This window comes from Stomoxys calcitrans, chromosome 1 (assembly GCF_963082655.1).
Source record: "Stomoxys calcitrans chromosome 1, idStoCalc2.1, whole genome shotgun sequence".
Classification (NCBI taxonomy): domain Eukaryota; kingdom Metazoa; phylum Arthropoda; class Insecta; order Diptera; family Muscidae; genus Stomoxys; species Stomoxys calcitrans.
The window spans coordinates 19856949-20107511 of NC_081552.1; the positions used below are offsets into that span (position 1 = coordinate 19856949).

General features: G+C 37.1%; 5 protein-coding genes and 1 long non-coding RNA gene across 6 annotated transcripts; 2 read left to right on the forward strand and 4 right to left on the reverse strand.

The window, feature by feature from the left end:
* Nucleotides 1-59706: 59706 nt before the first annotated feature.
* LOC106082499 (activity-regulated cytoskeleton associated protein 1-like) lies at nt 59707-61337 on the reverse strand. The gene is made up of 2 exons (XM_059364468.1): nt 61333-61337; nt 59707-60488 (listed from the first exon to the last, which is right to left on the reverse strand). The coding sequence occupies exons 1-2, from the start codon at nt 61335-61337 to the stop codon at nt 59789-59791; spliced, it is 705 nt and encodes a 234-aa protein (XP_059220451.1). The 3' UTR covers nt 59707-59788.
* Nucleotides 61338-64428: 3091 nt separating this feature from the next.
* On the reverse strand, nt 64429-65294 carry LOC106082500 (activity-regulated cytoskeleton associated protein 2-like). The gene has a single exon (XM_013245047.2). It carries the CDS (start codon nt 65156-65158, stop codon nt 64559-64561), a length of 600 nt encoding a protein of 199 aa, XP_013100501.1. The 5' UTR covers nt 65159-65294; the 3' UTR covers nt 64429-64558.
* Nucleotides 65295-72456: 7162 nt separating this feature from the next.
* On the forward strand, nt 72457-75371 carry LOC106082504 (activity-regulated cytoskeleton associated protein 1-like). The gene has a single exon (XM_013245059.2). The coding sequence runs from the start codon at nt 72649-72651 to the stop codon at nt 73384-73386; it is 738 nt and encodes a 245-aa protein (XP_013100513.1). The 5' UTR covers nt 72457-72648; the 3' UTR covers nt 73387-75371.
* A 4228-nt stretch (nt 75372-79599) lies between these two features.
* LOC106082503 (cytosolic Fe-S cluster assembly factor NUBP2 homolog) lies at nt 79600-80550 on the reverse strand. The gene is made up of 2 exons (XM_013245058.2): nt 80374-80550; nt 79600-80314 (listed from the first exon to the last, which is right to left on the reverse strand). The coding sequence occupies exons 1-2, from the start codon at nt 80482-80484 to the stop codon at nt 79655-79657; spliced, it is 771 nt and encodes a 256-aa protein (XP_013100512.2). The 5' UTR covers nt 80485-80550; the 3' UTR covers nt 79600-79654.
* A 1564-nt stretch (nt 80551-82114) lies between these two features.
* Nucleotides 82115-82953, forward strand: LOC131998529 (uncharacterized). Its single transcript, XR_009398765.1, has 2 exons — nt 82115-82221; nt 82287-82953. It is a non-coding gene; the product is annotated as an uncharacterized LOC131998529 (long non-coding RNA).
* Nucleotides 82954-89848: 6895 nt separating this feature from the next.
* On the reverse strand, nt 89849-235384 carry LOC106084653 (uncharacterized). Its single transcript, XM_059364477.1, has 14 exons — nt 235080-235384; nt 210379-210423; nt 202179-202339; nt 141974-142042; nt 126699-126918; nt 126485-126602; nt 118991-119149; nt 118843-118928; nt 118503-118776; nt 117504-117548; nt 110141-111010; nt 109701-109971; nt 93869-96775; nt 89849-93775 (listed from the first exon to the last, which is right to left on the reverse strand). Exons 3-14 carry the CDS (start codon nt 202207-202209, stop codon nt 90399-90401), a joined length of 8427 nt encoding a protein of 2808 aa, XP_059220460.1. The 5' UTR covers nt 202210-202339; nt 210379-210423; nt 235080-235384; the 3' UTR covers nt 89849-90398.
* Between the last annotated feature and the right edge of the window lie 15179 nt (nt 235385-250563).

Below are 250563 nucleotides of genomic sequence, written 5' to 3' on the forward strand. Positions count from 1 at the left end.
CTTGAGCTCCTAGAACCCTAAATTTTCATGGCTGAAAGTTAGAACAAAGACTTGTGTTATGGCTTTCATCCATGCCAAGTATGAAACGAATCGGTCTAAAACAGGTATAGCCCCCATATAAAGCTATCCTCGGATTTGACTTCTTTAGCCCTCAGTTAATAAGGGTACATTTTTGGCGGAAGCCATAGTGGTGGGAACCCAAGATTCGGCCCGGACGAACTTAGCAGGCTTTTTTTTTAAATGCAATAAGTGACACCCACCCAACTACGGCATACGACCTCTACTGTAGTTAAAAAATTTTTTGTCTTCTTGTGTAGGCTCCCAATAGATATACATACAAATTTGCAAATTCCACACAAATCCGAGTCTTTAGAAATTGGCTGACCAACATGCGGAGTAGAGCCACGCACATCACACCACCACAACACCCTCACCTACTATAAAAAGTTCTACTTTTTAATACTTCCACACATAAATTCCACGCCCATAAAGGATGCCTAAGGAAACTTAACAACACACTTACTGTGTTTATGCTTCTTCTTCTTTTAATGAAAACTAATTACTCATTTTCATGGCTTTTCTTTTAGATTTTTTTTTTTTTCCTATACTCTGCACATTTCTAGAAAAAATCTTTGGATTGATGGCAATTTCATTAAAATTCATTCAGCCGTTTGGCCGTAATATGTACCACAAAATCGCCGTTTAATCAATCTATATATATAAAAGACTTGCGTGACGGATTGACTGACTGATCATCGCCCAGTCCAAACGGCTTAAGCTAGATCCATGAAATTTTCACGAATATTGGTCTTGGGTCATAGGTACGGGATAAGACTGGATTTGACGATATTCGTACGTTGAGGTACTAAAAAGTACCAAAAATTACGAAATGGTACAAATTTGTACAGCGCAAACGGAAAGGACTAGAATTATATTATTGGGCTGAAATGAAAAAATAAGGTTTGGTAAAATATTTTTGGAAAATCGTACCGGAAGTGGAAGTACGTTTAGTACCGCAATTGGTACTATTTGGTACATTCTGTGGAAACTGAACTATAGCTCTGAATTTTGGAACTAAGGTACACTATGGCAATCTTAATAAAGTGACTATAACAGTTTTTGGAAATTTTTACATTGAGGTTATAAAAAACAAGTCAAAGTTCTGCTAAAAATGCATAGAAAATAAATTTTGTTGTAGGGCATAATTTTATTCTACATGCCAAACTTCTGTCAAACCCAACAAAAATTAAAGCTTCAACAATAGGAACCGAACAAGGATGATCGAGAGACCGGTTTATATGGGAGCTATATGAGGTTATAGGCTGATTTGGACCTATTTTGGCACAGTTTTTGGAAGTCGTATCAGGACACCTCTTGCAATTTCCGCCAAATCGGACATAAATTGCGGCTTGTAAGGGCTCAAGAAATCAACTAGGGAGATCGGTTTATATGGGAGCTATATCAAGTTATAGATCGATTTGGACCGTACTAGGCACAAAATACTTCACTCCGTCTGATCTTCTTAACATCTACACCACTTTCATAAGGCCGAAAATGGAGTACAACTTACATGTATGGGCTGAAGCTTCGAAATCATCCCTGGAGCTACTGGACCGTGTACATAGGACAGCGATGGCGTTGATTGTGGACAGTGGGGTATCCAACTCTATTGCCCCCCTTCATCATCGTCGCAATGTGGGTTGTTTGCCGCTGTTCTATCGGTACTTTCATGGTATGTTTGTCTGATATTCGAATTCTCATTATTAGTCATTCCAGGAACTCAAACCCGTTTGTAATTGATTGGCCAGCGGACCGCACAATCCATTATAGAGAGAATTCTTATTTCGCCCGAACCGTTCGTATGTGGAATCGACTTCCGGCTAATGTTTTTCCTACCCACTTTGACATTCAAAGATTTAAGACAAATGCCAATAAGCACTACATCCTTTTCCCCCCCTCCAATTCCTAATTTCCTCTCGCCAATGCAATGCACTGCATTCATAGATGACATCCCCTGCGTGTTGGCTGACAGAAAAAAAAAATAAATCGGTGATCGATTTATATGTGAGCTATATCAGGTTATAGACCGATTCGGACCGTACTTGGCACAGTTATTGAAAGTCGTAACAGAATACAATGTGCAAAATTCAATTTAATCGCACAAAAATTGCGCCTTCCAGGGGCTCTATATCTGAACCGATATGGCCCATTTGCAATCTTGACCTACTACGATATAAAGTATCTGTGCAAAATTTCAAGCGGCTAGCTTTACGCGTGATTTTGACTGACGGACATAACTAGATCGATTCAGGACGACTAGACGATCAAGAATATATTACTTTATGGGCTCTTAGACGGATATTTCGCGGTGTTACAAACAGAATGACTAGATTAGTATAACTCCATCCTATGGTGGTGGGTATAAAAAGTACCAAAAAGTGTAAGAGGACGAGGGTGAAAAGAACAAATGGAAAAATAGTACTTGTAACGGGATTAAAAGTACTTTTAGTACCTCAATTGGTACCATTTGGTACTTTCTTTGAAGGTGGAGCTAGGTCTGAAGTTTGGCATGTAGGAACAACTAGGAAAAATATGATTGTGGTAAAATGATCTATTTAAAATTCGTATATTTTGGTACCAAAATTGATACCACTTGGTATTTTCTTTAGAGATAGAGCTAGAGGTCTGAAATTTGGCCTGCAGGTACAACTAAGATATAAGTGATGGGTAATTGGTACCATTTGTTGCTAACTGCGCTGATGGATCTTGAGGTCGGAAATTTGGTATGTATGTAAAACTTTGAATATATAATGGGCGACTAAATGATTTTCTCACAATTCGAACATTTTGCTACCAAAATAGATGGAACTAGAGGTCCGAAATTTGTCATAAGGTACAAAAATTGGTACCTTTTTGTACTTTTTTTGCAGATGGAGCTAGATGGTGCAACTAAATGTTCTATTAAAAATCCGTACATTTTGGTACTTTCGTTCCAGATGAAGCTAGAGGTCTAAAATTTGGCATGTAATTACTACTAAGAATATATGGTTGGTGACTTAATGATCTTTTAAAAATTCAAACATTTAGTTACCAAAATTGGTACCATTTGGTACTTTGGACAGATGGAGCTAGAGGTCTGAACTTCGGCATGCATATACAACTAGTAAAAATATGATGGGTGACTAAATAATCTATTCACAATTCGTACATTTTTGTGCCATTTGGTACTTTCTTTATAGATGGAGCTAGATGTCTGAAATTTGGCATGTAGGTACAAAGAGGAAATGAATAATGGGTGACTAAATGATCCATTCAAAATATGTACATTTTGGTACCATAAAGTGCAAACTATTACGAAATAGCTTATCTTGACCTACAGCGAATGGGAACAGGTAGAATTAAGCAATTTGACCAACATTTTCGCAGTTTTGACAAAAATATGACACGTGGAAGTAAACGAACTAATTGTGTTGCAATTGGTACCTCGAAAGTATATATTGGACAACAAGAAGATATTTTTATTCCTATATTTAGGCACTCAAACGTACGAAATTGTGCTTTATTAAAGGAGTGAGATAAAGCTCTCAAAATTAGAATACAACTACACCTTGACTATAAATTTTGGGTGACCAGAGGATTATTCAAAATCTTACATTGTACTAAAACGTACAATATGGTATATTCTTGCGAATTGAGTTAAAGCACTCAAAATTAGGATACGGTTACACCTTGACAGTTATATTGGGCTGTTAGAAGATTTATTTTTAATTCGTGCATTTAGGTACGAAAACATACAAAATGTTACTTTCTTTGCAGAGTGATGTTAAGCTCTCTAAATTGGGATACAGCTACACCGTGACCATACATTTTTGGGTGAAAAGAAGATATTTTCAAAATGGTACATTTAAGTACAAAAATATACAAAATGGTACATTCTTTACGAATTGAACTAAAGCGGGATTCATTTATACCTTGACAATATATTTTGGGCGACTTATTGATTTTTCCGATGTATTGTTGTTCTTGGTACTATTTGATATTTTCTTTGCAGAAAGGGACATATTTCTGAAATTGTATACCCAATTATTACAAAACTTCATAACCTTATAAACTGAGCGACTACCTAGGTTTTTGGAAGTCCTACACTAAAAAGGGGGTATCAAAAACGGGGATAGCGAAGCGGACCACCGGTATGCTAGTAATATATATAAAATTAAATAAAATAATATAGCATTCCACATTTGAATAATCAGATGTGGATACTTTTTGCGGCAAAGTCGTTGTAAATTTTGTCACAAATTCGAATCATGCATATATCCCCAAAACCAGTAGATATATTGTATACCTCAAGCGGGAATTTTGAGTGCTATCCAGCGAAAAAAAAGAATTTTGAAAATCGGACCACAAATGAAGATTTGGCAGCCCGAACAATTTTTCGAAATGCCGAGGTGACCAACTTTTGGAGTCCTGCCAAGAGGCACCCGGGCCACTTAGGGCCTTCAAACTTGGCACATGACACTTTAAATTTCAAAGAGTTATCTCTATTCGCTCTCAAATGGCGTATATATTTTTAACAGATTTTTTCGACCTGGTTTAGAATATAACATCACATTGTGTTTGCAATTTCCCCGCTACTTTGGGTTTAAGTCACAGCCACCAAGTTGCATTTAAAAGGGTTCCCAACCAATTGTAAGGCTGGAAAACGAAGTTTCAACTTTCTTCTGACTACCGAGATACCCTCTTTAATGGTCTAATGGATAATATAAAAAAAAAATTTAAACCATGGCTAGATTATGGCAGATCAGACATACACAATTCAATCCATTCTTATGCCACAGGCAACACAAATGGAAAGACGCCTTTAAGTATTTGAACCTTCAAGTTCATAAAGATTTCTTATTCACTAAGAACAACAAAAACAAATCCTTTCTCATCTTAAACACTTAGAAAATACTTTTCCTGGCAACTTTCTAGAAAATGTCCTATATCCTATAAACAAATAAATAAATTAAAATTTATTTTCCTTATAGCATATTGATTTATTTTTAAGCAATTTAACAAAAATTATATGTAAGTTTGTAAATAAAAAACAACACAATACAGTTATCTTTGACGTTCCTTAAACAACAATGTTGACGAATCTATAAGGTTAAAACAAGGCAAAACAAGCATGTCATTAAACACGCAAAACAAAAAGACGGCAAAAGTGAGAAACAAAAAAATGTTGAAGGGTATATTTTTAAACCTTTTTAAGGACATGCTTGTTTTGTATTGGAATTTTTCTGCATAATGAAATGATATGCGTCAACATTGTTAATGTACACAAACAAAATGCTACATAATAATAATTTACTAAAACTAAAATAACATTTAATTCTAATATTAAAATGTTACAACAATATAAAAAAAATCAAAACAAAATTATATATGATATAAATAAAACCTAAACAATATTATTATAATAATAACATATATATTATTAAATAGTTTTAGATGAAAATTAACATTCTTATAGAATGTTGAGAAATAATAAACAAAATACTAAAGAATATGTTAAAAAACACAAACTAGTCCATTTTTAATGAAAAGTAAATTAAACAAAAAAAAAAAACAAATATATATATATATATATATATATATATATATATATATATATATATATATATATATATATATATATATATATATATATATATATATATATATATATATATATATTTATATTTATATATATATATTTATATTTATATATATATATTTATATATATATATATATATATATACTTTCTTAAGAAGTTATTATTATAAAATACGTAAATATTATTTCGAAGAACTAACAACTACTAGTACTAAATTAGCATTTTTTTTAGAATATAGAATGAAGCAAAATTTTATGAAAATAAAATTTTGGGAAACCTAATATAAAATAAAAAAATACAAGCCTCTGAATTATAAGGTTTACAACTATTTTGCACTTTATATTTAAAACCCCACGAAATGACAAACTATATGAATGAAAAACAAATTGCAAAAAGGAAAACATTTTCTTAAAATTTTGCATATAACACAAAAACAAAATTTTGCCTTTTTATTATTATTATGATAAAAACGAAATATGAAAAAAAAACAAAAACAAACAAGGCTTTTTTAAACCCCAATCCAGAACAAAAAACAAATGGAAAGGATACAAATAAGCAACTTTAAGTATGTATTGTCGACTATAGCTCGTAATTGGATAACCAATAAGAATGAGAAAAAGAACTAAAACACACAAAAGCCCTTATTTATAAATTGATGAAAAACCAAAAAAGAATTAAATGCAAAAACCAAAAAAAAAAATCAAATATATAAGAATGAAAAATTGAAATGAATGGAAACTTAAAACCACACATAGGATACAGGGTACTAAATGCAATTATTACATAAACATGCCTACTCTTAATAAAATTAGATTGAAAGGGGTATAAAACAAAATGCGTATAAATTTAAATTGAGCATTTAATTTTAGAGAAAACAAAGTTTAAGTTTTTTTGGATTAAGTTACATGGTGTTAATTAAATTTTTGTAAAAGGACCAAAGGTGATTGAAAAGTAAAAGGTGACCAAGAGCCATGAATTTGCGCCAGGGAAACACATTTTGAAAAGGCTGCACAAGTGTTACCATATAAAAAAAAAATAAATTTGGATTCAAAGATCAAACGACCCACCCCAAAAACTATGAGAGTGGATATATAGACCGTTCAGGACAATGTGGAACTTGTGCAAAGGTCAAAGCGTACATGTAGACCGATCGGCACTATGTGACACCTGCGCAAAAGGTTTCTAGAACAACAATATCAAATTCACAATGAAAAGAGGGTTACGGATATTAATCTGCCCCATGCCACTATGGACACATATCTAAGCCAGTAATCGGCATATAGTGCACTATAAGAACTAAAAAGTAACCTCGAAAAAGAAATTTTTAAATCGGGAATTCCGTGCTATTTAAAAAATCCCTAATTGTTTTCCATGCCACGCCTCTAAGTGGGCTCACGTCTGGTATTGTGTCTGCAACTAAGTTCCGGTGTCTCTAAGCCACGAAAATCGGGCAATGACATAGGAAATGCTCCAATGTCTCATCATCTCCTCCACATGCTATCACTTGCCGCATCGATTTTTCATAAGTGAGCTATACTGACCTCCTGCTTATTTGCTTTTCACCAGTAGCCTCTTCTTCTTACAATCTGGATTTCACCATAGAATTTTCGTGGTCCTGCAGAACGTTTCGTTCGTCGAACGCGTCCTTAACTCAGACTGCATCGACCCGAAAAGCCTTACCCTACAGGTTATTATTACCCTTATGGCCATTTTACTGTCCGTAAAGATGTTCAAACTCGACGTTCTAGCGTTAGTACCACACCACCTCACGCATTTTGTGATCCACCTGCCAGTATTATGGTCAGGCAGTCTCAGTCTCTGATTTCTCAATGTAGACCCACTGGGCAACTCTGTCCCCTAGCTTTGATCCATCCGTGTAACATGATCTTCTTACACACGGCAATACTAGTGTGCCGTCAGTCCTAGACGGTGCAACTGGCAGCAGTGCCTCACATTCGACCTCAAGTGTCATCTCAGGTATCCGATTGGAAACCTCTTCCCTTCCTTCCAAGTTTCCTATCATCGCACTTTGGCGCAAACAGAGAAAACAGGTGGCAAAAATAAAATTTCCATGTGCGAAATTTTAAACAACCTATCTTATGTAAAACATTCTAACGATTCCAAAAATGGCAACCACAAAAATGTCAGATTTTTGTTTAGGAGATACGGCCGTCCAAAGTTGACTTTTTCGATTTTCAAAAAAAAAAAACAATTTTATGATATTTTTGTTCAATTTGAAGGGTTATATCTCGAAAATTAATTAAGGGATTGTCTTTTTTTAATTAGTCGATGGAAGGGTATATTTAATAAAATAATTAAAAAAAATTATTGAAATATTCGATTAATCGAATTAATTTTTTAATTGGATCAATTAAAAATTTAATTGAAAATATTCAAATGTTATACTAAAACTTTTGCGAAAAGCGCGCTGTATAGGGCGCTCCACCGGTTTTAATGCAACATGGTTCTCATATGTAAAACTTCTGGATCGCGAATTTGCTGTTTATGTTTAGGTCCATGATCACTCCTTGGAAACAAAACACCTCCGGGGGTTTTTTCAAAAATGAAACGAAAAATATTTTTTTCTAATTTTTGTTTGTTTCTCTTTCGAGACGAGCTGAATGATCGAAGATGGATGCAAATGGAAAAGGAAAGCCAAAGGTAGCAACACACACCAACCGCTATGGGACGCGTTTCGTCTTTGGTTAGAAGACTTTTCAACCATGTTAGGTGTGATGGCTTCAAGGGCCGTGGGTTGGTATGTTGTATTTAAATCGTATTTAATTGCGAAAACGCATCTATGATACATTGCCACATTAACCAAGCTCGACAACCCTGCTTATTAGCTATACCTTTTCCAATGCATTTATTTTTGTGTAATGGCAGACATTCTGTCTGTGGTAAATTACACTATCTTCCGTACCACACATGATTCTGTGCATCTGTTGGAAGTTGTATTGATGGCTTCGAACGCTAAGACGAATTATAAAAGGAAGAGTAGCGAAGCAATAACTTTATGAAAACAAATAAACAAAAATTAGATGGATGCTAAAGAAGCCGGTATGCCATTAAGGTAGTCGAAGATTTATCTTCCACATACAGTGGCACAGATATGTTTACATACCCTTTCATAAATAGAGAGTAAAATAGTCAAGATAAGATTTTACCCCAAAAATTTTAACTAACTATAACACTGGAAACCGTGGTAAACAATTTCAGCAACAACAGAAATTTGGCAGAAAAACTTTTGTGTTAAAAAAATTTGGTTTTTTTAAACGTATTTTTTTAGTGGGGTATGTAGACTTTTCTGTGACACTGTATAAAGAGTATTCATAAAAATTTTGAGCGGCAAAATGTTTTAAAAAGCGGAGAGCTATAACAGTGCTGTTGGGTCTAAAAAAGTTTCCAATTCCATTACAAAATTATTGATAGAACTTACTGCCAGACCACTTTTTTTCCTTTTGTCAGTCGATTCGTTCGCCAGTTCAATGAAGACAGCTGTTTTCCCTCTATAAAATCAGCTGTTTTTAATATATTGCCGAACAACTTAAGTGACAAAAAGAAAAAAAGTTTGTGGTCTTGGCCATTGTTGTTTAATTGAAAAAGATTAAATATTCAATCACATTTTGTATATAAAAATTGTTTAAGGTTCTATTAAAAAAATGATTAATTGGTTATTAATTTCAATCGCGATCGTAATTAAAAAGAAAGGTTCAGAATCAACTAAAGAAACGATTGAATCAATTAATTTTTTAATTGAAAATTTTAAAAAATTCTATCACGTTCAATTATGATCGATTCAATTAAAAAAATTGATTGATCAGATTCAATTACAAAAATTGATTGATCAGATTCAATTCAAAAATTGATTGATCAGATTCAATAAAAAAAAATTGGTGAATCAATTAATTTTTTATTTGAAAATTGCCAAAATTTGAACCACGATCGTAATTGAAAAAAATTCGGATTCAATTAAAAAATTAATTGAAAAATTTGTTTTACTATGTTTTTTGTGTTAGAGCTGTTCTCCCAGCAATAGATTAACCTCTTGGAGTAAAAAACATAAAAATAGCTTTAAACATTTTTTTTCCAAATCACATTTCAATAAAAATACAGGTTTACCCTAAATATAATATTGTAGAAAGTGCATGAATTCCCAAAAATGCTTTGTTTGTTTTTAGACAAAACATTTCATATAAAATTATCTTTCTAAAATAAATGGGTAAATGCATACGCAAAGGAAATCTATAGACATATAACAATATGTTCAAAAAAAAGGTCGACCAGATGGGAGAAATGTCAAATTCTCAGTCCTTGCCGGAACTCGGGAGACATGGAACGGAGAATTTTGAGTTATTATATTAAAATTTTGAGTTTCAAAGACTAAACCTTTCCTTTGGTTATAGTACATGTTTTTTTATGTGTATGTATGGCAATATCATATAAAACCCCTAAAAGTGTACTTCACATTTAGAGTTTCCATATGATATAACAATTTTATTTGAAAATTTTGAGCTTTTAGCAAATTTAAGCTTTTACTCACTCACATCTTTAAAGACTATGCGAATTAACATTTAAAATATAGTGGTCGACATTTGAGTGAGTGAGTCAGTGACATCCATTCATTCATTTAGGTTTCACAAAAGTTACTGATCTTAGCAGTAATCATTGTCCAGTATAATAAGACATTTTCTCTAAGGACAGCTAGATATGGCAGCTATATCTAAATATGATCCGACCTCGATCATGCTGAGTACGAAGGTCGAGAGGTCAAATACAACTGTTCTAAGTTTCAGTTTAATCGTGCAATAAATACCACTTATAATGGCACGTCAACTACAGTACGATAAATACTAATAGTTTCACCTAAGAATACAATGAAAACAGCGAAAAGGCAGGAAATTTATTTACTATTTTTTATTGTTTATAAGCGTGTTTTTTATTTACATTAACTAAACTTTAAAATATTTAGTTTTTTACTTAAAACACATGTAAATAGGATTCCCTTACGACTCCTGGTATTGCTATTGAATTTAATACAAATCGGTTCCGATTTAGATATAGCTTTCGTCCGATTTTGAATAATACTCAATAATCTTGTAATTTGTTAACAGATCTTCACAAAATTTGGCACGAAGGTTTCTCTTATTACTCTTCTGATGACTGATGAATATCATAGAAATTTGTTTAGTTTTAGATATACAGGGTGGCTGATGAATATTGCTACAATGATGAATATTGCTACATTTTTTTTTCGGTGTATGGAATACATTTTTCTTTTATTCATGTTAAATTAAATTATTAAATTAATTATTAAATTATTATTAATTAAATTAATTAATTAATTAATTAAATTAATTATTAAATTATTATTATTAAATAGAAAAAAAGTTATTACATTTTTTTTTGGTAGCGGCTTTCATCAGCCACCCTGTAGCTCCCATATATATGCAATCAATCGATCTTCTCAAAAAATAAAATTTAAGCAAATTTTAAATTCGACGTCTTAGTCTGCATATCCAATGTGGCGTGGGTATCTAAAGGTTGGCTTCGCCAAACCTTAGCCCGTTCTTACTTGTTATAAAGTGTGAAGGTAATAATGATTCGAGAGAAAAAACAAGTGGCAAAAACATTTAAGGATTTTTTTAATATGTATTCATTGAATGTATCACACAAGACGTCTTATACAATGGCTAGTGTAAGTCACAAATATCATTTGAAGAAAATGGTCATGGCCGAACCCAAAGATATTAAATCATTTTTACTTACATACCAACCTTTCATTACACTACAATTCTATTACCACCAAATTGGCAAAGTTGGAAGAGAAAAAAAATTGAACCAAACTGTAAGCTTTGTTTTCTTATGTTTCTTATTTTAAAATTTTTTTAAATAAGAAAAATTAATGAAATATACATATACATTGAACAATAATTGGTAGTGCTTGTAATAAAATGAATGAAACAAATAAATCATATATGACAAAAAAAAACAACAAAAAACAAAGCTAAGAAAGTGCATTTACTAATAGAAAAGAAATACTTAAAAAATGGAGTCCTTATGTAAAAAAAATAAATAAAAAGAAGTAAACCATAAACAAAAGAAATGGGAAATTAACCAATTTTTTCCAAAACTGTTTATCCCAGATACATATGTAGAGACCGCTTATTCGAAAAATGCATATAACAACAAGCAGTAATTGCCAACATTAACCAAACCAACATTCTGAATTTTGTTTTACTCATGGCTTTGTATATACAAAACCAATTTTGTTTCTTTTTTTAATAAAACGCACTTATATACCTAGTTTACTATTTTAATAGAGATAAGAACAGGTCGCATAAGTTAGAAATGAATAAAATATAAAAAAAAAAATATATATAGAAAAAAACACATGAAACAGTAATCGAATTTATACTGTAAATAGCAAAATAAAAATATTGAAAACTATATATTTATTAATAACGGTTATTAATATATATATATATATATATATATATATATATATATATATATATATATATATATATATATATGAGATAAAGAATTAATGAAACAAAAAAAATAAATTAGAAAAAAAGCAAAGCAGGTTTTTATGACAAAATGAAAATATTTAATGAATAATAAACGAAAATTTGTTTTGTTTTTCTATTTTTTTTTAGCTCCTTTTTAGATTTGCTTTGAAATTAATTTACTTTCAAATATTCCGTCCGTGTTTAGAACAAGTTTTAAGAACATATTAGACTATGGTTTAAATAATATTATTTTTTTTTTTTTAATATTTTATATCTTTTTTTTAACATTTATCATAAGAGCAAGTAATGAACAACAAGAACAACAATGTTTAAGGAGCACCTTTAAATGAACAATAACAATTTTAGAAAATTGTAATCAAAACTCACAACTTGAAACCAAAAATCATAGAAACCACAAAAGCAACCAACAAAACTATTACCCGAAAAGACTATTTGATGAACTAAAATACAAGTGAAATACAATTTTGCAAAGAGTTACTACTATGCTTTAGGAAAATAATATGGCGAATTTGGGAATTCTTTACAATTTGAATTTTATTTCGAATATTGTATAAGTAAAACTTTTAATTTGTTTGATGATAATGAGATCACAAGGCGTATAATCAATATTAACTATGGAAGATTTAGTAAAATTCTACATTCACTGAAAAAATTTTATCCTAAATATTAAACTTTGAGACAAATATGGCAAACTTTATTTAACGATGCACAATTTTCTAATTTTTTAAGGAAACAATTCCTTTGGCGAAATATTTTTTACACCAAGGTAAAGTTTAATATGTATATCGTTAACTTCGAGTCTTATTATTGAAACCAAAATCTTCAAATGAATGTCAAAATATGGTTGAAGGTTGGAATATTGAATTTGGGAGAGGAACAATGTTTTAACTAAGATAAAGACACAGATATCCCATTCAAATTGAGGCGTCTTTAAATGTTTTGATTTAAAAAAAAAAGTAAATATGCAAAATTTAATATGTGGCTTGTTTAAAAAATAAGAACTTACAAAATCGTGTGCATTTTGTAAGGCTGTATTCCACAATATTCAACAGTCACGAAAATATATAATCTCCAAAAAAAAAACTCTAGTTAAAATCCCATGAGATTTCAAGCGACAGAATATTGACAGACCTTCTTAAGTATAGAATGGACCACAGTCCCCAATTAATTTATATATTATTATTTGGTCAATGGAATTAATATCCTTACCGACTAAGATGGCTTCAGTAACAAATATTTAAATCTTAGTGTATAGTAAAATTAAGAATTATGGATTTGAAAAAATTTTATATATAATTGATTTTAAGATTTCTTTTGATGTGCTAAAATCAATGCATGATTTTGACTCTCTTTGAAACTTGATTTTGACAAAATTTAAATTTAAAAAAGTACTAGTTAAAGGTCCATTTCGAGCATAGTTGATGCGGTGGAACGGTATATTAAACATATTAACAATTAACTTCGTGGAGGAAAATGTTTTGGAATTAGGGAATCAATATTATTATTAAGCAAGTCAAAAATAAAGCAAGCTGATTGAATCTTATGACGGCATTCTAAAAATGTAAGCCCTAGCAATTAAAATCTAAATCTACCTCAGAGCAAATGTAGTAAACATTTTTTTAATACTTTCAATGCGAACAATATGAGTAACGCCCTAGGGATCCCAGACAATTGAAGCGTATTCTAGCTTAGATCGCACAAATGATGAAATGTTTAACATTTTATTGAATTTCATTTTCCTTGGAAAGAATGTGCTGCTTATAAAGAAATTTGCTTAAAAAATTAAATTCTCTTTGATAATATGAAAATTTAACCTGCTCTTCAGAGTTACCAGATTTAATAAATCGATTATGGACTTTGTTGCGCATATTATTGAGCTTTTTAAGGCCCTCGTATACCAAGGGAGCTTAGAACGTCTAAAATTTTTGTTAGAAATCTATTGCAACAATTGAATGGTTCGCTAATGGGAAACATTGATATCCGATTTATTGATGCAACATTGAGTTTAGCACATTAACATTACATGCATTGTTATTGAAATCAAAACATTCAGATGAAGCATTTGGGATGTAGTAAAAACAATCTATTTCTACTAATGTAGGAATGTGATGAAGAGAGACTGGTATTAGACATTCATATACCTTGAATTTGCAATCGTGTGAAACAAAAAATAAATCTGGAAACCGACGCATATTACTAGCAATATGGTTAATTTGATACCCATGCTGAACAACGTATCGATAAAATTAATTTCAATCAAAAAACAATTGTCGTTCATCTCAGACCAACAAATACTCGATAAATTAAGGTCTCCCATTACAAATAAACTAGTATCAGGGCACAATCTCTCCTTCAAACTTACAATATTCGAAACATGTTTCAGGAGGAATATAGGATAAAAGTATTAAATTTTTTTGCTCAAATCCAATAACAAATAAAGCGATTTGATTCAAATGACCATCATCATCATCAATCTTACATAGATAAGATTTAAATTTAGATTTAACAGCTATAAAGAACACCCCCACCTCGGAATAATCCTGTATGAGAAGCATTTCTATCCATCCAATATACATTAAACAAATTCAGATCGAAAAATTGGTCATCATTAAAGTCCGAATTAAGCCAGGTTTCAACAATGAGAAATTTATCAGACGTAAAATTCGTTATTTCATTGGCTTTTATGTGAATAACTGACATGTTCCAATAAAACAGTTTTAGATTATGTGCAGCGCGTACTCTGATGTCAGTAGGAAACAATTTGGAGTTAAAAATATCATTATAACAACTGGATACTACGCAAAGCTTTAACTCACTTAGTACAACAGCTTTTTTGACTAATTTATAGCATTCCACATTTGCTTTATTAATGTTGGAGTTTGTAGCAATATATCTGTTCGCATGAAACAGTTGGCTTGAACTTAAAGATATGAATACATTTCTTGGTTGCCACTACCCATAAATTGATATGTACATTATTTTCGCCGAGAATAATATTGCCTCTTTTTCTGCTACGCCTTTGCACAGTTTCCCAACCCATACTTGTTTGATGGTTAGGTTCCAACATATCAGTACCATTATCTGCTGCATTATTATCATATATGCTCATTGATAATGCTGATGGTGTATATGACACAACCGATGGTGCATATGACACATAGAGTTTAAAATGCAAAATAGGCGCATTTTTATATCGAAACCACCCGCTATCCTAAAGCTAATATGGCATAATGCAAAAGTTCCACATCCCAGTTTACTTTCACCTTTTTATACCCTCCACCATAGGATGGGGGTATACTAATTTCGTCATTCCGTTTGTAACACCTCGAAATATTTGTCTAAGGCCCCATAAAGTATATATATTCTAGATTGTCATGACATTTTAAGTCGATCTAGCCGTGTCCGTCTGCCGAAAGCAAGCTATCTTTCGAAGAAGTAAAGCTAGGCGCTTTAAATTTTGCACAAATATTTTTCATAAGTGTAGATCGGTTGGGATCGGTAAATGCCTCAAATCGGTCCATGTATTGATATAGCTGACATATAAACCGATCTTCGGTCTTGACTTCTTGAGCTTCTAGGGCGCGCAATACTTTTCTGATTTGGCTGAAATTTTGCACATATCGTTTTTTGGTTTGACTTCCAACAACTGTGTCAAGTATGGTCTACATCAGTCTATATCCTGATATAGCTGTCGTATAAACCGATCTCCCGATTAGTGTTCTTGAGCCTCTTATCCAATTTGGCTGAAATTTTGCTTATGTCGTTTTGGTAAGTATGTTCTATATAAGTCTTTATCCTGATATAGCTGCCATATAAACCGATCTTTCAATTTGACTTTCTGAGCCTCTTGAAGGCGCAATTATTACTCGATTTGCTTGAAATTTTCATATATATTTGAAAAGTAATTCAAAGAACTGTCAAATGCAAGGGTATATAAGATTCGGTACGCTTTTACTTGTTTGTAATTGAATTAATGCTTGAATTGGTTTATATTTCCTAGACGTCTTTCTACTAGCGCTACTCTGAATGTTAAAACCCAAGTAGAACATCACATTTTATTGCACATATGAGTGACGAACTTTTATTCTTTACCACTTTCTCTATAAAACCCCAAAAAGGAACACAAAATTATCCCTATTCTATCCGATTTTATGTATCCGACATTATCAAAGACCATTTTTCAAAAATGAAATTAAACATGAAACAGACCGTCTCCACCAAATCGGAGTCTATCTTTTCTAGGTTCAATCTGCAAATTGCAAATTTTGCCCATGAACATTCCACTAAGGAACAGGGGCAAACTTCTCACATATCAATGAGTGCAGTCCGATTCAAGTTTAAGCTTAATGATAAGGGGCCTCTTTTTTATTTCCGAGTCCGAGAACGCCGTGCAGCAGTGTAACACCTCTTTGGAGAAAAGTTTAACATGACATAGTAACTCACAAATGTTGCCAGCATTAGAAGGGAAAACCACCTTTGAAAATTTTTTCAGATGGTCTCGCCCGTATTCGAACTCAGGCGTCCAAAAATCTTTATTTGTGAAATGTACCCTTATATGGGAGCTACTATAAAATATTGTTCGATTCGTACTTGGATTGGAATAAAATTTAACCATGCCGAGAAAATATCGCTTGCAAAATTATAGGCTAAAATCTCAGTGCAGCTTTCTTTTTTCTCTGTGCAGCTTTCTTTTCTTTTCAAAATCGATTATTCGACTTTTTAATTATTGAAAGTCGACTTAGACTTCGACTTTTTCACACAAAAAGTCGACTAATCGATTAGTCGAAAGTCAACTTTGGGATCCCTAATATCAATCTGTTTGCAAGCTATATCCAAATATAGCACGATCTGGATCACAACTCACTGTTCCAAATTTTAGCGAAATCTGGTTATGATTGCACATGTTATGCCCTTAAGACCCTATACCGGGAGATCGGTCTATATTGCAGCAATATACAGATAATGATCATATTTGGCAAAAACAAAAATATATCCCACCGTTTGAAATTTCAGCTAAATCGGATAATAAATGCGCCTTTTATTGGCTCAAAATCCTAAATCGGGTCACCGGGCTATATGACAGTTATATTCAAATATTGTCCTATTTGGCCCGTTCTAGAACTTAACATGCTTATTAAAGAAACACGAATCTGTGCCAAATATCCAATCAATATCTCAGTTTTTTAAGGCTGTAATGTGATTACCGCAGACGGACGGCCAGATGGACGGAAAGACACACGGACATCGTTAAATCGTCTCAGAATTTTACGACCATCAGGAATATATGTAGTTGGTAGGGTCGGAAATTGGTATTTCCATGTGTAGCAAATGTAATGACTAAATGAATATATCCCCATTCCAATGGTGTATAACAATGTGTATATAAAATAATTTTATTTTGTCGGAGCGGAGCATTTTGAGATTTTTAACCGCTCCGCTCCGAATTCCTGGTTATACACGCGGATTGACAGACGGACAATGCAAGAGTCAAGATGATCAATCATGCAACTAATTTATTGGAAAGACGATCTTCATTTCGAGGAGTTACCAGCAAAGTGGTTGTTTCAAGGGGTATAATTAAATACACATGGTGTATAACAGCGATCACTGCATAATATTAATTTAATATTACCTATACGCCACAATAGCCATAGAGGCAAATCAGTTAAATTTGTAAACAGCATTTCTTCCCAAATTTTGCCATTTAAGCCGGTCTCTTTTTCTGTTTTTCATAAAAGGTATTTTTTCTTTACATTCGATTCTATTTCTTATGGCAACAATAAGAAAAAAAAAAGAATTATCTTAAACTACTACAACCCACCTATAACAACAAGATCATAAATTCGCACTTCAGAACACAAATAAAAAAAATCCATTGAATAACAAAAACAAACTAACACAACAGAGAAAATTGTTCGCAAAATTTATAGAAACGGAAGAAAGAAACAAACAAAAAAAATTTTGCACTTAACCAAAAGTTTGAAATGAAAACCGAAAAAAAATATTTTCTTAAATCATCAAACAACAAACTCCTTTGAAAAGAAATTAACTTAAAAAAAAACTAAAACCCAACAACAGCAGAAGTTTAAAAAGTAAAAACAAAGACAAAACAAAAACTTTTGAAATAAAACTAAAGTGACATGCAAAATATTAGTAAAATGGTTTCAAAGTAAATATTAAAATAAACACACAAAATAATAGCTAAAACAAAACCTACAGTAGTTTTCGATGAACAAACAAAAACCTTAAACAAACTAAAACCAAAAATCTAGAGCAAAACGAACAGGATATGAAGAACAAAAACCAATGAAATAACAACAACAAAAATAGTTTATATAAGCGACAAAGCGAATAAAAAAACCAAACAATAAACTATAGCAACACCTACAATAGAAAAAAAGAACATTAAATATTAAAACAAGAAAAATATAAGACACAGGGACGCAAAAACAATTTTTTTTTGTAATTTTTCAAGTTAATTTATTACATATTTTCCATATATTTATATAATTTCTTAATATCATCTTCAAAACACTCATAACATCTTAAAGTAAAAAAAAAAAACAGAAAAAAAATACTGCGGCTTTTATAAAACCATATCAGCTTATTATACAACAAATCTTAAAAACATTAATACAAAAACATTTAAAGGAAAAAAATTCGTTTACTATCTTTAACAAAAACAAACTAATTAAATAAAAACTAAGAAAAAATCACAAATTATTATACTTATACCAATTTTAGAAATCTTCAGCGTCAAAGAAGTATTTTTTAAACAAGAAATGAAAAATGTCCTTTTTATAATTCTTATTATTTTTGTTATTAAAAAATAAGCAAAATGTATAGAGGTGTATTAATTATTGAAAAATTCCAGTTGAAAACAAATTAAAAAGGCAATTAGCAATGACATAACGCTTATGGGGCATGAGTATTGAAAACATATGCGGCTTTAAACCAAAAAAATAGTTATAGGTTTAAAAGAAACCATTTATAGGATGTTGTGAATACAAAAAACGGACAGAGCCTACTTCAAGTGAACTGAAGATGGTGTTGATTAAACTCTGTTGAAAATGTAAAAAGGTGAAAAAAGACCAAAGAAAATAATAAGAGGAAAATATTTCAAATTTTATTGGACCAGTGAGTTATACTTTTTCAAACTCCATCGAATTTAAAAAAAAAGTGATCCGATCAGCGATATCCAAAAAAGTTGTGAATACAAGAAACTAACAGAACCTAATTCAAGTGAACTGTAGATGGAGTTGATTTAAATCTGCTACATATGTTACAAAGGTCAAAAAAGGCCAAAGAAGATAATAAAACGCAAATATTTCAAACTTTATTGGACCAGTGAGTTATACTTTTCCAAATTCCATGGAATTTAAAAAAAAGTGATCCGATCAGCGATGTCCAATATGAAAATGTGGCCATATTTGTGAAATACTTTCGTTTAGTATTTTTAATTTTCTCGATATGTAACAAATCATTTTTTGACTAAAACATTAGTGTTTTCAAAAGTAAACATAACATACGAAATTTTAAATACTTTTCTTATATCTTTCAAGTATTTAATCAACAAAAAATATGCGCATGCCCCTGCACAGGTTCATTTGTTGCTGTCTCAATAACGACTGAAACAAAGAGCATAAGAATACTTGTGACTTGCCATCAACGCTACCGTAAGGGGCTGCACATTGCTGCTCTAAATCCTAAATCGGGACATTGGTCTATATGGCACCAAAAATGGCCCCCTGTGAAACTTATTCGGCAAGGCTTTCGGTGGATATAATAGAACTCATTGATCTATGATCCGATATGTTCCATATTTCGTTCCGATATCGAGAGGTCTAGTGCAATTCAATATTTCAAATTTCAGCGAAATTGCGCAACAAATGCCCCGGCTATGGGCTCAAGACCCCAAAACGGGGGATCGGTCTATATTGTAGATACATCGAAATGTTAACTGTTACAAATTACAGCGAAAACAGGCAATAAATGCGGTTGTTAAGGGCTTAAAACCCTTAATCAGGAGATCAGTCTATATAGCAGCTATATCTAAATATAATTCCAGAACGGACCATATTTGGCTCGAACCATATTCGGTTCAAATATCGATGGATCTAGTGTAGCTTACTGTTACAAATTACAGCAAAAACAGTCAATAAATGCGGTTGTTATGGGCTTAAAACCCTTAATCAGCAGATCGCTCTATATAGCTGCTATATCCAGATATAATTCCAATATGGACCATATTTGGCTCGTATATTAGGAGGAATAGTTCAAAATTGTAGCAAAATCTGGCAATAAATAGGGCTGGTATGGGCCCAAACCTTAAGTCGGCAGCTATATCTAACTATGGTCGGATATGGTCCATACTCGGCCTAAGCCTAGTGCAACTCACTATTTCAAATTTTAGTGAAATCTGGCAATAAATGCGGCTGCTTTGGGCTCAAGACCCCAAATCGGGACATCGGTCTATATGGCAGTTATATCTAAATTTGGTTCGATTTGGACCATATGGGGTTAAAATATCGATGGGCCTAGTGCAACTCAAATGCAAATTTGCCCATGAACATTCCATTAAGGAACATGAGCAAACTTCTCATATATCATTGAGTGCTGTCCGATTCAAGTTTAAGCTCAATGATAAGGGACCTCCATTTTACAGCCGAGTACGAACGGCGTGCCGCAGGGCGACACCTCTTTGTGGAGAAGTTTTTACATTGCTGCCATACCAAATGGTACAGTACCTCCCAAATGTCGCCAGCATTGGGAGGAGATAACCACCGCTGAAATTTTTCATGATGTTCTCACCAGGATTGGAACCCAAATGTTCGGCGTCATAGGCGGACATGCTAACCTCTGCGCTACGGTGGCCTAGTGCAACTCAATGTTTCAAATTATAGCGAAAACAGGCAATAAATGCGGCTGTTATGGGCTTTAACCCTCAACGGCAAATCAATCTAAATATAATTCCAAGATGAACCATATTTGGTTCCTATATCGGGAGATCACTGTATATAGCAGCTATATCTAACTATGGTCGGATATGGTCCATACTCGGTCTAGGCCTAGTGCAACTCACTGTTTGAAATTTTAGCGAAATCTGGCGATAAATGCGGCCGCCTAGGGGATCGAGACCCTAAATCGGGAGATCGGTCTGTATAGCGCTATATCTAATCTACTATATCTAGCGGTCTTATACGATACATCCTTCAATCGATTACATTTCCTACGTAAATCTAGTACAATGCAACGGTCAGTTAATTCATACACAATAGCAATTCATGAGATTAATTGTAATTGAAATCTGTTTTCTACTATTAAATGTATTCAACTTAGAGATATGAAAATAAAAGGAGGAATAAGCTTCAACATTCTCCCCGGCTTGGGCGAGAAGGCTAATTATTAGTTTCCTCGTTGGGGCGTCGTAGGATCCCGATCGTGATGGGTAACATTTTTTGAGGAAGACTTAGTGGCGGTTGATGCTTTAGGAACCATCTCTAGCCTTCGACTGGCCTCCTGTTGGTTCAACTCCTCTCGGGAGTCCTCCTGCTGTCTGAGCTAAGCTCACGTCTTCTTTACAGCTCTTCGCGGCTAATTCTGGGCATTAGATATAAATGAAGAACCAAATTGTGCTCGTCATATCAAATCTTACACCCGTTCTCGGAGGTGCACTCATAGGTGCTGTAGGAACGCGCCAAACAATTGAAGCAATATCCCAACTGAAGGGCATGGTATCGTTCACACACGAGACGTTAGTGGAGGTCGGGATTTCTAGGAGCTCTGGGAATATAAACAAACATTTGATGACTAGAAGTATCTATTACGTAGATACTAAAGCCCTAGTTTCCTTGAAATGAGAAATGGGACAAAAATAAGATCTTTGAGAGAAGTTTCAAAACGGGGTGACGTGTAAAGTTAAACGTTAAGCAGACGTTTCGTTTTGTTTTTCAGGTAACAGTTCCATTAGCCGTGCGGATATCCCCGACGCGAACAAGACCATCAAGGATTCATATTTTACACCTGTGTTGCATTGCAAGATTCGCTTGTTCTGATCTAAAAAGAATCCTTACCCATCCAGCCGCAGTTTTTTTACCCATCCAGGCGCAGTTTTTTTTCATAGTAACTTCACATATACTCAAGGCAATTGAGCCTAATATACTTATAGGCCTATAGCTAGACGGCGATTTTGGATCCTTTCCCTTTTTCGGAACAGGAATCACCTTAGCCCTTTTGAAATGTCTTAGGAACTAGAAATATTGACCAGAATATCCAAGACCGAGTCTGGAAGATGTTTAAGAATAACATTTTGAACACAATCAAGCCCAGGTGCTTTTGAGTTTTTTAAACGCGAAAAATAGAAAATTTAAATTCTTGTATCTCAGTGAGCGAAATAGAATCATCAGGAGGAAGAATATTATATACTCGGGTCTCAATCGAACTTCTAGAATTAAAAGTTGTCAGATGCGAATTTAAAAATTGGTCAGCCAGAGCTTTGGCCTTCTCCAAACTGCCTTGCAATAATTTCATTATTTACAATTGAGGTTGGAACGCATGATTTCCGTCCTTTCATACTCTTAGGTATCTTCCAGAACTTCTTAGCACCAACTGGCAGATTCCTCAGAAACTGAGACTATCTATAATTTATTTGCTTGGCAATCTGGAAACTTATAAGTTTGTTGTGTTCCCTAATAATGGCCTGATAAGAAGTTCTTAACTTTAGGTTAGAAATTAAGGATCGGCACAGCTCGGATAATTCTACGTCGTCGGTACGGTGACGTTTGCGACGAACCGAATTTGAACGGGCATCGTTAATAGAGAAAATGAACCCCTCTTTTATAATATCTATATTAGTGCATGTCGGCTCCATACTAAGTATTTCAAAGGAAGAATTCGATTTGAGCCTTAATAGTAAATGGGATTGGGACGTGGTCGGAACATAATTCATTAGGGTGAGTTTCCAGTTCAGTAAAATCTAATGTAGAATTTGAAAATAGAAGGTCTATTATCCATGAGTTTCTTTGCATAAGGTTTTGAGGAAATCTAGTAGGACTGAAGATGAAGTAATCTTCACTAAAAGTTAAAATGTCGAGATCTCGAGCCAAATCTGAGGTGAAACGAGAACAGTATGCCGAATCCCTTCAAATCAATTTGTTATTATCACGCAAACAAAAAGTCCAAACTAATCAGTTTTTGGTTTTGTCTAAGAAATCTTATGATGACAATTTGGGAAATATTGAAACGTGATAATAAGCATTTCATTTTAGGGAAAGGTGAAATCCAGAACACACACGTATATTATTGATTTTTAGCTTGCTCATCGTCTCACTATGATCATTCATTACTTTCGTACTAACAGACATCCTTTGATATTTGGCCTATTAGCATAAGTACATTGGCAACCCTGTTTTTTGTTTTGTCCTCCGGCTAAACTTTAAATTTTGGCTTCCTAAAAACACAAAATTTTTAAAACAGAACCGGAAGTGAATGTCAAAAATTCAAGAGAACAAAAAGAAGCAGCGTTAAGAAAAAAGTTATGTGTTGAAGTTTAATATTGCAGAGAGTGAAGAAAGCATTGACTGCGATAAGTGCAACAGAACTCTTCATGTTGTTTGTACTCGCCTAAAGAAGTGGCAATTTGCACACTTAATCCAAATGAGAACAATAACAACAACTCATCCCAAAAAAAATTAGCCCACTTTAATAAAGAACGAATTGAAGTGTGAGTTAACTGCAATGAGAGAAACAATGGAATTTATGTCAAGTCAATACGATGACATGTTAAAAGGTGTTGCAGAAACTAAGAAGAAGATACAAAAGGGTTGAAAAGGAAATCAAAATATTGAGAGCTGAGGTTAATATTGCCAAGACGTCAATAAAGTATTTAAATGACCAGATAGTACAAAACGATTGTTTGATCACTGGTGTGAAAGGAAATGAGAAATCAGCTGTTGGTTAATTTGCATGCGATGCTGGTGCTCCAGTACAACCTGCATGCATTGCTGATTCCTATTTTAATAATAAAAAGAAGTCGATTGCCGTTAAATTTAATTCGATAAACACCTAAGGAGGATTTAATGCCTGTTAAACGACCATTAAAGGACAATGAAAAAACGAAATGTATTTTTTATAAATGATTTTTTGTATCAAGAGACCTTAAGTTTATTTAAATATGCTAAATCTTTAAAGAATGTCGGATATCGTGCTATATACCTGGTTTATATAGCACGATATCTGAGAGAGAAGTGAACTCTCAAAACCAAATTTATTAAAAAATATGAAGCAACTAATTTTAGAACACAGCAGCTCCGTTCGCGTCACCCAGAGCATGTTGAAGATGAATCTGATAATGAGTATGAATCACCATCATAAATTTTGCTTTCAAATTTATGATACTTTTTGTAATATCGGTTTTTTGTGAATTTATTTTTATTTTTCAAATGTTAATCAATTTAATTTTGCCAACGTAAATAAACATACCTTAAATATTTTGTCCATAAACATAAGAAGCATTTCTTTTATTTCAAAATGTATTAAATTCAAAATGTTAATTGCTCATTTTTCGGTTAAACCAGCAGTCATTACTGTGCAAGAAACGTTGATTGACAAAAATATTGCCCAAATCTACCATATTCCGGGGTTTAAAGCAATACACCGTTGTCGTTCTGATAGTTATGTTGGTGCATCCGTTTTTATTCGAAAAAAACTTAAACTTTGAAGAGATTGAATTTAAAAGTGATGATTTATGGACTCCATTGTTGTAAAACTGCAAGGCATTCCAATTTATAACAACCCAATAAATCTAATATCGTTTTACAAATCTCCACAATGTAATATGCAAAATTGTATTGATTTCGTAGTACATTTACTCGTGTTGTATGTGAGAGCACCAACTGTTTTTTGTTGGAGACGCAAATATTAATATTCAAGAACAAAACATTTCGCTCGATATCCTTAATATTCTTTCAAATTATGACATCGGAAACTGTCGCAATTAAATAACTTGGCTGATAAGCCACACTTGATTGGATCATATATACAGTAATATTTTAAAGATGCTAACCATTTCATCAATTGAATGCGATATTTATATTCATTTGGATGATACTGTTCGATCTCAGATTTTTCACTGCGATTTTGAGAAGATGTTAACCATTTTATTATATAAATTTAATAAACTTAAATGTGAACATTATTATTCATTTGTATCGATCTCAGATTTTTCACTGCGATTTTGAAAAGTTGTCTACATATCTTTCAAATTAACTTCTACGTCTTATACGATCTGGTAACACTTCTCATGATGCATAGAGTTTAATGAATTGTATAACATCTGATATCAAGCTGCTTTCACCGAAAGGAATACTTTAACTTTATTAAAACGCAAATTGAATCCTTGGATCAATGGGAACTTGCAAAAATTGATCGCATACAAGAATCGTCTATTAAAACAAAGGCAGAGAGCTCCCAATGACAATGGTCATAGAGAACGACCGAAAAGAATAAACAGAGTCATTAGACATTCTTACAGTGAGTCTAGGAACATTTATTATGCTTCTTACTTGGCCAATTTAGGAAATGACCCGAAGAAGTCTTGAAGGTTTCTAAATGACACCCTCGGAATGAAATTTTGACAATATCAAAAATAACAGGGGTAATATTATAGAAGATGATACTGTTAAGGCGAATGTTTTGAACGAATGTTTTATACATTCAGTGCAGAAACTGAAGAATGTAATTGAAACCTACCCATTGGATCACTGTAATGTTCTTTGTACTCCTAATGAATCTACAAATATATTCATATGTGATTCTGTAACAAACGTGTAAATGAGTGATGTTTAGTCAAATATTTCACCTGGTAAAGCTTGTGGTTATGATAATATATCTCCAATGGCCTTAAGGGGATACAGGAACTTTTTAGTAACCCCTTTGACCGATATTTATAACGTAAAATTCATACAGGTCTGTACCCAGAATATCTGAAAGTTCATCAGGTTGTACCAATATCAAAAACAGGTTCAAATACTCTAGTTGCAAACTATCGTCCTAAATCGTTACTCTAAACTAAGTGATTTCTTTGCCAGAACAATTTGATTAATCGGAATCAATATGGTTTCCGGAAAGGCAGCAGCACGAAGGAGGCTATAATCAACGTTCTCGATTATGCTTGCAAATTGATTGATGAAGGTTTACGGGTCTATTTTATGATTTGCCGAAAGCTTTCGATATGATCGACCACGACATTTTATTGCGAAAGCTCCTGTTCCTTGGTATGCGTGGTATATCACTTGTTAAATCACTTTTGGAAAATAGGAGGCAATTTGTCCAAATCAAACAGACCAAAAGTGGAGTGTTACATATTGAATGCGATGTGCCACAATAAAGTATTTTAGGACCACGAAATTTGTTATTTATGTCAATGACTTTATAAATCTGCGGTTGACTGGTAGGGTTTTCATGTATGCCGATGGCATTTGCATATTTTATCCATATAAATCAGAGACCGTTGTAAAATGTTATATGGAAAGAGATGCGGCTATAATTTCCGAATATGTGCCAATAAATAAATTATATAGTAATGCGAAGAATACCAAGTTAAAACGTTTAAGACCTCAAGGGAATTTTGATTCAAGTTTTAGTGTTAACATCTGTGGCAAGCAAGTAGATAATAGAATTAAAGATGTGTGTTAATCGTTTTATTATATAAGATGCAATTAGTCTTATGAATTCCGGATAAATCTCATCAAATGCCAACGGCATTTGATCTGATTGACATTATGCAGCCCATTACGTCAATTTTCTCTACATGTTGATAATAGAACTCTCGATTTGAATAGTTACTTATAGCCTCGCCTGAATTAGTCTCCGATCTCCGATCCGATCTTGGTGTTAGTAGTTTTGGAAATGCCGCATATATGATAAATTTCGTACCAACCTCGCTTTCCTCCAACGGCCCTATTAAATTTGTTGCTGTAATATTTCAATTTGTCTCTCCTATCTATTTGTATTATGATTGTATGGCGATATCAGGGCTTTTCTTGATGTTTTAAGGTTTTTCTTAGCATCGGAACAAAATCCGTAAACAATTTTGTTTTTTCTTCGGCACTTGAACTGAAATAAAATTCATTCCATGTTATATTGTGAAGGTAATGTTCTAAGGCCAAATGGTTAATTTTTTTAAAATCTCGATACGAATAATTTTCTACCTGATTTGTTATTGATTCACCCAGAAAAATTAGTTTGCTGATGTCTGCAAATACTGTCTGCTGACATTTAATTAAATATTTTAAACTTTTGAATAAATTCATTCAAAATTTTTTAACTTCTAAAAAACGATTGAGTCATTTGCTATATATTATTAAAAAAAGTGATAATTTAAGGCGTATATTTTTTGTTTAAAAGCATAAATATAATAGTAGTAGTTATTCTGTCTGCTGTTATTTCAATTCGATCAAAAATTAGCAAATTGTACAAAATTTAAAAAAAAATTTAATTACATATATGCTAGTAAAATTGAAAACAAGATGAAATATAAAAAACTCAACGACATTTTGAGCTTTTTAAACTTTTTTGAATTCGAAAACAGCAGAAAATGTTTGCTTTTTTAGCAAACATTTTTGCTGTTTTTACCAACAAATTTTCTATGAGTGCATTTGTTATTGTTATTTAAATACATATCTGATCAAAATACTAAATATCTTATTTTCCAGGCTTTAATACAGAGTCATTTGAATTATTTGGCTTTAATATACGCTTATAGAAGAAGTACAAACTTAATATCCTTGCAGCGTTTACAAAATAGAGCTTTGAAACTTATTGCAAATTTAACTAAGTTCCATTCAACTTTAAGTCTTTTTTGGAAATACATTTAGCACTACATTACCCGTTTATGGAATGTACAAATATCAAGTCATGCTTTATATTTTTATTAAATGTATAAACCATATTGGTCATCATACAATGGAGTTACGTTTAAAATGAAATAAAAATAAAAAAAAATTATCCGTTAATTAATGGGATGTGTCAATACCAATAAGCGGGATTTTGGTTGAGATAATTTCGGTTTCCGCTTGGACATCACCGTCATCCAGATCAGAAAGTTACTGCGATTCGCTCTCACGTTGAATCTCAATAAGACTTCTTTTGTATCTTGGGCTATTACCGGGAAATTGCTTGCGTTTCGAAGCCAATAAAAAATTAGCCAACAATTATGGATAGTTTTATAAAATATCAGCTGATGTTTATTTACGCACAACCATTTGACATGGCAGTCAAACACAAACTCACTTTCTGTAGATGGCTGTTATATCCTGGGTGACAGCTGCTAATGTCGCTAAATACACAATATACATTTGTAGACTTATAGACCAAGTTGTACAACGAAAGCTAAGCCGAATGCTACTTTGCCCTTTAACTAAGCAGTGGCGTACACTCGAAACTTAGTAAATAATTTGAGATTTTCCCCAATATTGGTAAAATTTTTTTGCTAAATTTTTCAATACTCATGCCATAAACTGTTCAAAATATATGATTTAGAGAAAAATGTTCTCCTTTACAGCGAAAAAAATGTGACAGACATGAATATTCACTTATTAATTCATGAAATATTTGTTTACATATATTTTAAATTAATTTAAATCTATTAACTACTATAAACAAAACATTGTCAACTAAAAAACATACTTATCATTTTTAGCATTATTTATTCTCATCAAGATTATAGTTATTATTCTTAAAACACGTTATACAAACTTGGCATACATAGAACACAAACGTAACATTAGACACCCACTTACCCATAACACCTAAACACAATTCTAAAAAAAAAAAATCGAGAGAAAAAACACAAATAAAAAATTAAATAATAATAAAAGAAGGCAAGGGATATTTGCAATTACATTTTTATGCATAAGATTTATATAGAACAATAAGTGAATACAAAATAAAAAAACTCATATTTAATATAACAAAAATAGTATTAGGAGTTTAATGAAATTAACAAAAACAACCACTACAATATTTTGGAAAAAAAAAAACAAATAAACAACAATAAAATGCAGCAGAAACCAAACCAATAATTAACAAATTTAGTAAGTACATAAATTCACTAAAAATCAACTTATGTATTATTATTATTATTATCATAATTAGAAACTCTATATATAGCAAGTAATTTAAGATTTAAAGTTGTCTTAGTTTTTTTTTGTAAACAAGTTTGTTACAAATCAACTTTATTTAAAAATAATTATTACACATCAATTTGTTCGCACAATAATCAATTAAATTATAATTATTTTTACTGTAGTTATAGAAATAAAAGTGTCAAAAAATTTAAAACAATTATTTTTTTCAAGTATTTTTGTTTTAATTAATAATAGCATCAATTTTTTTATAAAAAATTCTCATTTTTAGAAACGTTGATTTTTCCCAAAAAAGCTAAAGTCTAAAATATTTCCATAAAACCTACATTTTCTGTAATTCTTTGTTAAACAGCAAAACATTTTAATTTTCCTAAAACAATAAATCCAGAGCGTATGAAAAAATAAAACTTTTACGATTCTCTCGAATGTGGAAAAATTTGATTTAGAACGTATACTTAATATTACAATAATTGAGCCACATTAAAAGAATATTGCTTATACGATGTTGAGCCCAACAATATGGTGTTTGAAACCTTCGGTCTCTCCCCCTCTCCCTCTCCAATTTAAAAAGCATAATAAAATGGAGAAAATATTTCGCGAGTTGAATTATGTAACTTAGAGGATAAAATAAATCTGAAAAGAGTTACCTTAAAATACGCGATTTTGTGGCCAACATAAAGTACTTCGGCAAATGGAAATAAGAAGCATATTTTTAGAATAGAATTCTAGGAGAAGCAGAGATTATGTGCCGAGTGCAACCAAATATCATATAATATAACTCACATGACATTATTTACATTCAACGATATAACCCTTGACAAACGTTAGGGAACTGATGCCTCTGGATATTAGATACAAATTAAAATAATATTTCTAATGTCATATCGCGTCTGAAAATATGATATTGTGTACCAAATTACTCCTTTTTCCCAATAAAATAAGAATTGAAAAAAGGGTTAGGACTAACCAGTTACACCAGCATGGTTGTGCTGGCTATACGCAATAACCAACTATAATGACATATGTATGTCCCAACTTAAAAAAAGAAATAAAACTCAAAAAAGTGAAAAAGTTCCATAAGCAAAAAATTAAGTAGACAGTGTAGGATATTTAACCCACAAACCACAACATTGTGTAATGTGTCTGTGTGCATAGGCATACAATGCAGATAGTAAAGATTTTAAAGTTTCCTTAAAGTTCCCGTCTTGATTTTTTTGATGATTTCCTAACCGTGAATCTGTGAACCGTGATGGTTCATTCCTATTGGAGTACTTAGAAGAATGCTGATGTCAGCATTTAGAGTCATGATGAGTATTATGAACCCATTCTCGTATAGACAAATTAATGATTTTATCGTTTCCTCTTTCGAAACCATCACGTTATGTCGATGTCTTTAGGAAAACCTCTAAGAACTAAATTTTCAAAGTCATACGGATTTGTGACGAAATGTTGGAGAGCCAGTAAAAGTGCAAATTTGCCCATGAACACTCCACTGAGGAACAGGAGAAAACTTCTCACATATCAATGAATGCTACCCGATTCAAGTTTAAGCTCCTTTTTAAAGCCGAGTACGAACGGCGTGCTGCAGTGCGGCATCTCTTTTGGGAGAAGTTTTTTCATGCCTGCCATAAATTTTTTTTCAAATGGCATAGTTTCTCACAAATGTTATCAGCATTAGAAGCGAATAACCATAGCCGAAAATGTTTTCTGATGTTCTCCCCAGGATTCGAATTCAGGCGTTCAGCGTCATAGACGGACATGCTTACCTCTGCGCTACGCTGGAGAGCCAGCGCTCTTGTCAATCCGGCATTAACAAATAAGTGATCGATTGTTTCATTCTCATACTCAACAAGACAGCACCTACAATAATTATCAAGCGAATTTTCATGCATTCTATTCGCAGTGTCGAAATATGACTCTCATTGTCGAAGTACTCAAAGCACTATTACCCAAGGCAAATATGTATGTCGGTTGTTCTTTTTGACCGATAACAGTTGCTACAGTACCTGGCCACAGATATGCATATAGTCTCTAACTCCTCAATTTCCCATGAACATTCCATTTTGGATCTTAACTAAATGTTCGATGTTGATCTTAGCTTCATCAGTAAGCAGTTAGATGAAGAAACCATTAGATCAAAAGAGAACGATAGAGCGAGAAATTGATTTATTATAAGATCGATAAACCGATAGATCATGAGATTAATAGATCAAGAGATCGAAAGATCAAGACATTGATAGATCAAGAGATCGAAAGATCAAGACATTGATAGATCAAGAGATCGAGAGATTATGAAATCAATAGATCAAGAAAAAGGTAGATTAATAAATGCATAGATCTAGCGATCGATAGATCAAGAGATTGATAGGTCAAGAGATCGATAGGTCATAACATCGAGAAATCAAGAGAGCTAAAGATCAAGAGATTGATAGATAAAAAAATCGATAGATCAAGAAAACAATAAATCAAGAGATCGATAGATCAAGGGATCGATAGATCAAGATATCTAGAGATCGGTAGATAAAGAGATCGATAGATCAAGAGATCGATAGATCAAAAGATCGATAGATCAAGAGATCGATAGATCAAGAGATCGATAGATCAAAAGATCGATAGATCAAGAGATCGATAGATCAAGAGATCGATAGATCAAGAGATCGATAGATCAAGAGATCGATAGATCAAGAGATCGATAGATCAAGAGATCGATAGATCAAGAGATCGATAGATCAAGAGATCGATAGATCAAGAGATCGATAGATCAAGAGATCGATAGATCAAGAGATCGATAGATCAAGAGATCGATAGATCAAGAGATCGATAGATCAAGAGATCAAGAGATCAATAGATTAAGAGATCAATAGATTAAGATATCAGGAGATCGATTGATCAAGAGATCAATAGATCATGATATCGATAGATCAAGAGATTGATAGGACAAGAAATCCATAGATCAAGAAATCGACAGATCAAGAAATGAATACATCAACAGATTAATACTTCGATAGACCAAGAAATAGATAGATCAAGAGATCGATACATCTAGGGATCAAGATGTCAATACATCAAGAGATCAAGATGCCAATACATCAAGAGATCAAGATGTCAATAGATCAAGTGATCGATACATCAGTAAATAATAAGATCGTATGATAAAGATATCATTAGTTCAGAGATTATTAGATCGAGAGATAGTTAGGCCAAAAAAAATAGGTAGATCAAAAGATCCATAATCGTACATCATTAAATTGTTTGATTAAAATACATTACGTCAAGAGTTTCCTGGATCGAGAGACCATTAAGTCAAAAGATCGTTAGATCAAAAGATCGTTAGGTTAAAATATTATTAGATGAAAGGTCGTTATAAAAAAGATCGTTAGATCAAAATATAATTAGACGAAAAAATCGTTCGAATTAATCAAAAGATTGTTAGATCAAAACATCGTTAGGTTAAAATATCATTAGATCAAAGGTCGTTATAAAAAAGATCGTTGTATCAAAAGATCGTTAGATCAATACATCGTTAGAGCAAAAAATCATTAAACCAAAACGATAATTAGATCAAAAGATCTTTAAACCAAAAAACTAAATTGTTGGTTCGAAATATCGTCAGATCAAGCCCCAAAAAAATTATTTTCATAAAATATTTCTATTCTCTCACATATGAAGTTACGAAACTCAATGTTTTCTTTAATAAATATTTTTATATGGAAGTTTATATGTCATATTGGCCAAATTCTAAAAAAATTTCGAGATTGATGCTATTTTATATACACATAATTTTTTTTTTTATTTTATAATAAAATCATTACAAAATAATATAGAGATTCCAAAATGGTCCTCAAAAGATATAACCGAGAAGAAAAATACCTTCACCAGTGCAGCTCCCAACTAACGTTGACATCTTCAGAGAAGACCCCGGAAGAATGGAATACCAACAACAACAAAAACTTTAAGTTGGTAAATATTTAAAAGTATAAAAAATCACTTATAGAAAATCCGTATTTCTAGTCTTAAACAACAAATCCATATTATAATTTTAGCAAAAAAAAATCATTAAGGATAAAGCCCCATACCCCATACATGAACCCACGAGAAAGATACAGACAAAAGACGAAGTCCTTGGGGAAAATAGCAGCTATAGCATTAATGTATGCATACCTATAGATATATGAAGTAACAAGGAAACGGTTATATAAAAAAAAACAAATAGACAAACACATAGCAGTCCCTTACTCTCCCCCAAATTAAGAAAACTTAAAGAAAGTTGTTTTAAAAAGAAAACGATTAAAAAAACTAATCAGAAAAATACCGTTATTTAAAGAGAAAACCATAAAAAAATAAATAAAAGTTATATTGTGGTCATTTATTATTATGATTATTATTAAATTATCATTATTATTATTATTATAATTATTACAAAAATAGTTGAAAGCATAATGAATGCATGTTTGTACAGGCACACCGTCTGCATTCAAAGCGCAAACAAAAAATGGATGAAAGCAAACACCGAATAACAAAAAAAGTATTAAAACAAACTAAGCCCAGTAATACAAAAAAATATTAAAAAAAATAATAAGAATTATTAACAAAACAGACATTACAAAAAAAAATATAAATTTGGTCAAACTATTTTCTACTTGTATATAGAAAACATTACAACAACAAAAATTCACAAATAAATAAAATGACAAGAAATAATTTATAAAAAAATTACAACTTAATAAAATAAAAGACTATTCCCTTGCCCCACTACAGACTAACCCTAAAAAATATCCCAAATTCCCAGACCCCCCCCATACAAAAGCATAGAATATTGTAGCAAAAGTTTAAACTTTACATTAACAGCAAGAAAACAGTCAAGGAAAAATTGAGAGTAACAACAAGCAGAACAAGTAAAGTGACAAAATGAAATATATATATATACATTAAATTATTATCATTATTAATTACAATTATTATCATTATTATGATTATAATTATTATTATAATTATTATCATTGAAATGAAAAATGGAAAAAGAAAAAACAAAAATTAAAATCATATAATGACATTAAAAACAAATCCACAACCAAATGAAAAAGAAAAGAGTCAATGGTAAGATATTATTATGACTACTATTATAAATATCATCATCATTATTATGAAACATCATACATTATATTTTGAAATTATCATTAAAACAAAAATAGCATATAACAAAGCATTACCTTAAATTAACACAATACATTAAAATTGCAAACCTTAAGAGAGAGAAAAAAATAAAATAAAAACAAATTCTGAAGTCCTTTAAAATGGCAAATTATTTAAACAAAGACTTTGTTGATTTTATAAGCATTATAAAGAAACATTCAATGATTTTCATTCGCAATCATTAGTAATTTCTTATAAATTTCAATTCAATTCAATTTATTAAACAAAATTCGACCTCCCGGGCTTTTCATTGATAGATATAAAATATTCCAAGTATAAACAACAAAATGAGTTATCCGATATATGTGAATAATACAAAAATTAAAACTAAAATAAAATAAATTCACAATTTAATGAGATGAAAAAATATATGTAAAAAGGAATAAAGATCGTTACCTAACGCACATTTATTTGTTTTAAACATTGCGAATGCTGGATGTGTGAGATTGCAACTGTGATGGAATTTTAGTTGACCAATCCATGGAAATGATAAGTCAGTTTATCTTAAAAAGTCCAATAGATTTACAAGTTCCAAAGCTGAGTGCGTTTTGTTTTTGGGGCCCATCTGCGCCCATCTTAATTCAAAAATTATAAAATTTGAGTAGAGATAGCTTAAAATAATAGTTTTAAAATTCACAATTAAAAGAAGTTGTCTAAACTTACTTACGTCAAGCAACAACACGTTGGGTGTCATATATAAAAAAAAATAAAACCGAATGCTCGTTTTTCACAGAAGCAAACCCATAGACAAAGAAAATTTGAATAATATTTGTTATAATTGCAACATTTTCAAAATTTCCATTTTAAAAAATCAACTTTGGTCGCCAACATAATAACAAAAAGCCAAGAATTGAGTGTTTTTAATTCTCATTGCTGATATCAGTCAATAAATCTTTTCCCATGTGTAAAATAAAGTTCTCATTTTTTAACTATCTTGAACGGGACTATTTTGAACGGATGAACGGATTGAAGCTGCACCCACACAAAATTTTTTTTAAGCTATTCAGGTTTTGCATATCCCTATGCTAAAATATGCAAATTCTTTTTCGACTTTTAAAAACATTATTGAATCAAATGTTAAAAGCATTATAGAACTTAATTTTGCGAAAATTTTGCGTCAAATCTCGAGCGGGCTGCCTTCCCAAAAATCGACCCCAAACAAACCAAGAAAAAGTTGACCGATTGGAACCACATGAGACTCAAATGAAAATTATTTGAGAAAAGAAAACGTATTTAATATTAAGATTTGCGTCTAGTGATCTAGAGTCCGAGCAACTCCAAACCCCTCCAACAAAATATGTAAATTGACCTATAAAAAATTATGACAATGTGATCAACATGATGTACAATGTTATAGTTAATCATGTGGTAATTTTAGGTGCTATCTTTCTGTATAAAAGAATATATAAAAGAAACGCGTGGCTGACTGACTGATACGGATTTGGTACGGATATCGTTCTGGGGTCAAAGGAACGGATAAGACGGAGTTTGGTGAAATTCGTACGTTTAGGTTTTACAGGGTAATATATAATACGAAATGGTGAATTTTTGTTCAACGCGAACGGAAAGGGCTTGAAGTAAGAGGTTGGGTGCAAATTAAGGAGAGTCTCGAAAAAAACAAGGTCAGAAGAAAACAGTTTTGCAAAATCGTATGTCTGGTGCCGCAATTGATACTATTTCATATTTTCTTTACGGATTGAGAAATTTGAAATGTAGGTTTTAGTACCAAAAAGTGCAAAATAGTCTATCTTTTTGTACAGTGAACAGTTAGGATTAAGAAATTTTGGTAAACATTATCGTAGTTAAAAAAAGTGTATGCTGTAATAAATCGTACAAAAAGTGGAAGAGAATGCCCTGTTGTTTGTAGCTGGTTCTATTTGGTACTTTGGAGCTACGGCTCCAAAATTTGGGATAAAGGTACACCTTTACAGTAAATGTTGAGCGACTAGAAGATTTTTTTTGAAGTTGGTACATTTAGGTACTTAGTGGTACAAAGAGGTACATTTTATCTTAAAATTGGAATATAGATACATCTTGCTATTATATATTGAGCTACTTGTAGATTTTTCCAACATTTTCATAAATGGGTACTAAAATGTACAATATGGTCCTTCTTTACGGATTGAGCTAGCTACTGTTTCAAATTTTATGGAAATCGAAAAATAAATAAATAAATATTCCCTAAAAAATTAATTTGTTACGTCAAAATTGCTCTAGATATGAGTTAATCGGATTAAAATTGCATTTTGCATAAAAATCCGGACTCTACTAATAACATAGCCATCAGTTTTATCTGCAATATTTCCCTTCTGAGCCTTATCTGTGTCATATGTCATATCTTTTATTTCATGATTAGAGAAAACAGCAAATTAGGAAGCATTATAACGGAGGCCACCGTGGCACAGTGGTTAACATGTCCGCCTGGTTATCCCCCTGCCATGTTATAACTTCTATAGCAAGCGGTGTCGCTATGCGGCACGTCGTTCGGACTCGGCATAAAAAAGAAGGCTCATTATCAGTGAACTTAAACTACAATCGTACTACACTCATTTATATGAGAGAAGTATCCCCTGTTCTTTAATGGAATGTTCATGGGAAATTTTGTAGTAGTAGGAAGCATTACAACACCTGAGCAATATTTCCATATCATTTATGGTAAAATCGTTGGTTACATTTAGTTTTTCCGTAGCATTATCCGATGTTTTTATTGGTTTTAGATTCGGCGTGCCTCCCGTTTGTTTGGGTATTGTAGATCTGTTTTCAAATTCCTGCAATTTTGTTGTATTGTATCGGCTATAGGCCCATTAAAACACAGATATTTAATGTTTTTTCTTTTATTTCTTTCCAATATTTCGGTAGACTCCGTCTACCATTTTCAAGGCTAGATGGATTTAAACGAAAAAACAGAAAAACACAAATTTCAACAAAAACGAATCACACAATAAAAAAATACAATAAGAATCTTTAACTTACTTTTATGTTCATTGAGTTGTTACACGAACTATTGTCTGTTGGCAACTGAATGTTCTCTTCTGATGTGCTTGTTGACTGTATAGCGACATACCTTCGCGCAGCTATCTGTCTTTTTTGAAATGCATTCGCTCGTCAGGTGGTAAGTCGATGATATACAACATCTCGAGAGTGAATATTCGTCTATAGTTGTTCTCTTGATCTAAGATGTCCACGTCATTGAAGTTTGGCTTATGACCAGTCAATGCACAGTGTGCTGCTAGAGCAGTTTTTTGGTTTATTGATTGGTTTATCCTTGGCCTTTTGGTCAGATTTATGTGCAGATAACCTAGTTTTCAATTTCGTAATGGTAGTACCAATATATGTCATCTAGGATATATCTGACTTGTCGCCATTACATTTAATTTTATATACCACATTTGATTTTTCCTCATTTTTAATTTTACATTTTATTAATAATTCATTTACAAATTATATTTTATGAAAATCTAAGGAATGGGCTATGGGTTTAGGCCGTAATACCAAGACAGACATCTGGCCAATCTTAGATTTGGCCAGGTTTAAACTTAGACCGCATAAAGAGCAATATGCGTATAGAACATCTATCATCGACTGAAGTTTCCCCGGTGAGTCCGAAAGCAGAACCATATCGTCTGTGTACATGAGCACTCTAATCTCGACCTCACCAATACGTACACCAGTGGGTAGAACCTCAGGTAAATCATTCAAATACTAAGCGATCAGTATTGGGCTCAGTAAACAGCCTTGTCGGACTCCCTGAGTAAGCTTAAAAGGTGTAGATAGGGTTGAAACATCCCATACTTGACTTGTGGTGTCACAATAAATCAGATGCAGAATATTCATAATCCTTGTAGAGAGACCCAATGTGGCCAATTTACAAAACAGGGAGTTTCGCGGTACCACATCAAAAGCGGCGGAGAAATCAACGAAGAATGCGAACGTTTTTTAACTTCTCTTCCAGTTCAAGTAAACTATGCTTGTAAGGTTAAATATATTATCAGTCGTCGAGTAGCCCCGTCTAAATCCGATGTATGTTATCTGTCATTTCTATATCTGAGTAGAGATATTTATCGATATTGGCATTTAAATCCTCATATTGCACCCTGGTGCATTGGATGTGTCGGACAGATGGATTTTACTATCGTCTTTAAGATCAATTTTCATAAAATGATCTCTTAATTCGAAAACTTAATGTTTGTAAAGCCATTCTAAAAAATATTTGTCGAATTACCCAAGCATTGTAATTGGCCTTATAAATAACGGCAAGTTTTTTAAAACTCATTAAAGGTCGTGGTCCAGTACTTTTCCAATAACTAATAACTTGCACTTGCTAGTATCAGCAACATAAGCACACAGTAATGTAATTAGTGTCTCCTTTGTCCACACTTCTAAAATAGGACAGCTTCATCTCCATTAGAAAATTGTTTTATTGCTTAATATACCCTTCACTGAAAAAAAATCGTTAAAAAATTTTCAATTAAAAATTTAATTGAAAATAAAACCTTTTTTTTAATTAATTGCTTTAAAAATAATTTAATAATTAAATATCCATTTTTCAATTACAATCGTGATTGAAAGTTTTGCAATTTTCAATTTGAAAGAAATTTTAATCTCAATCGTGATTGAATTATTTTAATTTTTAATTAAAAAATTAATTGGATCAATTATTTTTGAATTGTATCGAAAAATTTTTGAATTAGAAACTACCAATTTCTAATTCAAACATTTTTCCTATGCAAATTAACAAATTTGCCCATGAACATTCCATTAAGGAATATAAAAACTTCTCTCTCAAGAAGTGTCGCTCTGCGGCACGCCGTTCGGACTCAGCTATAAAAAGGAGGTCCCTTATCATTGGGCTTAAAATTTGAATCGGACTGCACTCATTGATATGTGAGAAGTTTGCCCCTGTTCCTTAGTTTTCCCCTGTTATACCCTATGCCCCTTCTTTTATAATATCTGCAATGTAGCCATCAATTGGTTTTACTTAAGCACCATATTCCATATCGTCCCTGCGATATAACTAGAAGGAGATTTCAAAGGTCCATGCGTCCCACATTTCTGTAAATTTATAGCAGCCGGTTTTACAAAATTAATTTAAAAAATTTCAATCATTTTTTAATTGGATCAATTAAAAATCTAATTGAAAATTTCGAAAATTTTTTAATTAATTTTAATTAAAAAATTAATTGGATCAATTAATTTCGTGTTTGAAACCTATTTAAATTTTTTTTGTTATAAGTGTATGTCAAACGTAGCATGGGGCGGATTAATATCCGCAACCTCATTTCAACCCAGTCTTTTGCTTGAAATATTATATTTTAAATAAATTTATTTAAGATACGTTGATCGCGAACTATGTATTTAACTTGCAACTTTACTAATTCGTATAAAACTACTCAATTTTACTAATTTTAATAAAAAAAACGTTTTTAAATTTTCTAATTCAACTTTAAAAATAATCATAACAAAAAATCTATATGATTTATCTCTGCAATATAAAGATTAAAAAGTGTTTTCTACGTTGGGCGCCATCTATTTAACACAATTTTATGTTAAGAATTCCAAAAAAAAATACCTTTTAGAAATGTGGTTTCCTGAAATGATAAAAAAGGTTAATATTTAAAATGGTTGAATAAAAAAAAAAAATCATATATGCTTCGGGCGCCAATTATATAATATAAGTTAAAATTGCGAAATTTTTGAAATTCAAATAATATAAATTATTTTTTTTAAAATATTTATTAAAAAAAAAATTATATATGTTATTTCACTTTTAATGTATCTCCAAATTTTTCAATATATTTTAAGAGTTCGGCATACTGTTCTGAATGTGCTACGCCCTATCCCAATTGCCCCATGAAAAACCTTTAAAACCTTAATATTCCAAAACTTTAATTTCCATAAAATTGTTTAAAATATCTTTGCTAAACAAGGACATTCAGAATAAGAATTTTAGTTTTTTAACAACCCAAACATAATAAAAATTTAAAATAATATTTAAAACCAAAAATCCATAAACTTAACAAGCAAAAAAAAAAAAACTAAAAACAAAAAAAAACACACACAAATAAAAAAAATTAATTTAAACAAAATGCAGATTATATATTATATACTTTATAGAAATTTAAACCCAAACAACAAAAAAAATATAAAAATAATAATAATATTATTATTAAAGATCATAAAGAAGAACAACAAACAAGAAAAATGCAAAAATGATGAATAAAGTTATAAAAAATAAACTTTTAAAAATATTACAAAAATTTAAGGATTTTTTATTTATAGCAGTTATAAAATAGAGGTAATACCTAGGAAGGCCTTATTTTGTATGAAAAAAATTTCAGTGAATATTTTTTTAACTAAAATTATATAAATACTAATGGAAGTATATACTTAGTATAGTATATATATACTTAGTATTAGTATATACACAGAAAAAAATAAAAATCGGTTTCAATCACTAAATTAATTGATGCAATTGATTTTTAATTGAAACCGGTTCAATCACGACAATGATAATATCAATGACAGTTTTTGAAAAAGGTGATTGAAAAATTCGATTTAAAAAATTGCATATTCAATTAAAAAATGATCGAAAATATTTGGAATTTCCATTAAATTTTTAAATTGATCCAATTAAAAAAATTATTAAAAATTTCAATTAATTCATTCAAATAGAAAATAATTGAAATTTCCGAAACATCCATTTAATTTTTTAATTGGATCAATTAAAAATTTAATTGTAAATATGCAAATCCCGTCTTTTGTATTTCTTTATTCGCTTTGTATTTCATTATTCAAAAAAAGGACAGAATCAAAATTTAAACAAACAAATTTGCGTTGCTGCCTAATGTAGTAAAATATGCTAATGATGATATGAGCACAAACAACTAAACCAATGAAGACGGTTCTCCCAAACCCCCACCATTGTTAGTGCCTAATGGTACAGACATAAGCAAAATGATAAAAAAACATTTCTAAAATCATATGCGTAAAACGATTTTAACTATAAATCTTTAAAGGACGATCAAATCATGCGTGATAAGTTCGGCTGGAGCGAAGCATATTATATACCCTCCACCATGGATCTCAATTGTCGAATTCTTTGCGCGGTATCTCTTTTTAGGCAAACAAAGAAAAATTGTTAATAACTGTTACGCTATTGGAGCTATATCAAATTATAGTCCGCTCGGACCATGAATGAATTTAATGCTGAACATTGTAGAAGTCATTGTACAGTATTTCAGGCTCAAGAAGCAAAACCAGGAGATCGGTTTATATGGGAGTTGTTTCAAGCTATAGATCGATTCAGAAGTCATGGGAGAATCCGCTGTACAAAACTTCTGCTAAATCGGATAATAATTGCGCCCTCTAGCTGCTCATGAAGTCAAGATACAAGATCGGTTTATATGGCAGCTATACCAGGTTATGCACCGATTTGGAAATCGGTGCATATGGCAGCTATACCAGGTTATGCATCATGTTGGAAATGATACCAAAATACGTTATTAGTGTGCTTCCGACAGACAGACGGACGGACATGGCTAGATCGACTTAAAATGTCTTGACGATCAAGAACATATATACTTTATGGGGTCTTAGACGCCCCCATCCTATAGTGGAGGGTATAAAATGAAAATTCATATAGGAAATTTATAAACAAATTCGATGAGATGGCAATACAATATCCCACATACCAAATCAAACAGCAACGCTCATTTAGAGTCGTAATAAAAGGAATTAATTATAGCTATCCTATATCGGATATTAAAGCAGCTCTTCTATCATTAGGACATGACGTTAGATATATCACCAACATAAAATGTCGAATTACAAAACAAACACTGTCAATGTTTTTTGTCGATCTTCACCCAAAATCGAATAATAAAGATATTTATAATATTCGCCATATTGACCAAGCAAATGTTCAAAGTGAACCGCCCCAAAAAAATGCTGACTTGGTACAATGTCATCGTTGTCAAATGTTTGGCCATACAAACGGCTACTGTAAAAGGTCTTTTCGATGTGTAAAATGCGGATTGGATCACTCCACGGCTGAATGCACATTATGATTTTTTCAAAACTTTGGCTACGCGATTTATAGTTGGAGGAGATTATAATGTCAAACATCCTTGGTGGGCATCTAGGATAGTCAGCCCAAAAGGCCAAGAACTTTATAACTGCATCCGAAAATACAATTACTCCGTCATATCAACAGGAACTCCAACATATTGGCCCATTGATCCTCAAAAAATTCAAATTCGGCACGGACATTGAGTGGTTGAATAAATATAAGTCATTGTTGAATTTTGTATTTCAAATTTCAACAAAATCGAGCAATATATAATGTTTTTATGAGCATCAGACTCTTAATCTGCATATCGGTCTATATGACAGCTATATCTAAATATAGTCCGATCTTTACCATATTTGGGTCATTGGATCACTTTCAAATAAATTTCTGCGAAATCGGATAAAAAATAAAGTTTTATGGGCTTCATACTCTTTATCAGGTCATCGGCCTATATGGCAGCTATATCTAAATATAGTCCGATCTGAACCATATTTGGGTGTATTTGGGTCCTATGGTGGGAGGCCTAAAACTACCCCCTGATTCAAATTTCAGCGAAATCGGATAAAAAATAAAACTTTTATGGCCTTTAAACCCTTTAACGGGAGATCGGTCTACATGACAGCTATATCCAAATATAGTCCGATCTCAATCATATTAAGCTGGGATATCGGGAGGCTCAAAACAACTCTCTGTATCAAATTTCAGCGAAATCGGGTAATAAATAAATCATTTATGAGCTTCAGACCCTTTATCGGTAGATCGGTATGGCAGCTATATCTAAATATAGTCCGATCTGAACCATATTTGAGTCCTATGTTGGGAGGCCTAAAATTACTCATTGATTAAAATTTCAGCGAAAACGGTTAAAAAATAATGCTTTTATGAGCTTCAAACCCATTATTTGGAGATCGGTCTACATGACAGCTATATCCAAATATATTCCGATCTCAACCATATTAAGCTGAGATATCGAAAGGCTCAAAACAACTCTCTGTATTAAATTTCAGCGAAATCGGGTAATAAATAAATCTTTTATGAGCTTCAGACCCTTTATCGGTAGATCGGTATATCAGCTATATCTAAATATAGTCCGATCTGAACCATATTTGGGAGGCCTAAAACTACTCATACCAAATATAGTCCGAGCTTAAAAATATTCAGCAGGTATATCTGTTCGTTTGTTTGTTTGTTTGTTTGTTTGTTTGTTTGTTTGTTTGTTTGTTTGTTTGTTTGTTTGTTTGTTTGTTTGTTTGTTTGTTTGTTTGTTTGTTTGTTTGTTTGTTTGTTTGTTTGTTTGTTTGTTTGTTTGTTTGTTTGTTTGTTTGTTTGTTTGTTTGTTTGTTTGTTTGTTTGTTTGTTTGTTTGTTTGTTTGTTTGTTTGTTTGTTTGTTTGTTTGTGTGTTTGTTATACCCTCCACCATAAGATGGGGGGTATACTAATTTCGTCATTCTGTTTGTAACTACTCGAAATATTCGTCTGAGACCCCATAAAGTATATATATTCTTGATCGTCGTGACATTTTATGTCGATCTAGCCATGTCCGTCCGTCTGTCCGTCCGTCCGTCCGTCCGTCCGTCTGTCTGTCGAAAGCACGCTAACTTCCGAAGGAGTAAAGCTAGCCGCTTGAAATTTTGCACAAATACTTCTTATTAGTGTAGGTCGGTTGGTATTGTAAATGGGCCATATCGGTCCATGTTTTGATATAGCTGCCATATAAACCGATCTTGGGTCTTGACTTCTTGAGCCTCTAGAGTGCGCATTTCTTATCCGATTGGGATGAAATTTTGCACGACGTGTTTCGTTGTGATATCTAACAACTGTGCCAAGTATGGTTCAAATCGGTCCATAACCTGATATAGCTGCCATATAAACCGATCTTGGGTCTTGACTTCTTGAGCCTCCAGCGTGCGCAATTCTTATCCGATCACAATGAAATTTTGCACAACTTGTTTTGTTATGATATCCAACAACTGTGCCAAGTATGGTTGAAGTCGGTCCATAACCTGATATAGCTGCCATATAAACCGATCTGGGGTCTTGACTTCTTGAGCCTCTAGAGTGCGCAATTCTTATCCGATTGGGATGAAATTTTGCACGACGTGTTTTGTTATTATATCCAAAATCGAATAATAAAGATATTTATAATATTCGCCATATTGACCAAGCAAATGTTCAAAGTGAACCGCCCCAAAAAAATGCTGACTTGGTACAATGTCATCGTTGTCAAATGTTTGGCCATACAAACGGCTACTGTAAAAGGTCTTTTCGATGTGTAAAATGCGGATTGGATCACTCCACGGCTGAATGCACATTATGATTTTTTCAAAACTTTGGCTACGCGATTTATAGTTGGAGGAGATTATAATGTCAAACATCCTTAGAGTGCGCAATTCTTATCCGATTGGGATGAAATTTTGCACGACGTGTTTTGTTATTATATCCAACAACTGTGCCAAGTATGGTTCAAATCGGTCCATAACCTGATATAGCTGCCATATAAACCGATCTTGGGTCTTGACTTCTTGAGCCTCTAGAGTGCGCAATTCTCATCCGATTGAAATGAAATTTTGCACGACGTTTTTCGTTATGATATCTAACAACTGTGCTAAGTATGGTTGAAATCGGTCCATAACCTGATATAGCTGTCATATAAACAGATCTGGGGATTTGACTTCTTGAGCTTCTAGAGGCCGCAACTCCTATCCGATTTGGCTGAAATTTTGAATGACGTATTTTATTTTTACTTTCAACAACTGTGTCAAATAAGGTTCAAATCGGTTCATAACCTGATATAGCTGCCATATAAACCTATTTGGGATCTTGACTTCTTGACCCCTAGAGGTCGCAATTATTATCCGATATGCCTGAAATTTTGTACGACGGATCCTCTCATGACCATCAACAAACGTGTTTATTATGGTCTGAATCGGTCTATAGCCCGATACAGATCCCATATAAATCGCTCTCTCTATTTAACTTCGTGAGCCCCAATGGGCGCAATTCTTATACGAATTGGCTGAAATTTTACACAGGTCTCCAACATATAATTTAATTGTGGTCCGAACCGGACCATATCTTGATATCGTTTTAATAGCAGAGCAACTCTTTTCTTATATCCTTTTTTGCCTAAGAAGAGATTCCGGGAAAAGAACTCGACAAATGCGATCCATGGTGGAGGGTATATAAGATTCGGCCCGGCCGAACTTAGCACGCTTTTACTTGTTTGTTTGTTTGTTTGTTTGTTTGTTTGTTTGTTTGTTTGTTTGTTTGTTTGTTTGTTTGTTTGTTTGTTTGTTTGTTTGTTTGTTTGTTTGTTTGTTTGTTTGTTTGTTTGTTTGTTTGTTTGTTTGTTTGTTTGTTTGTTTGTTTGTTTGTTTGTTTGTTTGTTTGTTTGTTTGTTTGTTTGTTTGTTTGTTTGTTTGTTTGTTTGTTTGTTTGTTTGCTTGTTTGTTTGTTTGTTTGTTTGTTTGTTTGTTTGTTTGTTTGTTTGTTTGTTTGTTTGTTTGTTTGTTTGTTTGTTTGTTTGTTTGTTTGTTTGTTTGTTTGTTTGTTTGTTTGTTTGTTTGTTTGTTTGTTTGTTTGTTTGTTTGTTTGTTTGTTTGTTTGTTTGTTTGTTTGTTTGTTTGTTTGTTTGTTTGTTTGTTTGTTTGTTTGTTTGTTTGTTTGTTTGTTTGTTTGTTTGTTTGTTTGTTTGTTTGTTTGTTTGTTTGTTTGTTTGTTTGTTTGTTTGTTTGTTTGTTTGTTTGTTTGTTTGTTTGTTTGTTTGTTTGTTTGTTTGTTTGTTTGTTTGTTTGTTTGTTTGTTTGTTTGTTTGTTTGTTTGTTTGTTTGTTTGTTTGTTTGTTTGTTTGTCTGTCTGTTTGTTTGTTTCGTAAAAATGTAAGACGATCTAGCCATGAACGTCCGTCTGTCTGTTGAAATCACGCTACAGTCTTTAAAAATAGAGATATTGAGCTGAAACTTTGCATAGATTCTTTTCTGGTCCATAGGCAGATTAAGTTTGAAGACGGGCTATATTGGACTATATCTTGATATAGCCCTCATATAGACCGATCCGCCGATTTAAAGTCTTAGGCCCATAAAAGCCATATTTATTATCCCATTTTGCTGAAATTTAGGACAGTGAGTTGTATTAGGCCACTCGACATCCTTCTTCAAGTTACCCTTGATCGGTCCAGATTTGGATATAGCTGCCATATAGACCGATCTTTGGATTTAAGGTCTCGGACCAATAAAAGGCGCATTTATTGTCTGATTTTGCCAAAATTTGTGACAGTGAGTTGTGTTGGGTCACTCGACACCCTTTCTCAATTTGGCCCAGATTGGTAAAGATTTGCTTATAGCTGCCATATAGACCGATCTCTCGATTTTAGATCTTGGGCCCATTAAAGACGCATTTATTGTCCGATTTATCCGAAATTTAGGACAGACAATTTGGCCCACATCGTTCCAGATTTGGATATAGCTGCCATATAGACCCATCTCTCGTTTTAAGGTTTTAGGCCCATTAAAGGCGCATTTATTGTCTGATTTCGCCGAAATTTGACACAGTGCTTTATGTTAGCCTTTTCGACATTCGTGGTTCAGACCGGTTTTTAATTGGATAAAGCTACCAAAAAGACCAATATTTTGTTCTATAAAGTTGAACAATGACTTTTACTTATTCGACATTTTTCGATATAGCTGTTATGGGGGCACAAATTATGCATTTTTCTCCGGATTATGACGAAAGGTGGTTTACATACATACCCGAGGTGGTGGGTATCCAAAGTTCGGCGCGACGAACTTAAGGCCTTTTTACTTGTTTTTTTTTTTAATTATATTATTTGCAATTTTCTTCCATGTGACTTTCGAACGTGCCTTTTCTTCACTAAAACGTGTATTGCCAGATAACCGCAACCGAAATAACCATGACACTTAGGACACTTGTAACACCAACTTCTTCACTTTTAGCTAAATCAATCGAAAATCTGCAATTATTTGAAGACGATGAATGAATATACATACATATAAATATATAGTATAGTATATAGTGTACATACATATAAGTATATATTCTCCTTACCTAATGTTGTTTTCAGTTTAATTCATTTAATTCGTTACTTGCTCCCCTGTTCTTAAAGAAATGTTCATGGGAAAGTCTACATTTACTTTCTCACTTACAAATAAACATGTTATATTGTCTCTTAACTTTAGATTTTCAGATTAGTTAATGTAGTTTGTTACTTTCCCACTTACAAATAAACAAGAACTTGTAAACAGAAATATAACATCTATTTGGCATTAACATCAAGAAGTCTTGCGCATATGTATTTCAAATATCAATGAAATTGAAAAAGTACGTAATTACGTAAAATGGCACCCAAATCCCAAAATAGAGACGTCTTATACAAGCCACAATTCAAAATTTCAGGAAAATCGGGTTACAAAAGCGCCTTTGGAAAAAGACCCTAAATCGGACCATCGGTTTACATGCCAGCTTTTTTTTATTATGGTTAGATTGTGTCTGTTCATGAACTTAAACTGCGTAAAACCGAAAATATGGGGTCTGTGCAAAATGGCAGTCCAACATTGTAAAGGATAAAGGGATGATACTACCTATGGACAAACACAGACATCGTTAATTCATGTTATAATTTTACGACGATCTAATATATATACTTTATAGGGCCAGAAATGTATATTTCGATCTGTGCTTTTACTATTTTGAAGTTAGCAATTCAGCAAGTCAAATCCGGAGATCGGTTTATAAGGGAGCTATATCAGGTTATAGACCGATTTGAACCGTACTTGGCGCAGTTGTTTAAAGGCATAACAAAACACTATATGGTCAATTTCACCCAAGTCGGACAAAAATTGCGACTTGTAAGGGCTCAAGAAATCAAATCGGGAGATTGGTATATATGGGAGTTATATCAGGTTATGAACCGATTCGGACCGTATTTGGCACAGTTTTGAACAGAACACCATGTGCAAAATTTCAGCCAAATCGGATTAAAATTGGGGCTTGTAAGGGTTCTAGAAATCAAATCGGGAGATGGATTTATATGGGAGCTATATCTAAATCTGAACCGATATGGCCCGTTTGCAATTCCTACATCAATACAAAGTATCTGTACAAAATTTCAAGATTTTAGCTTGACGTGTTCGACAGCTATCGTGATTTCGACAGACGGACGGACATGGCTAGATGGACTTAGAACGTCAAAACGAGCAAGACGATCAAATTAAATTTATAGCAAAGCGAAATGAAATAAATATACACATATTAAAAGCTAAGACTGCCGAAAGCTATATACGTGCATTATGCCATAGTTACCTTCATCGGATAGGAAATCATGCATATTTGCATATTTATTTCATTTTGCAAACGACACAAACTGCATGCCATTGAGAGCAGAATTCTGCTTGCGGCATATTCATAGATAATTCTCATTTATGTGTATTCACAAGTGCCGCCAACCAGTCTATATGCGAAGGCCAAATTCTTTATATATATATATATATGTTTGTATGTGTATTATTTGAATATTCAAACCCACCAAAAGATAAACATCAAGTATTTAAGGTTTGTGTCTATGCTATGTAATTAGTTACTAAACAAACTAAACACGCCGATAGACCCTTAGGGGTTTGTCCATACTAAAACAAATCGATAACAAACTTATAGAGCACAACCGTGTTTATGCTAAAGTGAATACACACTTAGATAAATTTTATGTATAGAATTTAGGAAGTATGAAAGTTGGTGGCGCTTGTTAATATAGACAAATGAGAATTATCTAAGAACATGCCACTAGCAGAATTCTGCTCCAAATGGTATGCAACCATAGTTTCCAGTGAAGGAAACTATGGCGTAATGCAAGTAAGTAGGATTTCATTCTTTCATTCTTTTTTTTTGCTTTATATAAGCTTGACATATGCTTGATATGTCAAGTATATGTCTATGTTTGTACTTAGTTGCCTAGCAATTTACTTATATAGTCACGACCACAATATGAGTGTCTTCTTCTTTAGTTTGTGTCTTAGCTAGTGTATGTACTGACAACCAACTTAACCCATTAATGTCCATAAGCAACTTTAGTTGCCAGCTGACTTCTGCCACTTTGTTGTACTCTGTGATAGAAGTGGGAATAGGAAATAGAAAAGTAAATGTACTATCATTAAGTAGACACATTTTTAATGTTCGTCTATTTCGTATCAATTGCATTTTGCGTTTGCATTTTATAAGCTGCTGAATTTCAACCTGTTTCAAAAATCTCACTTTATGTGAGACTGCTGTTTTAAAATGCTGGTTTTTCTTTTATAGTAAATAATTTTATAACAAAGTGTCTTTACAGCTTTATGCTTAGAGAAATAATGTATTTTTAGTGGTGGCAACTTTCGTTGCCAGTGGGCACTTATATAAAGTATTTTGTTATCGGAAATTTGTTTTCTGTGATTGTTAAATTTGCGATCTATGAACTATTCACGTTTTCATGTCTTAGATCATTCAAAAAAGCGGACTCTCACGCTTGGTGAAATATTTAATGAATTGGAACGTTTGGAAAGTGATATTGATTCTGATAAATCCGATGTTGAAGTGCTTGGAGATCCACAGAGATTGCGTGGTCGTATTATGAGAACGGAAGCAGAAAATCGTATAGATGTTGATGAAACCAAATATGCAGAAACTAATGAGCCGCAATCCAAAAAGCGCAAGGTTATAAAACTAAAACGGGAAAAAACTCTACCAACATTTACCATATCATATCCCAATTTAATTCCTGGCCCTTCTTATTTCAATTCAACGGAAGAAATTACCCAGCCTATAGAATCGTTTTTTGTTTTTTTTTTCTCAACAGAGTTTATTAATAAAATCTTGACAACAAAAACTACATCATATATTTTCTCTCGATCACTACCAGTTCAAAACATTTGTTGGAATTTTGCTTTTTAGGAAATACCATTCACTGCCTTCGCGTCGCATGTACTGGAAAGAAGATGACGACTGTATTTGTCTAATAATAGTGACTTCAATGAGGAGAAACACATTTGAAGACATTTAGTGGAATCTACATTGTTCTGATAGCTCTAAGATAGATGAAACTTCTTAAAATTTTTGACATTTTGAATAAAAATTTCAAAAAAGTAGCCCATAATGCATTTCTAAGCATTGACGAGAGTATGTTCTCGTACTATGGTAAACATGGAGCTAAACAATCTATTCGGGGCAAGCCAAAAGGTTTGGGTATAAGTTGTGGTGCATTGCGGATAACAACGGTTAAAGATTCATACCGAGCCTTACTGTGGATCCTCCACGAAAATACCAACTCGTGGATTCTGGCAAGGCGGCGAGTCTAGCTGCGGGAACATAGTTATTCTTTGATAATCAATTCACAAGCGCTAGCTTGCTTAAGGAACTTGAGAAGGTCGGATAAATGTAAAAATACTTTTCCCTGTAACACAATAAAATAAATTCATGGGCGGTGTAGATTTATGTGACAAATTTTTATCAAATTACCGCAACACCATACCAACAAAAAGGAAGTGGTGGCCATTTTTCTCATGGACTATATTTGTTGTGTTCAAGGATGCATATGACTTCGAATGGGTTATAATATCCTTTATTTAGAATTTAAAAGACAATGTGCCATGTTCCTTCTAAAATCATACGAAACATTGCCAGCCAATCCAGCCGGCCCATCATCTTCTAGCCAAAAAAAAAATGCTGCAGACAACATTCGCTTTGACAAAAAGAACCATTATTTTGGGTTGCCCAAAAAGTAATTGCGGATTTTTTAAAAGAAAGTAAATGCATTTTTAATAAAACTTAGAATGAACTTTAATCAAATATACTTTTTTTACACTCTTTTTCTAAAGCAAGCTAAAAGTAACAGCTGGTAACTGACAGAAGAAAGAATGCAATTACAGAGTCACAAGCCGTTGAAAAAATTTGTCAACGCCGACTATATGAAAAATCCGCAATTACTTTTTGGGCAACCCAATAATAATAAAAGGGGAACCGAAATACCACACTCAGAAAAATGGTGAGCATAAAATAAAATAAACAAGTAAAAAGGCATTAAGTTCGGCGGGACCGAATTATGTAAACCCAATTTCGTCACAATCCGATGAAAATTGGATAACGTATGCACCTAAATTCGGCACGGACTTTAAGTGGTCTTATAAATATAAGTCACTGTTGAATTTTGTATTTCAAATATCAACAAAATCGGGTAATAAATAGGGCTTTTATGAGCTTCAGACCCTTAACCGGCATATTGGTTTATATGACAGCTATATCTAAATACAGTCCTATTTTTACCACATTTGGGTCGAATGGCGGGTGGCCTAAAACTACGCACTGTTTCAAATACCAGCGTAATCGGGTAATAAATAGTGCTTTTATGGGCTTCAGACCCTTTATCGGGAGATCGGTCTATATGGCAGCTATATCTGAATATAATCCGATCTGAACCATATTTGGGTCCTATGTTAGGAGGCCTAAAATTACTCACTGTTTCAAATTTCAGCGAAATGGGTTAAAAAATTAAGCTTTTATGGGCTCCATACCCTTTATCGGCAGATCGGTCTATATGGGTCAGATGTCGGAAGGCCTAAAACTACTCACTCTTTCAAATTTTAGCAAAATCGGATAAAAAATTATATTGTTATGGGCATTATGCCCTTTATCGGAAAATCGGTGTATATAGCAACTATATCCAAATATGGTCCGATTTGGCTCGTTCAAGAACTTAACTAGCGTGCATCAAAAAGACGTATCTGTGCCAAATTTCAGCTCAATATCTCAATTTTTGAAGCCTGTAGAGTGATTATAACAGACGGACGGACAGACACACTTGTGTCTGGTATCTTGTGACTCTGTTACTTTTGCTTGCTTTAGAAAAAAAGTGTAAAAAAAGTATATTTGATTAAAGTTCACTCTAAGTTTTATTAAAAATGCATTTACTTTCTTTTAAAAAATCCGCAATTACTTTTTGGGCAACCCAATAGTTTAGGAATTTCCCAAATTTGTGTAGTGTTGTATAAAATTAATTCAAATATAAGTTGTAAACTAAGGTTGACAGATTTTTAAACAAAGATAATTAACTCCATTAACTTCTCGGTAATACAAGCCTAGCATTTAAACAAGTTGTTTGTCAGTTGTGCAATCATCAATCGATTAAAAACCTAGAATATCATAATAAAGGGTGATTTTTTTGAGGTTAGGATTTTCATGCATTAGTATTTGACAGATCACGTGGGATTTCAGACATGGTGTCAAAGAGAAAGATGCTCAGTATGCTTTGACATTTCATCATGAATAGACTAACTAACGAGCAACGCTTACAAATCATTGAATTTTATTACCAAAATCAGTGTTCGGTTCGAAATGTGTTCATTCACCGTTCAGCGCAAACATTTTCTATCATGCGAGTCACTTAATCTGCACTCAAGGAAGTTGAAAACAAACTCAGGCGATATCAAGTTTTACGCTAAATATAAGAAAATGTGGTGCCACTTGGCGATATACACCCATGAGTGACTAAAAAGGAATTAAAAAAAGTTTAAGATTCGATTATCAACGTCATTAATATAAATAAATAATTTTTTTGCCTAATGTTTTTTTACCAGCTAGATTGAGCCTTATTTTTATTTCTCTTTCTAATTTATGTCTTTTTCAAATCGAGATTAGTAGTCGAAGATTTTATTTGCAAAGATTTTCCCTAAATGGGATTTGAACAGCCAACCTTACGATTGTGAGGTGTATGCTTTCCCTCTGTGCTAAGCGCCTTTCTTCATTACAGAAGGCTAAGTAAACATACATTCACTTGTGTGGGGTTTTTTGATTAGCGACCAAAACAACAACAAAAATCAATTTTTAAAATTGAAACAATAACAGTTGCGTATGCGAAACTAATTAGCGAAACATGAATGACAGAATTCCGATAGTAATGTATTTTTTTGTTTTAAATCATGAAATCTCTACAAACTATCATACAAAAAGAACCTAAATAGTGACTATTCTGGGAGGGAGTGAGAAAGTCACTTCAAAATGTTTTGAGGTTGTGCACTAATAAACAGGCAACAGTTAAAAAATACGCAGACTTCATTCCGAACACAAGCACACAAGCTAATGCTACGCTCAGTGTGATATACATATGTACGTATTCTGCAAATGCATGCACGAACATGAAAAATTATATTGCTGGCGCAGACAAAGATGCCTGGTGCAAATATTTTTATCAGTTTAGACTGATTTTGGCCGTACTTAGCACAGTTGTTGGAAGTCAAAAATTGCGGCGTGCAAAGGTTCAGAAAATCAAATCGGGAGATCGGTTTATGTGGAAGCTATATCAGGTTATAGACCGATTAAGACCGTTGTTAACATAGTTGTTGAAAGTCATAACGGAACACAGCATGCAAAATTTCAGCCAAATCAGATGAAAATTGCGGCTTCCAGGGTCTCAAAAAGTCAAATCTGGAGATGGGTTTATATGGGAGCTATATCGTAATCTGAATCGATATGACCCATTTGCAATCCCCAACGATCGAGCTAGATCGATTCAGAACGACGAAACGATCAAGAATATATATACTTTATGGGGACTTAAACGAATATTTCGAGGCGTTACAAACGGAATGATTAGATAAGTATACCCCCATCCTATGTTGGTGGGTATAAAAAAAAAAACAAAAAATTAGTCTGTTAATTTACCCACCACCGATGAATGGGGGTATATTCATTTTGTCATTCCGTTTGCAGCACATCGAAATATCAATTTCCGACACTATATATTTTATATTTATATATTCTTGATCGTCGTAAAAATCTAAGAGATAAGAGATATTGAGCTGAAACTTTGCACAGGTTCTTTTTTTGTCGGACTATATCTTGATATAGCCCCCATATAGACCGATCCGCCGATTTAGGGTCTTTGGTGCATAAAAGCCACATTTATTATCCGATTTTGCTGAAATTTAAGACAGTGAATTGTGTTAGGCCTTTCGACATCCTTCGTCAATTTGGTCCAGATCGGTCCAGATTTGGATATAGCTGCGATATAGACCGATCTCTCGGTTTTAGGTTTTGGGGCCAGAAAAAGCGCATTTATTGTTCGATGTCGCCGCAATTCGGGACAGTGAGTTGTGTTGAGCCCTTCGACATCCTTCTTCAATTTCACTCAGATCGGTCCAGATTTGGATATAGCTGCCATATAGACCGATCTCTCGATTTAATATTTTGGACCCATAAAAGGAGCATTTATTGTTATATGATGCCGAAATTTGGGACAGAGAGTTAAGTTAACCCCCTCCACATATTTCCGCAATTTAGTCTAGATCGATCAAGATTTGGATATAGCTGCCATATAGACCGAATTCTCGATTTAAAGTCTTGGCTCCAAAAAAGGCGCATTTATAATCCGATTTAACTGAAATTTTACACATTGACTAATGTTAGGCTTTTCGACATCCATGTTGTATATGGTTCAGATCAGTTTTTTTAGATATACATAGCTACTAAAAAGACCAATATTTTGTTATACATAATTGAACGATGACTTGTACTTATTAGTATTTGGTTCAAATCGGATCATATTTCGATATAACTGCTATGGGACATAAGGTATGCAATTTTCACTGGATTTTGATGAAAGGTGGTTTACATATGTACCCGAGGTGGTGAGTATCCAAAGTTCGGCTCGGTCGAACTTAACGCCTTTTTACTTGTTTTTCTATAGGCAGGTTAAGTTGGAAGATGGGCTATATCGGACTATATATCGATTTAGCCTCCATATAAACCGATCCGCCGATTTTGCTGAAATTTGGGACAGTGAGTTGTGTTATCTCCCTCGACATCTTTCTGCAATTTAGCCCAGTTTGGTCCAGATTTGGATATAGTTGCCATATAGACCGATCTCTCGATTTAAGGTCTTGAGCCCATAAATGATGCATTTATTGTCCGATTTTGCCGAAATTTGGGATAGTGAGTTGTGTTAGGCCCTTCAACATTCAACAACATTTGGCCCAGATCGGTTCAGCTGCCATATAGACCAATCTCTCTATTTAAAGTCTTGGCCCATAAAAGGCGCATTTATAATCCGATTTCGCCGAAAGGCTTTTCGACATCCGTGTCATATATGGTTCAGATCGGTCTATATTTCGATATAGCTACTAAAAATACCGATATTTTGTTCTACAAAATTGAACAATTACTTGTACTTATTAGACCACTCAATGTCCGGGGCAAACGGAACATATTTCGATATAGCTGCTATGGGGGCATAAATTATGCATTTTTCATCGGATTATGACGAATGGCGGTTTACATATATACCTGACGTGGTGTGTATCCAGAGTTCGGCCCGGCCGAGCTTAACGCCTTTTAACTTGTTTTCTTTTTTATTTAATTAATATGGTCCTTTCCCTTTGCTGATTTTTTACAATTGGGAATTGGGAAAAAACACAATTTTATTATAAAAATGCATTGTTTATATACAATTAAAATAATTATTTCGGGCGGATTAGTTAAAACCAAACCGAATAAAAGTAGAGATTTTTCTATAAATTTGTGCAGATGTATTAACACACAGGAAAATTTCCAACATTTTATTCCATCAATTATTTTGAGTTCAGTTAAAATGGAATACATAATGGTATCGAATAAAGAATAGATTATTTCCATTCAGTTAGCGTTGAACCATCACGAAGTTCATATGAAGTAATTAAGATACACATTAACTAAAAACAAATAAAAATGTCTTTAGCACTATATGAAGTTCAACTTTATTCGAAAGTAGTTTATTTTAACTCAACCATTGGTTAACTTTTTTTCAGTGCACCGATGAAAAGAGTGTAATGGCCGGAATATTTTTATATGCAAAAAGTATAATATTTCCCCTTACCCTAACGAATGCTTTTCGAATTACCATAAGAAATAACATAATAATGTATGTAATTCTTATACTTGCAATGAATTAAACTTTGTGTTCATCATTACACTGAATATGTGTATTTTCAATATAGGTTATATGTGCCCAAGGCAACTTAAGTTGCCAGCCGAAAACTCCTGCCTCCCCTCGTTATCTGGTGATGTGCATTAGCATTACTTCATACAATGAGGCTCTTCTTCCCTACAGAAGCAACTTAAGGTTTGAAGGCAGCATCTCTGAATCGTGTGCCATATATAGGGAAGCCAGCCAGTAATGAGACTTTATTTCAAGGCTGGCTACTACTGAATCTTCAGTGCTGATCGATGGAAGAAGAAAAACCTTTAGACTACTCTTTGCAAGAATACAAGCTCTGTGTCTCTCATTCTCCGCACCCTTGAGTAGTTTAAATCTCTGAATTCTTAGTCCACGAACCATTCCTCCACACACCCATGGTTCCTGAATAAGAACCACGTGAAATCCCCATGCCATCTTTAGGAACCGGCCCATAGGCAGAATTCAGAACTTCCAGCACCGTTGTATTAGCCTCGTCTTCTGATTCCGCCAGGAGTTCATCCTCACAAGATTCGTTAGATCCTATAATGAAGAGCTTCCGTAGGCATCCAGGAGCAAGTAAGAAAGCAGTGGAACCACTGTTCCTCAGGACACTGGACACTTGCGGTGTGGACGATTCCTCCATTGATGCTTCACGAGCTGCTGATATCGAAGTTCTTTTTGAGTTCCGTCCTTCCCTGCTGGCGCACACCTTGAGCCCAGTCCAACCGGATGACCCTCCCACACAGGGCTTGTCGGGTCCCGTTTCGATGCCGATTTCGATTTCGATTTTCAGTCTCCTGCAATCCGCCAGACTTTGGCGATGTGGTCGATAGTTCATCAGGCAAGTGTTCAGCAACAACTGCTAAGTAGTCTCCTGATTCCGCAACCCCACCTCTTCTATAGACCTTCAGTTTCAACTTGTTGAATCCGTAGGATTTCAGACTAGTTGAGGTCTGCAAGACAGCCGGAGTTTAGTACTAGTACTGCATATCTCCGGTCACCATCAGCCTCATTCAATCTACCAATCATGCAGTCGGTGGTTGATAGATTGGGATTACATTTTCTTAGTCTTCCAAGTATGGATTCAGGATCTGAGGGAATCCTTGATATCCAAGCATACGCCATTGGTCAAGAAGGAATATCTTCCTTCTTGACTAAATCAAGTGCTGCAACTGACCAGATCTCACCAATCTTTTTTCGCGCACAACGATACATTTCAATTGAGCGTTGATCGCCGAAGGCAATTAGTCTGTATGGGCCCCGATACCAGCCTGCATCGTCACAAACTGGAGGAGACCTAGGAAATTTCACAGGAACATCGGAGTATACCAATGATTATCCCACTCCAATTATTCCTAGGTATGCAGCCCTGTTCTTCTCCTTTGTCGACAACTGCCTTCACCAAACTGTCCCTAACGACATTAGGAATGGTTCTTGGTCCCATCTTACTATTGCCCGCCCTAGTTCTTTTTGGCATGGGAAACTGCACCGCTGTCAGCCAAAGGGCTGCAGTCACCTGGAGGGCGGTGACTGCAGCCCTTTGGCTGACAGCGGTGCAGTTTCCGAAGACGTGTAGTCTTTGGGGCAGCCTGTGCAGCGAATCCACGAGCCCCATTTAGGGAGTCTCTCTCCCTATTGGTGATAGTCTTAGGGTCATCCGCACCAATTCTCTCAATAAACCTGAGAGCGATGCGCCTTCTATTGTTCCAACCTCTTAATGAGTAAGTTTGCCGGGAAAGGCCGATGGCCTAGGCTAATTATAGGCATGCGAAGATAGAATAGGTTCAGCCTTGTCCTTAGGACTCGAACCAGGTGTCTTCGTCAAAAGCCCCTGCCGTCCAGTCGGCTAGTGGAGTCTGGAGCTACCGCTCCATCAGTCGAGGTTTCAGTAGCAGACAACATGCTACGGCCTGATATCACCACCGCAACTGTTGGGTCTTTGGAGTCCATTCTAAGCCTACTCCCGGGCTCTAGATTTGCTGCTCAACTGGAAACAGACGCAGATCATCAACCGCCTAATGGATAGCACTATCGTAGCTATCCTTGAGTGACTTAAATTTGTCTTCCAAAAATAAAGACCTATTACGAGTTACAGAAAAATTCTTGCGGAGGAAATAACAAAACATCAGCTCCACTCAACGGTTCAAACAAGAATCGTTATGCTATAAAAAGAACAGAAAAATTACTAATGGGAGTTGTTGTTTTCGCACATTCAAAATACCTACTTTGGGATGGATATTTCTTTATCAGGTAACAAATATCTGATAATAATTCTTGATGTGTTTCCTTGTATCTTATGCAGCCATTTGTCTCTTTCTCTAATGATTTTTATAATTGGACATACCAGCATTTTTGTACCTAAGAGTTGCTATTCTGTTCGGCTTTTTACAGATCGACTTAAAATGACATAACGATCAAGAATACATTGTACATACTTTATGTATAGTTTATATGGGGGAAAACGAATATAGTGTGTCAAAATGTGTTCATACGAGTGACGAGCAAGCAATTGTAATATGTGCAAGACCTTGGACTTGCTTGGGACTATTTTGTTGTGCATGTACACAGTAATGTGCAATAGTGTGGGTATTTTTGCCCATCACTAATCTGTACGTTCAAATACTCACCCTTTCTTACTAGTAGTAGAGACACAGAAAAATTATTGGTCCAGTAAACGAATAATCGTTTGCGGCTATCACTAAACACTTTTGTCATTAAAGAGTTTATGGTTTTATAACAAAGTAAAGGTCCCTTTATCATAGGCGAAGTTGCTAAAGGGTTTACCATAAACAACAAAGTTGGTTACGTTCAATATTGCTTTGTTTATGGCTTAAGTTTGATAAGTTGAAGCGAAACGCTACGCATTTACAATAAAACAAAAGCTACGTAATAAAAGTATTTTGTTTGTCGTAAAAATTTTCCGAGCGTTTTATTTTCTTGCGTGTAGAAGCAAAAATTTTGATTAGATAAAGTGTTATGTTTTTCTGTAAGATAGTTTTATATAAATTTTAAATTTTTTATAATATCTTTTTTTATATTAATGTTTTTCCGCAAAACTCTCTTACTGCGATTTAAAATTAATTAATTGCTATGATTTTGTGAAATGTAATTTAATATTAAATTTTTTTTATAGTTAGTAACTAAATTACGGTTTTGTGAAAATCCCCTATCTTATAGTGTCGAAACATAACGACTACACTTGCCACCCTTTTAAATTAGGGAGCTAACCAATATGGCCTCAAATTAATGATGGTAAAGGTGGCGGTGTAGGAATGTTAGCTGCTTGAGGTCTTTGAATACATTCCACAGCTCTTCGTTTAGAATATTTGATATTTTTGTGACCTTGAAAATTGGAGTATGGACGTTTCATGCCACTGGCGCTATATACAGTTGTATTTTTCTCTCTTCTATCTTCGGTGATGTTGTGTTCAATTAGACGACCCTTTTCCAATAGGTCACGGAATGACTTAATGTCATGGCGTGATATATGCTTGCGATATTTGATGTTCACAAATGTATCGATGGGTGTATTCTCATCCTGGTTCTTTTCGAAAATCTCCATATAGATTTGATATGCAGGTTTAGTAGGTGAAAAATGTCCACGAATCAAATTAAGAGCATCTGCCCAAGTCTTGGCCTCTTTACGCACTCCCTGCCACCAGATTGAGGCAAGTCCAAAGAAAAGTAATGAAATACCCTTTAAGGCATCTTCGTCACTAATGCACTCGATTTCTTCATATGTCACAATGGAGGTGATGAACTCTTCAACGACATCATGGTTACGTGTGCCACCAAAATTTGAGGGACAATTGCCAAAACTGGCTTTTGACTTGGGCGTTATGGTCTCGGCAGGCGCAGCAGAATTGACAGCGGCAGAAACGCTAACAGCTTCAATGATTTGCTGCAGTTGTTTGCTGGACATTTGTACAATTTTGTTTCTGACGTATTCAATTTAGTCTTTGTTTTAATTTAAAATATGTATGTATGTATATGTTATTTCATCAGAAAGTTGTGCATCAAACTAAAGCATTTCACATGCCGGTTGGCTTATACACATACCTAATGCCGGCATATAAATCAAATGAGCGAGTAGCCGCAGCCCTCAGCTAGGTGTACTCAATGACGATGTCGTCTGTTAAATGAGAGAATAACCATTGCAATTACAACTACCCAGCAAACCAAATGTCTGATGTCAGACAAATCTCAACAAATTCTGAATCCTTCCGACAAGATCTTGCCGAGATCGTTCGAAATTCTGTTCGACATTTTGAGGAAATTTTTGTTCCGACAGTTTGGAAAGAATTCTGAACGAAGTCTGACCGTCTTTTCGTATGCTTTTTTATACCCACCACCATAGGATGGGGGGTATATGATTCTAGTCATTCCGTTTGTAACACTTCGAAATATTGGTCTAAAACACTATAAAGTATATATATTCTTGATCGTCTCGACGTTCGGAGTCGATCTAGCCATGTCCATCAGTCCGTTTGTTGAAATCACGATAGCGGTCGAACGCGTAAAGCTAGCCGCTTGAAATTTTGCACAGATACTTAATATTGATGTAGATCGTTGGGGATTGCAAACGGGCCATATCAGTTCAGATTTAAATATAGCTTTCACATAAACCGATTTGATCTCTTGAGCACCTGGAAGACGCCATTTTTATACCCACCACCATAGAATAGGGGTATACTAACCTAGTCATTCCGTTTGTAACACCTTGAGCTAATGATCTGCGACCCCATAAAGTATATATATTCTGGAACGTCTCGACATTCTGACCCCATCTAACCATGACCGTCCGTCTGTCGAAATCACGATGTTATGTTATGACTTTCAGCAACTGTGCCAAGTACGGTTTAAATCGGTCCATAACCTGATATAGCTCCCTTATAAACCGATTTCCTGATTTGACTTGCGCCTTGTAAGGACTTCTTTTGTCAGATTTGGCGGAAATTTTGCATGCGGTATTCTGTTACAAATTCCAACAACTGTGCCAAGTGAGGCCCGAATCCGTCTATTAACTGATATAGCTCCCATATAAACCGGTCTCTCGATAATCCGTGTTCGATTCCTAGAAGCTTTTATTTTTTGCTGGTTCGACAGAAGTTTATTATGTAGAATAAAATTATGCCCTTCAACTAAATTTATTTTTTATAAATTTTTAGCAGAACTTATGGTGGTCAGTTCCCAAGATTCGGCCCGGCCGAACCTAACACGCTTTTACTTGACTTTTTTTAATTTTTCTTCCGGTTTGGAAGGAGTTTTGAACTATTTCTGCACTGTTTGTCTGTAGGAATTTTTGTTCCGACAGTTCTGAAAGAATTCTAAACAATGTCTGAACATTCTGTCGTATGGATTTTTATACCTACCCATCTAGTCATTCCGCTTGTAAAACCTCGGATATATATACAGCGGTCAAAAAAAGTATTCATCATTAGCAAAATTGATAATAAATTCACTTATTTTGGGTAATTGAAGAAAATTTAAAGTAAACAAATAATGCAGTTTTATGCAATAGTTTATTTTTCGTAATATGTTTTAAAATAAATTCAAAAAATAAATTTAATTAGCGCAAAAAATGCAATTTTATATAATAACACCAAAAACAGAACAAAAAAAGTATTCATCATTGATGTGCTATCATCAAAGTCAAATTCAAATATTATTTGGGAATCCCCCTTTTCTGTTTTATTTAGTAAAGGAGGCTTTGCCCTTGACAGCAAATATTTAATTTCATTGAAAATATAGTTTTTGTCAAAATGGGTCGTAAGCAAAACGAGGTTTCTGATGAGGTAAAAGTTTTGATAATAAAACACCACAGGAATGGTTTAACTCAAAAAACTATCAGTGAAATATTAAATAGACCACGATCTACTATACAATCCATCATCAGAAAGTGGACAGAAACGAAAACTGTTGACAATAAACCAAGATCTGGTCGACCAAAAGCACTTTCAGTTGGAGATGTGCGTTGGCTAGTGCGGCAAGTTCAGAAAACTCCGAAGACAAATGCGACCATTCTTCGTAAAAACACTATGGAATATTTAGGGAAGGAAGTTACTACACAAACAATTCGAAATACACTCAAAAGGCATAGTTACAGAGGAAGAACTGCACGTAAGTAGCCCTTTATAAATAAAATAAACCGAGTGAAGAGGCTAAACTTCGCAAAAATGTATGTAAAACAGCCCGAATCATTTTGGAAAACAGTCATTTTTGCAGACGAGAGCAAGTTTAATCTTTTTGGGTGCGATGGAAAGGTCATAGTGTACAGAAAACCAAATACAGAGCTTGAAGAACGAAACACAGTTGCTACTGTAAAACATGGTGGAGGTGGTTTAATGGTTTGGGGGTGTATGGCGGCTTCAGGAGCGGGAAATCTTGAAATTATTAATGGAGTAATGGATCATAAGTATTACATTGACATTTTAAAGAGGAATTTAAAAGATAGTGCTGTAAAACTTGGGCTTGGTAATAACTTTCAATATTATCAAGATAATGACCCCAAACATTCTGCTTTAAATACCAAGATGTGGATGCTGTATAACTGTCCCAAAGTCATTAAAACTCCTCCTCAAAGTCCCGACTTGAACCCAATTGAACATCTTTGGGAACATCTCGAACGCAAATTGAGAACGCGCAATTTTTCGAGCAAGAGTCAAATGCAACAGGTGATAATGGAGGAATGGACTAATATAGACCAAAATATAACCGCTAAATTAGTCCAATCGATGTCAAACCGTTTAAAAGAAGTTATAAGACGCGGTGGTCGAATAACAAAGTATTAATTTTTTTAAATTATGTTATATATTTTTTTGTTTTTTTGCAATGATGAATACTTTTTTTGTTTAATTTTTTGTGTTCAGCTGTAAAATAGTTCTTTTTGTTCCAATAAATACTATTTTTTTCTTTAAAAACAATGAAATTGTGTACATATATATCACACAAGCACTACTGCATCATTAGTTTAATATGTTTTTATTCCAATTGTCTTTTGTAGACTTATTAAAAAAAAAAACATTGAATGATGAATACTTTTTTTGACCGCTGTATATTCTGAATCGTCTCGACTTTCAGAGTCTATCTAGCCATGTCCGTCCGTCTGTCGAAATCATGCACTAAGTTATAATACTCGGTACCACAGTAGTGGTATAGGGTATACAAATTTTATTCCAGAATTCAGTCAGAAATCGATAAGACTAGTCGGAAAGTCATTAAGACTCAAAATCAAAATTCGGTCGGAAGTCTTAACGACAACTCTGAATTCCCTTCCGAATTTCCCATAATTTTGGTTCAGAATTCTGTTAGCATTCTGTCAGAAACGTCAGATCCGATCCGATTTCCTCCGATATTTCGTTCCGAAGTTGTGTCAACCACTCCAGAAATCGGATCCGAATTCGGATGAATTTTCCGACTTTCGTACAGACTTCTAACCGAATTCTGAACGTTTGGTTCACTGGGTAGGCATGCAATGAATGGGCGTCTTCTTTACAACGTAAAATTTATTTCACAATTTGCGAAATTAGAACGGCTATAACTGAACTAAGCACCACTTACGAAGAATATTTGATTCATATAATAGTTAAGGGCTTTTTTGAAGGTCGACCATATACTCGTATGTAACAATAATAAATTAAACTCTTCCAAGAGGGTGACAACAAATTAATATTGTATATTCGCACATCCCAAGTTTGTCTGAATTATATGCCTAAGCATACCAGCAAAATATTTGCTTCAAAATTCAGGTATACTCTATTTTCTCTTTTGCCGAAATGAATTTAATAATGTTTGCTCTCTGTCTCTCTTATCGTTTTGCACCAAAGCTCTCCAAAAGCAAATTACCTTTTCTCATCAAAAATTATGAACACATAGGTATTATTTTTTTATTTTAATGGAAACGTTTTCTTATTTTTTTTTTTCATTATTAATAAAATGATTTAAAAACTATTTTTTGTTATATTGAACACAATACTTAAAATTTAATGTAACATTGTAAATCTTAGATTTAATGACGTCTTTCTATAGTTCTGCCCTTATCCAGCAAGTCGCGAAATGATTTAATTTCATGTCTTGGTATTTGTTGGCGGTATTTCAAACTCAGCAGACCATAGATAAAATCCAATTCGCACTCTTCGTCATGACGGCCCTCGGGCAATTTGGCCAGCAAAGCACGTTTATTACATATAAATGGGTCAATTTGTTCACTATCACCTTGCTTGGTCTCAAATATCTCCAAATAGATTTGATAAGCTGGCTTGGTGGGTGAGAAATGCTCCCTTAGCAGGACCATGGCTTCATCCCATGTTTTGGCTTCTCTTCGCACGCCCTTCCACCAAGTGGTGGCCAAACCATTAAAAAGTAATGACAAGCCTTTCAAAGCATCTTTGTCGGAGATTTGTTCAACTTCCTTATAGGTTTCCACAGCATCTATGAATACCTCAACAGCATCATGATCTCGTTGTCCCGAAAATCTTGTTGGACAATTGGCAAAACTTCCCTTTGATTTGACTTCTTCAGCTACTTTGTCGCGTTGTTCTGGGGCCAGAGAGCGTATTGTTTCGATCAAAATACGAAACTGCTCATCGGACATTTGTGTAGTAGTCATTGTTTGTTTTTGTTCTTGTATTGAGGCCCACTTGAGCGCAACTGCGGTCTGCGGTAGACGTTTGCAACGTAGTAACTAAAACTCGCGGAATGGCAACACATCATTTTTAAAATAATGCTCTCTTTTTCTCATTATGAAATTTACTAAGAAAAACATATGTACATACATACTAGCACACTTCTTTACGTGCTGGCCCCAAACAAAATGACTCACTTGGCATTTAGAGATGTTTACAATACAAAGAGACATGAGCAATGAGAGGCAAAATAAAGAGCATATGAAAAAAAAGGGTTGCCGGGGAGGGGTGTGAGAGATTTTATAAAAACTATGCTCTCACCTCCCTCACTCTCTACTATTTCAAAGGCAACTGTAGGCAATATGGTACATCTTTCCGAATTAGCCGCCTACTAATGCTTTAAAAATTAATTTCAAGTGTTTTATATGGCAAGCTCAAAGTTTGTGTGGAAAAGGAACACTTTTCCTGCGAATCCCTTAGATTGCCAAACAAAACACCTATTATAAATAATTTATTTGCCTAGTCCATTGGACTTTGGAAACATTTATCTTTTTCTACTTTGTATTTGCTAATATAGAATTAGATCATTTATTTGCGAAAAGAGTTGTTGTTTTTGGAGATAAAACTAAGGGAAATCAACAATAATTTTAAAATAATAGCTGACCCGGGCCCGCTCCGCTGAGCCTTTTTTTACTTTATATGGAATAAAATTTTCCTTGGAATATTTATTTTCGACAATTAAAGAGCTTTTAGTGAGACACCATGCTACGAAAATAGTATATCGCTTGACTAACAGTTTAATAATATAAGTGCCTTTATCTGAATCCCATATGATCTTTATTGGTCTATAAATTTAAGTTTGGATGCAAGGTGTACTCCATTCTTAAAATACTTTATTTCAGCCCGATATTATAATGATGTCTGATTTAGGGGTGTTTTCGGTGGTGAGGTGGTCTCACAGACACTTGGTCAGTAAAAAATTGCTGTTTGTGGGGTATTGTGGGAAAGGGGTAGGCCCCCAGAAAATTGGTCCCGAAAGTAGGTATCAATTCTTGTACCCCCAATTCCTTTCATTTAAGCACCACATTCGTTTTTTGATCTCAAATACTATTCACTTAAACCCCTTATTGAAAAAGCCAGCAAATATGTTCGGTTTGGGATGTGGGCCCTAAAAACTATGAATATCGAGGTCCGCTGTTTTTGTTTTGACCCAAATTGTCTTAGTGAGCAAATACGTCCTACTTGGGGGTTGTTATGGTGGTGGGACGTCCCCTAGACAGTTGGTCCCGAATGTCGATATCAGCTTCTTGGTCCTCTCCCAAATACCTTTCGTTTGAACTCAATTTTTCCATAGTCGGCAAACATGACCGATTTGGAAAATGGGGCGGCCACTCTGTGTCTTGGCTTTCAAAATTTATTTCAGATTCGTGTTCTACTCTAAAATACCTCTTATTTGAGCCTCATATTGCAATGGCTAGCAAATACTTCCTATTTAGGTGGTGTTATGGGGGTGGGGTGGCCCCAACTTAGAATGAACTTTAATCAAATATATAATTGTAATTTTGTTCGATAACCTTTTGCCATCTTCCTGGCAAATTTAGTATTCCACGCTCATAGAACTTCTGGCCTTTATCTGCAAAAAATTGAACCAAGTGTGATTTTATAGCCTCATCATTGCCGAAAGTTTTACCATTTAAGGAGTTCTGCAAAGATCGAAATAAATGGTAGTCTGATGGTGCAAGGTCAGGGCTATATGGTGGATGCATCAAAAGTTCCCAGCCAAGCTCACTCAGTTTTTGGCGAGTGACCAAAGATGTGTGCGGTCTATCGTTGTCCTGGTGGAATATGACACCTTTACGATTGACCAATTCTGGTCGCTTCACCTTGATGGCTGTATTCAATTTGTCCAATTGTTGACAGTAAACATCCGAATTAATCGTTTGGTTCCTTGGAAGCAGCTCAAAATATACCACACCCTTCCAATCCCACCAAACAGACAGACATATATATATATATATATATACATATGCAAGCGCATTTTTTGACCAATCTTACCAAAATTTTGCATAACTTTTTCCTCGACGACTACTACAATATGTATAGAGTTTGCTTGAAATCGGTTTAGATTTACATATGGTTAGGTTGAAAAGAGGGTGCAGATATTAATCCGCCCTATGCCACTATGGACATACACCTAAGCCTGCAATCGGGATGTTGTGCGCTCTAAAACCTATAAAGTATTCTCCCATCGCCTTAAGTCTCATAGCCGCAGTGGCTGCCTCATACTTAATCTGTATGTCAATGGGTCGGATATCTAGAATAGTCTCCAGTGCCCTAGTGGGCTTGGTCCTCATCGCTCCGCCTATGCCAATACAACATGTTCTCTGAACCTGTTGTATGGTCCTTATGTTGCACTTTTTTCCATAGCAGTCCACCAAACTACTGAGGCGTAAGTAAGTATTGGTCTAATCACGCTCCTGTAGAGCCAGTGGACTATCCTAGGATTCAGGCTCCATTTCGAGTCTACGGCCCGTCTACATAGTGCCCAACATCTCTGAGCCTTCTCAGTACGCTCCTGAATGTGACACTTCCAATTCAGTTTCCTGTCCAAGATCACACCTAAGTATTTGACCTTGTCAGATATCGAATCGTCTTAATGAGGAAACGTGGTGCGTTAAATTGGCCCACATTCGTCTTCCTCGTGAACGGGCATACTTCAGTCTTCTCTGGATTTACATTGAGACCTCTGGGTCTAGCCCAGTCCTTTTCGGCCCTTCTGCATAGTTCGTTCTGATCCTTACTCCTAAGAAGTACAAAACATCTTCTGCGTAACAGATGGGTTCAAATACCTCCTCAGTCAGCATCCGTAATAGGTCATTTATGATGGTCACCCATAGGAGCGGCGATAAAATGCCCCCCTGTAGCGGGCCCTGTGCCACTTTCTCCCTTATATTTATGCCATGGGACACACAATTTATCCACCTGTTCCTTAACATATGGTTTATCCAGTCTCTAAGGACCGGGTCCTCCAGGTACTGGTCTAAGGATTGGATCAGTGTGTCGGTCCGCACATTGTTAAAAGCCCCCTCGAGTGTGTACGTTTTGGCATCGAAGAATTCTTCTATTTTATGCATAACCTCGTGCAGGGCAGTCTCCACCGACCTTCCCTTGACATAGGCATGCTGTTTGTATTTGAGCAGTTCGCTGGATGTCATTCTCTTTATCATGGTGTCCACAATACGTTCCATGGTAACGCCGTAACGCCTCTCTCTGCAGTAACGCCGGAAATACTCCATCAGGTCCGGGAGACTTAAATAGTTTGGAGCTCCTCAAGGTTTCCTTCACTATAAATTCCGTTATTATAAACCTTCGATCAACGTCATTATTCCAAGATTCTGGTGTGAGTCCCTTCGTATCATGTGGAAAATGGGTTTTCATCCAAATCCTCAACACGTCCTCCGTTGTCTCCGCTCTCACTCCCATGTTGACTACTGAAGTTTCAGTTTGAACATGGATTTTTGAGAGAGACTTTTTATCTTGGCGGCGTCATAAACGCTATCGACCTGTTCGCAGAAAAGCTTCCAGGAGGCACATTTTGCCGCTCTGGTAATCTTATTGTATTCCTTGAGTCGTGTGTAATACACATCCCAATAGACTGCCGTTTTTTACGATGTGCTCTGTTATAGATTTACATATAGCTCCCATAAATATGTTCGTCTGATTTTGGGTAATTTGCAATAATGTTGTCGTTTTTCAACCGTAGTTAATACAGTTTGAACATATTTGCTCGAAATTTGATAGGGATTGTTTAATAACCCATTTGAAAATATCCGCCGAGAATGATAATTGTGCCCTCCAGAGGTTCAAAAAGTCAAACTGTGAGATCATATGGCGCCTATATCAGGTTATAAACCGATTTAGACCATACTTGGAATAGTTGTATATATGCAAAATTTCAACCATGTTGGATAACAATTACGCCCTCTAGAAGCCCAAGAAGTCTAATCGGGAGATCGGTTTATATGGCGACTATATCAGGATTTGGACTGAATTGGACCATACTTGACACAGTTGTTGGAAGTCAAAACAAAACACTTCCCACAATATTTCGGCTAAATCGGATAAGAATTGCGCCCTCTAGAAGTTCAAGACGCCAAGACCCAAGATCGGTTTATATAGCAGATATATCAGGTTATGGACCGATTTAAACTATACTTGGCACGGTTGTTAAAAGTCATAACGAAACACGTCATGCAAAAATTTACTCAAATCGGAGAGGAATTGCGCCCTCTAGAGGCTCAAGTAGTCTAATTGGAAGATGGGTTTATGTTGCGGCTATATCGGGTAATGAACTGATTTAGACTATACTTGGCACAGTTGGTGGGAGTCATACCAGAACACTTCAAGCTAAATTTCAGTCAAATCGCATAAGAATTGTGTACTCTAGAAGACCAGACCCAAGGACAGTTTTCAGATCATTCACCGATTTAGACCATACCTGGCACAGTTGTCGAAAGTTAAACCAAAACACCACGTGCAAAATTTCAGCCGAATCGGACGAGAATTGCGTCCTCTAGAAGCTCAAGAAGTCAAAAGTCAAGATCGGTTTATATGGTAGCTATATCAAAACATGGTACGATTTAGGCCATTTACAATCCCTACACTTATAAAAGTATTTGTGCAAAATATCAAGCTCCTAGCTTTATTCCCTCGAAAGTTGGCTTGCTTTCGACAGACGGACGGACATGGCTACATCGATTAAAATGTCATGACGACGAAAAATATATATACATTATGGGGTCTTAGACGCATATTCGCAGGTGTTACAAACGGAATGACGCAATTAGTATACCCCCTATCCTATGGTGGAGGGTATACAATTATTTAGAAATGCCATTAATATTGCAGATTAAATTTAATTCTACTCTTACTCATGTTTCTCTCATTTCGGGAACTTTTTTTATACCCACCACCATTGTATAGGAGTATACTAATCTATTCAATCCGTTTGTAACACCTCGAAATATTCGTCTAAGACCCCATAAAGTGTATATACATTCTTGCACGGATACCTAATAATAGGCCTCTAGGCTAAGGAAGTATCTGTCATCGAGACCTATTACGGTGGGGTATATCCAGAAGTCAGAGAATGTATGGACAATGTCTAGTGAGGAAACACTAAAACTGCTCGTTGATACACATTTCCCGGGAAATTCTCCAAGGGACAACTTGGCGCCAAAAGAGGTTGTCACTGATATGCATTCATCGGAGGCCATTAGGGAAATTGTGTCTGTGCCGAAAATCCTTTGGGCGATAAGAAGTTTCGACTCCTTTAAGTCGCCAGGCCCCGATGATGTATCACCGGTTGAATTACAAGCTGTGTCTGTTAGACTGGTTCCCTGGCTTAGGGAGATATACTCTGCTAGTATGCGAATGTCAAACATACCTGTGGGAGGGAGGACACGAAGGTAATTTTCATTTCGAAAACAGAAAAATCCTACCTACGCGAAGGGGAAAGATTTTCGTACTATAAGTCTGTTATCCTTTATGCGGAAGACTCTTGAGAGAATGATAGAAACATATCTTAGGGCAAAGATCCCTGGAGATCGCTCGTCGCGGCAGCAGCATGCATATAATAAAGGCAAATCCACTGAAACAACCCTTCACGACCTAGTCGGCTACATAGAGTGTTTTATCGCTGTCAAGGAATATACAATGATAGCATTTCTTGACATTGAAGGTGCTTTTAATAATGTAAAACCGACGTCAATCATAAAGGAGTTGGAGTTTCTAGGCATCAACTCTACCGTAAGAAAGTTTATTAAAATTTATTATTAATTATTATTTATTTGATAAAAATTTCTGTACCACTATTCCTAGATATCCCTGGTAACAGAAGTTACATAGACTTCTATACGGATAGTTCCAAACTAAACGACAAGGTGGGCTTTGGGGTGTTCTCTAAAGATCTAGAACTGGTCATATCGAAGAGGTTACCCGACCACTGCAGTGTGTATCAAGCAGAGATCCTTGCAATTAAGGAAGTGGTGGAATGGCTAAGATAAAATGTCATTACGACGATTGGCTTAGATATCTTCTCAGACAGCCAGGCAGCCATTAAATCCCTGGAGAACGTATTTCTGAACACAAAAACCGCCCATGACTGTCGCAGATCTCTCAACGAGATGGCTGAACAGTTCAAAATTCACTTGTTCTGGGTGCCGGAACTATCTTACACACTCCAGGGACACTGGAATCTATGCGTATGCCTCTAGCGACATGTAAGTTAAGTTTTCAGGACCAGGCCCGAAGGGAAACGAATGATAGATGGTCACAAAGAGGGAGCTGTGAGCATTCCAAAACTATGTTGCCTCATCTAGACTTGAAGAGGTCTACTGCTTTGCTGTCATTGGCTAAAACAGACGTCTCAGTCGTTGTGTCCGTCATGACAGGGTACTGTCTAATCGGAAAACATGCTGACAGACTGAGGGTTGCAAGCAACAACTTTTGCAGAAGCTGTGGGGACATAGAGGAAGAAGAGACTATAGAACACCTTCTGTGACTGTTTCCCGCACTAGCAGTTAGAAGGAGCCCCACTTTAGGTTCTCATTTCTTTGAGAACCTGTCTGATTTAGAGGATGTAAACATTCGCAAGTTATTGGGCTTTAAAGCGATCTGGATGGTTCAACGGTAGAAAATAGAAGACATTTTCCTTCTTCTGTTCCTGTGGCATCACAATGGACAAAAACGTCTTAGTGAGTCTGATGGCAGACTAACCACTTAAACCTAACCTGGCAAAATCCACCACGGGTTCCCAAGATTCGACCCGGCCGAACCTTTAGCACGCTTTTGCTTGTTTTTTTTTTATCAATTTGGAGAAGGAATACTATTGGGTTGCCCAAAAAGTAATTGCGGATTTTTTAAAAGAAAGTAAATACCGGCGTTAAAATATAATTTATTATTCACATGAATGTAATTTAAAAGCTATTCCACCCAAAAGGCTTGATGTTTCTCATCAAAAAGGTTTGGGTGTGCAAAATGACGTTATAGATGTTTTAAAAACAAATTGTGGTTGTTTCAGTTATTCTTTTTATTTTGCTATATCATGAAATTCTACAAAGAAGAGAATCAAGCGATTTGTTATTTCACAAATTTCGAAATATTACTCATCGCCGGCAAGAGAGAAAACCCCACACACATCCAATTTTCTAATAAAGATATATGACAATTTTGCTCTCTTTAATCGGATTGCCGGTGCCGGTTTCATGGGTATAAAAGGCGAAACTCGAGGCTAAACAAGTCAGTCTATCTACGACCAGCAAACATTACCCAATGTTCAATTGGAGGCAACGGTAAAGCTACAGAGTTTTAAAGTGTAACATTCGCCAGCAAAAAGCACAAAGTGGCTTTGTTATAAACTACAACTACTCCGTCGTTATCCAACATCTAATAACAAAAAGAACAACAAATCAAAATGGCTCAAATGGTTCAAATGACCACTGAACAACTGCAACAACTCATCGAAGCCGTACGCGTATCGGCTGCTGCCAATGGCGCTGCCGCCGGTGAAGCCGCTGCGGTGAAATCCAAGGGCAGTTTCAGCAATTGTTCCTCCCGTTTCGGTGGCCAAAGAGATCATGAAGCCGTTGAGGAGTTCATCACCTCCATTGTGACGTACAAAGAAATCGAATGTATCAGTGACGAAGACGCCTTGAAGGGCATTTCTTTGCTTTTCTATGGATTGGCCTCCACCTGGTGGCAGGGAGTGCGTAAAGAAGCCAAGACCTGGAACGATGTTCTGGCCTTGATTCGTGACCATTTCTCTCCCACCAAGCCAGCTTATCAAATCTATATGGAGATTTTCGACAAGAAACAGGATGAGAGCACAGCCATCGATACATTTGTGTGCCAGAAGAGGGCGCTATTGGCTCAATTGCCTGACGGTAGACATGATGAGGAAACCGAAATCGATTTAATCTATGGCCTACTCAACATTAAATATCGTAAGCACATTGCACGCCATGACTTCAAGACATTCCGCGAATTGCTGGAGAAGGGTCGTATCATCGAACACAACATGATGGAAGACCAAGCAGAACAATCCGGTCCTGTCCGTGGCGCCAGAGGCACAAAACGTTGTACTTATTGCAATTTCCGAGGACACAAGTCGGAAGAATGTCGCAAACGCAAGTCTGCGAACAACGACGACTAAACTACAAAACTCCAACCAAAAGAAAAGATGATGTCACCAACGCCGCCACTGAAATCCCCAACAACTAGCTTATAATTAGACACACGCACACATAGTGAATGGTCAGCAGTAAGTTCAGTAGGAGAGAAGAGTGTAGTGACATCATAAAATACTCAAAAAAAAAAAAAATGCAGGCAGAGTGCAGAGTGTTCTTCATCTCCTCGCTCTGGCAGAGAACTTTACCTGTGTTTTCTCATTTTCATTTTCAAAATTAAAATTAACAAATTTCTCCCATAGGTTTCTCTGTGGTATGGCCTAAGAGTTTTCCATGACGAATCTGGTGTGTTTTAGTGTTTCATGTATGTGGTTGATGTGAAATATTTAAATCGCTTGATGGGTTATGGAAGACTTTTTTTGTCATGCAAGGAGTTCACCTTATAATTTTGCAAGGCTTTACACGCCTTCTCACGCTGTGTTGCACAAACCGGCTCTACAGGCTATGAACGCCTGGCCCCCCATATCTACTTAATCGCATAATTGGATTTTATCTAATTTGATTGAACATTTGTACCACAACACAATTATAAGCCGGATATCTTTAATATCCAAGCCCGAGTGCTTCCAAGGCTTCTGGTTGACAGTTACTTGCTTTTTAGAATCTCTATGTATGGTGTTCCAGGCTGTGGGCAGTTGTAGGCGCAAAGGCAGGAAGAAATTCTTTGTCTTTGTTAGCCTTAGACTGCTTAGGCTGAAGAACATCATGGATCAAGTTTTAAAAGCTAACCTAACTGTTGACCACAAAGCCCGAAGAAGTGCTAACCCCGTTGTATTCAGGTGCCATTTGCGTTAGAATTAGGAAAATTAATTCATTCAAAATTCTGATTGTTTTTAACATTTTTGCAGGTTCATTTTTTCCCCCTGGAATTAAATGAATTTGCAATAATTTTTGTAATAGTTAATTTTTTGTTTGAAGAAATTTTCCCTTATTCTGCGCATTTTTCACCTGAATGCGACAAAAAACCCCCCGCTGCTTTGAAATATTTTAAAAATATTCTGGGATATGATAAACGCAGTGAATTGAAGTTTTCTCTTTTTTAAGGAGGCCATCTCTTGAAGTTGCAGCTGTTCCAAACCCTCGGGTGAGGTTCGGCTTCAATGGAGGGAGTTGGGCAAAATTTAAAAGGTTTACCTCAAAACTCACTGAGGTGTTAAGCAGTTTAAATTTTTTGAAATAATTTAAAGTAGCAAAAAATTAATTTCGCATTGGCGAAATTTTTGAACTTTATCAAAAAGCTAACTTTTGACAAGTTAACAATTTTATTGAAAATTGTACTACAATGGCTATGCTGTCGCCATTCGTACAATGGTCACGCCAACGCGAGACCCTAAGATTTGTTCTACAAAACATAAAACTTCGATAATGGCACGGCCAAAACCCAACAGCTAAGAGATACGCCAAGGCTAATCAATAACCTCCTTATTTGCCATGGCTTCTCTAGCTGCCTTCTTACACAACTAGAGTTAATGTTTTTTATAAATTTAATTGTATTTTTATAAATTCAGAAGTAGCCACACAATAATTTGTTACAAACAACAAAAATGTAAAAATCAAACAAATGATGCGTCAACTGGAGGTTTTAATGGCCCAGGGGGTGAAAGATCATATGAAATCAGCCAATGCCAGTGGCAACCACTCCATTGGAGCGACATTGGTCTTCATGTGTTTCATAGCCTCCATCAAATAAATTATTTGATTTGTTTTTTAACCCTTGCTACTCTTTCGAATTTTTACCGAAAATCTTTTAATTTATTTTTTCAAAACTCTAGTATGATTTTGTTTAAACTCGAGCATTGTTTTAGATGAATTACTGTTTGATGATGGAAAGACTGCTGTTATATTAGATTTAAGTGTTTTTTTACAAAAAAAAAAAAAGAAAAAATAATAAGAAAAAACAAACAAATTAAAAACATCTAAGTAATAGCAATGCTATTGAACAAAACCAAAACTTTGTGTTTTATTGTCCATATATTAAAGGGAACAATGGGTGGTAAGCAAAAAAAAAAACAAACTTGAATAAAAAACTTTTGCCAAAAGAAATCAAAAATAATATTAACAATAATATTAACAATAATATTAAATAAAAGAAACTAATATTAAAAATAAAATTTAAAAAAAAATTAATATCCTACAGAAAAAGAAAAATATATAGACATTTTTTAATAGAATAACATGTTAAGACAAGTTTCTACAGAAATTTTGACAAAAATGGCTTTGGCTCAAAATATATAAAAACTAGTAGGTTAGGGTAGATTAGGTTGAAAAGAGGGTGCAGATATTAATCCGCCCCTTGCCACTATGGACATACACCTAAGCCAGTAATCGGCTTGTTGTGCGCTTTAAAAACTATAAAGTAACATCTAAAAAGAAAATTTTAAGTTAGGAAATCCGTGCTACTTACAAAATCCTTCATTGTTTTCAATACCATTCCCCTAAGTTGGTTCATGTCTGATATTGTGACTCCACCTATGTACCGGTATCTGTTGGACGCGAAAGCCGGGCGATGACAAAGGAAATGCTCCAACGTCTCATCATCTTCCCCGCATGCCCTACACATGCTATCACTTGCCGCACCGAGTTTATATAGGTGAGCTTGTAGTCCTATGTGTCCCGTTATGATGCCAATAGCTATACTGACCTCCTTCTTGCTTCCTTTCAGTAATAGCCTCGTTTTCTCACGATCTGGATCCCCCATACTAGTTTTGCTGTCCCTCAGACCGTTTCGCTGTTCCACAATGTTGCATGCGCATTCGTCGCCCTCTCCCTCAGCTCGGACTGCGTCGACCCGAAAGTCTTCGGGTTAATTGACTGCAGTCCTCTGGCCTTCACCGCCAAATCGTCTGCCCTTTCATTTCCCCTTACTCCGTTATGGCCCGGCACCCAAACGATGCGGATTTTCCCATCCTCAGAGAAGGCGTTAATCTCCTTCTTATACTGCAAGACTGTTCGTGACCTTACCGTCCTGGTTGTTATTGCCATTATGGCAATTTTACTATCGGTAAAGAGGTTCACACTCGACGTCCTCGGGTTAGCACCACACCACTTCACGCATTCCGTGATCGCCCGGATCTCCGCCTACAGGACCGTATTATGGTCAGGCAGTCAGTCCCTGGGTTCTCAATGTAAACCCCCAGGCCCACTCTGTCCTCTAGCTTTGATCCATCCACGTAACATGATCTTCCTGATGGCAATACTAGGGTTCCGTCAATCCAAAACTGTGCCGATGGCAACAGTGCCTCGCACTCGACTTCAAGGTTCATCTCAGGTAACCGATCGGAAAGCTCTTCCTTCCTTCCAGGTTTCCTATCGTGTTTCGATAATACCGCGATGGTATGAGCTGCTCCCATCCTCAATCCATTCTTCCATCGCCTTAAGTCTCATAGCCACAGTGGCTGCCTCACACTTAATCTGTATGTCAATGGATCGGATATCTAGAATGGTCTCCAGTGCCCTAGTGGGCGTAATCCTCATCGCTCCGCCTATGCCAAGACAACATGTTCTCTGAACCTGTTGTATGGTACTTATGTTGCACTTTTTCTCCATAGCAGTCCACCAAACTACTGAGGCGTAAGTAAGTATTGGTCTTATCAGGCTCCTGAATGTGACACTTCCAATTCAGTTTCCTGTACAAGATCACACCTAAGAATTTGACCTTGTCAGATATCGAAATCGTCTTATTGAGGAAACGTGGTGCGTTAAACTGGTCCACCTTCGTCTTCCACGTGAACAGGCATATTTCAGTCTTCTCTGGGTTGACATTGAGACCTCTAGGTCTAGCCCAGTTATATGCCATATGCAAGACCTTTTTGGCCCTTCTGCATAGATCGTTCGGATCCTTACCCCTTAGAAGTATTATAACATCGTCTGCGTAGCAGATGATGGCGATAAAATGCCCCCCTGTGGCGTGCCCTGTGCCACTTTCTCCCTTATATTTATGCCATGGGACTCACAATATATCCACCTTTCCCTTAACATATGGTTTATCCAGTCTCTAAGGACCGGGTCGACCCGGTACTGGTCTTAGGATTGGATCAGTGTGTCGGTCCGCACATTGTTAAAAGCCCCCTCGATGTCAATGCATACCGCCAGTGTGTACGTTTTGGCATCGAAGGATTCTTCTATTTTATGCAAAACCTCGTGCAGGGCAATCTCCACCGACCTTCCTTTGACATAGGCATGCTGTTTGTATTCGAGCAGTTCACTGGATGTCCTACTCTTTATTATGGTGTCCACAATACGTTCCATAGTTTTGAGTAGAAAGGACGTAAGGCTTATGGGTCTGTAGGCCTTTGGTGTCGCATAACTTGCCTTGCCGGGCTTGGGTATAAACACCACCTTTGCCTCCTGCCAAGCTTTCGGAGTGTATGAAAGTCCTAGGCACGCTGTGAAAATTTTGGCCAGACGTGGCGCCAGATATTCTGCCTCTTTCTGCAGTAACTCGGGAAATATTCCATCAGGTCGGGGTGACTTAAATGGTTTGAAGCTCCTCAAGGATTTCTTCACCATAAATTCCGTTATTCCAAGATTCCGGTGTCTCCGTGAGTCCCTTCGTATCCTGTGGAAAATGGGTTTTCATCAAAAGCCTCAACATGTCCTCCGTTGTCTCTGCTCTCACTCCCATGTCGCCTACTAAAGTTTCAGTTTGGACATGGGTTTTTGAGAAAAACTTTTTAATCTTGGCGGCGTCATTAACGCTATCCACCTGTTCGCAGAGAAGCTTCCAGGAGGCACATTTTGCCGCTCTGGTAATCTTATTGTATTCCTTGAGCAGTGTGTGATACACATCCCAACAAACTTGCGCTTTTTACGACGTACTCTGTTAAAAAGTCTGCGGACCTCTTCTCCAATATTGCGAATCTCCCCGGGATCCATGAAATTCATCAGTAATTCGGTTCAAAAGTGACCATTTTACTGCATTATTACTGAAAATCGGACGAACATATATATGGGAGCTATATCTAAATCTGAACGGACTGAAGTGTCCGTAGCCGCCACATGACCAAATAGAAAGCTCCCTTAGCCTCATATCTCTTGCTCGTGTCCTTTTAAGGTTTCAGTAGCGGGTTGAGACTGCCCATCTTCCAAACATCGGGTACTATAATAGTGTTCAGATAGGCTGAGGACATTTGTAAGTTCATCGACTCCAGGCAGATCCAGATCCTGCAGCATAAGTCTAGAGATCCTGTCTGGAACCAACGCCACGCGCGACTTGGCAGCACAGATGACATTTTAGTCAATTGATGTTTTTTAAGATGTGTATAGCAGAAGCGAGGACCAAGTAACAATTGCAACAAGCGACTGCAGAAGTTGGCAAATTGCCTCGAACCAGCACATTCCATTTATAACAACTCAAGATAGGTTTTTAGTCAATTGATGTTTTTTAAGATGTGTATAGCAGAAGCGAGGACCAAGTAACAATTGCAACGAGCGACTGCAGAAGTTGGCAAATTGCCTCGAACCAGCACATTCCATTTATAACAACTCAAGATAGGTTTTTAGTCAATTGATGTTCATTCAATCCCATGGCAGCCGGTTGTACGTACCGGATTGACTCGATGGACTTCTTCATCGGCAAGGGCTGCCGCCTCAGTGTCTAACTCACTGCTACAACAACAACAACAGATGACATTCGAAGCTTCGAGCACGATTGTTGTTGTTGTTGTAGCAATATTTTGTAGACTGAAAGACTCCATCGGGCCAATGCGGTACGTACAACCGGCTGACATGGGATTGCACGGTAATTTGTGATGACTGTTTAGCGGCATGAATATACGAATGGCTCCCCTTCTAGCCTTTTCGGGTCCATAACTTGGCGTTTATCTAAGGAAAATACCTCACAAGTATCGCCAGCATTTTCTATTTTAAACAAAACTGTTTTCCAAGCAAGCAAATATAAAACCTACCAAAACAAAAATCAGCTGTTTTTCTGCAAATTTTCATTGTCATTTTAAAAAGAGTAAAAAGGCTCTTACTCTCCTGCAAATTTTTACTGGAAAAGTACTACGATATGCCAAAATATGCTCGTCATTTTGATTTGTCTTCCCCGAAATTGATAACTATTTTGTACAGTGAAGTTTATACATTTCATTTGTTTATAGTCTTACTATAATAGATGTCAATAAAGTTTCTCAAAAATACAGAAAAATATTCCCATTAAAATACACATTTTTTCGTAATCATGTTTAACATATAAAACTTTTTAATCACACTTTTCGTACATATAGCATTAATTTAGGCGGTTAATTTCTCCACCAAAATTTTAAAAGTAGCGGCTGTACCAGATTCGGGCAGTTCCGTTAACACCGACCGAGTGGTACCATTTAAAACACTAACTCGCGGATCTATGGGCACCGTCCCCAAATGTGGTACTCCAGTCAATTTGGCCAATTCCACACCACCTTCTGTCGAAAAGATATTTGTACAATTTGCACAATGTGGGCACACAAATCCACTCATATTTTCCACGATGCCCAAAATCGGTATGCCAGTCTTTTTACAGAATGTTATTTCTTTGCGTACATCATCCAAGGCTACACCTTGAGGAGTGGTAACAATAATAGCACCATCACATTTCACCTCACGCATACATTCCATTACGGTGATGTGTTCATCTGAAGTACCAGGTGGCGTATCTATGATCAAATAATCCAGTTCATCCCATTTAACATCGGTGAGAAACTGTTTAATCATCATGGTCTTTTTGGGGCCACGCCAAATAACAGGATCATTGCGATTTTTCAGTAGAAATCCTATGGACATAACAGCCAATGTTTTGGTGTCATCCGTGTAAATAGGCACCCATCCTTCGTCGCACTGATAGATGTCACGACCTTCTAGGCCCAAAAGATAAGGAACAGAGGGGCCACATAAATCAATATCCAAAAGACCTACCTGTTGCAGAGAATAGAAATTATTATAAGATATGTGGTCAAGGAATGTATTTTAGTTACCTTCAAACCGGCTTCCCTGAGTGCCAACGATAATTGGGTGCTCACTGTAGATTTGCCCACTCCACCTTTGCCAGATAGTACCAATATCACATGTTTCACTTTATCCAACATTTTACCCAAGGTATTCGCGCAGCGGCTTATTTTTTTCCGTTCTTAAAAACACAACTTGCCTAATCGGCTGTTAAATTTGACTCGATTAGTCGATTGCATTTTGTATTTATTATCGATAATTTGTACTTGCTAATTCACTATCCCAGTACGAACGAGCTATCGTGCAAACTCCGATATAAAAAGGTGAGCTTAAAGGCTGGTACAAAGATATATTCATTTACATGTAGTGGCAGTTGCCCAATAACAAAATATTGAGTGCATTATCTGTCAAAAACAGTGATTAGTGCAACTCTGATTTTGATTGTACTCAGCTGTTAACGGTACACTGCTAGGTAATAATGTCATGATACCACGCAAAGCACTTATGGGTGCTTAGGCAATCAGATGCGTCCTCATGAGTTCTTTGAGTTGAGTTACATACCATGCGTCTTTTGCTGGGCACGAATTTTTAAAAATTAGCTTATTTATCTCATTTCCAAAACTAATTTCGATGGAAATTGGCAATGATGTGGTTTAATATGCAAAAAAATTTTGAACATTAAGCATATTCCAATCATATCTTTTGCACCCTAAAACGGATTTAATGTTGAAAGTTGAATAACTTATTCTGTCAGGTGCATGCGTGCATTTGTTGTAAAACTCACACAATACAAACCAACCTATTTAAATTTTTTCTGACGTCCACTCGTAAGCACACATAAGTGCTGCGCGAGGTATGTAGGTCCACCGTTACTGGACAGGCAAAAGAGTTAACAAGGATTGTCAGTTTTATCATTGATAACAGAGCTTATAAACGTAAGTTCATTGGCATGAACTCGATGCTTATGCCTATATCACAGTTAGATCTTTTTATAAAAATGGAAAACAATTGTTCAAGTACAATTGCAGCAATGAATGTAAGTACATAAATGAATAACAATGAGTGTTTGTTTTTGTACGAATCATATTATTTAAGGTTTGTTTATTTAATTATTTTTTTGTCTTTTTGCTGTCTTCTGGAAGAATAAAACAAAAAGTTTCTGGTGGCACAGACCATAGTTACATAGTGGTCCAATTCCAGACACCTCATATACGTATGAGTTGGAGTATTTGTTTGTTCGACTTGCATAGCGTTTATTAATACATTTCCGCAAGACTTCCTTTCAAAAATGTTTAATTCTTTGACGACTATTGGGGAAATAGTGAACCAGTTTGGGAATGCATATGTCAGCACTCATGACATAATTACCAGGTAGTGTACCGTAATTAGCTGACTAAAATTTTTTCTCGCGAAGTGCACTATCTGTCAACGACTTTCGGTTGTGTGTGTGTATTATAGTTCAGAACGATACACACACAAGCTGTGTTCGGGAATTCAAAAATTTTTACAAATTTGCAAAATTTTTACTGGAATTCGTTCGCGTATTTTATTTGCCAGCAGAAGAGAGCGCGAGAGAGAGCAAATTTTGACAGTTCGAAAATGAGAACCTGCAAATTTCTACTGGGACTTTTTTGCCAGCAGAAATTTGCAACTTTGAACAGATGTTTTGTAAAGGTCAGCTGTTTTATGAAAATACAAAAGCTAACACCAAAATGGATCAAAAAAGCAGAGATAAGTAAAAAATAAAAATATTGTTTGTTTCATTTTTATTTATTTTTAATGAAGATTCAAGGCAGCAGCTAGTGATCAGGTACAGAAAACTTGCCAAATGAAGTTTTAATTTTCGGCAAGTCGGTTGTTCTATTGTATATTAGAAGGTAAGTGCAAAATTTGCGTAATTATTTGGAAAATCTTGGAAAATTAAAACATTGCATCCTTCTAGACACCAAGAAAAGAGCAATGAACGGTATCTTAAATGTTTTGATGGAATCATCCTCATCAGAGAGCTACGATGAAACCAACACCGTTTCTTTGAATATGTGAAGGAGTCTGGCTGGGGGGTTAAAAGTTAGGCACAGTGGGATTGGAAAAAAATAGTGCAAATTAGTCTGCTAATTGTGAACGGATACATATATCTTCAATGAAAACTGTGTCCGTAGCCGCCACATGTCCACACATGTCCTCACACCATGAAAGAAGACAGTTCTGTACGACTTCCCCTTGCTCGTGTACTTTCCAGGTTTCAATAGCGGGATCGCACTGCCCATCTTCCAAACATCGGGTACTATAATAGCGTTCGGAAAGGCGGAGGACAGTTGTAAGGTATTCGACTCCTGGTTCCAGTTTCTTCAGCATCAGTTTAGAGCTTCCGTTTGGAACCAGTGACTTGGCGCCACGGATGACATTCGTAGTTTTATGCGCTGTAAATTGTGATGGCTATCCAGCGGTACGGAGATCACGGTTACTACGAATGGCTCCCCTTCTATCCTTGTCACTTTCGGGTCGATAAATTGACGTTTATCTAAGGAAAATACCTCACAAGTATCGTGCGATCATTGTCTCATGAACTTTTGGGTCAGCAAAATAAAGCTTACTTTTATTTTTGTTTACATTCTTGAATTTAAAGGAGAAGTCAGGAATGGTAATGAGTTGCCCAAAAAGTAATTGCGGATTTTTCATATAGTCGGCGTTGACAAATTTTTTCACAGCTTGTGACTCTGTAATTGCATTCTTTCTACTGTCAGTTATCAGCTGTTACTTTTAGCTTGCTTTAGAAAAAGAGTGTACAAAAAGTATATTTGATTAAAGTTCATTCTAAGTTTTATTAAAAATGCATTTACTTTCTTTTAAAAAAATCCGCAATTACTTTTTGGGCAACCCAATATTTTTCAGTTTGCCTACTAATGTTTTAATAGGTCTGTTCGCGTACTTTTCAAGTAAAAATTTGCAGGAGAGTAAGAGCCATTTTACTCCCTTTAAAAAATGTGAACGCGAACGACGTCTATGGAAATTTGCAGAACAACAGCTGAAATTTGTTTTGGATGGTTTTTTATTTGCTTGCTTAGGAAAACAATTGTTTAAGAATAAAATATGCTACTTGTGAGATATTATCCCTTAGATAAACGGCAATTTATAGACACTAGAGTTACAAGGCTAGAAGGGGTGCCATTCCCGTGATCTCCGTGCCGCTGGACAGCCATCACAATTTACCGTACATGAACGCAAGGCGCTGGTCCCAGACCAAATCTCTACACTGATGCTGAAGAATCTGGTTCTGCTTGGAGTCGAGTACCTTACAACTGTCCTCTGCCTGTCTGAACACTATTATAGTACCCGATGTTTGAAAGATGAACAGTGTGATCCAACTTCTGAAACCTGGAAAGACACAAGCAAGGGGGAGACGAAGAGACCGATCTCCCTTCTCTCATCAGCAGTCAAGACGCATGACGGAGTACACCTCGCGATCCTCCCGTTGGACAATTTCCATTCGGCGAGCATCAGCATGCATTTCGAAGGCTGCTTTACACGCCATCACCGTACATAAAAATAGAAACAACGTTCCCTTGTTGGCAGCACTTGGTGTGGTGACAAAGAAACATTGGACTAACCACCTAATGCTTCTGAATATTGTGGCTGTATAAATTGCTGCGACCACTGACGTGAGGCTTTCTATTTGGTCATTTGGCAGACACTGTGTTATCATTGAAGATATTTGTATCAGTTCACAATTGGCAGACTAATTTGCACTATTTTTTTCCAATCCCACCGTGCATCACCCCCGAATAGGACGTATTTTCTGACCATGGAAATATGGGTCTCAAATTAAACGATATTTGACTATAGAATACTAATTTGGAATTCAAATTTGCGACCACGTGTTTGGGGGGCTGCCTCTTCCCAAAAACACTCCTAAACAGGACAAATTTACGATCATAGCAATATGGGGCTCAAATGAAAGGTCTTTGGAAGAAAAGCAAGAATCTGATATCAATATTCGGCAAAAGTGTCTATGGGGCCATCCCACACCCACAACACCACCTAAATATGACGTATTTGCTGACAATTGCAATATGGGGCTCAATTAAGAGGAATTTTAGAGTAAAACACGAATCTGATAGATATTTTCAGAGCCAATCACTGAGTGGCCGCCCCATCCGCCAAAACACCCCCAAAAACGAACATATTTGCCGTCTATGGAAATATGGGCTCAAATTAAAGGTGATTGGGAGTAGACCACGAATCTGAAGTCAACATTCGGGACCAAATGTATAGGGGACGTCCCACCCCCATAACAAGCCCCAAATAGGACGTATTTGTTCGCCATGACAATTTGGGTCTTAAAGAAAATGAGCTCGATATTGATAGTTTTTAGGGCTCATAACCCAAACCGAACATATTTGCTGACTTTTGCAATAAGGGGTTTAAATGAAAGGTATTTGAGATAAGAAAACAAATTTGATATCCAACTTCGAGACCAATGGTAATATGGGGTTCAAATAAAAAATGATATCTGAGAGCAGAGCACAATGCTGATTTATTTTCAGGGCTCAGTGTTTGAGGGACCAGCCCACTCCCCAAAACACACCTAAATCGGACATATTTACCGACCAGGTCAGCGTGGGGCTCAAATGAAAGGTATTGGGGAGTAGAGCATGAAATTGACACCCACTTCCGCGACCAATTATCAGGAAGTCTACCCCTTCTCCAAAACAAACACGAATTATTTACTGACCATCGCAATATGGAGCTTAATCAAAGGTATCTGGGAGTAGAATACGAATCTGATATCCAAATGTGGGACCATGTATTTGGGGCACCGCCCTTGCCCTAAACACCCCACAAAGAGTAATAATTTACTGACAATGGCAATACGTGGCTCAAATGAGATTAGAGAATGAATTTGATAACAAATTTTGGGGCCAAGTTAGTCAAGCGATATACATACATAGATATACTATTTTCGTAGCATGGTATTTGACTATAAGCTCTTTGTCAAAAATAAATATTCACTGGATAATTTTGTTTCATCACAAATATAAAACACATTTGCAATCCCATGACAGCCGGTTGTACACACCGGATTGACCCGATGGAAACTTCATCGGCAAGGGCTGTCGCCTCAGTCTCGTCTTTTTTCGTCATGGGAGAGACACATCCCGGATTGCCTTTTCCGTACGCTTCTGGTCCGTGCCGGGATCGAAAAGAACCCCGGACTCTGGTTCTGTTCGGTTTGCCAGAACCGTCGTCATCGGTCGGTTTCGGTGAGGTGTAATCGGTGCATGGAGTGGGTACATTTCCGATCTTGCTCTGGCCTTACGTCACTACGGGAGTATAGTCACACTGAATATGTTGCAAGGAGCTGTGCGAACATAGGCAGCAGTGGGTCACAAGCGTCGTCGTCTTCTGCGTCCTCGTCGTTGGACTATGTGTCCCCCCCAACCTGTCCCGTACGGCAATATAAGGAAAAGCAGCATCCTAGCCCAAATATTGCCAGGCCAGTGCCGGGAAATGTATAATTTTTGGAAATAAACTGCAACGGTCTCTGTGGCAAGATCGATGAGATTGTGGATTTTATGAGGAGAAAAAGCTGACCAACACCTGCAGCTTACACCGTTGTCACGGATACAATGTGCTACGTAAGGATCGCTCAAGGAATGGAGGTGGGGGATTGGCTTTCGTGATACACCATTCCGTGCAATATAGATCCATCTCGCCTGCGCATGGCTCTAGGATAGTCAACGAACATAAGCGGAATTTGTGGCTGAAACACTTGGAGCAATGTAACTTAGGCACCGGTTTAGACATGCTGTGGTCTACTGTTTAGTCACTCTCGAACCCCTGTAGACGGGATGACAGGACCTCAGTCACTTTTGGCGAAGTAACGCTGACTGATCCGAAGAAATGATAGTCAACGAACAAAAGCGGAATTTGTGGCCGAAACACTTGGAGCAATGTAACTTAGGCACCGGTTTAGACATGCTGAGGTCTACTGTTTAGTACTCTCGAACCCCTGTAGACGGGATGACAGGACCTCAGTCACTTTTGGCGAAGTAACCGTGACTGGTCCGAAGAAATGCGCCAGGTTGTTCAACTGTCAATTTATTGTGCATCCCGAGAGTGACAGGGCATGGGGGAGAGCCTTTCGCCGTATTCGTGGTCTCCGAGCCGATGGACAGCCATCACAATTTACCGTGGGCGAAGTTACGAATGGCATCCGTGGCGCCAAATCATCCAAAGCGTTGGGCCCCGACGGAATCTCTACATTGATGTTGAAGAATCTGGATTTACCTGGAGTTGAGTACCTTACTACTGTTCTCAACCTGTCTTTGAACACTCTTATAATTCCCGATGTCTGAAAGATGGGCAGAGTGATCCCGCTACTGAAGCCTGGAAAGGACCCGAGTTTGAGGGGTCGTACAGACCGATCTCCCTTTTCTCACCAGTAGCAAAGACGCTTGTGGCATTACTCCTCCCGAGCATCGTAGGAGTATTTCCATTCTCCAAGCATCAACATGGATTTCGAAGACTGCATAGTACAACAACTGCTTTGCATGCCATCATCGCACACATTTGCCGTGGCTTCAATCAGCCCAGGCCATGTGATAGGACGGTCCTCGTGGCACTGGACCTATCGAAGGACCTTCGACACCGTCAGTCATGCCAAACTATTTGAAGACATCGCCAACGCGTCCCTCCAGCCAGGCCTGAAACGCTGGGTCGCGAATTATCTGTGTGGTCGCCAGTCATTTGTGGAATTTAGGGATAGGAAGTCGAAGCACAGTAGAGTGAAACAGGGAGTTGCCCAAGGTGGGGTGATATCTCCGTTACTGCTTAACCTCTACCTATCCTCCATTCCACCCCCTCCTGACGACATAGAGATCGTACCATATACGGACGATTGTACGATCATGGCATCAGGCCCCCACCCATTGTTGACATCTGCGATAGGTTGAACGTCTACCACATATTGCGCTGCAAGATATCTGAAGATATCTGCCACCAAATCTTCAGCCACATTATTCACTACAAATACGCGTGAGGTGAATACTTAGCTGACTGTGATGGTCGATGAAAAAATGATTCTGACCATCAAGTGTCCCAAAATACTTGGCGTCACATTTGACAGCTCTTACACATTCTCCCCACATGCCACAGCAATTTGCAATAAAGTAAAAAGTAGAAACAAGGTCCTCAGTCACTTGCTGGCAGCACTTGGGGTGCAGACAAAGAAACCTTGTTGACCATGTACAAAGCAATTGGCCGGTCTGTGCTAAGTTATGCAGCGCCACTGTGTTCACGTCAGCTTTGCGACACAGTGGAATAATATTCTGATCCGTCAGAATGCTGCTCTCCGAACTGCGACTGGCTGTCTCCTCAGTTCTCATGTGGACCACCTCCATCAGGAGACAAAGATCCTACCAGTGCGAAGATATAACTACATGCTGTCTAAGCAACACATTTTGGGCTGTTATCGCAGAAACCATCCAAATCATCTTGTGGATAGATATCCACCGCCCAGATGCCTTTAGGTAGATCTAAATGATCTAGAGCGTGAGGTTCAGCATTACAAGAGGGAACCTCTAGATCAAGCAGGTCCAGACAACATTTATGCAGACACGGTAGCAGATGCAGTAAATGGCTACCGGGTGAATGTAGTCCTTGTAACGGCCTCCTCCCATTGAACCTGAAGAAATTGATCTCCCCCGGCAAACCAGAGTAGTTCTGGCTCAATTACTTTCCGGCAGATGCAGCCGCCTCAACTCTTATAGAGCAAGGATTGATGCCGAAGTGCAAGATGTATATCTCGATTGTAACCAGGGACCGCACGATACACTTCGCCTGTTTAACTGTCCAGCCAGACCCAGATCCCTGTGGGCGCATCCCATCTTAGTCGCAGAGTTCCTTGGTCTTGATACTGAACAGAATCAAGCAGACGAAATATAGAATACAACAAACTGCTACAACAACAACATTTGAAGAAGATAAGTTGTAAAACAAAGTTTATTTCTACACCACTTAGATATTTCAATTTACGGTATTTGCCACTCAAGGTAGTTTCTCTGAGGGTACATTTTTGTTATTGTTCTAATGACACTACCTCTTAATTTTACCATGATAGTATTGTTATTTTTAGTGTATTATTATTATTAACTGTATGCAAAAATTGCAATAAGTGAGATTATTATTTGGTTAAAGAAGGTCAGAGCCTACAATAACTAAAGCTCACTGAACAAAGCTTTTTTAAACGCTTAATAGGCTATTAAAGGTTTGTGAAAACGGTTTTTGGTGCAAATGCCTATTAGTACTTTATAAAGCCTCCATAACATTTTGTGAATAGAGCTATAAGGCTATAGCTGTCACGACTTTAGTTATATGTCAACAGTGTTTGTTGTATTTTTATAAATAAAATTCATATCTACAAGAGGGTGTTACTTCGGCGTTAAACAACTCAACTAGCATGCCATCGGCTTCTGCTTGCCTATTATTTTTAAATCGAGGTGAACTACTGCTATTTAGGCCTCATATTCAAGCCTTCCTTCGTTATATGCCTTTATCATACTCAACGACTTTCGTTAATATAAGTCAATTACTTACTTTCTTTATTAATTATTAAAAAATTACACATTAGTGTGTGTTATTTAAAATAAGTTAAATATGTTTATTACGGCTTATATTGTTTTCCAAATTATTTACTATTATGTACTAACATATCTCAGATCAATATAAACACTGAATTAATTATAATTTGTTCATTGTTTCATGTATTTACAGACATTGTTTTTTTTTCCAAAAAGCTCACAATTCTATTGTTCGGACTTTCACAGTTATTTTTGTATTACATACATAAAGTAATTTTTGTATTTAGAAAAAAAAAACAGATAAGCAAACAAGCTACAGCAAATTGGTTATCAATTGGGATGCCCAATCTGCCATCTTTTAGTAGCAAAACAGTCTGTTGAGGCCCTTGGTTAGGCCGAAATCGCGGTCACTGCAGCATGCCCAACACATTTTGCACACCACGTTTTGATTAAAATAAACTAGAACGGCTAGAAACAAAAACCCATTGGTCTAAGCTGGACGCAATTCCAACAAACTAAATGAAAAAAAAACTTTTTAGAAAATAAAATAAAAATTTTTTTTTTGGAATTTAACGTTGAAATTGGTAAAAAAAAAATTAACAAAAGAAAAATTAATAAACAAATAAAAAAGGTTTAAACTTAAGCTTTAAATGTTTAAAGGCTGAACTGTATTTTACGGGGTAGTTCGCAAAAATACTTTTGCTACTTCCCACTATTGGACATATGGAGAAGAAGAAAATCTTAAACCCGGCCGAAGGCCGTAAAATTCGTCCAACTTTAGTAGGCAAATAGAGCTTTATTTTAAATACCTTTGTCTATTTCCCACTGTTGGACATATGGAGGAGGAGAAAAACTTAAAATCCGGTCGAGACCGACAAATTTTTCCAACTTTGGAAGGCAAATAGAGTTTTATTTACAATAACAATAACAATTTCGTCAATTTTCCAAATAGGGGTAAAAATTCTCAAGACCCCACAGGTCCTTCCCGGGTCAAAATTTTGGACATTTGATCGCATATTCGTAATCTACTAATCAATTCCTTTTATTTGATACTCAGATTGACCAGTTTGGACTACTTCCCCCAAGGGGGGTTTTTGGCCCCAAAAACGGACTTCATAATCGGGTTTTTGGGGTCAAAATTAGGGGGTTAGCAAAAAAATTTGATTTTTTTTGCGAACTACCCCGTAAAATACAGTTTTGCTTGTTTAAATACAAAACTTAATTGTGAAAAAAGGACTTCCATTCTCAAATTCTTTTTGTTGAACAATTTCGAGAGAAATATCCCCCTTTCTCTCTCACAGGTTCTGGCCCTTAGTGTTTAACAAAAACTATTATAGCCCTCTCTTCTTTCTATTCGAATATTTACAATTGTTTGTATACACAAATTTATAGTCAAGCAGCAGTCGCTTCTTTAAGGGCATTTTGGCACTTCTCATCAATTGCTCACGCACTGCACAATCCTTGTCCGTTAGACGCTACTTGATGCGAGATTTTTTTCTTACAGGACTGGAGGATATATCATCTTCAGGATTACCTTTAGAAGATGCGATTTTGGCCTTTGACAAATCATCAGTAAGGGAAGTGCTGATTTCGTTGTTTTCCTGGGTATTCTGGGAGGAAGTTTGTTGTGGGGATATCAAATGTTCATGTTTCCTCTGTTCCTTAGCTGAAAGTTCGTAAGCACATTTGCTTAAATAATTTTTCGTAGTTTCGTTAGAGGTGGATTTCTCTTTCATTGAATTATAGTTGCTTTTCGCCTTTGTTATGCTACTCGTGGAGGTTACATTGTAATTTTCATCTTTGTCTGAATTTCTTTTCGATTTCGATCGACTGTATTTACGATGGCCATGATTTACAGCCGACTTGATACCCGTTGTGGCGGGTTCCTTTAAACCCACACTTGATTCACTTGATTTACTGGCATCTGTTGAAGATTCTGAAAGTTTAAGTTTGCTGGGGGATAGGGGTATTGTTACCTCAGCAGCCATAATGTAAATTTCTTTAGCAATTACTTCTGGTAGATTGACTTTACTGTCAGAAATTTCATTGCTAGTAGTAGCTGCTGCATCTACACCGTCACATTTCTTGGTTTTTGCTCGTAACAGTTCATTGAGAGAATTTGCAGAATCCAAATGTGTGCCTTCTAAGTTTGGTTTTGAATCATCATCTCCACTGTTTAATTTATTTGGGGGTTCAGCAGATTGTGGTAAATATAAATGGTTGCCTTCTAAATTTGGTTTTGGATTGGGATTTCTGGCTTTATCCAATGTTAAATCATTTTCATTGTTCAAGGGATCACTAGATTTTTGTACACTTGAATGGCTGCCTTTAGGATTTGATTTTGAATTGGCATTTTTGGCTTTATCCAATTTGAAATCACTTTCCTTATCTGTTTTTTTTGCTTTACCCAAGGGATCGTTGGTTTTATGTGGTTCCAGCAATTTACTTTGCTTTGAATCGATGATGGATTGTTGATTCCGAGTTTTCAGTTCTTGGGTAGAATTGGAATTTGCCAACTTTGCCTCTTTATCCATCGATGTCTTTTTGTTTGCACGAAATTGATGAGTCTTAGCATTTACTTTATAATCTATACATGGATGATCCGATTTTTGGGGCGTTGAAGTTGGCTTTGGTTTTTTAGACTTTTCAAACTCCAAATTGTGTTTTTGTACTTTGGGCTTTTCTTTTGTCTCAGCTTGTTGGGTATTGAGAGGATCCTCTCCCCTCAGGCCCTCCATGTATTTCGTTGGTATCATATTTTGATCCATTGATTGACCGATTGTCACAATTTGTTTAAGAAAAATGGTATCTGACTTGGGAGAATCACCTCTTTTTGGAAGAATTGACGGCACATGTTTGCTGGAAGTAAAATTTGGTGCAGAATGTGTACATACAGCCTTTACATCGTTTGCCTTTCCGTTTTCCAAAAAAATGTTTGTCATATCATCTATGGGCTCTGATGTTACTTTCTTTGCATTTAGCCCTGGCTCAATATTTATGATTTTTGGCTTTACTTTACACTTTGCCTTCTCATTTGTTTTGTGTTTTTTCTTTGTTATCTCAATCTCCAAAGGATCCCTGTCTTTTCCTGGCTCCCTTAAAGCGGATTTGTTTTTAGCAATTTTTGATTTTTGTTTTTTCCCTTCACTTTCCTTTTCTAAAATTGTAATGCAAGGCTTCGTTTCCCTTGATTTATTAACATGTCCTTCTTTAATTTCCTTTTTGGGGGTGATATCTTCCTTGTTTTCTATTGTCAATGCAATTTTAGTTTTGGTTGCCCCTCCCTTTGAGGGTTTCTTTTGCTTAATAAGGTCAATAGAAACTTTAAATTTATTTGATTGGGCCTTATTTTCACTATCAATAAGTTTATAGGCCAAATTTTGCTCTGGCAATGATGACACTTCGGCATTTGTGGCCTTTATCTTGGGTATTTTAAATTTTCTAGTCTTTGATTTTTCTTCCAAAGCGGTTGGACAAACGATAAAAGTAGATTCGGAAGGTTTGGAGGCACCTTCGGTTTTGGTCATCAAGTGTGTGGTTTGAGTTGTGTGAGAAGAATGTTTTCTCTCTGAGAAGCCTTTCTTTTTTCTTTCTTTCGGTTGCAAAGACCTGGCATTAGACTTGTGACTAGATTTGGTTTCCTTTTCAGTTTCCTTCTTAACTCTCTTTCTCTTCTTTTCAGATTCCTCTTTCAATTTTTCCTGCTTGTTGTTGTTGGAAGTCGAGATTAAATGTTCCACTGCCATGTCGGCAGCAGGATGTTGAACAACGATATGCTCACTGCTTTGATGTGTGGTGTCCACCTGATTATTTTGTAAAACATTTGATGGAGCGTTTTCTGGCAGCTGTATTAAAGCTACAGGCCATGTGTTGCCTTTAGGTGCGGCCAGCTCTTGGGGTGTAGTTTGAAAAAATACTTCTTGAGTAGAAGACACCTCTTGTTCTGAAGGGGACATCATGGATTTATTTATGGTTCTTAGGGCGTTAAATTTTTCTTGCTTCAAAATGTCTTCTTTCAAGTCATTTGTTCCATATGATGTGGATGCATTGATGGTGGAATCTATGGCTAAGCAATTTACAAAATTTCCATTAAGCATATCAAAACTCTGCAATTGTGCAGAGCCACAGCTTAGATATTCACCAGCAGCTGGGGCTGTAATTAAATTTTGATTATAAAGGCTCCTAGAATTTGTCAAGGATTCGCCTTTGGTAATATGAGCTGATGTTGAAGGCTGGGTGGTATGGGATATAGATGTCAACCATGGTTCTATGGCAATCTGCTTTTTGATGTCTGCTGATGATTGCGGTTCAGCCTTGAACCCATGCTCTGCTTCATTTGCTACAGAGTTATGTTTACTTTCCTGGGTATTTGTATTCAATTGCTTTATGTAACCGTAAGAAACTATCATTGGTAAGGCGTTTTTAAGATTTTCCCCATCTTGCTCATTATAATAGCATGAGGTAGGTGAAGTACATCCTCCATCCTCTAAACCATTGGAATTTGAGTAGGTATTATTTTGGCTGAGAGCAGGAATGTCTATAATTTCAACCTTGGAGTTAAAGGTTACAGTTTTCCCAGATTTCATTTTTGGATTAGCAATATGCTGTTGATCGTTCATATCTCTTTCGATCTCCATAGGTTCCATATCATCCACCATTTCAGTGGGAGACCATGTAGCAATACGTTGCTCATCTTCAGCACAATAGACTCTACGTAGTATAGATTTGCCAACATTCTGTAGACCGGCTTTATAGTCATTTAATTCTACCATTTCAGTGGGTGACCAAGCTGGAGCATATTTCTTCTGCATTATGACGTCTTCTTTTGTCTGCTTCAAACAATGTGATATATCTAAATGGTAAAGAAGAACATGAAATTTTTTCAACAAGGGCAGGTGGGTTTTAGTTGATGGAAAATGCGGTATCATGACCATTTCTACATTACCTCTTTGAACAGAAGTTACACTTTCCACACTTCCACCTCGCATAGAATTCCTCAAACTATATGTTGGATTTTTGTTGTCATCTATTTGATTTGCCTGGAAAGTTTCTTCAAGGCTGTTGATGGATATATTCATAACATTCTTTATTGACGATAATTCCCTACTGCCTTGGTTCTTGACTTTCTGTGACGTTTCCATATCTTTGTGGCCTTCCCTGGTGGTCTTAACACTTCCAATCTCCCGCCTTATTAGGTTTTCCTCATTATTAGTTTCTAAACTGGTGTGTTCCAAAGGCATAGGCTTGTCTCTTACCTTCTGGTTGGCAGAGTTGAAACAGGTAGAGGCCATATCAACTTGTAGAAAATTGGTGGATACGTTAAGCGGCACTTGAGCTTCTACATTTTCTTTTTCCAAAGCAGAGGGTGCTCCAACGATTTGATGTTCTGTATCTGTCAATTTTGTAGTCAAAGATGATTCTTCACACCCTTTGCCTAAAAAGCTAGCTTGTGATGGGTTCTCTCCTATTTGTATAGGCGGCAGGGTTTGTACACTTGTTATAAGCAAAGGAATTCTGTGATTTGCCATTAAACCATTAGTATGTGTCGTAGAGTTTTCCAAAATGTCATGCAAACCATCCTCTTCGAAATTTATTATGGTCCTCTCGGCTGACAAAGACATTTGGGTGCCTAAGCTGCCAACATTTTCCTTTTCTGCTAGATTTGCTTGAGGTATACCGACTTCTGTGTCTGCATCTTCGGCATCCATTTCACGTTGTATTTCATTTAGGACAATTTTCTCTATAACCCTATGCATATCCACCACATCATTTGCCGTTTCTTCTGGTGAATTATTTAAGCTAAGGGCTTCATTAACCACCATGGGACTTGTTGCCTCATTGCTAACTGTCTCATTGTTATAATTTTTTGTGGCATTCTCATTTTCCAATAGATCTTCCAAAGTTTCCAAGATTTCTTCTCGTTCTGCAGTTTCAATTTCTTTGGAGAGATTTGCCATTGTAGAGGTATCCGGAGATGATAAACGCTTGGCAATAACATCCACCATGATTTCCTTCGAGAGCTCTTTGTCGCTTGCATAGGTTACAGATAGCGCCGAATCTACATTTCCTGTTGCATTCCCTACGATTTCCATTTGTTTTTCGATGCCATTGTCTTTTAGACATTTTTTATTAGGACGATTTACATTTTTTCTTCTGTATGGAGCTGCGGGGGGAGACATTTTATTTGCTTGTAATTGTGTGGCCAATTCCGTTTCCGATTCAGTTTGCCTTAATGAACTTTGGGCTGATATGCTGGCGTATCCTTGATCTTTAGCAAAACGTGGAGATTGGCGCAATGCCAAAACTGGTAAATGCTCTGCCTCGGAATCTGTAGTTTGTACCAAATGTGGAAGGACACTTTTACGCCTTTCTCTGGCAGGGCGTGCAGGTCTCTGGTATTCAAATTCAGAATCTGTTGTCTGGTCTCCTTCTACCATCAGAGCACTTGTAGTGCTGCGTTTTCTTTGCCTCATATTACGCGTAAAAGACTGAGTGTTAGATGGTTTGTGGGAGGCATCTTCCTCTTGTCTTTTTTCATTTTGCCTGCACTGGCGTACAGGCCGTTTTTGGGGGATGGCATTCACATTTGGCTTAGGTAACTGCGATTTCCTTCTTTGTTGCTTAGTCTTTCTGTGTTTCAGAGGCAGCAGATCTAACTCTGAGGAATCTTTGTCCTCAACATCAAATTTTTTGGCATGGAGACTCGTTTTTTGGGGGCTATTCAATTTTGTGACCTTATTGATTTTAACATTTCTGCAAGGTTTTGTTGGAGATTCCTTTTGGGGATTTTCTTCCAAATCTGCTTTAGTATTCTTTCCAGCTTTTTTGTTTGAAGGCAAATCTTCTTCGGATCTAAGGAAGTCAGAGTGGTTTTCCAGCTCACAATAGAATTTTGGTTTATTTCTGGGCATTGAAAATCGTTTTGTTGGCTGTGATTCTCCATCGGAGCTTTGTAGCAAATTTTCCCTACATCTTTTATGAGCCCGAGAGCTTGAGTCAATATGAGATTCTTTGCTTGGATGGAGGTTTGTCCCAATTGGAGATTCATGCCTTGCAAGAGTGGTTTTAAAGGTTGGGTGATTTTGACATAAATTTCCAATTTCCCCTCTATTGCCACTATTGCTGTGAAGACATTCTTCTGCCCCATGGTTGGGAATAGCATTCCTTTCACTTTCATCATCCGACTGACTATACAAATTCATTCTTTCCAACTGTTTCATGGTCTCACTCTGTTCCAACTGAAACTGTTCTCGCTTTTGCAGCTTGTCTTGTCTACGACGTTCTTTTTCTCTCATTTTCTCCAGTGCACGTAATTCCAATTTTCTTCTTTGTTTTTGTAAAATCTCATTGTACATGGCATCTCGTTGACGTTCATATTGTAACAGCTCTTTGGTAGGTCTTATTATCACAGCACAACGCTTTGACAATTTCTCATCATGATAAGGATAGGCACCATCATCGACGTCTGCGTGGAATCCGTTTTCGTGCCAATTGGAATCTTCATAACTACTGCCCCCTATCTTATTGGATTGTTGTCCTATACTGTTGCGCTCGAAAGTAGAGCATTGGCCATAGTTATTTGTCATATAACTATTAAAATCGCTATGGCCAGATATGGTGTACCTTCGTTTATTCAACGGACTGGGTTTGAGAACAACAGGGCTATTCGTCATAGGTGTTTGTATGTCAAGGCAGGCGGAAAGGTGACTTTGGTTCTTGTGTGAAAACCTTGGATTGGTTGGATATATTGATGGGTAGCTCGAGCAGGATGAGGAACATACAGACAATAGACGATTATTACGAGACTCATCGAAGACATTCTGAAATAATGTGGCAGCGGTGGCAATGTGCTCTGTATGATGGATTTAAATAGAAAATTAAAAGTGGATTATTAGAGTGACAAATGTTTAGGTTGGACATTTTTTATTAATAGAAATTGTAGAGACAAACAAAAATCAACCCTATACACCTCGATCTTTAAATTCCAACGAACCGCGTTACCTTGATGCGACTTTACCCATTAATGCTAAATCTCCCCAGCAAAGTTTATTAGATTTTTTTTGTATAATTAAATGGGGACAATTAAACGATTTTAAAAAATATTGCTATTATAAAAACGGAAACTTAATTCTTAGAGAGCCTCCTTTATAATGGACGATATATAGGGAGTGCTACTAATATTGGTCAATCTACATCATTTTTATCATCTTTTGCATGAGTATGCAAATGTAAATTTGCCCATGAGCATTCCATTAAAGAACAGGGGCAAACTTCTCACATATCACTGAGGCTGTCCGATTTTAGTGATAAAACTTATTGGTTTTGTTTAATAGTATGCAAAAACGTTTTATTGGGTTGCCCAAAAAGTAATTGCGGATTTTTTAAAAGAAAGTAAATGCATTTTTAATAAAACTTACAATGAACTTTAATCAAATATACTTTTTTACACTTTTTTTCTAAAGCAAGCTAAAAGTAACAGCTGATATCTGACAGAAGAAAGAATGCAATTACAGAGTCAGAAGCTGTGAAAAAATTTGTCAACGCCGACTATATGAAAAATCCGCAATTACTTTTTGGACAACCCAATATTTAAAGTATATTTGGTATGCTAAGCATTTACGTAGATATTTACACTTAGATGGTTACAGAGAGAATGAAGATAAAGTAAAAAAAATGAAAGAAAAACACATTCGTGTTGAAGAAAAAGAGTTGCCATACTTTCATCACTCCTGCTCAACATGAATTTTTGTGCTCCTTGGTTGTCAATATGTAATATAGTAGACTGGTCATTATAACAATTCAGTTCTGCCAAAAGCCGTTTTAAACGAATCGGCTCTTTTGATGCTTCGGAAACGGCCATGTATTCGGCTTCTGTACTGCTCAGTGCAACTGATTTCTGTTTCTGTGACTCCCAGGATATTGGACCCTAACCAAGGAAGAAGATGAATCCCATATAAGATTTCCTGTCTGTCGAATCTCCTCCCCAGTCGGCATCAACATAACCATGCAACTGACTTTCATTGGATTCATATCGCAGCAGTCAATTGTACCTGCCAGATATCGAAGGCTATGCTTTAGTCGAGTCAGGTGTTCTCTTCGTGGATCCGAATTCCGTTGAGCTAATTTGGATATAGAACGTATGTATTGCAGTATTTCGGGACGTAATTGTGAAGAAATTGACAGATACATTAAGGTACCAACCATTGATTGATATTTTGCCTGATCTACTTTTTCATCATCGTCTTTACAGCTTATTTGGTAACTGGCCCCCAAGGGAACTGTCAGAGGCTTGCAATCCTTCATACCATAGTTCTGAAGTATTTCACGGATGTACTGTGTCTGGTTTAAATTTATTCCCCTAATCTCTTCACATCGATCTATCTTAATACCTAGGAAATGGTTCAGTTGGCTCTTCTCGATGACATCAAATTCTATCGAGATTTCCTCTTTGACTCGAAGGACTTGTTATTTATCGCAACATCCAATAATAATGTCATCGACATATACTGCGATTAGAATCAATTGGCCATCCTTTGTTGACTTGTAAAGACATGGCTCATTATCACACAGAGAGAAACCCACATTACGTAACGTGACGTCTAATTTGGTATTCTACTCTCTGCCGCTTTGCTTAAGGCCATAGATGGCTTTGTGGAGAGGAACAATTTTATTGGATGATTCTTTACTTGCCTGAAGATCGCCATTTAAATAAGCTGTACCAACATCTATCTGATGCAGATGTATCTTTTCCTTTACAGCTAACGCCAGCAACATCCGAATCGTAGAATAGCGAACAACTGGTGAGAAAGTTTCTTTAAAGTCAATCCCGTAATGTTGGTTGCAAACTTTGGCCACAAGCCGTGCCTTATGTCTTTCGACTTCACCGTGCTTGTTCTTCTTCAACGCGAAGACCCATTTAAATGGTATCGCCTTGTGTCCGCTTGGTAGGTCGACCAAAGACCAAGTTCCATTCTTGCCAAGAGACCGATATTCATCCTTCATAGCATCTAGCCAGTAAGTACTATCTACTGCTGATATGGCTTCTTCTACTGTTTGTGGGATACACTCACCTGTGGCTACAAAAATGTCACCTTGTCAGAATTCTCGTCTTCGCCAGCGGTATCAATTCCTTCAAAATCGCCCATCTCGTCTTCTGATGCCACATCTTCTGGTTGTATCTCGGTACCTGCGCTTTCATTGAAACTGATTGGCTGTTCTGGTACAATATAGTTGAAAATTATAATCAGATCCTCATTTGTAGAATTTTCCACCTGATTTAAATTTGAAGTCTCGTATCCGCACACATCTTCGTCGAAAAGCACGTCACGCTGTTCAACAATTTTATGTTTTCTGACATCGTACAACCGATAGGCCTTGGCCGTTGTAGAATATCCCATCATGATATATTGATTACCTTTGGCATCGAGTTTGGACTTATTTGATGATTTATCTAGGGCGACAGCACAAGCACCAAATGTCCTCAAATGTTGTACGTTACGTTTTCTGCCACTCCACACTTCGTACAGTGTCTTATTTTGAAGATGTTTCGTAGGGCACCTATTTCGAATGTGTACGGCTGTATACAACGCCTCTGCCCATAGGAACGATGGGACATTGGCGTGTACCATCATAGACCTAGCCATTTCGACGAGTGTACGGTTAGCCCGTTCGGCCATACCATTTTGTTGAGGAGTATGTGGCACTGTGAGTTGGCGAGCGATGCCCTCCTTTTCCAAATTTTGAATTGGTGTATTCACGTCCATTATCAGAACGCAACATTTTTATTTTACATCCTGTTTCTTTCTCCACTTGGGCTTTAAAAATCCTGAATTTTTGAAAGACCTCGTACTTTGATCTCAAAAAGTATATACAAATTCTTCTGGACTTATCGTCGATAAAAATAACAAAGTACTTTGAACCTCCTATTGAGCTTGTCCGGAAAGGTCCACATACGTCGGTATGAACTAGCTCCAATAAATCCTTTGATTTTGTTTATGATTCATATGGGAATGGCAAAATGTGAATTTTGCTAACCATACACGTTCTCCAATCCATTTCATATCCAGAATTGACCATTATGCCATTTGCCAAATTCTTACTTGATATTTCCTGTAGGCTTTTAAAATTAAGATGGCCAAATCTATTTTGCTGTGTCACTTTGTCGTTGTTGAGCACAAATATTGGGTTGCCCAAAAAGTAATTGCGGATTTTTCATATAGTCGGCGTTGACAAATTTTTTCACAGCTTATGACTCTATAATTGCATTCTTTCTTCTGTCAGTTATCAGCTGTTACTTTTAGCTTGCTTTAGAAAAAAAGTGTAAAAAAAGTATATTTCATTAAAGTTCATTCTAAGTTTTATTAAAAATGCATTTACTTTCTTTTAAAAAATCCGCAATTACTTTTTGGGCAACCCAATACATTTTCGATGGCGGCGTTGTCAAAAACAAACATATTTGCTTTTCTCAATGGTTGCAAAACTGTATCTCCGTCTCGGGTTTTGACTATAGCCTTTTCCTCATCAAAAGTTACAGTTAATCCTCTACCAACAGCTTTGCTGACTGAGATAAAATTACCCTGTAACTCAGGAGAGTACAATACATTTTTGAGCTTGATCTTATAATTATCATCCTCTAACCAAACGTCACCTTTCCCAACAGCGTTGATGTGTTTGTTGCCGGCTAACGAATTCATTATGTTTTTAGAAATTTGTCAACATGTCGCGGTCGCCGCTCATGTGCGACGTAGCTCCGTTATCGACATACCCTCTCTTTCTCTCCAACGGTGTACTTTTAGCCACTGCCAACATTGTCATTGCTTGCGTCTTCTTATTATATTTATTTTCACATGCATTCGCAAAATGACCAGCTATGCCACATATGAAACATTTGCCTTTGAAATTCTTTTTATTCTGCTTTCTCTTCACGTTATTTCCTTTTGAACCCCTCGCTGAAAATGCATGCTGCTTTGATGTGCCTTCCTCTATTCTCTCTTTTCTTCTTTTTCCTTCCTCTAGAAGTTTCTGTTTCAGCGATGACAAATTTGGCAAGGAATCACGAGTTTCCATTGCGAATCTCAATACCGGTTTCCTTCAATTTCTCAAATACTTCAGAGAACTCGTTTAAATGCTGTACAACATTGCCGTTATCTGTCATTTTCAAATTAATGAGCTTCTTGTACAAAGACACTTTCTGTAGTGGCCCTCTGGGCATGTACACTTCTTTTAATTTTCTCCAGGCTTGATGAGATTGTGTGCAATTTCTAATGTAAGGCGGCAACTGCGTTGGTTTTACACTTAGAAATATAGGCGCTAAGGCTTTTTCATAATCAGACCAAACGCTTTGCGTTTGTAATGACCAACTGTCATAGTTTCCTTCGTCCAATTTTTCTATCTGGACCACTCATTTTAATTATCCAATACCTGAGCCTGGGCCCATAACCTGATAAAACTTATTGGTTTTGTTTAATAGGTTGCAAAAAGTTTTTATTTAAAGTCAATTTGGTATGCTAAGCATTTACGTAGATCTTTACGCTTAGATGGTTACAGAGAGAATGAAGATAAAGTAAAAAAATTAAAGTAAAACGAAATAACATTCATGTTGCAGAAAAAGAGTTGCCATCATCATCATCATTAAGTTTAAGCTCAATGATAAGAGGCCTCCTTTTTATAGCCGACAACTCTTTGACAGGAAGTTTTTACATCGCAAAGTACCTAACAAATGTCGCCAGCATTGAGAGAGGATAACCACCGCTAAAATTTTTTTTATTCCGTGCCAGGATTCGAACCCATACGTTCAGCGTCAAAAGCGGACATGCTAACCTCTGGGCTGATTCTTGTTAGAACGTAAGAATTTTCCTGTAACGCGTAATTGGTCATTATTTTTAGATGAAAAATTTAAGTCACTCAAGGATAGCTGCGATAGAGGTATCCATTAGGTGGTTGATGATCTGCGTCTGTTTCCAGTGGAGCGGCAGATCTAGAGCCTGGGAGCAGGCTTAGAATGGACTCCAAAGAACCAACAGCTACGGTAGTGGTATCAGCCGTAGCATTTTGTTTGCTACTGAAACGTCGACTGTCCAAAAGACAAGGCCGAACCTATTCTTATTCGCATGCCTATAATTTGCCTAGGCTATCAGCCTTCCACGGCAAACCAACGCGCTCTTTAAGAGTTTGGAATAATGGAAGACGCATCGCTCTCAGGTTTATTAAGAGGCTTGGTGCGAATGATCCTAAGACTCTCACTAATAGGGAGAGGCTCGGGAATTCGCTGCACAGGCTTCCCCAAAGACTACACGTCTAGATTCGGAAACTGCACCGCAGTCAGCCAAAAGGCCCAACTGCCCAATCTTTCAACCACCAACTGGAATATTGGTAGATTGGATGAGGCTGATGGTGACCGGAGACATGCAGTATTCGTACTAGCCGTACTAGTATTCGTAGTCAGCCAAAAGGCCCAACTGCCCAATCTTTCAACCACCAACTGGAATATTGGTAGATTGGATGAGGCTGATGGTGACCGGAGACATGCAGTATTCGTACTAAATTCCTGCCGTCTTGCAAATCTCAACAAGTCTGGCGGGGTTGTATCCTACGGATTCAACAAGTTGAAACTGAAGGTCTATAGAAGAGGTGGGGTTGGAAATCAGGAGACGACTCAGCAGTTGTTGCTGAACAATTGCCTGAGGAACTATCGACCACATTGTAAAAGTCTGGCGGATTGCAGAAGACTGAAAATCCCCCTGCCACAATCGAGACAGGAGGGGATGACATCGAGACGAGACCCAACAAGCCCTGTGTGGGTGGGACACAAAGTTGGACTGGGCTTCAAGTGCGCGCCAGCGGGGAAGCACGGAACTCAGAAAGTACTTCGAGAGCAGCAGTTAGTGAAGAACCTAAGGAGAAATCGTCCACACCGCAAGTGTTCAGTGTCCTGAGAAAGGGTGGTTCCACAGCTTGCTCACCTGCCCCTGGATGCGTACGGAAGCTCATCATGACAAGTTCTAACGAATCTTGTGAGAATGAACTTCTGGTGGAGTCAGAAGATGAAGCTAACACAACAGTGGTGGAAATTCTGAATCCTGACAGTGGTCCGGTTTCTACAGATAAATCACCACCATTGTAAGGCCGCTTCGGCAATAGGCGGCATCAAAAGTCCTCCTGATGGCTGGGGGATTTGACGTGGTTCTTATCCAGGAACTATGGCTGTGTGGAGGAATGGTTCGTGGACAAAGAATTCCGGGATTTAAACTTCTCAAGGGTACGGGAAATGGGAGACACAGAGCCTATATTCTTGCAAAGAGTAGTCTAAATGTTTTTCTTCTTCCGTCGCTAAGCACTGAAGATTTAGTAGTAGTCAGCCTTGAAATAAAGTCTCATTACTGGCTGACTTCCTTATATAAGGCACACGATTCAGAGATGCCGCCTTCAAACCTCAAGTCGCTGGTTGAAGCTGCTTCTGTAGGGAAGAAAAGCCTCATTGTAGGAAGTGATGATAATGCACATCACCAGATATGGGGAAGTTCGGATGTCAACGAAAGGGCAGAGCTGCTTATGGAATATATTATAAGTTGCAATCTGGCGATTTGTAATAAAGGGGTTCAACCGACCTTTATTACCAGGAACAGGCAGGAGGTACTAGATATTACCTTTGTATCGGAAGATATAAGTGGAAGAATATGCGACTGTGAAGTGTTGGATGACCACAGCTTCTCTGATCATCGTTATATTAGTTTTAGCCTTGGAGAAAATACGGAAGTAGTGGTCCCTCGGCTAAACAGAAGAAAGGCGGATTGCGATAAATTTCGGCACAAGTTCTGCACCACTATCCCTTCTAGACTAGAAAAGGACCACGAAGTGCCCGGATGCCCTAGTGCCAAGCCAAGGGGCAAACAGCGACGGCTATGGTTGACGCCAGAGCTGGTTGGTTTAAGGAAGGACTGCTGAAAACTCTTCAACAGAGTAAAAGCCACAAGACCACCACACGATTAGGACATCTCTAAGGATGAGCTAAGAAAATATTAGGGCGAGCTTAGAAAGGCTCAGAACAAATCCTGGGTAGAATTCTGGAGCTCCGTGGAGGATATATCTGAGGCCTCTAGGCTAAGGAAGATTCTGTTACCTATTTCGGTGGGGTATATCCAGAAGTCAGAGAATGTATGGACAATGTCTAGTGAGGAAACACTAGAACTACTCGTTGATACACATTTCCCGGGAAATTCTCCAACGGACAACTGGGCGCCAAACGAGGTTGTCACTGATATGCATTCGTCGGAGGCCATTAGGGAAATTGTGTCTGAGCGGAAAATCCTTTGGGAGATCAGAAGTTTCGACTCCTTTAAGTCGCCAGGCCCTGATGATGTATCACCGGTTGAATTACAAGCTGTGTCTGATAGACTGGTTCTCTGGCTTAGGGAGATATACTCTGCTTGTGTCAGAATGTCATACATACATGTGGGATGTAGGGACACGAATATCATTTTCATTCCGAAAACAGGAAAACCCTACCACACGAAGGCGAAAGATTTTCGTACTATTAGTCTGTCATCCTTTATGCTGAAGACTCTTGAGAGGTTGATAGAAACGTATCTTAGGGCAAAAATCCCTGGAGATCGCCTGTCGCGGCTACTACAGAATATTTGATGCACTCGTCGAACGTAGAATAGCGTTCCAAGCGACTCGATCTTCTGCGCTCATTCTAAAATTTCTGACACTAAGGTTCGAGGTGTCTCCCACAACTTGATCTTTCCATCGGGCTTTTGGTCTTCCCGGTTTGCGTGTACCACCGTTTTTGCCTTCAAAAGACTTCTTTGCTGGAGCTTCTTCATCCATTCTGACAACATGACCTAGCCAACGCAGCCGTTGTATTTTGATGCGTGTAACTATGCTATCGTCGTCATACAGCTCATACAGCTCGTGGTTCATACGTCGCCTATATTCTCCGTTAACGCAAACTGGTCCATATATTTTACGAAGAATCTTTCTCTCAAATACTCCAAGCACTGCCTCATCTGCTTTCACAAGTACCCATGCTTCAGAACCACGGCAGCAGAACAGCACGGGTAGTATCAGTGTCTTGTAAAGTATAGTCTTCGTCTGTCGAGAGGTGGCCTTGTTTTTAAACTGCTTACTTAGTCCAAAGTAGCATCTGTTTGCCAGTATTATTCTTCGCTTTATCTCAAAACTGGTGTCATTCAGTTACGGCGGTGCCGAGGTAGATAAAGTTACTAACTATCTCAAAGTTGTGGTTCCCAACTTTCTCCATATCCTTATCAGCTCGGTTGTGCAAGGCTTTTTGGGAGTTGAAACCATCCATTTCGTCTTATCTCCATTTACTGCCAGACCCATTTTCACCGCTGCAGTTTCTACCTCCGGTGACCGAACTATGATATTGATATCGTCGGCATAGGCGAGTAGCATGTGCTCTCTTGTGATTAGTGTGCCATATCTATTCACATCTGCATCTCGTATAATCTTCTCCAGCAGGATATTAAAGAGATCACACGATAGGCTGTCTCCTTGTCTGAAACCTCGTTTGGTATTAAATGGTTCGGAGAGATTCTTTCCTATTCTTACTGAGGAACGCGTATCAGCAAGTGTCATCCTGCAGAGTCTTATTAATTTTGCAGGGATACCAAACTCAGACATGGCTTGAAATACCTTTGAACGTAAAGGAGTATCGAAGGCGGAATAATACTGGCAAACAGATGCTACTTTGGACTAAGTAAGCAGTTTAGAAACAAGGCCATCTCTCGACAGACGAAGACTACACTTTACAAGACACTGATACTACCCGTGCTGTTATATGGTTCTGAAGCATGGGTACTTGTGAAAGCAGATGAGGCAGTGCTTGGAGTATTTGAGAGAAAGATTCTTCGTAAAATATATGGACCAGTTTGCGTTAACGGAGAATATAGGCGACATATGAACCACGAGCTGTATGATGACGATAGCATAGTTACACGCATCAAAATACAACGGCTGCGTTGGCTAAGTCATGTTGTCAGAATGGATGAAGAAGCTCTAGCAAAGAATTCTTTTGAAGGCAAACACGGTGGTACACGCAAACCGGAAAGACCAAAAGCCCGATGAAAAGATCAAGTTGTGGGAGACACCTCGAAACTTGGTGTCAGAGATTTTAGAATGAGCGCAGAAGATCGAGGCGCTTGGAACGCTATTCTACGTTCGGCTAGTGGAACAAACATTCTGTCATAGCCAATTAAAGTAAGTAAAGTAAAGTCCCGTGACCCAAAATCGAAAGATCGGTCTATATGGTAGCTATATCTAAATATGAGAGGTATAATATAACTTACTGATCCAAATTTCAGCACAAAAGGCTGAAAATAGGTCTTTTATAGACCAAAACCATTAATCGGGAGATCGTTTTAGTTATATAGAAAAACTATCCGATTTGGCCCATATTTGGCATGGGTGGGGAATTGCTTAAAAGAATTCTTTGTTTCAAATTTAAGGGAAATCGGATAGAAAATTAGCATTTTGTGATGTCGGAAAGTAAAATCGGAAGATCGGTCTATTTGGGACCTATTGCAAAACGTGGACCTACATGACCCTTTTTGGGTCCTAAGTCGTTTTCTATAATAATATAATAATAAGGCTAGTACCAAACGGTACTAATCATTTTATGTTTCATCTATACCATCTGGTATTGCTTTGTACCATACGGCGCTGCTTTACTATCAATACCGTATGGTACTGAAATGAGCACGTTTGGTATCAACTTTTCTCTGGGTGTAGAGATAAAAAATTAAATGTGCTCTTTTACCATTAGTAATAACTTCATGTCTTCGCCGGAAGACGGACATGCCAATCAATTTGCAATGTCATTCAAATAGCAACCATTCCACAGATTTTGGAACTTGGCTGGATCAGTGAATTCTGATTCAACTCACTATTCCAATACAATACGATACAAGTTTAAGCTCCGGGACCGGGACCGCTCCGCTGCTCCGTCTTTTACTTTATATGGACCAAAATTATCCTTTGAATATTTAGTTTTGACAATAAAAGAGCTTTTAATGAAATACCATCCAACGAAAATAGTACGTGTATATCGCTTGAGTAACAGTATAACAATATAGATGCCTTTATCTGAGTCCCATATGATCTGTATCGGTCTTTGAATTCGCTCGGAGAGTTTAGGGTCATTTAAAGTTGGACGTTAGATGTACTACATTCTTAAAAGACTTTATTTGAGCCCGATATTCTCATGGGGATTTTTAAATTTGTCCTCTTTGGGGGGTGTTTTTGGGGAGGGCCCCACATTTGGATATCAGATTCGTATTCTACACTCAAATACCCTTTATTTGAGCCCCATATGCCAGTAAATAAGTCCTGTTTGGGAGGTGTTTTGAGGAAGGGGTGGACCCCCAGAAACTTGGTCCCATATTTGGATATCAAATTCGTATTCTGCAATCCCATATTGCCAGGGTCGGTAAATATATCCGATTTAGGGGTGTTTTGGGGGTTGAAGTGGTCCCCCAAACACTTGGTCCGACAATTGGATATCATATACGTTTTCTATTCTTAAATACCTTTCATTTGAGTCCCATATTGTCGTGGTTGGTCTATATATATTTGACAGGCCCTCCTAGGTACCCCATCCGAAATTTGCATACCAAATTTTTGCTTTTAGGTTAATTTAAGAGAGCACACAAGAGAGAGCACCATCCATCTCCGAGATCCAGCGTTTCTGTAAATTAGGATAAGGGGGAGGGTCTGCCCCCCTTCAAATATCAAAAAATTTAGTACCATATTTTCACCATAGGATCATTATGCACCACAGGATCATTAAGCACCATCTGTGAAAATTTCAAGAAAATCGGTTCAGCCGTTTTTAAGTCTATAAGGAACACACAAACAAACAAATAAACAACCAAACAAACACAAATTGATTTTTATACCCACCACCATAGGATGGGAGTATACTAGTCTTGTCATTCCGTTTGCAATACCTCGAAATATTTGTCTCAGACCCCATAAAGTCTGGTGGCCTCCTACCTTTTCACCTGATTGAAAGGGAAATTATATTCGTACTCTCCTGACATATACCTTTCATTTGAGGGGTTTTGGGGTTGGGCGACCCACCTCACACTCACATTTGGAGCCAAAATTTTATATGAACTTGATAACGTGGAACAGTGAAACAGTCGGTAGGACGTCGAAAATCCTATGGTGGTGATGGGATCGTGAGAGGACTAGGCTATTACTGAAAGGAAGTAAGAAGAAGGTCAGTATAGCTTTTGGTGTCATAACGGGACATATACGACTACGAGCTCACTTATGCAAAATCGGTGCGGCAAGTGTGGGGAAGATGATGAGACATTGGAGCATTTCCTATGTCATTGCCCGTCTTTCGCAACTAATAGACACCGGTACTTAGGTGGGGACCGGTACCAGACACGAACCAACTTAGGGAGTGGTATGGAAAACTTCCTAACTTAAAATTCTCTTTTTCGAGGTTACTTTTTTGTTTTTGGAGCGCACAACAAGCCCATTACTGGCTTAGGTTGTTCTTGTTGTTGTAGCCACAGTGCATGTGAAGGAAGCGATACTTGTCAAGCTCCTGCAGATGAGCAAGCTCGTTCCGGTCCAAAGGACCGATCGCCGCGGGAACAGGTTGGCCATTGGTTATTTAAAAACGCCAAAAACACTCCTTGTCATATCGAGCATCATAGGCACTAAGTATTTCTGCAAGAGCCGATGCCGCCCGACCTCTTACTGGGACTCTCCGCTCGATACCGCTGATTGTCCGCGACTGACGTTGCAGCTACTCTGTATGGAGCATTCCACCATCCGCAACCTGTGGACGCGCCCGGTAGCTCGCAGCTAAGCTTCTCGTGGCAGCGATGAAAACCACACACATCAGACCTGTGTTCCAGCATGTGTGGTGTATGTATGCTTAGGTGTATGTCTATAATGACATGGGGCGGATATATATCTGCACCCTCTTTTGAACATAACCTAACCTATCATTGAGCTTAAACTAGAATTGGACTGCACTCATTGATATGTGAGAAGTTTACCCCTGTTCCTTAGTGGAATGTTCATGGCCAAAATTTGCATTTACTAACCTACAATGGCTAGCTGGGTTCTCTTCAGACATATAGTACTCTCATTTTGGATTACCGCCTGACTCGGATGACTAAAAGGAACTTCAGATATTAGCTATCGAAAAATTTTTTTAATTTTTCACTCTATTGTCTATTTTATTTAATATTTTTTTTTCGTTTCATTTTCAAGTCGAACTTAATGACCAAGCGAATGCAACATCCAAGGTAGAGATTGTTAAATGAGTCTTGAACAAAATAAATTTCCAGTTCCTCAGAAAAGGCGGGACACATGTCACCCCACTGGTGGACGCGTTTCGATAATAGGGTTTCTTTATCTCCTCAAACAAACTCCAACTCCCCTCTATGGCCTTTGCATTCATTTTGCAATGCAAAGGCCATAGAGGGGAATTGGAGTTTGTTTGAAGAGATATTGCTCAGTGAAAAAGCTTACAGCGAACAGTCTGGTAGCAGTAGTTGAAATTTCACATAGGCTTCTTCAAGACTCATTTAACAATCTCTCCTTTGGATGTTGCATTCGCTTGGTCATTAAGCTCGACTTGAAAAACAATGAAACAAAAATTGACTCACATGACCGGCTGTTAAAAAGCCAAACAAATGAAAAAGATGAAAAGAAATTGTTTTTCTATAGTAAATTTTGTCAAACGTCGAAGTATCGATTCCACCGTAGCATAATACCCTGAAACTAATTACCTTTCTGTTCCTTAAACTGTCTCCTCAACGATGTTTTCTCAATGGGGAAAACAACATTAGTGGTGTTTGTTTCGTAGCCCTTGTTGGATATAACAGATGGTGAACACGATACACAACTTGTAGAGCCTGGCCAATAATCAGAGGACTCCCCATTTCTTGAATGCGCCATAAAGGGTGAATTTGTAGTCTGTTGGTTTGAATAGGCAGTAGTTGGATCCATAGGAGAGCTATCAAAATGTTTGGATTTTTGTTCGAACTTTTGAGAAGGGTTCTAAAAAGAGAAAAGTACATTTTGATAATTTCGAGTTTTGTTGAAACTTTTTGTTCATAATGAAGTGCAAAACCAAAAGACATTTTTCAATGTTACAAATTGTGTCATTCTTTCCTAGGTCTCTTTCCAAAATTCCAAAGCAGCCTATATAACAAATTTTTGTAATTACCTGTTCATCACAAACCCTTATTTGGCTATGCTGTGACGTTTGGGAAAATATGACTTTTTCACCACCAAGAGTGGAGTTTATTTTGGCATACGGCACCCCTGGTCCATTGGCTCTTAACGGTGATAATCTTTGAGATGATGAACAATAAAATAGGTTTTTATAAGAATCCTCATCGGAGCAGACTTCTTCAGCACTTTCTTGATACAATGGCTCTGGATGGATATGTAAACTATGGCGTCGTGGTAATTTATTGCAAAACCTTGGTTTAGGGCTATACATTCTGGTACCGAATAATTTACTAGGCGTGCTATAGCCACAATTCTCGTCGGCAGATGATATAGAACAGGTGATACTCTTTTTTGCTTTATATGTGCGTAGACCCTTTTTGGGTGAAGGGTTAGAAGGTGATTTTAAAGAATCTAAAGCATTGGTGGAGAAACTTTCAATGGGTGCATTACTTATGGGAGAATTATCATCAAATAAATTTTCGGATTCCGTTGTTGTTATTTGCTTTTCCTCTTCTGATGATGATATGTCTAAGCATATAACATCTTTGGAATTCTCTTTTAGCCGCTGCAATGAATTAAATTGCTTGACCACCAATGCCAGCTTTTCAAAACAATTGTCATAGCGTTCTCGCCAAGTTCGAGATGCAGTGTAACAATCTTCGACATCATCGTGCTCCACTGTTAGATCAACACTATCAACTATGGTTCTTTCTTCATGTTTAACCTGTGAGATAGCGGGTTTCTCAATTTCCAATTCCACGGCGGAGAATAATTGGGCAAAAGTCATAACTTTCACCGATCCGTCTTCAATTATCACATTTCGATTATCAACATCATCGTCTTCTTCATCATCACAGAGATTCTATGAGAAAGGGAAAACAGAAATTTCATGTCATTCGAGAAACATCTTTGTAATAACCATATTACATGATTAATTGCTTGTCACATTTAATCAGTTTTAAGTTTTAATCAATTTTTTATGTTACTTTTCGATATTTCAACTGTACACAATTGCGACTAACTGCTAATTGCATTGTGAAATATTGAATTTCGGCATAAAAATCAAACCTTTTACTAAGACATCATGGAAAAAATGAAATGAATTACAAAGAAAGGTTTAAGATACTACACAAATGCAAAAAATTGCCTAATTCATTAGAAAAATATTTGATTCTCTCAGAAAATGTATAAATTTGATGTTCTAGGAAAATGTAAAATTTGACACATTAAAAATTGCGGTAAAATTTAATTTCCATTTAAAATCTTGCAAAAAACATCTCAAAGTTGTAGTTCCCAACTATATCCACTTTCTTTGTCAGCTCGGGTTAAAGAGCTTTGTGGGAGTTGATATCATCTACTTTGCCTTATTTCCATTTACTGCCAAGGCAGCCGGTTGTACACACCGGATTGACCCGATGGAATCCTTCACCGGCAAGGGCTACCGTCTCAGTGTCATGGGACAGGCACATCCCGGAGTGCCTTCTCCGCACGCTTCTGGTCCGTGCTGGGATTGAAGAGAACCCCGGACCCTGGTTCTGTTCGGTTTACCTGAACCGCCTCCATCATCGGTCGGTGAGCTCTAACCGGTGCATGGAGTAGGTTCATTTCCGATCTTCTCTGGCCTCAAGTCAATATGGGACTATAGTCGCACTGAATATGTGTTAAGGTGCTGTGCAAAAATAGACAACAGCGGGTCACAAGCATCGCCGTCGTCGCCTTCTGCGTCCTCGTCGTCGGACTATGTACCCCCTTGACCGCTCCCGTGCGGCAATAAACCCAACTGCAGCATCCCAGTCCCAATATTGCCAGGCCAGTGACGGAAAGTGTATCTTTTCTTGCAATTGAATTGTAATGGTCTGAGAGGCAAGATCGACGAGATAGTGGATTTTATGAGTCAGAAGAACATATTGGTTGCTGCGATGCAGGAGACAAAGCTGATCAATACCTGCAGCCTGCACAGTTGTCACGGATACAATGTGCTACGTAAGGATCGCTTAAGGAATGGAGGTGGGGGTTTGGCCTTCGTGATGCACCATTCCGTGCAGTATAGACCCATACCGCCTGCGCCTGGCGCTAGTGACCCCAACATTGAGTGCGTGGGGATAGCATTCAAGTCCGGTACTGCCGAGATAGAGCTATACAACGTGTACATACCGCCGGTTGGTAGTAGTGACTCAGCTAATGGCCAAGCCTACAGACTTATGTAAGTGGGCTGCTGGCCGTATTCGTCTGGCTCTAGCAGACTTTAATGCGAATCACGTTTCATGGCATTCTCCCCTAGGTAACGACCAGCGGGACATAACTTTGACAGAGCATTGAACGGTGCATGTGGATGCCTCCACTAAGATTACAAGCAGTTGCAGAACCTGGTCAGACATTTCCATTGCATCGCCTGTTCTGCTGAATGACATTGCCTGGAAAGCCGTAATTTCTTTGGAATCAGACCACCTCTCCATAATTCTCACCATCGACCGACCACCCGACTTCATAACCTCTGAACGCCCGACGTTTATCAAACAATAGAAGGCCGATTGGGCCGGTTTCAGAGAGTATACCAATCGCTGCTTCAGTGAACTGCCACCCCCTCAAATGTGCTAGTTGCCGAGAGGAAATTCCGAGACATCATTAACGCAGCAGCCGCTCGCTTTATATCAGCCGGCCGAATACCCCAAGTGCGGCCCAATTTCCCGACGCAGGCAGTGGTACCCGCAGACAAGCGTGATGGAATTCGTTGCACGGACCCCACTAACCCTAGAATCAGTGAGCTGAATCTGGAAATTAACATGGTAGTCAAACATCATAAATGGAATTTGTGGCTTGGAGCAATGCAACTTAGGTACCGGTTTAGGCAAGCTGTGGTCAACTGCTAAGTCACTCTCAAACCTCGGTAGACGTGTTGACAGGACCTCAGCCAGTTTTGGCGACGCAACTGTAACTGATCCGAAGTGGTGCGCCAGGTTGTTGAACCGTCAATTTATTGTGCATTCCGAGAGTGACAGGGCTAGGAGGAGAGCCATTCCTCGTATCCGTGGTCTCCGAAGGGCAGCGAATTTCATCTGTGGCGCCAAGTCATCCAAGGCGTTGGGCCCCGACGGAATCTCTAAACTGATGCTGAAGAATCTGAATCTACCTGGAGCCGAGTACCTTTAACTGTCCTCAACCTGCCTTTAAACACTCTTATAGTTCCCGATGTCTGGAAGATGGGCAGAGTGATCCCGCTACTGAAGCCTGGAAAGGACCCGAGTAAGGGGTAGACGTACAGCTAGATTTCCCTCCTCACACCAGTAGCCAAGATACTTGAGGGACTACTCCTCCCGAGCCTCGATGGAGAATTTCCATTCGCCGAGCATCAACATGGATTTCGAAGACTGTACAACAACTGCTTTGCATGCCATCACCGCACACATTTGCCGTGACTTCAATCAGCCCAGACCATGTGATAGGACGGTCCTCGTGGCACTGGGCCTAGAGAAGGTATTTGACATGGTCAGCCATGCCAAAATATTTGAGGACATCGCCAATACGTCCTTCCAGCCAAATCTGAAACGCTGGGACGCGAATTATCTGTGTGGTCGCCAGTCATTTGTGGAATTTAGGGATAAGAAATCGAAACACCGTATAATGAAACAGGCTGTTCCCCACGACGAGTTTATATCTCCGGCACTGTTTAACTTCTACCTATCATCCATTCCAACATTTACTGCTAAACCCATTTTCATTGATTCCCTTTCGAAACTTTCAAAAGATGTTATTGCTTCTTCCGGTGAACGACTCATAATATGGATGTCGTTGGCATAGGCGAGAAAGCCAGAGAAAATGATCTATTTGGTTTCTCGTTGTTGTTGTAGCCACATTTGCAGTTGGAGTTGGCGATCCTCACCAAGCTCTTATAGGCGAGCAAGCTCGTTCCAGTCTATACGAGCGATCGCCGCGGGAACATGTTGGTCATTGGTTATTTTAAGGCGCCAATAACTCGCTTTGTCGTATCGAGCATCATGGGCACTCAGTATAGGCAAGAGCCAGTGCCACCCATAGCGAAGAGGTAAGCATGTCCGCCTATGACGCTGAACGCCTGGGTTCGAGTCCTGGCAGGACCATCAGAAAATTTGTGAGGTACTTTGCCATGTAATTTGTGAGATACTTTGCCATGTAAAAACTTCTCCTCCAAAAGGTGTCGCTCTGCGGCAAGCCATTCGGTCTCGGTTATAAAAAGGAGATCCCTTATCATTGAGCTTAAAATTGAATCGGACAGCACTCATTGATTTGTGCGACGTTTGCTCCAGTTCCTTAATGGAATGTTCATGGGCAAATTTGCATTAGCCGGTACCACCCGGTCTCTCACTGAGATGTTACACTCGATACCGCTGATTGTCCGCGACTGCAGTTGTAGCTACTCCGTATACAGCATTTCACTATCTGCAACCTGTGGACGCACCCGGTAGCTCCCAGCTAAGCTTCTCGTGATAACGAAGAACACCACACGGATTGAAGTTCAAAATTCCAGCCTGTGTGATGATCATAGTTATCCCGTGCCGGGCTGGTTTCTACTGTTTTGATCGGGGGACAACCATGTGACCGTGTGAATCGTTGTTCCATGTTCTTTGCCACGACGAAGTCTATTAGCCTCAATTCATAATCGGAAGTTTCTTTGTGAAGGCTAAATTTTCCTACTGTTGGGGCAAACATATTTTCTTTGCCTATTTTCGCATTAAAATCGCCCAGAACTATTTTAATATCATGGGCGGGACAGCGGTCATATGCTCTTTCTAGGCGCTCGTAGGAAATATCCTTTGTCTGTTCATCCTTGTCTTCCGTCGGGGTATGGCCGCAAAAAAGGCTGATGTTGAAGAATTTGGCTTTTATGCGGATAAGTTGTGACACACACAGTGGAATAATATTCAGATCTGTCAGAATTAGAGCTGGTAAACTAACGACGGCACTATCGATAGTAAAGATTTGTTTATTTTTGCATCTATATCGATAGTTTTTAACACTATCGATACTTTCGGTAAAATGTAATTTATTGTTGAAATATGCTTTGTTTTTTGCTACAAATTATTGGATTAACCAACAATTCCCTTATTCACAAGTCAACGTTTGTTTTTTAATAGAAAGCCTTCAAAATTAAGACAATGATACGAGCTTGTCCTATATTTGCTCAATCCTAGCTCTGTAGGAATTGAGGCGGCTGCATCTGCCGGAACGTAATTTAGCCAGAACTACTCTGGTTTGCCGGGGGAGGTCGATTTCTTGGGGTGTAATGGGTGGCGGTCGTTCTCCAAGGACTACATTCACCCGGTAGCCAATTACTGCATCTGCTACCGTGTCTGCATGAATGTTGTTTAGACCCGCTTGATATGCCGCTTGATCTAGAGGTTCTCTCTTGTAGCGCTGAACCTCACGCTCCAGATCATGTAGGTGAAGAGATTCATTCGGCGCCCAACGCCTTAGATAATTTGGCGCCACGGATGACATTCGTAACCTCGCCCACGGTAAATTGTGATGGCTGTTCATCGGCTCGGAGACCACGAATACGGCGAATGGCTCTCCTCCTTGGCCTGTCTATCTCGGGATGCACAATAAATTGACGGTTGTACAACCTGGCGCATCTCTTCGGATCAGTCACGGTTATTTCGCCAAAAGTGACTGAGGTCCTGTCATCCCGTCTACCGGGGTTCGAGAGCGACTTATCAGTAGACCACAGTTTGTCTAAACCTGTGCCAAAGTTACATTGCTCCAAGTGTTCCAGCCACGAATTCCGCTTATGTTCGTTGACTACCCTATTAATTTCCAGATTCGGCTCGCTGATTCTGGGGTTAGCGGGGTCCATAGCATGAATCCCATCACGCTTATCTGCGAGTACCACTGCTTGCGCCGGGAAATTGGGCCGCACTTGGGGTATTCGACCGGCTGGTATAAAGCGAGCGGCTGCTGCTTTAATGATGTCTCGGAATTTCCTCTCGGCCACAAGCACATCAGAGGGGGGTGGCAGTTCACTGAAGCGGCGATTGGTGTACTCTCTGAAGCCAGTCCAATCGGCCTTCTTATGATTGATAAACGTCCGGCGCTCAGAGGTTATATAGTCGGGTGGTCGGTCGATGGTGAGAATTATGGGGAGGTGGTCTGACCCCAAAGAGATGACGGCTTGCCAGGATACGTCACTCAGGAGATCAAGGGATGCAATGGAGATGTCTGGCGAGCTGCTGCACCTCCTCGTAATCCTAGTGGGGGCATCCTGATTCACCGTGCAAAACGTGGAGCTTTCAATCTGCTCTGCCAAAGCTATGCCACGCTGGTCGTTACCTAGGGGAGAATGTCATGACGTGTGATGCGTATTAAAGTCCCCTAGAACCAGACGATTATGGCCAGATAGCAACCCACTTATGTCGGGGTTCTAAGCCTGGCCATTAATCGGGACACAGCTACCAACCGGCGGTATGTAAACGTTGTATAGCTCTATTTCGGCAGTACCAGACCTGACTGCTATCCCCAAGCATTCCATTTAGGGGTCACTAGCGCCATGAGATAGATCTATATTGCACGGAATGGTGTATTACGAAGGCCAATCCCCCACCTCCATTCCTTGAGCGATCCTTACGTAGCACAATGTAACCGGGACAACTGTGCAAGCTGCAGGTGTTGGTCAGCTTGGTCTCCTGGATCGTTGCGACCAATATGCTCTTCCGACTCATAAAGTCCACAATCTCAACGATCTTACCACGAAGTCCGTTGCAGTTTAACTGCCCGGCACTGGCCTGGCAATATTTGGGCTGGGATGCTGCTGTTGCGTAAAATGCCGTACGGGAGAGGTCGGGGGGTCACATTTCTTTCTTCTTTTTGCATTATACATAGCAAATCACGATTAATTGGTTATTATTATCTGTTTCGCATGATATCGATATCTTCGATATCGAACTACTTTGCACTGCATTTCTATGCAGAACATCTGACTTGCACCGGGTGGGCCTATAATAAAACACAGCAATATTAAAAAAAAAATTTAGATACTATCGATAGTTATGAAGAAAAATATCGATACTATCGAATGGAGCAAATAACGACAGCTCTAGTCAGAATGCCGTTCGAAGGACGACGTGCTGCCTCCTCAGTGCTTACATAGACCTAAGCTTCTCGTGATAACTAGAAATACCACACAGATTGGGGCTCAAAATTCCAGCCTGCGTGATGCTCATAGTTATCCCATGCGCGAAAGTATTTTCAAATTGCTTAATTCACTATAAGTAGATTAAAGAAATTTTTTCGCTTGACTAGTCTTAACCTTTATAATTCCCTTCCTTTATAATTCATGGCGTTACCAAACATATTAACAATTATTTAAAGGGAATCTTACGTACCAATATTGCACCAGATAACTTATAGGCATTATCAATTATGCAGGCCTGCAGAAAAAATTCAATAAAAAACAATTAAAAGCGTTCTAAATTCGGCCGGGCCGAATCTTACATACCCTCCACCATGGACCGCATTTGTCAAGTTCTTTGGCCTATATCTCTTTATAGGCAAACAAAGGATAATGAATAAGAGTTCCTGTGCTATTGGAGCTATACAAGGTAGTGTACCGATTCGGACCATACTTGGTTTGTGTTTTGAAGGCCATGGTAAAAGTCATTGCGAAAATTTCAACCGATCGGGAGATCGTTTTGTATGGATGCCATATCAATTTAGGGATCGATTCAGACCATATCTAGCACATATGTTCAAGGTCATAGAATGAGTCGTTGTACAAAACTGCAGCCAACTCGAATAAGAATTGTGCTCTCTAGAGGCCCAAGAATTCAAGATCCAAGATTGGTTTATATGGCAGCTATATTAGGTTATGCACCGATTTAGACCATACTTGGCACAATTGTTGAAAGTAAAAAAAAAAAACATTTCAGCCAAATCGGATAATAATTTCGCCCTCTATAGGCTCAATACCATATTAAGCACAGCACCTCATGCAAAATTTCAAACAAATCGGATAAGAATTGCGCCCTCTAGAGGCTCAAGAAGTCAAGATCCGAGATCGGTTTATATGGCAGCTACATCAAAACATGGATCGATATAGCCCATTTACAACCCAACAGACCTACACTTTTAGAAAATATGCGTGGAAAATTTCAAGCGCCTAGCTTTATTCCTTTGAAAGTTTGCGTGCTTTCGACAGACGGACGGACTTGGCTAAATCGACTTATAATGCAAAGACTATCAAGAATATATGTACTTTGTCGGGTCTCAGATCAATATTTCTATGTATTACAAACGGAATTACAAAAGTAATATACCCCCATCCTATGGTGTAGGGTGTAACAATCCAAAGAAATTCACATTTTTAACACAAGCTTACAACTTACATTTCTTAAATCATTATAGAAGTGCATATTTTTTAAAATGGTTCGCGTCGCCATACTGTGTCTGGAATAGCGGGGCAAATGCTGGCAATACAGTTGATTAGTGCATAAGCTCACGCTTGGTTTCATAAAACTCTCGGCAAAATTCAACACAGCTTCAGCATCACCAGCATCCTGTTGGATTTTCATCCAACGATAGAAAACGATTATGTACAACATATATAATTTGTCGGGAAGTTGTTGAACTTCGGCGGGTGCTTTTAAAGGTATGAATTCTCTGTAAGTTAAGAAGACAAATTAATTTTATATGAAAACAACAACTAGTATAAAAAAAACTACTCACTCAAATATGGCACAAACAATTCTGCGGGCACTAAAAAATCTTGGTATATAAACCAGAGTTCTAAGGACATTGTAAAGATTGGCATCCTTTAAATAATATGCAATGCTTTTTAATTTAAAGATATGAGGCAAATAACATTTATGGTTACCTCATCATTTTGTCGCAAATATAAATGCCTCCGCATTATATAGACTATGCTGTTACCAATCAGATTTTCATCCTCCATATCACAGTCGACACTTACACTAAGCTTACAGCTAATATAGATGGCAATAAGTTCACAAACTCTGTGTTGAAATTCGTCTAACTGAAAAGAAGGCCAGAAAATATTAGAATTATAAAAAGAAACAAAAAGTATAATTAAAAAAAACTAATGCGAAGAGTTAGTTAGATTTGGAGGAAAAAGCAGATGTTGTTGTTTCTTATTTAACTAATTTTTATTTTCGGCAATATTTCGGGAATCACCGCCTCTGTTCAACAGGACGTGAGATTTTGAATTGAAAAATGAAATTGAATGTTTAGTCATAGGGCTATTTAACAAAAAAATAAAAAAAACTATGGGCTATTTCCATCAAAAAAAAAAAAAAAAATAACAAAAATAAAAATGAAATAATAAACAATAATAAAAAAAAATAAATGTTAAAAAAATTAAAGCAATAGAAAAACAAATAATAAAAAATTAAACAATAATAAAAAAGTAAAAACGCGTTTTTAAACTTAAAAAAAAAAACAAATAATAAAAAATTAAACAATAATAAAAAAGTAAAAACGCGTTTTTAAACTAAAAAAAAAACAAAAATTCAAAAATCAAAATCTTATATCAAAGAACCAGTAAATCAGTAACCAGTAATCTTATATCAAAAACCAGTAAGGAAAGGCAAAATTCGGGTTGAGCCGATAATGTACGACCCTACACCACCGAGTCTACGTACTACATTTTATGCATAGAACCTATGCCTAAATCTAGTCGCACTTAAACTTTGTATGCCGTTTGAAAAATCGAATCAAGATATTCTTACGATAGGGCCTAAATTGTCTTAAAAGCGCATACTGTAATATAAAACTTGCAGTTTGTGAAATATAAAACTTGCTGCTCACTAATATTATTTTAACACATTTGATCACTTAATGTGGGTATTAAGTCCGTTTTTCACGGTGAAAATTTATATTTTTACGATTACTTTTTGTAGATAATAGATTTTGAAGCAAAAAGACTTTCTGATTTCATTCATTAGGCCATTCCCATTATTTATGACAACATTTTAATAAAAGCGTTTTGTAATCATGGATATTTTTGAAGTTTTTCAAAAAAAGTTATCGTGAAAAACTTGGTATTTCACTGTGAGACACGTTCTTAATACCCACCTTTTTGTAAACATGCAATTTGACTCGTCGAATTTCAATAAAGATGTTTGTAATACGAAAGTCATTATTCGCAAAATCTTTTCATTGTAAAAAGATTTTCTTGGAAAAAAAAATCAAAAATTCAAAAAGTAAATTTTAAAAATGTTTTAAAAAATATTTCACTGTACTCAAATCTACGGTCAAAGCCAACAGAACTAAAAAAGTTCTACTTGAATTTTCGTCCCTTTGTAACAATTGCCTTAAATAATGTATTGTAAATTATGGAACTCTAAGAGAAAAAAAAACGAAATGTTTTGTTTTTTGTTTCTCTTTTGAGATGAACACAATGGTCGGAGATTTTCTTTGCAAATGGAAAAGGAAAGCCAGAGATCGTAACACACGCCAACCACTATGGGATATTAGGTGTGAAGGCTTCAAGGGCCGTATGTTGGTATGCTGTACTTATACCGAAATTATTGCGAAAACGCCTCTATGATATAAGTACCACATTAACCACGCTCAATAACCCTATCTACTAGCTGTGGCAGATTTTTAGTCTACACAATTGCACTACTACCATGGTATACACATGATTCTGTGCATCTGTTGGAAGTTGTATTGATGGCCGGGCTCTGCCGAATTAATCAATAGTTCGAAATTTTGTTTCCTTAAAAATCCTTAAAAGTCCTTAAAAATTTTCATTTCATTGCTGATGTAATTCATATAAATTATAATTAAATATTACTAATTGTTCTTTGGAAAACTTTTTCAGACTAACAAACAATATATTTTTACGAATAAAATTTCAATTAAAATAATAAAACTAGAATTAAAAAAAAAATCATTATGTCCTAGAAAAATTTTTGTTTAAAGTTTGTCTCTCGAATCGAAAACTGGCGAGAACATTAGAAACAATTTTCAGCGGTGGTTATCCCCTACTAACGGGATACCTGTGAGCACCACACAAGGTGGAACATTGAGTTCCGATCCGTGTGGTGTTCATTGCTGTCACGAGAAGCTTAGCTGCGTGTAATGCTCCATCCGGAGTAGCTGTAACTGCATGTAACTGCAGTCGCGGACAATCAGCGGTATCAAGCGGAGAGTCTCAGTGAGAGGTCGGGTGGCACCGGCTCTTGCATAAATACTGATTGCCTACGATGCTCGATATGACAAGGAGTGTTATTGGCGCCTTTAAATAACCCATGGCCATCCTGTTCCCGGGGCGATCGGTCCTTTGGGCCGGAACGAGCTTGCTCACCTTGACGAAGATCGCCACCTCGACATAAAAATGTGGCTATAACAACAACAATCCTCCTAATGCTGGCGACATTTGTGAGGAACTATGCCATTTAAAACAAGTAAAAAGGCGTTACGCTCGGTCGGGCGGACCAACTCGGGTATATATGTAAACCACTTTTCGTCATAGTCCCGTGAACAATGGATAATTTATGCCCCCATATCAGCTATATCGAAATATGGTCCGAATTGGACCAAATTCGGTACGGACATTGAGTGGCCTTATAAGTACAAGTCATTGTTCAATTTTGTAGATCAAAATATTGGTCTTTTTGGTAGCTTTATCCAAATATAGACCGATCTGAATCATATACGACACGGATGTCGAAAAGCCTAACATAAGTCACTGTGTCAAATTTCAGCGAAATCGGATTATAATAGTGCCTTTTATGGGGCAAAGATTTTAAATCGAGAAATCCGTCTATATGGCAGCTACATATATCCAAATCTGAGCCAAATTGAAGAGGGATGTCGAAGGGGTCTAACACAACCCACTTTCCCAAATTTCGGCGACATCGGACAATAAATGTACCTTTATGGTCCCAAAGCCTTAAATCGATAGATCGGTCTAGATGGCAGCTATATCCAAAACTGAACCGATCAGGGCCAAATTGAAGAAGGATGTCGAAGGGCCTAACACAAATCACTTTCCCAGGTTTCAGAAAAATCGGATAATAAATGTGGGTTTTATGGGCCTAAGACCTTAAATCGAGACATCAGTCTATATGGAGGCTATATCAAGATATAGTCCGATATAGCCCATCTTCGAACTTAACCTGCTTATGGACAAAAACAAGAATCAGCTCAATATCTCTATTTCTAAAGACTGTAGCGTGATTTCAACAGACAGACGGACGAACATGGATCGTCTTAGATGTTGCAAACGGAATGACAAAATGAATATAACCCCATCCTTCGGTGGTAGGTATAAAAATCGTATGGCACCCCAAATAGGTGTCGCACTTCGGTCCACCGTTCGAACTCGGCTATAAAAATGAGGCCCCTTATCATTGAGCTTAAACTTCAATCGGACAGCACTCATTGATATGTGAGAAGTTTGGCCCTGTTCCTTGATGGAATGCTCATGGGCATATAATATCTAGATTATCAGACGTTAAATAAAACATCTCATGCAAAATTTTTTTAAGATGGGACCAAAATTGTAGATTCACGGCCCTGAAAAGCCATATTGAATGAAAGATATATATGGGAGCTATATCTAAATCTGGATCGATTTTGATGAAATTTCGCATACGTAATGGGACGTATAGTAAAATATATCATGCAAAATTTTGTTAAGACCGGATCAACATTGTAGCTACTACAGCCTGCATCTGCCGAATCGTAATTGGGGCAGAACTACTCTAATTTGTCGGAGGCGTTCAATTTCTTCAGATGCAATGGGAGGCGGTCGTTCTCCAAGGACCAAATTCATCCGGTAACTATTTACCGCATCTGCTACCGTGTCTGCATTAATGTTGTCTAGACCGGCTAGATCTAGAGGTTCTCTATTGCAGCGCTGAACCTTACGCTCCAGATCATGTAGATCTACCTTAAGGCTTCTGGGCGGTGGATACCAATCCATAAGATGATGATTTGGGTGGTCTCTGCGATAACAGCCCAGAAGGCATTGCTTAGACAGCATGTAGTTATGTCTTTGCATGGGTAGGATCTTTGTCTCCTGATGGAGGTGGTCCACTAGAGAACTGAGTAGACAGCACATCGCAGTTCGAAGGGCGGCATTCTGACAGATATGAATATTATTCCACTGCGTGTCACAGAGCTGACGAGACCACATTGGCGCTGCATAACTTACCACAGACCGGCCAATTGCTTTGTACGTGGTCAACAAGGTTTCTTTGTCTGCACCCTAAGTGCTGAGGGCAAGTGACTTGAGGACCTTGTTTCTGCTTTTGACTTTATTGCAAATTGCTGTGGCATGTGGGGTGAATGTGTAAGAGCTGTCAAATGTGACACCAAGTTTTTTCGGACACTTGATGGTCAGAATCATTTCTCCATCGACCATCACTTTCAGCTCAGTATTTACCTCACGTGTATTTGTAGCGAACAATGTGGCTGAAGATTTGATGGCAGATATATTCAGATCTTTTGCAGTGAAAAACAAGGCAAGTTCGTTGAGGGTGACGTCAACCTATCGCAGATGTCTTCAATGGGTCGGGGACCTGATGCCATGATCGTACAATCGTCCACATATGGGGGTGTTAATGGATGATAGGTAGAGGTTAAACAGTGCCGAATATATCACCTCGCCTTGGGGAACTCCGAGTTTTACTCTACGGTGCTTCGACTTCTAAGCCCTAAAATGCACAAATAACTGGCGACCACACAGACAATTCTCGACCCAGCGTTTAGGGCCTGATTGGAGGGACGTGTTGGCGATGTCCTCAAATAAAGGGTTAGCTATTATCTTTTTGGCAACACTGGTTTAAACAGCTCACGCACGTTTCGTGTTTTGTTCACTGTCAAACATCTTCAGTTTGGTCTATAATTTAACCATGAATATAGATAGGCGATGGGTAAATACCCAAAAGGTATTTACCCGGTAAATTGGGTAAATACCCGGGTATTTACCCATTTATACCCAAAAGTTGGTATTTATATTGTAATTTTGCACATATCTTGGGAATAAAAACATTTTGTTTTCTTTGTATATAAACCTGATGTTCCGATCTCATAAAATCCGATTTTAGTTATATGTAGACCGATCTCCAGACTTAAAGTCTTAAGGCAATAAATCGGTAATTTTTTTAACCGATTTCGACGAAATTTGGCACAGTGAGTTCCGGTAGACCCCTACCCGTTTCTGTGAAGTGTGGTTCAGGTTGGACTATATTTGGATATAGCTGCCCTATAGACCGACCGAAAGATCTCCATAAAACATTGAGGACATAAAATATCTATTTATTACCCGAATTCGATGAAATTAGGCACAATGTGTTCTGGTAGAACCTTATCCATTCCTGTCAAATATGGCCCAGAACGGATCATATTTGGATATAGCTGCCATATAGACCGATCACCCGATATAGTGTAATGAGGCAATAAAAGAAGCATTTATCATCCTTTTTCGATGAAATTTAGCACAGCGAGTTCTGGTACCCCTCTTAAACCTTTTGTTGAATATTGTCCAGATCGACCCATATTTGGATATAGCTGCCATATAGACCGATCTCTTGATATAGAGCATTGAGCCCATAAAAGGCTCAATACTCTATATCGGGATCGGATGAAAAATGACCAATTTATTGCCTCAAGAGTAAGTCAAGTTAAGTTAAGTTAAGTCTGGAGATCGGTCTATATAGCGGCTATATATAATTAAAATCCGATTATATGAGATCAGAAGATCAGTTTTATACACGAAGAATTCGAAATCATCAAAAATTGTTTGCAACATGTTTTTATACCCAATATATCTGCAAAATTATAAATACCCAAAAAAGGTATTTATTGGGTATTTACCCAATAAATACCCAAGCGTTGGGTATTTACCCGGTAGAAATCCATATCTAACCATGAATCGTCTTACAAACGAACAACGCTGGCATATTATTGAATTTTAAGAATTTTAATTATTGAATTAAGAAAGTTCATCGCTCATTGGAAGTCACTCTCGGAATGCATAATAAATTGACGGTTGAACAACCTGGCGCACCTCTTCGGATCAGTTACAGTTGCGTCGCCAAAAGTGACTGAGGTCCTGTCATCTCGTCTACCGGGGTTTGAGAGTGACTTAACCGGTACCTAAGTTACATTGCTCCAAGTGTTCCGGCCACAAATTCCGCTTATGTTCGTTGACTACCCTTTTTATTTCCAGATTCAGCTCGCTGATTCTGGGATTAGTGGGGTCCGTACAACGAATCGCATCACGCTCGTCTGCGGGTATCACTGCCTGCGCCGGGAAATTGTGCCGCACTTGGGTTATTCGACCGACTTGTTTAAAGCGAGCGGCTGCTATGTTAATGATAATTTCCTCTCGGCAACTAGCACATTCGAGGGGGTGTCAGTTCACTGAAGTGGCGATAGGTGTACTCTCTGAAGCCGACCCATTCGGTCTTCTTGTGATTGATAAACGTCCGGCATTCAGAGGTTATAAAGTCGGCAGGTCGGTCGATGATGAAAATTATGGGAAGGTGGTCTGATCCAAAAGAAATGACGGCTTGCCAGGTTACGTCATTCAAGAGATCAGGGGATGCAATGGCAATATATGGCGAGCTGCTGCATCTACTCGTAATACTTGTGGGGCATCCTCATTCACCGTGCAAAACTTGGAACTTTCAATCTGCTCGGCCAAAGTTTTGCCCCGCTGGTCATTACCTAGGGGAAAATGCCATGAAACGTGATGCGCTTTAAAAATGCAGCCGTCTCAACTCCTACAGAGCAAGGTTGATGCCGACGTACAGGATGTATGTCCCGATTGTGACCAGGGACCACACGACACACATCACCTGTTTAACCAGTCAGAACCACTAACTTTTGTAAAAAATGGGACCAAAATTGTGGCTTGTACAGCCTTAAAAGTCCATGTCGGATGAAAATGATATATGGAAGCTTTATCTAAATCTGTTCCGATTTTGTTCAAAAATAATAGCGTTCGACCAAAAAATTAACTTGTGAAAAATTTTACGAAATTCGGACAACAAATGCCACTTGATCACTAGAATACATGAAATAGACAGACAGACATAGCTAAATTGAATCAGGAAGTGATTCTAAGCCGATCGGTATACTTATCAATGGGTTTTGCTCTTCTCATTTTTAGCGTTGCAAACAAATGAACAAAGTTATAATACCTTGTACTACAGTAGTGGCGTAAGGTAAAAAAAATCTATAAAACGGTAAAAAAACCTTTGAATATTTTCATTGAAAACCATTTTTTATAGAATTCACATGTTTTGAACAAAATTAAAATTAAAAACTTTAACATTTCTCGAGTTTTGACAAAAAGTATTTCAAATAAACGAATTTTTACCCCATTACTTACCTCAAAGAATTTTATGCTCATATCCTTGAGTATATCCAAAACTCTAATTATATTATCTGCCAACATTCTACTCATTTCTGAACTGTCTAGCACATCTTTGTACACCTCGTAGCAGCCTCTATAAAATGAAATGTGAACGATATATATATATAATAAATCATACTTGGAATAGAAACGAATATGGCGGAAACTTTAAGCGTTTTAGAATTTTTACCTTCTATATTTATTAATGATATCAGTCAATACTTTCTCATTCCCAATGTCTGCTAAATATTTTCTCAGTTCTAGTAATGTCTCACCTATGAAGGGAAAATGTTTCGCCAACTTCATTTTAAGTTTAGAAAAAGTTACTGTAGCGGAAGTCGAATCACGTACAGATGTTGACTTTGACCGTTGGATATCAGACATTATTAAGAGGTTTGCCCGAACAAATTCTGAAAAGAAGAAAAAGACCTTTTAAAAAGATACACCTACCAAAACCTATTTAATAACAACCTATCAGGTAATATCCGTAAACAAAACCTGACCAATTTCCACCTAGTTGGATCGTATTTGAAATGGAAATCTAAATTTTTGAATCAACCCTACAAGAAAAAAATTATTTGATCTAAAAACGCTTTGCTGCTTGGTGTATATAACAGCTATATCCAAATAAAGCTTGATTAGGGGCATTCTGCTAAGGGGCAGTATGCACCTCTGGCGAAATTTTCGTTACCGCTACCGTTACCGACAATTTCACTTGCAGGCATGCAGCTCAAATGAAATTTGAAATCTTTATGTAACAGGGTGACTTAATAGGCATTGGACAAATTTTTCTTGCAATTACGAGTGAAAATCTATGTTTTGATAGGCCCATGCAACATGAAATTAAGATATTTTCAAATAAAAACGACTAATTTAATTCGGGCAAAATTAATAGGAGATGTGTGTCGCCATCTTGTATTCTACACAATATTTTTCAGTGGCAACATAAATGTCTTGGCTGCAACCGAAAATTTCGCTAGAGGTGTGTAGAATACAAGATGGCGACAAACATCGATTTATAATTTTGGCCGAATTTTAATAGTTGTTGGCTAATAAAAAACATATGTCCTGTAGTTAATCGTTTTTATTTGCAAATAACTTTATTTAATGTTGCATGGAGCTATTTAAACGGCCGGGCCGAATTTTATATACCCTCCACAATGGTCGCATCTGTCGAGTTCTTTGCGCAGTATCTCTTTTTAGGCAAACAGAGAATAATAAATAAGGACCGAGGACGGATGAGGAGCTATATCAAGTTATAGTCCAATTCGGGGCTCAAGAAGCAAAATCGGGAGATCGGTTTATATGGAAGCTGTATCAAGCTATAGATCGATTCTGACAATATTGCACACGTATGTTGAAGACAATGGGAGAAGCCGTTGTACAAAACTTGTGCCAAATCTGATGAGAATTGAGCTCTCTAGAGGCTCAAGAAGTCAAGATCCCAGATCGGTTAATATGGCAGCTATATCAGGTTATGGACCGATTTGGACCATACTTCGCACAAATGTTGGAAGTGATACGAAAACACTACGTGCAAAATAACAGTCAAATCGGATAAAAATTGCGCCTTCTAAAAGCTCAAGAAGTCAAGACTCAAGATCGGTTTATATGGCAGCTATATCAGATTATGAACCGATTTGAAACATATTTAGTACATATGTTGGAAGTGATATTAAAACACTATTTGCAAAATTTCAGCAAATCGGACGAAAATTGCACCCTCTAGAAATAGGTTTTTAATGGCAGCTATATCAAAACATGGACCGATTTGGCCCATTTACAATCCCAACCGACCTACACTAATAAGAAATATTTGTGCAAAATTTCCAGAGGCTAGCTTTACTCCTTCAAAAGTTAGCGTGCTTCGGACAGATAGACGGACGGACGGACGGACATGGCTAGTTCGACTTAAAATGTCACGACGATCAAGAATATATATACGTTATTCGACGCATATTTTGAGGTGTTACAAACAGAATGACGAAATTAGTATACCCCCATACTATGGTGGAGGTTAAAAAAAACTTTCTCATAGCCGGAAATTCTTCTTTTAATTTAAAAACATCACAAATCTAAATAAAATGAATACAATTATTTTGGAAGTGTTATCAATACCAATTTATTCGTATAAAACTTATGCGGATATTTTTTTTGTGGTACGAAAAGCCCGCTGCCCACTTATTAATTGATTGTGCAGACGTATCAGAAATGTTAAAAAAAAAAACTTATTAAAACGTGAATTTTTGGATACCCGCCATCATGAATATATTAATCATCATATGTTAACTCCACAACCTGGATCTGGATCATATTTATTCAGGTCCGGAGAACTCTTATACAAGTAATAGTTTCAACGAAATTAGACAATAAATTCGCTTTTTGTGGGATTAAGACCCATAATTGGAAGATTGGTTAATATAGCAGCTATATTTTTACAGTCTGATCTGGACCATATTTGATCGAAAGGCTTAAAACATCTCACTGTTTCAAATTTCAGTGAAATCGGGTAGTAAATAAAGCTTTTATGGGCTTCAGACCCTTTATCGGTAGATCGGTCTGTATGGCAGCTATATCTAAATATAGTCCGATCTGAACCATATTTGGGTCCGATGTCGGGAGGCCTAAAACTACTCACTGTTTTAAATTTCAGCGAAATCGGATAAAAAATAAAGCATTTATGGGCTTCAGACCCTTTATCGGCAGATCGGTCTGTATGGCAGCTATATCTAAATATAGTCCGATCTAAACCATATTTGGGTCCGATGTAGGGAGATCCAAAACTACTCACTGTTTTAAATTTCAGCGAAATCTATATAGCAGCTATATCCAAATATGGTCCGATTTGATCCGTTCAAGAGCTAAACCTGCGTGCAATAAAAAAACGTATATGTGCCGAATTGTAGCTCAATATCTCAATTTTTGAAGACAGTAGAGTGATTACAACAGACGGACGGATAGACAGACACACGGTTATCGTTAAATCGCCTTAGAAATTTACAACGATCCGAAATATAAATACTTGGAGGGTCGGAAATGAATATTTCGATGTGTTGCAAACGGAATGACCGAATGAATATACCCCCTATCCTATGGTGGTGGGTATAAAAATGACAATCCCTTAACTAGTTTTCGAGATGTAACATTTGAAATCGGATCAAAATTTTATTATATTGAAAATCGAAAAAGGTCAACTTTGAACGGCCGTATCCCTTAAACTAAAATCTGACATTTTTGTGGGTAGGATTAATGAAACGCGTCCCATGGTGGTTCGTATGTTGCGATTTCTGGCTTTCCTTTTCCATTTGCAAAGAAAATCTCCGATCATTGAGCTCTTCTCATAAGAGAAACAAACAAAAATTTTTAAATTTAATGATCTTCGCCCTAACAGGCAAAAAACTTTAAAATTAAAAAAAAAATCGGCAGAGCCCGGCCCGGATTCGAACCTGGGAACACGGAGCGGCAGCGAGTGGCAACGAGTCGTTTTGCCCTTATAAATTGTAGGGGAAAAACGAGTCGTTTTCAGAGCATTATAAAGGGAGAAGTACTATAACAGAAGAATTGTGGCAAATTGCGATTTTGAAAAAATGTGGGGAGCTATATCAGATTATAGACCGATTTCAACCATCACAGTTGTTGGAAGTCTTAAAGGAACACTACATGCAAAATTTCAGCCCAATCTTCTTCTAATACGGAGTCTTATAAAATTAAAAATAGCGTCGGTAACAGGATGTAACTCTACCTCACTCTTTTGTCGATCCCGAAAGGTCGGCTCTCTTTCCATTGAAACGGACTGAAACTGCAGCATTCCTATACAGCTCTTTAATTAGTGTCACGATTTTTTCAGGGATGCCCGTATTCAACAACGTGCTTCACATTGAACTTCGCGAAACTGTGTCAAAAGCACTTTCGAAGTCGATGAATAAAAGTTATAGGTGTGTATTAAGTTCTGCAGACTGTTCAATGATGAATTTGTGTGTGTTTTTTTTTAACTTTCCTATAGCTCTTAATAAATCAGTCTTTAGAATGTTCATGGGCGAAATGAATTGACATTTACCCTCCATCATAGGATGGGGGTATACTCATTTCGTCATTCTGTTTGTAACTCCTCGAAATATTCGTCTAAGACCCCATAAAGTTTATATATTCTTGATCGTCATGACATTTTAAGTCGAACTAGCCAAACAATGAATGCTGAAATTTTGCATGACGTGTATGGTTGACGACGAGTGACGAGTATGGTTGAAATCGGTCCTGATATAGCCGTCATATAAACCTATCTGGAGTCTTGACTTCTTGAGCGTCTAGAGTGCGCAATTCCTATCCGATTTGGCTGAAATTTTGCACGACGTGTTTTGTTATGACTTCCAACAACTGTGCCAAATATGGTTGAAATCGGTCTATAACCTGACATAGCTGCCATATAAACCGATCTGGGGTCTTGACTTCTTGAGCCACTAGAAATTTTGTATGAGGTGTTTTGTTATGACTTTCAACAACTGTTCTAGGAATAGTTCAAATTGATCCATAACCTGATATAGCTGCCATATAAATCGATCCGGGGTCTTAACCTCCCTATTTTACTTCTTCAGCATCTTAAGTGCGCAATTTTTACTAGATCTGGCTGAAATTTTACACAATGACTTCTACTATGGTCTCCAATATTGAATATTCTTTTATCCTTTGTTTGTCTAAAAAGAGATACCGTTGAGAGAGCTCGACAAATGCGATCCATGGTGAGGGTATATAAGATTCGGCCCGGCATAACTTAGCACGCTTTTACTTGTTTTTAATTAATTTTTCATTCATATTTTCTACAAATTAAAGTTTTATTGAAAACGTTGACAGTTCTTTTTGAAAAAAAAAACCTTTTAAAACAACAATGATTTGTTTTAGTCCTATGTTTCAGAGCTTTCCGATCTGCTGCGTTTACATTGTTTCTACCTGCGGCCAGTTTGCAAAACACGCTGCTTTATCCAAATAAAACTGCAATGGTGTTCATTTTAGTTGTCGAAGGTTTTGAATTTCCAACGTATCCTCATTATGTCGAATAGACAAACAAACGGCATCAATCAACATTGTCACAACATAAATATCGTAGTCAAGGCATTTTTTTTTTTGCATTTACACGCACATTTTCAAATGAAAATTCGGTCAACATTTGATCTAGGTTTAATTTTTTTCTTTTTCAAAAAAATCTTTCTGCATTTTTTTTATTTGAAAACATATTTTATTTTCAATTTATTTAAGATTGAATCATCAAATTCTTTTGTTGGCTTATAGAGCAGATTAAATTTTTTAAAACTTAATTTTTTGATGAAAGACCGAGAATCAATGCCGTGCGATAATCACACAAAGGTCTGATGGGAATGGAGAACACAAACATATTTTTGATAACGAATAAAAAAAGCCTTTTCAGTATATTTTAATTATTCTTAACTTTAGTATATTGATTAAATACAATCTTTTTTTAAATGCTCAAATATTTAAAATTCAAAACTAGTTCAATATATTTTGATTTTTACGAAACAGAGATTTTCAACCAGAAATAAAGTTGTGTTAAGTTTAAGTAATTGCATAAACATTTCTTTCTTTGATATTTTTCATTTTCTTTTTTTTTGCACTATTTTTCCATAACAAATTTTAATTATAATGTTTTGTTTTATATATATATTTTTTATATAAACTTTTCCATGAACAACTGTTTCTTTAAAAAAAATAATTTTTTTAACATTTGCCTGGTACCACTACATTAAAAGATTGGAATTAACAAGCGACCGATTCTCTTTTCATTTCGAATGCTCACGTTAGACTGACGATGTGTTGCATATTTGCGCCTCTCACAACTGAGGGTAGAGTTGTTTTATTTTTGTTCTTGTTTGAGACCAGCCCATTCATTAAATTTGTAGGTGTGTATATGTGCATAATTTGAGGTAGGAGAATGCGTATATACTCAATATTACAATAAGGGTTGCCATTTACCAAGAAGTAGAAACAAATTTCAAGGCAATACAGTCACATTGCTTTAAGGAGAGGCGACAACAAAGGGTTAGGTTTAAAAACACAACACTCTGAGATTTCACATTAGAAGATTTATGGAAATATGGGGAAGAATTTGGAAATATTAAATAAAAAAATAGCAGATGTAATTGTGTCCATTTTATATTCATCTACATCTATTGAGATATAATTATACCCTACAGGGTATTATATATTTGTGCACTTGTTTGCAACGCTAAGAAGGAGACAAGGTAGACCCATTGATGAGTATACCGATCGGCTTAGAATCACTTCCTGATTGGATTTAGTCCAGTCCGTCTGTTCATCGGTCCTTCTGTCCGTCTGCCTATCTGTCCATGTATTCTTGTAATCAAGGTACAGGTCGCATTTGCTGTTTGATTTTCATAAAATTATGCATAAGTCTCTTGGTCCAAGGACGAACGCTATTGATTTTGAATAAAATCGGTCTAGATTTAGATATTGGGTAAAATAGGTTGGGTTGGGTTGCCCAAAAAGTAATTGCGGATTTTTCATATAGTCGGCGTTGACAAATTTTTTCACAGCTTGTGACTCTGTAATTGCATTCTTTCTTCTGTCAGTTATCAGCTGTTACTTTTAGCTTGCTTTAAAAAAAAATGTAAAAAAGTATATTTGATTAAAGTTCATTCTAAGTTTTATTAAAAATGCATTTACTTTCTTTTAAAAAATCCGCAATTACTTTTTGGGCAACCCAATATATCTTTCATTCTATGTGCCCTTTTAAAGCTGTAGAAGCTGCAATTTTGGCCCGATCTTCACAAAATTTGCACGAAGTATTTTTTTTGACGTCCCAATATGTGTACAAAATTTTATAAAAATCGGATCAGATTTAGATACAGCTCCCATATATATCTTTCATCCGATATGCCTTTTAAAAGCTGTGGGAGCCACAATTTTAGTCCTATATTTACCAAATTTAGCATAATATGTTTCGGGTGACATCTTAATACGTGTGCAAAATTTCATCTTAATCGGTTCAGATTTAGATATAGCTTGCATATATAACTTTCATCCGATTTGACCTATAAAGACTGTAGAAGGCACAATTTCCGATTTCCGATTGGTCTGATCTTTACCAAATTTGGCACGAAGTGCTTTTTGTGACGTCCCAATATGTGTGCAAAATTTCATTGAAATCGGTTCAGATTTAGATATAGCTCCCATATATATTTTTCATCCGATATGGCCTTTTAAGGCTGTAGAAGGCACAATTTTTGTCCGATCTTTACCAAATTTGGCACGAAGTGCTTTTTGTGACGTCCCAATATGTGTGCAAAATTTCATTGAAATCGGTTCAGATTTAGATATAGCTCCCATATATATCTTTCATCCTATATGGATTTTTAAGGCTGTTGAAGGCACAGTTTTGGTCCAATCTTTACCAAATTTGGCACGAAGTGCTTTCTGTGACGTCCCAATATGTGTGAAAAGTTTCATCAGAATCGGATCAGATTTATATATAGCTCCCATATATATCTTTCATCCGATATGGTCTTTTAAGGCTGTAGAAGGCACAATTTTGGTCCAATCTTTACCAAATTTGGCACGAAGTCCTTTTTTGACTTCCCATTATGTGTGAAAAGTTTAATCAGAATCGGATCAAATTTGTATATAGCTCCCATATATATCTTTCATCCTATATGGACTTTTAAAGCTGTTGAAGGCACAGTTTTGGTCCAATCTTTACGAAATTTGGCACGAAGTGCTTTTTGTGACGTCCTAGTACGTGTGCAAAATTTCAACAGAATCGGATCAGATTTGTATATAGCTCCCATCTATATCTTTCATACGATATTCGATTTTAAAGCTGTAGGAAACACAATTTTGGTCTCATCCTTACAAAATTTTGCAGATGTTTTATTCGACGAATAATTTCTGATTTAAGTCTTTAGGATCAATTTGATCGGAATCTAGGGGCATCACTAAATTTGTACACTAGAGAGGCTAGAGAGATGGCCCTAATATATTTCCCAAAACTAAGTTAAAACCAGAAAATCTATCACTACAGCTCACAAAGACACGCATTGGAAAAAATAGCTAGCGGACAGGGATCGAGCTTGGTTGGTGTCCTACTTATATCATAAAGGCATTTTAGCAATGAATTTGATATATGTAAGTACAACATGATCTTCGATCATTTAGCTCGTCTCGAAGGAGAAACAACATGAGAATTACAAAATTAATATTATTTACGTTATTTTTTCCATAGGTCTTCACCTTTGGGAAAAAACAGTCGGTCATATACGACTAAGAAAATGAATAAAGAATTGTAATTAATATTCCCTTTTCTTAAAGTACATTTGAATCTCGATTACGATTACTGATTTGAGCACGGTTAATAGAGGTTTTTTTCTTAAATTTCCGGTAGTCCCATACAGAGTTTCTATGATTTTAATATAAACTAGTATATAGAAAGCTTCTTAAAAAATATATACATACATTTTTGTAGTACATATATGCAATGTTGTTTGTTTTTGCGTGTGTATGCTAAGTTCGTTTTTGGTTAGTTTGTATGCGATGAACCTGCGTTACATTTTTCTCTGAAATTTATGGATTACTATTGTTTTCAAGACATTTCAACAGAACACTATAAGCCTTTATTGCTTAAGCTTATGGGGGATTTGGCTTTGGCTTTTTTGTGTTTCCTTCGTCTGATTCTTCGGAATCCCCATTAGTCTCGTATTCTTCCCTTTGATTAGCCATATATTGCCATCAGATACAATAGCGCACGATGTGACATCACCATCGGCCTCCATCTATTTTGAGAGGTCATTAATTCAACATCCATAGGATTTTCGTTATCGTGGGACAGCAGGTTGTTCTAAACATTATGTAGAACAGCAGGTTGTTCTACATAAACATTATTGTAAACTTGTGGGGTTACATTGTCCCAAGATATAACAGCTGCCTTGATATTCAAAGATTTGGCGAAATCATGTATGCTGTCTGTTTTTTGGGGTGATAAATATACGGTGGCTGAAGTTTCGGGTTGTGCCTTGAACAATAGGCTGAATTGTGGAAGAAATGCTACTATAACTTTTCCATAACTTCTTTTTGCATATAACTTCTATCTAGAAGCAAAAGTACTTTGCACTCCTTATCAAAGCTAATGTTTTATAGAGTTTCGAGAGGAAAAAAATGCAAATTTGCCCATGAACATTCTATTAAGAAACAGTTGAAACTTCTCACAAATCAATGAGTGCAGTTCGATTCAATTTTAAGCTCAATAATAAGGGACCTCCTTTTTATAGCCAAGTCCGAACGACGTGCGGCAGAGTGAAACCTCTTTTGAGGAAAAGATTTTACATGACAACCACCGCTGAAAATTTTTCTGATATTCCTGCCTGAATTCGAACTCAGGCGTTCGGCGTCATAGGCGGTAATGCTAACCTCTGCGCTACGGTTTCCTCCAAATTTCTAGAGGCATATTTGAAATTATTTTCTTCTTTTGTATTAAATCCTCTAAAGTTTGTTTGTCTACATAATGTTTTCCGATAACAAACCAACGGAGATGTGTTTTTACTGTGATTCAGTTGTAATCTATATCTAAATCAGGACAGATTTTAATGAAATTTTGCGCACGTATTGGAACGTCAATGCGACCTGTAAGTTGATCGCAAGAATACATGGACAGACGGACATAGTTAAATCGAATCAGGAAGTGATAAGCCGATCGGTAAACTTATCAATGAGTCTAGCTCTTCTCCTTCTAAGCGTTGCAAACAAATGCACAAAGTAATAATACCCTGTACCACAGTGGTGGTGTAGGGTATAAAAAGCCATGAATCATTAGACCTTTAAAACTTTAACATTTCACATCAATGACACTCGTTTGCTCTACACACGAACCTTCCTTTTTCTAATTTATTTACGATTCAATATTTAATTTCACTTCAATGTTTGGCATACTCTCAACAGATTTTTTTAGGTTTTGCGTTATTAATGGATACAGCAAAATATAAAAATTGAAAGGCATTAGTACATGGCACGCAATTATTTGCGCAAAAAAAAAAACTACGCTAAAAATGCAGCAAACCCTGCCAAGTGAATAATCGTTTTCATTAGCATCAAAGAACAACCAAGCCAAATTAGAAAAAAGTTATTGTAGCATCACGGTACGGTAGCCTCATTAGGTTAGTTTGAACAGAGGGTGCAGATATTAATCCGGCCCATGGCACTATGGACATACACCTAAGCCAGTAATCGGCTTGTTGTGCGCTCTAAATACACAAAAAAAGTAACCTCGAAAAAGAAAATCTAAGTTAGGAATTCCGTGCTACTTACAAAATCTTTAATTGTTTTCCATGCCACTTCCCTAAATTGGTTCATGTCTGGCATGGTGTCCCCACCTAATTGCCGCGAAAGCCGGGCAATAACAAAGGTAATGCTCCAACGTCTCATCATCTTCCCCGCATGCCTTACACATACTATCACTTGCCGCACCGATATTATATAAGTGAGCTCGTAGTGCCCTTTATGATCTCCTCCTCCTTCTTACTTCCTTTCAGTAATAGTCTCGCCTCACGATCTGAATCCCTCCATAGGATTTTCGTCGTCCTACTGATCGTTTCGTCGTTCCACAATGTTGCATGCGCATTCGTTACCCACTCCCTTAACTCGGACTGCGTCGACCCGAAAGGCTTCGGGTTAACCAATTTATTGACGACAGTCCTCTGGCCTTCACCGCCAAATCGTCTGTCCTTTCATTTCCCCTCTGTTATAGCCCGGCACCCAAACGATGCGGATTTTACCATCCTCTGAGAAGGCGTTAATCTCCTTCTTACACTGCAAGACTGTTCGTGATCTTACCGTCCTGTTTGTTTTTGCCCTAATTTTACTGTCGGTAAAGATGTTCACACTCGACGTCCTCGCGTTGGCAGCACATCACTTCACGCATTCCCTGATCGTCTGGATTTCCGCCAGCAGGATCGTATTGTGGTCGGGCATTCTAAAACAGATCTAGTCTCTGGGTTCTCAATGTAGACCCCCAGACCCACTCTGTCACCTAACTCTGATCCATCCGTGTAACATGAACTTCCAGACGCCATTACAAGGGTTCCGTTAGTCCAAGACTGCCGCTGGCAGCAGTGCCTTACACTCGATCTCAAGTGACGTCTCAGGTATTCAATCGGAAAACTCTCCCCTTCCTTCCAGGTTTCCTATCGTCGCCTTGATTATACCGCGATGGTACGAGCTGCTCCAATCCTGAATCCAGTATCCCATCGCCTTAAGTCTCATAGCCACAGTGGCTGCCTCACATTTAATCTGTATGTCAATGGGTCGTATATCTATATCATCACTCCGCCTATGCCAAGACAACATTTTCTCTGAACCTGTTGTATGGTCCATATGTTGCAATTTTTCTCCATAACAGTCCACCAAACTACTGAGGCATAAGTAAGTATTGGTCTAATCACGCTCCTGTAAAGCCAGTGGACTATCCTCGGATTCAGGCCCCATTTCGAGCCTACCGCCCGTCTACATAGTACCCAACACTGCGAGCCTTCTCAGTACTCTCCTGAATGTGACATTTCTTATTTAGTTTCCTGTCCAAGTATTTGACCTAGTGAAATATTGAAATCGTCTTATTGAGGTAACGTTGTGCGTTAAATTGGCCCACCTTCGTCTTCCTCGTGAATAGGCATACTTCAGTCTTCCCTGGGTTAACATTGAAACCTCTGGGTCTAGCCCAGTCATATGCCATATGCAAGACCCTTTCGGCCTTTCTTCATAGCTGGTTCGGATTCTTACCCCTTAGAAGTATTATAACATCGTCTGCATAGCAGACACTTCAGTCAACATCCGTAATAGGTTATTTATGGTGGCATGCCTCGTGCCACTTTCTCCCTTATATTTATGTCATGGGACCCACAATTTATCTACCTGTTCCTTAGCATATCCAGTCCCTAAGGACCCGGTCTACCGCACATTATTAAACGCCCCCTTGGTTCAAGCTAGCAAAATATCGATGGTACTATCGATATTTAATTTTTTGGCTAAATATCGATTTTTTTCTGTCGATATTTTTACTAAGTTTTGCGATTTGCAAAATTAAAAAAAAATCTAAGCTGACAAAAGAATGCCAGCAGTAAAACAGCGAACAGCAGCAAAAAAAAAAAAGGTTCAAGAAGTCAAGACCCAAGATCGGTTTATATGGCAGCTATATCAAAACATGGACCGATATGGCCCATTTACAATACCAACCGACCTACACTAATAAAAAGAATTTGTGCAAAATTTCAAGCGGCTGCAAAATAAATTTAGTTAAAAGGCATAATTCAACGTTTTTTTTTTTTTTTTGACCGTACTTGGCACAGTTGTTGGAAGTCATAATAGAATGAATGTGCAAAATTTTAACTAAATCGGACGAACATTGCGGCTTTCAGGGGCTAAAGATGTCAAATCGGGAGATCGGTTTATATGACAGAAATCGGACAAAAAATTGCGGCTTGTAAGGACTCAAGAAGTCAAATCAGGAGATCGGTTTATATGGGAGCTATATCAGCTTATAGACCGATTCGAACCGTACAAGGCACAGTTGTTTGAAGTCATAACACAACACTACACACAAGATTTCAGCCAAATCGGGCAAAAATTACGGCTAAGAAGAGCTAAGAAGTCAAATCGGGAGATAGGTTTATATGGGAGCTACATCAGGTTATAGACCGATTCGACCGACCGACCGATTTCAGCTAAATCTGACAAAAATTGGGCCTTGCAGGGGCTCAAGAAGTCAAATCGGGAGATCGGTTTATATGGAAGCTATACAGATTTAGATATGGAACTGATATGGCCCATTTGCAATCCCCAACGACCTACATCAACATTAAGTAAATGTGCAAAATTTCAAGCAGCTTTTTGCACATAACGCTGAGGAATGACTTTCAACAATTGTGCAAAGTATTGTCTAAATCAGTCCATAACCTGATATAGCCGCCATATAAAACGATCTCCCAATTAGCCTTCTTGAGCTTCTAGAGGGAGCAATTCTTATCAGAATTGGCTGAAACTTTGACCATAATACTGCGGAATGACTTCCAACAATAGTGCCGAGTATTGTCAAAATCAGTCCATACCCTGATATAGCTGCCATATAAACCGATCTCCCGATTATATTTCTTGATCTTCTAGAGGGCGCAATTCTTATCCAATTTAGTTGAAATGTTGCATATATCGTTTTGGTAGGACTTTCAACATCTGTGCCATGTATGGTCTAAATATGATAAAGCTGCCATATAAACCGATCTCCCAATTTGACACTCTGAGCCACTGGAGGGCGCAATTTTAACGATTTGCCTGAAATTTTGGAGGTGGTATTTTTCTATGACTTCTAACAGCCATGACAAGTATGGTCCATATCGGTCAATAAACGAAATTTTGTGTGATCTCTTATAGTAACCTTTTTTTATCCAAAGTATCCAAATTCCGCCTGGGTACCTAGGAGGGACGCCCCACCCCAAATCTTACCAAATACATATATATAGACCAATCACAACAGTATGGGGCTCAAATGAAAGATATTTAAGATTAGAAAACATATTTGATATCTAATTTTCGGACCAAGTGTTTGGGAGACCACCCCAGCCCCCAAAATACCTCTAAATCGGACATATTTTCCGACCATGGCAATATGGGACTCAAATGAATGGTATTTCCGAGTAGAATACGAATTTGACACCCAAATCTGGGACCAAGTTTCTGGGGTCCATCCCTTCCCCAAAACACCACCCAAACAGGACTTATTTACTGGCCATTGCAATATGGAGCCCAAATAATAGGTATTTGAGTGTAGAATACGAATACGATATCCAAATGTGGGACCAAGTGTTTGGGGGACCGCCCGTCTCTAAAATCACCCCCCAAAGAGAACAAATTTACGACCATGGCAATATGGGGCTTAAATGAAAGGTATTTGGGAGTAAAGCACGAATCTGATATCAATATTCGGGAAAAGTGTCTATGGCGTCACGTCTCATCGCCATACCACTACTCAAAAAGGACGTATTTGCTGACCATTCCAATATGGGGAGGAAGAGGTATTTTAGAGTGGAACACGAATCTGTTATATATTTTCAGGGCCAAGTCACTGAGTGGCCGCCCCATCCCCCATAACAACCCCCAAATAGGATGTATATGCTCACCATGACAATTTGGGCCGTAAGAGAGTGGATTCCGATATTGATAGTTTTTAGGGTTCATACCCCAAACCGCACATATTTGCTGACTAGAGTAGAATATGAATGTGACATCCAAATGTGGGGCCATGTATTTGGCCCTTCCCCAAAACATCCCCAAAGAGGGAGTACAAATTTACCGACCATGGCAATATGTGACTCAAACGAAAAATATTTGAGATTAGAAAACGAATTTGATAACCAATTTTGAGACCGAGTGTTTGGGGGACGCTTCATCCCATAAACTTCCCTAAAACCAATGGTAATTGAATGGAATTTGAAAGAAGAGCACAATGTTTATATTTTTCAAAACCATGATTTACCGATCATGGCAATATAGGGCTCAAATGAGAGGTATTTGGGAATAGAGCACGAAATTCATACCCACTTCCGGCAGTCCACACCACCCCCTAAACCTACCAATAACCACCCTAGGGGCCTTCACACTCCCATACATAATCCCCATGGGAATATCGGGGTCAAATAGTGTATTTTAAGAGTGGAGTACATCTAACATCCAAACTTAAATTACCCCTTAACCCCCCTTCGAGCGAATTCGTAGTACAATAAAGTTAATATGGGATTCAGATAAAGTCATTTATATTGTTATGGTATTAGTCAAGCGATATACAGATACTATTGGGTTGCCCAATAAGTAATTGCGGATTTTTCATATAGTCGGCGTTGACAAATTTTTTCACAGCTTGTGACTCTGTAATTGCATTCTTTCTTCTGTCAGTTATCAGCTGTTACTTTTAGCTTGCTTTAGAAAAAAAGTGTAAAAAAAGTATATTTGATTAAAGTTCATTCTAAGCTTTATTAAAAATGCATTTAATTTCTTTTAAAAAATCCGCAATTACTTTTTGTGCCTAATAATTAATTGCGGATTTTTTAAAAGAAAGTAAATGCATTTTTAATAAAGCTTAGAATGAACTTTAATAAAAATACCTTTTTTACACTTTTTTTCAAAAGCAAGCTAAAAGTAACTGCTGATAACTGACAGAAGAAAGAATGCAATTACAGAGTCACAAACTGTGAAAAAATTTGTCAACGCCGACTATATGAAAAAACCGCAATTACTTTTTGGGCAACCCAATATATATACATTTGCGACATTTCCTAAATTGTGTTCGGTATAAGTGTAACATTAGGGTAAAATTTTTTTCTTCAATCGAAATCACTATAAGTCAGAGATTTACCTATTTTACAAATTCGCAGTCCAGAATTAAAAATATATTATACATCGACTCACCTTCAAAGCCTATATTTGAGCTTCCCCATTGTGAGTGGAGCACATTCCCATCTAAACGCAAGATCAAAACTAAAAATAAATAGAAATTAAAAATATATTACATAAAAAAAATTACAAAATAAATTTCCACATTTAAAATACTATCAATGAAAGAAAATAAAAATTTCAATTACAAAATCTTAAACAATTATTCGAAATTAAAAGAATTACCATCAACATTTCTTGAGGTGAAATAAAACACAAAAATAATTCTGTCGCATAGTGTTGTTCTCTGCCCAATGCAGTCTATGTCCAAATTAATATTTTCAAGTTCTCAATGCAAGATTAAATACAACAAAAAGTATGTATTGTAAAAATAAAAAAAGTTGTTTCGATTTTTTTGCATGTTTTGTATTTTAGTTTGTCATTTTCGCTTGAGTGGAAATGTCAAAAAGACCCTCGTTATCAGGGATTTTTTTATTATTTTTATTAAGACATCAAAAACGAAAGGCGATTCATTGCTCGTTACTTCTTTCCTCTATTTTTGTGATTAATGAAGCTAAAGTAAATGCTGTTTTCAGCGGGGTTCTGGCAATTGGTGCAAATTAAAAGAATTTTCACCAATACTCCCGAAATTTTTGGCCAGAAAATTTCATAAAGATTTTGGCTTAAAGAAACTTTTAATAACTTTTCGTTTGAAACAATCACAAAAATATTATCTTTTGAAAAAATCACATTCCGATTCAGTATTAAAAAAAATTGCGTTAACCCATTAACGAACAAATACCCAAGAATAGAACTGCTTTAGAAAAGTTCTAGCTCGAGTTAGGAAAGTGGTGTAGCAATTTGGATTTGCGTAAAGCGACGGCTGAAACCAGTTACATCAATTTTCCCGTAAATTTTTTTGGGGAAAAATTAGCTTGTCGAAAATCGGCAACCATTTATATCCCAAAAATCAAACGAAAAAATGTATCAAAATTCTTAGAAGTGAGATTTTAATGTCTTGTGGAATTTGATGTTTCTATATTAAAAAAATAAATGTATGGCAATTTCTTTTGTCAGCAGGGGCGATTTTATGCCGAAATCATTAATCCAGCATTCTTCGTTTAATGGTCATGAAATATAATAAAATTATTTTTTGGTTACAGGGGCTTAGGAAATAAAATGGCATGGGGCTGATTAATATCCGCACCCTCTTTAAAGCCTTATCTAGTTTTTTTTTCAAAAATTTTTAAAATTCAAAATTAAAAAAAAATTCTACATTAATATAAATTCCCTAAATTATGAATATAGAAAATTTCATCCAAATCGGACAACGGAATCGAGGGTCAGGCGTAATGGGCTAAAATTTTGTCATTAAAATATTAATTGAAATTTGTCTATAGAAAAATTTAAGAAAAAAAATTTGCATAACAAAAGACTTTAAAAAATGTTATGCAAAATAGCGTCGCAAAATGCACAATTTTATGGAAACATCGGTTTTAAAAAAAAATCTCGAGGTTAGGTTCTTTTTAGAGATTTTTCGTTGAAATTTAAAATTAAATCATTTTTTATTGAAATTTTTTTTATGAAAATTTTGTCTTTAGAAGGAAGTTAATTAAAATGTTGTCTTTAGACAATTTTTTAAAGAAATTTTGTCTTTAAAAAATGATTTCGAGAGGATCCGGCCCGTACTGAAGTTTTGTCATTAGAGAAAATGAAAATTAGTTTTGAAAAAATTTCATTAAAATTGTTTTTAAATGAATTTCATTAGAATTTAGTCTTTAAGAAAAACTAATTTTAAGGCCTGGGCCTTAGCAAAATTTTATCTTTGTAGAATATAATAAATATGAAATTTTATCATTTTAAAAATGTCATATTTTTTGTTTGGAATAAAGTTAATTTAAAATTTTTCTTTATACAAAATAATTTAGGAGGGGGCTAAAACTTCTCACATATCACTGCGTGTTGTCCGTTTAAAATTTTAAGCTCAATGATAAGGGGCCTCCTTTTTATAGCCGAGTCCAAACGGCGTGAGGCAGTGCGACACCTCTTTGGAGAGAAGTTTTAATGTCGCCAGCATTACGAGGAGATAACCACAGCTGAAAATTTTTTCTAATGTTCTCGTCAGGATTCGAACCCACGCATTCAGCGTCATACTAACCTCTAAGCTACTATGGCCTCCAAAATGAGTTCTGGTAAAACCCGACATACAAATAATTCTGATTAATATTATAAAAGGTTTTTCAACAGGGACGCTACAAAAGTAGACCAATACGGACAGCAAATGATGCCATATTTTTTCCCGCTCTTTAGACATTTCTCTTCATTACAGTTTGCCATTTCCTAATGGAAAGATATACGAGCCAACAACGAGTCGAAATAATTAAAATGTACAACCGAAATAAGGAGTCAGTGGCCTCAACGTTAAGAGCGCTACGCCCAAGACTCATTCTGGCAGAATGGCTTCGTCAATAAGCTAAATATGCGTTATTGGTTGGTCAGACAGCCGATCTAGCCATGTCCGTCCGTCCGTCTATCGAAATCACGATAGCTCAACCTCAACCTGTCTTTGAACACTCTTATAGTTCCCGATGTCTGGGAAATGGGTAGAGTGATCCCGCAACTGAAGCCTGGAAAGGACCCGAGTTTGGAGGAGTCGTACAGACCAATCTCCTTTCTCTCACCAGTAGCAAAGACATTTGAGGCATTACTCCTCCCGAGTCTCGTAGGAGAATTTCCATTCGCCTACCATCAACATGGATTTCGAAGACTTCATTGCACAACAACTGCTTTGCATGCCATCATCCAATCTCATTTCTCTCACCAGTAGCAAAGACATTTGAGGCATTACTCCTCCCGAGCCTCGTAGGAGAATTTCCATTCGCCTAGCATCAACATGGATTTCGAAGACTTCATTGCACAACAACTGCTTTGCATGACATCACCGCACACATTTGCCGTGGCTTCAATCAGCCCAGGCCATGTGATAGGACGGTCCTTATGGCACTGAACCTGAACACGGTCAGCCATGCCAAACTATTTGAGGACATCGCCAACACGTCCCTCCAGCCAGGCCTGAAACGCTGGGCCGCGAATTATCTGTGTGGTCGCCAGTCATTTGTGGAATTTAGGGATAAGAAGTCGAAGCACCGTACAGTGAAACAGGGAGTTCTCCAAGGTGGGGTGATATCTCCGGCACTGTTTAACCTCTACCTATGCTCCATTAAACCACCTCCATACGGCATAAAGATCGTATCATATGCGGACGATTGTACGATCATGGCATCAGGCCCCCACCCATTGTTGACATCTGCAATAGGTTGAACGTCTACCTCAACGAACTTGCCACATATTTCGCTGCAAGAAACCTGAAGATATCTGCTACCAAATCTTCAGCCACATTTTTCACTAGAAATACGAGTGAGGTAAATACTGAGCTGACTGTGATGGTCGATGCAGAAATGATTCCGACCATCAAATGTCCCAAAATACTTGGCGTCACATTTGACAGCTCTGACACATTCTCACCACATGCCACTGCAATTTGCGATAAAGTCAAAAGTAGAAACAAGGTCCTCAAGTCACTTGCTGGCAGCACATGCGGTGCAGACAAAGAAACCTGGTTGAACACGTAAAAAGGGCCAGTGTGGTCACGTCAGCTTTGTGATACGCAGTGGGATAATATTCAGATCTGTCAGAATGCCGCCCTCCGAACTGCGATGAGCTGTCTCCTCAGTTCTCATGTGGACCACCCCCATCAATTGACAAAGATCCTACCAGTGAGAAGACATAACTACATGCTGTCTAAACAATACCTTTTGGGCTGCTATTGCAGAGACCATACAAATCATCCTCTTGTGGATAGATATCCACCGCCCAAAAGCCTTAAGGTAGCCTCAAGATCAAGCGGCATATCAAGCAGGTTTAGACAACATTCAAGATTCGGTAAATGTCTACCGGGTAAATGTAGTCCTTGGAGAACGATCGCCTCCGATTGCACCTGAATCCCGCAAACCAGAGTACTTCTGCCTCAATTACGTTTAAGCAGATGCAGCCGCCGCAACTCCCACAGAGCAAGGATTGACGCCGACGCGCATTATGTATGCCCCGATTGTAACCAGGGACCGCACGATACAAGTCACCTGGTTAACTGCCCAGCCTGACCCACTCGACTCAGATCCAAATCCCTGTGGACGCAACCCATCTTAGTCGCAGAGTTCCTGGGTCTTGACACTCAATAGAATCAAGCAGACGAAACTGCTACCACAACAACAACAACTATGGAATGCGTTTCGTCTTGGTTAGAAAACTTTTCAACAATATAAGGGGTGATGGTTTAAAGGGCCGTGGGTTGGTATGTTATATTTGAATCGTATTAATTGCGAAAACGCCTCATTAACCACGCTCGACAACCATGTCTATTAGCTGTACTTTTTCCCAATGTATTTGCAAAGAAAATCTCGGTTCATTGAGCTCGCCTCGAAAGAGAAACAAACAAAAATTGTAAAATTTAATGATCTTTGCCCTAACAGGCAAAAAAATTAGGAATGAAATTTTTATTTGAAGAAAAAATTTTATTAGAATTTGGTGTGAAGAAATTTGTGTCTTTAACACATGTCATTTTTGTATTCACAAAATAGTCTTATTGAAAGTTTGTCTTTGTTTTTGGAAATTTTTAAGAAAAATATCAATAAAATTTTGTTTTTAAAAATTACTTTGAAACGTCTTAAAAATATTGTGTTTAGAAAATTTTTTTATAAAAAATTTGTCTTTAAAAAATATTTCATTGAAAAATTCTTTTAAGGAATATTACGTACAATTTTTGTTTAAAAAAAATCGTTGAAATTTTGTTAAAAAATCATTGAAATTTTGTGTTTGCAAAAAATTTTATTTAAGTTTAATGCTTTTTTGGTTTGTTTCTCTTTTGAGACGAGCTCAATGATGATTTAATGCTTTGGAAAAAATTTCATTATAATTTTAAGCTTTAGAAAAAATGTCATTAAAATTTTGTTTAAAAAATTGCATTGAAATTTTGCTTAAAAGAATTGCATTGAGATTTTGTCTTAAAAAATTGTATTGAAATTTTGTTTTTGGAAAATTTTTATTAAAATCTTGTCTCTATGCAGAATTTCGACCAAAATCCGTAAATATTTTATGAGTCATAGAGGAAATAGTTGTGCAAAATTTTGAGAAGATCGGTTGATATATGCGCTTGCAAAGGTGAAGTGGAAAGAAGTGAAAATCTGGCGACACATATACATGGCAGCTACATCTAAATCTGAACCGATTTCATTAGAACTCAGAAGAGTCGTAAGAGAAACCTCGCGAGGATCGGTTGACAAATGACGATATTATTGCAATATTAGTCCAAATCGGACGAACATACATATGGGAGCTATATCCAAATCTGAATCGATTCCAATTTCAATAGGCTTCGTCTCTATGCAAAAACAATGCAGGGCCAGAAACGGACAGACGGACATAGCTTAATCGAATTAGAAAGTGATTCTGAGTCGATCGATATGCTTGTTCATGGGTCTATCTCTCTTCCTTGTAAGACAGCAGTGCTGAAGGGTATAATAATATTAAAAACTTGCACTCGTTTTTTTTAATAAACTCAGTTTTCGAACAGTAATTAAAATTATTTAGTATTATAAACTACACTCAACAAATTTGTTTTTCAAAACAGCAAAAATGTTTGCTTAAACAGCAGTTTTTGTCTGTTGAAAATGGGAAAGCAGACATAACTGCTGTTTCAGCAAACATAGGGCTGCTGTATTAGCAAACATTTCGTATTGCTATTTCAACTAACAAAATCTGCTGTTTTTAATACACAAGTTTGTTATAAAAAAGTGTGTATGATACTTTTTATGGTTGCCTGTTATTAGTAATCCACAAAATGCTGGCAACATTTGTGAGTATTTCAGCCATGTACAACTTCTCAACAAACTGGTGTCACTTTTCAGTGACACGCCGTTCGGACTCGGCACAAAACAGGAGGTCCCCTTATCATTGAGCTTAAATTTGAATCAATCAGCACTCAATTGATATTGGGAGAATTTTTGTTCCATAATGGGGAAATATCTTGGGAAACATTAAACAAATGTGTACATGACTGGCATAGCCTTGAATAACAAATTTGGTTGAGTGTGACTGGCACAGCTTTTGGTATCTAAATTTAAAGAAAAACTATAATGGAAAGTATACATTGAGTGGTGATTATAAACAACCACTGAGACACACTTTTACATTTGAATTTTATTTTTTCTTCTAATATCCACTTCATTTTTAAGCAACAGTCATTTTCAGCAGTAGTAAGCAGCACAATGATCTACTAATATTCAGCAAACGATGTTTGCTATTTGCAACAATTTTTTTCTGTGAGTGAAAATCAATCTGGATCAATTGACCCATTTGCAACGGCCAACGTATCTATGAAAAATTGCATGCGGATAGCCTCATTCTTTCGAACGCTATCGTGATTTCGAATATGGATAGACTGACTTAACCCACTGACTCAAGCCACCGTAGCGCAGAGGTTAGCATGTCCGCCTATGACGCTGAACGCCTGGGTTCGAATCCTGGCGAGACCATCAGAAAATATTTTCAGCGGTGGTTTTCCCCTCCTAATGCTGGCAACATTTGTGAGGTACTATGCCATGTAAAACTTCTCTTCAAAGAGGTGTCGCACTGCAGCACGCCGTTCGGACTCGGCTATATAAAGGAGGCTCCTTAGCATTGAGCTTTAACTTAAATCGGACTGCACTCATTGATATGTGAGAAGTTTGATCCTGTTCCTTAGCGGAATGTTCATGGGCAAAATTTGCAATTTTTGACTTAACCCATTAACGACGATTAAGTATTAGGTAGAGTTAGGAAAGAGATATTATAATGAAATTCGGATTAGAGTAAAGTAAACGAATGGGAGTATTTAAAATCAAGTAAAAACCTGCTAAGTTCGGCCGGCCCGAATTTTAAATACCCTCCACCATGGATCGCATTTCTCGAGTTCTTTGCGCGGTATCTCTTTTTAGGCAAATAAAGAATATTGAATAGGAACTGTTATGCTATTGGAGCTATATATCATGTTATAGTCCGATTCGGACCATAAATGAATTGAATGCTAAACATTGTTATTGTATAATATTTCCGTCCATTCGGATAAGAATTGCACCTTGTAGGGGGCTCAAGAAGCAAAATCGGGAGATCGGTTTATATGGGAGCTGTACCAAGTTATTGATCGATTCAGACCATATTAGACATGTATGTTGAAGGTCGTGAGAGAAGCCGTTGCACAAAATTACAGCCAAATCGGATGGGAATTGGGCCCTCTCTCTAGAGCCTCAAAAAGATCCTAGATCGGCTTATATGGAAGGTATATCAGGTTATGTGCCGATTTTCGTCATACTTTGTACAGTTATTGGAAGTTATAACAAAATACCCCATGCAAAATTTCACCCAAATGGGATAAGAATTGGGCCCTCTAGAGGCTCAAGAAGCCAAAGAGAGGCTCAAGAAGTCAAGATCCCAGATCGGTTTATATGACAGCTATACCAGATTATGAACTGATTTTAACCATACATGGCACAGTTGTTGGATATCATAACAAAACATGTCGTGCAAAATTTCATCCCAATCGGATAAGAATTGCGCACTCTAGAGGCTCAAGAAGTCAAGACCCAAGATCGGTTTATATGGCAGCTATATCAAAACATGGACCTATTTGGCCCATTTACAATCCCAACCGACCTACACTAATAAAAAATATTTGGGAAAAATTTCAAGCGCCTAGCTTTACTCCTTTGAAAGTTAGCGTGCTTTCGACAGACAGACGGACGGACGGGCGGACATGGCTAGATCGACTTAAAATGACATGACGATCAAGAATTTATAGACTTCATGGGGTTTCAGACATATATTTTCAGGTGTTACAAACATAATGACGAAATTAGTATATTCCCATCCTATGGTGGAGGGTATAAAAAAAATTCCAGTCATATAAGGTATTTTTATAGCTAAAAAAAAACAAAACATTTTCTCAAAATTCTTAGGAGTAAGATATCTAGAAGTTAATGGCGATAAGCCTACTATTTTTGAAAGCAGGTGCGGTTTTATGTCAGTTACTAAAATCCACTTTTCTTCGCTAAATGGTCATAAAATATTCAGAAATTTAATTTTTTGTTTGTTATAAAAGCATATTGGGTCAGGAAATAAAAATATTTTTTTTTTTAAATTTTTTGAAAATTTTTTTTTATGTTTTTAAAAAAAAAATTTTTAAAAAAATTAAAAAAAAAAATAATTACTCAGAGTCGACTCCGCTATCGAAGTCAGAGTCGAACAATCTTCCGGAATTGGACGAGAGTAAAAATTGGTCGACTCCGCAGCCCTGCTTATAAGGGCTACAATTTTAGACGGATTTGCATGAAAGCCTCCGAAAGCCTCTGCTAAATATTATCAAAATCGGTTAAGATTTGCAAAGAGTTTCCATTATTGTTTTCAACCTACAGTAACTACAGCTCAATAATTCGATTTTAATTTGGCAGAGGCTTCCAGAGGCAAATCGGTTGAAAATTGTAGTAATTATGCCCTTATTAGTAAAAATTGGGCGATTTATATATATGAGAGCTATATGTAAATCTGGACCGATTTTTATCAAAATTAATAGCGTTTGTCTTTGAGCTAAAAAACTGATACATGCAAATTTCGTGATGATTGGATAACAAGTGCGATCTCCACCTTAGTTACAAAAAAAAAACGACAGACGGACTATCGGCACAAAAACGATATGCGGACAGACGGACGTGGCTAGGCGTAATCAGCAGGAATTTTTGGGTGGAACTACACATTTCATCACAGCCATAGTAGTGGTGCAGAGTACAGCTTATGGTTTTTTAATAAATGTCTTATAAATGTATACTTAGTTTACCAATACCATGCTAGTCCTAAAATACTCAATTGGATTCCCTAAAAAGCACTACATACGATTTTGGAATTCGTGGCGGCACGGGTAATCGTTTACCGCTCCCCATAATATTTAGTATTTTCCTTATTGGGATCAAAAGAAAAAAAGTAGAGGGTATGCATTAAAAAAACAACAAGAAAAGCGAGACGAGTCAGAATATATATACTTTATGGGGTCGTAGATCAATATTTCGAGATGTTACAAACGAAATGACCAGATTAGTATACCCACATCCTATTGTGGTGGGTATAACAATACGTTTTTTTTTGGGATACACTAATGTATATAGTTTGTTTTTACAGGGGTTTTGTCTGAATGTACTTTCATTATACCCACGAGCCTACTGATTTGCCATCGAATGAGCAACGAATTCCAGACTTGATTGATTGACAAAAAGAAACACCAAGCTTTCTCTCCAATAAGCGCACTAAATGGTACTTTTTCAAATATATACGTCAGAAAAAATTTAACTAGAGTTTCCACTTAGAACCAAAGATTAAATTGATGAAGATTTGACAAACTTCATCAACGCAATACAAATGTCTGCAAGGGAAAGTTCTCCTACTACAAGTTATACCAACCCTTATAGAACTTATCCGAAGGTAATAAGATACCTTTTATCGAAGAAAAGAAAAGCCAGAAAGAAATGGTAAAGAGAAAGAACAATCAAAATAAAAGAACTGGCTTGTTAACGAACTTAAACATATCACACAAGAGTCAAACAAGTAAAAAGGCGTTAAGTTCGGCCGGGCCGAACTTTGGATACCCAAATCTCGGGTATATATGTAAACCACATTTCGTCAAAATCCGGTGAAAAATGCATACCTTATGCCCCATAGCAGCTATATCAAAATATTATCCGATTTGGACCAAATTCGGCACGGACATTGAGTGGTCTAATAAGGTCTTTTTGTTAGCTATATCTAAAAATAAAACGAACTGTGTCAAAGTTCAGTGAAATCGGATTATAAATGCGCCTTTTATGGGCCAAGACTTTAAATCGAGATATCGGTCTATATGGCAGCTATATTCAAATCAGGACCGATTAGACCCAAGTTGCAGAAAAATGTCGAAGGGCCTATCGCAACTCACTGTCCCAAATTTCGGCGACATCGGACAATAAATGCGCCTTTGATGGGCCCAACAATTTAAATCGAGAGATCGGTCTATATGACAGCTATATCCAAATCTGGACCAATCTGAGCCAAATTGAAGAAGAATGTCGAAGGGCCTAACACAACTCACTGCCCCAAATTTCAGCAAAATCGGATAATAAATGTGGCTTTTATGGGCCTAAGAGCCTAAATCGGCGGATCGGCCTATATGGGGCTATATCAAGATATAGTCCATCTTTGAATTTATCCTGCTTATAGACAAAAAAAGAATCTATGCAAAGTTTCAGATCAATATCTCTATTTTTAAAGACTGTGGCGTGATTTCAACAGACAGACCGACAGACGGACGGACATGGCCAGATCGTCTTAGATTTTTACGCTGATCAAAAATATATATACTGCAAACGGAATGACAAAATGAATATACCCCCATCCTTCGGTGGTGGGTATAAAAATAAGGCTATGTCTAGATACTAAGGAAACCAAACGCAAACAAAGAAACTACGATCTATGAAAGGCCACGCGGCAATTAAATCAGGCTACCCCAACAATCCCACCACTTAAAAATTAAGATGGGTCATGGATAAAAAAAAAGCCGAGGAAAAAGTAGAATTGTTTGCAAATCATTTCGGCAACATATTTAAACCATATGACTCCAGTTCTGACAATGATGAAATTTATAAATTAGAAAAATGTGACAACCAAGTCATCAAGCCAACGACATTTATAGAGCTACAAAATCTTATCCACAAAGATGTGAGTGCTAAGAAATCTACAGGTTATGACTTAATAACCGGCAAAATATTTAAAAAACTTCCACCTGTAAAAAAAACTTTTGTTTGTAATAAATTCATGTTTTCGTCTACATGTTCCATTAGAATGGAAAGTTGCAGAAGTTATCGTAATGAAGAAACCTGGAAAACCTGACAATGAAATAACATCATCACGTCCGATATCGCTACTACCGGTTATGTCAAAGATTTTTGAAAAATTGCTATTAAAAAGACTGCGTCGCTTATTAACAAGTAGGCTTGTTCTTTCTAAGTTTGGATTCCGAAATAATCATTCAACAATACAACAAATTCACCGAATAGTTGATGTAGCCCAGAGATGGTCCGTAAGACGATTTTTTAGGTTTCCGACTGTCAAAAAGTTGTAAAAGTCGAAAACGTCGTATACTTGTATAAAACGTAGAAAAAGTCGCAAACGTCATAAACTTTAATAACTCAGTGTAAAAGTTTGATTTTTAACAAATATTATTGTCACTTATTTGTTGTATATAGAAGAGTTTATATGTAAAAAAATTTCGCAATAAAAGAAATATTAAGTTTTTTTTTTAATTTTTGCATTTACATTTTTCACACAATAAATTGGAAATATACGCAAATTTCAAGTCAATTTATAAAGTAACGTTTAAGGATTTTTTTGTGAAGCAAAAAATCAATAAATTATTAGTTTTCATCAATTATATTTAGAAATTGCAATTATTTTGTATCCTTTTGCAAAATTATTTGCTTCTCCCGTTTTAATTTGCTTTTTGAAAGCTGTTGTAAACGACATATGTTAAAAATGCATGACATCTGAGGAAGTGTCAAGTGAAATGGTACATGGAGTGTTAATTATGTTATTCAATAACAATACTTAAAAATAACATTACTTATTCAATAAAATACTTAACACGCCATCTTCCATTTCACTTGACATTACCTCACATTAGCATACTTAACACGCCATCTACCATTTCACTTGACACTACCTCAGATGTCATTCATTTTATAACATATGTCGTTGTCAACAGCTGTCAAAAAGCAAATTAAAGCGGGAGAAACAAATAATTTTGCAAAAGGATAAGAAATAATTAATAAATACAAATGTTGCAACCACCCAATAACTCGCAACAGCCAGAGGGATTTAGCGAGGGATTTTGCGTGTGCCACAATTCGTGAAGATCGGTTAACAAATGACCACATTATTGCAATATTGGTAAAAATCGTGTAAACCTACGGTAGCTTTTTCTAATTCTGAACCGATTTTTTCCAATTTCAATATTGTTCGTCTCCAGGAGGAAAAAATTACTTATGCCAAAATTTTTAGTTAATCAGATCAAAAATTCGACATATTTTCGTTCGAATTTTTTTTTCTGTCAGAAACCTAGTTTTTTGGCTAGGTTTACGACGTTTTCGACGTATGTAATATACGTCGGAAATGTATGTCATATACGTCACTGTTTCTGACAGGCCATCTCTGATGTAGCCGAAAGAGCCATTGAAAATAAACTCTTCTGCTCTGCCGTGTTCACAAACAAGGAGCCTCGTTATTTACCATTGTATCTGAATGGTAAAGTAATACCATTCGCAAACACAGCCAAATATTTGGGAACGACCCTAGACACAACAAGTAAAAGCATGCTAAGTTCGACCGGGCCGAATCTTATATACCCTCCACCATGGATTGCATTTCTCGAGTTCTTTTCCCGGTGTCTCTTCTTAGGCAAACAAAGGAAAGGTTAAAAGAAAAGAATTGCTATGCTATTGGAGCTATATTAAGTTATGCTCCGATTCGAACCATAATGGAATGAATGTTGGAGACCACAGTAGAAGTCATTGTGAAAATCGAAGGATTTCGCCCTTTAGGGGCTCAAAAAGTAAAATAGGGAGATCGTTTTATAGGGGAGCTGTACTAGGTTATAGACCGGTTCAGACCATATTTGACAAGCCGTTGTACAAAATTTCACCCAAACCAGATAATAATTGCTCCCCATAGTCTCAAGATGTCAAGATCCCAGATCGGTTTATATGGCTGCTGTATCAGGTTATGAACCGATTTGAACCAAACTTTGCACAGTTGTTAAAAGTCACAACGAAACACGTCGGGCAAAATTTTAGCGAAATCGTGGCTCAAGAAGTCAAGATCCAAGATCGGTTTCTATGGCAGCTATATCAAAACATGGACCGATATGGTTCATTTACAATCCCAACCGACCTACACTTATTTGAAGTGTTTGTGAATAATTTTAAACGGCTAGCATTACTCCTTCGAAAGTTAGATTGCTTTCGACAGACAGACGAACGGACGGACATTGCTAGATCGACATAAAATCTCATGACGATCAAGAATATATATACTTTATGGGGTCTGAGACGAATAATTCGAGGAGTTACAAACAGAATGACGAAAATTGTATACCCCCATCCTACTCAAAATTTAATTCTTCGTACTATAGCTAATGCACCTTGGTACATACGAAACACCGACCAACACAGAGTCTTAGGAGTGACGACAATATCGGATGAAATATCCATCCACGCCCTGAAACATGCGAAAAAACTACACAGTTACGTTAACTCTGACTTAAACCATATTGTTGGAAACTATCCAGTCACCAGAAGACTCCAAAGAACAATACCAATGGATCCGTGGAGAACTAGGATGAAGTTACTGAACTATTTGCACAACTTGAATTCGAACTAGGCTAAATTTTCTAGTTTATAAATATTATATATCTATACGTTATTTTAAAATTACTAGATGAGTGTTACTCAATCGTAATAAAAATTAATAAAAAAAAATTATGCCCACCAACGATGGATGGAGGTATCTTCATTTTCATTTTCAAATATTCATTCCCGACATTATAAACTATATTTTTGGTTCTCTTAAAAATCTAATGTTTTGTCTACATTAACTGCTTTGGAAAACATCTCAACCGTTCACACCAGCTGAGATATTTTGCAATTTAATTTTTTAAAATTTCAACACAAATTTCATGACGTATTATTGTTATGTTGTTTGTTTTATAATTTTAGGAAAATAGCTGATTTTTATTTTTTGACACTATTTAGGGCTGTGTTGAAATTCTTGTTTGAACCGTTGAGTGGAGCGGACGTATTGTTATTTCAATCCGCAAGAATTTTCCTGTAATTCGTAATAGGTCCTTATTTTTTGGAAGAAAAATTTAAGTCATTCAAGGATAGCTGCGATAGAGGTATCCATTAGGCGGTTGCTGATCTGCGTCTGTTTCCAGTGGAGCAGCAGATCTAGAGCCTGGGGGTAGGCTTAGAATGGACTCCAAAGACGTAACAGCTGCGGTGGTGGTATCAGGTCGTAGCATGTTGTCTGCTACTGAAACCCCGAGTTTGAGCCTTGAGGACAAGGCCGAACCTATTTTTTCTTCGCATGCCTATAATTTGTCTAGGCCATCGGCCTTCCACGACAAACCAACACGCTCTTTAAGAGGTTGGAATAATGGAAGACGCATCACTCTCAGGTTTATTGAGAGGCTTGGTGCGGATGGTCCTAAGACTTTCACTAATAGGGAGAGAGACTCCCTAAATTGGGCTCAGGAAATTGCAGCACAGGCTATCCCAAAGACTACACGTCTACATTCGGAAACTACCCCGCAGTCAGCCAAAAGGCTGCGGTCACCTGGAAGGCATCCCAATAGTAAGATGGGTCCAAGAACTTTTGCTAATGTTGCTAGAAACAGTTTGGTTATGGCCGTTGTGGACCAGGGAGAAGAACAGGGCTAGGAATATTTGGAGTGGCATAGTCAGTATACTCCGATGTCCTTGCGGAATTTCCTGGGTCTCCTCCAGTTTGTGACGATGCAGGCTGGTATCGGTGACGATTCAGACTAATTGCCTTTGGGGATCAACGCTCAATTGAAATGTATCGTTGTGCGCTAAAAAAGATTTGTGAGATCTTTGTGTTTTGGTGGACAGGAAATCCAACATTTTGGAAAGGGCAAAAAAGGCAACTCTTGCCCTTTACACCTGCAAAAGAGACATTAGCAAAAGTTGCGGGTTTAGACCGCGCGTCATGCATTGGGTATATACTGCAGTTGTCACACCTATAATGCTATATGGTGTTGTGGTCTGGTGGACGGCGCTTCAAAAGTCCACCTACTGCTCTACTTAACAGGATCCAAAGGATGGCTTGTTTGTACATCGTAGCCGCACTGAGGACGACACCATCTGATGCACTGTATTTAATGCTACATTGTGGCTACCTAAACTGAGCTTTCTCATTGGTCATGTGGCGGCTATCCTTGTTACAATATCCGATGTTCCAGGCAGTGTGGATTACACCGCTTTTTGATAAAAAAAAGGCACTGTACCACTATTCCTGATATAACCTAATGGAACTACGGAAACAGAAGTTAAATAGACTTTTATACGGATATTGTATTTGTATTTTATTATGATAAAACCCATACAAAAGACAGTGTCTTATATAAAGCATGGGTTAGTGATAGTTGATAGTTTCAAACTAACGACCAGATGGGCTTTGGGGTGTACTCTAAAGACCTAGAACTGGTCATATCCAAGAGGTTACCCGACCACTGCATTGCGTATCAAGCGGGCATCCTTGCAATTAAGGAAGTGGTGGAATAGCTAAGATATAATGTCATTACGACGATTGGCATAAATATCTTTTCAGATAGCCAGGCAGCCATCAAATCCCTGGAGAAAGTATTTCTGAACACAAAAATTGCTCTTGACAGTCGCAGATCTCTCAACGAGATGGCTGAACAGTTCAGCATTCCACTGTTCTCGGTGCCGGGTTACACAGATATCCCAGGGAACTGTAAAACGGACGAGCTTGCAAGACTAGGAACTACCTTACACATTACAGGGATACTGGAATGTGTGGGTATGCCTCTAGCGACATGTGAGCTAAGTTTTCAGGACCAGGCCCGAAGGACAACGAATGACAGATAGTCACAAAGAGGGGGCTGTGAGCATTCCAAAAACTATGTGGCCTAATCTGGACTTGAAGCGGTATACCGCTTTGCTGTCATTGGCTAGAACAGACGTCTCAGTCATTGTATTCGTCATGACAGGTCACAGTCTAATCGGAAAACATGCTGACAAATTGAAGGTTGCCAGCAACGACTTTTGCGGAAGCTATGAGGACATCGAAGGAGAAGAGACTATAAAACACCTTCTGTGTGTGTTTCCCGCAAACTAGCAGTCAAAAGGAGTTCCACTTAAGGTTCTCAATTGTTTGAGAATCTGTTTGATTTAGCGAATATGAACATTCGCAAGTTATTGGGCTTTTTTAAAGCGATCTGGATTCTGTTCCTGTTGTATCACAATTGGCGAAAACGTCTAAGTGAGTCTGATGGCAGACTGCCATCTATACCAAATATAGGGCTGTGTTTATTTGACACAAGTTAGGCACTTATTTGGGCTCACATGCTTTGAACGACTCGTTTTCAGAGCTTTGGTCTGAACATAGTATAAGACTATCTATCCGTCTGTCTGTTGAAATCGCGCTACAGTTTTAAAAAAAAAGATATTGAACTGAAACTTTGCTCAAATATTTTTTATGTATAGGCAAGTTAAGTTTGAAGATGGGCTATATCGGACTATATCTTGATATAGCCCCCATAAAGACCGATCTCCCGATTAAGAAGCTTAGGCTTATAAAAGCTGTATTTATTAGCCGAATTGGCTGAAATTTGACACAATGATTTATGTCAAATATGGTCCAGATAGGTATGTATCCTAATAATTTAAAGTTATAGGCCCATAAATGCCAAATTTTTTACCCGATTTCGCTGAAATTTGGCATAATGGGATGTATTAAGATTCCCGGCATCCGTGCTGAATATGGTCCAAGTCGGCCTATATCTTAATATAGCCCCCATATACACCGATCATCGATTTAGGGTCTTAGGCACACTAAAGCTGATTTAATTACCCGATTTCGCTGAAATGTTGCACAATGACTTATGTTAAGACCTCCGACATCCGTGCTGAATACGATTCAAATCGGTCTATATCATAATATAGCCCCATTTTATACAGATCTCGCGATTAGAGACCTCAGTCCAATAAAAGCCGCATTTATTGCCCGATTTTGCTGAAATAAACACAGTGAGCTTTGTTCAGCCTCTCGACATCGAGTATGGTTTAGACTGGACCATTTCTAGTTGTAGCCCCCATATAGACCGATTTCCCGGTTGCATGTCTTTCATGAAATAAAACAGAGTGAGCTATGTTGAATCCCTACATATCCACCCCGAATATGGATAGTATTTGGATGTAGCTGCTATATACTAAATCGATCTCCCGATCCATGGTCTTGCACCCATATAAGATACTTTTATTACCAGATTTCGCTAATATTTTGAACAGTGAATTGTGGCGAGTTTGGTCCAGATCGGATCATATTTGAATAAAGCTGCTTTAGGTTCAGAATCGTGAATTTTCACCGAATTTGATAGCCTGTTTGTCTATCTCGAAACGAATTTTTCGCGTCACTCAAAGTTTGTTTAAAGTGCAATTCGAGCAAAAAATTAAGAATTTCATCAAAGTCAAAAGAGCTAATAACTCATCAAAAATAAATACTAAAAACCGCCTATATACAAAAGCAACCGTTCGACATATAAAAACAGGCTATTAATGTAATGTTGTTTATGTATACCCAGGGTAGAGCGTATCCAAAGTTCAGCCCTGTCGAACTTAATACCTTTCTATACCCTACACCACATCTGTGGTACAGGTTATTATAGATTTGTGCATTTGTTTGCAACGCTAAGAAGGAAAAGAGCTAGACCCATCGGATCGGCTTAGAATCAATTCCTGATTCGATTTACTTATGTCCGTCTGTCTGTCTGTCCATGTATTCTTGTAATCAAGGTACAGGTCGCATTTGTTGTCCGATTTTCACAAAATTTTGCATAAGTCTCTTTTTTGGTCCAAGGACGAACGGTTTTAATTTAAAAAAAATCGGTCCAGATTTAGATATAGCTCTCATATATAACTTTCATCCTATGTGACCTTTTAAAGCTGTAGAAGCCACAATTTTAGTCCGATCCTTACAAAATTTGGTACAAAGAGTTTTTTTTGACACTCAATATGTGTGCAAAATATCATTGAAATCGGGTCAGATTTAGATATAGCTCTCATATATATCTTTCACCCGATATGCCCTTTTGAAGCTGTAGGAGCCACAATTTTGGTCCGATCTTTACCAAATTCAGCATTAGATGTTTCGTGTGACGTCTTACTACGTGTGTAAAATTTAATCTTAATCGGTTCAGATTTAGGTATAGCTCCCATATATAACTTTCATTCGATATGACTTATTAAGGCTGTAGAAGGCACAATTTTGGTCCGATCTTTACCAAATTTGACACGAAGTGCTTTTTTTGATAACCTAGTATGTGTGCAAAATTTCATCAGAATCGAATCAGATTTATATATAGCTCCCATATATAACTTTTATCCGATATGCCCTTTTAAAGCTGTAGTAGCCACAATTTTGGTCCCATCCTTTCAAAATTTTGCAGGAGATGTTTTGATATTTGACGTCGCACTACATGCAAAAATTGGAACCAAATTTAGGTAAAGTTCCCATATATATATCTGTTATGCGTTTCGACATTTAAGGCTGTAGTAGCTAAAATTTTTGTCTGATCTCTACAAAATTTTTCATGAGATGTTTTAATTGACATACTAATACGTGTGCAAAATTTCATCAAAATCGAATTAGTTTAAATAAAACTACCATATATATCTTTTATGCGTTTCGACTTTTAAAGGCTATAGAAGTCACAATTTTCGTACAATCGTTATAAAATCGTAGAAGGTTCTATTCGATATTTCAAGAGGCATGCAAAATTAAAGTCTGACTAGATTTGGATATAAGTGCTATATATTAAAGTATTACGTAGACTCGGTGCTGTAGGGTATTATATAGTCGGCTCCGCCCGACTTTTGTCTTTCCTTACTGGCTTTTCTTTGGATTTAGGTGCTTGATCACTCATAAGTTTATGATAAGGTCAGAACACATTGTATTAAGACAGCTGTCAAGTAAGACGAGACAGTTGTTTGGTCATTATCGCATGTTTTAAAGCTGAGGACGGACTTCGTTTAACTTTTTTAAATATGCAATGTGTTTAAGGGAATGTGGTCTTTCGGAGATCTGTCTCTGTGTGCACACAAAATAAAGATTACTAAAAATTAATTAATTACTTAGAATTTTGGTTGCTCATATTTCTTCATAAACGAATGCCAATATTTTTTTCCGAAACATCCTATTAGTAAACTCGGATATTGTCTGGCTGCAGACCGTAGGTTTCTCTGTTTCAACTACAAATAGAAAAGTTAGGCAGAAAATGTGTTGATGTGATAAAATTTATTGGTTTCCTAGATCGCGATTTCGTTTGGTACCACACCAACCTCATCGGTAGGATCTGTTAAACTCGACACATACTTTTTCTCATCTTCGAATCACTGAAAAAGCATATCTTCTGGGTTGAAACTATGATCTTAAGATTATTTTCCTTTTGTAGCGCAGCAAGAAATAACAACAAACTCCTCTTCGTATATTTCTGCCAAAAGAAAACATCCAACTATTATAACAAAATAAATCAAGGTTTTCTAAATACTTGTTAAGTTTGGCCATGCCGAACTTTGAATACCCACCACCAAAGATATAATAATCATCCTATTACATTATAACTCCACTACTATATCCGTAGTTGTATCTAAATAGGGGCTGGTCTCGATCATATTTTATGCAGTTCCCGAGAACTCATATACAAGTAACTGTTTTAGACAATAAATCTATATTATTAGGATCTTATAGGATTAAGATCCTAAATCGGAAGATCGGTCTAAATGGGAATTGTATCTATATAGTCCGATCTGACTCATATTTGGGTCGGATGTAGGAAGGCTTAAAACAACTTATTATTTTAATTTCCAACGAAATCGGGTAATAAATAAAGTTTTTATGAGCTTCAGACCCTTAATCGGCATATCGGTCTATATGACAACTATATATATTTTAATACAGTCCGATCTTTACCATATTTGGGTCAGATGGTGGGTGGCTTAAAACGACTCACTGATTAAAATTTCAGCGAAATCGGGTAATATATGCAGATTTATGGGTTCCAGACCCTTAAACGGCAGATCGCTCTATATGGCAGCTATATCTAAATATAGTTCGATCTGAACCATATTTGGGCAGCTATATCTATATGGCAGCTATATCTTAATATAGTCCGATCTGAACCATATTTGGGGTACGGATATCCGGAGGCCTAAAATTACTCACTGTTTTAAATTTCAGCCAAATCGGATAAAAAATAGAGCAGTTATGGGCTTCAGGCCCTTTATCGGCAGATCGGACTATATGGCAGCTATATCTAAATATAGACCGATCTTAATCATATTTAGGTCGGATATCGGGAGGCTTAAAGCAACTCATTGTATCAAATTTCGGCGAAATCGGATAAAAAATAAAGCTTTTATTGGCTTCAGAGCCTTTATCGGCAGATCGGTGTATATGGCAGCTATATTTAAATAGTCCGATCTGAACTATATTTGGGTCAGATGTCGGGAGGCCTAAAATTACTCACTGTTTTAAATTTCAGCCAAATCGGATAAAAAATAGAGCAGTTATGGGCTTCAGGCCCTTTATCGGCAGATTGGACTATATGGCAGATATATCTAAATATAGACCGATTTAAATCATATTTAGGACGGATGTCGGCAGGCTTTAAGCAACTCACTGTTTCAAATTTCAGCGAAATCGGATAAAAATTAAGCTTTTATTGGCTTCAGACCCTTTATCGGCAGATCGGACTATATGGCAGCTATATCTAAATATAGACCAATCTTAATCATATTTGGGTCAGATGTCGGGAAGCCTAAAACTACTGACTTTTTTAAATTTCAGCGAAATCGGATAAAAAATAAAGCATTTATGGGCTTCAGACCCTTTATCGGCAGATCGGTCTATGAAGCAGACACATGGACATCATTAAATCGTCTTAGAATTTTACGATTTTACGATAAAAAAACTAAGTATTTCAAGACACTCCTATTTGTAAGGCTATTTTACGCCTTTAACTTCGGTACACTGTTGTCTTGTTCTAAAGTCAATTTCCTAACTTTTAACTCTATTTTCGATTTTTGTCTTAAATAATGAGACGTACAATTAAGGATTATGAAAAATATTTTTCACCACAGGGAATGTATTTGCTAATCTTTGGCTCGAGGCTTTAAAATTAGGACAACAAATTTTTTTCAGTGTATCCAATTTCGAAATGTTGTAAACATTTTTTGCGCTTCGATACATTTTGTTTTTCTTTAAAAATTTCATATACACTTGTCGGTTGGATTGCCGTTATAGTCTGCTTGCAAAACAAATACAAAGCAGGGATATATGATTTTCCTAAGTTACATATTGGTTGCACCATCAGGTGGTGCAACCAATACGCCTATATGCCTTATGACATATAGGCGTACCAACACCCTAGAATAGTTGGCATAAGTACAATCAAAATTATGATATTTTTTCAATGATAATCTTAAAGAGGCATGACCATAGTTTTTTTTTTCATTAAAAAAAAATTATAAGCTCACAAACTCATCGTATACATACAGCGGTCAAAAAAAGTATTCATCATTCAATGTTTTTTTTTTTAATAAGTCTACAAAAGACAATTGGAATAAAAACATATTAAACTAATGATGCAGTAGTGCTTGTGTGATATATATGTACACAATTTCATTGTTTTTAAAGAAAAAAATAGTATTTATTGGAACAAAAAGGGCCATTTTACAGCTGAACACAAAAAATTAAACAAAAAAAGTATTCATCATTGCAAAAAAACAAAAAAATTAATAACATAATTTTAAAAAATTAATACTTTGTTATTCGACCACCGCGTCTTATAACTTCTTTTAAACGGTTTGACATCGATTGGACTAATTTAGCGGTTATATTTTGGTCTATATTAGTCCATTCCTCCATTATCACCTGTTGCATTTGACTCTTGCTCGAAAAATTGCGCGTTCTCAATTTGCGTTCGAGATGTTCCCAAAGATGTTCAATTGGGTTCAAGTCGGGACTTTGAGGAGGAGTTTTAATGACTTTGGGGCAGTTATACAGCATCCACATCTTGGTATTTAAAGCAGAATGTTTGGGGTCATTATCTTGATAATATTGAAAGTTATTACCAAGCCCAAGTTTTACAGCACTATCTTTTAAATTCCTCTTTAAAATGTCAATGTAATACTTATGATCCATTACTCCATTAATAATTTCAAGATTTCCCGCTCCTGAAGCCGCCATACACCCCCAAACCATTAAACCACCTCCACCATGTTTTACAGTAGCAACTGTGTTTCGTTCTTCAAGCTCTGTATTTGGTTTTCTGTACACTATGACCTTTCCATCGCACCCAAAAAGATTAAACTTGCTCTCGTCTGCAAAAATGACTGTTTTCCAAAATGATTCGGGCTGTTTTACATACATTTTTGCGAAGTTTAGCCTTTTCACTCGGTTTATTTTATTTATAAAGGGCTTCTTACGTGCAGTTCTTCCTCTGTAACTATGCCTTTTGAGTGTATTTCGAATTGTTTGTGTAGTAACTTCCTTCCCTAAATATTCCATAGTGTTTTTACGAAGAATGGTCGCATTTGTCTTCGGAGTTTTCTGAACTTGCCGCACTAGCCAACGCACATCTCCAACTGAAAGTGCTTTTGGTCGACCAGATCTTGGTTTATTGTCAACAGTTTTCGTTTCTGTCCACTTTCTGATGATGGATTGTATAGTAGATCGTGGTCTATTTAATATTTCACTGATAGTTTTTTGAGTTAAACCATTCCTGTGGTGTTTTATTATCAAAACTTTTACCTCATCAGAAACCTCGTTTTGCTTACGACCCATTTTGACAAAAACTATATTTTCAATTAAATTAAATATTTGCTGTCAAGGGTAAAGCCTCCTTCACTAAATAAAACAGAAAAGGTGGATTCCCAAATAATATTTGAATTTGACTTTGATGATAGCACATCAATGATGAATACTTTTTTTGTTCTGTTTTTGGTGTTATTATATAAAATTGCATTTTTTGCGCTAATTAAATTTATTTTTTGAATTTATTTTAAAACATATTACGAAAAATAAACTATTGCATAAAACTGCATTATTTGTTTACTTTAAATTTTCTTCAATTACCCAAAATAAGTGAATTTATTATCAATTTTGCTAATGATGAATACTTTTTTTGACCGCTGTACATAAATTAGGTAAAAAAATAATTCATGACAGTACAATAGTTATTGGCAAAGATGTGTTTAAAAATTAGAAAATGCTAGACAAGGCAGAGCAATTATTGTCATGTCATTGAAAGACTCGAAAATCAAGATTTTTGAGATTTGGATGTGCCAAAGTAAAAGAGAGTTTATGTGATTATTCCTACAAAAATACATGGCCAACGGATATGACACGATGTGAAACATGTGCATTGTACTAGAAACCTTCCTTTTGTAATTTCGCCAATGTTTAATTCTCGGCGGGAACATTTAAAGATTCGTATGTGGTAACGCCTCCTATAATAAGGATTTTGTAGTACTTCATAAGGATTTGCAAAAAAAAAAGTCTACAAAAAAGCGTAGGTCCGTTTATTATCAAATTTCCTAATACTGATAATATTAACGAGATTGATCCTTGCGGAAACCAGACTGAAACTTATTCAATATACATACTATTCTCCGAAAGCCATTCAACCATACGGTTCAGCAATAAGCTGTTAAAAATCTTACAAACTGAATCTTTAGGGGAAAGTCCTCTATAGTTTGCAACCACATTTGGATCACGAACGAACGAGATTGAATGTATTACCAATTGTCGAATAATCCTTGCGAAAACCATACTGAAACTCATTCAATTTAATATTCTCCGAAAAACATTCAACCATATGGTTCAGCAATAAACTGTTAAAAATCTTACAAACTGAATCTATAAGGGAAAGTCCTCTATAGTTCGCAACCACATTTGGATCACCTTTCTTGAAAAGGGGTATTAGAATCGACTGCTTGAATGACTTTTGGAACAGATTCCGAAAAAACAATATTGTTGAAAGCCTTTAGAAGCAGTTTTATGAAGTTTGGGGGAACGTATTTGTAAAATTCGTAGGATATCCCATTCTGTCCAGGAGATTTGTTGGATTTTACTCAAATGGAGAATCAAGAAATTCATCTACAAAACTGGACATGCACCAACTCATACTCACTGTGTCGTCTCTCTCAAGTAACATTGTGCCAAAGTGCGGTAAGAAATCATCATTGCTTAAGTTAGAATTGATTTTGAACGAGATGGATTGAAAAGAATTCGCCAAATCCCACCATTCCTTACTACACTTTACCTTACTACTACACTTACCTTACCCGTAAGTCAAGGTTGTACGACTGCAGCTTCTTCGCTCTACATAATTTCAAGTATTTCGTCCTGGCAGCACAATAACGTAGTCTATTGTGGTTGGTATGACAACTTCTGTACGACTTCAAACACCTTAGCATAGCGAAAACGATAACGCTTCCAGTCAACCCATTTTTGTTTGGGAGTAGAAAAGGATTTACAAGTTTTCCTCGCCTGACCCTGTCTAATCTTCATGCCTAGAATATAAATTTGATTCTCTGCAGACATATTATCAAGAAGGCAGTGATCGTCGAAAAGTGTCCCTAGTCGATAGCGATATTCAGAAGTATATTTCATATTTCAATGAAGTTTATCTCTCTTACGTTCATCGCTTTGGTCAGCAAGAATTCCGAGTTTAAGGCAGAGAGGCATGTGGTCCGAATATGGTCTAGTGCAGATCTCAAGTGTATCGACGTATTTTAGAACATCTGACGAGCAAAGGCAATAATCAATTACGGAGTTACCCATTCTTCCACAAAAAGTAAAATATTTAAAGTTTTGCCATTGATTAAAATACCTGCAACACCTTCCACCACATTAAGCAATTGTCTGCCTTGACCATTAATATATTTGTCCTTAGAACATCTGGCTGCGCGGGCATTGGGAAAATCACGTATCAATTCTGCATAGCAGTTCTTCGCCGACTCTGACATTAAGATCACCCACTAAACAAAATGTTGCTGGGCAAAGTTCTCTAAGGAAATCTGTGAATTTTTCCATTATACATATGTTCAATTTGTTCATTTTAGATATTTTGGAATAAATAAACACTTTTGGCCTTCAAATTTAGCAGACAGAATGGTTTTCATGAACTGTAAATGAAACTTATATTGTATACTTTTTTTGAATCCACCTACCACTTGCGGAGACCACCGTGGCGCAAAGATTAGCATGTCCGCCTATGACGCTGAACGCCTAGGTTCGAATCCTGGCGAGACCATCAGAAAAAATTTTCAGCGGTGGTTTTCCCCTCCTAATGCTGGCAACATTTGTGAGGTACTATGCCATGTAAAATTTCTCTCCAAAGAGGTGTCGCACTGTGGCACGCCGTTCGGACTCGGCTATAAAAAGGAGGCCCCTTATTATTGAACTTAAACTTGAATCGGACTGCACTCATTGATATGTGAGAAGTCTGCCCCTGTTCCTTAGTGGAATGTTCATGGGCAAAATTTGCATATTTGCCTACCACTTGCTCTGTCATATTTGCTGGACCTTTGTGCAGCAATCCAAGTTTTCGCAGATTAAACCTTACATTTTGCACCATAGTTTTAATTTTGCTGCTATGACATCGAAGGCTTGTTTAGCTGAATCGAGTGTGAATAAATAAGTGCTGCTGATAGTAGCAAACACTTAACACAATTAATTTTAATGTTTGCAATTTCAGAACAACAGTATGACTGCTGAAAAGTCTGCTATTTGCTGAAAATTACTATACTAAATTTCTCATTGCAACGACACGTTTCCGCTTTGAAGCTGGGGTAAGGGGGAAAGGGTCATTACAAACATTTATTTTTATTTACAACGGTGCTGCGTAATGCTGGTGGTGCGATGACTCTTATGATGCGGTAATGGCTGACGATATTGGTGATGCAATGCGATGACGGCGCAGTTGTTGTATCACAGCCGACGGCGACCGCGGTGTGAAAACGACCAACGGCGACAGCGGGGAAGCACCCGACGATGGCGCAGTTGTTGTATCAAAGCCGATGGCGACCGCGGTGTGAAAACGTCCTGGGGTGACAGCGGGGTAGTCATCCGACGAGGGCGCAGTTGTTGTATAGCAGCCGATGGCGACCGTGGTGTGAAAGCGACCAGCGGAGAGATCAACCGACGCTTACCCCTAGTCACGCGTTTATGAGAGTATTTACAATAGCAGATTACTTACAAAGAGATAAGTCTGGGTTGTCGGTGCGTGTATACGCTTGACCACCTAGGAGCTCCTGGAAGCCCTCCACTGGCGAACTACATTGCTGCGCTAAGTGCTCGCCCATTTATGCCCTGGTGAGGCACGCAAACAGCCATTCACACACATAGATCAGGTGTCGACAGTGTTGTCGTATTTTCACTGCTGTGGTATTGCCATTATTGTTATGTAAGGGGTATTGCCATCGTTGTGCTGTTTCTTGTCCGACTTTTGTCCTCACACCATGAACATTCCATTAAGGACCAGGGGATACTTCACTCATACCAATGAGTGCAGTGCGATTGAAATTTAATTTAATGGCCCCCCTTTTTTATGCCGAGTCCGTACGGTGTGCCGCATTACGACACCACTTGGTAGAGAAGTTTTAACATGGTAGGATACCTTACAAATGTAGCCAGCATTAGTAAGGGCATAACCACTGCTGAAAATTTTATTGATGTTCACGCCGGGATTTGAACCCAAGCGTTCGGCGTCATAGGTAAACATGCTTACCTCTGCGCCACGGTGGCCTGAAAATTACAGCTGCTTAATTTATAATGGGGTTGTTGCAAGAAGAATAAAATAAAAGATAAATACCCAAAACAATCTAAACATGTGATCGGCAGTATCAGGCAAACATAAATAATAGCCCACCATTCCACAGAAGTCGCGTGATTTGCGAAAAAAACAATGCTCAAGTGATAGCAATAACAAGTAAAAATGTGCTAAGTTCGGAAAGACCGAATCTTATATACCCTCCATCAGAGATCGCATTTGTCAAGTTCTTTGGCCGATATCTCTTTATAGACAAACAAAGGATAATAGATAAGAATTGCTATGCTATTTCAGCTATAGCAAGTTATGAACCGATGGGGCCACACTTGGCTGTTGGAGACCAAAGTGGAATTCATTGAGCAAAAATTCAGTCAAATATTGGGTTGCCCAAAAAGTAATTGCGGATTTTTTAACAGAAAGTAAATGCATTTTTAATAAAACTTAGAATGAACTTTAATCAAATATACTTTTTTTAGATAAGAAGAATAAGAATTGCGCGCTATTGTGGCTCAAGAAATAAAATTGGGAGATCTGTTTCTATGAGAGCTACATCATGTTATGGACCGATTCAGGCCATAAAACGTATGTTAAAGGTCATACAAGAAGACGTTGTGCAAATTTCAGCCTAATCGGATAGGAATTTCTCCCTCTAGCTGTTCAAGAAGTATAATCGGGAGATCGGTTTATATTGGAGCTATATCAGTTTATGAACCGATGTGTACCATACTTGCCGCAGTTGTTAGAAGTTAGAACAAAACTGTTTATGCAAAATTTCAGCCAAATCGGAAAATTTTTGCGCCTTCTAGCGGCTCAAAAAGTCAAAGTCATAAATCGGTTTATATGGAACCTATATCAGATTGTGAATCGATTTGAGCTATACTTGGCGCGGTTGTTGGTGGTCACACCGAAACACTTCATGCAAAATTTCAGCCAAATCGGATAGTAATTGCGCCCTCTAGCAGCTCAATAAATCAAGATCCGAGATCGGTGTATATGAGAGCTATATCAGGTTTTGAACCGATTTGGACCATACTTGGCGGAGCTGTTGGAAGTCAAATAAAACATGCAAAATTTTCCCCAAATAGGAAAAGCTTTACGCCCTCTAGAGGCTTAAGAAGTCAGCATCGAATATTGGTTTATATGGCAGCTATACCAAAGCATGGACCGATTTGGCCCATTTAAAATCCCAACCGACCAATAAGAAGTATACATACAAAATTTCAGGCACCTAGCTTTAATCCTTCGAAAGTTAGCGGACGGACGGACATGGCTAAATCGACTAAGAATGTCAAGACGATCAAGAATATAAATATTTTGTTGGATCTCAGATCAATATTTCGATGTGTTATAAACGGAATGACCAAATAAGTATATCTATGGTGGATGATATAAAAATATATAATGGAATTTTGAAAAAATGAACTCTCTTAAAACTCTCGATTTTCCGTGGTAAGCTCGGTCCCAAGCGAACCGGATAATCGATATTAAACTGTAATTAGTTTGGTTGTAATTTGTTTTATTCTTCTTGAAAGAATTCCTCCAAGTTAGTGCTTTACTGGAATCTCTCAAACTCCAACTTAATTATTTTCGAAAGTTTAATTAAATTGAGATTTGCAAGTTGTTAATTTTTTGCAAAAAAAAAAAAAAATAAAAGTCCTTTACCTGAATTCTGCAGCACTTTTTGCTACGAATATTAAACACAAAGGAATGTCAAAATATCATCGTCATTATTCCTTTTAAACTTCCCCATTTGTAGATAATAAAACACAGAAAAAACGGTCTCGCATTTGCCAAATGAAAAGGGAGTTAAACAAAAGAAACAAAACGACGACTGAAAATGTCAAATACTTTTTTTCACCATTGATGCATGAACTCCTTTTTTAAATCTTTTGTGTGAAATACACAAGACTTTCGACCGCCTATTGTTCCTTTGAATTTTATGCATTGAATTTTATTTTCCTTTCAAACGATTTTAAAAATTGTTCTTTTCCGTCTACTAATGAAGCGGAAAATTTCTTCAAAAAGTATGCAGAAAACGAAACATAATTCATAGTCTGCCAAAAACAATTTTAAGTAAAAATTTAACTAGCTTAAAATGACTAAATGCATTGACAACTAAGCATAAACTATTGGGTTGCCCAAAAAGTAATTGCGGATTTTTCATATAGTCGGCGTTGACAAATTTTTTCACAGCTTGTGACTCTGTAATTTCATTCTTTCTTCTGTCAGTTATCAGCTGTGACTTTTAGCTTGCTTTAGAAAAAAAGTGTAAAAAAAAGTATATTTGATTAAAGTTCATTCTAAGTTTTATTAAAAATGCATTTACTTTCTTTTAAAAAAAACCGCAATTACTTTTTGGGCAACCCAATACATGAAAATAGAATTATTTCATTCCTGTTGCAAAAGGTCTTCATCAGACATGATCATCCTTCCAATTAAAACTTTTTAAACATTTTGTATATATGTAGCATCAATTAATTAATAATATCTTGTTAATTACGCAGACAAACATATACATTATCATGGGAAATAGAAACAAGTAAAAGCGTGCTAAGTTCGGCCGGACCGAATTTTGGGTGCCCACCACCATGGATTCCGTTAAAATTGTACCCTTATTAACTGAGTTTGTATTTCAATTATTTTGATCTCAAGAAGTCATATCGGTACTTTGGGGGGCCTATATCACCATATTGACGGATTCGCATAAAACTTGGCACTGATGTTGTAGGTCATAAAATAGGTTTCTGGGCAAAATGTTAGCCAAATCAGGTGAAAATTTAGGCTTTTAAGGGCTAATCAAATACGGGGATCGGTTTATATGGGGACTATATCTGTTTATTGACCAATTCGGAGCATACTTGGCATAGATGTTGAAAGTCATAACTCAAGCCTGTGTTCCAAATTTCAACCAAATCGGATGAAAATTGAGGCTTCTAAGGGCGGAAGAAGTCAAATCCGGGGATAGGTTTATATGGGGGCTATATCTGTTTATTGATCGATTCTGATCATACTTGACATGCATGTTGGAAGTCACAACTCAAGTCTATGTTCTACATTTCAGGCAAATCGAATGAAAATTCCGACTTCAAAGGGCTGAAGAAGTCCAATCCGTGGATCGGTTCATATGGGGGCTATTTCCAAATCTGAACCGATGTGGCCCATTTGCTTCCCCAATCGACCTACATCAATTAGAATTATCTGTGCAAAATTTCAAACGGCTAGCTTCACGCGTTCGACCGCTATCGTGATTTCGACAGACGGACATGGATAGATCGACTCAAAATGACGAGACGAGCCAGAATATATATACTTTATGGGGTCGTAGATCAATATTTCGAGGTGGTACAAACGGAATGACTAGATTAGTATACCCCTATCCTATGGTGAGGGTATGCAAATACACAAAACAAAAAAAGCGTGCTAAGTTCGGCCGGGCTGAATCTTGGGATGAATACACCACAATGGATTCTGTTAAAAAAAAAAAACAAGAAGTAAAATAGAGAGATCGATTTACATGGGAGCTGTGTCGGGCTATAGACCGATTCAGACCATAATAAACACGTATGTTGATGGTCATGAGAGAATCCGTCGTACAAAATTTCATTCCAATCGACAAGAATTGCACACTCTAGAGGCTCAAGAAGTCAAGACCCAAGATCGGTTTATATGACAGCTATATCAGGTTATGGTCCGATTTGAACCATACTTGGCACAGTTGTTGGATATAATAACAAAACACATCGTGCCAAAATTCATTCAAATCGGATAAGAATTGCGCCCTTTGGAGGCTCAAGAAGTCAAGACCCAAGATCGGTTTATATGACAGCTATATCAGGTTATGGACCGATTTGAACCGTTCTTGGCACAGTTGTTGGATATCATAACAAAACACGTCGTGCAAAATTTCATTCCAATCGGACAAGAATTGGACACTCTAGAGGCTCAAGAAGTCAAGACCTAAGATCGGTTTATATGGCAGCTATATCAGGTTATGGTTCGATTTGAACCATACTTGGCACAGTTGTTGGATACCATAACAAAACACGTCGTGCCAAAATTCATTCATATCGGATAAGAATTGCGCACTCTAGAGGCTCAAGAAGTCGAGACCCAAGATCGGTTTATATGACAGCTATATCAGAACATGGACCGATATGGCCCATTTACAATACCAACCGACCTACACTAATAAGAAGTATTTGTGCAAAATTTCAAGCGGCTAGCTTTACTCCTTCGGAAGTTAGCGTGCTTTCGACAAACAGACGGACGGACAGACGGACGGACATGGCTAGATCTAGATTAGGACACATAATTTGGAGCTCAATTTCCTTTCCAGCAAAACAAAAACAAGTCATAACGAAACACCACATGCACCATTTCAGCCTTGAAAAGACTCAAGAATTCAAACGGGAGATCGGTTTATATGGGAGCTATATCAGGTTATAGACCGATTTGGACCGCACTTGGCACAGTTGTTAGAAGTCATAACAAAACACTACATGCACAATTTCAGCCAAATCGGAAAAAAATTGCGATTCGTAAGGGCTCAAGAATACAAATCGGAAAATCGGTTTATATGAAAGCTATATCAGGTTATGGATCGATTCGTACCGTACTTGGCACAGTTGTTGGAAGTCTTAACAAAACACTACGTGCAAAACTTTAAACAAATTGGACATAAATTTGGTCTTAGAAGAATATTTCGAGGTGTTACAATCGGAATGACTAGATGAGTATACCCCCATCCTATGGCGGTGGGTATAAAAACATAATCGTGTAATTTAGCCGAGTGCCAAAATGTTAAAAATACATTTTGAATTTTTAAATACTTTTCTACATTGATGGTTTATAAATTATGCCATAATTGATACAAGGCGAAAACCAAACCTGAAAATAAACACATTTTGAGCAAATAGAATACTTTCTGAGTCTTGCAATATGTTTTTTGTTTTCTACTCTGACCCCCTTTTTTTTGGTCTACAAGTTTTTATACATTATTTTTCTTTTTTTATCAAGTGTCTATTTCGCACATTTTTCGTTCCTTTATTTGATCAAAATTTGAGATATTCTAGCAAGTGTTCAAATTTCTTTGTACAACTGCTGGTGTTGCATCTGCTGCATTGTAAATTTTTAATGAGGATTTTTTTGCTGCTGTGCTTGTGTTTCTAAAACACCGCATAATCAGCAAGTCATAGACAATCTTTAGCAAGCTGAGAAAAAAAGAATGAATAGTGGTATTATTTATGGTAAATTACATTTGGTATCAGTTGGATGACAAGTTTCGGCACCAAAACATTAATAAATAAAACTAAATGATGATTCAATGGAAATGGGATTTTCACCCTGAAATGAATGAAAGTACATACAGTTGCATTAGAATAACACTTTGAGAATGAATAACTGTAAGAGCTTGGTTCAAACTCAAAAGTAAACTCTGAACAACGAACTATTTGTTATGAGTTGGAATATGTTAGGTTAGATATGGTTGACAAGAGGGCGCGGATATTAATCCGCTCCATGCCTATATGACTTTTTGACGATTTTCTTAAAAATTATTTCCTGTCTCACGAATGAATTAACTTCTGCTAAAATTTTGGGTAAAACCCTTTAAATATTAAATAAGTAAAAAGGCGTTAAGTTCGGTCGGGCCGATCTTTGGATACCCAACACCTTGAGTATATACGTAAACCACCTTTGCCCCATATCAGCTATATCGAAATATGTTCCGATTTAGACCAAATACGAATAACTACAAGTCATTATTCAATTCTGTATAAGAAAATATTGATCTTTTTAATAGCTATATCTAAAAATAAACCGATCTGAACCATATACGACACGTATGTCGAAAACCTAACAGCCGATCGAGCCGTCGGGCCGATCTTTGGATACCCAACACCTTGAGTATATACGTTAACCACCTTTGCCCCATAGCAGCTATATCGAAATATGTTCCGATTTGGACCAAATACGAATAACTACAAGTCATTATTCAATTCTGTATAAGAAAATATTGATCTTTTTAGTAGCTATATCTAAAAATAAACCGATCTGAACCATATACGACACGTATGTCGAAAACCTAACAGCCTTTTATGGGGCCAAGACTTTAAATCGCGATATCGGTCTATATGGCAGCTATTTTCAAATCTGGACCGATTTGGGCCAAGTTGCAGAAAAATGTGGAAGAACCTAACACAACTCGCTGTACCAAATTTCGGCGAACTCGGACAATAAATGCGCCTTTTATGGCCCCAAAATCTATATATCGCAGCTATATCCAAATCTGGACCGATCTAGGCCAAATTGAAGAAATATGTCGAGCGGCCTAACACAACTCACTGTGCCAAATTTCAGCAAAATCGGATAATAAATGTGGCTTTTATGGGCCTAAGAACTTAAATCGGCAGATCGGTCTATATGGGGGCTATATCAAAATATAGTCCGATATAGCCCATCTTCGGACTTAACCTGCTTATGGACAAAAAAAGAGTCTGTGCAAAGTTTCAGCTCAATATATCTGTTTTTAGCGGACAGAAACACGGTAATCGTTAAATCGTCTAAGCATTTTACGACGATCCGAAGTATATAAACTTTGTAGGGTCGTGAATTGATATTTCGATGTGTTGCAAACAGAATGGCTAAATGAATATATCCTTTATCCTATGGTGGTGGGTATAAACAATTATTGATTCATTAATTTTTTACTTGAAATTAAAAACAAAAATCAATTACAATTGTGATTGATTGATAATTGTTTCAGATGCAATTATTTGAATCATTTATTTTTTTTAATTGATAATGGCAAGAATTTTCATCACGACTGCAATTGAACAAATATTAACATTCATAAAAAAACTGATTGAATTAATAAATTTTTTAATTGAAAACGATTTTATTTTCGAAAATTTCTAAGTCAGGAATTCCGTGCTGATAACAAAATCCTTAATTGTTTTCTGTATTACGCCCCCAAGTTGGTTCATGTCTGGTATTGTGTCTCCACCTAAGTGCCGTGATCTGTTAGCCGCGAAGGCGGCTAATGCCCTAGGAGATGCTCCAACGCATTATCATCTTCCCCACATGCCCAACACATGGTATCAACTCCGCACCTATTTTGCATAATGGAGCTCGTAGTCCTATGTGTCCCAATATGATACCGAAAGCTATACTGACCTCCTTTCAGTAACAGCCTCGTCCCTATACGATTTTCGCCGTCCCACCGACCAGTTCACGATCGGTGTCCACGTCCATAACTCAGATTGCTTGGGCCTAAAAGGTTTCAGATTAACCAAGTATATTAACGACAGTCCACTGGACTTTACTGCTAAATCGTCTGCTCGGCCGTCAAACAATGCGGATGGTGCCATCCTCAGAGAGGGCGTTCATTTCCTTCATACACTCCATGACTATTCGTGACCTTACCGTTCTGGTTGTTATTACCCTGATGGCTAGTTTACTATTCATAAAGATGTTCACACTCAACGTGCTAGCTTTATCACCACACCACCTCACGCATTCCGTGATGGTCCGGATCTCCGCCTGAGGGACCATTTTATGGTCAGACAGTTGAAAACATATCTCAGTCCCAGGGTTCTCAGTGTAGACCCCCAGGGCCACTCAGTCCTCTATCTTTGATCCATCTGTGCAGCATGAACTTCCAGATGGCTATACCAGAGTCCATTCTCATCCGACCTCAAATGTCGTCTCAGGTATCCGATCGGGAACCCCTGCTTCTATCCCTACTCCCATCGGCTTAAGTCTTATAGCCGCAGTGGGTGCCTCATACAACGCATGTGTTTTGTTCAGGTGGTGGTGTTTTTTTTTTTTCGTTGTTCGGCTCGCGCTGCTTTGTCTCGTTCGTTTTAATGCTGCTCTCGGGTTTTCCTCTGTCACTCTCTACTATTACCCTTAATAACAAATTTTAATAATTTTGGTATTGAACTCATGATCTCATGTTTGGTAGTCTTCCTCTAGCCTACCGACATCAGGTTCTTTATGATGAAATAAATCAATAAGTACTGCTGCTGGGGGACTCGAACTTTGGTTTACAAGTCATGAATGGCATGGGAGTTTTGTGCTCTACATGGTAGTACTCCTATTTTTACAACTACCTCAACTGAAGAATTTGTTGAAAGTCAACAAAATTTCAATAATTCTGTATGTCAAGTTTCTTGCAGAGACTTACTTAGGAACTTCAAAAAAGAATGTCTTGGATGCAATGCTAAAATTCGTTGACAATTTAAAGTTTCACATACAAATTTGGTAGTTGGTTTTTTCTATGAGTTATTTTTTTCTGTGCAGTGGGCGTGGTCTTTATCAATACACCTATGCCTGTTGTATTATCCGTTACGTCGGTCTAATCACGCCCCTGTAGAGTTGTCACAAATCTGTGACCTGTCTCGGTACGGCCTCGAATGTCCAACATCACTCCTAAATATTTGACAGTATCAGATATCGAAATCGTTCTGTTGAGGAAACGTGGTGTGTCTAATTGGCCCATCTTCGTCTTCCTTGCGAACAGGCAGATTTCAGTCTCAGATTTTCAGTTCAGTCGAATGTCATCTCGAAAGCCCTTTTGGCCTTTCTACGTAGCTGATACGGATCTCCTGCGTAGTCTGCGTAGCAGACTGGTTCAAATCCCTGCTTAGTAATAGGTTATTTATGGTGGTCACCCATAAGAGTGGCAATAAAATGCCTCCCAGTGGCATCCCCTATGCTACTTTCTGCCTTATCATTCGCTTTATGTATTCTATTTGTGTACCCCCCACCATAGTCATTCCATTTGTACTACATCGAAATATTAATCTGAGAGCCAGCAAAGTAAATAGTAGATAGATAGAAAAGATTTTTATTTATAATTAATTTACAAAGTTTATATAATAACATTTTTTTATAAAATCTATTTTGACATAACATTTTTTGTTGTGTGTCAGATTGGCATACATTTATAACGAATATAGTTATGATTTAATTTTCATCTCTGTGAACATTTTATTGATTTCTTTTGCTTCAGCTATTTTTAGTTTTTTATTGCTCAAATTCATTACGAATTAGTTTTCGGTAATTCAAGGCATTTATTAAATATTTTCCGATTTTAAAATTGTTTTCATTAAGTATCATATAAAACTCATGTAAAGTCAGTGCGTTTTTTCCAAAAATTCTTTTCTTTTATATGCATACATAGGGCATGTGCCTATAAAGTGATAAGTTGTTTCAGGTACTTGTAAATTGCAAACGGAGCAGTTTCCGCTCGCGTCTTTATGATGAGGAGACAGCCTCTGGCGCAAAAAACCAGACTTATTAGTCTCTGGGAATCCATATCAAGGAAATATAGAGAAATATTATATTGAAGGTGTAGGGGCCATGGAATTGAGACGTTAGTGCTCCATTTTCGTCAAGAATTCTCTCCCGTATTACAAGATCGCATAGTATAGTATCGTGCATTCTACTTAATTCCCTACCCCTAATGATACTAATACTTAGTTCGGCGCCTAAAACAAACCAATTTCTAGTCCAAGAAACACTGTTCCAATAGTCTCCTCTGCAAGCACGCGAGGCAATCTGTTATTCGGTAAAGAAAGAATCCTATTAATGTAGCCGAAGTGCAGTTAAGCGTCTCCGAATACATACATCCGAAGCCCAGCTTAAATATGTAACATATAGTTGGGTGTATTGCTGGGTAGGTAAAGTAGTTTCTAGATAAAAAAAATGATAACTTTAGATTTCATTAAGTTTAGACTTAGGCCCCAGAGAGACCAATTACACAGGAGGTCCGATAAAAGGTCTAAATGATCCGCATACATCAACAGCCTAATTTCGACGTTCCCACTTCGAACACCCGTGGATAAAACATCGTGTAGATCATTTAAATACAGCGCGAATAAAACTGGACTCAGTAAACACCCTTGTCTAATACCCTGAGTGACCTCAAAAGGCTCCGATAATGATGAGCCATCCCATACCTGACTCGTAGTATCGCTATATATAAGTCGCAATATATTTATGACCTTCATAGGAAGTCCCATTCTGGCTAGTTTATAAAACAATGGGTTTCGCGGTATCATGTCAAAAGCGGCAGAGAAGTCAACAAAGAAAGCGTATGTGTTCTTTTTATTCCTCCAGTTCAAGTGGATAATACTTGTAAGATAAGAACCCTGCCTGGTATTCATTTAAAATCTGCTTCTGCTCTATCCACCAATTAATACGGTTCAACACTACACTAGTAAATATCTTATAAAGCGTATCCTGTAAAGACATCCCTTTGTTTGCCACTTCATTAACATCGTCCCTTTTTGTGCAAAGGAACAATAATAGATCTACGGAAGGAGGATGGAATAGACTCGTAGATGTAAAACTTCCCGTTGAAATTGTGCAGGAGCGTATTTATAATATTCGAAAGGGATTCTATCAATACCCGGTGCTTTGTTACTTGTAATATTCCCAAGTGCAAATAACAACTCATGCATCTCGAAGGGGCCATCAACAAAAGAGTCGGTGTGTAGTGGGAGCGTCCAGCGTTCATATTAGTCGAAAGGGAGGCTCTTGACAATAAACCGCTTAAATACGCGCGGAATGAACTAGCAGTTAGGTTGGTAACGATCCTCAGGGGTCTGTCCTTCTATCTGTTTGCCAGTTCCCACCAGTCTGACGAATTATTAACGCTGTTCAAGCGTTCAATGTCGGAGTTGTACAATTCAAGCTGCTTCCTATTGCAGAGTCTCGTATAAAAGGATCTGCTGGCTTCCCGAAGTCAACTAGATCTGACCTAATTGATAGTTCCAAGGACATGTGATTCGAGTACGGTTTGCACTTTGCACAACAATGTAGTATATATGAGCATAAGTAAATTCTTGATCGTCTCGATTTAGCCATGTCTATCCGTCGGTCTGAATGTCGATAGCACGCTTTCTTTGGAAGGAATAAAAGAAATACTTCCTACTAGTGTAGGTCGGTTGGAACTGTAAATGGGCCAGCTTGCATATAATCCGATCTTGAATCTTGACTTCCTATGCCTCTGGACGGAGCAATTCTTATCCGATTTGGTTGAAATTGTATGAGGTGTTTTGTTATGACTTCCAACCACTCTGCTACTTATGGTTTAAATAGGTTTATAACCTGATATAGCTGCTATATAAACCGATCTCCGATCTCCGATCTTGACTGCTTAACCCTCTAGAGTGCGCAATTATCTTACGATTTGGCTAAAATTTAGCATGAAGTGTTCAGTTTTGCCTATGCCAAGTATGATCTAGATCGGTTCATAACTTGATATAGCTCCCATATATACCGATCTTCCGGTTGTACTTCTCGAACCACTAGAGGACGCAATTCTTATCCAATTTGTGTGAAATTTTGTAGAAAATCTTCTCCTAAGACCAAATATGGTCTGAGGCGGACAATCTCCCGATTTTACTTCTTGAGACAAATATAGGGGGCAATTCTTATACGGTTTGGCTAAAATTTTGCACAATGACTTCTACTATGGTCTCCAACCATCCAATCCAAGTTCGGTTTGAATCGGTCCATAGCCTGATGTAGCTCTAATAGCATGATAATTTTTATTCATTACCTTTTGTATGCTTTGACAAACGCCATCCGTGGTGGAGGGAACACAAGATTCGGCCCGGCCGTATTTAGTTAAATGTATCTTATGATCTTGATTTTATATTTAAAGACGCTATTACACGGCATGTAGATGTCTTATGACATGTAATTGAAATATTTGTCAAAATTGTCAATTTACATACGACTCATTATTTTGTAATATGTTATTTTCGTATGACATAATCTACAAATTTGAGCAAAATCTGTCTTTTTATGCGTAATAATTGTTAAAGTTGTGAGAAAGCTGGTTAAATCATACATTTGTGAAAACAGTTTTAAATTTCGACTGGCAACAAAAACAGCTGATTTCTTTATGTTTTTGTTTGAAAGAATAGAGCACGCCCTAATCGAAAAAAATTACATGTACTATTTTGAAAAGTGATTTTCATATGTTAGTTTCGTTTGTATCACTCGGCATGTACAATTCAACATGTGCTAAATTTGACATGCCATAAGACACCTACATGCCGTGTAATAGAGCCTTAACCAATTAAACTCATATTCCTAAAGAGTACTCTCTTTGCAGCACTTCTTAAAGCATAACTACAACTGACATATGTCAATGCCAATAAATTATGTACACTAGACAATTCCCCCGAGCGGCATGAGTATAACCCGCATACTAACGATGGTCATTCACAGGAAAGGAAGAGAGCAAATTAAAGGTAAGCCAATATCTTTGAAAAATCACCGATAACCACCACCACACATCAATATAAAAACCTACAAACAGGACAAAAGCCAGACAGACAATTGAAACTTTTTTTCTTGTTGTCACTTAAGAATGATACGATACCACACAATCATCTAAATATATGCCAAATTGGTCTCAATGGTGCTGATAACGTCCACTGGAATCTGTCACTTTTGTGTATTAATTTTATGCAGCAGTAAAAATAAATTCAAAAGATTTGTTTTCGTACTTTAGCTATAATCAACTTTGTTGACTCGGACAGGGATGGATGGTTGTGCCAAAGAGGCAGGGTGCATAGTTTTCGAAATTACAATTTTTTTGAATAATTCATGAAAGTCTTTGGAATCGAAAGAAAATTTTCTCAAATCCATTATTAAAGATTCAATCAAAAGAAGAGTTCCAAGAAAAAATTCTGAAAGTAGTTAAAATGTTGTCTTCTGAAATTGTTATATAAATAAAAGATTGGGAAGGACTTAAAAATATAACTAACGTAAATTTATTTTCCATCAATAGTGATATCGAATATAGCAAGATATTAGTGGTAACGAAAACACGCCTATTGTTTTGAATATTTAATATTGAATATAGAATGCTGTCAAATTGCATTAGCTAAGAGTATCACGAATGAAGTGTTCATATTATCACGGAGGGCAAAGAAAAGAATAATAAAACATAATAGGAAAACCAGTTAAGAAACCAAAATGCTTCATGAAAACTTTATTTTCTCTTTCAGAGATGTTTAATTTAAACAGAAACAAATGTCAGGTCAATAGTTCAAAACAAGTACTTAATTTACAAATTAATAGTAGAGTTTTGCCAAGCCATTCCTCTTAATTACCACCTGAATGACAAAACTCTTATTAATTATATGTCATTCAGGTGGTAATTAAGAGGAATGACTTGGCAAAACTCTACTATTAATTTGTAAATTAAGTACTTGTTTTGAACTATTGACCTGACATTTGTTTCTGTTTAAATTAAACATCTCTGAAAGAGAAAATAAAGTTTTCATGAAGCATTTTGGTTTCTTAACTGGTTTTCCTATTATGTTTTATTATTCTTTTCTTTGCCCTCCGTGATAATATGAACACTTCATTCGTGATACTCTTAGCTAATGCAATTTGACAGCATTCTATATTCAATATTAAATATTCAAAACAATAGGCGTGTTTTCGTTACCACTAATATCTTGCTATATTCGATATCACTATTGATGGAAAATAAATTTACGTTAGTTATATTTTTAAGTCCTTCCCAATCTTTTATTTATATAACAATTTCAGAAGACAACATTTTAACTACTTTCAGAATTTTTTCTTGGAACTCTTCTTTTGATTGAATTGTCTAAACAATATGTCTAAAACAACAATTAACATAAGAGCTATCACGGACTCCCACACCGTTTAGTGTAAAGAAACAACCACCCTTGTAGATTTGCTGCTGCATTTACCGACACCCCGAGTCACGTTTTGTCCCTTAAGTGGGATTACATGATGTTGATACCATTCGCAATCACAGCCAGGAGCCTTTAGTAATGTATTATTATGATGAATGTGTTCTTTTGGGAGTTTGTATATTTATCTCCGAGGAGTTTATACAATCAAAAAATGTAGGAGGAATTTCTGCGTTTGAGGAATGGGTGATTGCAGTGCTTTATTAAAAAAATGACAATTAAAATTTCCATCGCGTTTTGTGGCCTCAGAAATTTATAAAATATAAATATCCAAATAAATTTTGATAGATTCAGATCATTACCTTTCTGCAACAACACCCGCTTGAGCATGGCTAGGAAAGTACGATCTGAAATTGGACGGAAGCTGGACACTGAAGAGCTGCAAACACAACAGATGGCAATGCCATACTCCACTCGATTGACTCAACTGCTTGATGAAAGCACCCCTTCTCCCAATGATATAATGGCGTAGTGGCAATCCATTGCCCACTCCGCGAAAACCGTACTTGGGTACCGGAAGCCTCTCTCAAGAAACCTATGGTACGATCAAGAGTTTCAAAATGCTACTGAAGCCAAGAATGCGGCATTCAAAGCAACCCTGCAATCAGTAGCAACGCCCCAGATGAAGTAGAGGTATCGGGAGAAAAGGAGAGCGGAGAAACGTCTATTCCATAGAAAGAAAAAGGATGTGGAAAAACGTGAGTGTGAGCGAATTGAGATGTACAGGAGTCGGAATGAAGTCCGGAAATTCTACCAAAAAATTACACATCAAACCGATGGCTTTGATACGGCACATCCTACAACAGAGACAAATAAGGAAATCTAGTATCTGACACATATAGTGTTCTGGGGATAGGTTAGGTTAGGTTTAAGTGGCAGTCTGTTATCAGACTCACTTAGAGGTTTTCGTCCATTGTGATACCACAGGAACAGAAAAAGGAATATGCCTTCTAGTTTCTACCGTTGAACCATGCAGATCTCTTTAAAAAGCCCAACAACTTGCGAATGTTCACATCCGCTAAATCAGACAGGCTTTCAAATAAATTCCAACCTAAAGTGGAACTCCTTCTGACTGCTAGTGGGGGCCCCCACACACAGAAGGTGTTCAATAGTCTCTTCTTTTTCGATGTCCTCACAGCTTCTGCAACGTTGCTGGGAAAGTTTTCAAATAAACACATAAAATTCAGAAAAAATACATGAAATCTTTATTCGAATTGATAGTACGGGGCATATAATTTAATGTTTCAAAAATATTTCATGCAAATGTTGATCGTGATTGCACCTCAAATGGTCCATCCGCTTAGTCCAATTTTGGCATACTTTTTCCAACATTTCGGCCGGTATATCACGAAAAAATGCTGTATAGACATGAGCTTTAACATAGCTTCAAGAAAATAGTATAAAGGCATTAAATTGCACGTGGCATCTAGGTGCCAATTGTCCGGTCCCGATCGTGAAATAAAATGTTCACCGAACTCGCCTCTCAATAAGTCCATTGTTAGGCGTGATGTGTGGCATTCGCCTCCGTCTTGTTGAAATCACATGTCATGCAAGTCAAGCTCTTGCATTTTGAGCAAAAAAAAAGTTGGATATCATCTCACGATAGCGCTCACCATTCACAGTTACATTACGTTTCGCATCATCTTTGAAGAAGTACGGTCCAAAGATGCCACCGTCAAAATTTGCCGTCAAAAATTAGCTTCGTCGCTGAAGAAGAAAAAGCGCGCGATGAACTTTCTTAACAGAGTACGCATTTTGATAATAAAATTCAATAATTCTCAAGCGTTGTTCGTTTATAAGACGATTCAGACCAAACTGAAGATGTTTGACTGTGAAAAAAAAACACGAAACGTGCGTGAGCTATTTAACCTAGTGTTGCCAAAAAGATAATAGCTAAAAATAACTCTTTAGAATGGTTACCTTCTAGTCAGAATGAGGCCCAAGAAGCAGTGACCCGACTGAAGAACATCAAGGCAGCAGGAGCCGACGGGTTACCCGCTGAACTATTTAAGACCGGAAGCGGCTAAAAGAACGCATACCCGATGATTAGAACCTCAGCATAGTAAGGTATGTGCTCCTAAGTTTGGCATGTACCTGTAGCCGGAACTTTTTTTAATTCAAATAACTGAGCATATGTAAAACTTTATATCAAAAAAAAGGTCAATAAACGTTGATAATATCCTCGGCTATCCCTGTGAGCAAAAATTATTGAGCTGAGATAACAGATTGCGGCGGAAATTCGCTTTTAGTGAGGGGGTGTCCATCAACAAGCGCGATACTTCCCCAAATTTTTTCTTAAGAAAAGTATCGACTTTATAAGTCAAGAAAGCGTAGAAAAAATTGATAGTTTTAATCACAAATAATTTTTAATGGATTCAAAGAACATTTTAGTTCTAAAAATCATTTTTTGGATTTTCCAGTAGTCGGCATTTGTGTGCCGAATGGAAAATTATGCTTCTGCGCCCTACAGAAATCGAATTGGCAGATCAGTTTAGACAGAAGATATGTTAACATTGTCCGATGTAGCCTATCTTCGAAATAACCCTGCCTATGGACGAAATAATAATCTGTACTACGTTGGAGGCCTCCGTGGCTCAGAAATTACTTTTCCGCCTATGAATCGCTCTTGCTTAAATACTGACTGCCTGTGATACTCGAAGTGACAAGGCCATCTATAGGCGTCTTTTAATAACCAATGGCCATAACGTTCCCGCGGTGATCGGTGAACCGGAACGAGCTTGACGAGAATCGCTACCTTCAGTTACAAATGTGGCTACAACATCAGCAATAACAACTGATTTCGAAAACTGCAAATCCCTTCCCAGAATTTCTTTTGCGTCCATCGTTATAGCACAAAGCTCTCCCTGAAATGTTGTGGGTGTCGTAGTATAGCCCTAAACCAGTCCCTACCTCCCGAAACCCTCCTCAGAAGAGAAACTTGGCCGTATTCTGTCTCCCCGTGCGGATCTATTCTTTGTAATATGCCCTCTCAATATTCGAGAAGGCCGTCATCGCGTACGAGAAAGAGAGACGTCCCAACTTCTCGCATCACTGTTTTGAGGGACGTCTTCTCCGACCTGCCCTTGAGTTATGCCTGAAATTCATCGACGTCAGACCCTCTCTAGTCATTCCGTTTGTAACACCTCGAAATATCGGTTCAGCCGTTTTTGAGTCTATACGGAACACATAAAATGTACTAATCCACAAACAAAAAAACACCAATCCATTTTTATATACATATAAAGAAGATAGATAGATACCAATTGTATTTTTACAAAAGTGTTGCTGAAATTCGAAAAATTTTCAAATAATTATGCTGAAATTTTAATTTTGTAGAAAATTTCGTGAAAATTTAGACTTAAAGAAATTTGTTTATCAATATATTACTTGTATAGAAAATTTCGTTGAATTTTAAATTACATTTTCAATTCCATGGAAATGATTTCATTGAAAATATTTTGTACTTACCCTCTGGCGAAAGGATACAAATAATTCTCAACAACTAATGAAGGCATTATCGTTAATTAATGTTATTAAATTCCTTTGTGATCATCATTCACATTCCATGTTGGTTATCGTACGAAAAACATCTTTTTCATAAGCGTATGCAACAAACGGCGGTGTGCCACGTGCCAGCTATGATAACTTCCTATTGTTCTCTAAACGTTTTTCTGGTGAGAATGGCAATTCGTTACAATTTATTTATCTCTAAATGGAAAGATTATGAAATATAAGCACTTAAAATCTGACAATGCAAAAATTAAAAAAAAAAAAAACATTAAGATCCTTGGAGAAAAAAATTGGGAAAATGTTTTGTCCCAACCTACCCAATACATTAAAATTCCAGCACGACGTATTTTTGGAGATGAGGCTCAGAATCAGTGCTTGTAAGGACACTGATGATGCAAAACTCAAATAAGGTATTATTGAAAAAAAGGGTATCGGGTATAATGTAGTAAAAAATGTACCCAAAATTGGTATAAAAATTTTACTTTATGAAAAATTTCTTTTCTATAATGAAATTTTGCTAAAGTACAGGAACATATTCTATTTTTAAAGAAATTGCGATTAGTACTTATACATCAAGTGGGTATGGAAATTTCCTAAAATTTTTTCTTCATAACCAGTATAAAAGATTAATTCCCGTTCAAAAATACTCGCGGAAGGGAAAATTACAAAATTTTGGAAAATCGTGCCGGAAGTGGGAGTACATCGTACCTAAGTAGGCTTTGGCAACCATAATTGGGTGACTATAAGACTTTTTCGAAATTTGTATATTTAGATACTAAAAAGAAGTATCAAAATGAATGAACTTTGTACAGGGTGGATGGGTAGAGGTAGAATTTTGAAAGTTGACTTAAAAGACATCGGATTGGAATAATAGAACTGGTAACGGGAGGAAACGTACATTTAGTACCGCAATTGGTACCATTTAGTACTTTCATTGCAGATGGAGCTAGAGGTCTGAAATTTGGGATGCAAGTACAACTAGGAAAAATATAATGGGTGACTATGATATTTTTACAAAACGTACATTTTGGTACGAATATTGCCACCATTCGGTATTTTCGGTGCAGATGGAACTAGAGGACTGAAATTTGGGATGAATTCTTTACAATTCTAACATTTTTGGTACCAAAATTGGTACCATGGAGGTACAACTAAGAAATGGAGGTACAACTAAGAAAGTAAATGTAAAAAATTCATACATTTTGGCACCAAAACTGGTACTATTTGGTACTTTCTTTGCAGATGGAGCTAGATGCCTAAAGTTTTGCATGTAGGTACAAGAAGGAAATATATAATGGGTGACTAGGTTAGAAAAAGAGGGTGCAGATATTAACCCGTCCCATGCCACTATGGGCATACACCTAATACCAGTAATCGGCTTGTTTTGCGCTCTAAATAAAAAAAGTAACCTCGATTAGGAAAATCTAAGTTAGGAATTCCGTGTAATCGTAATTGGCTTGTTGTGAGCTCTAAAAACTATATAGTAACATCTAAAAAGATAATTTTAAGTTAGGAATTTTTCATACAGCACCGATTTTACATAAGTGAGCTCGTAGTCTTATGTGTCCCGTTATGACACCAATAGCTATTCTGACCTCCTTCTTGCATCCTTTCAGTAATAGCCTCGTCTTTTCACGATCTGGATCCTCTCAAAGGATTTTCGCCGTCCTACCGACCGTTTCGGTATTCCAAAATGTTGCATTAGTCGCCCACTCCCTTAACTCAGACTGCGTCGACCCGAAAGGCTTCGGGTTAACCAAGTTTATTGACATCAGTCCTCCGGCCTTCACCGCCAAATCGTCTGCCCTTTAATTTCCCCCTACTCCGTTATGGCCCGGCACCCAAACGATGCGAATTTTGCCACCCTCAGAGAAGGCGTTAATCTCCTTCATACACTGCAAGACTGTTCGTGACCTTACCGTCCTGGTTGTTATTGCCCTTATGGCAATTTTACTGTCCGTAAAGATGTTCACACTCGACATCCTCGCGTTAGCACCACACCACTTTACACGCAGTCTAAAACAGATCTCAGTCCCTGGGTTCTCAATCTAAACCCCCAGGCCCACTCTGTCCTCCAGCTTGATTTGACTAACTAAATTTTTTGTGATATTTTCGCTTATTCTGTTACTTGAGAAAGCATTTCTGAACCGATTTCACATTTTTTAACCGAATTGCAAAGCTAATAATATTTACTATTTATTTATGCTAAGGTCTGATTCTTCAGTCAAATGTTATGCGAGTTACAAATCAAAAAATGTGAAAAAAAAAATTTTTTTTTGGTATTTTTTTCGTAAAAAAGGTAATTTTATTGTTTCTTCTCTATATAGAAAACTTGGCCCAGCACTATCTATTTTGCTTACTGTATTGTAAAGAAGACTTAATGGAGATGCGTTTCAATTGTAATTTTTTCACATTCACAGATCTTCTAATAGGAGATCTGTGAAGTGCAATATTGGCATTTTTAAACAAAAAAACTGGGAAACCCCTTCGAAAACCCATAAGGCGCATATATTGTCCGATCTCTCGATTTAAAGTTTTGGGCCCATAAAAGGCGCATTTATTGTCCGATTTTGCCAAAATTTTGGGACAGTGAGTTGTGTTAGGCCCTTCGTCACCCTTCTTTAATTTGACCCAGATCGGTCCTGATTGTGATATAGCTGCCATATAAACCGATCTCTCGATTTAAGATCACAGGCCCATAAAAGCCACATTTATTATCCGATTTCGCTGGAATTTGGGACAATGAGTTGTGTTAGGCCCTTCGACATCGTTCTTCAATTTGGCTTAGATAGGTTCAGATTTGGATATAGCTGCCATATTGACCCATCTTTCGATTTAAAGTCTTGCGTTAAAAGGTGCATTTATGGTCCGATTTTGCCAAAATTTGGGATAGTGAGTTGTGTTAGGCCCTTCGATACCCCTCTTCAATTTATAGCTGACATATAGACCGATCTCTCGATTTAAGGTCTTTGGCCCATACAAGGCGCATTTATTGTCCGATTTGGGGACCTGCCGTATAGACCGATCTCTCGATTTAAGGTTTTGGGACCATAAAAGACGCATTTACTGTCCGATTTCGCCGAAATTTGGGACAGTGAGTTATGTTAGGTTTTTCGACATCCATGTCGTATATGGTTCAGATTAGTCTATATTTGGATATGGCTACCAAAGAGACCAATGATTTGTACATACTTGACCACTCAAAGTTCGTGCCGAATTCGGTCCAAAGTGGACCATATTTCGATATAGCTGCTATGGGGGCATAAATTATACATTTTCACCAGATTATGACGAAAGCAATTAAATTTTGTATTTTTAGCTTGACTGAAACTTAAAAATTAGTTAAGTTAACTTTTTTGGTTAGGCAAACATGGTTCAATTACAACAATTACATATTTGCAAATAAAAGATTATTTTTTTAATTAATAATATGGAACAAGATATTCATACTACCTCATACAAATAAAACCTTACTTCAATTTATTCTCCTTATACACGTTACGTTGAAATTAAGTTTCATAAAACAAGAAAAAAGAGAATAATTTTTAAGAAATACATGACAATTTCCGAATGTTATAAATTAAGTGTTATCATAAGACTAATTTGTATGAAAGTGGTTCTAATACCACGCATATCGATTTTCCTTATAATTATGTTGAAAACATTCTGTGATTGAGTTCAGATGTCCCAACTTCTTGAAAATTTCAACTTGATTTTATTACACTCGCATATACTTAAAATAAGGAATTGTGTCAATTTTCTTTTTTTGGGTTCACTTTTTCAATTTTTTTGGGTTCACTTTTTTTTGAATGTATCGACAAAAAATATTTGATGAATCACTGGATAAACATATCTTATATAAAAACCAGTAACGAAAGGCAAAGTGGGAGCTATATCTTATTCTGAACCTATTTTGATGGACCTCGGCGGATGTTTTCCGATGGGTTATTAAAATCCCCGTATTAAATTTCGAGCAAAGCCAATATGTTCAAGATGTAATGACTACGGTTGCAAATGACAACAACCCAGCAAACAAATTTACCTGCCTTGGAAGCAATACGAAAATAGTCTAGCATACTAATGCGCATTTCGAATGCTTAATAAGTATGTATGAAACTACCATATATTATGCATATGGTATGCATGAAAAATAACTTCATAGTATGGTAAAGACGAATTTGTTTTGCTTCCATATTGCTTCCAATCGGCGGTTGTGTATGTTAATAGCGATTTGATTTCAATGAACGAAGTTCAAATGAAACACTTCACGATCTTCAAGACCGCTTCACGAAAGCTAGAAATTGACACGATCTTTATCCGCGTGCTCTTGAAAAAAATAAAATCATCAGTTGAATTTAGAATTTTTTTTTTTTTGCTGAAGCCGTTAAACAACAACAAAGTAAGTACGATTTTATAATTAACTTGTTTTCAAAATTATATTTTCAGATTTCTACCATTAAAAAGATTTAAGGAAAAGGAGGAGTCAAAATTTAAGTGGTATTTTTGTGCCCACCACCATAGTATGGGGGTATACTAATCTAGTCATTCCGTTTGTAACTCTTCGAAATATTCTTCTAAGACACTATAAAGTATATATACTCTTGATCGTCTCGACGTTCTGAGTCGAGTCCATCCGTCCGTCCGTCTGTCGACCTCACGACAGCGGTCGAACGCGTAAAGCCAGAAGCTTGAAATGTTACACAGATAGTAAACCGATCTCCCGATTTGACTTCTTGAGCCCCTGGCCAATTTGGCTGAAATTTTGCATGTTGTGTTCTGTTATGATTTCCAACAACTTTACCAAGTACGGTCCAAATCGGTTTACAATCTGATATAGCTCCCATAGCGGAACTTAATGTCGTCCAGGAAAGCGTTGTGCAAAATTTTGGAAAGATTGGTCCATAAATGTGCTTGCAGTGACTCTAGGAGTGAAAATTGCGCGATATATATATACATGAGAGCGATATCCAAATTTAGACCGATTTCTATGAAATTCGCCAGTAATGTCGTGAGTCAAAAGAAAAACGTTCCTACCAAATTTCAAGAGAATCAAATGACCATGACATTTACCAGCAATGTTGAGAGTCAAGAGGAAATCCTTCCTGCCAATTTCGATAGAATCGGTTAACAAATGACCACATTATTGGAATATTAGTCCAAATCGGACGAACATATATATGGGAGCTATATCCAAATCTGAACCGATTTTTTTCTACTTTCAATAGGCTTCGTCTCTAGGCCGAAAAACATACCCGTACCAAATTTGAAGACGATCGGATGAAAATTGCGACCTGTAGTTTGTACACAAAATAACATGGGCAGACAGACAGACAGACGGACATAGCTAAATCGAATCAGAAAGTGATTTTGAGTCGATCGGTATACTTATCAATGGGTCTATCTCTCTTCATTTTGGGTGCTTCAAACACATGCACTAAGTTATAATACCTTGTACCACAGCAGTGGTCCAAAGTCCAAGTTGCAGAATCAACAATGAGTCTATGATTAACCAGCTACAATACTGAATTTGTATGTTTAGTTGAGTTTAAAATGAGCGAAGTTAATAATAAGTTTTTTGCCTTATTTTTATTTAAAGTTTTTATAAACCTCGGTTCTGCAGTAACAATTTTTTCACGGCCATTGGAATACTGTTGTTACGTATTTTTCCCTCAATCTTTCTGTTTACTTGCCCATTATTCCACTCCAATTACCAAAGACAATAAGGCATAAATGCTGATTCAATTGTTTCAAATTAATAAAAAGCTTTTGTTTAGCAAAAAATAAATATGCTTTTAATTAGTGATCCACTCTCATCGCATAACCTAACCAAGCACATGAAATTCCTTACATTCCAAAAAATGTGTTGTCTTTTTGTTCAAACAAAACAAAAAGACAACACTGTCGTTGGTTGCAATGATGCGCGCTATATGCAAAACCTGCTTTCGAATTTAACTTTGGGTTTGAATCGATACCTATCTTGACCATTAAAAGAGGGGGCAGGACTGACAAATAAACGAAAAAAAAAGGCAAAGTGAAACTCGTACTTTACATGGCAGCTCCATGCATGAATGTATATATGAGTGTGCCTATTCTACAAACTCTGATTGGTGGTTACAAAAAATTCACGCCATCCTTGTTAAATTGAATAAATATGTATATTCGTGCATACATACAAATAGCTGAATTTAATGAGGCTGTTCGTTGGTCCATTGCAAGTCATTTTTCACATGGAAATGCCGTCGGCAATTCTAAGTTCACGAATCTCAAGGAAAAGCTAAATTTGACAATGTGTTCTACAGAAATTAGTACGAAAATGTCAAGAACATAAATTTCAACGAAATTTTTTGTTTTATATAAAAAATTTCGCCAACATTTTCTGTGACAATTTTACGAAATTTGGTAGGTTGCGGTTGTTTGCTGTACTATTTTTGAACTTTCCCACCCTCTCCCTTACCATAAGTTTCGAAAACACCAGATCTCGGAAATGGGTTGCTCACTTACAGTTACTTAAAACCAAAAATTTGGTATCAAAATCTGAGGTGGGGTGCCTAGGAGGCCACCCTCAAAACCGACCAAACGGATTTACATACCAATCACTACGGTATGGGTATCATATTAAAGGTATTTGAGAATAGAAAGCTAATCTAATATCCATATTTACCACAAATCTGACATATTTGCCGACCATGGCAGTATGGATCTTAAATGAAATGTCTTTGGGAGTAGAGCACGAAATTTACTTCCACTTTTGAGACGAAGTCTCTGGAGATCCACCACACCCATAAACAGCACTTTTCTTACTGGGGTTTAAATAAGACGAAATTTCCAAATTAAGAGTGCTTTTCTCCAACATAGCATTATCAGGCGCAGCAGAGCGGGCCGGGCTCAGCTGGACTTTTATATAAAAATGAAATTGTTGCGCTTTGTTTTTTTGTTTGTTTGTTTGTCTGTTCCGTATAGATTTTCATGAAATTTTCACAGATGGTAGAGATTGGGCCCCCTGGTGAAAACAGGGTACTACTTTTTTGATATCCTAAGGGGGGGCGGACCCTCCACCATACCCCATATTTCAAAAACGCCACATTTCGGAGATGCGTGCACCGATTTTAGCGAAATTTTATATGCCACCTTTTGTTATAAAATTTTTGGGTCATATAACCGAGGAGGGGGGACGCCCCATCCCAAAACCCATCCGGACGGACATATTTACCGATTGGGACAGTTTTAGTATTATATAAAAGGTATTTAATAGTAGAGTACGAACTTGGTATACAAATTTCGCCCAAAAAAACTCTCCAACAATACTATTTTACGGCTTTGGACAAAATGGGTATCAAATGAAAGGTATTTAAAAGTAGAGTACAAATCTGACATAAAATTGTATTCCTTGGTATCTGAGAGACCTCTTCACACCCTAAAACCTCACGCACGGATATGTTTACCGATTGGAATAATATGGGTATCAAACGAAAGGAATTAAATAGTAGAGTACGAACTTGGTATACAAATTTCACCGAAAGTGTTCGGGGGTGTCCCCCAACCCCAGAATTAGAATAGAACAGCAATAAAAGGTGTTTGGTTGTAGAGTACACTTTTTACCCTCAAATCGGGATGGACACAGGACGACCTACGGATCTTTAAAAATGTGGTATCCTAAGTGGTAGCTTTGAAATATGATTTTGAATGTAGATAACGAAAACAAAAGAAAAAAAATTAATTAGTGTGGATCCACCCACTAAACGAAGTCCGTATCTTGATCGCCACCTTCCAAATGCTTGACATTATGGGGCTCAAACAACATTATGCTCTAGCACTTAGATATAACTTAATAAGTATTTGATAGGAGAAAACGAATTTGATATCCAATTTTGAGGCCAAGTGTTTGGGGGTAGTCTCACCACATAAACTGCCCCTAAATCAATTGCAATTGCGGCTCAAATAATAGGAATTTAACAGTAAAGCACGATGCTGATATTTTTTCAGGGTTAAGTGCGTGGTGGGTGACCGCTCCACCCTACTTACCCCTCAAACTGGACATATTTGTGGATTATGGCAAAAAGGGGCTCAAATCTGATATCTGTTTATTGCCCTCCAAGTGGATATTTAAACTAATAATGACAGCATTAGACTCAAATGAAAGATATTTGAGACTAGAGCACGAATCTGATACATGGTGTACCACCTCACACCCATACCGGACATATTTACCGATCATAGCAAAATAAGGCTCAAATGAAAGAAATTTGGAAGTAGATCATCAAGATGATATCCGCATTAGGGAGATATATCTGAAATTCCGTACAAGCACCCCTAAACAGGACTTTTTCCTGACCATGTCAGTATAGGGCTCAGATAAAATAAGAGAGTGAAAGAAGGCGCAGCGAAGCGGGCCCTGTCCAGCTAGTATATATATATAAACACCAATCACGGCAATATGCTATTTAAAATTAGAAAACGTATCTGATATCCAATTGTGAAACCAAATTTCAATGAAATTTTCTATTTATTTGTATTTTATAAATATATTTGTATTATATATCTATATTTGTTATTTACTAATAAATACAATATAACTGTTTAAAAAAAATAACGTGAACGTAATTTTCATGAAAATAACATTTCCACGAAAATTTTATCATATCAAATATCTATGAAATCAAATTTTGACAAAATTTTCTATGATTATAAAATTTCTGCAAAAATGTTCCATCATAAACAAAAAAAAAATAATTGAAACCCTTCTCGAGTCTTCTTTCTGTATCTTTCTTCCCCTAACTACAATTACAGCGCTGTATAATCTTCTCATTTTTGTTAAATACGCAAATAAAAGTGAAACCCCAACATTGTAAAATTAATGACTACAAAATTTGTTCTTCGTAAATCTTTTTTTGAAATGTTAAATGATAAAATAGAAAATCTATTTCCCTGTTAATTCAAGCGTAACTCCTTTATGGCAGCGAGAAATGTTTTGAAATTCAATCAGAACTTTTGTTTGTTGAATGGGAAATGCATAACACCTCCACACCCACATGTTTGCCGGTAATTCCCTAACCAAAGTTTGTCCTGTGGCATTACGCGCTCTCATAGCTAGGATGTTGTAGCTTCAACGAACTGTGCTGATTGGCTACGAAAACAAACCTGCCATTGCCGGTTTTTGATGAAAGAGCGTATCGTCAGGACACCGAGTACACTCTCCGTATTGTAGGGCAACAAAAAAAAAAAAGGAAATTCTTTGTTGTTGGCCATGGACTTTCCATTCGTTTGTTGATTCGTTGATGTGCGGGTGGATGCTTTAATCACAAACATCCCTTAGTGGAAGTTAGGGAGTGACATCTACTGTCTATGTGTTGCCATACACTTTTTGGGGCATACAGATGAAATAAAATAAAAACAGAAAATTTGGCATCCAGTCAGATGAACAATAACATGTCGTGGACATAACTGTTTAGAACGGCCTAAAGAATTAAAGAGGATTTTTGGATTAAGCCGAAAAAATAGACAATGTAAGATGGGAAAATTTTTAGATTAAATTGAAACATAAACATTCACACAGAAGAAAATATCAAGGAATTTGGTTTAAAATAATGAAACCCCCAACCTATTAGGGATAAAAATAGAATTCAATCGATTGATTTTGTAAAAGAATTTTTAATTTTAATAGAATCTGAAGCAAGACAATTAAAAACATGCTAAGTTCGGCCGGGCCGAATCTTATATATCCTCCACCATGGATCGCAATTATCAAGTTCTTTGCATGGCCTTATCAAGCTATGTCATATTAAAATAAATTATTCAAATTTCGCCTTCAAGAGGCTCAGAAAATCAAATTGGGAGATGGGATTATATGACAGCTTTGTCAGGTTATGTACCGATTTAGGCCATACTTGGCACAGTTGTTGGAAGTCATACCCAAAGGACATATACAAAATTTCAGCCATATTGGATAAGAATTGAGCCGTCTAAGACCCAATAACTCAAATTAGATGATCGATTTATATGGCGGCTGTATTTTATTATAGACTGATTTAGACGAGACTCGGCCCCAGTTGGAAGTCATGTTAAAACGACATGTGAAAAATTTCAGCCAAACTAGATAACAATCGCACTTGACATTGTTAGACTGATTTAGATCATACTTGACATTGTTGTTGGAAGTCATACGAAAACGATATGTGCAAAATTTCAGCCAAATCAGATAAGAATTGCGCCCTCTAGACGCTCAAGAAGTCAAAACCCAAGATCGGTTTATATGGCAGCTATATCAAAACATGGACTGATATGGCTCATTTACAATCCCAACCGACCTACACAAATAAGAAGTATTTGTGCAAAATTTCAATCGCCTAGATTTACTCCTTCGAAGGTTAGCGTGCTTTCGACAGACGGATGGACATAGCTAGATCGACTCAGAACTTCCATGCGATCAAAAATAAATATACTTCATGGGGTCTTAGAAGAATATTTCGAGGTGTTACCAACGGAATGACGAAATTAGTATAACCCCATCCTATGGTGGAGGGTATAAAAAAAACTTTCATTCAGTAGGAAATTTCCTCCTTATTTATGATAACATATAAATAAAAGTATTATGTTATCATAGAGTTCTTTATATTGTTTCAAAAAAGTAATCGCGAAAAACATGTGTGTTCAACTGTGAAACACTGACATAGTAGCAACCTTTGTGTTATGTACGACACTTACACGTACAACGATTATTACAATATGTAAGAAGTTAGGTCGAAAGCGGTTTAGCGGTTTAGATATAGCTCCCATATATATGTACGTCCGATTTTGAAAATTATTGCAATAGAGTGCTCATTTGTTATCCGATTCTATCGAAGTTTGGCAGAAAGGATTTTGCATACAAATTTCCAATCTTAAATGGAAGCGATTATCACTAATAAAGGGTGATTTTTTTAACTATATTATCTTTTTGGTTTAAACAGCTCACGCACGATTCGTGTTTTGTTTCACTCTCAAACATCTTCAGTTTGGTCTATAATTTAACAACGCATGCGTGCTCTGTTCAGAAAGTTCATCGCGCGCTTCTTCCATTCCGTTGACGAAGCTCATTTTTGGCTCAATGGGTACGTAAATAAGCAGAATTGTCGATGGAGCGAATATCAGCCAGAAGCATTGCAAGAGCCGTACTATGCATCCAGAAAAAGTCACAGTTTGGAGCGGTTTATGGACTGGTGGCATCATTGAACCGTACTTCTTCAAAGATGATGCGAATCGTAACCTAACCGTGAAATGTGAGCGCTACTGTGAGATGATATCCAACTTTTTTTTAACCAAAATGCAAGAGCTTGACTTGCATGACATGTGGTTTCAAAATGACGGTGGCACATGGACTTGTTGAGAGGCGATTTCGGTGAATATTTTATTTCACGTTCGGGACCGGTCAATTGACCGCCTAGATCATACTATTTTTTGTGGGGCTATGTTAAAGCTAATGTCCATACAGACAAGCCAGCTTCAATTGACGCATTGGAAGACAACATTGAAGCATTTTTCGTGAGAAACCGGCCGAAATGTTGGAAAGAGTATGCCAAAATTGGACTAAGAGGATGAACCATTTGAGGCGCAGTCATGGTAAACATTTGCATGAAATAATCTTCGAACATTAAATTATATATATAAATTATTAAATTATGTTATGAATAAAAAGTTCATGCACTTTTCTGAATTTTATGTGTTTTTTTTTAATTAAAAAAATTTTCTATAGTTCTTAAAAAATCACACTTTATAGATAATTTTTTTTTCGTATAGCCATCGCATATTCGTCAAAGATTGCAAATATTATACTTGCTTCAACCACCTTTCGTTAAAGCATTACTTGCTGTCATCCAAGCAACAGCTGATTGATGCCAATTTTATCAGTGTCATTTCAGTTAATCTATTCTAATTCCTTCATTTAAATGCATAATTATGGAAAGCAAGAACAAAAACATAAACAAAAGCTAAAGGAAAGAAACATTGAGCAAATGATAGCACATGCGATACCATCAAAAGATAACAGCATTCAATTGTCACTTATCCTACCCTCAAGGCTGCTGATGTCTGTCTGCAACAGCATCAAATCAGATACCGATTCAACGCTTATGCTCCCTTACTGTCGCTTGCCTCAAATTGAGGGGAGAACAAAGGAAAATTGTCACAGAGTTTCGTGTAACAAAGTTTATTTATTACGTGAACGTTTGCTGATAAATAAACATGAAAATGTACCCCCCATCCCACTTTCATTAGTCAATTAATGACATTTTGCGGCAAGAAAAAAACGGTGCATTGACATTCACATTGACAAAGGCAACATAAATTTTTGCCACACATTCATCTCTGGGTTGTTTTCTCACCACAATCTGCCATGAAGAAAGTAGGAGGATAGAATACAGTTATGTGTGAGTAAGACTTTATTTTGACCTTACTTTCGTGTGCATCCCAAGTGACATGTTTCGGAGGGCAAAAGTAACTTTGTACATTTGGCAACTCTGTCTGCGATGTGTAATCAGACCGTAGCGTTACGCATGAGTAATATTTGTCTGTGTATATTTATGGAGAGAATTTGCTTTAGATGTGAAGGACATTATGGTTCATACAGGGACAGCTTAAAGATGGCTAAATTTTATATGAATGCTTTAAAGTAACTAAAAGTACATAATTTAAAATAAATCTTATAAAGGGCGATTTTTTAAGAACTTTACGAAAAGTTTTCAAAAAAAAATTAAATTCAGAAAAAGCCATGAAATCTTTATTTGAATCGATAGTACGATCCATATAATTTAATGTTTGAAGATTATTTCATGCAAATGTTGATCGTGACTGCGCCTCAAATGGTCCATCTGCTTAATCCAATTTTGGCATACTCCTTACAACGTGTCGGTCGGTATCTCACGAATAAATGCTTCAATGTTGTCTTCCAATGCGTCAATTGAAGTGAAACAAAACACAAAACGTGCATGAGCTGTTTAAACCAGTGTTGCCAAAAAGAAAATAGCTAAAAAATCACCCGTTATATAACAAGTAAAAGCGTGCTTAGTTTGGCCGGGCCGAATCTTGGTAACCCACCAACATGGATTCTGCTAAAACTAAGGGCCATTATTTTATTTTACATACCGAACTTCTGTCAAAGAAGAAAAATTAAAAGTTTCTAGGTACTGAACAAAGATGATCAAGAGACCGGTTTATATGGGAGCTATATTAGGTTATAGACCGATTTGGACCGTACTTGCCACAGTTGGTGGAAATCTTAAAAGAACACTACATGGAAAATTTCACCCAAATCGGATTATATTGCGGCTTTCAGGGGGTCAAATCGGGAAATCGGTTTATATGGAAGCTATATCAGGTTATTGACCGATTTTGACCGTACTTGCCACAGTTGTTAAAATTCTTAAAAGAACACAACATGCAAAATTTCAGACAAATCGGATTAAATTGCGGCTTTCAGGGGCTCATGAAGTCAAATCTGGAGTTCGGTTTTTATCTAAATCTAAACCAATATGGCCCATTTGCAATCCCCAACGATCTACATCAATAGTTAGTATCTGTGCAAAATTTCAAGCGGCTAGCTTTACGCATTCGACCGCTATCGAGATTTCGACAGACGGACGGACATGGCTAGATCAACTCAGAACGTATCGGGGTGTAGAGCACGAAATTGATATCTACTTTCGGGACCAAGTTTCTGGGGGTCTACCACTTCCCCAAACAGCAGATTTAGCTGACCGAAATGTTTGCTGAAACAGCAGTAATTTATGCTGTTGTTTTGAAAACAAATTGAGAGCACTTTTTCCATTTCTATATATTTCCCCTTCAATATTATGCCGCTTTTTCCAAACCTTCAACAAATTTTGTCTTTTATAATAATCATTGATTGCCGCTATTTTGCTGTAGATGCCTATGAAATGATAGCAACTGTTTTAAAATGCGACAGTCTACAACGTACACAGAAAAAAAAAATCGATTTCAATCACGAAATTAATAGATCGAATTAGTTTTTCAATTAAGACTGCTTCTATGACGAAAATGATAATATCGGTCAGGCCGAATTTTGGTTACCCACCACCTCGGGTATATATGTAAACCACCTTTCGTCATAACCCGGTGAAAAATCCATAATTTATGCCCCCATATCTACAAACAAATCCAGTTAACAATGGAACACGAGAGCGAGAAGAAATTACCATATCTGGATACCATGGTTTATAGACAGCAAAACAAGCTAAAACTAAACCGGTACAAAAAGGATACGGTGTCAGGATACGGTAAATTAATTTCCACTCGAAACATCCCCGACGGATAAAGATTAATACAGCAACAAATTTTATAGAGACACCATTTTTTACAACGAGAACGAGAAGAAAATGCGACAAATCCTCAGCTTAAACGGTTTTCCAAACAACACTATAAACAGTCTCATCAAACACGTAAATGAAAAATCTTCCAACACGGAAAAGGAAAAATCGCCAAAGATATTCAAATCAACAACTTACATCCTTGGCTTTTCGGAACGCCTAAAAAACTCGGATATATATGACGAGAATAACCAATCATGTCCAATGGCATATGTAGGCACCACATGCACAAAGCTTTTTCGAATTCGAAAGCGAATTTCGGCCCACAAATCGGACCAAAAACTGTCTCGCAAACCCATAGAACAAAAGACGGCACTTGCCACTCATTGCAGCATGACAGGACACATTTCATACCTTAAGGACGTAGAAATTTTGACACAAGAAAACAATTACAAACGTAGATATATTGGGTTGCCCAAAAAGTAATTGCGGATTATTTAAAAGAAAGTAAATGCATTTTTAATAAAACTTAGAATGAACTTTAATCAAATATACTTTTTTTACACTTTTTTTCTAAAGCAAGCTAAAAGTAACAGCTGATAACTGACAGAAGAAAGAATGCAATTACAGAGTCACAAGCAGTGAAAAAATTTGTCAACGCCGACTATATGAAAAATCCGCAATTACTTTTTGGGCAACCCAATATGTCAAAAATGTTACATATAATTAACACTCCTTCTGACAAACGGATAAACTTTAAGGCGGAGACAGACCACTGTGCACAGATTTATAGGAGTTTGATACATAAGTATAGGCAGTAGAGAGATAGAGAGCTTTAGTATAAGATTTACATTGTATAAAGAAAGTCTTTTGAAATTGTTAAGAATAATGCAATTATTGAAAATTTTTTTTTTTTTTTTTTTATATTAATGTATAAATGTATAAAAATTTCAGTGAAATTCCCTAATGAAGAAAACCGATGGCTTTCGAAATGTTGGATTTTTCAATAATAAAACAATTTTTAAAAACAATAACATTAGTTCTTGTTTGTTTCTCTTTCGAGCTCAATGATCGGAGATGCAAATAGAAAAGGAAAGCCAAAGATAGCAACACACACCAACCACTATGGGACACGTTTCGTCTTTGGTGTGATGGCTTCAAGGATCGTGCGTTGGTATGTTGTATTTGAATTGTATTAATTGCGCAAACGCATCTATGATACAATTACGACATTAACCAAGCTCGACAACCCTGCTTATTAGCTGTAGTTTTTCCAATGCATTTATTTTTGTGTAATGGCAGACATTCTGTCCGTGATAAATTACACTTCTTCCGTACCACACATGATTTTGATCATCTGTTGGAAGTTGTATTGATGGCTTCGAACGCTAAGACAACGGCAATAGCTCACGCTGTTGCTCCATGTGCCCAGGTTCGAATCTAAGTAATAATCGCATGATTAAAAACTTAGAATATCATAATACAAGAACGTTTGATTTGTGACTTTGTATAGGAAAAATAGATCCATGTTAAAAACTCTAAAGAAAATGCCATTAGAAATCTTTAAAGGCTTATTACTGACACAAATTCTTATTTAAAAAGGAAAATCCGCCTTTTACATTTTCCTCTATTTACCTCTGCTGTACAGTTAAGCATCATACGCATGTGCCGACAAAAATGCGTTGGCAACACACACACACATAGGTAACAGCTGAAAACCATGCAAACCATTCCCGTGACGCGCATGAGTCGCAGACAGATAGGCATCAGGGACACACACACACAAATAGGTGACAGCTGAAAACCATGCAAACCATTCCCGTGACGTACAAACGCTCAGTGTGATGTACACAATTTTCAAGAAAGATCGTGGATGGGAGCAAGAGAAAAGAAAAATGCAAATAAATATGAAATAAAATTACCAAGGAAAATTTGGTGAGTCATCATATCCATCTCTTCTTTATGTTCACATAATGTCTCAGAATATAATTACAGGAAGAAATTTAATATGCTGCAGTGATATACAGAAATTAGTTCTCATCGCTTTCGAATAGAATAGGACGAACATACAGCGTGAAAAGTCCTGAAATTTGGGTAAGCATTAGCAATTAAAAACAAGTAAAAGCGTGCTAAGTTCGGCCGGGCCGAATCTTATATACCCTCCACCATGGAGCGCATTTGTCGAGTTCTTTTCCCGACATCTCTTCTTAAGCAAAAAATGATATAAGAAAAGATTTGCTCTGCTATTAGAGCGATATCAATTATATGTTTGAGACCTGTGTAAAATGTCAGCCAATTCGAATAAGAATTGCGCTCTTTGGGGGCTCAAGAAGTAAAATAGAGAGATCGGTTTATATGGGAGCTGTATCGGGCTATAGACCGATTCAGACCATAATAAACACGTATGTTGATGGTCATGAGAGGATCCGTTGTACAAAATCGGATCAGGCGACCGCTAGAGGCTCAAGAAGTCAAGATCCCAGATCGGTTTATATGGCAGCTATATCAGGTTATGAACCAAATTGAATCATACTTAGCACAATTGTTGGATATCATAACAAAACACGTCGTGCAAAATTTCATTCCAATCGGGTATGAATTGCGCTCTCTAGAGGCTCAAGAAGTCAAGACCCAAGATCGGTTTATATGACAGCTATACCAGGTTATAAACCGATTTGAACCATACTTTGCACAGTTGTTAGGAGTGATACTAAAACACTATGTGCAAGATTTCATTCAAATCGGATAAGAATTGCGCGCTCTAGAGGCTCAAGAAGTCAAGACCCAAGATCGGTTTATATGACAGCTATACCAGGTTATGGACCGATTTGAACCATACTTAGCACAGTTGTTAGAAGTGATACTAAAACACTATGTGCAAAATTTCAGTCAAATCGGATATGAATTGCGCCCTCCAGAGGCTCAAGAAGTCAAGACCCAAGATCGGTTTATATGGCAGCTATATCAAAACATGGACCGATATAACCCATTTACAATACCGACCTACACTAATAAAAAGTATTTGTGCAAAATTTCAAGCGGCTAGCTTTACTCCTTCGGAAGTTAGCGTGCTTTCGACAGACAGACGGACGGACATGGCTAGATCGACATAAAATGTCGCTACGACCAAGAATATATATACTTTATGGGGTCTCATACGAATATTTCGAGTAGTTACAAACAGAATGACGAAATTAGTATACCCCCTATCCTGTGGTGGAGGGTGTAAAAACAAAAATTATTCTGATTTTTATTTAACTTTGTTTGCAGGAATTTTTAAAATTGAAATGCGATTTACAATTTATGCAGTAATGGAATATTTTAACGCAAAGGATTTATACTACTAATTACAGACGTACACCTTTGATGGTAAGTATTAGAATGAAAATAAAACAACGCATCTATACTCAACACTTTCTTTTTTTTAACAGTCTATAAAATATTGTGTAAATGGCGTAACGGAACTTCTTGGAAAATATGGTGTTTACTCCTATGCGACTTATGTGGGAATTTTTCCAAAGCCATTGAAAATTAAATGTGTGAACGTTTTTATTTTAATAGTTAATGTATACGACATTTATATTCGCAACGTGTAAATTTGAAATATTGGGTTGCCCAAAAAGTAATTGCGGATTTTTCGTATAGTCAGAAAGTAATTCTGAGTCGATCGGTATACTTATCAATGGGTCTATCTCTTTTCCTTTTGGGTGTTAGAAACAAATTCACTAAGTTATAATACCCTGTACCACAGTAGTGGTGTAGGGTATAAAAATTGTGTTAGGGAGATTAAAAATTTTTTTTTGATTGGGTCCCTTTTACTTTCCAATCTTAAAAGCATCATCCATCTCACTCTTGGCAAATGTACACCAATATTCTTTGACATGGATTCTTGTGTGAACGGTTGAGTGGAGCGGACGTTTTGTTATTTCACTCCGCAAGAGTTCTTCTGCAACTCGTAATAGATCATTATGTTTGGAAGAAAAATTTAAGTCACTCAAGGATAGCTACGATAGTGGTATCCATTAGGTGGTTGATGATCTGCGTCTGTTCCCAGTTGAGCTGCAAATCTAGCGCCCGGGAGTAAGCTTAGAATGGACTCCAAAGACCCAACAGCTGCGGTGGTGGAACTGATGACGAAGGCACCTGGTTCGAGTCTTAAGGACAATGCCGAACCCATTCTATCTTAGCCAGAGATGGTCCGTAAGACGATTTTTTAGGTTTCCGACTGTCAAAAAGTTGTAAAAGTCGCAAACGTCGTATACTTGTATAAAACGTAGAAAAAGTCGCAAACGTCATAAACCTTAATAACTCAGTGTAAAAGTTTGATTTTTAACAAATATTATTGTCACTTATTTGTTGTATATAGAAGAGTTTATATGTAAAAAAATTTCGCAATAAAAGAAATATTAAGTTTTTTTTTAATTTTTGCATTTACATTTTTCACACAATAAATTGGAAATATACGCAAATTTCAAGTCAATTTATAAAGTAACGTTTAAGGATTTTTTTGTGAAGCAAAAAATCAATAAATTATTAGTTTTCATCAATTATATTTAGAAATTGCACTTATTTTGTATCCTTTTGCAAAATTATTTGCTTCTCCCGTTTTAATTTGCTTTTTGAAAGCTGTTGTAAACGACATATGTTAAAAATGCATGACATCTGAGGAAGTGTCAAGTGAAATGGTACATGGAGTGTTAATTATGTTATTCAATAACAATACTTAAAAATAACATTACTTATTCAATAAAATACTTAACACGCCATCTTCCATTTCACTTGACATTACCTCACATTAGCATACTTAACACGCCATCTACCATTTCACTTGACACTACCTCAGATGTCATTCATTTTATAACAATATTGGTAAAAATCGTGTAAACCTACGGTAGCTTTTTCTAATTCTGAACCGTTTTTTTCCAATTTCAATATTGTTCGTCTCAGGAGGAAAAAATTACTTATGCCAAAATTTTTAGTTAATCAGATCAAAAATTCGACATATTTTCGTTCGAATTTTTTTTCTGTCAGAAACCTAGTTTTTTGGCTAGGTTTACGACGTTTTCGACGTATGTAATATACGTCGGAAATGTATGTCATATACGTCACTGTTTCTGACAGGCCATCTCTGATCTTAGCTATGACTAGGCCATTGGCATTCCCCGGCAAACCAAAACGCTCTTTAAGAGGTTGGAATAATGTAAGGCGCATCGCTCACAGGTTTATTGAGAGGCTTGGTGCGAATGATGCTAAGACTCTCACTAATATGGAGAGATACTTCCTAAATTGGGCTCGGGGATTCGTTGCACAGGCTACCCCTAAGACTTCACGTCTAGTTTCGGAAACTTCACCACAGTCAGCCAAAAGGCTGCTGTCCTAGTGGCAAGGGCCATTAGGAATAATTGTAGTATACTCCGATGTTCTTGCGGAATTTCCTGGGTCTCCTCCAGTTTGTGACGATGCAGGCTGGTATAGGGGGCCGATACAGACTTATTGCCTTCGGGGATCAACGCTCAAATGAAATGTATCGTTGTGCGCTAAAAAAGATTGGTGAGATCTGGCCAGGTGCACCACTAGATTTAGTCAAGAAGGAAGTAATTCTAAGGATTCCCTCAGATCCTTAATCCATACTTGGAAGAATAAGGAAATGCAATCCCAATCTTTCAACAACCGACTGGAAGATTGGTAGATTGGACGAGGCTGATGGGGACCGGACACATGCTGTATTCGTAATAAACTCCAGCTGTCTCGCAGACCTCAACAAGTCTGAAGGAGTTGTATCCTGCGGATTCAACTGTTGGGGAATCAGACAACTCAGCAGTTGTTGCTGAACATCGACCATATCGTTAAAGTCTGGCGGATTGCAAGACACTGAAAATCTCCCTGCCGCAATCGAAACAGGAGGGGAAGGTATCGAAACGGGACCCATCATGCCCTGTGTAGGTGGGACATTCGGTTGGACTGGACTCAAGGTGTGCGCCAGGGAGGAAGGACGGAACTCAAAAATACGTCGACAGCAGCATCTAAGGAGGAATCGTCCACACCACAAGTGTCCAGTGTTCTTAGAAAGAGTGGTTCCACTGCTTTCTCACCTGGCCCTGGATGCGTACAGAAGCTCATCATGAAGCACAAGCACAAGATCTAACGAATCTTGTGAGGATGAACTTCTGGCGGGATCAAAAGACGAGGCAACAGTGGTGGAAGTTCTGAATCCTGACTGTGGTCCGGATCTATAACTTGAAGGGATAAACTCCTGACGGTATCAAAAGACGAGGCAACAGTAGTAGAAGTTCTGAATCCTGTAAGGCCGTTTCGGCGGCACTAAAGGTCCTCCTGAAGGCAGTGGGATTTGACGTGGTTCTTGTCTAGGAACCATGGGGGTGGGGAGGAATGGTTCGTGGACTAAGAATTCCGGGATTTAAATTACTCAAGGGCATCTGCGCAGAATATAGACATAGTGGTCAAGCGGACCACGAAGGCCCTGAATGACTTGCTTGTGTCAGCATTTCCTAGTGCCAAGCCAAAAAGCGACCGTTATGATGGACCCCACAGCTGGTTGCTCTAAGGAAGGACTACAGAAAACTCTTCAACAGAGCGAAAGCCACAAGAGCACCATACGATTGGGACATCTATAAGGCTGAGTTAAGAAAATATAAGGGCGAGCTTAGAAAAGCTTAGAACAAATCCGGGATAGAATTATGCAATCTAAGGCCTCTAGGCCAAGATGCAGTCCGGCAGAGGTGGGATATGTGGATCTAAAAACATGGGTCAGCAGAGGAACTCCTCAAGGAGGTGTACTGTCTCCTCTACTTTGAAAAATATACCTATTAACAATATGTTATTATTGTCTCTGGAAGAAAAAGGTTTGAAAGTGGTCGCGTATACTGATGACGTGGCAATTGCGGTTAGGGGAAATTTTCGTACCACTCTAAGAGATATACTTACGGAAGCTCTACGTTCAACAGCGAGGTGGGCTACCGAAATTGGTCTTGGTGTAAGTCCGTGCAAGATAAAATTATTTTTTTCAGCAGGAAATAAAGTTGCTGGGAGTAAATTGAACTTTAAATCCAACATTTTGGAAAGGGCAGCAAAGGCAACTCTTGCCCTGATACACCTGCAACGCGTCATGCATTGGGTATATACTGCAGTTATCAGACCTTGACAGACAGCTTGTGACTCTGTAATTGCATTCTTTCTTCTGTCAGTTATCAGCTGTTACTTTTAGGTTGCTTTAGAAAAAAAGTGTAAAAAGTATATTTGATTAAAGTTCATTCAAATTTTTATAAAAAACGCATTTACTTTCTTTTAAAAAATCCGCAATTACTTTTTGGGCAACCCAATATATATATATATATATATATATATATATATATATATATATATATATATATATATATATATATATATATATATATATATATATATATATATATATATATATATATATATATATATATATATATATATATATATATATATATATATATATATATATATATATATATATATATATATATATATATATATATATATATATATATATATATATATATATATATATATATATATATATATATATATATATATATATATATATATATATATATATATATATATATATATATATATATATATATATATATATATATATATATATATATATATATATATTTGGAAAAACTCCACTTTTCCTAAGGGAAAGGAAAAAAAGATTTATTATTGCTTTGGGAAAGATTCTTCGCTTCTTCATCAAAGAACTTTTTTTGTTCTAAAGGAAGGAAGGATTTTTTCGTCTCCTTTGGTAAGGGAACGTTCTCCTTTACTTTGACACGTCTCCTAAGAGAGTTATTTGTTCCTAGGAAAGGTTTTAAGTTTCTCTGGGAAAGATTATTTTTTCGGGAAAGGTTTTCTTTTTCCTTGCGAAAGGGTCCTTACTATGTATATAAACTATATAAAACTCTTTAATATAAATTGTCGCTCTAAGTTTCACCGCTCGAACCCGAGTATGAAAAAGGTCTCATAGGATTGTACTTTTTGATATGGATAATGGTACAGCTTATTGCTTAATTGTAACTCCGTCGGAAGTATGATTGTTTGTAAACTTTCTTTCAAGATTAAACTTTATTGTCTAAGCATCGATTTCGCACGAACCAACAATCAATGCTGACACATGACATAAAAAATTAGAAAACGGAAATCCATGGGTAATCTGTTTTGCGCCTTATTCCCTTACAAAAAACAAAACCAAAATTATAAAATCCCACTTTTACGAGTATGGTCATTCCCTTTCTTTTTTTTTTTTTTTTGTTCGAAATTTTTTTTAGCTCATCTCTCTTGCATAGCGCATGGCAGGCAGATTTTTAGTTTCCCTCGGGGAATGGTATAATTTGTATGCCACAGGCATTTAATATTCAATCAACGCCTGTATTTACCATAAACAATGTGGTCTCGACAACAACTTCATTTGCTTAACGAAGGATAATTTTTGGGTGAGCCTAGGGTCAAATATTACAGCGACATTTACAAATGTATGGATATTTCTGCAGTAAAAACAGGAATGCAACCCTCTCTTTATCCACACGGAAGTGGTGATTAGAGCAGTCGAAACCCTGCAATTATTGATGTGTTTGCCCGCCCATTCCTCGACAAAACTACTCCGTGTCTCGGTTATTGGCATTCGAGAGTTTCATGTCTTGTGTTATTTGACCATACAATTAATTTAAGAGGATTGCACTTTTAAACATTTACCCATTTTTTGTATGATTCCCATGTAAATGGGTATTATCTCATGTGTTTGTATGTGCAACTTTATAATATGAGTAATGAATTTAAATTGTATCAACTCATAGAGTTTTTTTAATAAATTTGATTGACTAAACCCCATGCCTGGATAATGTCAGAATGTATGGAAAAGCCCCAGCTTTGAAGTCTTTTAAAAATTAACCTGATGGCATACGCCAAGGAGAACACCAAAATTCTGACAATGTGCGGGAAGAAGCGCGGAAGATTGATGACATTGGAAATCTTTTCTGAGTTCGGCTAGTGGATAGTTTCACATCCTTTACTTTTCAATTTATATGACTTTTGAATTGAAACAAAAACCACAACTTGCAAATTTTGCCTCCCCCCACCCATTACATGCCTCGGAAGAAAATGTGAACATGTGCGTGGCAAAACATGTGACACTTTAAAGTGAATACTTACAAATGTTTTTACTAATTTCTCCTTTACTGTTTTTCGGAAAATCATCCCCTCATTACGATGCTCCTTGGTATAGACCTTGGCAAAGCCGTCTAGACTTTTTGTTTAACTTTAAACATAAAAACGTGTTCTATCTCTTTCTGTTCGCATAACAAACATTGATAACGGCAAAAGAAGTAGAAACAAATTGGCAAGAAAAAATAAGCCAAGTTTATGTACGTACGTAGTCTACCATTTGTGAAACGCATGAACTACTTTTTATCATTACTGTATTCCATTTTCTCTTTAACAGTTGCACTCAAGCATAGAAATTTTGTTGTGGATATCCAGACGAAGCATAATCTAACTGGCATATAGGGTTGTATTTGTGCGCCTAAAAGTATGCATTTGTCTGTTGGGTACCAAGGGTATATAGAAAACGTTTTGTGGCAACGCATAAAATGTTGGGGTAACACAAAGTTGTTAGCAGATGATAAAGAGGGAAGAAAAAAATTGCAGGGAATTTAAAGTTGTTAAAGGTTAAAGATTTTGGTATTTTTTGGGGAACAAGAATACAAGAGAATTTAATTTCAATATAAGGAATTGGAGGTATATTTGCTTAATTGTAACTTTTGAGTAGTATTTAATTCCTTATTTATTTTTTAAGAGAAGTTTTAATGGTAACTTTTATTATATGTACTATAAATTATTTTTGGTAATATTAGTTAAATTTATGTGATTAACTATTTTTGAGTAGTATTTAATTCCTGATTTATTTTTAAGAAAGCTTTAATGAATTGTTAATTTTGTAGTGTTTTAGTCATGTATGGTCTAACAACTTGACTAATAAATGAGCAAATAAAATTCATTAAATAAATGATGTAAAAGGTAAATTTTGCTAGTAGAAAAAATTGTTATTTTTAATTATAGGTTGATACATACCTTGAATTTCAAATTACATCATATGTTCAATTAGATGGTTCGCGCCTGAAAATAGGCAAAAAAAATATTAATGCAAAAATTGGCAAACATTTTGCTTATCCGCTAAGAGTGGTGTAGGGGATGGAGGAGCCAAGTAGGGATTCTGAGCGGCTTTACCTGGACAAAGTCCAGGCCAATCTTGCTTAGTCCTCCATGTCAATTGTGGACATTGACCTCACGTGCGGTCACCTGAGCTGCTACCTCGAATCCCATGGCAGCCGGTTGCACGTACAAGATTGACCCGATGAAATCCTTCATCGGCAACGGCTGCTACCTGAATGTACTTGTTCGTCCTTTTTTTCTTCATGGGAGAGGCACATCCCGAAGTGCCTTCTCCGCACGATTCTGGTCCGTGCCGGGATTGAAAAGAACCCCGGCCATAGATCTGTTCAGTTTACCAGAGCCGCGTCCATCATCAGTCGGTATCGTTGAGGTGTAACCGGCCATGGAGCGGCTGCATCGCTCCACCTCGGTATTTCGAAAAATTGTTCGGGCTGCCAAATCTTTATTTGTGGTCCGATTTGAGCACCGGACGTTTATCAATCAGAAGAAGACCGATTGGGTTGGATTCAGAGAGTACACCAATCGCCGCTTCAGTGAACTGACACCCTCCTTAAACATGCTAGTTGCCGAGAGAAAATTCCGAGACATAATAAATGTAGAAGCCGCTTGCTTTGTACCAGCAGGTTGATACTGGCAGACGAGCGTGAAGGTATTCGTTGCATGGATCCCACGAACCCCAGAATTAGCGAGTTGAATCAACGAGCATAAGCGGAGTTTGTGTAGGCAAGCTGTGGTACCGGTGTAGGCAAGTTGTAGTTCCGGTGTAGGCAAGCTGTGGTCTACTTTTAAGTCACTCTCATACCCCGCTAGACGGAAGAGGGAATCTCAGTCACATTTGGCGACGTAACTGTGATTTATTGTACATACTGAGTGTGACAGGGATAGGAGGAGAGCCATTCGTCGTATCCGTGGTCTCCGAGCCGATGGACAGCCATCACAATTCACCGAAGCCAAAGTTACGAATGTCCCCCGTGGCGCCAAGCCACCCAGAGGCGTTGGGCCCCGAGTCGAATAACTTACAACTCTCCTCCACCAGTTTTTGAACACTCTTATAGTAACCGATGATTGAAAGATAGACAGAGTGTCACAGAGCAGCCTGGAAAGGACCCGAGTTAGGGCGAGTCTCACAAACCGATCTCCCTTCTCTCACCAGTAGCCAAGACGCCCGAGCCTCGTTGAAGAATTTCCATTACCCGAGCATCAGCATTGATTTCGAAGACTACATAGCAAAACAACTGCTTGGCATGCCATCATCGCACACATTTGCCGTGGCTTCATTCAGCCCAGGCCATGTGAAAGGACGCTCTTCGTGGCACTGGACCTATCGAAAGCATTCGACAGGTCCAGCATTTCAAACTATTTGAGGATATCGCCAACACGTGGCATGCCATCATCGCAAACATTTGCCGTGGCTTTATTCAGCCCAGGCCATGTGACGGTCTGTGGTAAGTTATGCAGCGCGAGTGTGGTCTCGTCAGCTATGTGACACGCAGAGGAATAATATATAGATCTTTTAGAATACGGCTCTTCGAACTGCGACGGGATGTCTCCTCTGTTCTCATGTGAGCAATATCTTGTGGGCTGTTATCGCAGGGACCATCATTATTTTCGTCTTGTGGATGCTCTATAGCGAGAGGTTCGGCGGTACAAGAGAGAACCTCTAGATTAAGCGGGTCTAGACAACATTCATGCAGACACGGTAGCAGATGCAGTGAATAGCTACCGGATGAATGTGGTGCCTGGAGAACAACCGCTATCCCTTGCGCCTGAAGAAATTGACCTAGATCGATTACGATCCGTCAGATGCAACTCCTACAGAGATTATTTATGCACCTATAGCAACTATACCGATATATGGTCTAATTTAGACCAAATTCGGCACTGACGTTGAGTGGTCTAATAAATACAAGTCACTGTTCATCATTTTGGCATTTATATCCAAATATATACCGCTCTGAACCATATAAAATACGTATGTCGAAAAGCTTCACATAAGTCACTGTGTCAACATTCAGCGAAATCGGATAATAAATGCGACTTTTATGGGCCAGGACTTTAAATCGAAAGATCGGTCTATATAGCAGCTATATCCAAATCTGGGCCGAATTCAAAATTCAACTCAGTGTCCTAAATTTCAGCGATATGGGGCAATAAATGCGCCTTTTATGGGCCCAAGACCTAAAATAGAGAAATCGGTCTATATGACAGCTGAAGAAGGATATCGAGTGGCCTAACACAACTTACTGTCTCAAATTTCAGCATATTCGGATAATAAATGTGGCTTTTATGGGCCTAAGACCTTAAATCGACAGATCGGTCTTTATGGGAGCTATATCACGATATACTTCGATATAGCCCATCTTCGAACTGAACCTGCCTATGGACAACAAAAATATCTAAAGACTGTAGGGTGATTTTAACAGACAGACAGACGGACGGACGGACATGGCTAGATCGTCTTAGATTTTTAGGACGATCAAGAATATTTCGATGTGTTGCAATTGGAATGACAAAATGAATCTACTCCCATACTGCGGTGGTGGGTATAAAAACACGTAAAAATGTGTTAAGTTCGGCTGTGCCGAACTTTGGATACCCAACACCATGGATATATTAATCCTCCTAGTTTATAACTCCACTACCATATCCATAGTTATATTTAAAAAGGGGCTAGTCTCGATCATATTTTATTCTGGTCCCGAGATCTCATATACAAGTAACAGTTTCAGCGAAATCAGGCAATAAATCCATTTTTTATGGGATTAAGACCCTAAATTGGAGAATCGGTCTATATGGCAGCTGTATCTATATAATTTGATTTAGACCATATTTGGGTCGGATGTCGGGGTCTTAAAAAATTCACTATTTCAAATTTCAGCGTAATCGGGTAATAAATAAACCTTTTACGGGTTTCAGACCCTAAATCGGCAGATTGGTCTATATGGCAGCTTTATCTAAATATAGTCCGATTCGAGCCATATTTGAGTCAAATGTCGGGAGGCTTAAAACGACTCAATGTATAAAATTTCACCGAAATCGGGTAACAAATGCAGCTTTCATGTGCTTCAGACCTTAAACCGGTAGATCGGTTTATATGGCAGCTATATCTAAATATAGTCCGATCTAAATCATATTTGAGTCTGATGTTGGCAGTCTTTAAGCAAATCACTGTTTTAAATTTCAGCGAAATCGGATAATAAATGCAGCTTTTATGGGCTTGAGACCCTAAATCGGCAGATCTGTCTATATGGCAGCTATCTCTAAATATAGTCCGATCTGAACCATATTTGGAACATATGTCGGGAGGCTTAAAACAACTCACTGTTTGCAATTTCAGCCAATCGGATAATAAATTCATCTTTTATGGGCTCAATACCCTAAATCGGCAGATCAGTATATGGTAGCTTTATCCAAATATGGTCCGATTTGACCCGTTCAAGAGCTTAACCTGAGTGCAGCAAAAAGACGCATCTGTGTCTTTTCAGCTCAATACACAATTACAACAGACGGACGGACAGACACACGGACATCGTTTAATCGCCTTAGAATTTTTCGACGATCTCAAATATATATACTTTGTAGGGTCAGGAAAGGATATTTTTATGTGTTGCAAAGGGAATGACTAAATGAATATACCCTCTATCCTATGGTGGTGCGTATAAAAAGAAGAAAGAGAAAAACGGTTTTCCTAATGTTGACGGCCCCAGCATAAGAATATCAACATTTATTTGGGAATGTCCGAACTCTATATCTATAAAGATGATGCAGGACACACACTGGCGGATTTATTGAAAAGGTATAAAGCCATTACCGCAATGTGTCCAATGGATTAGCAGAGGCGCCGCTACAACACCGAAAGGTGATGTGTTGTATTATAGCTGGCAGCTACTATAATACTGAAGATAAAAATTTGACTACTCGCTGCAGTTCTCTAATAGCTACCATGATTCAAAAGTTGTTTGAAAAATAACTTGGTGTTGTTGATGGAGCAGTGTGTTGTACACTGAGACGACAGCCCTTACCGATGAAGCACTCCATTAGATCAATCATGTACGTACAGTCGGTTGTCATGGCTTTGAAAAATAACTTGTGTAATATATTGCCTACTTTTAGGATCCACATTTTAAAAAAACTATTTGTTTGTATAGGAATATCTCATAGTACATTTCTCTTAAACAAAATAAATTAAAAAATTAAAAAATAGATTTAACATCGGTGTTGATGTTGTGCCTTAACACAAATAAAATAGAATTCACTTACACAAATCGTACTCAGTCAGCCCATTTGGGAGGAAATCAGATTTCGTGTAACTTTTTACGAACAGAAAGACGTCATATCCGTGACGTGTACATTCAATTTTCAATTGCTCAATGCTTGTCAATGCCCCAAAGCATTACACCATTCGCTGGCATTCGAAGAATACACAATAGCGTTCGAATTAGAATAATGGTGTGGATAAGGTAGATTGAAACCTGATATATAAATGACTAATGCGCTTTTTCTGAAAGTTTATACGCACTAATGCGGTAATTCTCAAAGTTGAAATGCGAAATAAAACTTTGAAAACTTTTTCTAACAAAAAAAAAAAAAATGTTGACATAATGTTCTATAGAAATAAAATTTTGCCAAATTTTCTAAAGAAATACAAATTTGTCAAAACGTTCTATAGAAATTAAATTTTGGCAACATTTTCTAGCAACAAAATGTTGAAAAATTTGTTTAAATATTGTCTGTTGAAATAAAATGTAAAAAAATCAAGAAATAAATTTTGACAAATTGTTTTTGTTCCCAACCGATCACTTCAACCCTCTGTAACAGCTTATTTTCCGACATCCTCATTAAGGACACTCAGTAAATAACTCACTTATGTTGGCAAACTTTTTCAATTTGTTTGGCAAACAATAATCCTTAGTTGGCACACTCGCCGTCGTTGGCAGCCTAACATAAGGGTAAATAATTAAATGATTAAAATACATTTGTAAACAAATAAGTAGCAGAAAACTAAAAATTCAAATGTATTGTAGTTGACTCAAAAATAACACCAAGTTGTAGCTTTTGTTCAAGTGATGCCAAACACACACATTCATCCCTTGTACATCTAAACAAATCTCTGATGATTATGTCTAAAAGGCGCAACATGTCCTTCAACAAACAAATGGTCTCCAGGGAAATAAGAAGAGTTTGTTAGACAATCAAAGCAACTCAATTTGGCTGGGAAGCAAAGTATTTGGGGATGTTATATTTCCTCTATTATTTCATTGTGATCGGATATTAAGTATGGTTAGCGAAATTGTGTTATTTCAACTTTCCAAGTAACATTGAATTGTCTTAGTTTTCGTAATTAAATTCGTTTACTAATTTACCAATTTCCCACAACTTCCTTTTTATACCCACCACCATAGCATGGGGGTATACTTATCTAATCATTCCATTTGTAACACCTCCAAATATTGATCTAGGACCCCATAAAGTATATATATTCATGATTGTCTCGACATTCTCACGCGTAAAGCAAGCCGCTTAAAATTTTGAACAGACACTTAATATTGTCGTAAGTCGTTGAGGATTGAAAATGGGCCACATTGGTTCAGATTTAGATATAGCTCCCATATAAACCGATCTACCGATTTGACTTCTTCAGCCCCTGGAATCCGCAATTTTTGTCCGATTTGGCTGAAAATTTGCACATAGTGTTGTCTGTTACGATTTCCGACAAGTGTGTCAAGTGCGGTCCAAAACAGTCAAAAACCTGATATAAACCGATCTCCCGATTTGATTTCTTGAGCCTTTGGAAACCTCAATTTTTGTCCGATTTGGCTGAAATTTTGCACAGAGTGTTCTGTTATGACTTCCAACTACTGTGCCAAGTTCGGTTCAAATCGGTCATGAACCGGATATAGCTCCCATATAAACCGATCTCCCGATTTGACTTCTTGAAGCCGCAATTTTCATCCGATTTGGCTGAAACTTTGCATGAAATGGTCTGTTGGAAATCATAACATCTGTGCCAAGTACGGTCCAAATCGGTTTATAACCTGATATAGCTACCATATAAACCGATCGGCCGATTTGATTTCTTGAGTCCTTGGAAGCCGCAATTTTCATCCGATTTGGCTTAAATTTTGCATGAAATGTTCTATGTTATAACTTCCAACAACTGTGCCAAGTACGGTCCAAATCGGTTTATAACCTGATATATCTCCCATATAAATCTAACTCCCGATTTGATTTCTTGAGCCCCTGGACGATTTTACACGCTTTGTTTTATATTGCCGTTACACCACAAGCAACAAAATGAATGCTGACACACTAAAATAAGAGATTCGCTCAGTATTCCTTGACATTTTGGTGTGGTGCGAGACAATGAGTTAAAAATTTTATAACAAATTTAAACACTCTAACCCCAACAGCACCGTCTAAAATCAAAAATTGACCGATTGGGACAATATGGAACTCAAATGAAAGGTATTTGAGAGTAGAGTTCTAATATCATATGAAAAATTGGACCCAAGTATCTAGGTGGACGGCCCAAGCCGAAAACTGCCGCAAATCTAAAACCGCCCCAAGTAGGCATTTTGGACGATCATGCCAATATGTGACTCAAAAGAAAGGACTAAGAATATGACATTAAAAATGAGGTCCAAAAAATGGGAGGCCGCCCCAACCGCCTAAACCAGTTCCCAAATCGTAATATTAGCTGATCATAACTATATGGGGTCCAAATGGAAGGTATTCGAGAGTACCACCCCGAATAGGTTTACTAACCAATCATGACAATGTGGGGATCAAGTGATGTATATTTTAAGTAGAATGCGAACCTAACATACCCCTTAAAACTGTCCCACCCCAAAAGGAACTGTTTTCACCATGGTAATATGTGGTTCTAAAGAAAGGTATTTGGAAGTATAACACGAATTTGGTATACGCTTCTGGGGCCGAATGCCTGGGTTCTACCACACTTCCAAATAAGACATTATTGCCGAACATGGGAATATGGAGGTGGGTTGTCTCCCAAACTATTAACACCAGAATTGGATACCAAATCCGTGTTCTACTTCCAAATACCTTTCTTTTGAGCCTCATATTGCCAAGATAGATAAATATGTTCGGCTTGTGGGGTGTTTAGGGGGTGGGGCGACCCCCAGACGCTTGATTCGTACGCTACTCCCAGGTATCTTTCATTTGAGTCTCATATTGTCCCGATCGGCCCAATTTTACTTTTGGGCGATGCTTTTGTGGTAAGGTAGATGACCCGCTTCCAATATCAACAAATTATATAGCCCATTACTCCTTCCAGACCGGAATCGTAATCTAATCTTGAATAACTTTCACTTGAGTCCCATTTTGTCCTGATCGTCCAATTTACCTATTTGAGGGGGTTTTGTGGTCAGGGCGACTACCCAGATACTTAGAATCATTTCACACTCTGCTCCCAAAACCTTTTATTTGTTGTTGTTGTTTTAGCAGTGTGTTCCTTTCATTTGAGTTCCGTATTATCCCGATCGACCCACTTCCATTTTTGGGTGTTGCTTTGGTATAAGGAGGAGGGTCCGACCCCTTTCCGATATAAAAAATTATATAACCTCTTAATCCTTCCAGATTAACCTTCACAATCTGTGAACATTTCAAGAAAATCGGTTTAGCCGTTATTGAATCTGATACTCTGATACATGTGTTTCGTCATATTCTCTTTCTATGAATACGAGGGTAGCCTTTTATATTTCGTGAAATTGGTTTAATGTTTTTAAAAATATTCCTCATTGAGATCTATACAATTTTGCATGCGCTTGAATCAAATTGTCGAAGCACTTTTACCACTCTGATTGAGATATGTCCAAAACATGCATTCTGAAAGCCTCTTCAGATGTCGAAATGCGTTCGCCTCGCTATACCCAATTTCTCCTTATGTTGAGCGATTTTTTATGATGATGTTCCTTCCTAAAGTTTATTGATTTCAGATGTCTGATATTTTTCCACAAAATATTCAAAGTTCAATGGACTTGAATACTCTCCATTCAATGAATTCTTTAGATGAAATACTACAAATGTTTTATAGTACACTATGATACTATGCATCAGAAACTGTTCTAAAGAGAGTACCCTTTACGAATGTTGGTCCTCCGTGGAATACTCCTGCGTTGTCGAAATTGAAGAAAAATTCCAAAGAAGTGGTTCAAATTTTGATTATACGAATTATTCAGTAGCAAGGTCGAGATACGCTATTATGAATAGACAACTATATGGCAAGTACATAACAAAGATGAAGAATGAGATGATGTCGAATCCTAAATCCTTTTATGGTTTTATTAACAATAAACGTCGATGTAATGATTTCCCAAAAAGTTTGCAATTTGGACCAGTTGCAGCGGATGATGATATTGGAATCTCAAATATCTTTGCATAATTTTTTAGAACCACCTATTCGACCAAAACGCACGAGGACACTTTTCGATATTTCTGAATTCTCATCATGCCTCAAAAGTATGACAGCTCCTGGGCCAGATGGAATCCCAGCATGCATACTGAAACATTGTGCGGAAAATCTTGATCTTTCTCTTTGCATACTCTTCAACAAATCTTTATATTCAGGGTATTTTCCTGAAATGTAGAAGGAGTCTTACATTGTTCCTTTATTTAAGTCAGGTAAGAGAACTAATGTTTCCAATTATAGAGGTATCGCGAAGCTTAATGCTATACCAAAATTATGTGAGAAACTTGTAACAGATTCAGTATCATTCCAAATATCGTCTATTTTATCAAAACACCAGCATGGTTTTCGAAAACATCGTTCCACATTAGCGAATGTTATAGAGCTCACTACGGCTGTGAACGATGGACTTAGAGAGAAATACCAGACAGACTGTATTTATACTGATTTGAGTAAGGCATTCGATAAAATAAATTATAGATTATTATTAACCAAGTTGCATTACATGGAATTCGCACCTTCGTTATTAAATTAGATAAAGTCGTACCTTATTGGCAGATCACAAATGTTGAAATTTATAAATTTATAAATAATGTATAAAATTTATGTGAGTTCTGGGGTTTCACAAGGGAGCAATCTTAGTCCTGTACTTTTTCCTTTGTTCAATAATGAGTTGAAGAATGTAGTACGCCACTCTAAAGTAATTACTAACAAGGCCTATAAAAGCCTAGGCTTTATAAAACGCCGGAGTAAAAAATTCTCAGATCCAATAGTAAATAAGCAGTTATATATTTCTTTTGTGCATTTTTTCTTAGAGTACGGTTCTGTAATATGGGACCCAGTTTACCTTATTCATTCCAATACAATTGAATCGGTTCAGAAACAATTTTTATTATATTGCCTCAGGAATCGTGGCTGCAACCAGCAGGATTTGCCTAGCTATAATTACAGATTGAATCTAATTAAAATACCAACTCTGTAAAATCGTCGCGTTATATGCTGAATGTAACTTTTCTACTGAACATTATTCATGGTAAAATATTATCAGATTTTATTTTAGACAGACTTTATATAAATGTTCCAATCAGACCAACTCGTCATTATCAACTACTTCAAATAAATTATTATACCACCTGTAATGCAAATAATGACCCCTTGCGCCGCCTCTTCCTTGAATTCAACAAAACAAAAAAGCGCAATCAACCCTTTTCCTTATAAACTCCTTTAATTTTGGTCGTACGCGACGAAATGCATATGGTCAAAGATTATATGAACAAATCATTTCAAGTTAGAATAACAACTGTCTTGCTAATAACATAATAACATAAACATAAGAGTTCATCGTAATTTGTTTAAATTGGCCGCTGCGTAGCTTCAAGTTGCATTATCTGAATAAAAGGAAATAAAAACAAGTAAGAGCGTGCTAAGTTCGGCCGGGCCGTACCTTATATACCCACAACCATGGATCGCATTTGTCGAGTTCTTTGCGCGTTATCTCATTTTCGACAAACAAAGAAAAATGAATAAGAACTGTTATGCTATTGGAGTTATATCAAGTTATAGTCCGATTCGGGCCATAAATAAATTGAATGCTGAACATTGTAGAAGTCATTGTGTAATATTTCATTTCATTCGGATAAGAATTGCGCCTTGTACAGGCTCAAGAAGCAAAATCGGGAGATCGGCTTATATGGGAGCTGTATCAAGGTATAGATCGACTCAGACCATATTGGACAACTATGTTGAAGGTCACCGGAGAAGCCGTTGTACAAAATTTCTGCCAAATCGGATGAGAATTGCGCCCTCCAGCGGCTCAAGAAGTCAAGACCCAAGATCGGTTTATATGACAGCTATTCCAGGTTATGAACCGATTTGAATCATACTTATCAAAGTTGTTGGAAGTGATACCAAAACAACACGTGAAAGACTTCAGTCCATTGCGTCCTCTAAAGGCTCAAGAAGTCAAGACCCAAGATCGGTTTATATGGCAGCTATATCAAAACATGGACCGATTTGGCCCATTTACAATCCCAACCGACCTACACTAATAAAAAGTATTTGTGCAAAATTTTAAGCGCCTATCTTTACTCCTTCGAAAGCTAGCATGCTTTCGACAGACAGACGGACATGCCTAGATCGACTTAAAATGACATGACGATCAGGAATATATATACTTTATGGAGTCTTAGACGCATATTTCGAGGTTTACAATCAGAGTGACGAAATTAGTATACCCCCATCCTATGATGGAGGGTATAAAAAGCAGAAACATTAGGATGCCTAAGTATTCAGATGCTTTACAGTGGGTTGGAATGGAAAAAAACTAGCAAACAGTCTGGCGTTGGATTACGTAAAAAGTTAACGGGACTATGTGCAAAATTTCAAGGCTGTATTTCGTCCAGCCGCTTCTCAGCTTCTCGAAGATTTTGGACTTCATTTTTTTAACTTTTTGCACCAAACAATATTTGTAGCCTCCTCCACAGTCAATTTACTAAAGAAAGACGTGTTTAAAATCATCTTTGCCCGAAATGGGCATTTGGGTATTGGGTGAAAAAATTCGGGTAGTTTCCATTTTTCGTTTTTAATGAGAGCTTTATTCAATGTTTTCGTTTTGAGAAAATTTAAAATTTGAAAATAGGGCCACAAATGATTCAGAGGCTTGCCAAGAAGTTCCCGCACATCTACGAAATAAGCATTTAGCTATTGGGTAAAAAAATTCTTAATTTTTTGTTTTTGAATGACAGCTTTATTCAAAAGTTTTGTTTTCAGAAAATTTAAAATTTAAAAATAGGGCCACAAATGATTCAGGGGCTTGCTTCTTTAACACATCAGCTAAAATCATTCAAAATTTCAAATAGTTATCTCTATCCGTTCTCAAATGGCAGATTCTTTTCGATACTGTGTGTTACTGTGTTATATAAAAGTTTAACTGCAATTGTATATTCCGAGTAAAAAAATTTAAATGGTCAGATCCAAATATATTTGAGATAAGATAAAGATGAATCTAATTAGATCCAAAAGGATCTGTCATATTCAATTATATCTGATGCTATATATGACTATATCTGGTAGTAGATATAATTGAATATGGGACCAGATATAATTATATCTGCTATATATAATCATATCCACAGAGATATGCTATATATAACTATATTTGGCCTACAAATTATATCTTAGTCGTATCACGCTTGAGTCACGTGATTCGTGATTGAGATTAAATTAAATTATAAATAAATGAATTAAAATTCTTCGTGCGTATACGTGAATCACGACTCACAACGCTAATCACGACCCACGAGAAAATCACGAACAACGAGATATCACGAGTCATAAGAAAATCGCGACTTTAGATTGGTATTCTATTCTGCGATTGAAAAGTCGCTAAAAGTTTTAATTGTCCCGCTAGGGAAATTTCACGGCAATCATTGTTTTTGTTTCCATACCAAACATGTTTTTCTATATGCACCTATTTTTTTCTCAGACTTTTGAATTTCGCTTCATGGACAAATATTTTTCAACCAAGATTCGCAAGTTTTTCCTAAGTCGTGATTTTTTTGTGAGTCGTGCATAAACGTGGTCGACATAAAAAAGTCGTGCGTGAATAATTTTTTGTCTCGTGAGCGTGCGTGAGTGAAAAATCACTCACGTGAACATCCCTACTATCTACAACTGTGCCAAATATGGTCTACATCGATCTAATTTTAGGTGTCGTTCCCAAACAAACCAAACTCTCGATGTTTGGTATTTTTGCTCTGGTATCCCCATTTTTGTTCTATTTTTTTTTTTTTAATTTGGCATGCGACATTTTCTCGACATGGAGAATGTATGTTCCAACCCATGGACGAATTGATTAATATTTTATTAAAGCTCTAATATAAGAGTACATTTCAGAAATAACAATTTTTACACCTAGTTTAGTGAAGTCTAAATTGATTTTAGAGTAGATAGAATCCGAATTTGGAAATGTTTTATACATCGTTGGAAAGGTATGGAAATTTTCTTTAATGTAATGGTGAAGACAAAAAAAAATTTGGAAAATTCGACTTTAAAAAAAAAAATACTTTAATGTTGCCGGTTACATAAAATCGAATGGAATAGAGATACATAGTTTCATTATTCATTTTGTGTTTTGTAGAAGAAGTGATATCAAAAAAAAAAAGTTTCCTATGCATATGTGCAATAAAGTGCAATATTTGAAAATCTAATTTTTTTTAGTATTTTGACTGCCATGACTTCATTTATGGCTAGGATATAGCGAGACATACCTTAAATTATTGGAAATATTTTAAGCTTTTATTCAAACTTTAATTTCGTGGATTGTTTGGTCGAGGTCATGTACAATTATTAAAAACAGATATCGGTGTTTTTTTTTTAAATTGTTTTATTTTAAAATTTTCCAATATTTGGATTACCGCCGGTAATCTTCATCAGGGAATGGATAACTAAAAGGATTATAGTAACATAAAACAGAATTTACCAAAAGCCCAGAAACAAAAATAGCAATTTGATTAAAATTTAGCGTTTGAAAACAGAAATTACATTTTAAAACAAGTCAACTTATTTATTACACCACACAAGAATGACTGAAGCTTATTGTCTATTGCTTTTATTTGTCTATTGCTTATATTTTTGTATTAAGTTTCTATATATTGGTGCACAAAGGTCTGTATCCGTTTTGTAGTTCATACGTTCGGCAGTTGGGGGGTAAATTATGTGCAGCATTTCTAATGTGCATCTTCTTTTGTGGTTAGGTTCATGGGCTTATATCTTGATGTCCTTGAAATTTGGTACTTGCCCTCGAGTTGCACAGTGGACTGTGAGTGCAGTCTTCTGTTCTAAAGGCTTATCCTTTGTCTTTTGATCCGATTTATGAGCGGAAACCCTTTTCTTTAGTTTTGTTTTTGTAGTGCCAATATTCGGCTTAAATTGGACTTGTTCCCATCGCAGCTTATCTTGTATACCACGTTCGATTTTCTCTCTTTCCCTATCCTGGTTTTAGTTTAGCTAAACAGGTTGTTGACGGTATTGCCGCTTTTTAGTGCCAGTTGGTATGAGTCTTTCTTGTAAATGTTGGAATTACCAAATCTCTCCGAAAAGCCTGAAATGTATGTTGCCCTTTTATAAATTCTTGATGAAAGTTCCTTCATATCCTTGTCCTTTTTATACCCACCACCGAAGGATGGGGTATATTCATTTTGCCATTCCGTTTGCAACACATCGAAATATCCATTTCCGACCCTAATATATGTATCTTGATCTTGATCAGCGTAAAAATCTAAGACGATCTAGCCATGTCTTTAAAAATAGAGATATTGAGCTGAAACTTTACGCAGATTCTTTTTTTTTTTTTGTCCATAAGCAAATTCTATATATCTTGATATAGCCCCCATATAGACCGATCCGCCGATTTAGGGTCTTAGGCCCATTAAAGCCACATTTATTATCCGATTTTGATATGAAATTTGGGGCAATGAGTTGAGTAAGGCCCTTCGACATCCTTCTTCAATTTGGCCCAGTTCGGTACAGATTTGGATATAGCTGCTATATAGACCGATCCGCCAGTTAGGGGTCTTAGGACTATAAAAGCCACATTTATTATCCGATTTTGCTGAAATTTGGGGCAGTGAGTTGAGTTAGGCCCTTCGACATCCTTCTTCAATTTTGCCCTGATCGGTCCAAATTTGGATATAGCTTAGGGTTTTAGGCCCATAAAAGCAACATTTATTATCCAATTTATTATTATAAATTGAGTTAGGCCCTTCGACATCCTTCTTCAATTTGGCCCTGATCGGTCCAAATTTGGATTTAGCTACCATATAGACCGATCCCCGATTTAGGGTCTCAGGCCCATAAAACCCACATTTATTATCCGATTTTGCTAAAATTTGAGACAGTGAGTTGTGTTAAACCCTTCGGCATCTTTCTTCAATTTGGCCTAGATCGGTTCAGATTTGGATATAGCTGTCATATAGACCGATTCCCGATTTAGGGTCTTAGGCCCATAAAAGCCACATTTATTATCCGATTTTGCTGAAATTTTTGACAGTGAGTTGTGTTAAGTCCTTCGGCGTCCTTCTTCAATTTGGCCAAGGTCGGTCCAGATTTGGATATAGCTGCCTTATAGACCGATCTCTTGGTTTAGGTTTTGGGCCCACAAAAGGCGCATTTATTGTCCGATATCGCTGAAATTTGAGACAGTGAGTTTAGTAAGGCCCTTCGACATCCTTCTTCAATTTGGCCCATTTCGGTTCAGATTTGGATATAGCTACCATATAGACCGATCCCCGATTTAGGGTCTTAGGCCCATAAAACCCACATTTATTATCCGATTTTGCTAAAATTTGAGACAGTGAGTTGTGTTAGGCCCTTCAAAATCTTTCTTCAATTTGGCCTAGATCGGTTCAGATTTGGATATAGCTGCCATATAGACCGATATCTCGATTTAAGGTCTTGCACCCATAAAAGGCGGATTTATTGTCCGATTTTGCCAAAATTTGGGACAGTGAGTTGTATTAAGCCCTTCGACATCCTCCTTCAATTTAGCCTAGATCGGTTCAGATTTGGATATAGCTGCCATATAGACCGAGCTCTCGAGTTAAGGTCTTGGGCCCATCAAAGGCGCATTTATTGTCCGATTTCGCCGAAATTTGGGACAGTGAGTTATGTTAGGCCCTTCGACATCTTTCTTCAATTTGGCCCAGATCGGTTTAGATTTGAATACAGCTGCCATATAGATCGATTTCTCGATTTAAGATTTTGGGTCCATAAAAGGCGCATTTATTGCCCGATGTCGCCGAAATTTGGGACAGCGAGTTGTGAGTAGGGCCTTCGACATCCTTCTTTAATTTAGCACAGATCGGTTCAGATTTGGATATAGCTGCCATATAGACCGAGCTCTCGAGTTTAAGTCTTGGGCCCATCAAAGGCGCATTTATCGTCTGATTTCGCCGAAATTTGGGACAGTGAGTAGTGTTAGGCTCTTTGACATGCATATGCATTTTTCACCGGATTTTGACCAAAGTTCGGCCCGGCCGAACTTAATGCCTTTTTACTTGTTGTTCTTTCTTCACGTGTTTTATTAGATCCGTTACCGTTTTTCTTGGGAAATCATTTTGCTCTAATATGTTTCGAATTCTCTTCTCATTTTCGATGTGGAAGGATTTGTCGCTTATTTTGAACACCCTTTCGTTATAATTTGTGGCAGTGTTGATTTTTATTCTCCTTAGATGCTTTGAATAGAAGTTGATGAGTCTTCCCGATGCTGTGTCTTTTTGATACCAATCGAGCTTCAATCTGTTGCCTTTCCTATGGACTACCGTGTCAAGGTAGGGTTACATGCCATTTGTTTCGCATTCCATGGTAAATTGGATTTGTTTATTGAATGAATTCAATATTCGGAGTGTGTTTTCTACTTCATTCTTGTCGATTATGCAAAATATGTCATCTATATATTTGGTCCAAAATCGAGGTTTGCGTCAGTTTATCAATACAATTATATACATAGTAGCTCCTCCATGATTATGTCTGCTACAATCGGCGATAATGGAGATCCCATTGGCATGCCCTTTTTCTGTTCATAAAAGCTGTCGCCATACATAAAATATCTGGAATCCTTGTATATAAATTTACCATCTCTATAAGTAAATCCATTGGACTTTTTGTATATTCTTGAATAATTGTCCATTTCTCCTTTACTGTCGATATTGCCAGATTGACAGGAACACTGTGGAACAGGGATACAACATCGAACGCGACTAGTAACTCCGTGTCTTTAATCCCTTGGTCGTTGATTCTCGTTTTGAACTCTATTCCATCCTTTATGTTGTATATTGAGTCCTTCGTAACATTGTTTAATATCTCTGTGATGTATTTAGATAATCCGTATGTAGGATTTGCGAATGGGGATAATCTTTTCATGCTTCCGGGCAATCCAAGTGAGTCCAAATGTTTGGTTGTTCACAAAAACAAGAATTTCAACATGCGACAACCGGATATTTACGTTAATGGTCACAGGATTGATATTGTATCTAGTGCGAAGAATTTAGGCGTCGTTTTTAACAGTTCTTTGTTATAAAAACACAGAAATATGGTGACAAGCTCTAGGCCATAATTGTGTACTATTGAAAACAAAAATTCCAAAAGCAATACTAAACATGTTTGTAAACTTTTTTAACAACCTTTACAAATTCGTTTTGATCATTTTATGTTCATTTTCAAAAAAATAATAGTCATTTGTTTAGCGAAAATAAAACAACTGTTTTTGAAATTCCCTCTCCCAAAAATTTCCTCTCCCCAATCAATCAGAATAGGAGGATTTTATTCAAGGGAGAAACCTGGGAGTTTTCAGAATTGGGCTGCGTACTAAAATGTGTTACTGAATTTTATTCTTATGAAAATTTGTTATAAAAAAGTTGATATGGTCAGATTCAATTATATCTGGCATCAGATCCGAAAAATGGTTATATATAATTGGATTTAATTGTATCAAATTAGATCTAATTGAAAACATTCTGATGAAATTAGGCATGGTATGATATGGTCCGATCCAATTATATTTGGCATCAGATACAAACTGTGTCAAACAGTGGGCCAAACGGCAAAAAATTGGAAATGGGTCTACAACTTTTTATCTGTTGATTATAATGATACAAGATATTCTAGACATTTGTAGAGAAGGACATAGGCATAGAAAGTGCTGTTGTAGGTCCATTTCTCTAACACAGGGTGTCAAAATTGAGCACTTTTGGCTTCTCCAACTTTCTGGGGGCCATAACTTTTGATCTACTGAAAAGATTTGTATGATTTCGGGCCCTAGAGAAAGAGTTTGACGCGATCTAAAAAATGCACAATTTACCATTCCATCGTGCACCGTTTATGAGATATGTATTATATGATTTAAAATATCAAAATTTCGACTACGTCAATTTTTAAGCTTTATACTTAAAATGTCACACAAATTGTGCCAGTATATGCATGCAAGGAATAAAAAAGAATCAAGTCAATGCATTAAGCGGCTTAAAAATGCCATCGTTTTTAATAAAAAAAATATTTTTTTGTCAAAAATTTGCAGGACAAAGATTGACTCCAATGATCATGTGTGGATCAATTCCCCCAGGATAATTGCTGCTATACGTGAAAGGGATAGGGCTTACGGTGAATTTGTCAGAAGTCGTACGAATGATAAATGGACAACTTATTGTCGTTTAAGAAACAAGACCAAGTCCATAATCCGAAAAACACCCTTTGAGTAGAGTAGAAGGCTTTTTCTAATGCCGATAGCTCCCAGATGTGGCGAAGAATACGTAGGTTAGGATTTCTTGGCAGTGGTTGCCCTGAACAGGGGGTATTGATGTTGAATCTTTGGCCACTGAATTCATGGCTAATATGAATCCTTCTGATTTGCGAGAATTTGATTTTGAAGGGTTAGTTGAAGGAACTATAACTTATGATGAGTTAGTTTTAGCTGTGGATTTGATTAAATCCAACGCTTTGGGCCATGATGGAATACCAATTAAATTCATCAAAATTATTTTTTTTCCATTCATATCCTCGATTTTACTAAAAGTAATTAACTCAATTTTAACTACTTCTATTTTCTCTACGACCTGGAAATTAGGCCGTGTGATACCAATTCCAAAAAGTGACAGCGATTTGACGCCGATTACTCAAAATTATTTTTCCATTTAATCCTCGATTTTACTAAAAGTAATTAACTCAATTTTAACTACTTCTATTTTCCCTACGACCTGGAAATTAGGCCGTGTGATACCAATTCCAAAAACTGACAGTGATTTGAAGCCGATTACCATTTTGCCATTTTGGAAAATTTGATGAAAATACAGATTTTAGGCCATTTTGAACGACTTTCAATACTCAGCACTTATCAGTGTGCATTTCGTAGAAATTTCAGTACAACTTCCGCAATTCTTTCGATGACACATTCTATTAGGAAATGCTTTAATAGCCGTGAGAATTGTATACTAATTTCCTTAGATCTTACTAAGGGGTTTGACCGTATAAATCACCATATTCTTGTTGAGAAATTACATAATAAATTTATGTTCTCTAAGTCTGCTGCGAAATTAATTTTCAAAGGTAGTTGACCATGTACTGAAGAAACCACTAGAGGGCTACTTAGAGGAGAGTAAACTTTTGAGTGATATTCAGTGTGGCTTCCGAAGCCATAGGAGCTCTATAATGTTGTTTGTTGGACTAACCGACTGCGTAAGAAACAATTTTTCCAGTCAGAAAATCAGTGTCCTTCTCCCATTGGACTTAGAGAAGGCATTTGATAGGATCGATTACTCTATACTCATTCGCAAGCATCATATAGTGTACGGATTTTCTTCGAGTGCGTGTAGGCTTATTTTTTCTTACCTGTGTGAGAGAAATGAATATATTAATGGAGTGGTTTCAGATGTTCTCCTTGTTAAGAGCGGCATGCCCCTAGGGTCTGTCCTAGGGCCAATATTGTTTATCATGTTTTTGAACGATTTATTTGATGACTTGAGGGACTGGTGTTCGCCCTTTTTGCTTATGCGGATGATGTACAATTACTTTTTACTGGAGATATCTGCAGCACGGATGTATTGCAAGCTAAGTTTGATTATGTAATGAATCTATTAATGACGTGGATGGTGTCTAATAGATTGTCAATTAATCCCTCGACGAATAAAGATATGTTGTTTTCCACTCATAACTGCATGGATTTACATTTGATTTGTAACAATCATGCGATTGATTTCGTACGAAATATAAAATGTTTAGGGAGGTTTACTATCGATGATATATTATATTTTGATAGACATATAGACAATATTGTTACACATCCCCTTCTGAAACTTCGTTGTCTTTATAACACTGACCTAGGTTTACCCCTTTCAGAAAGGATAAACTGTTTCATGCGTTAATTATGCCGCACATTCTTCATTGCCTTGAGGTTTTTTTCTGGTACTACCAAGCGCAGCTTGAAACCCTTCGCTCATTAATATTATTTTGAAAGGTTTTGATTCAACAATCCCTAATTTTTTTTGTCGAATTGTTCAGTTTTACCTGTTCACGCAGTGCTTACCAACTGATATTGCCCAGTACTAGGGGGTTTATAATTCATTCCAGGTTAGAGTAGCCAGACTTTTCAACCGCCTACCTGGTACATTAAACCATTTTTCTCTTGGCAATAATTCGTAACGTGGTAAACTTTGCGAGTATCTTAGAAGTTTAGAAGAGTAGTGGTAAATAAGTCTATTGTCACAAGCAGATTATTAATGATTGTATATTGCACATTCAAAAAATGGTTTATGATTCTTTAATTCCTGTTGTTGCATGGAATTTTTGGGAATTTCGATCTTTGATTGTCATGGTTTTATTTCTTTATCTTTGGGAAAATAGTGAATAAAGTAAAACGTTTTTTTTAATTATACCTTACAGACTAGTTTGTAGTTTTTTATTATGTTAGTAGATTTGTAATAATAATAATATTTTTAATCTTTTTTCCCTATTAACTTACTGGATATGAAATTCACTTATATTTTTTTCTCTTGCGATTTTTCATTATGCTTTATAATCTTGGTTTTATTGTTCACGATAATCAGGTTCCTTCGCTCGGAATTATGTAATTTAAATGCAAACTTAAATATCGTGCATTTTAACTTCCAAAGCTTAAATTTAAATCTTTCGTCAACCAAAATTTCTGAAATCAAATGTATTGTTGAGGATAGTTTTTTAGATATTATTGGTATATCTGAAACCTGGCTAAAGCCGTCCGTATCTGGACGGCTAGCACTGACTTGGTATTACCTCGATATATTAACGAACGATTGGTTCACGCTCTTATAATGCCACATCTCCTGTACTGCCTTGAGGTATATTCTGGCACCACTGCAAGTAACATGTTGAAGGTTAAACTTTCTCTAAATAGAGTAGTATGCTACATTTTTTCATGCAGATTATTTGATGTTTCCCCGTTTGTTAAAAGTTTTCTTGGTTGTTCCTTCAATGATTTTGTTAAATGTATGTGATTATGTTCTACAAAATCCTTAAATCCCGTGGTCCAATATTTCTGGTAAATATGTTCTCATTTTCTCTAACTCTACTTGAGTTAATCAAATACTCATACCATGAATAATATTTTTAATCTTTTTTCTCTATTAACTTACTGGATACGAAATTCACTTATATTTTTTTTTTCTCTTGCGATTTTTCATTATGCTTTATAATCTTGGTTTTATTGTTCACGATAATCAGGTTCCTTCGCTCGGAATTATGTAATTTAAATGCAAATTTAAATATCGTGCATTTTAACTTCCAAAGCTTAAATTTAAATCTTTCGTCAACCAAAATTTCTGAAATCAAATTGTTGAGGATAGTTTTTTAGATATTATTGGTATATCTGAAAACTGGCTAAAGCCGTCCGTATCTGGACGGCTAGCACTGACTTGGTATTACCTCGATATATTAACGAACGACTGGTTCACGCTCTTATAATGCCACATCTCCTGTACTGCCTTGAGGTATATTCTGGCACCACTGCAAGTAACATGTTGAAGGTTAAACTTTCTCTAAATAGAGTAGTATGCTACATTTTTCATGCAGATTATTTGATGTTTCCCCGTTTGTTAAAAGTTTTCTTGGTTGTTCCTTCAATGATTTTGTTAAATGTATGTGATTATGTTCTACAAAATCCTTAAATCCCGTGGTCCAATATTTCTGGTAAATATGTTCTCATTTTCTCTAACTCTACTTGAGTTAATCAAATACTCATACCAAGAGTTCTACCCCATATGGATGGGATGTTTTCTACAAGAGTAGCACGTCAATTTAATTTACTTCGTAACTCCTTGCGTGTTTTCAATTATGCCAATGATACATATCGAAAAAAAACTGCTTCGACACTTTGATGAGATACAAAAGGATGATTTCTCTTTTTTTTTTCTCTGTTTTTTTCTTTTTTCCATGTTTTCCTATCGTTTTTTCTTTTTGGTTCTGATTATCGTTATTTTCATAAAAAATAAAGATATATATAAAAAAGAAAATAATAATAAAATTAAATAACTCCTTGTTGAATATTAGTACATTGATAGAAATTTACACAATCGTGTTGAAAATTGCAAATTATCTTTTAATTTAGCTTAAGTTGCCTATTTTTATATTTCTTATAAATAATTTATACAATAATGCTTATTGTAATTTTATTGAATGGGCACTTATAGGGCTTTAAAATTACAAAATTCAGAAAATAAAAATTATGATTAAATACTAAATTTTAATTATTTTAAAATATAAAATCTCTTCAAGAAAAAGTATTATTTAAACATGAATCAGTTGAACCACTATTGTTGTTAAATATTTCTTAGTCATTGCGAATTTGTTACTCAATTATTGTTATTAACTGTAAAACATCCTAATGAGTAGCCAATTGTAATTATCTACATTAGCCATTTTTGTGGCTTTGTGTTACATGTTCTGAATGAACAAATAAATAAATAAAATGGTCCATTACATTCAATGAATGTCAACGTTGAAACGAAATATTCACTGCGAATAGTGATATTTTGTTCACATTTTTCCCAAACATCCACATGCTATAATGTGGCATTTTAAAGGCATTCATTATTCAATTTGCTACTATCACAAAAAAAATTCACATGGTATTAAAAGAAATTGACTTGAAATTTACATTACATTTAACTGTTTAAAAAAATCTTTTTTGTTATACCGGCTTTTGACACACCGCACGCACATCCGTAACCTAAGCCAACAGTTGTACTGTAACTCAATTATTGACTGCTTCCAACCAAACAAACTATAATACTATTTACACCTCGTACAAGGATGTTGATTCGTTGATACACAAACCTTCACCCCTATTCAAGGACCAGCTAAAGTCAATGATTCTCAGTAGGTTGCCACTTTTCGTCTCTCATGCACTCATTTATGTTTGTTGTGGTGAGAATTGAGAGCCCAAATCAAAGCAGAGACTTGAATACGTAAAGGGATTCGCATATTTCCCACTAGGGGTGTTTTGGATTAAAAACCCCACAAATGGTCAAAGATTACCTTCAACAGTGAACAAGAAAATTAAAAAAAAAAGAAAAAAACAGTTTTAAATTTTGCAAAAGGCAAAAATGGACTATAATCTGGAAGACAATTGTTATAAATGTATGTATTTGAAATCATATCAAATGGTTTGATCAGCAAGTGTGAAACGCCATCTTTAGAGAAAAATGTGATATTTCTGAATTTAGATGGGTTTAATGTCCGATTTAAGTTTTAACTCAACAAATAAAGGGCTTTCATAATAAAAGGACAGCGTGCCTCTGACAAGACTTTTCAGGTCACGACTAAATACCACACATATGTCGCAAGAGAAAAGATAACAAGTAAAAGGCGGTCAGTTCGCTCGGGGCGAACTTTGATTACCCACCTACTCGGGTATATATGTAAACCACCTTTCCTCAAAATCCGGTGAAAAATGCATACCTTATACCCCATAGCAGCTTTATCGAAATTTATTCCGATTTGGACCAAATACTTATTAGTACAAGTAGTTGTTCAATTGTGTATAAAAAATATTGGTCTTTTAAGTAGCTATATCTAAAAATAAACCGATCTGAACCATATACGACACAGATGTCGAAAAGCCTTACATAAGTCACTGTGTGAAATGTCAGTGAAATCGGATTATAAATGAGCCTTTTATGGAGCCAAGACTTTAAATCGAGATATCGGTCTGTATGGCAGATATATCCAAAACGGGACCGATCTGAGCCAAATTGAAAAAGAATGTCGAAGGGCTTAACACAACTCACTGTTCCAAATTTCGACGAAATCGGACAATAAATGCGCCTTTTATAGCCCCAAAAACTTAAATCGAGAGATCGGTCTATTTGCCAGCTATATCCAAATCTGGACCGTTCTGAGCCAAATTGAAGAAGAATGTCGAAGGGCCCAACACAACTCAATGTCCCCAATTTCGGCGACATCGGACAATAAATGCGTCTTTTATGGGTCCAAGACATTAAATCGAGAGATCGGTCTATATGGCAGCTCTATACAAATCTGAGTCGATCTGGGCCAAATTAAGGAATGAATACGAAGGGCCTAACTCAACTGGCTGTCCAAAATTTCGGCAAAATCAGACAATAAATGCGCCTTTTATGGGCCCAAAACCTCAAATCGAGAGATCGTTCAATATGGCAGCTATATCCAAATCTGGACCGATCCAGAAGTATGTCGAAGAGCTTAACGCAAATTACTGTCCCAAATTTCGGCATCGGACAATAAATGCGCCTTTTATGGGCCCAAGACCTCAAATCGAGAGATCGGTCTATATGGCAGCTAAATCCAAATCTGGACCGATCTGGGCCAAATTACAGAAAGATGTCGAAGGGCCTTACACAACCCACTGTCCCAAATTTTGACAAAATCGGACAATAAATGAGCCTTTTATGAGCCCAAATCTCAAATTAAGAGATAGGACAATATGGCAGCTACATCCAAATCTGGACCGATCTGGCTCAAATTGAAGAAGGTTGTCGAAGGGCCCTACACAACTCACTGTCCCAAATTTCAGCAAAATCGGATAATAAATGTGGCTTTTATGGGCCTAAGACCCTAAATCGGCGGATCGGTTTATATGGGGGCTATATCAAGATATAGTCCGATATAGCTCATCTTCGAGCTTAACCTATGGACAAAAAAAGGGTCTGCAAAATTTCAGCTTAATATCTCTATTTTTAAAGACTGTAGCGTGATTTCAATAGAGACACGGACAGACGGACGGACATGGCTCGATCGTCTTAGATTTTTACGCTGATCAAGAATATATACACTTTATTGGGTCGGAAATGGATATTTCGATGTGTTGCAAACGGAATGACAAAATGAATATACCCCTACCCTTCGGTGGTGGGTATAAAAATGGCTGAAATTTTATATCAAATATCCAATATATTTAAACTCCTAAAATATCTAATATAGGCTCATAATAATGTAAATTTAAATTACAATTCAAAGGCGTTTATCAAATTAAAAAACAAAAACGTTTGTCCCCTTACTAAAAGCATATTATCTCCGGCTTGCCACGGCTGTTTTCCCGCGAAAAAGCAAAAAACAATGCAACAAGACTCGCACATTGCATAGAATATAAAATATGAAATCAAATACTCACGTATATTTATCGTTGCCTACAGTAGTGCAGCGGACGAAGAGGATGGGGTGAACACAATTCCAAACAACTGTATGAAATTCCTTTATGAAACAGTTTCATACATTCTATGACACACATTTCCATTTCGCAGGATACACTCATACTGCTGACTGCTGAATACAACCTTAACACAAACTGGGTTTTAGTTTATACTAGAGGATAAAATGAATTCTATGACCATGGGGTATGATAGTAAGTTAACCCTTTAAATCCGCAACTTCTTTAATTTTTACGCCTATAAATCAACAACTTTCGGAAATATATGACACCGGACCTTTAATCACGTTGAATTACAAGTGAACATAAACAAATCTGCAATCGGTTTGTTGTTGATTTTCACGTAATCGATTGTTTTATTTGTGAATAATCGATAAAACTAATCGATAAGATTCCAATAGAAATTACAGGGTATTATAAGATGAAATTAAACTTAAATTGCAATCTGGTATGCCCTGTTACATCCAATTTGTATCTTAAGGCCGGTACTATTGGGTTGCCCAAAAAGTAATTGCGGATTTTTTAAAAGAAAATAAATGCATTTTTAATAAATCTTAGAATGAACTTTAATCAAATATACTTTTTTTACACTTTTTTTCTAAAGCAAGCTAAAAGTAACAGCTGATAACTGACAGAAGAAAGAATGCAATTACAGAGTCACAAGCTGTGAAAAAATTTGTCAACGCCGACTATATGAAAAATCCGCAATTACTTATTGGGCAACCCAATATATTCTTTTTTCGCGTTGAAACACCATATAAAAAAACAAACGGAAAAATTTGTCATAAATTGTTTTTTCATCTAGGGAAAATTTACCTATCGGGACGCCCATTGAAAAAAATAAAGTGTTAGTAGATGCATAAATAAGAAAGTATTTTTATACCCACCACTTTAGGATAGGGGGTATATTCATTTGGTCATTCCGTTTGCAATACATCGAAATATCAATTTCCGACCCTACAAAGTATATATATTTCGGATCGTCGTAAAATTCTAAGACGATTTAACGATGTCCGCTTGGGCAATATTTGTGCTGAGATGCTGCCGTTGCGTAAATTGCCGTACGGGAGAGGTCGGGGGGGTCACATAGTCCGACGACGAGGACGCAGAAGTCGACGACGACGACGCTTGTGACCCACTGCTGGCTATGTTCGCAAAGCACCTTGCGACATAGCCAGTATGACTAATACTCCCGTAGTGAAGTGAGGAAAGAGCAATATCGGAAATGTACCCACTCCATGCACCGGTTACACCTCACCGACACCGACCGATAATGAAGGCAGTTCTGGCAAACCGAACAGAACCAGGGTCTGGGGTTCTTTTAATTCCCGGCACGGACCAGAAGCGTGCGGAGAAGGAACTCCGGGATGTGCCTCTCCCATAACGAAAAAAAAGACGAACACGTACACTGAGGCGGCAGCCCTTGCCGATGAGGATTCCATCGGGTCAATCTGGTACGTACAACCGGCTGCCATGGGATTGGTTGTATTGTTTACTAACCTCTGCCTTTCTGATCCATTTTGGCGTTAGCTTTTGTATTTGCATGTAACGACTGGTTTTCATAAAACAGCAGACTTTAACAAAACATCTGTTCAAAGTTACAAATTTTTGCTGGCAAAAAAGTCCCGCAGAAATTTGCAGATTCTCAATTTTCTAACTGTCAAAACTAGCTCTCTGTGCAAACTTGCACAAATTTTTGGGTTCCCGAACACAGCTATTGACAACATGTTGCTAGCAACATTGTCAAATTTCGTAGATTTTAAATGAACATGTCTATTAAATGCAGCGACCAATGACAATCATCCGTTTACAAAAATTTTTAGTGTCAATTTTTGTGTTATTTTTTGTGTAGAGATGTTAGGGATATGAAGGACACTACAACAGACCAGAAGTTAATGTGATCCTGCTACTGAAGCCTGGAAAACACCCGAGTTTGGGAGAGTCGTACAGACCGATCTCCCTTCTCTCACTAGTGGCAAAGACACTTGAGGCATTACTCCTCCCGAGCCCCGTAGGAGAATTTCCATTCGCCGAGCACCAACATGGATTTCGGAGACTGCACAGCACAACAATAGCTTTGCATGCCATCACCGCACACATTTGCCGTGGCTTCAATCAGCCCAGGCCATGTGATAGAGTGGTCCTCGTACTGGACCTATCGAAGGCATTCGACACGGTCAGCCATGCCAAATTATTCGAGGACATCGCTAACACGTCCCTCCAGCCAGGCTTGAAACGATGGGTCGCGAATTATCTGTGTGGTCGCCAGTCATTTGTGGAATTTAGGGATAAGAAGTCGAAGCACCGTAGAGTGAAACAGGCAGTTCTCCAAGGTGGTGTGATATCTCCGGCACTGATTAACCTCTAGCTATCCTCCATTACACCCCCTCCAGACGGCATAGAGATCGTATCATATGCGGACGATTGTACGATCATGGCATCAGGCCCCACACCCATTGATGACATCTGCGATAGGTTGAACGTCTACCTCAACGAACTTGCCTCATATTTCGCTGCAAGAAATCTGAAGATATCCGCCACCAAATCTTCAGCCACATTGTTCACTACAAATACGCGTGAGGTGAATACTGAGCTGATTGAGCTGTTCTATCTTTCAAACAGACGAAAGATAGAACACAATAAACTGCTACAACAACAACAACAACATAAGTATTGTTTATTGACAATTATTAAATTTGTTTCATTTTTATTGACTTTTAATGAAGATTCATGACAGCAGCTAGTGTTCTGGTACAGGAAACTCGACAAATGAAGTTGTAATTTTACCTCAAGTCGATTGTTCTACATTAGAAGGTAAGTGCGAAATTCGCGTAACTATTTGGAAAATCTTGACAAATTAAATCATTGTATTCTTCCAGACACCAAGAAAAGAGCAATTATCGGTTTCTTAAGTGTTTTGGTGGAATCGTCTTCATCGGAGAACTACGATGAAACCAACACCGTTCCTTTGAATTTGTTAAGGAGGGAAGATGCTGCCATGGCATTGAGTGGGTCTAGCTGGGCAGTTAAACAAGGGACGCACAATGGGATTGGAAAAAATTAGTGCAAATTAGTCTGCCAATTGTGAACGGTTGCAGATATCATCAATGATAACACAGTGTCCGTAGCCGCCACATGAGCAAATAGAAAGCTCCCTTAGCCTAACATCAGTGGTCCTAGCAATTGTCTAGCCATAATATCCAGAAGCATTAGGTGGTTAGTCCAAGGTTTTTTTGTCAGCACGCCAAGTGCTGCCGACAAGGGACTTGAGAACGTTGTTCCTACTTTTGTGTACGGTGATGGCATGTAAATCAGTTGTAGTCCTATGCAACCTTCGAAATGCGTGCTGATGCAAATGCAAATGCAAAATTTGCCCATGAACATTCCACTAAGGAACAGGGGCAAACTTCCCACAATGAGTGCATTCCGATCCAAGTTTAAGCTCAATGATGCTGATGCTCGGCGAATGGAATGAAAATTGTCCAACGATAGGATCGGAAGGAGTAATCCCTCATGCGTCTTGGCCACTAATGAAAGAAAACAGATCGGTCTTAACGACTTCCCCTTGCTCGTGTTCTTTCCAGGTTTCAGTAGCGGGATCACACTGCCCATCTTCCAAATATCGAGTACTATAATAGTGTTCAGACAGGCTGAGGACAGTTGAAGGATACTCGACTCCAGGCAGATCCAGATTCTTCAGCATCTGTGTAGAGATTCCGTCTGGGACCAGCGCCTTGCCCGACTTAGCACCATGTATGACATTTGTAACAATTCGTGCACTGTAAATTGTGATGGCTCTCCAGCGGCACGGAGATCACGGATACTACGAATGGTTCCCAATAAATTGACGTTTATCTAAGGAAAATACCTCACAAGTATCGCCAGCATTTTTTATTATAAAAAATTGTTTTTCAAGCAAGCAAATAAAAAACCAACCAAAACAAAAATCAGCTCTTTTTCTGCAAATTTTCACTGGAAGTCCATCGCGAACTTTAGCTTCTAAATGTTTTAAAGAGAGTAAAATGGCTCTTACTCTCCCGCAAACTTTTACTGGAAAATTGCACGAACAGACCTAATGTAACATGACATTAAGCTGTGTTTATTGAGTTGTTATCGCAGCAGCAAACTAAATTACAATCTTGTGGATAGGCTAGAAACGACAGGCACCGTTGAAAAAAGCTGTGTTTAGATTGCAAATTGCGAATTTGACCATGAACATTCCATTTAGAAGCAGGGGCAAACGTCTCCCATATCAATGAGTTCTGTCTGATTCAAGTTTAAGCTAAATTATATGGGACCTCTTTTGAAAGAAGTATATCGGCAATTGGGAGGAATTGGGAGGCCACTGAAAACTGCATTATACTTGTATATAATGAAAGTTCGAGTAACAAATAAACAATTTATTTGTATAATATTTGAAAATCTATTTAGAATAAAAGAAAACATTTAGAAACCATTTTCAAATCGTTTCCACACAAGCAGTATTTACGTCTAAAAACGAACTCACCCAGGTATTTGTAGATGGATTCACCCATTTAAAGTTCAATGAATTTGCTTATTTGTTCAACTGCATTTATTCTAGCCAAATTGAATGAAATGATATAGTGAATAAAGCATAATAAAACACCATGGAAATTTATTGTTGGTAAACACAGATGGTTTTTCGTCTTTTATTTAGAAATCATATTGTATTTCATATTGTTTTATTTATAGAACCTTTAAATTTTAAACAAAAAAATCTTTCTGAGACGTAAAGTTCATTTCCCGAATAATCTATGAGTGTATATTTATATGGATATTTGTTTGGGACAGGAGATTTGAAAAACTACCTATGTTCCATGGTGGAATACATGGTAAATAATATTCTCAGGCAGTACCATTCTCCCTGCTCTCAAACAATGAGAGCAATACAAATATCGAATGTTGAGTTTTACTTCACTTCGAATTGCAGTGAGACTGTTATGCTTGAGCAACAACAGAACCTATTGATCAAACGTACTATGGTTTTTTTTCTGTCAGACAACACGCTTTATGAATGCAGTGCATTGCGTTGGCGAGGGGAAATTTGGAATTGGAGGGGGGAAAAGGATGTAATGCTTATTGACATTTGTCTTAAATCCTTGGATGTCAAAGTGGGTGGGAAAAACATTAGCCCGAAGTCGATTCCACAAAGGAACGGTTCGGGAAAAATAAGAATTCTCTCTATAATGCATTGTGCGGTCCGCTGGCCAATCAATAACAAACGGGTTAGAGTTCCGGGAATGTCTAGTATCCCTGACATACATCCTTACATCAGGAATAAGAAGACGAATATCAGACGAACACACACCATGAAAGTACCTATAGAACAGCGCCAAACAACCCACATTGCGACGATGATGAAGGAAGGCAATAGAGTTGGATACCCCACTGTCCCCAATCAACGCCATCGCTCTCCTCTGTACACGGTCCAGTAGCTCCAGGGATGATTTTGAAGCTACATCCCATACATGTGAGTTGTACTCCATTTTCGGCCTTATGAAATTGGTGTAAATATTAAGAAGAAGCCTAAACGTTTAAGGAAGCCTAAACACTTGAATGCTTCTTTCGACACTTCGAATACATGTTTAGCCCAACGGACATCACTTTGAATGTTCATGCCCAGAACATCAAGAGCTTCTTTCTGATTGCTCAACATCTACACCGTTGATAGACAAAGATGATCGTTTTGTTTTGACTAGGTTAAAAGTACAGAATCTAGACTCAAAAACGGCTGAACCCATTTCTTTCAAATTTTCACAGATTGTGGGGAGTGGTCCGGAAGGAGCAATAGGCTATATAATTTGTTGATATTTCAAGTGGGGCGGACGCTCCCTCTTACCGCAAAAGTACCGCCCAAATGTAAAAGTGAACCGATCGGGGCAATATGGGACTCAAATGAAAAGTATTCGGGAGTAGAATACAAATTTTATATCAACATTTGGATCCAAATACCTATGGGGCTGCCCCGACCCCAAAACCCCTTCAAATACGTATATTGGACGATAATGACAATATGGGACTCGGATGAAAGATATTCGGGAGTAGATTACGAATATGGTCAGGAAGGAGGAATAGGCTATATAATTTGTTGATATTGGAAGGCGGCGGACCCTCCCCCGTTACCCCAAAAACACCAACTTAAACCAAGGTTGACAGATTAGGACAATATGGGTATCAAATGAAAGGTATTGAAAGAGTAGAATACGAATATGGTATTAAAAATTGGGTCCAAGGAACCCAGGGTCCACCCTAACCCCAAAAAATTCCCCAAACAAACATATTGAACGTACATATCAATATGGGACTTATATGAAAGCTATTCGGGAGAAAATTACGAATATGACATTAAACTTTGTGTCCATGAATCTTGGTGGCGCTTTATAAAAAAAACGCCTCTAATAGATTATTTGACCAATTAAAACAATGGGGGATCAAGTGAGTCATTCAAGTGACAAATGGAGTGTGGCACACAATCGGCTGTATACACCAATCATAACAATATGGGACCACCTCAGCTCAAAACAGTCGATCAATCATAATGACCTAACAGGACACTGTGTAATTTAATTAATGTGTGGGGACACAAAAAAATGTAGCCGCCATACACCAAAAATTAAGACGTTCAGCGTGGTAGGAACGTTAAGATTGCAACCATTTTTAGCTCATCGATAAACACGATAAACGTGCTGCTAAGCAACACTTTTTTGTTAAAAGTTGTACATGGTTCAATAGTAAGTAAGTAAGTTATCCAAATGTGGGTGGGGCCTTCCGCAAAACATCTCCCAACAGGACTTATTTACTGATCATGGCAATATGGGGCTCAAATGTAAGGTCTTTGGGAGTAAACGATCACGAATCTGATATCAATATTCGGGAAAAGTGTGTATGGCACCACCCCACTCCTATAACACCATCCATATAGTACGTATTTGCTGACCATTCCATATGGGGCTGCAATAAGAAGTATTTTAGAGTAGAACACGAATCTGATATATATTTTCAGGGCCAAGTCACTGAACGGCCGCCCCATCCCTCAAAACACCCCCGAAACCGGTCATGCTTGCCGACTATAGAAATATGGGGCTCAAATGAAAGGTATTTGGGAGTAGACCACGAATCTGATATCAAAATTCGGGTCCAACTCCCTAGGGGACGTCCCACCCCCATAACAACGCTCAAATAGGACGTATTTGCTCACCATGACAATTTTGGGTCTTAAAGGGAGTGGATCTCGATATTGATAGTTGTTAGGGCCCATAACCTAAACCGGACATATTAGCTGACTTTTGCAATAAAGGGTTTAAATGAAAGGTATTTGAGATTAGAAAACGAATTTGCTATCCAATTTTGAGGCCAATGGCAATATAGGGAACAAATAAATGATATTTGAGAGTAGAGCACGATGGTGATCTATTTTTGGGGCCAAGTGTTTGGGGGACCACCCCACTCCCCAAAACACCCCAAAATCGGGCTTATTTAACAACCACGTCAATGTGGGGCTCAAATGAAAGGTATTGGGGGTCTACTCCTTGCCTAAAACACCACACAAACAAAAATTGTGTACGACCATCGCAATATGGAGCCCAAATAAGTTATTTGGGAGTAGAATACGAATCTGATACCCAATTATGGGACCATGTATTTGGGGCACCGCCCCTTAGCCAAACAACCCCCAAAGAGTACAAATTTTGGGGCCAAGTGTTTGAGGACGCCTCATCCCATAAACTCCCCTTAAACCGATTGCAATATGGGGTTTAAATAAATGGTATTTGAGAGAACAGCACTATGCTGGTATTTTTTCTGGGCCAAGAGTCTAAGGGACCACCTTACCCCGAAAACACTCCTGAATCGGACATCACGACAATATCGACTTTTATATATGGAGTATATCTAACACTCAAACGTTAATGACCCTAAACCCTGCGAGCGAATTCATAGACCAGTAAAGATCATATGGGATTCAGATAGAGGCATATTGTTTTGCTTTTGCGATATGCATATAATATTTTTGTAGCATGGTATTTCACTAAAAGCTCTTTAATTGTCGAAAATAAATATTCAAAGGATAATTTTGTTCCATATAAAGTGAAAGAAGGCGCAGCGGAGCGGGTCAGGTTCAGCTAGAAAATTGTCACCGAGTCAAAATTCTTTTGTGATCCATTTTAATCGCGAGGACCCGTCAATGTATCACCACCGGAATCATGGGTTGTGTCAGGCGGACTAGCTTCCCGACTTAGTATGGTAGTTTGGTCCCCGATGTAGAGCCTGAAACCCTGTTCCAGCCGCTTGGTACTGCGACGGCGGTGGCGCAGTTCCGTCCGTCTTATAATGTATAGTGAATACAGCTTCTCTCGATCACGTGAGTGAGTGAAATGCACACAGAGTTGTCGCTTGTGATAGAGAAGCTTGAGACGCTGAATAGAATAGTAATAGTATCTCGTCTAAAAGAGATTACGAATGATGGGACTTATTTAGGATTCAGTCATGAGAATGTTCCTGCAGGTTTAGTGGCCGACCTGACCTTGGAGCGAGCTTGCTCCTATCTGTGGAGAGCGACCACAAAAGTGAGAGGGAGCTCATTGAACTCAATTGGAAAACACTTCCTCGTCACAGGAGGCAGTATACAAGTGCGGAAAAGTTGAGTTTACTGTGAACGATGGGGGCGCAGACGGAGAGCACAGCTTTCCCACCACTAGTGGTGGCTGGTGGCTCGTCTGACAAGGTGCCCGCCGTACGTTTTGGCGTACACGGGAACTTGGCGTGGACTGGCAATGCGGGCTTTATGCAATCTCGTGTGGTACGTGTGCAGGTAAAATGAGAGAAAGAGAAACAAAAAGAGAAAATACACAAATTCATTTGGCAGCCACGGACACTTTGTTATTCATGATACAATGTCCGATGTTCAAGGCAGTGTGGATTACACCCTACCTAAGCCGCTTTTTCATAAAAAGTACTGTAACACTATTTCTGAGAGAACCAATTGGAGCTACGATATTCTTAGTAATAGAAGTTACATAGACTTCTATACGGATGGTTTCAAACTAAACGACCAGGCGGACTTTGGGTGTACTCTAAAGATCTAGAACTGGTCATATCGAAAAGGTTACTCGACCACTGCAGTGTGTATCAAGCGGAGATCCTTGCAATTAAGTAAGTGGTGGAATGGCTAAGATATAATGTCATATCGACGATTGGCATAAATATCTTCTCAGACAGCCAGGCAGCCATTAAATCCCTGGAGAACGTATTTCTGAACACAAAAACCGGCCTCGCCTGTCACAGATCACAACGAGATGGCTGAACAGTTCAAAATTCACCTGTTCTGGGTACCGGGCCACAGAGATATCCCAGGGAATTTTAAAGCGAACGAACTTACGAGACTAGGAACTACCTTACACATTCCAGGGAAACCGGAATCTGTGGCTATGCCTCTAGCGATATGTAAGCTAAGTTTTCAGGATAAAACCCGATGGACAACCAACGAATGATAGATGGCTGTGAACATTCCAAAACTATGTGGCCTAATCTAGACTTGAAGAGGTCTATCGCTTTGCTGTCACTGGCTAGAACAGACGTCACAGCCATTGTGTCCGTCATGACGAGTCACTGTCTAATCGGAAAACATAGTGACAGACTGAAGTTATCCAGCAACGACTTTTGCAGAAGCTGTGACGACATCGAAGAAGAAGAGACTATAGAACACCTTCTGTGTGTGTGTGTCCTGCACTGGCAGTCAGAAGATGTTCTTTAGGTTCTCATTTCTCTGATAACCTGCCTGATTTAGCGGATGTAAACATTCGCAAGTTGTTGGGTTTTTTAAAGCGATCTGGATGGTTCAACGGTAGGAACTAAAAGGCAGCGTTACCGTTGTACCACTTAAGTATCAACTTTTACACTTTTTTTCGACAATGATACTATTGTGCTACTAAATACCATACTTTTTGGGTTTTTTGGCGACTTGTTCACTCCTCTGACGTAAGTATCTGAAGTTTTTTTCCAGTGGTGGTACTCCCATCACCATTGATAGCGTCACCTCTTCAAAGAAAGAATTTTTGTCGCTTAGCGACATGTAGTTCAGACTTAACTATATATTAAGGATCCCCTTTTATTAGGTTAAATCATGAATGTTCATAGAAAAACTTTAATTTGCAACTATTTATACCCCCTGTTGGGGTCATTTTCATTTCATAATTAAGCTTGTAGCTAATCGAAATAGTGATCGTGTATATATTATGTCGATCGGTCTGAATAGGTCCGTCAATATCTCGAAATACGAGTAAGGCTGCTCGAGAATTTGCACTCATTGAAATATATGATGTATGCTCCCCATTCCTTGATGCAAATTTGCATTACATATCTTGCCGAGTATGGTAAAAAAAATCCATTTAGAAATTTTGTTGCTGTCCATCCGCCTGCTAAAAGCTATTAGGTTGCCCAAAAAGTAATTGCGGATTTTTTAAAAGAAAGTAAATGCATTTTTAATAAAACTTAGAATGAACTTTAATCAAATATACTTTTTTTACACTTTTTTTCTAAAGCAAGCTAAAAGAAACAGCTGATAACTGACAGAAGAAAGAATGCAATTACAGAGTCACAAGCTGTGAAAAAATTTGTCAACGCCGACTATATGAAAAATCCCCAATTACTTTTTGGGCAACCCAATATTTTCCGAAACTGCATCAATTTGTATATAACACCTCGAAATATTGATCTGTGCCACTATAAAGTATATGTATTCTGAATCCTCTGAATCCGATAGCGGTTGAACGCGTAAAGCTAGCCGCTTGAAATTTTACAAAGAAACGTCTTATTGATGAAGGTCGTTGGGAATTGCAACTGGGCTATATCGGTTCAGATTTGGATATAGCCGCCATATAATCCGATCCCCCGATTAGATTTCTTGAGCCATTAGAAGCCTCAATTTTCATCTGATTTGGGTGAAATTTGGAACAAGGACTTGTGTTATGGGCTTCAACATCCATGTATGATTCGGTCTATAAACAGATTTAGCTCCCATAGAAACCGATCCCAGGATTTGATTTCTTGAGCCCTTAAAAAAAGCCTCAATTTTCATCCGATTTAGATGAAATTGGGAACAAAGACTTGAGTTAGAACTTTCAACTTCCATGTCAAGTATCATTAGAATCGGTCAATAAACAGATATAGTCCCGATATAAACCGATTGACTTCTTGAACCCTTAGAAGCATCAATTTTCAACTTTTATCCGAATCGGTCAATATGGTGATATAGGCCCCCATAAGTATCGATATGGCTTCTAGAGAACAACATAATTCAAATACAAACTCAGTTAACAAGGGTAAATTTTTAGCGGAATCCATGGTGGTTTTACTTGTTCTCATTTAAAAGCATCTTATTAATTTAAATCCATTTTCGTTAAATAATCATGCCATGGTCTCCAAAGTGAGAGAAATCGTCCAGAAACCTTGTAATACATAGTCGAGAACACATACGAGTCGACTTAACCGAACTTTATGCCTATATAGTTTGTGCCACTTTTGTACCACCTTTTAAGAAAAATTTTCCTACTTTTTCCAACGAATGCAACTTGCAATGCAACGCTGCTAGAAGGCATCTTCCTTTTTCTGCTTCTGTGGTATCACAATCGATGAAAACGTCTAGGTGAGTCTAATGGCAGACTGCCACTTAAACCTAACCTAAACACACAACTGACTGGCTGTTATCAGCTGTTCGCGTGAGACCTTCTTTTTAAATTCACCTTGGTTCCCGGCATACATACTACATTCTTGACTTCTGTAAAGTCCGAGGGTGACTGGCGAGGCGGAATTATAATCGTTTCTCTCTCTCTCTCTCTCTGTTTCATTTCCATGCTTTCACGTGCAAAAGATCAAAAACAATGGACTAAGGGCCTTCGAGTGAAGTGATTGGAAACTACGGTCGCACTACGGCAACGGTCTAGCTAGATAAGATGTTCTCTCAGATATTGTTCTTCAAGATGACTATTGACAATCTTTCGTGGTTGTTGTAGCAGTTTATTGTGTTCTATCTTTCGTCTGCTTGATTCTGTTGAGTGTCAAGACCCAGGAACTCTGCGACTAAGATGGGGTGCCCCCACAGGGATCTGGGTCTGAGTCGAGTGAGTCTGGCCGGGCAGTTAAACAGGTGACGTGTATCGTGCGGTCCCTGGTTACAATCGGGACATACATCTTGCACGTCGGCATCAATCTTCGTTCCGTCGGAGTTGAGGCGGCTGCATCTGCCGGAACATAATTCAGCCAGAACTACTCTGGTTTCCCGGGGGGAGGTCCATTTCTTCGGGTGCAGTGGATGGCGGTCGTTCTCCAAGGACTACATTTACCCGGTAGCCAATTACCGCATCTGCTACCGTGTCTGCATGAATGTTGTTTAGACCCGCTTGATATGCCGCTTGATCTAGAGGTTCTCTCTTGTAGCGCTGAATCTCACGCTCTAGATCATGTAGATCTACCTTAAGGCTTCTGAGCGGTGAATATCTATCCACAAGATGACGATTTGGATAGTTTCTGCGATGACAGCCCAAAAGGTATTGCTAAGACAGCATGTATAGGGTGATTTTTTTGAGGTTAGGATTTTCATGCATTAGTATTTGACAGATCACGTGGGATTTCAGACATGGTGTCAAAGAGAAAGATGCTCAGTATGCTTTGACATTTCATCATGAATAGACTTACTAACGAGCAACGCTTGCAAATCATTGAATTTTATTACCAAAATCAGTGTTCGGTTCGAAATGTGTTCATTCACCGTAACGTTGCGTCCAACAGCATCTTTGAAAAAATACGGTCCAATGATTTCACCAGCGTACAAACCACACCAAACAGTGCATTTTTCGGGATGCATAGGCAGTTCTTGAACGGCTTCTGGTTGCTCTTCACTCCAAATGCGGCAATTTTGCTTATTTACGTAGCCATTCAACCAGAAATGAGCCTCATCGCTGAACAAAATTTGAACACATTTTGAACCGAACACTGATTTTGGTAATAAAATTCAATGATTTGCAAGCGTTGCTCGTTAGTAAGTCTATTCATGATGAAATGTCAAAGCATACTGAGCATCTTTCTCTTTGACACCATGTCTGAAATCCCACGTGATCTGTCAAATACTAATGCATGAAAATCCTAACCTCAAAAAAATCACCCTATAGTTTGTCTTCGCACTGGTAGAATCTTTGTCTCCTGATCGAGGTGGTCCACAAGAGAACTGAGGATACAGCCCGTCGCAGTTCGGAGGGCGGCATTCTAACAGATCTGAATATTATTCCACTGCATGTCCCAAAGTTGACGAGATCACACTGGCGCTGCATAACTTACCACAGATCGGCCAATTGCTTTATACGTGGTCAACAAGGTTTCTTTGTCTGCACCCCAAGTGCTGAAGCAAGAGACTTGAGGACTTTGTTTCTACTTTTGACTTTATCGCAAATTGCTGTGGCATATGGGGAGAATGTGCAAGAGCTGTCAAATGTGACGCCAAGAATTTTGGGACACTTGATGGTCGGAATCATTTCTCCATCGACCACATCACAGTCAGCTCAGTATTCACCTCACGCGTATTTGTAGTGAACAATGTGGCTGAAGATTTTGTTGCGGATATCTTCAGATTTCAGATGGAGGATAGGTAGAGTGCCGGAGATGTCACACCACTTTGGAGAACTCCCTGTTTCACTCTACGGTGCTTCGACTTCTTATCCCTAAATTCCACAAATGACTGGCGACCACACAGATAATTCGCGACCCAGCGTTTCAAGACTGACTGGAGGGACGTGTTGGCGATGTCCTCGAATAATTTGGCATGGCTGACAGTGTCGAATGTCTTCGATAGGTCCAGTACGAGGACTGTCCTATCTCATGGCCTGGGCTGATTAACGGCAAATGTTTGCGGTGATGGCATGCAAAGCAGTTGTTGTGCAGCACGGTCTTCGAAATCCATGTTGATGCTCGGCGAATGGAAATTCTCCTATGAGGCTTGGAAGGAGTAATGCCACAAGCGTCTTTGCCACTGATGAAAGAAGGGAGATCGGTCTCACTCACGGGATCACTCTGCCCATTTTCCAGGCATCGGGAACTATAAGAGTGTTCAAAGACAGGTTGAGGATAGTAGTAAGGTACTCAACTCCAGGCGAATCTAGATTCTTCAACATCAATGTAGAGATTCCGTCGGGGCCCAATGCCTTAGATGATTTGGCGCCACGGATGACATTCGTAACTTCGCCCACGGTAAATTGTGATGGCTGTTCATCGGCTCGGAGACCACGAATACGGCGAATGACTCTCCTCCTTGCCCTGTCTCTCTCGGGATGCACAATAAATTGACGGTTGAACAACCTGACGCATCTCTTCGGATCACTCACGGTTATTTCGCCAAAAGTGACTGAGGTCCTGTCATCCCGTCTACCGGGGTTCGAGAAAGACTTAACAGTAGACCACAGTTTGCCTACACCGGTGCCTAAGTAACATTGCTCCAAGTGTTCCAGCCACAAATTCCGCTTGTGTTCGTTGACTACCCTGCTTATTCAGCTCGCTGATTCTGGGGTTAGCGGGGTCCATAGCACGAATTCCATCACGCTCGTCTGCGAGTACCACTGCTTGCGCCGGGAAATTGGGTCGCACTTGGGGAATTCGACCGGCTGGTATAAAGCGAGCGGCTGCTGCTTTAATGATGTCTCGGAATATCCTCTCGGCCACTAGCACATCCGAGGGGGGTGGCAGTTCACCGAAGCGTCGATTGGTATACTCTCTGAAGCCAGCCCAATCGGCCTTCTTCTGATTGATAAACGTCCGGCACTCAGAGGTTATGAAGTCGAGTGGTCGGTCGATAGGGAGAATTATGGGGAGGTGGTCTGACCCCAAAGAGATGATGGCTTGCCAGGATACATCATTCAGGAGATCAGGGGATGCAATGGAGATGTCTGGCGAGCTGCTGCACCTCCTCGTAATCCTAGTGGAGGCATCCTCATTCACCGTGCAAAACGTGGAGCTTTCAATCTGCTCTGCCACGCTGGTCGTTACCTAGGGATGAATGCCATGAAGTGTGATACGCCTTAAAGCCCCCTAGGACCAGACGATTACGGCCAGATAGTAACCCACTTATGTCGGGGTTGTAAGCTTGGCCATCTTTCGTGGTCTGCCTCATGTGTGTGTGATCTATGTGGTACATCGATATTTCGACCTATTCATGGCCCATTTGCCTCCCCCCTTTATAATTAAAAAGACATATTTTTATTTATGTTTTACTATTCCGTATTATCAGTTCTTTATTTATACACACAATTATATATATATGATTGTTTTATAATTTTCAAATCTTTTTCTTTACAAAAACTATTTTCTCAAATGTATTTATGGAAGATTTTCTTTTTGGGTGTTTTCTTAGGAAGGAGAAATAAAGTAAAAAACACATCTAAAATTT

Excerpts from the sequence above, each read along its gene's own strand:
- LOC106082500 (XM_013245047.2), bottom strand. The coding sequence starts at position 65,158 with ATGACTACTACACAAATGTCCGATGAGCAGTTTCGTATTTTGATCGAA.
- LOC106082504 (XM_013245059.2), top strand. The coding sequence starts at position 72,649 with ATGGCTCAAATGGTTCAAATGACCACTGAACAACTGCAACAACTCATC.
- LOC106082503 (XM_013245058.2), bottom strand. The coding sequence starts at position 80,484 with ATGTTGGATAAAGTGAAACATGTGATATTGGTACTATCTGGCAAAGGT. Across the intron at positions 80,315-80,373 it reads TCAGGGAAGCCGGTTTGAAG|GTAGGTCTTTTGGATATTGA; the intron begins GTAACTAAAATA and ends TCTCTGCAACAG.
- LOC106084653 (XM_059364477.1), bottom strand. The coding sequence starts at position 202,209 with ATGGATATGATGACTCACCAAATTTTCCTTG. Across the intron at positions 118,929-118,990 it reads ATTTGCGACAAAATGATGAG|GATGCCAATCTTTACAATGT; the intron begins GTAACCATAAAT and ends TATTATTTAAAG. Across the intron at positions 111,011-117,503 it reads AGTTATCTGGTGCAATATTG|AATCTCTGTGATGATGAAGA; the intron begins GTACGTAAGATT and ends CCTTTCTCATAG.